This window comes from Prinia subflava, chromosome 17 (genome assembly GCF_021018805.1).
Source record: "Prinia subflava isolate CZ2003 ecotype Zambia chromosome 17, Cam_Psub_1.2, whole genome shotgun sequence".
NCBI lineage: Eukaryota > Metazoa > Chordata > Aves > Passeriformes > Cisticolidae > Prinia > Prinia subflava.
In genome coordinates, this window is record NC_086263.1 from 14861763 (window position 1) to 15131372 (window position 269610).

At 55.1% G+C, this 269610-nt stretch overlaps 20 protein-coding genes and 2 non-coding genes across 47 annotated transcripts in view; 11 read left to right on the forward strand and 11 right to left on the reverse strand.

Annotated features, from left to right (window-relative positions):
- LMF1 (lipase maturation factor 1) overlaps positions 1-8182 on the forward strand; it is a 147735-nt gene extending 139553 nt beyond the window's left edge. For all 3 annotated transcript variants that reach the window (XM_063414229.1, XM_063414232.1, XM_063414230.1), the window contains one exon: positions 7537-8182. In XM_063414229.1, the coding sequence (XP_063270299.1) occupies positions 7537-7711 (175 nt within the window). In that variant the 3' untranslated portion in view covers positions 7712-8182. The remainder of the gene's footprint in view (positions 1-7536) is intronic.
- A 40624-nt stretch (positions 8183-48806) lies between these two features.
- Positions 48807-61863, forward strand: LOC134559322 (uncharacterized). Of its 2 annotated transcripts, XM_063413969.1 has the most exons (20): positions 48807-48941; positions 48978-49101; positions 49507-49630; positions 49762-49855; positions 50746-50896; positions 51453-51615; positions 52236-52361; positions 53344-53412; positions 54248-54370; positions 54647-54802; positions 55384-55437; positions 56141-56358; positions 57319-57395; positions 57516-57626; positions 58327-58413; positions 59159-59266; positions 59464-59585; positions 59893-60015; positions 60743-60785; positions 60922-61863. In XM_063413969.1, the coding sequence occupies exons 1-20, from the start codon at positions 48807-48809 to the stop codon at positions 60997-60999; spliced, it is 2286 nt and encodes a 761-aa protein (XP_063270039.1). In that variant the 3' UTR covers positions 61000-61863. The 2 variants fall into 2 exon arrangements, with proteins under 2 accessions (XP_063270039.1, XP_063270038.1); XM_063413968.1 differs by having other exon boundaries at positions 48807-49101.
- A 3605-nt stretch (positions 61864-65468) lies between these two features.
- On the forward strand, positions 65469-67886 carry GNG13 (G protein subunit gamma 13). Of its 2 annotated transcripts, XM_063414324.1 has the most exons (3): positions 65469-65787; positions 66460-66582; positions 67412-67886. In XM_063414324.1, the coding sequence occupies exons 2-3, from the start codon at positions 66485-66487 to the stop codon at positions 67515-67517; spliced, it is 204 nt and encodes a 67-aa protein (XP_063270394.1). In that variant the 5' UTR covers positions 65469-65787; positions 66460-66484; the 3' UTR covers positions 67518-67886. The 2 variants fall into 2 exon arrangements, with proteins under 2 accessions (XP_063270394.1, XP_063270393.1); XM_063414323.1 differs by lacking the exon at positions 65469-65787 and having other exon boundaries at positions 65795-66582.
- Positions 67887-67906: 20 nt separating this feature from the next.
- On the reverse strand, positions 67907-79999 carry CHTF18 (chromosome transmission fidelity factor 18). 2 transcript variants are annotated; one of them, XM_063414326.1, is made up of 22 exons: positions 79775-79999; positions 79517-79669; positions 79274-79400; positions 79019-79193; positions 78322-78411; positions 78171-78223; positions 77824-77965; positions 77065-77277; positions 76855-76952; positions 75619-75742; positions 75368-75486; positions 74672-74765; positions 74059-74157; positions 73305-73435; positions 72572-72734; positions 72263-72487; positions 72031-72180; positions 71528-71658; positions 70385-70517; positions 69546-69647; positions 68825-68882; positions 67907-68178 (listed from the first exon to the last, which is right to left on the reverse strand). In XM_063414326.1, exons 1-22 carry the CDS (start codon positions 79926-79928, stop codon positions 68042-68044), a joined length of 2871 nt encoding a protein of 956 aa, XP_063270396.1. In that variant the 5' UTR covers positions 79929-79999; the 3' UTR covers positions 67907-68041. The 2 variants fall into 2 exon arrangements, with proteins under 2 accessions (XP_063270396.1, XP_063270395.1); XM_063414325.1 differs by having other exon boundaries at positions 67907-68181.
- A 148-nt stretch (positions 80000-80147) lies between these two features.
- RPUSD1 (RNA pseudouridine synthase domain containing 1) lies at positions 80148-84475 on the forward strand. The gene is made up of 6 exons (XM_063414228.1): positions 80148-80492; positions 80880-81071; positions 81163-81286; positions 81764-81866; positions 81949-82050; positions 82206-84475. The coding sequence occupies exons 2-6, from the start codon at positions 80890-80892 to the stop codon at positions 82616-82618; spliced, it is 924 nt and encodes a 307-aa protein (XP_063270298.1). The 5' UTR covers positions 80148-80492; positions 80880-80889; the 3' UTR covers positions 82619-84475.
- Positions 84476-88592: 4117 nt separating this feature from the next.
- On the forward strand, positions 88593-95697 carry LOC134559716 (uncharacterized). The gene is made up of 15 exons (XM_063414783.1): positions 88593-88638; positions 89029-89060; positions 89451-89497; positions 89765-89938; positions 90012-90186; positions 90527-90668; positions 91275-91543; positions 91767-91913; positions 92069-92184; positions 92445-92578; positions 92729-92826; positions 93036-93752; positions 93809-93897; positions 94670-94857; positions 95615-95697. Exons 1-15 carry the CDS (start codon positions 88593-88595, stop codon positions 95695-95697), a joined length of 2457 nt encoding a protein of 818 aa, XP_063270853.1.
- A 954-nt stretch (positions 95698-96651) lies between these two features.
- Positions 96652-119167, reverse strand: MSLN (mesothelin). Of its 2 annotated transcripts, none has more exons than XM_063414082.1 (29): positions 119103-119167; positions 118783-118863; positions 116948-116982; positions 116611-116632; positions 116470-116497; positions 115397-115481; positions 114519-114680; positions 114092-114294; positions 113866-113957; positions 112627-112757; positions 112016-112137; positions 111258-111387; positions 110147-110362; positions 108855-109025; positions 108312-108458; positions 108136-108185; positions 107484-107604; positions 107025-107110; positions 106212-106335; positions 105491-105681; positions 103758-103848; positions 102094-102205; positions 101627-101814; positions 101021-101167; positions 100136-100269; positions 99101-99228; positions 98470-98564; positions 97759-97948; positions 96652-97148 (listed from the first exon to the last, which is right to left on the reverse strand). In XM_063414082.1, the coding sequence occupies exons 2-29, from the start codon at positions 118823-118825 to the stop codon at positions 97054-97056; spliced, it is 3339 nt and encodes a 1112-aa protein (XP_063270152.1). In that variant the 5' UTR covers positions 118826-118863; positions 119103-119167; the 3' UTR covers positions 96652-97053. The 2 variants fall into 2 exon arrangements, with proteins under 2 accessions (XP_063270152.1, XP_063270153.1); XM_063414083.1 differs by having other exon boundaries at positions 101627-101811; positions 119103-119166.
- Positions 119168-125092: 5925 nt separating this feature from the next.
- Positions 125093-135859, forward strand: CIAO3 (cytosolic iron-sulfur assembly component 3). 2 transcript variants are annotated; one of them, XM_063414581.1, is made up of 11 exons: positions 125093-125247; positions 126476-126571; positions 127624-127767; positions 127961-128093; positions 128711-128845; positions 129128-129246; positions 130578-130707; positions 130932-131004; positions 132780-132911; positions 133902-134059; positions 134772-135859. In XM_063414581.1, the coding sequence occupies exons 1-11, from the start codon at positions 125182-125184 to the stop codon at positions 135008-135010; spliced, it is 1425 nt and encodes a 474-aa protein (XP_063270651.1). In that variant the 5' UTR covers positions 125093-125181; the 3' UTR covers positions 135011-135859. The 2 variants fall into 2 exon arrangements, with proteins under 2 accessions (XP_063270651.1, XP_063270650.1); XM_063414580.1 differs by lacking the exons at positions 125093-125247; positions 126476-126571; positions 127624-127767; ... (3 more) ...; positions 130578-130707; positions 130932-131004 and having other exon boundaries at positions 131282-132911.
- Positions 135821-141119, reverse strand: LOC134559635 (hydroxyacylglutathione hydrolase-like protein). Of its 3 annotated transcripts, none has more exons than XM_063414586.1 (8): positions 140797-141119; positions 139996-140060; positions 139607-139724; positions 139066-139174; positions 138850-138953; positions 138292-138339; positions 138137-138216; positions 135821-137718 (listed from the first exon to the last, which is right to left on the reverse strand). In XM_063414586.1, exons 1-8 carry the CDS (start codon positions 140899-140901, stop codon positions 137553-137555), a joined length of 795 nt encoding a protein of 264 aa, XP_063270656.1. In that variant the 5' UTR covers positions 140902-141119; the 3' UTR covers positions 135821-137552. The 3 variants fall into 3 exon arrangements, with proteins under 3 accessions (XP_063270656.1, XP_063270655.1, XP_063270654.1); XM_063414585.1 differs by having other exon boundaries at positions 138292-138390; XM_063414584.1 differs by having other exon boundaries at positions 138292-138393; positions 140797-141106.
- Positions 141120-142111: 992 nt separating this feature from the next.
- Positions 142112-151285, reverse strand: LOC134559633 (hydroxyacylglutathione hydrolase, mitochondrial). 7 transcript variants are annotated; one of them, XM_063414576.1, is made up of 10 exons: positions 151161-151264; positions 149506-149533; positions 148114-148295; positions 147208-147272; positions 146244-146361; positions 145557-145665; positions 144666-144769; positions 144191-144292; positions 143876-143955; positions 142112-143201 (listed from the first exon to the last, which is right to left on the reverse strand). In XM_063414576.1, exons 3-10 carry the CDS (start codon positions 148216-148218, stop codon positions 143102-143104), a joined length of 783 nt encoding a protein of 260 aa, XP_063270646.1. In that variant the 5' UTR covers positions 148219-148295; positions 149506-149533; positions 151161-151264; the 3' UTR covers positions 142112-143101. The 7 variants fall into 7 exon arrangements, with proteins under 7 accessions (XP_063270646.1, XP_063270643.1, XP_063270647.1 ...); XM_063414573.1 differs by having other exon boundaries at positions 151060-151176; XM_063414577.1 differs by lacking the exon at positions 151161-151264 and adding an exon at positions 149949-150796.
- Positions 151286-151353: 68 nt separating this feature from the next.
- On the forward strand, positions 151354-152025 carry FAHD1 (fumarylacetoacetate hydrolase domain containing 1). The gene has a single exon (XM_063414587.1). It carries the CDS (start codon positions 151354-151356, stop codon positions 152023-152025), a length of 672 nt encoding a protein of 223 aa, XP_063270657.1.
- A 1939-nt stretch (positions 152026-153964) lies between these two features.
- Positions 153965-177574, reverse strand: MEIOB (meiosis specific with OB-fold). Of its 8 annotated transcripts, none has more exons than XM_063414617.1 (17): positions 174898-175007; positions 174597-174686; positions 169508-169584; positions 166890-166943; positions 165662-165737; positions 162366-162423; positions 161057-161188; positions 160450-160522; positions 159872-160067; positions 158807-158907; positions 157230-157282; positions 157050-157145; positions 156443-156544; positions 155870-156023; positions 155358-155541; positions 154703-154789; positions 153965-154425 (listed from the first exon to the last, which is right to left on the reverse strand). In XM_063414617.1, the coding sequence occupies exons 5-17, from the start codon at positions 165728-165730 to the stop codon at positions 154312-154314; spliced, it is 1419 nt and encodes a 472-aa protein (XP_063270687.1). In that variant the 5' UTR covers positions 165731-165737; positions 166890-166943; positions 169508-169584; positions 174597-174686; positions 174898-175007; the 3' UTR covers positions 153965-154311. The 8 variants fall into 8 exon arrangements, with proteins under 8 accessions (XP_063270687.1, XP_063270684.1, XP_063270682.1 ...); XM_063414614.1 differs by having other exon boundaries at positions 165662-165753; XM_063414612.1 differs by having other exon boundaries at positions 165662-165757.
- A 4853-nt stretch (positions 177575-182427) lies between these two features.
- On the reverse strand, positions 182428-212296 carry HS3ST6 (heparan sulfate-glucosamine 3-sulfotransferase 6). The gene is made up of 2 exons (XM_063414533.1): positions 211856-212296; positions 182428-184171 (listed from the first exon to the last, which is right to left on the reverse strand). Exons 1-2 carry the CDS (start codon positions 212215-212217, stop codon positions 183553-183555), a joined length of 981 nt encoding a protein of 326 aa, XP_063270603.1. The 5' UTR covers positions 212218-212296; the 3' UTR covers positions 182428-183552.
- Positions 212297-229413: 17117 nt separating this feature from the next.
- MSRB1 (methionine sulfoxide reductase B1) lies at positions 229414-231300 on the reverse strand. The gene is made up of 4 exons (XM_063414458.1): positions 231152-231300; positions 230409-230551; positions 230188-230302; positions 229414-229704 (listed from the first exon to the last, which is right to left on the reverse strand). Exons 1-4 carry the CDS (start codon positions 231264-231266, stop codon positions 229673-229675), a joined length of 405 nt encoding a protein of 134 aa, XP_063270528.1. The 5' UTR covers positions 231267-231300; the 3' UTR covers positions 229414-229672.
- Positions 231301-231506: 206 nt separating this feature from the next.
- On the forward strand, positions 231507-241221 carry LOC134559525 (testis-expressed protein 2-like). 4 transcript variants are annotated; one of them, XM_063414353.1, is made up of 13 exons: positions 231507-231965; positions 234417-234589; positions 235944-236824; positions 236926-237126; positions 237206-237506; positions 237916-238136; positions 238239-238463; positions 238552-238651; positions 238808-238940; positions 239041-239178; positions 239394-239606; positions 239895-240015; positions 240682-241218. In XM_063414353.1, the coding sequence occupies exons 3-13, from the start codon at positions 235955-235957 to the stop codon at positions 240805-240807; spliced, it is 2649 nt and encodes an 882-aa protein (XP_063270423.1). In that variant the 5' UTR covers positions 231507-231965; positions 234417-234589; positions 235944-235954; the 3' UTR covers positions 240808-241218. The 4 variants fall into 4 exon arrangements, with proteins under 4 accessions (XP_063270423.1, XP_063270425.1, XP_063270424.1 ...); XM_063414355.1 differs by having other exon boundaries at positions 238332-238463; positions 240682-241215; XM_063414354.1 differs by having other exon boundaries at positions 238305-238463; positions 240682-241213.
- Positions 241222-241461: 240 nt separating this feature from the next.
- RPL3L (ribosomal protein L3 like) lies at positions 241462-249357 on the reverse strand. Its single transcript, XM_063414356.1, has 10 exons — positions 249310-249357; positions 248120-248312; positions 247633-247801; positions 246399-246534; positions 245492-245678; positions 244151-244311; positions 243798-243899; positions 243622-243717; positions 242952-243071; positions 241462-241785 (listed from the first exon to the last, which is right to left on the reverse strand). Exons 1-10 carry the CDS (start codon positions 249310-249312, stop codon positions 241729-241731), a joined length of 1224 nt encoding a protein of 407 aa, XP_063270426.1. The 5' UTR covers positions 249313-249357; the 3' UTR covers positions 241462-241728.
- An 859-nt stretch (positions 249358-250216) lies between these two features.
- Positions 250217-252040, forward strand: NDUFB10 (NADH:ubiquinone oxidoreductase subunit B10). Its single transcript, XM_063414123.1, has 4 exons — positions 250217-250418; positions 251155-251293; positions 251578-251717; positions 251847-252040. Exons 1-4 carry the CDS (start codon positions 250271-250273, stop codon positions 251948-251950), a joined length of 531 nt encoding a protein of 176 aa, XP_063270193.1. The 5' UTR covers positions 250217-250270; the 3' UTR covers positions 251951-252040.
- Positions 252041-252268: 228 nt separating this feature from the next.
- Positions 252269-255054, reverse strand: RPS2 (ribosomal protein S2). Its single transcript, XM_063414121.1, has 8 exons — positions 254931-255054; positions 254672-254830; positions 254471-254560; positions 253956-254063; positions 253251-253424; positions 253011-253170; positions 252573-252664; positions 252269-252390 (listed from the first exon to the last, which is right to left on the reverse strand). The coding sequence occupies exons 2-8, from the start codon at positions 254825-254827 to the stop codon at positions 252310-252312; spliced, it is 861 nt and encodes a 286-aa protein (XP_063270191.1). The 5' UTR covers positions 254828-254830; positions 254931-255054; the 3' UTR covers positions 252269-252309.
- On the reverse strand, positions 252743-252879 carry LOC134559776 (small nucleolar RNA SNORA64/SNORA10 family). The gene has a single exon (XR_010082580.1). It is a non-coding gene; the product is annotated as a small nucleolar RNA SNORA64/SNORA10 family (small nucleolar RNA).
- Positions 255055-255320: 266 nt separating the features above from the next.
- Positions 255321-255445, forward strand: LOC134559777 (small nucleolar RNA ACA64). Its single transcript, XR_010082581.1, has one exon. It is a non-coding gene; the product is annotated as a small nucleolar RNA ACA64 (small nucleolar RNA).
- Positions 255446-255983: 538 nt separating this feature from the next.
- Positions 255984-264351, forward strand: TBL3 (transducin beta like 3). Its single transcript, XM_063414119.1, has 22 exons — positions 255984-256079; positions 256218-256269; positions 256346-256441; positions 256674-256721; positions 257274-257415; positions 257548-257632; positions 257936-258103; positions 258514-258589; positions 258739-258835; positions 259208-259404; positions 259694-259835; positions 260178-260236; positions 260738-260841; positions 261205-261355; positions 261456-261686; positions 261853-261923; positions 262318-262474; positions 262630-262688; positions 262928-263031; positions 263195-263266; positions 263554-263712; positions 264117-264351. The coding sequence occupies exons 1-22, from the start codon at positions 256018-256020 to the stop codon at positions 264227-264229; spliced, it is 2445 nt and encodes an 814-aa protein (XP_063270189.1). The 5' UTR covers positions 255984-256017; the 3' UTR covers positions 264230-264351.
- Positions 264352-264605: 254 nt separating this feature from the next.
- Positions 264606-269610, reverse strand: part of NOXO1 (NADPH oxidase organizer 1) — a 5037-nt gene continuing 32 nt past the window's right edge. The window contains exons 1-8 of the mRNA XM_063414120.1: positions 269001-269610; positions 268496-268576; positions 268318-268381; positions 267660-267840; positions 267265-267446; positions 266934-267047; positions 266356-266473; positions 264606-266136 (exon numbers count right to left, since the gene is read on the reverse strand). The exon at positions 269001-269610 is cut by the window's right edge and continues 32 nt beyond it. Coding sequence (XP_063270190.1) covers positions 265530-266136; positions 266356-266473; positions 266934-267047; positions 267265-267446; positions 267660-267840; positions 268318-268381; positions 268496-268576; positions 269001-269066 — 1413 coding nt within the window. The 5' untranslated portion in view covers positions 269067-269610 and the 3' untranslated portion in view covers positions 264606-265529. The remainder of the gene's footprint in view (positions 266137-266355; positions 266474-266933; positions 267048-267264; positions 267447-267659; positions 267841-268317; positions 268382-268495; positions 268577-269000) is intronic.

The following is a 269610-nucleotide window of genomic DNA, read 5'->3' on the forward strand; positions in this document are numbered from 1 at the left end:
TCAGCAAGCTCACTCAACAACTTCGTCGTTATGTTAATCTGTTTCCCTGTCCAGCAGGCTAAATGTTTCAGTTGTGTGAGGGCTTGTGCTGAAGCAACTCCTGGGGCAAAAATGGATGCTGAGATCACGGCTGGAGGCTGCCATAGGGTAACGTGATCTTTGCAGTTGGGACCTAGCTGAGACATACTGCGCTTGACTCGTTGAGCCTTCCTTGGCAAGCCTAGAACCTGGTGAATGCTAGGTGCGAACAGAGTTAGTTTGCCAAAATAACACGGTCCTCCGACACTGTTTTGAGGTACTGTGGACCATGCTCTATCTCCGCAAACTAAAAAGATTCCTGGTGGCAATCTCTTAGCAGCTGTTGTCAATTGCGTGACAGATCTGACCCAACTATTACAATACTCAGAGTAATTGTAATACAAAAGTGAATGAGGGGACAGCCACGTAGCGTGGCCTTTCAATTGCTGCTCATCTATGATTAATAGACTAGAATTCACTGCAAAGCGCCCAAAGACAAGACAATAGTTTCCTGGCACAGAACCTAAGAGATCAAGCTCCTGAGGTTCTGGACCAGCCGCTCGAAGGTTTCGCGCTATGGCAGCAGCTTGTGGCCCTAAATCACCTTTTGGGTCAATCCTGACAGGGGTTAAAGACTTGAACTCTGCCATGGAGGTCAGTGGAACTCCAATCAAGCAGGTTCTAAAAGGATTGGATGGCGTCGCTAGAGATAGACAAAAGGAATCCTGTTTAGTTTGTTTGGCCCAAGTAACCCACATGTTCTCCCTTGTGTCAATGTCAAACATCCCTGCTCTTATTTTTACTACCACACTGATTAAAACCAACACCCTCATGCTTAACATTTCACCCATTGTGACAAGCACACAGTGTAGCACACAGGCTATCAACCTAAAACCCTAACCAATAACTTATCGTGCCTCTAAGTGTCACGCAGCAACAGTGCAATGATATAGTATTAAAACAGTCAATTTTCAGCACTCTCCGCGTCTTCTTGAGGTGCTTCAGGTAAGTCGTCGCTGTCTCTGTGAGTGTCACCGCCGGTTGGTATCTTTTCTTGTGGACACGCACGGGTAAAGCGACTCGGCACCCAGACAGGTCCTGCTTCTCCTGCAGAAACACACATATAACCGCGACCATTAAACAAGACTGGACTGGGTCCCTGCCATTCACCCGTTCGCATGTCCTTATGATATACGTAAAGTCCTGGAATTGCTTGTGGTCTCCCTTCTTTCACAGCCTGGTGGTGGATGACAACCGCAGGCTCTTCTCGCCCTTCTGCTAGGCATAAGTAATTTAAAGTGAACAGTACTTTAGATAAACGATTGGTCACATCTAGGTCATTGCCTTGCTTCTGCTTTGCGAGATACTCTTTCAGCGTCCGATGAGCCCGTTCCACAATGGCTTGGCCAGTAGGAGAGTGAGGAATCCCGGTAGTATGTTTGACTCCCCACTTTTGCAGAAACCTAGCAACTCGTTGTCCCGCATAAGCTGGACCATTGTCAGTTTTGATTTCTGCAGGCACTCCCATCACTGAAAAGCAAACAGTCAAATGTCTCTCAACGTGCAGAGCTCTTTCCCCAGTTTGTGCTGTGGCCCAAATGAATTTGGAGTAGGTGTCAATAGTGACATGAACATATTTCAACCTTCCAAACTCTGGGATGTGTGTTACATCCATTTGCCACAGTTCCAGGGCTTTCATTCCTCGAGGATTCGTGCCTAGGCCAAGACCTGGCCCGTGATGACTGCATTGAGGGCAGGCACGCACAATCCCCTGTGCATCGTTCATAGATATTTGAAATTGACGACGCAAAGCTCTAGCATTCTGATGGAAGTTCTCGTGGCTGTTGCGAGCTCTGACAAATTTGCTTTCAGGAGGGACATGGGCAACGCAACTGACTGCAGCATCTGCCCGTGCATTGCCTTCTCCCAAACCATTGTTGCACTGATGACTACGAATGTGCATCACGCAAAAGGCATGCTGACGCTGTTTGAGTATGCTCCTCAGTCGCAGAAATAGTTCTCCGAGGCGCTGATTCTGAGTGGTCTTAATGAGTGCATCTTCGATTCTTTGTACCACTCCAACCACATACAAAGAATCTGACACCACATTAAGAGGTTCCTTGTTCCAGGTTTGCAAAGCCCAACACACTGCTCCCAGTTCCATGGTCTGCAAGCTGTCTCCGGCTTCACTGTGGATTAAATGCTGCTTCCATTCTCCTTGCTGTTTCCACACACACACAGCTCTTTGTGTCTTTCGGCCGGCATCCGTATAAACTGTTCTGCCGTCCACAGGTGTCATGGAACACAAAGGCTTCTCCAGCCACTGATGGCGTGCAATCAGAGTCCACATCGGACCTTTTGGCTGTCGGTTGTGAACCACACCTGTAAAACCCAACAATGCTTCTTGCAGCTCCACAGAATGTCTCAGTTTCCAGTCCAGATCTTCATTTCTGATCGGAACACTGATATCTGCCGGCTCTTCCCCATCGATCTCTAAGATCCTATCTCTCCCTTTTCTGATGAGCATGGCAAGGGCTTCTGTTCTTGTCATAACACGACTCTTCGGCTGCACCGGCAAGAACACCCATTCAATCACCCCAGCCGTCGATTTTAACCCAGACTGGTGTTCCCCCTTTTTCTTTTGCCATTGAAAAATGATGGCAAACGGACAGGCATCTGCGTTGGAGAGGAACAGTGACAATGGCAGGTGTTCTATGCGGCGAATGCTCCAACCCCGTTGCAGCTTCTCTGATACCTTAACTAAGGCTTGTTGCTGTTCAGGGGTACATTGTCGAAGGCTACTGGCATCATTACCGTGTAGCCATGGTAGAAACGGTTGCAAGTCCTCATTGGTGATTCCTACAATGGGACGAACCCATTGCAGGTCTCCAAAAAGTCTCTGAGCATCATATAACGTTGAAATGTTGGTATGTAAAGTAATTTTCTGTGGTCGGACTTGTGCACTCGTGATCAGCCATCCTAAGTACTTCCACGGGGCTGATCGTTGTATTTTTTCCGGGGCCACAGTCAGACCACGATGTTTTAATTGCGTGATCAACCAGTCCAAGTCCTCTGTGGGCAGAGGCTCCTTAGTAGCAACAAGGATGTCATCGACGTAGTGATAAATCATTGCATTGGAAAAACGCTGACGAATCGGCTGCAAAGCCCAATTGACAAATATCTGGCACATGGTAGGCGAGGTACGACTTCCCTGAGGAAGAGTTACCCATTCATACCGTTGTGCTGGCGCTGCTCTGTTAATAGATGGCACAGTGAAGGCAAAGCGCTGAGTATCTTGAGGGTGGAGTGGGATCGTGAAAAAACAGTCCTTCAAATCGATGATGACAATGTCCCACCCTTGCGGAATCATGGTCGGTGCTGGCAAGCCTGGTTGCAAAGCACCCATCGCTTGCATCTGCTCATTAACCTTACGAAGGTCATGTAGCAGTCTCCATTTCCCTGATTTTTTAGGGATGACAAAAATCGGTGTGTTCCATGGACTCACTGAGGGACGAATGTGACCTGCTTCTAATTGTTCCTGCACCAATTGCTTGGTAATTCGCAGCCTCTTCTCTGTCATTGGCCACTGCTCAACCCACACAGGGGTATCCGTCAACCAGGTGATTTTTAAAATGGGTGGCTGCTCTGCAGTGGCCACTAAGGAAAATGCCGGTCAGTAGTCAAAACCATCCCTATTTGGGAAAGCACATCTCTACCTAGGAGCCCTAGAATCTCTTGATGCATTGGCACAACATATAGATGAGCCACAACCACTTGTCCATCTTCAAAGATGATCCGAATAGGATCTGCACTTATTGAGGGAACAGTCAGGCCTCCTACGCCCACAACGCGGGTATAGGGGGATGTCAAAGGCCAATGAGAAGGCCAATGCAATTTGTTAATTAAAGATATGTCTGCGCCGGTGTCTGGAAGTGGTTCGATGCCGATAATTTCATCGCCTCGTTGCAGTTTCACTGCAATCCGTGGCCGCTCGTGTAAATCCACTGTAAGGAAAACACTGTGTCCCATAGAGCCAAAGCTCTCAGCTCCGCCTTCGGCTTCCGCAGGCTGCTTTTGGGACTGACGACGTGGCAGGATGTTCTCAAAGGGGATGATCTGAGCAATCTTGCTCCCCTTTGGGATTGTCACAGGAGGCTGCAGGGCATAAACCATTACTTTTAACTGTCCAGTGTAATTAGCATTGATGACTCCTGGCACCACCATAATACCCTGTTTGCTCGTGGAGGCTCCTCCTAAGATCAAACCTCCAGCTGAGGAAACTGTATTATAGATGGGTTCAGAGACATCAGTCGGGATCAGAGTGACTTCCTTATCTTGCAAGGTGACTTCTTCTGCTGCTGTTATGTCCACACCAACACTTCTCCACGCAGCAGGTCTGGTCTGTCTCAATGAGTCTTTTTTGGGGTCTGGTGTGTTGAGGCATTGATTTGTGTCTTGGCGCGCTGCCTCGGCGCGCTGGCCGTGAAGTTTCCCTGTTTCCTGCAGACCTCTGTGGCATGAGTGTCCACATTGCAGTGTTGACACCAAACAGGCTTTTGGCAGGTCCGCCTGAAATGACCCATTTCACCACAGCGGATGCACTGGGACTTTGCCACTGATTTTTTGTTAGTAAAACGGTTGAAGGGCTTTCCCGTCAATGCAGCTGCGATAACATGTCCCTGTTGCTGCATTGCATTTTGCATTGCCGCTGTGAAAGCTGCTGTTTGGTTGGACTGTTCTGCTCTCGCTGCTCTCACCAACATTTCGTCCACGCCACAGCCTTGAGGGAGGGAGGCCAGGATGGTTTTCATGCGTGCGTTGGCGTTCTCAAATGCCAGAGAACGAAACAGGTGGTCTCGCACCTCGTCAGGCAGATCTGGGGCATCTCTCAATGCCGTAGAAAGACGATCTATAAATTGAGCAAATGATTCGGTGGCTCCCTGTTTGACGTTGGCATAGGATGGAGGCTTCTTTTTGTCTGGCACCAACAGCAAAGCTCTGTAGGCTAGTGACTGGGAGAGTTGATGGATTTCGATGGGAAAGGTCAGCTGTACATTCGTCGTGGCATAGGCTCCTTGGCCCGTCAGCATGTCCGGCTGAATCCCATAAAATGGATCTCCCACTATTTGATGCCTGTTGGCTTCCTCGGTTGCCAGGCGTCTCCACTCTCTTTCAAAAATGAGAAACTGAGATGGCGTGAGCAGAAGTGCTGCAATGTTAGAACTGTCAGCAGGGCACAAGAGGTCAGCAGTGAAGATGTATTGTATAATACTTTTGGAAGCTTCCGCACGAATTCCATACTGACTAACTGTCTGCTTTGCAGATTGCAGTACTTTCCATTCATGCGGTTGCCATCTGGCAACGTTCTGCTCAATCACCACAGGGCACGCTATAACATTGGCTGCGTCAAAGTCCTTATCGAGGATGGCATGTTTTTTAACTTCAGCCCAGCGGTTCAGCAGCGGATCAGTTTGGTTGGCAGGCAGCGCCATCTGCTGGGCATTGGATGGCAACGCCTGCTGGCTCTGTAATGATGACAGAGGTTGTATGGTACATGGTTTCTGCGGGAATGTTTTGGATAATTCAAATGTCCTTTGTTCCAGCTGACTTTGCCGGTTAGAGAGCTTAGCAAGCTCTGCTATAATTTGCTGCAGCTCCGTTGACCTCTGCGGCTTTTCCGGCGTTTGCGTCGCACAGCTGTTATCCGAGTCCAAAGCTTCCTCCTCCGAGTCAGATTCTGGCAGAGGACAGTGAGACGCTCGTGGATGGGTGGCGGGTCCCACTGATGCAGGCTGTGGGGGCGCAGGGATCTCAGGTTGAATCGAACTCGCGTTGTCCGATCCGGTCATGGGCGCCGCCATGTTCTCTGTTTTTGTTTTTGTCATGTGGGCAGCTGACGTCAGCTCCTGTTCCGGTGGGGAGGGGTTTGGCTCCGCTCCGCCGGTGGCACCGCCTCCGAGTCCGCCTCCTTGCTGCGTCACTTGTGCCCGCCCTGCGCCGCTGCCGGTCCCGCCTGCCTCCTCTTTCGCCACGCCCCTCGGGTCTGGCGGCTGGCTCGTCCCCTCCCCCACGCCATTCTCGCCGAACCGCGGCAAGGACACTTCCGGCCTCTCGCTCGGTCTCTCAACCGCATGGCTGGCTACGTCTACCACGTCACGGAGGGAGGAACAGAGGGGGGCCGCATTCCCTTTCACCGGATGCGTGGAATTAATTCCGAAAAATCTCGCAACCCTGGATACTTTTTTCCGCTCTTCCGCTTGGGAAGGAACGGTCTCCGGTTCAGGAGAGCAAGGGGCCGTTCTCTCCAATGCAGAAATCGCGGCTTGGGCTGCTCTGCGCTCCGCGGCAAAGGTTTGTAGCGTATTTATAATTTTCTTCCACGTGACGCCTAACTCCGAACAGAGTTTTGCGTCTTTTCCCTGTGAAACTACCGAGTCCCACAGTAAATCTCCGATCTCCTTCCATTCTGTCTCGCTAAACAAAAGCGAGGGCTGCTGTAACTTTCCCTTCTTTTTAGCCCATTGGGCCAGCTGACTTATATCAGAATCTCTGATCTTTTCGCCCCGTTTCGAGACAATGGACGCTAATAGCTGCGTGGCAGCTATATAATCGCGTTCCGTGAGTGAATCCATCCGCGCCGCCGCTCTTACCTTCTTTCCACTGACAGCAGGTGTCACTGTCGCCTTCTATTCAATCCAATCAGCCGACGCTCCCCAGCCTGCCTCGGAATTCCGGACAGTAGATCGCAAGCGACACACACACGTCCAAAATCAAGCGAGGGCTTCCAGCATTTAAGCTAATTAATTAACAGCATTGAAGCTAAATAATCCACAGCATTGAAGCTAATTAATACACAGCATCGAAGCTCTATATTTCATTAAAATCCAGGGCTCTGTCCCTGTTCGGGCGCCACTGTTGTTGAACCCTGGAAAGACTGGGGACTAGAGTAACGTGAGACCAAACCAGTATGGTTTCCAGCACGAACTCCCCTTTATTCCGCGAGATGGCCGGTTAAGTACAGAGCAGATAGTTTACAGTAGCAGGTGCATTGTGATAGGCAGTGAGCATACAGAAGTATGTAAGCAATCTAGGATTAAGGTGGCTACGGAGATCTAGTGCCATTACCTCCATGCTGCGAGTGGCCATACCTTAACACATACGTAGCAGGAGATAAGGTTATCTGCCACTACGTACTCGGAACGTTCCGCGGCCTACTAGGCCCAGGCCTGAGGCCTAGTCTGGCCTAGTCTGGAATAGCTCAAATGGTATCTGTGAGCATATCATGCCCACGATACCTGAGAAACTCGGCCACACATGGATGCATGGATGCATGCACGGATGCATGCATGGATGCATGGAAGGATGGCGTACTGGGATATGGAGCCACCCTGAGCACCCTCACGCTGATTTCCCCATCCAGAAAAGCTCCAGAACAGCCATCCCACGGGAACAGAACCACGGTCCAAGCCTCTCCCAGCAGTGATGCCCAGCCCTGAGCTGCAGTTTGTGTCTCCACAGGTGGATCCGGGGGGAACACTTCAAGTACAAGTTCAGCCAGCCCGGGGGGAAGCACGCTGCCGACGGGAAGTGGTGGATCCGGAGAAGGATCGGCCCCTACTTCCCCCCCGTCAACCTGCAGGGCCTGAGGAAGTTCTTTGAGGACAGGAATTGGCCTTACCCCGTGCAGGACTGAGGGAAAAGGGTGGCCTGGACATGAGGGACCAGCTGGGAGGAGCCAGAAGGGGCAGCTCCCTCCCATCACTCCTGCCTCTCTGGTTTTTATCATATCCTTGTTCACGCCTGTTTTCCAGGAGATTCCCAGCCCATTTGCCCACTTTGCTTTGTGAGCTGCTTTTTCTCACCTCAGTGATTGATCTCTTGTGCCAGGCTGCTCCATTCAGGAATTCCTCTGGAACTGGGAAAAAGCCAAGCAAATAACCGTGACTGGTTTTGGAGTTGCCAAAAGCAGCTGAATGTGGGTTTGAAACAAAAACAGGGAAAAACAAACCAGGAGGGATCTCTGGGGCTGTGTGGGCTGTGGATGCAGGCACAGGAATGCCCTTTTCCATGGTTTTTCCCACTTTTTTGACCACATGTACCAAACGGGCACCACTGGGATCATGTTCCTGGAAAGGGATTAAAGCAAACAATTCCTGAACAACCAGCAGGAGCTTCACTGGGTTTTTATTTTTCCTGGAAGTGCTAAAAAGGGAGAAAAAAGAAGGAGCCCCAGCGCCTGCCCTGGTGTGGCTCACCAGGGCCAAGGCAGCTCCCACGGGAATGGGGTGGCAGGGGAGGAATGAGGAGAGTCCTGGGATTTATTTGTGTTTTGGGGAGGATCCGGGGTCGTGTCCGAGGGCCTGATCCCCATCCCGGGATTTTCCCATGGGTTCCAGGGTGAATTTGCACGGGGCTCCCTCATGGTTTCAGTGGATTTTGTGGATCCAGCCCTGGTGGGTGCTGGTGACAGTGAGGGGTGACAGTGAGGGGTGACAGGTGAGGGGTGGCAGGTGACACCCCCGGGCACCCCCAAGGACCGGGCACCGGCAGCCAACAGCACCGGCCTCCCCCTCCCCAATTTAATGAATTTCTTTTGCTTTCCAACCTCTGGGTCAGGGATAATGGATCCCAGACCAGCATTCCCATTCCTGTTTGCTGCTCGTTAAGCTTTTTTTTTTCCCCTTTTTATTTCAATCCAAACTCCCCGCTCTGCTCCGGAGCAGTGCCTGGAAGATAAAACCCATCCAAAGGGGCAGGAGCAGATTCCGATGGAAACGTTTCCCTGGGACAAGAATTTAGAAAAGAAAAGGAACGATTATTCCGAGGTGGGAGGAAATCAGAACCACGTTGTGTTATCTGTTCACTGGGTTTTGTGCAGAGTTTTTGTCCCGGAGCTCAGCACTGGAAGGAAAAGGCTGCGGCATCCCCGAGTCAGCACCGCAATCCCTGGGGAGGAAAATTCCATGTGGGAGCTGCTCCTGCCAGCTCTGATGTCTCTGAGGTCCCACCACCTTCTCCAGGGGTTCTGAGCGCAGGGTTTGGGTCCCTCCACGGGCTGAGCCCTGGGGGTGACGCCCTTCTCTGGGCTGAGATCTCCCAGCTCATCCCAGTGCAGAGCCTGATCTCATCCCAGTGCAGAGCCTGATCTCATCCCACTCCCTCCTCCTGCTTCTCTGAGAGGTCCAAGGGAATTCCAGAGCTGAGGCAGGCAGGACATGGCCGGGGGTCACCCCATGTCCATCCTGGGCAGCTCCAGCTCCACCACGGCTGGAGACATTCCTGGATCAAAACTAACCCATTTTAGGTTTCGATTTTCTTTTCCTACATGGAAGTTATTGACTCTCGGGGTACCCCAAGGATTTACACATTTTATAACCGAGGTGGATGTGACTTTTCCCCTTTTTCCCAAGATTCCAGCCTGTTGGAAGCACCAGGTCCCCTCACAAGCCCAGCTGGGTTTGCCTCTCTGCCCATTGCCCCGGCTGTGGCAGGGTTTGATCCAGCTCTTCCCAGCTGCTATTCCCCCCCAAAAAAAGGAATTCTCCCAGGTTTTTATAATCCCACGTTTAAGTCTGTTCCTGGGGGGAGCAGAAAGTGAAGGTGAATGGACAGAGGGGTTTTAGCTCATCCCTTGGATGCAGGGAGGAGGAAATGATCCGTGCTTGTGTCGTTTGTGAAGAGCCGGCGGCGTTTGGGGCAGGCTGGGAGGGATGATCCCATGGCAGGGGGTGTGGGAGGCTGGAGTGGCATCCAGGCGTTCCCAGAGGGGCTGGAAAGGCCCTGAAATCTCATCCCATCCCACCCCAGGGGGGCAGGGACACTGAATCATGGAATCAGGGAATGGTTTGGGATGGAAGGGACCTCAGAGCCCACCCAGTGCCACCCCTGCCATGGCAGGGACACCTCCCACTGTCCCAGGCTGCTCCCAGCCCTGTCCAGCCTGGCCTGGGCACTTCCAGGGATCCAGGGGCAGCCCCAGCTGCTCTGGGAATCTGTGCCAGGGCCTCCCTGGATCCACCCAGGGTCCATTTTCAAACATTCCTCTCAGAACATGGATTTGCTTTGTGTTTTGGGAATGTGGCCCCTGTGGAGGGCTCAGGGGTGAGGAGCTGCTGGAGATGAGTTTGTGTCCATGCAGGAATCCCCAGGAATTATCCCCACCAACACCGAGAATTCCTTATTCCTGGATCTTGTATAAATCAGAGTCACCGATTTTAAAGCAGCCAAACTCCAGGCTGGGAATTCCCATAGGAAATACCTGCAGCCATATCCATTCCCTGCTCCCAGCTGCCTGCAAAAGCTGGCTTTGCTTTAACACATATGAAAGGAAAAAGATTTTTTCTTTTTCATTTTTTTTCCCTTCCTGGTAGATTAAGTTTGGCCAAACAATTCCGTGTGAACTGCTGGGCAGGAGGCACAAACCTGTAGGCGAAATTACCCAGCTGCTCCAAGTTTAGAGCAGCATGGGATGAATTTCAAGACCGTATATTAGTTTCCATTTAATCTGATTATTCCAGGCTGGAGTTCCTGGAGGGTCTTCAGGTTATTGTCAGTCAAAAGAATCTTTAAAAGCTTCCATTTGCACTCAACTTTTCCCATTCCAAGACTATTTTCATTATGGATCGATTTTGATTTTAATGAAAAAATGATTCTCCCAACTCCCTGCTTTTTTTTTCCTCCCTCAGCTGGGGTTAAAATTGAAGCCACAGCGGGGTCTTGCCACTCAAAATCCCATTTTCCAGCTTTCCTGAGGGTGTTGCGTGGTTGAAGGAGCTTGGGCAGACAACAAGGGGTGGGTAATTTGGCAAGGCACCTTCTCTGCTCTGCCTGGGGCTCACCCTCATCCCCAGCCCCTTCCTCACTGGGAAAACTCTTCCGTGCCTCGGATCCCAGGGGGAATTCCAGCTCTGGAGTCTGGGGGATTAACGCAGGATTCATTGGTGCTAAAAGCCCCTTGCTGCGCTGTCACACAGGGCTCATTTCTGTCACCCCCTCTCAGCTGGCAGCCCTGGGAGCAGCATCCCCCGGGACTGGGGAGACTGGGAATCCCCCGGGAATCCGTGCTGGGCTGGGGGGAGCCCCTCGCCAGGTCTGCCTGGTGCAGGAGTGGCAGCTTAGTGGCATTGGGGTGGCTTTGGGCTGGCACCTCCCTGGGGTGTCCCTGCCACCTCCCTGGGGTGTCCCTGCCACCTCTCCCCAGGGTTGTGGAGGGGAAAAATCCCAACAGAGAGGCAGCCAGAACTAACCCCCAAATCCTCCTTGTGCCTCTGCACAGGGTCTCTCAGGGATGTGCCTGTCTGAGCTTCCCAGGCACTGTGGAGGGACACGGGCGATGCCAGCCCGCTCCGTGGAATGTCCCTGTCCTGGGGCCTTGCCATGGTCACAGCTCCTCAGTTTGATCACATTTTCCAGGCAGGCAGGTGAGGAGGAAGCTGAGCTGTGGAACTGTCCCTGTGGGAGCTCTGGAACTGTCCCTGTGGGAGCTCTGGGGTTGTCCCTGTGGGAGCTCTGGGGTTGTCCCTGTGGGAGCTCTGGAACTGTCCCTGTGGGAGCTCTAAAACTGTCCCTGTGGGAGCTCTGGAGTTGTCCCTGTGGGAGCTCTGGAATTGTCCCTGTGGGAGCTCTGGAACTGTCCCTGTGGGAGCTCTGGAACTGTCCCTGTGGGAGCTCTGGAATTGTCCCTGTGGGAGCTCTGGAATTGTCCCTGTGGGAGCTCTGGAATTGCCCCTGTGGGAGCTCTGGAATTGCCCCTGTGGGAGCTCTGGAATTGTCCCTGTGGGAGCTCTGGGGTTGTCCCTGTGGGAGCTCTGGGGTTGTCCCTGTGGGAGCTCTGGGGTTGTCCCTGTGGGAGCTCTGGAACTGTCCCTGTGGGAGCTCTAAAACTGTCCCTGTGGGAGCTCTGGAGTTGTCCCTGTGGGAGCTCTGGAATTGTCCCTGTGGGAGCTCTGGAACTGTCCCTGTGGGAGCTCTGGAACTGTCCCTGTGGGAGCTCTGGAATTGTCCCTGTGGGAGCTCTGTCCCAGGGTGTCCCTCCCGGTGCCGTCGGGGTCCGCTGGGATTTGGGGACGGATTCTCCCCAGGGAGGGTGGGCAGGGCCTGGCACAGATTCCCAGAGCAGCTCTGACTGTCCCTGCATCCCTGGGAGTGTCCCAGGCCAGGCTGGAGCACCCCGGGACAGTGGGAGGTGGTGGGGTTGGAACTGGATGAGCTTTAAGGTCCCTTCCCACCCAAACCATTCCAGTAAGGTGCACTCGGGACAAACTCCTGGCCCGTTTTTCCACTGATTCTGCCCCATTTTCCCATGGATTTTGCCCTATTTTTCCACTGATTTTTGCCCCAGTTTCCCAGGGATTTTTCCCCATTTTCCCACAGATTTTGCCCCATTGTCCCACTGATTTTGCCCCATTGTCCCACTGATTTTGCCCCATTGTCCCACTGATTTTGCCCCATTGTCCCACTGATTTTGCCCTGGTTTTCCACAGATTTTGCCCCATTTTTCCACTGATTTTGCCCCAATTTCCCCGGGATTTTTCCCCAATTTCCCAGGGATTTTTCCCCATTTTCCCACGGATTTTGCCCCAGTTTTCCACTGATCTTGCCCCATTTTCCCACGGATTTTGCCCCGTTTTCCCAGGGATTTTGCCGTGCCCATCCCCACATTCCCCATCTCCCCCTGCAGCAGCAGCTCCGGGTGGGATCGCTCAGGGCTGAGCTTTTCCCGGCGTGTGCCGGGTGCTGGGACAACTCCACTGCAATCACAGCACCTGCAAGTGGTTACTTAGAATAATAAATAAGTGATAGATTATCAAATAAAGCCTTGGCTTCGGATGAGGTCATCCCTGCCCCGTGTCCTGCCTCTCCCAGGGTTTGGGAGCAGCTTTCCTGCTGCTCCTGGGCTAAATCCCTCTTGTATCAGGCAATAAAAAACTTGTCGGGATTAAAGAATCAATTAGGAATTAGCCAAAGGGGCAAAGCGTAACCCAAACACGCTGATAAAATCCAGTAGGTGATTATGGGGACGGGTTTGATTTCATTGGGCTTTGGAAAGGAATAATTGCTCGTTACAGAGCGTGGAGCAGCCCAGGCTGGGAATTTTTCCAGCTTTACGGAGGAGGAAATTGAGGTGTTCCCTGACAAATGTAGGGACACGCCACGGTTTGGGGCTGAAGGGGAAGTTTGGGGTGCTGAATTTGAGGAGCAGCATTCCCTGGTTGGAAAAATGATCTTGGAAGTCTTTTCAAGGCCCTTGGACGGGACTTGGAGCAGCCTGGGACGGTGCAAGGTGTCCCTGCGGCAGGGAGTGGAATGAGCCGGGTTCTAAGGTCCCTCCCAACCCAAACCATTCTGGGATTCTGGGATATTCCATGGCTGGGATGCAGCAGGATGGGCAGGATGTGCCACAGCTCCAGCACTGTCTCTGCTCTTCCACAGGAAAACAGACCACGGAACAAAAGTTGGGTTTAGCTGTAAGAACTGCTGGAAAAGCCGATTTTCCCAGCGGATGGTGGCAGGGAGGGGCCGGAGCACTCCCGGGATGGTGCAGGAGCGATGAGGAGTTGGATTTCAAGGGAAAAGAGCCCGATCCCGGCTCGGGGGGCTCCGTGCCACTAATCCCTGTTCATTCCCTGTCTGCCCAGCTGCCCACGCTCCCAAAGCTTTGCTCATCCCGGGGATCCAGGGCAGGATCCCCCGCGGCAGCGCGGCCGCGGCGCCGGCGCATCCCGGGAATGTCGGGTGGCCTCATCCCAACCTCCTCCAGCTCAGCTCCATCCTCCCACAGCTGCTCCAGATCCTTCCTGGGATCCTTTCAGCCACGGACCAGCCCTGCTGCTGAATAATAAAGGATTTTTGGGGAAGAAATCTTTTTAGGAAGCAGCATCACATCGGGGTTGGAGCTGGATCCGCAGGATGAGCTCCTGGAGAAAGGCAGGACCAAGATTTGCCATCCTGTGTGACCCCAGGTGCTGCCCCGGGGCTGGAGCAGTTAATTGGCTCATTAATCATCATCTCCTGCACAAATTCCAGAGCCAGCTGCTCCCCTGGAGTGGGGTCTGAAGCTGGGATCAGCAGCCCAGGTTGCACATCCAGGTTTGCTCCCAGTAAAGAGTGGGAAGAGGCAAACCCCTTGGAAATAAAACAACCAGGATCGTTAGTGAGCACTGATAATTGGTTATTAATAAGGAATAGATTGGAATCCTGAGATACTAAGGCAGATGTGGTTTGGAAACCAAAGCCCACTCCCAAAAGTTTGGGTGGAATTTTTTCATCTTTGCCTCTGGAGTAGAACACGGAGGAAAATCCAGCACAAGACAGGACAAAATTTGAGTCAGAAGAGAAATTCTGGGGCTTCTCCCCATCTCTGGGAATGACCACGTGGCCAAATCTTTGCCTTGATCCCACCCTGCCCATCGGAGCCGAGGCCGGGCTGTCACAGCTGAGCTGCCCTGCGTGTCCCTGGAGCCAGCCCGGCGTCCCTGCAGCTTTCCCTGCCATCCCCAGGGATCTCTGTCCCTTTGTGCCATCCCCGGGGGTCCCTGTCCCTTTGTGCCATCCCCGGGGATCCCTGTCCCTCCCTGCCATCCCCAGGGGTCCCTGTCCCTTTGTGCCATCCCCGGGGGTCCCTGTCCCTCCCTGCCATCCCCAGGCGTCCCTGTCCCTTTGTGCCACCCCCAGGGATCCCTGTCCCTTTGTGCCCATCCCTGGGGATCCCTGTCCCTCCCTGCCATCCCCAGGGGTCCCTGTCCCTTTGTGCCACCCCCAGGGATCCCTGTCCCTTTGTGCCATCCCTGGGGGTCCCTGTCCCTTTGTGCCATCCCCAGGGGTCCCTGTGCTTTGTGCCATCCCCAGGGGTCCCTGCCCCTTTGTGCCATCCCCGGGGGTCCCTGTCCCTTTGTGCCATCCCCGGGGGTCCCTGTCCCTTTGTCCCCATCCAGCTGTGGCGGGCGGGGCCGCAGCTGTGCCGGAGCTGCCATCTGCCCGCCGGGAGCAGCTGCGGGTTCCTGGTACCCGCGGGCTCATTCATCCCCCGCAGCCCCGGGCGCGGGGCTTGGCAGGGAGGAAGGAGCCGCAGGAGGCGAATCCTCCACAGCCCCGGGATGGGAAGCAATTCCTTAAAGGTGGAAGAGTCCCTTTGCCCTTAAACTCTGAGTTTCCCACCCTGTGCTATCACACATTTCTACCCAAACTCCACACCCACAATCCCAGCGCTGTCACTCAGTTTTGGGAGATGTTCCACAGCCTCAGGTCACTGCAGTGTTTGCTTGGGGTCAGTGCCTGGCAGCACGGAAATTCTGGAATTCTCAGTGCCCAAGGCTCCAGCAGGGATTCAGGCAAGAGGAACAGGAGGTGCCACCCCAACACCTGCAGCTCCCTGGGCAGAGGTGCCACCACCACGATGTCACACGGGCTGTGCTCACTCCCCGGTGAGGTGACAGACAGGGGACAGGGACACGGGTCACACTCCGCGTCTTTCCTGTTTACCGGCGATTCTGGGAAGGGAACAACGAAGAATCCCTCGCCCATCCCTGGCGCGGGGCCGGCCGAGTGTCAGGGCAGAAGGCCAGCAGGGAACGGCACAATCGCGACATGAACACCTTGCTCGACGGGAAGATGGCCCCGCTCGGGCTCCGCAGGGCACCGCTCCCGAAGGCCGAGCGGAGCGGGGTCTGCACCTGTGTCCTCGGATATTCCCATTCATCCTGGAGAGGGGCAGCGCTCGGCCTGCGCAGCTGCGGCAGCATTATTCCCCTCGCCCTATTTGCATATCAATGAGCCCCTGATTAATATTTAAAGAGCCAGCTGTCCGAGCCACCTAGGGAAGAAAAAAAGCTCTGTGCGGTTTTTATTGATATGGGGTTTTTTTCTTTTTTTTTAGGGATAACACTCACTGCCCTTTATGGAGTGCGCTTCGTTTCTTTTTACCCCCTCTATTCTTTTAGTTGAAATTAAGGAGAAAAAAAAATAAAAAGTCAGGGAAAAACTAAGAAGGAGTTATCAGTGAAGGAGCTGTGGCGCTCTCAATGCTCCTCAGTCCTTTTGTGCACGGGCGCAGCTGCGGGAGCAGGTCTGGAGGGGCGGGAGCCCATGGGAACGGCCTTGGGAGCACCAGGGAACTGGGATGGGGTGGGATGGGATGGGATGGGATGCGGTGGGATGTGGTGGGATGGGATGGGATCCATGGGGTGGGGTGGGGTGGGATGGGATGGGATGGAATGCGATGGGATGGGATGCAGTGGGATGCGATGGGATGCAATAGGATGCAGTGGGATGCGATGGGATGCGATGGGATGCAGTGGGATGCAGTGGGATGCGATGGGATGCAGTGGGATGCAGTGGGATGCGATGGGATGCAATGGGATGCGATGGGATGCAGTGGGATGCAGTGGGATGCAGTGGGATGCAATGGGATGGGATGCAGTAGGATGCAATGGGATGCAATGGGATGCAGTGGGATGCAATGGGATGCAATGGGATGGGATGGGATGGGATGCAATGGGATGCAATGGGATGCAATGGGATGCAATGGGATGGGATGCAATGGGATGCTGTGGGATGGGATGCAATGGGATGGGATGCAGTAGGATGCAATGGGATGCAGTGGGATGCAATGGGATGCAATGGGATGCATTTCCACCCTCGCAGCTCAGCTGCTGCTCCCCATAAGATGCTGCTGCTGGCCCGGGGGAAGCGCCACACCAAATCCTGGCTCGAGGGGGCTGATCAATGGGAATGCCATCAAAAAAACCCAGGAATTGGCGTTTTCCTCGCCTCGCCGGCGCTGTTCGTGGCCCGGAGGTTTTGTTTCCAGCCCTATAAGCTGTCATTTTAACAGGCCATTCTCCTGCCCCCCTTTTTCTCTTCCCTTTTCCCCTCGAGCATTTGTCAATAATCCCCGACAGCGGCAGCTTTGTTATCCCAACTAATTGGAGTCAAGTAGGGCTGCGAGAAAAGATCCTTCCCGCGCCAGCCCTGGGAAAAATGCGAGAGGATTTTAATTTTCAATAAAATATGCAGATAAGGAGAAATTACCGGTGGGGAAGGGGGCCGGGGGCTGCTCAGATAATGGCGCTGCTCAGACAGCGGCGGCTCCGGGGGCTTAACGAGTGATGCTCTGCGGGATGGGGGGCACGGAGCTGCCCCCACAGCTGCAGGTTTTAGGGTTTGAGGGGTGTTTTCGGGGGTGAGGGGGTTGTTTATCCGAGCTGCAGCTGGGGGCGGTTATTTCAGGTCACGCTTTGTTGGTTTTGTGCACAAATGGGGAAAATTCGGGCATCGCTCCGCGGGGGGAGCGGCACCGCCGGGGGACGCTGGGGAAGGGCTTGGAGCGTCTCAGGCTGTGCCGCTGTCCCAGCCCCGGCCTGGCGGTGGCATCGGGGTGACACCGGGGTGATACCACCATGAACCAAACCCGGGTTTGGATTTTGGGATGTGGGATGTGGATTTTGGCCGCGATGCTGCACATCCCCTGGTGGCAGGGGCTGGTGGCAGCTCCCTCCTGCAGGCGGGGGCAGAAATAAACCCCCCCTCCAGCTCCCCCGGGTGCTGCATGTGCCGGGTTTGGCCGGGTTTGCCCCAAAAGCCTCTCCCGGTGCTGCTGCCGGGTGCTTTGGAGGGCGCAGCACCCCAGGATGCTGTTCCCACACGGATTTTCCCAAGCGATGGGATCAGACTTTTCCCGAGGAGGGGCTGTTCAACCCCTCCTGGCCCGGAGCGAATTCCCGCAGGGATTTGCCCAAGGTCAGGGCTGGGGAGCGCTGCTCCCGGCGTGTCCCCGCTGTCCCCGGGTGCCAGCCCCGGGCAGGTGAACCGCACCTTTCCCGCCCTGTCGGGAGGGTTTTCCCAGCCGATCCCTCCCCTCCCTGCCGTGTCCATCCCGCCGGGAGCAGGGAGCGCCCCGGGCCGCGTCCCCAGGGCAGGACGGAGCCTCGGGGACCCGCAGGGCTGCCGGCCCCGAGGGGAGGGGACAGCTGAGCTGTCACCTGTTGGGGCTCAGACGCCGCAGCTGCGGCTTTGAAGGGCGGATTAGGGAGCGCAGAGATCCCTGCGCGCACTTGTGCTCCACCTGCCAGCGCCTTCCTCCTCCTCCTCCTCCCCCTCCCCTCCCCTCTCCCGCAGCCTCCCCGAGCCGCCTGCCCCTGGCACAGCGGATGGGGGCGGGAGGATGCCCAGGGGATGGCCCAGAGCGCCTCCAGCACCGGGCACACCGGGCTCAGGTCTGCTGAGCTCGAGCCTTTTATCCGAAACGGGTAAATAAATCCGTATGGAAATACACAGGTAAACACACGGGGAGGAACAAAAAAAAAAAAAAATCACAGGAAAAAACCCTCCAATGTTCTTTAATTTCTGCTCGTGGGCACAAAACTGTGGGTTTTTTCCCACTCCATCTTCTCCCATCCTATTCCCAGTGTGACCCTCCCAGCAGAGGAGCAGGTGGGTGGTGGCCCAGGTGTCCCCTCTGTGGGCTGGCCAGGGCAGGCTCCTCCTGTGGCACCTCCTGCAGCCGCTGCAACCCCATCTGGGGTGTGCTGGGACCCAGTTTGGGCAGGGTGGCCCCAGTTTGGGGACAATCTGCCCTGTGACAGAAGGTGGCTTGTGCTGCGTGCCTGGGACACGCAGGGGTGGCTGCGTTGCCACCCCAGCTCATGTTGGGATGCTGTTCCCCACTCCCACGATGGATGGGGACATTTCAGGGCCATTCCCTGCTCCGTGGGCAGCTGGATTTGCCCCAGGCTTGGCCTTTATGACCTTTTCCAACCATTTTCCAACGGGTTTTTTAACAATTCCATGGTCGGGCGGCCGCATCCTCCGAGCACCGTTCCCATCCCTCCTTCCACATCTCTGCTCTCCCCTCGTGTTCCCTCAGTCCCAAATCCCAGCCCCGTGGGCACAGGCAGGCTGATCCATGGTTTTCCAGCCAGTGTCCCCATCCCCTCCCCAAGGCCGTGCCCGCAGCAGCAGCAGGACCTGGCCCGGGCAGGGAAGGATTTGCCCTCTCCTTTCAGAAGAGGGAAAGCTCCGGCTCCGTGGGGTTGTTTGATGAAATCAAAGCTCTCTCCCTGTCCTTTCTCACTCAGCCACTTTCCCTCTCGGCTCTTTTGGGGCTGTTTAGGACGCAGGGTGGAGCATTAAGGTGATTTACAGCATCCCTGCCGTGGAAGGGCACAGACTCGGGGTATTTTTTTCGCTTTTCCTCAGGTGAAAGAAACCCTCAAACGTGAACTCCCAAGACATTACAGCGCCCGCCCTGTCAGGGTCTGATTTACAGGCTCAGATTTATGACTCCAGAATTATTATTCCACTCGCAGATTTGGTTTTTGGTTTGGTTTTTTTTTTCTTTTCCTCCTGGACCATTTTAGTGCTTGTGAAAGGTGAGGGCTTTGACAGCTCCTGGAAACAAAAGCCTTTAATATCCCCCCGAGTGGGGCTCTCCCAGGGAAGCACAGAGAGGCCAGGAGGGCTTTTCCTCCCTGCTGCAGATCGGCTCACTCCAGGCCGGGCTTAACCAAGCAGAGTGCAAAGTTAAGCCAGGACTAATTAGCGAAGTCCATTCCCGGTGCCTGGGGAGTCCGCTGGGATTATCCCTGGTGGCTGGAGCAGTGCTGAGGATGGAAGGGGAGGGTGAGCCGAACCCCCAGGAGGGTCTCAGACAGAGCCACGGGATCGGGAGAGAGCCACGGGATTGGGACAGAGCCACGGGATTGGGACACAGTTATAGGATCAGGACAGAGCCACGGGATCGGGAGAGAGCTGTGGGATCAGGAGAGGGCTACAGGATCAGGAGAGAGCCACGGGATCGGAAGAGAGCCACGGGATCAGGACAGAGCCACGGGATCGGGAGAGAGCTGTGGGATCAGGAGAGGGCCATGGGATCAGGAGAGCGTTATAGGATCAGGAGGGAGCTACGGGATCAGGACAGAGCTACAGGGACCAGGACAGACTTATAGGATCAGGAGAGAATTATGGGGATCAGGACACAGTTATGGGATCAGGACACAGTTATGGGATCAGGACACAGTTATGGGATCAGGACACAGTTATAGGATCAGGACAGAGCTATGGGATCAGGACAGAGCTATGGGATCAGGATACAGTTATAGGACCAGGACAGAGCTATGGGATCAGGACAGAGCTGTGGGATCAGGACACAGTTATAGGATCAGGACACAGTTATGGGATCAGGACACAGTTATAGGATCAGGACAGAGCTATGGGATCAGGACAGAGCTGTGGGATCAGGATACAGTTATAGGACCAGGACAGAGCTATGGGATCAGGACAGAGCTATGGGATCAGGATACAGTTATAGGACCAGGACAGAGCTATGGGATCAGGACAGAGCTACGGGATCAGGACACAGCTATGGGATCAGGACAGAGCTATGGGATCAGGACACAGTTATAGGATCAGGACACAGCTATGGGATCAGGACACAGTTATAGGATCAGGACAGAGCTATGGGTCCCACCATGAGGTGCTGCCCCTGAGCTCCAAGCAGAGCAGGAGAGCCCCCAGGGGAGCAGGGCAGGCAGCCCCAGGCGTTCCCACCACGTGTGTCACGCTTCCCTGGATAACCAAGGCGCTGGGACAAACAAAACAGAGCTCCAGCCCCGGCCAGGCCAGGCCCTTGGATGAGTGAATCACTCAACCAGCTGGAGATGGAGCAATTTGGGTCAAATCTGCCCCCTGGCCTGCTGCCACGGCCTCAGCTCGTCTTTCACTTGCTCTACCTCAGCTCAGGGCTTGCAGGGTGAAGTTTTTAGCGCAGGGTGAAGTTTTTTGGGGGGCTGGAGGTGGTACCTGCTCAGGAATCTGAGCAGTGCTGGTTATTATGAGGTCATTTTTTATTCCTGGCTAATTTTTCTTGCAGCCGAACAGAAAGGACAGAAAATGGAATTAGCAAAGAGCTCTGCTGAGCTATTAATGTCCCCCCGGGGGCAGGGGGAATTCAGGCACTCAGCAAGTGCATAAACGGGGCCATAAAGAGGTGCCCGGGGCACTGCAGAGGTGCAGCTCCCAGGGGCTCTGCTCTGCCCACCCTGGAGCGGGCTGGGAGCAGCCCCAGCCCCCGGACCCTGGGGATTTTCCTCCAGGATTACATCAGTAGCATGAGGATGCTGAGTGAACTGTCTGGGAATCTCGAAGGCGAGGGGATTTTTTTTTATTATTATTATTTTTTTTTCTTTTCTTCCTTGTGATTATGTAGAAGATAAAATATGTTCTCGGGCTGCCTGCAAGCGGGGATGTGCTGCAAAGAGGGACGGCCTGGTGTTCCAGGATCTGGGAAGAGGCAGCTCTGTGTGGGGGTTGTTCCCTGGCCCTGCCCTCGCCGTGCTGCTGTGGGCAGTGCTGCCAAATGGGGCCAAAAATGCCCTGTTTGGGTTCCCTGAGTCCCTGTGCTCCTCTCCAGGGATGTGCCGGGGGTCCTGTGCCCTCCCAGGCTCCTGAGCCCTCGGGGGTTGTCCCACGGGATGGGATTTTACAGGAGGGTGCTCTGAGGAGCACGAGTGGCTTTGTCCTTGTTGTTCCTTTCTGCTGGGCACTGCCCGGGGAGTTTGGCTGATCCTGAGGCAGCCGAGGGCTGCAGCTCTGAAGGACAAGAGATCCTGGTGATTCCAGGCATGGCTGGCACCCCAGAAGGGATGTGGGGTGACAGAGGGGACACAGCTGGAGACTCGCCAAGGCTGTGGGGACACGTGGGGCTCAAAGCAAGGCTGGATCCCCCAGGATGGAGCAGGGCTGAGGGCAGGATCTGCTCAGCTCCACTCTGGGTCTGCTGGGCACAGCAGGAACAGCAATGGGGGATCAGGACAGGGCCTCGCCCTCTGGGGGAGCTGGGGGAGGCAAAGGGGATCCAGTTGCTAAACTGGAGGTGAGCTGGGAAATGGAGCCCTGGCCCCAGGGATTGTCCATGAGGATCTGGGGCAGCACCAGTGCAGGGACAGGGACAGAGCTGAGCCCAGCCAAGGGCTCCACAAGCTCCCAAAGAGCCCCAGATCCTGCTGGGAGCCCCTGGAGCAGCCTCAGGAGTCCAGAGGGACCTCCCATCCCAGGAGAGAGCACAGTCCCCATGCCTGGAGTTTCATTTTTCCTGTATTTCAGCCCCTGCGCTGCCCAGGGTGCAGCTCTGAGCTCACACTCAGGCTCACTCAGCTCTGCACACAGCAGGGACACAAAACAAATCCTTCTCCTGCTGCACACCAAGGACAACTTTCAGCCCAAAAGCACAAACAAGGGTGGCTGGAGGGAGGAACAAGAAGGATGGGACCTCCCAGCCTGGAGCTGGAATTGGACAATTAAACCCCAAAATGCAAATGGACCAAAACTTAGAAAAGTTTGAGACCTCGTGACCAGTCAGCCATTCTGTGACCATTTTGTGCCCATTTTGGGTCCACCTTGGGTGTAGCCCTGGCCAGGCTCTTGTCCTGCCCGAGGTGTATCCTAAAGCCCTTTCAATAAATCTCTGCTTTATTCTCCAGCTCTGTCCAGTCTGTTCCAGCTCAGCCTTCCCAAGGCATCGCTCCCACCATTGGCTCTGGGTCTCTCCCACAGCTGCAGGAGCATCCAAAGGGTTGGAGAAGGGGATGGAGCTCAGCATCACCCCCAGCTTTGGCCACGACCCTTCATTCTGGAAATTCCTTGCCCCAATTCCCAAAGCAGCCCTGGTTCCTGTGGATTTTGCTGCTCAGGGGGACTGGATTTTCCAAGCAGCTGAGCCCAGGGTGTGCTGGGCAGTGCAGCTTCTTCAAACTTCCCCCCAATTTTTCTCTGATTCAATATTTTACCAAATTTATAAAATTTAATATAGGGAAAAGCAGAATTCTAATCAGTGGGGGTCTCCAGTAAATCTCTGTGCTCCCCCATCCTCCCCCAGCACAGAGGAGGCTGGAGGGGCTCCAAAACTCCAGTTTGAACCAAAAGAAGCTAAAAAAGAAACAAACAAAACCACAAAAGAAAAACCCCAAAACAGTTGGCCGGGGTTTCTGTCACCCCTTCCCCCTCCTTTCTGATCGTCTCTGTCTTGTACAAGGCTGGTGAAGGCAGATAAGCCAGGATCTCACCCAGCTTTTCAAAGTGGTGGGGAGGAAGAAAGCGGCCTTTGTGAGGGGCTCTCTGAAGGTCTCTGTTCTGGGAAGGTTGGAAATAGCACACAAACATCCTTTCTCCCTGGGCTGTGGCGCTCCCGGCCCCACCACCACCACCCAGATGTTTGGAGGCTGATGCTGAGCAGGAAAATCAGAGAAACGCAGGAGAGGGGGAAGCTGGGAGGAACCAGCCCAGGGAAACCTGCACGGGTTTGTGTCTTGAGTTTTGAAACAGGGAAAGAGTTGGAGAAGGAGAGTCAGAGATTGGGAATTAATATCTTAATTAAGTCAGTCTTGTTATCATCTCCTGAGCTGTAAGACAATATCCTGCACGTTCAGCTCAGAATGTATCGAGGATTTGGTGCTACCAATTTTTTTTCTGTTTTTTGACCTCATTTTCCTTTTTTCCCACTGCACTGCTCCCAGGTTTTCCCAACCTTTGGACAATCACTGGTGTGAGCCCATCGCTCTGCTTTTAAATTTGTCTTTCTGCAGGAGGAGGGGGGAGCTCCTTGGGAGGACGGATGGAGCTGCCCTGTTCCTACCTAATGGATTGGACAAGGGCAGTTAAGTGTGAAGCTCCTCCTCAGTGTCCGTATCCTCTCCCTGATTATCCTGTCTCAGCAAGAACATCCCCCAATGTGCAGGCCCGGCTCTCTCCCTAATTGTTCTGCCTCAGCACGAATTCCTGCGCGGGCCCGGGCTGCTCCCGCAGAGGGCTCCGGGCTCTGCATCCCAAATCCCCGCAGATGTGGGAAGGGGCTGACCCCGCTCCTCTCCAGCTGTTGGATGCGCGGCCAGCTGCGTTCCGTGCTGAGAGCAGCCAGATGTTGGTGGCAGGGGGAGGCACCGCTGTCCCCCGGGCCCGAGGGGTGGCACAGGGTGGCACAGGGGTGGCACAGGGGGTCCCAGGCACCCAACCCCGCTGCGGCTCGTCCCGGCCGAATCCCGGGGCTGCGGTGGGAGCCGGACCCAGCCCTGCCCCGGCTCGGCCGAGCTGCTCCGGCGCGGATTTTCCGGAGCTTCAGCCCTGATTTTTCGGGTGCCGCAGCCACCCGGGCGCGGGACGGAGGGGACGGAGGGAACAGAGGGGACAGAGGGGACAGAGGGGACACTGCCGTCCTGCCGGGCTGATCAGAGCAGGGAATGCGGAGCCCGGAGCCTGCAGGGTCGGGGCTGCAGCCGCGGGGCTGAGCCGCCCCGGGAGCGCCGCACGCCCCGGGGATGTCCCGTGCCAGCCCCGGGCACCGCGCGGTGACAACCCCGGGGCTGCGGGGATCTGTCTGTGCCCGCTGCCCCACAGCCCGAGGGGGCTCGGCTGGCCCTGAGGGGACGCGGCCACTCTGGGGACACGTTTGTGCCGCGGGTCCCTCACCATCACACTGTCCCCAAGCCCCCGCAGTGCCACCCGCCCTCGTGCGGGCTGGAGACCCCCGCAGCCTCCCCCCATCCCCATCCCCATCCCCATCCCCGTCCCCACTGCTGCCCTCCCTCCTCCCTGCTCTGCCTAATTCGATCTCTCCTCTCCCCGCGCGGCTCCCCAGAGCTTGACCATTAACAAATGGACTTGGCCGGAGGCCTGGGCGAGCATTTGGATGCCGAGGCCGCCGCTGCCAGCCGGGCCGGGCACGGCGAGGCGCCGGCGCTGCCAGCATCGCCCGCCCGGCATCCCGGAGCGCTGCCAAATCGCCGCGGTGCCGGTGCCAGCTCCGGGAGAAAGGGCCGAGGCAGCCGCACACAAAGAGGGGTTTATAGCCCGGCCGGGCACCTGACATGGGGAGGAGGGAGGGCTGAGACGTGCTTAGCCCCGATAATCCCCGGGTTGAGTTTAATATATTATTTTATTTTATTATTTTTTTTTTTAATCAAAAGCACAGCAACAGCTGGGGCTGAGGCTTTCCAGGAGATGAACTCATGAACAACTGTTCAAAATAACTTTATTCGTGCTGCTATTAGATCAGGCCACTGGGGAGCCACCAATTATTTGTGATTACTCCAGGCAGATAAGGCCAGGGCAGAGCTGAGCACCGCCAGGCATCGAGGGCACCTCGGGCTCTGGGCACCTTGGCTGGGCAGGTGCAGCACCCATGGGAGTCCCCAGCAGCCAGCCCAGCCCCTGGCACCCACGGGAGCCCCCAGCAGCCAGCCCAGCCCCTGGCACCCACGGGAGCCCCCAGCAGCCAGCCCAGCCCCTGGCACCCACGGGAGCCCCCAGCAGCCAGCCCAGCTCCCTGCACGGTGCCAGGGGGAAGCCCAGCAGGTTTGGGCACCGTGGATGTGCAGGAGGAACTCGTGTGCTCCAGGCTGGGATGTCTGCAGGGAGTTTCTGCCTCAACACCAATTACCAGCCATGCTGCAGCTAATTACCCTGTCCCCACTTGGGCTGTTCTTCTTGTTCATCAGCCCCAGAGCTGGCACAGCATCGGGGAAGGCCGAGAGGTTTGGATCAGGGTAGAGGGGGAGGTTTGGAGCAGGACAAGTCCTGTCCCAGCAATTCCCAGCTCATGGAGCAGCATCCCAGGTCCCCCACGGCCCAGGCAGGGCATTCCCAATCCTTTACCCCATCCCACAGATCAGCCTCAAACCCCTCAGCCAGCTGAGGCCAGCGCTGCACCTCTTCCCTTTCCAACATGACATCAACCAAAAGCTGAGTGTGAGCTCTGCTCTCCAGCAGGAAAATCTCCCGAGGGAGCCCAAGGTGGGAGCTGGGCCTGGGGAAGCTGCAGGCCCCGGCTGCCCTGGCCAGCAGACAGGCTCCATGAGCTGAGAGGTCTTTTCCACTCCTCGCTCCTGTGATTCAACAATTCGGATCCCTGGGGAATTTTTAAAAATAACCTGGATGAAACAGAAGACGGCGGCGCAGGGAGCAGCCTGCCTTGGCTGCGAGGTCGGGCTAACAGCACTTTTCCATGGTGCTGTTCCATGATTAATCGAGACAAGGAAAGAAAAGAGAGGAGGAAATTGATAAACACAATGGTAATTCCAGCCAGGATTTGCCTCAGTCAGGTTATTAGAATCCTGACATCATGTCTTGAAAAGAAGACTGGAAATAAATCTCTGGGAGATAAGATCTGGCTGGAGGAGTGGAAGTGCACCGGGATGACCCAGCCATGGTGGGGGTCCCCAAAAAGTTGTTTCTCCCGGTTTTCCTGGGTCTCAGAGCAGCAGCAGGAGCCCGTGGCTTCCATGGGAACCTCACCGTGAGCCTGTGCTCCTGAGCCCGCCCTGGGAACGCCACCCCACACCTGGGAAAGGCCGTTCCCAAGGCAGCTCCAGGTGGGGGGAGCTCCTTTGCTGCCAGGTGATTTCACCAAACAAACCCCGGGAGGTTTGGGCCGGGCTCCAGCAGGCCGGGCTCTCCCGATGGATGCACCCACACCTCAAACTCCCGAGGGATCCGACCCAGAGCAGCCGGAGCTGGAGCTGGAGCTGGAGCTGGAGCTCCTCCCGACGGCCCCGCGCTCCAGAGGGGCAGCTCAGGTGGGATGGGAACTGTGGGATCCACAGCAGGAATTCTCCTGCCTCTTTGGCCTTCCTGGGGCAGGTGTGGGAGCAGGAGTGAGGTCACCCAGGAATGTGAGGTCACCCAGGAATGTGAGGTCACCCAGCAATGTGAGCCCAGATCCCTCTCCAGCCTCACCAGCAGCACTGGGAATTTGGGAGTTGCTGTTTCAGAGGGGCAAAGGAAATATTGTCCCATTTTTTTCCCTTAAATGTCCCCTCTTGTGGTTGGTTTCAGTCTGGAATTAACTCCAGTCACCAGAGGTGCTGTACCTGGGATTTCATGGGGGTTCTCAAGGCCTTTAACCCTTCCCTGTCCAAGCAGAGACAATGGATCCCTAAATCCTGCCCAGTCCTGGGCTCCGGGCCGAACTCCAGGTGAGGAATTTCTGTTCTGTCTCCACATCCCCACAGCTTCACCCCTGGAAATCAGAGCTGCTCCCTGCCCTGGGAAGGATCTGCTGCAGGGGCAGAATTCCCTTTTTTCTTCATTTATTTTCTTTAACAAGTGATTTTTCACCTCTGAGCACTCGCAGGTGACTTTTCCCTGTGCCTTCTTCCCCTCCCACTGCTCCAATGCAAGATCCCAAAGAAATTCCCTCCTGGAGGGAGGAATCCAGAGGCAAACACACTGCCACAGGTCTGACCTCCAGCCCAGGAAATTCCTTGGCTACTTTTGGAGCTGGCCCAAGGCTGAGTGGGTTGGAAGATGTTAAAAATCCCATTTATTGCAATATTCAGGGAGAAAAACTTTGGCTACTGCACCCACACATCCCCCTCAGCATCTCCCAGCAGCCTGAGAAGGTTTTGTTTTTAAATATACTATACTGTGGTATTAATATACAAAATTAACAATTATAAAATATTAAAATACTGTGGTATTTTAAATATATGATACTGTGACATTAGGAGGTACATATTGAAATAATTATTTTACATATTTCAATATTATATATTATTATTGATATAATAATATATTATTATATATTATATACTGTATAATATTGGAATGTTAGATATTATTTTAATATTATATATGGAAATAATAATGTTTATTATCATCATCTTTTTTTAATTCTTTTTATTTTAAAAAATACTGGGTTTTTCGGCCTGGTCTCTCACCCCAAAGGTCGGGATGCAGAGCTGGGATATCGGGAGATCTTGCAGAGTCCTCCCTGTCACGATCTGCAGGCGACAGTGCCCTCTAGTGCCCCCTGCCCAGCCCCTGGCACAGGAACCTGCCGGATCCCAAATTTTTCTGTTTCTGGTTGGACTCACTGATGTTTTCCAGCCCTCTGGATGCTGCGATTCCATCCCCATCCATCACTGCAGGCCGTGCCTGGGACAGGCGGGGTTATCCCAGCAGGGAATTCCCACTCTCCTGCTGCTGATTTTCCCCACCTTGATTCTATTTTATTCCCCGAGGATGAGGAGGATGAGGAGGATGAGGAGGATGAGGAGGATGAGCAGGATGTGGATCCTGTGGAGTCACGGAGCAAACCCTGAGTGCCTCCTCCAGGCTCAGGGAGCATCAGGAGCTCCTCACCTGCCCTCAGCCCCTCCAAGCTCGGAATTCCTTGGACTCTGCCCTGGTGAGCATCCCTGGATGATGTTCCAACTTTAACAGCACTTAATTAATTAACTAACCCTAATTAATTACAGCTCCTACTGGCACTGCCTGCCTGCCTTCCCTTCTCAAAGTCTTGCCTGGGGGTGAGAATCCCAGAATCTTTCAGGGACTCCCAGGTCATTGAGTGCCCGATGCCCACCCTGTCCCCAGCCCAGAGCTCTGAGTGCCACATCCAGGAATTCCTGGGACACCTCCAGGGATGGGCACTCCAAACCTCCCTGGGCAGCCCCTGCCAAGCCCTGGCCACCCTTTCCATGGGGGAATTGCTCCTGAAGGGATGTGGAAGCCCCCACAGCCACCCCCTCCTGCTGTCCCTGCCCGCACAACACCCGCAGCCAAACTCCTGCTCAGGGAAAGGCTCTCCATGAAAACCCTCTGGAACCGGGGGCTGAACATTCCTGGCATGGCACAAACAGGAGAGAGCTGGGGAAGGGGCTCAGCCTGGAGAAAAGGGGGATCAGGGGAATTTCTGGCTCTGCACAGCTCCTGACAGGAGGGGACAGCTGGGGGGAGGTTGGGCTCTGCTCCAGGGAACAGGGACAGGAGGAGAGGGAACGGCCCCAGGCTGGGCCAGGAGAGGTCAGGGGGGATATTTGGAAGAATTTCCTCTTGGAAAGGGTGATCAGGCCTTGGAAGTGCCCAGTGAGTTTGGAGTGCCCATCCCTGGAGGTGTCCCAGGAATTCCTGGAGGCGGCACTCAGAGCTCTGGGCTGGAGGGATCAGGCACAGCCTGATGGTCTCGGAGTTCTTTTCCACCTCAGTGATTCTGGGATGACAAATTCCCTTTCCCAGGGCATCCCTGCCCTCCCCACCCGGGAATTTCAGGGGTGGGAGCTCCAGCAGGGCCGTGGGTGCAGCTGTTTGGGCCACCACGCCCTCGGTGCTCCCGGCGCTGTTTAACCACGCACACATTTGTTTTCCTTGGCTCTGCAGGGAAATCTGCTCCTCCAGGAGTTCTCATTAACCAAAAAATTTCTGAGCGAGGGTGAAAATGGAGTTTTGCTGTCTGAGGTCTGGGGCAGAGCAGTCGTTCAGCTGGGAAGGATGGGGGAAATTTCTCCAGTGAAACACAAAATTTCACTTTCCCGTTTGGAGAATCCGTCAGTGCGTGGAGCAATGCCTGGAGTAACAACCCAGATCCCTGTGGATGCAAAATAAAAGGGAAACACCTCAGGATTTGTGTCCAGTGAAAAACAACGTGTCCATGATGGAAAACCTTGTGGGATTTGATGCTAATTTTCGTGGTCACCTTGGCTGCGCTTGAGGAAGTGGCCGGCGCTGCCAAGAGCGAATTTCCCTGATGATGGATGAGGAACCGGAGCAGAAAATAAATAAATATCAGCAACACCTTTTCTTTTTCCTGCTTTTCTGGCAGATTGGTGTCATCCAAGGTCACACATTTGGGCGCTGGAAGTGCAGCCAGAGCTCGGTGCTTTCAAATCATGTTTGAGTCAGAGCAGCTTCTTTAAGGGTTGGGTTTAAAAAGAAAGATTGAAGTTGAGTCTCCCTCAAAAATTCCTGTTCATTAATTTTTAGCATTAATTATTTTTTCTCCTTGTGCTCAGGCTGGAAGAGGCTCCCAGGACAAGCTGGGATAGTGGAAGGTGCCCTGCCTATGGAAGGGGTGGAATGAGAGGATCTTTAAGCTCCCTTCCAACCCAAACCATTCCAGGATCCTGCAAGAATTCCTTGTTTTCCTCCTGAAGCCAGTCCTGCATCCCCCACGCCAGGTTCTGACCCCTCTACACCTGATTTTTTTTTATTCTGTCCATGGAAAAAAGGGGGAAGTGGTGCTCCAAGATGGAGAAAAAGGAGGATTTTTGGACAAAACGTCACAAATCTCAACAAGCAGGGAAGTTTTATTCCCTTCAGCAGTTTTGGGAGAGCTGGAAAGATTCCTGGGCAGCTCTGAGCTGGGCCAGGCTCGGCTGGGAGGGAGGGAGAAGCTCCCTGAGGATCCCAGAACAGCCCCGGGCAGGGGAGCACTGGGAGGATGGACTGGGGACTGCAAACCCTGGGAATGCAGGGATTCCCACGTTTTTCGGATTTCTTTGTATTATTCCGGGCAGCACTTTAGGAGGGATAATATTTTCAGGCACACAGGATGCAGAGCACGGGATGAGCTGTTTTCCATGTGCTCCCCCCCAAAAAAGGGGTGAAAATTAAAAAACTTTAGCAAATTAATCTGGAAAAGACCTGGGAGAAAGCAGAGGAGGCTCCTGGAGGGACCACTGATCCCACAGGCTCCGAGGGCAGCGAGTGTCACTCCTGCCTCTCCAAGCTGGTGCTAAAATCAGGAAATTCCGCTGTAAAACCCCACGAGTTTTATTCATGTGGAATTCCAGCCATTCTGCAGGCTTGGAGACAGTCTGGGAAGATTTTGGGATTAGGGGATTGTTCTATTTTTTATATTTTTCATTTCTATCTCTCTCTCCAAAAAGGAGGGAAGGAGATGTGTGAGGTGACAGCAATGACACAACCCCGGAGGGAGGACAGAGCTGGCACGAGGTGAGGGAGGGATGCAACAAGCAGAATTTATGGCAACCTTTGGAAAATGATAAATGGAAGCTGTAATTTTTATAGGGAAAGGGGACCAGAGCACGGGTGAGGGAACAGAATAATCAAAAAAACATAAATTAGAAATGGGGCTTGACAGAAGCACAGAGTTTGGCTCATGGATAATGGGAGTTCCAGGGAAATGCACGGGAATTACCCGCAGGAAGATTTTCTGGGAAGTCCCGTTAGGGTGAAATTCCCTGTCATGGCTCCGTGGGGCTTCCCAATGCTCCCAAATCCATCCTGCAGCCAGGCTGGACAGGCCTGGAGCAACCCAGGAGAGGGGAAGAGGCAGCAGTGAGAGGAGCTTTAAGGGCCCTTCCAGCCCAAACCATCCCAGCACTCCCTGATCCCTGAGGCTGAGCATTCCCAAGGATTTAATCCATGACTCCAGGGGTGCAGAGCAGGAATGGGAATGCTCTGAGCATCTCTCCAGGACATTTCTCCACCCCATTTCTCACACCCCCAGCCTGACCAAGCCTTGCCCCGACAGCCACGTTTTCCCCTAAACCTGCTGGGGTTTTCTTTTTAGGTTTGAATCCATCTGCAAATCCCTTTTGATGGCAGGAACGAGCCAGATTTCCCTGGGAATTGTCCTCTGGATTAGTTCAGCAAACTGCCTGAGCCCTGGGCTGGAGCTGCCTCGGGATCTCGGCGGGGCAAAGCTTGAGGAGCTGCGAGAGGCAGGGATGGAGCAGATGTTGACGTGCGGGGAAAATACGAGACACGGGAGCCTGGGAGGATAAATCTGAAAAATTAACACGTGGGAGGCCGCAAAAAGGAGCAAAATGTGTTTTGGTAATCACCAGGAACCGCCGAGCCCTCCTCCCGCAGCTCCCAAACCTGGGGCATGGAGCAGATGTCACTCAGCCCCTGATTAACACGTTACCGAATTTCTGCCGTCGTTTAATAGAAGTTTTAGGTAACATGCAGGTAATTGCTTCCAAATGGCAGGGGAACAATGTGGCCCTCTGTGCGTGGCATTGTTTCAGCATCAGGTGAAAACTCCTCTTGTTGCCTCCACATCAGGGAAAATCCCCGGCCGGGACCTGCAGCTGCTTTTGCAGTCACTCAGAGACAAAGAACGCCCTGGGAAGAGCAAACCTTCCCTCGGGAATATCCGCTCCCCTCAGGTGTCCACGTGGAGGGAGAGGCTCTTTCCATGAGCGTGGAGTGACAGGCCAAGGGGGAATGGATTTGAACTTCCAAAGGGCAGGGTTATGGGATATTGGGAAGGAATTCCTGGCTGGGAGGGTGGGGAGGCCCTGGCACAGACTCCCAGAGAAGCTGTGGCTGCCCCTGGATCCCTGGAAGCGTCCCAGACCAGGCTGGATGGGGATTGGAGCAGCCTGGGATGGTGGAAGGTGTCCCTGCCATGGCAGGGGTGGGACACAGAGGGGTCTTTAAGGTCTGGTCCATTGTGGGACTCCTGGAGAGTTCAGGGTGCTCCAATGGCTCTTTCCTGTCCAGCTCCAGTGCCCTCCATCCCACCAGGACAAATCCCTCTGGATCACAGCCCCCAGCCCAGAGCAGTGAGGACGCACGGGAAGGTCGGGACAGGAGCCAGGCTGGGGAGAATGGAGCAAAGTCTGGGAAAAGCTCTTGAAATGCTGATGCCTTGATTTTTTTTGGCCTTCTCCTCCTGCAAAAATCTGTTTGAGGTATGAGGGTGTCACCTGTCCAAGGAATGGGATTGGGATTGGGATGTGAGGAGCTGGGACAGGGGAACAGCCTGGCAGGAGGTGTGTGGGCATCACCTGTCCATGGATTGGGATTGGGATTGGAATCTGAGGAGCTGGGACAGGGGAACAGCCTGGCAGGAGGGCTTTGCCTCGCTCCACTGCTGTAAGCAGCACCTGCTGAGATGAAACCCTCTGGCTCCTTCCCCCTTCTCCAAGGCAAACACAGTTCTATCCCCACTCCCAAGAAATCCATCTTCCAGCATTTCCTTGGTTTTGTGTGTGCTTTGTTTTATCCAGTGCCACGGAGCTTGGACGCCTTTTCCACCTCACATTGAGCTTTGGATGCTGCCTCTTTTCCTCTTCTGCCTGCACAAAGAATAACAGTGGCCCTCGTTGTGTTTTCCCTGGATCGTGGGCTGCTGGAAAGCAAAGGGAACCTTGTGTCTGGAAGAGAAGAGGGCAGGAGGATCCTTTTCCTCAGCAGAGCTGCAGCTCTTTGGCCTCCTCAAGCCTTCATGGTGAGCAGCAAATTGTCCTATAAAAATTCTCCTCTTGAGTTTTATTTTTCTAAAGAGCAAGGTCCAGCTTGGGAATTTGGGATTTAAATGTCCTACTTTTTAACTGGACAGCAAATCCAAGAGAAAAGGGCTGAAATCCAATGGGTTCTTCAGATTCTGCCTCTCCCTGAAAACAGAAGGAAAATCAGGACCCCGTGTTCAGATCAAGAGAGAAGAAAGGCTGGTGAGACACCTGAGCATCCCCTTTTCGTTCTTTTTCTCTTCTTTCCTGTTCCAGCCTGGCTCTGTGGGCAGCATCCAGGGAAATGTCTGTTTGGGGTTCTCTAAGATGCCTCAAAAAATCTCCAGAGGTTGGAATGACACAGATCCTCCCATCTGAGTGATTTCCACCCTAATTATAAATAAGGTGCTAGGCAGAAATTTCTTTCAGAAAGGAATTTCTTCATCTTTGAACCTCTGGGCTCTGGTTCCCAATGCTCTGGCTTGGATTATCTCCTCAAAAGGAGCCTTCAAACCACATCCTCCTGTCCCTGTTGGATCCACTGCCGTGGTGGTTTCCAATGACCTTGGGAATGCTGAGTAACCTGGGATAGTGGGAAGTGTCCTGCCCATGGCAGGGAGTTGGAACAGGATGATTTTTAAGGTCCTTTCCAACCCAAACCATTCCAGGATTCCATGCTGGAATCACTGGGCAATATTTTGCCTTTGCACCTCGAGCTGGGCGTCATGGGGGTTTTAAGGGGTTTGAAATCCGTGCCTGAAATTTGTGATTGGTGTCACTCTCTGAGCTGAGAGCTTTGAGCTCGGAGTTCTCCAGAGCAGTTTTCCAGGGATGTGAGGCAGGTGGGAGCCAGTTCCCAACAGCGTCCTTCCAGCTGGTCCTGCCTGCCCAGGGAAACCCCAAACCCTCCCATTCCCTGGAACACCTCAGCCTCTCTCGGTTTTGGGCTGTGAATCTGCCCCACAGCGGGGCCAAAACTGCTCTGACTTTTGTTTTCTCAGTGGCAAAGTTGGAGCTGCAAATCCTGGGCAGAGGATTTGGGATGGGCAGGGTTGGGAACAGCATCCCCTTGGCCACGGGAGCGTCCTCAGCTGCACAGAGCATCAGAGACAAATGAACTGGAGGAAGCATTTCCTCCGCCGAGGGCTCTCACCCGCCAGCTCCCCGCTCCCAGCACAGGTCAAGAGTTGAAAAAGGAAGAAGAAAGGAAAAGGGATAGAAAGATCCATCTTCCCTCATGAAATCCCCAGAGCAGGGGGCATTTGGAAGTCATTTTTCACCGGGCTGAGAGCTGTTTCTGGCCCTTTGGCAGACATTATTCTCTTCTCAAACCTCATAGATTTGGATGTGTGAAGTGTTTTCTCCCCATCCTCACGGGTGTTGGAAGAGGAGCGTTACCCTGGGTGCAGGGCTGATCTTCCACACTTTGCTTTGTGTTTGGGCTAAGAGGGAGCCAAATCCCCACTGTTCCTCGAAATTCCAAGATTTTAAAGGCATTGGGGCTCAGATGCAAAGAGAAATGAGTGGCTGGGATTTGCTGGGGTTCATGAACAGGGATAAAACCCCTGTGAGGAGAGGAAGGAGAGTTTCAGCCTGGCTAAAGGAAATCTAAACAAAATTCCTTTCTGGAAAGAAGTCAAGAAAATTATTTTTCTTCTGTGTTTCTGTCTCTCTTCTTCTGGCTTATAAAAACACCTTGGCTGGGATATTCCACCAACTCTGCCTTTTATGAAAAAGCCCTGCTCAGGCTGTGCAGATTTCACGCTGTTCCATGAAAGTAAAATTTTATGACCAGAAGCTGAAATTAGGAAGGAGCTTTTTTGTTGTTGTCGTTGTCGTGGCTCAGATTTTGTTGGTGGTCACGAGAGTTTGTTCATTTCTGCTTTTTCCACAGCACAGCCGGGTCTGAGCTCTCCGGGCTGCTCCAGGAAGGTGCTGATGTTGGGAAGATGAGCAAGGGGTGGGTGATGCCTTGGAGCAGGAAGGCTTCTGTGGCTCTCTGAGAACAGATGTGTGGGAGAGCAAATGTCCCATTCCAGGGGACCTGGAACAGCCTCAGGGGTGACAAAGTGGGAGTTATTCCCTCCTCCCCTCTGGAAATCCAGAGCCTGTGGATCACAGCTTGCTCTGAGCCCACATCCAACACCAGCTGCTTCTTGGCTGGCGAGTGCCAGCAGGCTTTTTTTGCCATTTCTCACTTGAAATGGAGCATTTCTATTTTTCCATTTATTCGCCCTCTTCTGCTAAAAATAATCCTATGGAAAGGAGGGGAAAAAACCATTCTAAGAGGTCACTTGGTCCTTCTCTATTGGGTGAGTTCCAGTGACCCTGAGGGGTCTGTGACATCTGCAGGGGTTCAAGGAGAGTTGCTCAGGGTTAGATGAAAGTCAGAGCCATTCATCCCAGTGTTGGCTCCCCCTGTTTCCATCTCCAGCATCCACCCCTGCATCCCCTGGGGCAGATTCAGAGCCCCCTGGCTTGGTGGGAGCAGAGACCTGGCACCATCCCACCCACCCAGCTGGGATCCAGGCTGGGCTCCTCTCCCTGCCCAGCTCCTCTGGATCCCAAGGGATCCCAGGCCATGGATCTCCTCTCCCTGCTGCAGACACACCCCGGTTGGGATGAGGGATGCAGGTCAAGCCCCGACCCCTTCACTTCCTCCCAGCCCAAATGTCTGCGCAGCCCCGGCAGATTTACGGGGCAGCCGTGAGCATTTCACCAGCTCCTTATTAATAATGCAGCCAGAAAAAAGGGGCAGCCTTTCCTTCCAAGGCCTCTAATCCCAGGAGTGATTTGGCTGCCCCCAGCAGAGGGTTTAGGGGTGGGCAATGCTTTACAGCCCCTTTGTTGGAGCGGGGCTGTTCCCCAGCATCAAAGCGCAAATGGAGGCTCCGGGATGGGCTCTCCATAAATCTGTCCCTTCTAATCCTTCCCTTCCCACTGCTTGCAAACTGGGGGAAGCTGGAAGGGCAGACTGGACTGGGCAGGGCAAAGGTTTAACCCTTTGTGCTTTGGGGGATCTCCTTGGGAGCAGAAGAGGCCGTGGAGAAGGAGAAGCAGGTTCGGGTTGTGCTCAGCAATTCAACCCAGAGGCAGATCAAGGAGCTCTCTGGAAGTTTGCTAATTCCAGCACTGGATCTAAGGAGTAAATCTGGCTGCATTACAATCACTTCAGGCTATTTAAGCCCTAAATGCTGAACCCTGAGGGTGATTTTGGTCTTCAGGTATTTGCACCAAGTCCTTTGTCAAGGCTGGGTTTTGTTAGACTGGACTGCCCTGTCCTGTTGTGGCACCAGTTCCTTGGGATTTTTATGCTCCCAGTGCCACTGGAGGTGGGGAACAGGTCCCAGGGTGACTTTTCAGGTGATTAACAGGGTGATTTTCCCACAGTCCATCGGTGATCACCTGAGGGTCACAGTGGGGAGCAGACCTTGTGTGTCAGGGGGATTCCCACCCTCCCAGTTTAAATATAAATATTCCCAGTCTGGGATATCTCCCTGCCCAAGAGAGGGACAGCACCAAGCCCAGGGCGGGACTGGGGCAGTGAATTCGTCTCTTCCTTCCCCCATCTCCATCTTTTAGGCACCAAGGACTGAACTTTGTGTCCGTGTGGCCATAAAAGACGGCGGGTTTTTTCAAGGCAGCTTTCCAGCAGCGATGAAAGGTCCTGCAGCGGGCAGAGGCTGCTCTGGGAATGGAACAAATTGTGGGTTTATGGCTCCCGTGTGTGTGGGGGGCTGTAAATCTCCCAACTTTTAACGCATCTGTTCCTTTCCGAGCAGGCTACCAACGGCTCAAGGAGGAGAGGGAGAAATATCCGACATTTCCTGACATCGGCTGCCCTCGGGAGTTCCTCAGGAAGGTTTTTAAGGGAATATTTATGGATGATCCCGGTGAATCAGGCCCTAAAAGGTACCGAGAAAGGGCTGGTGTTCATTAACATTTGGGAACTGTGCATTGAGGATTTCCCTGTGGAGGGGCAAAAGAAATGGAGTGAAAGTGAAGGAGCTTTTGAGTTAATCCCGTTCTTTTTTCAGGTTATTGTAGTTGCTAAAAATCAGAACCTTATTTTTGATGAAGGAAAAAAAATACTAAAAGTCCATTTTGGAGACGATTTTCCTCAGAAGTTTCTCTCCAGAATTCAATACTGAGAAAAATAACAGATCTTTGGCAGAGACTTGGGAAATCCCTCAGAAGTTACTCAGTATTAATTACTCTGGGTTTAGGAATAGGAAAATTAGCACAGGAGGAGGAATGGGTTGGTTCTGATTTGTGCCCTTTTCCTAAGGCCAGCTTGAGTGGCTTAAAAACCTCTGTAAACTCAGGGATGAGAAAATCCCTCAGAGTTTGAGGATGAGGAACTCCTCCCAGATTTGTCTTTCTGGAAAGTGCCTATGGGGAACATAAGGTCCCACACAAGGTCCTCTGTCCTGTTCCTTTCAGTGTCCTGTCTCCAGGTTTATCTGAGTGTGCTAAAAGTTAACCAGAAAAAAAGAAAATTCCGGTGTTTTGGCTAAAAATGCACAGATCCCTCCATAAGTCTGAACTTCTTGGGATTTTTGCTGTGGCTCTGCTCCTCCTGCCCTCAGAAGGGACCACTTTTCTGGCTCTCACAGTGTTTTCCTGGGATCTTGCAGTCCTGGATGTTTGGGTGGGCACAAATGGGACACACAAGGGCTGCACTAACAGGATCAGCAGTGGGGACACTTCACTGATGTCACTGAAACTCAGCCACCATCCAGGCACGAGGGTCAGTGCACAGAGCCCCCAGACTGCTGCCTTTGGGTCTCCTTCCATCCCTGGGATGATTTCAGGGGCCAGAGCTCTGCAGGAGGCAGCTGCAGCTGCAGGGCTGGGCACGCAGAGCTGTGCACGCCCTCAAGGACTCCAGCAAGGATTTCCTGGGAGAAGCAGCTGGGCCACTCCTCTTTTTCAAGGGTGATGTGCAAAATTCCAGGAGCAACCAAGAAGTAAAAATAAATTTGTCCTTCTCCTCACAAGCTTTGGAGCTGTGGTAACCTGGTGTTCCTGGGGGCAGGAGGATTTTGTCGAACATTTTCATCCATGAAAAATGCTTGGATTAGGCTCTGCTCAGCTCTGGCTGCTCTGGGCACAAGGCAGGAGGTGAAAAGCTCAGCACAGGCAGAGCAAACGTGTCCCCAAGCCCTGAGATCAGGCAAGAACACGAGGATTTTCTGCCCTGAGCTCGGGGGTCCCAGCGAGGCACCGGGCAAGAACACGAGGATTTTCTGCCCGATGAGCTGAGCTGCAGCTGCTCTGCTCCATCCTCAGGGGAGGGGGACAAGGAGGGGGTGCAAAAGCAGGATGACTTCACCAGCGGGACGGGGCCAGGCTGGTTTCCAGCTGATCCTTGTGAAACTCCCTCTGGAGCGCGCTGGGAACCGTTCCCAGCCCCGAGCGTGTCCGGCCATCGCCGCGTCCCCGCTCAAGTCACTTCTAACCCAATACTGGCTCCTTAGCACAGGCATGGAAAAGGAGGCTTTTAGCTCCTCAGTGACCTCATGAATCCAGGACACTGCCAGTTCTCCATCCATCTTGGCATTTAAAGCATCAACACCTCCCTCCCAAATGGAAAGGGAGTTAAAGGTCCTGTGCTTCCCTGTGCCCTTTGCTCTCCCTCTGTCCTGGGATTGGCCTCCAGGGAAGCCCCCTCTGCTCCACTAAACTGGATTTGCAACTGTGGCCTTGTGATCCTGCCCCCAGAGCTGCAGTGGGATGGGAGCAGCTCTGAGGGAGGCCCTGGGGATCCTTGGGTTTGTCACTCCAGCTCAGGAGCTGCTCTGGGACAGCTGGGTTTGGTCGGTGGCTGTGCACTCCCCGTCCCTCAGAGTGGGAGCTCCAACTCTTCACCCATGACTCCACATGTTTCCAACAAAGCTCCATCTCTCCCCCCTGTTTCCTTTTTGCTGAGACTCTGCTTGGAACTTGCCCAAACCCTGCCCAGAAATAACCCTGGCACCTCTCCCAGCCGTGGGCGTCAGGACTCGGGCACGGGGGACAGCTGAGATCTCAGATTTTTGTGGCACATCTTGGTCACCTCTGGCACCTCTCTGGTACCAAATTTACAAGGTTCCCTCCCCTTTCAGCTTTTGCCTCCTTTCCTGGGCTCATCCCTGCCCCTCGTCTCTGGAAGCACCAAGGGTTTTCTTGGCGCCTGCAGAACGTGGCACAGACAAAGCCATTAAAGTGGCCAGTAAATCCAGGGAGTTTTCCTCCCTTTGCGGCGTCCTTTGGAGGACATGGAGATGCAGCAGAGAGGATCAGGCTGGGATCCTGCTCTGTTTGGTCTCTGGTGGGTGATTTTTCCACCAGTGCACGAGGAGCTCTGGGAATATTTTTTTACAAAGGAAAACAGAGAGATGATGGTCACGGGTGCTCGTGGGCTCTTCCTGGAGTCCTTGCTCTGGGAAGCAGCCCTTGGGTCAGGGGTGGATAATCAAAACTGGGGGGAAATCCAAGGGCCTGGTGCCCAGCTGGTGCAAACTGCCCAAATTCTTAAGATTTTGATGAGTTTGACCGCCCACAGTCACCTGTGGAACTGGCTCACATGCTCCTGGGGAGAGGCATTATAAGGAGAAGGGGGAGTTATTCCTCTTGGAAATCTTTCCACCGTCCCTGTGCAGAAGGGAAGCTGGGTCCTGGCTGATCCAGGCAGGCTGGGGGAACTTTGAGACGGGGATTTGGCTTGGCTCTGTGGTAGTGTGGAATATCTGCCTCTTTAATATCTAAATCACAGGAAAATGTCCCGGAATGGTGGGAATGAACCTTGAGAGCAGCCTGTGCCACAGGGAAGCAGCAGCAGGAGAGGTTCAGAAGGGCTGGAAAGTGCTCTGAGGAAAATTCCCTCCCCTGGGAATCTGCACAAGCCCAGGACCCACCGGCAGTGCCCAAGGGGCAACCAGAGCCTCCCGGGCTGGGGACAGCCCTGCCAAGGGACATCCTTTGGGGTAAGTGACCCGATTTGAGCCATGGGGAGCCCCATGGCCAGGGATGGTTTGTGTTAAAGAGCTGCAGTCCTGCTTTTCTCCCTCCCCTGGGGAAGGCTGTGACTCCCTGGGCCGGTGGTGGGGAGCAGGAACCCTTCCTTCCCTCTGGTTGGGAGCCTCCTCTCTTGGCTGAGGCTTTGTCTCGGGCCAGCCCCGGCCTTTCTCTGGATTAATTTAAGATGCTGTGAAGTGCGAGGTTTGGGGGTGGGAGATGCTGTCTAAAACTTGTTTGGAGGCCTGGCTGGATAAATCCCTGTGGAATTTAATTTAACCGAGCTGACACCAGTATGAATCACGGCAGCATTCCTGGTTCTTGGACACTTCCTACCAACTGCCTGCAGGGCTCTGGCTTTTTCAAGGGAAGACTAAAAGCATCTCCAAACTATTACAGTCCTAAAATAATAGTGGGTTGGGTTTTTTTTTTCTTTTTTAAATTTCACTGAGGGAAAAACAACATCTGCTATAAAAATCTGCTGGCCAGGGGCAGCGGGAGCGGATCCCACTTATCAGGGTTTGGAAGTGCCTCAGATCCCGGCATACCCCGAGGCCCTGCCTCATCTGTCTGCAGGATTAGATGGACACAGAGAGGCTGGAGAAGTCGGGATAAAAGAAAGGACAGAGGGGATTTGATGGAAAGAGGAAGGAAATCAAAGAAGGGCTTCCAGGAAAGGGAAGGAGACAACGGTGTATTTATAAATACTGGGTTTAAGTGAAGGCTCTGGGACACAGTCAGGCTGCTCCACAATGAAATCCATGAGGTAGCTGTCTGCTCCCGGGATTTAACTGAGGAGTGACATCTCTTCAGAGGCAGGAAAGTGGTCAGGAGTAAGCATGAAACATGTAAGATGGCAGAATTCAAAAGGATAAACATTATTTGATACCTTATTTATAGGGCACCACAGGGGAAAGGTAAAGGTTTCAGAAAAGAAAGAAGCACTTTAATTTTATCTGGAGATTTTCCAACAATAAAATCTAATCCATCATTCTCCGTGTGTGACTGCTCTTAATGAAAATTTAGAGGCTGTGAGTGAAATTTAGAATTCCCAGGGGATGCTATTAGGAAGATGTCTAGCAGCTATGCAAAACCTGTTAGATCAGAGCCCTGCCAGAGGCCGGCCAGGGCTGCAGTGTGAAAAGGACACCTCGGAATTCGGGGAGCCGAGGACCCGCCAGCCTCCCCCGGTGGGATTCCTGGGATGGACGCTCATCCCAGGGCTCTCCCCGGGGTCAGCTCACCAGGAACACCAAGATCCAGTCACGGCAGCTGTGTTGGTCCCAAAAGAGAGGGATTTGGGCCATTTGTGTTTGGTTTTTACCCAGAGCACCTCATGGTGCTCAGAGTTGTTGATTCCTCTCGTGCGCTCCGCAGGTTTTTTAACAGATCCCAACTGAGTTAAGAGCTCACAAAAGAAGCAGAAAAAAAAAAACCTGTTTAATCAGAGAATCCTGGGGTGGTTTGGGGTGGAAGGGAATTTTAAAGCTCATCCAGTTCCAATCCCAACACCCTCCACCATCCCAGGGTGCTCCAAGCACCATCCAGCCTGGCCTTGGACACTCCCAGGGATCCCATGGAGCTTCTCTGGGAATTCTATTCCAGAGCCTCCCCAGCCTCCCAGGGAGGAATTCCTTCCCAATATCCCATCTAAATCTACCCAAGGTTGCTCCAAGGCACATCCAACCTGGTTTTGGACTCCTCAGGCCATCTTGGAGCTGCACAGAGCCACAAAGTGTCTCAGCCCCACTCATTCCCAATCCTCTGCACTTTATTTTTAATTAAAGCAGATCACCAGACTGTTTCCAATAGCTTTTAATGGTCAAAAAGGGGCTTCAATTATAAAGACAATAATGTTCAATTACTGAAGGGCCTGCATGTACATCATGAATCAGTTTAATACCAAAGTCACTGCCAATTATTCAACTGATTCAAAATGAGACTCCATCAGAAAATGTTAAATCACAGGATAAATCTGTCCCGGGCAAGGCTTTGGTAATCAAAATTCTCTCAAAGCAGGAAAAGCTCTTCTAAAAGCAGGGGGGAAAAAAGGGTTACAGCTTAAGCCAGACATTAAATAGCAATGCCAGATGTTAAACAGTTGACTGAAATTATTGGCAGCTATCAAATGCAAGATACTACTGGGTGCAGAGCTCCGCCACCAAGTTTGTAATCTGGGCAATGGCTTTAAATATTCCTGTCATTTTCTGCCTATGGATAAGAGGCAATTTGGATTATAGAATAATAACCTCCTAATTCTCAGCAGATGAGCATCAGCCTCCTGCAACATCAAAAACCAAGCCCAAGTTTAATGTGGAACCTTCAATGAGAGATGGTTTTAAACTCTGTAATTCTGTTGGATCTGTGGAATTAAGCACAAGGCACTGCTGGGACCCCTGTGCCTGCAGACAGTAGAAGGCACCTTGAGAATTCCTAAAATGCAGAACAAAACACCCCAAAAAAGGGTTCACAGATTTTCATGTCAATCTTTTCTACCCCAAAATCTGCTTTATTTCAATTTTTCCATGAATTTCTGTGCAGGAGAACTCCAGCACCCCGGGATCACTTGGAGCAGACACTGCCTGCCCATGTGGGGTCTCAGTTCCTTGGGTGGCTCTGCCTTTCCCCCTCTCCTTCCCCTCCCTCCCATTCCACATCCCCCCCTGTGCCCTTTGTCCAGCAGGATCTGGGCCCTGCACTGGCACTGATTTATTGTGGGCTGTGGGATCCTTTGGAGCTCCAGCCGGGTGTCCTGCACCAACCCCCTCTGTGGCATCAGTGACTGCTGCCATCCCTGGGGGAAAAGGGGATCTGGCACCTCCTGCTCGGGACAGGGTGTGGGGAGTGCCCCATTCCCAGGTGGAATCATCAGGGAGCTTTTCCCAGCAGGGAAACTCCAGCAGGACACTGAGCACCTCCTGCCCTGCAGGATGAGATCTGCTCTGTCTCCATGCTCAGTTTAGGGTACATCAGAAATAACTTCTCTGGTGCCAGGACAAGGGGGAAACTGAAAAGAGGTGGTTTAGGTGGGATAGTTGAAATTAATTCCTCCCTGGGAGGGCGGGCAGGCCCTGGCACAGGGTGCCCAGGGAAGCTGTGGCTGCCCCTGGATCCCTGGAAGTGTCCAAGGCCAGGCTGGACAGGGCTTGGAGCAGCCTGGGACAGTGGAAGGTGTTGAGGGTGCAGTGGGATGGTTTTTAAGGTCCCTTCCAACCCAAACCCTTCAGTGATTCCGTATTTCTCTGAATGGAGCTCTCCACAGGCAAAGGACAGCCCCAGCCTTTGCCACTCACTGCACCCTGTAATAAATTGTCCCCCACGCCTGGGCTGAGGCTGAAGTAACAAAACTCAGCTGCTCAGACGAGACAAACCTCACATTTGCTTTGATTTTGAATATCTTTCTCCCTCTTTTTCTCCCTCCTTCCTCGCAGCAGAGCTGAGAGCGTGGACAGCACGGCTGGGTTTGTTCCTGTCTCAGCACTGGCGGGAACATCCCAGCTCCCAGGCTGGAGGATGGGGAGGAAAGGGTCAGGACACATCCCCCCGACTGCGAGCTGAAGAAAAATGTTGGCAGAGCAAAGCTTGCCACAGGAAGAAAAGGTTGTCCTGGCTGTTCATATTCCTCCACATGGGGTGAGTAAAACTGTCGGTCAGACTGAAGCGTCTGATGCACAGAGGGGAATAAAAACTCATTAAAGGGCCAAAAGGAAACCCTATTAAAATATCAAATATAAACCGGAGGAGACTTGATCACCCAAGTGCTGGAGGAGTGTCAGGGCTTGAATGAATCCGACTTTTTTTTCCCTGAAAGCAGAGGAAATGCATTTTGTGGAAAGCCAGGTGGGACGAGGGGCAGGTAGGGTGTCAAAGAGCACTGATAATATTTCAGGGCCTCGCTCAGAGCCGGCAATATGAAGGGGATTTATCCGGTTTTCGGCGGGGAGGAGAGTGCTGGCAGATTTTTGAAGGAATTCCAACGAGGTTCAGACTCATCTGGTTCTTAAATCGAGAGCTCTTGGCCGCCGCCGTGCCGGGGCAGGAGCATCTCCACTCCTCATTCCCGGGACACAGCCTGGCTCGGGGATCAGCGCCGGTGGCTCCGCGTGATCCTCCTGCCCTGGCCTGGCTGCTGTCCTGCTGAAAAGCCAAACAAAAAAGAGCATTTCATGTGTTCTGAACTACCCAGAGAACCATCCTGCTCATAGCATCTTGTTTCTGCTTTATGTGGTCTTGGGAGAGGAAAGAAATTACAGGGGGAAAGAGCTGAATGAAACGTTTTCTTCCAAGCACTAAAATCTGTGTTAGCCCTGTCAGTGCTGGAAGGGGCAGAGCCTGATTTTCAATGGATTTGTGCCTCAGGACTTTTAAACCAAACTAAACTGGGGCTCTCTCATAAAATCAGGGTTCAAGCATGAGCTTGTTTCTAATTTAGATGGAACAGACTCCTACTGCAGGCCCTGAGCTTCACCCATTTTCCCTGCTCTGCTCCCATTTCCCTCCCGCACAGTGAGGCACGTTCTTATCCCAAGCCCTTCTCCTGAATCCAGGATTTTTTTGGACACCTGGGCTGGTTTCCCCCCATCTCAGCCACACCAGGGTACAAACAGGGCCTGCCCTTCCCTCACAGACACATTAGAATCACCCAAATGCTGTTTCCTCCTGAAACCTGAGCTGGTCCCACACAGCAAAGCACTCAGGGGCTCTCCAAAGTGAAAAGGGGGGACGTGCCCTCACAACCCCATGCAGAAAGCTTGAAAACCCCACAACTCTTTCCTAAAAAGCTCAGTTCTATGAATTTCTCTTCCATTTCCAGCTCTGAACATCATTTGTGGGGCCAAGCACTCCCAAGAGGTGTGACAGCAGTCAGCTCGGGTGGGCTCAGCTGCTGGATTAGCACCTGCCCAGGTGGGATTGGAGGTTTCAGTCCTCAGAGCCCTTTCCAGTCCATTGATCTATCCCAAAGCTTTCACCAGGTACAAACTTTGCAGCAGAATGGAGCAGCAGCGAATGTAAATGGGACATGGAAAGGGTTTTGAACAGATGTTTTAATGGTCTGTTTGCTGTTGTGGTCAGAGAGAAATTCCCTTCGACTGCAGGAGCTGTGAGTAGAATCCCACTCCTCTGGCCCTCATTCCCAGGGAGCTGAGGTCTCCAGGTGATGTCCCAACACCTGCAGTCTCCTGCAAGCAGGGCATGGGAATCACCTGTCAAATAAATAAACCTCTTTGCATTTCCAGCCGTGTTTTGGGATGTTTGTGGCACTTCCCTGGGAGGGTGGGAAGGGGCTGGGATGGAATTCCCAGAGAAGCTGTGGCTGCCTCTGGATCCCCGGCTGGACAGGACTTAGAGCAGCCTGGGATAGCAGAAGGAATTGTTGGGATTGGAACTGGATGAGCTTTAAGGTCCCTTCCACTCCAAACCATTCCAAGATTCTCTGATTCCATGATGTCAGTCCCAGACCTCGAGCCTGGCTGGATCTGGGCACAAACCCCACCAGGGCAGAGCAGACCGAGCTCAGGCGATGCGAAATTCAATATTTTACACCCACACCACTAAAAATAAGCCCAGCCGCCAACTCTTCATCTGGAAAGAGGAACCACTGATGTCGCTGTGTCCTGGACAAGGCACAGCGCTCCAGTCCTGACCATATTTAGCCATAAGCTCATCTCCCAGGACTTCACAGAACCCTGGAATCACAGGATGGTTTGGGTTGGAAGGGACCTAAAAACTCACCCAGGTCCAACCCCCTGCCATGGGCAGAGAATCAGGAATTTCTGCATGAGAGCAGAGTTTTAGAGAAAAATACCTCTGGCCAAGCACCAGTTCTGCTGTTATTATTTCTCCCTGCTATCTCCATACTTCATTTCATCTCCCAAATTGCTATGTTGAGTTACTCAAGGTTGTTAAAATGCTGTTGTGCTAAGCAGGCAGCAACAGGGAGGAAATTCTGTCTCTAGAAAATGCCCCACACAGCTGAAATCAGGCCACCTATTTAGGTGTCAGGTTTAGATTTTGTCACTGTAAGCACAGAAACTTGAAACATTTTGCCCAAACGTGTTGAAAGCCACAAAGATATTAAAGATTATTCACGGAATAAATATTCATTTGCAGGAAATGGGATTTTTTTTTTTTAATGCATGAATATTTCAGGCTTGAAGGAAAAGGTGATCATATTCTGAGTGCTGTCTAAATAGTACCTAATCTGAAGGATATCAGGAATTAAAAGTATCAGGACACAGAATGGTTTGGGTTGGAAGGGACATTAAAGACCATCCAGTTTCAATGCCCTGCCATGGGCAACTTCTGCTTAAGTAAAAATCCTTCCTAGATTTCCTCTAACTGATTCTTATTAGTGAAAAAATTCCCTCAGAATCAGTCCTCAAACTTTCCCTCCCAGCTGCTTTAACATCATCACTTTGCTCAATGATTCCAACCACAGACACATTGCACTTGTTGCCCTGAACACCAGAAAATATCTTTATTTTATTCACAGGTCCCGTTGGTTTTTTTCCCTTCAAAAACTCGATTCCCTGTGCCAGCAGCACATTAAGACATCGCAGCTTCCCGTCTCCAGCCTTGCGTGGTCCAGAATTCCCATTTTTTGATGTCGAGTCCTGGCCGAGCCTATGTGGAACTCTGGTACCATCTAGTGTTGATGCCTTAAGTTTCATTTTTTCTCTATTTCAGGCTCTGCACTGCCCAGGGGTGCAGTTCTAATGTCACACTCAGGCTCACTCAGCTCTGCACACAGCAGGGACACAAAACAAATCCTTCTCCTGCTGCACACCAAGGACAACTTTCAGCCCCAAAGCACAAACAAGGATGAGCTGAAGGGAGGAAAACAAGAAGGATGGGACTGCATAAACTGAAGCTGGAATTGAACAATTAAACCCCAATATTCAAATGGCCCAAAACTTACAAAAGTGTGAGACCTCGTGACTGAGTGTCCATTTTGTGACCATTTTGGCTCCATCTCGGTGGCCACTGGCCTGTCCCAGGGGCATTTCCCACACAGCTCGGACGGGGGCACCCGCTGGGACCACCCTGACGGACACAGACACACAGGGACAGCACCCTCAGGGCGCTGCGCGGACACCGATTTGATGGAGAATCGGGAGTTTATTCACCGTTTTTTATTGAACCGGTTTAATTTCAGCCCTGGCACCCGCAGCCCCTGCCCTCACCAAACATGGCGGGCGCTGTGAGGGCGGAGGCGCCGCGCGGGCCCGGCCGGGGTCGCTGTCCCGGAAGCGCTCGGGCCTTCAAAGAGTGGCGGGCGGCGGGAGCGGGAAAACACCGGGAGCTGCGGGACAGCGAGCGCCGGGAATAGCGCCGGGAATTCAGGGGAAAACGCCGGGAATCGCGGGGGAAACGGCACGGCTGGAAGGGCTGAGTGCGCACGGGGAGCCCCTCAGCGGGAGGGTGGCGTGCGGGGCCGCTGGGAGGGGGCGGTTGGGGCGTGTGAGGCGGGCCGGGGGTGTCGGGGGAAGGAATGCGAAATTAAAGGAAGGGATATTAAAGGAAGGGATAGAAAGGGCCATCCAGTCTCAACCCCCTGTCATGGGCAACTATTGCGTAAGTTAAAATCCTTCCTAGATGTTCTTTAACTGGTTAGTATTAGTGAAAAATTCCCTCGGAATCGGTCCTCAGACTTTCCGTCCCATGTGCTGTAACAGCGTCACATGCTGCGGTTCTGGGGAGGGGTCAGGTGGGAAAGGTTTGAGTTTAGAGAAAAGAGTGAGATGGGAGAGGTTTGAGTTTAGAGAAAGGGGTCAGGTGGGGAATGTTTGATTTTAGAGAAAGGGGTGAGATGGGAGATGTTTGATTTTAGGGAAAGGGGTGAGATGGGGGATGTTTGATTTTAGAGAAAGGGGTGAGATGGGGAATGTTTGAGTTTAGGGAAAGGGGTGAGATGGGGGATGTTTGATTTTAGGGAAAGGGGTGAGGTGGGGGATGTTTGAGTCCGAGGAAGGGGATGAGGTGGGGGATGTTTGATTTTGGGAAGGGCGAGAGGAGTAGGGATATGGTGCTGGGTGTTCCTGGTGTGCCTGGGTTAAGGCACACCGTGAATTGTTGCTAATAGGAGATGTTATCGTGGAATTCTGGAATGGTTTGGGATGGGAGGATTTTTAAAGCTCGTCCTGTCAGCAAAATTCGGGAAGGAGGAAAAAAAAACCCTCCAGCACTACATCATGGTAGAGAGTCAGGCTTTACTTTATTCTGGCCATGGAAAATATTCCATATGCAGATACCTTTTACTAGACATCTTGCAGATTTATACACGCAAAACCTAAAGCAATTCCTGTTCATTGGTCCCAAATTTAAAGTTGCATCATTTCTAACAGTCCAGTCCCACCACTTGCCATGGGCAGGGACACTTTCAACTACATCAGGATGCTCCAGGGCACATCCAGGCTGGCCTTGGACACTTCCAGGGATCTGGGAACAGCCACAGCTTCTCTGGGAGCCCATGCCAGGATCTCCCCACCCTCCCGGGAAAGGATTTGTCCCCAAATCCCCTCCAACCCTGCCCTGTCAGTGGGAACTCATTCCCCTTGCCCTCATTCCACAGCCAGTCCAACCAAACCCACCAGAAGAACAGCTCATCTCATATTTTAAATTTTTTCCTTCTTTTTTCCTCTCCTTGTTTTCAGGGTTCTCTGAGCTCTACATGGAAGCTCCAGAGGGTTTTGAGCTGCTGAGTGCACTGAGGATGAAACATCTCTAACTTTAGTGTAATTTACCCAACAGAGAAGAAGAATTCAGGTCTCAGAGGAATCTTTTTCTTCCCTTGTTGAGGAAAACACCTAAAAAGTGCCAATGGAAAGTCAGTGTTACCCTGATGGCTGCCAGGTCATTCCACTTTGGAAGTTTGTGACCATGTGGTCACCGCGAAACGATGTGGAGGAGGAGGAGAACGTAATCCTGATCAGTGATGAGGAGGAGGAGGAGCAGGTGCAATGCCCAGAGGATGAGGAGGAGGAGGGGGAGGTGCAATGCCCAGAGGATGATGATGGTGATGAGGAGGAGGAGGTGCAGTGCCCAGAGGATGATGATGACGACGATGACGGGGAGAGCACCCAAGGGAGCTCTGTCGTGTTTGTAGAGCCACAAGGTGAGAGGCTGTAACAGCAAGCTGTTCCCTTGCTGCTGCTGCTGGAAGAAAAAAACCTGAATTAATTCCGTGTTATGCTTAAAATCTGGCCCTGTGCTGCACAAATGAATAAAGCAGGAGGAAATCCTCAGTTTGTAGGGATATCTTTGATGGCACCACTTTAAAGGATGCTGCTGTGAGTTTTAGAATGCTTCAAATTGAGCTCACACTGAGCCATTTCAATGTCAGCTGGGTCCTTTTTGGTTTCATATCCTCTGGTTTGATAGTTCATGGAAGTTTTGTGTGCCATTCTCTGAGATCCCAAAAAATACACTTTAAAGTGTTCAAAAAGTAAATGTCAGTGATCTCTAAGGAGGCTGTAGCTGCCTTTACACTGATTCACACCTCCTGCTCTCTTTCCTGCAGAGAAATCCCCCCTGGAAGAGAAGAGATCAGAGGAGGTGGTGGATGAGGATTTGGTGGTTACCTACTGTAAGCAAGCCAACGTGATGCCTCACGCCAGACACGACTGCACCACGCACCCCTTCGAGTATGTGCAGGGTGGGCAACCCCCTCTGGGCTCCCACTGGCCACATTTAGCCTTGCAGCAGCTGGAAGCAGCAGCACAGCTGGGTGAGGATGGGATTTTCCTGAATAACCTCCTGGTTTTCACCCTTGCAGGAGAACAGAGAGTGATATTTGCTTCCCCCTTGGGAAAAACGCAGATATTTGTGACCAGTGCTACTGCTACATCTGTGACAAGGTGGCTGCCGAGGTAAGGGCAGGGCACAGCCTGCAGGAGGCAAAATTGTGGATCAGGGGAGAGCTTCAGCCAAGCCCTGCCTCAGGCTCGGGTTTTTGGCAGCAGCTCTGTGCCTAAATCATTTTGGCTCACAAGATCTTAAGGACAGCAGGTCAGGTCTAGTATTTTTAAAATGAGTTATTGTTTATTGAATAGACAGGAGGGAATGGAGAAAGGGCTTTTAACAGTTATTTATTACACAGGGTGAAACAAAGAAGTACAGCAGGGTACATAAAGCAGTGCACAATAACAAGGTACCTGTATCAAAGCTGGCAAAGAAATGGGATAGATTAGGAATCAGTAATTCTATCCTCCCAGGAAAGAGTTAAGGGCTCTAAGAGAATAATACAGGAGATTTGATTAACATAACTGCTAAAAGTGTGGTTCTGGTGGGGTTTATTTCTAGAACGGGCAGTTGTTGGAGTAAACATTTATTTATATTGTATGTCCTGTTTGCTTTGGGCACACAGTGCATTTCATAAAATGAGATTACTAAATCAGACATTTTTAATGAATTAGAGAAATGTCAGCTTTTTAGACTGTCCTCACTGGAGTCAGGAGCGGAGGGAATTGCGTGGGGGTGGTTTATCTGCCTGGACCTTGGGTGAATTCCACAAGACTCTGAGCTGTCAGCAAAGCTGTGGTGAACATGCAAAGGCAGGGCTCTGTTCCTAGATTGCAGTGGGGAGGTGCCAGCCCTGAGGGTCTCTTTGAAGGGCTCAGGAGTGACAGGTAATCAATAAGGGGCATTTTTGTATTGGTTGCCATATCAAAAATGTAGGTGCAAGAAGGATGAAAGGAGTTGTAACCCCTCAAAAATCCAACAACCTCTCCCTTTTTTGTTTTTCTCTTTTCTGACACAGTGCCAGCTCTGGACAGTCCCTTCCCTGTGCCACTGCAATGCCCACAACAAAAGCAACTTCTGGAAGACACAGAGGAGCTTTGCCCTGGCTGGAGTCTTGGCCTCCTTCAACCTGGAGCTGCTGGAGCTGGACACGGAGCTGCGGCACGGGGGTGGGTGCTCTGCTCCAGGGACCTGCCCAGCCCTGCCCTGCCCTGAGGAACAGCTTTGCTGCTCCACACCAATCCTTGGGGAGTTCTTAAGGAGCAAATCGCTGTGCCTGCTTTTTTTTTTTCCATGCTTGGACCAGGGATGGGTTTGCAAATGCAGATTCCTGCTTTTCTCCATCTGGGCGAATCCCAGAGTGGTTTGGGGTGGAGTGGAGCTGGAAGATCATCTCATTCCAGCCCCTTCCCATGGGCAGGGACACCTCCCACTCTCCCAGGGTGCTCCAAGCCTGGCCTTGGACCCTTCCAGGGTAGCCACAGCTTCTCTGGGCACCCTGTGCCAGGGCACACCCTCCTAGGGAAATATTCCTTCCCAATATCCCATCTAAATTTCCCCTGTCAACCACAAAGCTTTTCTGATGGATGCAAACAATTTCCTAAATCATTTCATATGAGGAACTTTTTTCCCCCCTAAATAATTTCACATGGGAAACTTTCTCTTTTGATTTAGAAAAAAACCTCTTTGTGCTCTTTTTTTTGTTTGTTTTGTCTTGTCTCTTAGGCGATCTCTTAGAAAAATTCATCAAGGATCTTGCTGTGGCCTATAACAAATACCTGGGAGGAGAAAGGGTGTGTCCCCCCGGCCACGAATGCTGCTGTGAACAAAAGTTGCCCCCTGGGCAGTGCAATGCCTGCAGCTCACAGCACATGGAGGTGGTGTACAAGTAAGTGACAACAGAGTCGGGTTTGTCAGGGCAGCTTTGACTTGTTTAGTGAGTTATAATCAGAATTGTGGCACCTGAGACAGCAAAAATAAACTTGAGAGCACTTATTTGGTCAGCAAGATAAATTGCACTTGGGTGTAGTTTGAAACCCCTCTTCAGTGTGTCAGTAAATCTCCTGTGCTGTGCAGGACACCTGATGCTCTCTGGTTATTATAACCTGGGGAAGTGAACACTGGGCTTTGGGGAGGCTTTAGGTGGGATATTGGGGAAGGAATCCTCCCCTGGGAGGGTGGAGAGCCCTGGCCCAGATTCCCAGAGAAGCTGTGGCTGCCCCAGCATCCCTGGGAGTGTCCTAGGTCAGGTTGGACAGGGTTTGGAGCAGCCTGGGATGGTGGAAGGTGTTGGGGTTGGAATTTAAGATTCCCTCCAACCCAAACCATGCTGGGATTCTGTGGTTTTTACTATTTCTTTCTTGGAATGAATTTCACTGGTAAAACAAACCTTCAGAATACCCCAGGGCTCTCGATTGCTCTCAAGCTGTGGGATGGCCACAGTTAGCACTTGTTTAGGAGGTCCCCGATTGCAGACCCTTGTTCTTACAGGCCGCTTGATTTTCTCAGGTATTCTGATATTTTCGAGCTGGTAACAAGATTTTTAAATCAGGCAGAGCAGGAAAGCCCCAAAGCTGCTGCTGTCATGCTGCTGGGAGCAGCGAAACAGATTGCCCTGCACAAAGACCCGGCTCTGTAAGTACCTGTAAGAGAGGGGGGATCTTCCTCCTTTCCTCCAGGGGAGTTACTGAGGGAATCCTGGGGGTTTCTTTATTAGGGGTAAGGAAATTAAAGATCCCAGCCCAGCAGCACAGCAAGAGGGAGATGAGCACACTGAGGGAGGAGTGGGGTTTGGGGGAAAAGAAGAGCTTGGGCGTGAGAGGGGAAAGTTAAGCAGGAGTGAGGGTTTGAGATGACTTAAAAAATCCCTGCCAAGGGAAAGGCACGTTTAATATGAAACAACAAAGTTGGCTGGAAGATTTGCTCCAGTGCTTACAGGAGAGCTTAGACACAACAAAGGAGAACAAGCAACAACAAACCCGAATGAAATCCAGGCATTCAGGAAAGGAAACGAACCGAGAACCACCGAGGGGAGCGTGGGACAAAGGAACAGCAAAGATAAAAAAGAACTCGGCCTTAAAAGCTCAACAGCCCTCCCACTTAACAGTACTTTAAATTGTGCCTCAAGCTCAACAATTCAACAAGAAACAGCACTTAGATCTAACTTAAGCTTATCTTAAAACTTAATCTGAACATTTTAAGGGAAATAACGATTAACAACTTTTAACCTAACTTAGAACTTCTCAGTTACACTTAGCAACTCAGCAAAACACTTTTCAACAGCACAAAGAGCTTTGTTTTGTGAAACTGAGCATTTTGGGGTTTAAATTGGTAAAAGAGAAGGAAATGCTGTCTGGGCTGGTTTGGAACAGCAGCTCCCCTGCAGCTCCTGCAGAGGAGTGAGCCAGGTAAGGAGTGAGCAGGCTGCATTCCTTACCTGGGAACTCTGCACTGTGTTTTGCACTTCAACACTTGTTTCAGTCTTAGCAGGAATTTTTATCAGCTTGTCAGCTTCCAAGATTTTTCCTTAAAAAGTGTTTTCCTCAACAGCTGAGTGCAGAGAAGGGGAAAAGGCAGGAAAGGGAGCCAGGCATTAATTAGTGCTGGTTTTTTCCAGGCTTAGGAGCTGTCAGAACCTTGGCCACACTGCTTCCCTGAGGATTGCTGTCCCATTTCTGTTCCAAAGGTGAGATTGGTGTCCTTGCTGCCTTTAAAACGCCTCCCAGGTGACAAATCTCTGTTCAGAGGCACGTGGGAGGCCAGAGCAGGCTGTGGTTGTTGCAGCGAGGAGTAAACAGTGGCAGGAGAGGTCACAGCAGCAGCCTGGCAGGATTCCTCTGGGATGGGGCACAGAAAAGCTCCCCAGGGGCTGGGGAATGAGGACACCCAGCTCCCCTGGCTTCATTCATTCCCATTTTAGCTCCATCCTTCACCTTTCCCCCCAAATTCACCTGCCACAGAAGGCTGATGAGTGAAGAATTAAATTCTTTCCAACCCAGTTCTATATTTTCACCTGCTCTGGAACTAATGACAGGTACAACCTAAATCCTTCAGCAGTTTTCATTTTAAATTGCTATTCTTGATGTGTGGGTTTTGGGGTTTTTTTGTTTGCTACTTGGAGCAAAAAAGGGAAGAGTTTGTCTTTACCTCCCTGCCAAAACTTTAAAGAGTGAACTCTTCTTTTTTATCTCCACTTATCAATTAATACACAAATGGTTCCAGTGGCAGGAAGGTGCAGGAGCTCAGGTCCAGCTCAGTTTGAAGTGTTTGCTGTACACATTCCTTGGAGATCTTTGTTTTAAAGCTTAAACCTCACAGAACCTTGATTTTAAAAATAACAGCGTAGTAATAATTTCATCATTCACTACAAAACTTATAGCAGAAATTCAAATACAGATCCAAACAAAAAAAAAAAAAATCAAACTTGTGTAGTTTCCCATATGATTGAAAAAGACAACTTGTTAGGAACTCACCTCATTATAAAATCCCCTTTTTGAATTGTTTTTCTTTGCAAATCACAGGATCACAACCCGACTCCAGAGGATGCTGGTGTTGTGTGACTTCCCAAAATTTCTGTATGGGAAGTTTATTGAGTTTTTTCAGTCCATCCCCCTGCCCTGTCACTGCTATTCCTTCTCAAACAGGTGAGTTCATTTGGATCCAGCTGCCTGTGGAATGTTCTTCCCCTGATAATAAAAGTGGGAACATTTTAGGGGAATATTTCAGTATTTGCTGCTTTCCCTGTTTGTTGTTTGAAGCCATGACTGAACTGTTCTCCCTAAAGTTTTATTTCCTTTTCCCCAGAACTGAGCTCTAAACCCCAAAATGCTTCATTAATCAAACTTCACAATCTTTAAAGGAGATAATTAATGATACACAGCAGAACACAGTTAAAAATCTCTGTATTTTTATCTTTCCAGCTTGAATGTTTTGCCCTGGAGCCACGTGCTGCTGACCACGGTTTTAAAAGGCCAGAACATCACTGGGCAGAGGAGACAGAAAGGAAGGAAAATGCTCCTGTGGGAAGCATTCCCTGTTGTGGAGGCTCGAGTGGAGAAACTGCTGGAGAAAAAGAAGTGAGATTGGTTTGGCTTTTTCATTTGGGGGACTCAGTTCTTACATTTTGGCTGCTCCAAACCTCTGTGCTTTGGTATAATCAGGAAACACAAAACAAAGATTTTTTTTTTTTTAGATTTTTTTTCTTCTTAACCATGCCAGGAGCTTTTTGAAGTTTCTCAAAGCCCTTTGAATGCCTCAGGACCAAAAAAAGATTCCTGGAAAGGCTCATTTCTGTGTCTCCATAAACCCTACAGGTTTTGCGTGTTGATTTTTCAAGCAATTGCTCTTCTTCAAAGGCTGACAAGTGGAAGGCAGCCAGAAAAGTCTGTTCTGGGTCTTTTACTCCAGAAAATCCAATATACAAAGAATCCAGTCCACTTAAAGAGTTCAGCTGCAAGGCAACCTCTGCCTTTATTTTGCCAGAGTTGAGATAATCTGGGAATGACCTCTAGGAATTTATTTCCAGCTGTATTTCTGTCCTGCTGTGCAATGTCTCTTGTGTGGGAAGCTCTCCTGGTTTGCTTCTTCCAGTGTAGGGAAGATTTGTCCTGTTCTGCACTTCCTTCCCTTCCTTCTCACCCTCTGGTTTTCTCCCCAGGTATAAGGAAGTTGTTCGGTACCTGAGAGCTGTGAAATGCAATGAAAACCGAAGGTAATGGGCTTTTTCCTCCCTGCTTTCCCCTCTTTTTCCTCCCTTTTCCCCCCTTTTCTGCCCTTCTTTTTCCCCCTTTTCTGCCCTTCTTTTTCCCCCTTTTCTTCCCTTCTTTTTCCCCCTTTTCTTCCCTTCTTTTTCCCCCTTTTCTTCCCTTCTTTTTCCCCCTTTTCTTCCCTTCTTTTTCCCCCTTTTCTTCCCTTCTTTTTCCCCCTTTTCTTCCCTTCTTTTTCCCCCTTTTCTTCCCTTCTTTTTCCCCCTTTTCTTCCCTTCTTTTTCCCCCTTTTCTTCCCTTCTTTTTCCCCCTTTTCTTCCCTTCTTTTTCCCCCTTTTCTTCCCTTCTTTTTCCCCCTTTTCTTCCCTTCTTTTTTCCCTTCTTTTTTCCCCTTTTTTCACCCTCTCTTTCCTCCCCTTTTCCCCCTTCTCTTTTCCTCCCCTTTCCCCTCTCATTCCTCCCCTCTGAAGCAGCCCAGCACAACCACACCTGCCCACAGCCCCTCCAAATCCTCATCCTAACAAACCCCAAACCCCATTCCTCCCCACAGCCCCTCCAAATCCTCATCCTCACAAACCCCAATCCCCAATCCCCATTCCTCCCCACAGCCCCTCCAAATCCTCATCCTCACAAACCCCAATCCCCATTCCTCCCCACAGCCCCTCCAAATCCTCACCCTCACAATCCCCAATCCCATTCCCTCTGCAGGCTGCGGGACCTGCGGGACCTGATCCCGTTCTACCTGTGCAAGATCGGCCATTTCCTGGACGCGGCGCAGGCGCTGCTGCTGCCCGTGAACAGCCTGGCCTGCTGCTCCGCCTGCAGGGTCACGCCCTGCCAGTTCAACATCTACCTCAAGATCTTCAGGACAGGCTGCGTCCCCTCGGGGAATGACATGCTGGAGACAGGGCCCTGGGTTTCAGCTGGCAAGTGGCATTTCTTTCTTCCCTCCTTCCTTCCACTGAAAACTTCATCCCAGCTCTTCATTTGCATTCATGAGCGACATCCTGAGCCCAGCTGGGAGCTGGGTGAGGGTGGGGAGGCCCCTGGATCCCTGGAAGTGTCCCAGGCTGGGTTGGACAGGGCTTGGAGCAACCTGGGATAGTGGAAGGTGGTGTGTAGTTTCCCATATGATTAAAAAAGACAACTTGTTAGTAACTCACCTGATTATAAAATTGGGTTGGAACTGGATGGGCTTTGAGGTTCTTTCCACACCAAACCATGGAAAGAGCAGGGAGGAAGGATGACTTTGTGCTGGACCACGGATTTATTCATTTCACTTTGCTCAGAACACTCATTTTGTGAGCTCTGAGCTCTGAAAGCAGAGTAAGAGAAAGTATTCAAAGAAAATCCCAAGCCCTTCCTTCCCTCCCAGCATTGCCACTGCCAGTGGGGGACTTGGCTTTGTGTCTCAGCCATGACCTTGAGGAGAAAACCTCCTGATGGGAAATGTTTCATCATCAGAATCATTAGCTCAGCCTCTGGTAATTGTCATCATCTCTCCTGGGCTTTGCTGCTTCTCAGGGTGTCCCCTGCCATGAGATTTATTGGGGAGTTGCTCCCTGCTGGCAGAATTCTTGGCAGTGTGAGATCCCTCAGTGTGGTGTGATGTCCACACCAAACACTCCTTTGGGATCGCCTGCCTCAGTCTGGGTTGTGTGCAGCTCTTTGCAGCTCCCCAGAGCTGTGTTTTGTGCTGGTGTTTGTCCATTCCACCACCAAACCTGTGTGAGACAGCTGTAAACGCTTGTTGGCTCTGTGGAAGCAGGTCTGTGACTAAGTGGATATCCTGCTTGTGTTCCTGCTGTGCAGTTACCTGTGGGATTCTTTTCATTTCCATCCCTGTGTAGGTCTGGGTGTGATTCTTTTTATTTCCATCCCTGCAGGCTCTCCCCTGAGGAACAATGTGCTAATTAAGCAGGCACTCAAACTGCTCTACAGCAGCGAGGCACTCTACAGGAACGTGAGTGAGGCCAAAGTTCCCTCTTCTCTCCTGCTCCCAGTCCTTGAGATTCTTCTCTGAATAATTTACCCCTCTGAACAGATTTCACTTTGTAACACAAACGTTGTGTTGTTTTTTTAGGTCAAATGTTGGAGTTCCTTCATCATGGTCCTGGGGAGCAGCGATTTGCCGGAAAAGAGAGGAGAGCTGCTCCCCTTATCCCTGGAGGAGCCCCCCCTGGGCTTCCAAGAGGTACCAAACAGGGCTGGGAGGATCTCCTGGCCTGGGTTTGGACAAGGTTCCATTGGATGTGGGACTGGGCTCCCTCTCCCAAGTGCCAGGGTTAACTTGCAGTGCCTCGTGCTGTGCTCCTGTGCCAGGGGTGACCCTGCAGGCTGTGGGGATTCAGGAATGCTCAGGGCAGCTGGAAATGGGCTCATCCTGCTCCCAGCTCAGTGCTGGGACTGGATCTGGGTCTGTTTGTGGTGAGATGGATCAGATCAGAAAGGGCTGGACAAGGGAATGGCTTCCAGTGCCAGAGGGCAGGGCTGGATGGGAGATTGGGCAGGAATTCCTGGCTGGGAGGGTGGGCAGGCCCTGGCACAGGTACCCAGAGCAGCTGTGGCTGCCCCTGGACCCCTGGAAGTGTCCCAGGCCAGGCTGGACAGGGCTTGGAGCACCCTGGGACAGTGGGAGGTGTCCCTGCCCGTGGCAGGGCTTGGCATGAGGTGATTTTTCCATCTCAGCCCTACAAAAAATGAAGAGTTTGTGATAGAATTTGGTTGCTGCTGTAGAACCTCAACTGTCTGTGAGTGTGATGTGGAACAGGCACCATCCTCTGCAGAAGTGCTGACAAAATCACTGAAAAGCTCATTAAAATCCCACTTCTGGCAAGGTTTGGGGTTTGTCTGGGGAGGATCTGCCATCCTTGTCCCTCACTGTCCCCTTGCAGAATGTGCTGGCCACCAGTGGCAACTTTCTGGAGGATCTCAAGTCTGGAGTTAATGTCTCTTTACCATCTGCTGTTTTCACTGGTCAGGTGAGTGATGACAACAAAGGGATTTCTCCCCAGCAGTGAAAAATGTGGATTATTAAGAAAAGCTTTTAAGGGGGACCTGGAAGATTTTTTGGAGGTGATCAGTTTAAGATCAGCACAGTCTAACTCTGGAGCAGACATGAAAATAGAGAACTGAGGGTCTCTTCTGCTCTGCACCTCTTCAGTCCAAGAGAAATCTTTATCCCTGTCCAAATTTATGGATTTATAAAGGAGGAGGGCTGGGAGTAACTGTGTCTGAACTTCTCCAAGGGTTTGACTCAAACAGGACCCTGGGGCTTCTCACTGCCTGTCTCAAAACTCAGAATGGCCCAGAAGTTCTGAATTTCTTTTAAATTAAGGGTTTCAAGTATGTGGAACTTGTTTGAAGGTAGCAGGAAAAACATTCCACATTCAATGCAGTCATCTAAGGAGCTGCCTTATTCTTTTTTACTTTTTTGGAGGAAATTCTAGTTTTTTCTCCAAAAAAGTGGCTTCTGAGCTGGATTTTTCCCCTTTAATTCCCTATTTCTGCTGCTGTGTGAGATTCACGTTTCTGTGAGCACTTTGATAAATAAAATCCCTGCTCCATTCCCCTGGTTTTAACTCTTGATAAGGTTCTTGTGGGTTTGTTGTGTGACCTCCAGGCTCTGTGGCTGAACTGGAATAACTCAGTGCTGGTTTGAGTGGATGAATGAAGGGAAAGGGGCTGCTCAATCCATGTCTTTCCTTGTTGCTGTCTCTTGTGCAGCTGCACCACGAGGCTTCTCTCGTCCTGGCAGTGCAAGCAGTGCAGCAGATGCTTTGTTGTGACCTTCCCCACTTGAACTCCTTCTTAGAGATAGTCCTGGCTTTTGGGGTGAGTCCTACAAACTGATCCCTGTTCTAAGAGATGAAAACAAAGAATGTTTCAAATCCCTGTGGTGATGAAACCGCCATGCTCGAGGTTTTAGCCACGTTTAACTTGACTTTGATCTTTATTCTTTTTATTATTATTTTTATTTTAAGGAATGGTTGGCACTGAGGTTACATCACAGATCATATTTTGTCTCTTAGAAAAACTTCTGGGCTCTGAGGCTGTTGCTGGACCAGCTCTTGTGTGAGGAGCACATCCTGTGTGGCACTGCCAACCTGCTCCTGAGGGATCTGAGGCGGGACAAGGCCACGGTGCTGAGCGTGTGAGTGCCCTGCAGGGCAGCAGAGGGAGATCCTGAGCTCCTGGGGACAGCCTGGGCTGGCTCAGGGGGGCAGAGCTGGGGAATGCACGGCTGGGGCTGTGGGAGCTCCTTCATCGTGGTTTTGGGGAGCAGAGATTTGCTGGAAAGAGGGGGCAGCTGCTTCCCTTATCCCTGGAGAGCCCCCTGGGCTTCCAGCAGGGCTGGGAGGATCTCCTGGTGTGGGTTGGGACAAGATTCCATTTGGGAATGGGCTCCTTCTCCCCAGGGTTAGCTGGCAGTGCCTCATCCTTCTGCTCTTGCTGTCCAGGTGGCAGAACCTTGGCCCCCAGTACGTGGGGGAGTTCCTGTGCCTCTTCCTGACCTGCAGGCACAAGGGGATGCAGTCAGTGGGGCTCTTCAGCCTCAGCACGATCATCGAGAGCCTGCACGTGTGAGTGAGGGGACAGCCCTGCGACTGTCCCCTTGTGGGACTGGGGACAGCCCTGGGACTGTCCCCTTGGGATTGGGGACTGCCCTGGAACTGTCCCCCTGTGGGACTGGGAACTGCCCTGGGACTGTCCCCTTGTGGGACTGGGGACTGCCCTGGGACTGTCCCCTTGGGACTGGGGACAGCCCTGGGACTGGGGACTGCCCTGGGACTGTCCCCTTGGGACTGGGGACAGCCCTGGGACTGTCCCCTTGTGGGACTGGGGACAGCCCTGGGACTGTCCCCTTGTGGGACTGGGGACAGCCCTGGGACTGTCCCCTTGGGATTGGAGACAGCCCTGGGACTGTCCCCTTGTGAGTGATGGGGACAGCCCTGGGACTGTCCCCTTGTGGGACTGGGGACAGCCCTGGGACTGTCCCCTTGTGGGACTGGGGACTGCCCTGGGACTGTCCCCTTGTGGGACTGGGGACTGCCCTGGGACTGTCCCCCTGTGGGACTGGGGACTGCCCCAGGGCCCTCAAACCCTGGGATTGTCCCACTGGGAGCTTCCCCAGAGCCACCTTGCAAATCCCAGCATTCACCCCCAGTCCTTTTCCTGCAAATCAGAAATCACCGTGGCTAGGAGCTGGGAATTGTTGAATTTCTGTGGGTTTTGAATCATGCAAAGCCCAGAATGGCTGCAGCCGTGGCCAGCTGGGAGGGAGTGAGTGGGAATTTCTCTGTGTTTCAGATGTCCCTGGGCAAAGCAGCTCTGCTCCTTTTTCCAGGAGTCCGTGAGTATCCCAATATTTGTAGGATTTAACAGCAAAGCAGATCAATGATACCTCTTATCAATTAAATATTCAAATGTATCATTCCATATTAAAAAAAAATCTTGAAGGTAATCAATTGTGTTTTGTTTCTTCCCAGGGGTTGAGGCAGCTCCCCTTTGGCACCACAGTTTACCACGAAGTTTCCAAGTTTGTCAGTGCTTTTGAGAAGCTCTAATTTGGACCAAATCCTCGGGAATATTTTCCAGTTGGTTTTTCATCCGAGCAAGCTCTTCCTGAAGAGTTCCTTGGGTTTGCTTTGGTTGTTACCTCCAGGAACAGTCAGCCAAGGACTGACTTTCCTGGCTCTGAGGGGGAACAGAGCCACGTTTTGGGAGTTTCTTGCATTCCACATATTAAGGAGTTGTTGGAAGAGGCAGCAGCAGGTTGGAATTGTTTCCAGAAGCTGATAAAATCAGGGAAACATGGATGGAGCTGGAAGCAGCAAAGAATTTTCCTCCTGTTGGGTCACAAACCTTGCAAGAGGCGACTGCTGAGAGGGAAAAGCTCAAACCAGGAAAAAGGGGAGTTGAAAACTCCCTCTGCAGCAGTTGGTGTTCAAGTGCTGTTTGCACAGCTCTGATTTTAGGTTTCATTCTAAACCAAGAGAAAAATGAGCTTTATTTTCTTCAAACGACCCCAGTGTGGGGCAGTGAGGAGCTGAATTTATTTGGAAATAATCCAGATTTCAGGCTGGCCTTTTATTTTCTGTTGAAAATAACGTTTAGATTGCTGCTGGTGCTTCTGTGCATTTCCCAAATCTTAATTCTGGGGAGAATTTGGAGTTCACTCCAACCTGGGGAGGTGAAAACTCTTTGGAGCCTGGTCTGGGCTCTGCCCCACTGGGATCCTCTCTGCACTCCTGGGCAGGCAGGAAAATAAACCTTAATATGTGACCAACCTGACCAATGTGTGCACAGTTCCAGGGGCTGCGGGGTTCTGCAGCTCTGGTATCCTACAAAAAATATCCTATGAAATTGCCATCCTACCTGGATGGAAATGTGACACCTTGTTAATTAAAACTGTCCAAGTTTCATTATTACATTGACATTTTGAGTGGTTTTTTTGGTCGTTTACTTGGGGTGGGATTTTTGGGTTTTGGTTTGGTTTTGGTTTGGGGGTTTTGTATTTTTTTTAATTTTTTTTTTTTTTGGTGGGGAGGTTTTGGTCTCGTTTTTTGGAGGATTGGGGTTTTTTGGTTCTGTTTTTTTAGAGGGGTTTTTTGTTTGGCTTTCAGGGTTTTTTTGCCTGTGGGATTTTCTGCTTTGGGCTTATTTTGAGGGGATTGGGGTTTTTTGGGGGGAGTTGAGTTTTTCAGGAAGCTGAAGGATTTTGTGTGGTTGGGGTTTTTTAGGACGTTGAGAGGGTTTTGGGGGGGGGTAGGGTTTTTTAGGAACTTGAGAGATTTTTTTTTTGTGGGTTTGGGGTTTTTTTGGGTATTTTTGGTGGGTTTTTTTTTTGTTTGTGCTTTTTGGTTTTTGGGGTTTTTTTTTGGTTTTTGGGGGGTTTTTTGTTTTGTTTTTTGGTGGGGTTTTTTTGTTCATTTTTTTGTTGTTTTGTTTTTTGGTGGGTTTTTTTTGTTCATTTTTTTGTTGTTTTGTTTTTTGGGGTTTTTTTGGGGGGAGGGGTTTTGGGTGTTGTGGGTTTTTTTGTTTGTTTTTTTTGTTGTTGGTTTTTTGTTGGGTTTTTTTTGGGGGGGGGTGGTTTTATGGAGTTGAGATTTTTTTTTAGGTATCAGGTTTTTGATTTGGGTTTTTTTTTTGAGATACGAATTTTTATTTTGGTGTTGGACTGGGCCAGGCTGAGTCTCCTCCAGATCCCCCAATCCCAGGAGTGGGAACAGATTTAGGGCCGGTGCTTTGTCACCCCCTTCCAGCCTGGATTTCTTCCCCTTGGCACAGAAAATCTGGGAAGTGCTTTTTTCCTGTAAGCAAACACTTCTCCATTATTGATCCCTGCTGAATTTTAATGCCCGAGAGCAGCCCTATGGATCCCGTAGATAACGATTTAATCTTTTATGGATGAGGAAAACCTTTTCTGGAGCTCTGCGCTTCCCTTTGGGCCTGGAGCCGTCCTGAAGGAGGGCTGAGCTCTGCTCCAGGTAGAATGGAGAGGAACAGAGCTCATTAAAAATGGAAAAGTGTCCTCTGGAGCAGGAAATGGAGCCCTGGAGCTGCCTCATCCCAATGCTGGAGCAGACACAGCTCTGCTGCTTCAGCAGCCAGGCTGCCAGGCAGGGAGGAGCAGAAGCAAGGAAGTGACAGCACCAAAAGTGAGTTTTCCCCCTGACCCTGGAGAGTTTTCTCTCCTGACCCTGGAGAGTTTTCCCCCTGAACCTGGAGAGTTTTTCCCCCCTGACCATGGTGAATTTTCCCCCTGAACCTTGAGATTTTTTCCCCCCTGACCCTGTAGAGTTTCCCCCCTGAACCTGGAGAGTTTTTCCCCCTGACCCTGGAGAGTTTTTCCCCCTGACTATGGTGAGTTTTCTCTCCTGACCCTGGAGAGTTTTTCCCCCTGACCATGGTGAGTTTTCTCTCCTGAACCTGGAGTTTTTCCCCCCTGACCATGGAGAGTTTTTCCCCCTGACCCTGGAGAGTTTTTCCCCCTGACCATGGAGAGTTTCCCCCCTGACCCTGGAGAATTTTCTCTCCTGACCATGGAGAGTTTTCCCCCCTGAACCTGGAGAGTTTTCCCCCCTGAACCTGGAGAGTTTTCCCCCCTGAACCTGGAGAGTTTTCCCCCCTGACCCTGGAGAGTTTTTCCCCCTGATCATGGAGAGTTTTCTCTCCTGAACATGGAATTTTCTCTCCTGAACATGGAGAGTGAGTTTCCCCTTGAACATCACGAATTTAAAGGATTTTCCTAAACTCTGGAGTGGGAATGTCCCCAGCTCCAGGGGAGGGCTGTCCCTGCCTTACCTGGGGACAGCAGTGTCACCTCTGCCAGCTCTGGGCACACCTTGCAGCACCAAGGGGGTCCCAAGGACCCTCCTCATCCACTAATTGCTCACATTTCTAATTAATTGCTCGCATTTCTATTTTTCTATTTTTACATTTGTATAGAATTTATACTTTTTAATATATTTATTTTATATATATTATATGTGTATATATTTATATTTTAAATATACACATAAATGTAAATATGCACATATGTGTGTGCATACATACATATTTCTATACACTTTATATTATCCATAATTTATAAAAGATAATAAATCTCCTCTGGAAATTGTATCCTATCTACATAAACATGTATGGGTAATATGATTTTATTTTCCACTTCAATCTGACTAAAATATAGATTTAATTTTTTATATAATTGGGTATGTATATACATATATATATATATATATATACACACACACTCTCTTCTCTTTGTATATTTATATTAGATATTATTTTTATTATATATAATATCGTGGTCCTGGATGGTGTTTAAGGTTCCTACCAACCCAAACCATTCCATGATTCTCTTTTACATATATATATATATAAATATATATATAAATGTATATATTCTATTATACCATGTTATATGGTATATAACATGGTATATACATGTATATACATATACATTATATATATATATAATATATATATATTATTTGTTCTTTATTTTTTCATTTATTTATAATATTTATTCTATCATATTTATAGATATAGGATCTTATCTGTAATCTTAATTATATGTTACAATTCGATTTTTATTATTATTCTTTTATATTTCTATTTCACCTTCATCTCCTGCCTCCCGTGGGGAATTCTCTCCCTCTGGAATGTGGGGATGGTTTCAGCCCCGGTTGTTTGGGTGGGACCAGCCCAGCCCAGGAGTGACACAAACTCCAGTATCAAATCCAGATTTATGATTTATATTTATGGAAATATTTGATATTTATTGCCGCGGGGGAAGGAGGAGTCTGGGCTGGGATTTGGGTGGGGTTTGCTTTATGCAAACCTTGCTTGGGGTTTTCTTTAAGCACCAACTTTTACCCCAAATTTATTTTTAATGATTTAACGAAGGCGGGGGGGTCACACCTCTGTTTTTCCATTTATTATTTTGCCTTTAATCAGCTCCCAACCCTTCGGGGGCTTTTGTCCTTCCCTCCAAATCCCAAATCCCAAATCCCCGATTCCCTGGCGCTGCCCTTTCCCCTGGCAGATGTTCCCTTCTGCCTTTATCCTTCCCCCATTTCCCGATTTAATTCCCAACCCCTCCAACCCCTCCGGCACCCGGGGAAGGGGGAGAGCCACAGGATCCAGGGGGGGCAGAGAGGGGGAAAAACAGGGCAGGGGTGAGGGCAGGGAGAGGGGAAGGGATGCGGGAAAGGGATCCAGGAAAGGGATCCAGGAAAGGGATGCAGGAAAGTGATTCGGGGAAGGGATTTGGGCAGGGATGCAGGCAGGGATGCGGGCAGGGATGCGGGCAGGGATGCGGGCAGGGATGCAGGCAGGGATGCAGGCAGGGATGCAGGCAGGGATGCAGGGATGCGGGCAGGGATGCAGGGATGCAGGGATGCGGGCAGGGATGCAGGGATGCGGGCAGGGATGCAGGGATGTGGGCAGGGATGCAGGGATGCAGGCAGGGATGCAGGGATGCGGGCAGGGATGCAGGGATGCGGGCAGGGATGCAGGGATGCAGGCAGGGATTCAGGGATGCGGGCAGGGATTCAGAGCCTCCCTGGGGCTGTCCCTCCCCTCCTCCCCGGACCCCCAAACTGGGATTGCCGGATAATCCCAATTCCAGGACGTGCCTCCATCCCGGGCGCTCCAGAGGAGCCAAATCCCCCGGGAGCGGCGGGGGGAGGACGCTCCCGTGATCCAGCTGCCCCAGCCGTGCATTAATAGATTATCCCGAGCTTTTGGGATCTCCAGAAGCCAGGGAAGCGCTCACGGGAGGAGCACGGACCAGCTCAGGGCTGCAGGCGCGGCCCCGTTTCTCTCTGCTGTCGGAATTCCCAATCCAGGTGGGAGCAGGAGCGCCGGGAACGCCGCGGGATGGACGGGACGGGGCGGGGAAGGGCTGAGCCCGCTCGGCTGCAGCTCCGGGGGTGCCAGAGCTGGCACGGAGCCGTGCCCGGGGGAGGATTTCACCCTCCCGGCACCTCCAGCCCGTCCCTGCCCGCTCTCCCGGAGCTGGGGCACGGCCAGGGCGGTGTCACCTTGTGCCACCCGGGTTCGGGGTGGCACAGGAGCCCAGGGGCTGCCTGAGCCCCCTCAGCTGCTGTGCCTCAGTTTCCCCAGCCCTGCTGGGGGACAGTGGGGTGGGGGGTACAGAGGGGTTTGCTTTGCCCCCCAAATCCCTCCTGGTGCCTTCGGAGCTGTGGCCAGGCAGGAGAAGGACAAAGAGCCCCTTCCCAAGGAGCCTCCGGCTGCCCTGTGCTGCTCCGCACCCAAATTTAGTCAAATCCGCCTCAGTTCTGTGTTTTGCATGAGAGGGGCACGGGGCAGCCTCTGCCTCACCCAAAACAACTCCAAAACCTCCCGGAGCCCTTTGGCTGCTCCGCCAGGCTTGGAAACCTCCCCCGGAGCCTGGGACACGCTGTGCCCGTCCTGGGGGAGCCTGAGGGGTGCAGCTGAGGGGTCAGGGCAGGACAAGGCACCAAAATCACCAAAATCCCCCAAATCCCCGTTCCCAGCCCAACGGAGCCCTCGGAGAGCGCCATGGATGAGTGGGATCTCCCACAATGGAAAAAAGAGGTGGAAAGCCTCAAGTACCAGCTGGCCTACAAGAGGGAGATGTCCTCCAAGACCATACCTGAGTGAGTGGGGGCTCCTTTCCCCCTTTCCCCATTTTTCCCCCCCTTTCTCCTACTTTTTTTCCCTTTCTCCTTTTTTCCCCCTTTCTCCTTTTTTTCCCTTCTGTTTTTCCCTTTCTCTTTTGTCTTTCTCCTTTTTTTCCCCTTTCCTCCTTTTTTCCCCACCCTTTTCCCTTCTTTCACCTTTCCTCTTCTTTCCCCCCTTTTTTCCCCTTCCCCCCCTTTTTTCCCCTTCCCCCCCTTTTTTCCCCTTTCCCCCCCTTTTTTCCCCTTTTTTCCCCTTTTTTCCCCTTCCCCCCCTTTTTTCCCCTTTCCCCCCTTTTTTCCCTTTTCCCCCCCTTTTCCCCCCTTTCCCTTTTTCCCCCCTCTTTCTTCCCCTTTCTCCCCTTTTTTCTCCTTTCCCTTTTTTTCCCCCCTTTCCCCTCTCCCTCCCTGTGCCCCAAGAGCAGAACCCATCCCCCCCTATCCCCCCTCAGCTCCCGGGGGCTCCCAGATGAGATTTTCCCTTTCTCCGAACCCCAAAACCCCTCCAGGTGTCCCTGGGCCCTTCCCAAGCTCTGGTGGTTCTGGGATGTGGTGGCACCATGGGACCCCTGACCCCGGGGTGTCCCCTGGGAGCCCCCCAGGATGCAGATCCCCTTTTCCAGAGCTTTCTAGAACTTAAAATACTTTAAATTGTGGATGGCTCCGTTCCCTCCCTGCTTTGTCACAGAGCTGGGGACACCCCCAGCCCCCCCCAGTGGGTCAGGGGCCATCCCAGGACCCCCACCCGGGCAGGATTGACCCCAATCCCCCCCCGGGGCTGTGCCCACCCTCCCTCCCCTCCCTGCAGGTTCGTGAAGTGGATCGAGGACGGAATTCCCGAGGATCCCTTCCTGAACCCGGAGCTGATGAAGAACAACCCCTGGGTGGAGAAAGGCAAATGCATCCTGCTCTGAGGGCCCCCTGCACCATGGGGCTCTCCTGAGCTCAGCTCCAACACCAGAACCTCAACAAAACCCTGCCCTCACCTCGTTCCTTCTCTGGTAGTTGTAGAAGGGGTTTTAGAAAGGGGGGGGACACGGGGAACTCCCCCAGGATGGGCAGCCTGGGGGCAGGAGCAGCAAAAGCTTCTCCAGGGGTTTGCTGCGGCTCCATCTCACACTTCTGCCACCCAAAAAAGGGCAGATTTGGCAACTTGTAAAGAAGCATTTTATAAAAAACCCCGTTTTCCGTGATTTTAGATACTTTTGTACACCCTAGGATAGCATTTCCCACCAAACCAGGCACAACGTGGCACCTCGAGGTTTATCACTGAAATAAACAGAGCAATACTTCCCTCCTGCCTTTTTTTAGACACATTTTATTTCTTTTTTTTATAAACAAAATAAGAGGCTAATAAAAAACGCTGCACCAACACCACGGCAGGGGTCAGGAAGCCAAAACCAAACCCCAGCTGCTGCTGCAGCTCCAGCACTCCCTGCTAGAGCAGGTCCCTGATGTAGAGGTTCCTCCTGACAGCGTTGGAGAAGCCCTCGTTGAAGCGGAACCAGACGTGGCTCCTGCCCACGGCCCTGCCCAGCTGCAGCTCCAGCGACTCCTCCTTGGACACCTGAGGGGCTGCTGGGGAAAATCCACGCTCAAAACAGGCAGGAAACCTTCAAATGAACCTTTGGGGCTGGACAGGGGGTTTGGGGAGGGTGGGAAGGGCACAGAGGATGCTCCCACATCGCCTCCAACACCCAAAATTCCCTCTGGGTGGGGGCAGGATCCCTGGATTTGCCCACAAGAACTCCCTGTGGGCTGGGGCAGGGGCTGGCTGTCCCTGCTGCTGTCCCTGGGGACGGGGCTGAGGGACAGGAGCCCCTCTGGTGCTGCCATTGGGAATGGGGAGGGCACCCAGGGCCACCCTGTCCTTGTGCCACCCACCTGGGGCTGGAGCCACCCTGTCCCTGTGCCACCCACCCAGTTCTGAGGCCACCCCGTGTCCCTGTGCCACCCACCCAGCTCTGAGGCCACCCCTGTCCCTGTGTCACCCACCCAGTTCTGAGGCCACCCCGTGTCCCTGTGCCACCCACCCAGTTCTGAGGCCACCCCTGTCCCTGTGTCACCCACCCAGTTCTGAGGCCACCCCCTGTCCCTGTGTCACCCACCCAGTTCTGAGGCCACCCCGTGTCCCTGTGCCACCCACCCAGTTCTGAGGCCACCCCTGTCCCTGTGTCACCCACCCAGCTCTGAGGCCACCCCCTGTCCCTGTGTCACCCACCCGGGGCCGTGGGCGCCTCTTTGCGCTGCAGTGGCCTCCCGAAAAAATCCACCTCGGGCTGTGGGGAGCAAAAAGCAGGAGTGGAGCAGGCTCTGGAGCAGCTGCAGCTCCAGCTGCTGCTCAGAGAGGGACAGAAGCAGAGCAGGAGCGTCCCTGGGCAGGGCTCAACCTCCCCCAGGCAGAGCAGGAGCCAAATGCAAATCCTGCAGGAAGGGCCAAATGCAAATCCTGCAGGAAGGGCCAAATGCAAATCCTGCAGCAAGGGCCGGCCTGGGAATGCAAACAGCATCCAAATTTGGGGAAAAGATAAGATTTGGTGGGGTTTTACAGCCAGGAAAGGGCTGGGAGCTGGGCCCTGGAGAGGGGCAGTGCCAGGGAATGATCCCAGCTCCTCTTGGAGCCCAGGGTGGGATCTTTCCAAGCAGCTTTTCCAAGCTGCTTTCCCACTGAGCCCAAATTCAGCTGTTTCAGCCCAAATTCCCACAGCTCTTCCCTCCCCCAGGGCTGAAAACTTCCTGGGACACATCCAGAAAGTCACCCAGATCCATTCACCCCAACCCCAGCGATGCCTTTGCAGCACACAGAGCTGAGCTGGGCTATTAAAGGAAACTAAAAAATCTAATTCCCGTGGAGCCAGGGCGTGCCTGGCAGCCCAGGAAGGAGCTGGTGGGAGCTGGGGCGGGAATTGGGGTGGGAATTGGGACAGGAATGGAGCCCTGACCTTGTCCTGCACCGCTGCTCTCCTCACGAGGTGCTCCAGGTGCTGCTGGTGGTTGGGGGTCTCTGTGTCCCCTCGCTGGTCCCCAGGGCCACTCCCGGGATCCTGTGGGGAGGACAGACCCGATCCAGGCTCCCCCTGAGCTCCAGGGCTGGGTTCTGAGCCCCTGTCACCCCCTGTGCCCCATCCCAGCCAGCCCTGCCACCCAGCTGGGATTGGGATATCCCAGGGGTTTTCCATCATTTTCCACCTGGTGGGGCCAGCCCCAGCCGGAGCCGCTTTTGCTGGGATTTCACATCCACACCAGGTAAACAAGGAGCCTCCAGAGGTGCTCTTGCAGCTTCTCTTTACCCCACACATCCCCCAGGAGCCCTGCTCCTGCTCCAGGGGCTCCCAGGGATTCATTATCCCGCTGCCACCAGGGCAGGGCAGGCACTGGCTACACCTGGGATGTTCCTCCACCTTTTCCACCCTTTCCCATCTTTTCCTGCCTCCAGGAGAGTGGGCAGAGCCGCTCTGCTCCTCCTGGGGGCTTTGGGACCTCTGGAAGTGCAGCAGGCAGGGAAGGGGAGGCAGGAAGGGTTCACCTCCCTCAGACAGGCACAAACAGCAGCCAGAAACCCCCACCTAAAATTCCCACTCCTCCCTGGAGCGTGGAAGGGTTCAAAGCCTGAACTCCCCCCAGGATTCCTGCAAAAAGCCGGAATTCTGAGCCTGCAGCCCAGCCCAGCTGTGCAGGAACAGCTGCGGGGTTAATCCTGGATTTCACTGGCGCGGCTGCTTTGGGAAAAGCCCATCCCTGTGGATTTCCTGCACAGCCCCAGCCCCTGGGGAAGCCCCACCTGGCGCAGGTGCCGTGCCTCCGCCCTCCTCATCTTCTCCAGCTCGATCTCCCTGGCAATGAGCTGCTTGGCCTGGTAGCTGAGCTGCCTGCGGGCCGGCAGCGCCGGGAAGCGGCACACGGCCTCCACGTTCCTGCAGGGAAAAAACAGGGAATCAACCCCAATCAATCCCAAAAATCACCCAGCCCCAGCCTCCCATCATTCCAGCCATGCTGCTTCAGTTTCCCCCCGTGGGGACCTGTGGGAAGGGGAATGCAGGAGGGATTAGAGGGGTTTAATCCTGGCTTGAAAGCAAAAAGAGGAGATTGCAGCGGGTCAGTGCTGAACAGATTGCCCTGAAAAGCCACAGGCAGGGCAGCAGCACGGCCTCCAGAGCCACCCTGGAGCCCCCCAGGACAGGTTTAATGGAAGCCAGCCAGGAACAGGGATTTGGGATCAGCACAGCAGCTGGATCTTCACAGGGCTGGAGCACCAGGCCTGGAGTTGGGCCTGTTTCAGTATCCCCAGCACCGAGGAGCCACCAGTCCCTCTGCCAGCGCTGAATATTTCATATTTATCCACCATTTATCCACTATTTAATCACTACTTATCCACTATTTATTCCCTGTTATAGACCCTAAAACAAAAGGAGCAAAGCCCCGAGTCAGGCGGCTCTGCAGTCATTCAGAAATCAGCTGTCTTTACAAAGATTTAAAGAAATAAACCCCGGGTTCTGCTGTTGGCCAGAGATGCTGGGACACAGCTGCCAGGTGCCACAGGGACGTGCCCAGGTGGGTCAGCCCTGTCCTGCCACCAGCCCCTGCTGCTGGCAGCCCACGGGAGCTGCTCCCTCCCCTTCCATCCCATCAAAGCCCACCCTGCTCAGCCTCAGCCCCAGGGAGTGAGGGGCAGCTGGATCACACTGGGGATGGAGCAAAGGCAAAAGTCCCAACTCCTTCCTGAGAATCATCACAGAATCCTGGGTTGGGAGGGATCTTAAAATCATCCACCTCCCACTGGCTCTAATTCCCATCCAACCTGGCCTTGGCCACTTCCAGGGATCCAGGGGCAGCCACAGCTTCTCTGGGAATTCTATCCCAGACCCTCCCCACGCTCCCAGGGAGGGTTTTGACCCCCACTCCCCTCCCCAGCCCCGGCACTCACGGATCCAGCTTGAAGACGTACTGGCCCTCGGGCAGGCGCTCCTGCAGGTAGGTGAGGTTGTAGGTGAGCATGGTGCTGATGAGCTCAGCCAGCTGCTGCTTCTCCTTCAGGCTGTACAGCTGCGTGTTCACCTGGCAGGACAGCACAGCCCTTGGTTTGTTTCTGGGTTTCTGGGTTTGTTTCTGGGTGAGGCAGGACCCAGACCGAGTTTAGCTCCCTCTCAGGGACACACGTCCCTCCCAGAGCAGGGACAGAGCCTCTCCTGGGTGGGGGTTACCCTGAGAGCTCCCCAAAGCCCAGCTCAGCCAAGCCCAGCCCAGGTGGGGCCCAGGAGCCCTGCAAAGAGTTGGGCACCTCAACTCCCTGCCCCCAGCTTCCCTCCAGCTGTGACACCAAACCCGTGCCGGATTTGGGACAGAAACCCAGGACAGCTCCTCAGGGCAGGGTTTGCAGAGGGGAGGCAGCAGCCAGGCAGGGCTGCAGCAGGCCCAGGGGACACTCACGGGCCGCAGTTTGGGGGCGATGATGTCCAGCAGCAGGCACAGCACCTCCAGCACCAGCGCCTGCTGTCCCGCGCGGCCGCGCGCGCCCGGCGCCATCCCCGACACCACCGACAGCACCACGTTCTGCATCTGGCTCAGCTTGGCCGCGGCCTGGGGACACAGCAGGGACACTGAGGCAGGCGTCCCTGCGGGGCAGGGCCGTGCCAGGCTGGGGCAGCCCCGCTGCTCTTGCCTCGGGCTGGCTGCTGGGGTAGGCCAGGCGCGGGATGGAGGTGGCGGCGAAGAGCAGGTGGAAGGCCACGGGCAGGAAGGGCAGGTAGCGCAGCAGCTGGAAGCTCTGCCCGTGCAGCACGGCCCGGCCCAGCAGGTCGGAGAAGCTCAGCCACTCCAGGGCCAGGCACACGGAGCCCAGGCTGGAATCCCGCACCTTCATCCGCAGGAAGTTCTCAAAGAGGCCCTGGAAGAGTGGGAGCACACGGATCACACCTCGCTGCCATCACAGCCTCCCGCCCAGCCCGGCTCCAGCCCCGCCTGCTCTCACCTGGGCCAGCTTCTCCTGCTCCCCCGAGGAGATGGAGAGGTGCAGGATGTGGTGGAAGCGGTGGGAGGAGGAATTGAAGCCCCCTGAGCCCCCAGGCTGGGCCAGGTCCTCGTCCCCCAGCAGGAGCTGGGCTGGCAGTGAGGGGTCCATTCCTATCCTGTGCCTGGGGGAGCCCAGAGGGGAGAGCTGAGGGTTTCCCCTGCTGGAGGGGCCAGCAGGGAATATCTGGATCCCTGGAAACTGGACTGGAGGCAATGAATGCCAAGGCTGAATTATAGGGAGCAAAGTGGAGGGGTAACAAAGCATCTGGAATGGCTTTAAACTGAGAGAGGAAAGGTTTAGAAGGAATATTGGGAAGGAATATCCCCTGGGAAGGGGGGCTGGGCCTGGCACAGGTCTCAGAGCAGCTGTGGCTGCCCCTGGATCCCTGGAAGTGTCCCAGGCCAGGCTGGACAGGGCTTGGAGCAGCCTGGCACAGTGGGAGGTGTCCCTGCCATGGCAGGGGTGGCACTGGGTGGGCTTTGAGGTCCCTTCCAACCCATCCCAGGATTCTGTGATGGCCACAAATCCCCTCAGGAAGCTGCCTCCAGGACCTTGCAGGAATCACAGAACGTTGCTCCAAATCCCCTCCAGCCCCCTGGAACACTTCCAGGGACAGGGCAGCCTCAGCCTCTCTGGGAAATGGGAATTCCCCCCCTCCAAGCACCCAACAGATCTCAGAGCCTCCTCCCACCTCTGGGGCCTGGGCAGCTGGAAGATCTCCTGCCAGACGGAGAAGAGCCCCTTGTTCTGGTCCTTCAGGCCGATCCTCATGGTCTGCACCATCTGCACACTCAGGTCCCTCTGCCCCCGGCCGTGCAGGAACTGCAGCAGGAGCGAGGCCATGGAGGGGACAGGGACCCCGAAACCCCCGGGGAAAGCTGCACAGGGCCACCCCCCCTTCCTGCACATGTAGGGGCCATGCTTCAGGGACCTGCCTGGAAGGGACTTCTGTCCCCTCTGTCTCCGTGGGAGACAGCAGCTGCAGTGGGAGCGTGTCCCCAGAGCCATGCCCATGTCCTGACAGCCTTCCCTGCGTCCCCAGGGCCATCTCCATGTCCCCAGACCAATCCCAATGTCCCCAGGGCCCTCTCAGTGTCCCCAGAGCCATGCCCATGTCCTGACAGCCTTCCCTATGTACCCAGGGCTATCCCCAGGTCCCTGGGGCCATTCTAGTGTCCCCAGGGCCATCCCCATGTCTCCAGAGCTATTCCAGAGTCCCCAGGGTCCTCTCAGTGTCCCCAGACCCATCCCTACATCCCCAGGCCCCTCTCAGTGTCTCCAGAGCTATCCCTGTGTCCCCAGGACCCTCCCAGTGTCCCCAGGGCCATCCCAGTGTCCCCAGAGCCACTCCAGTGTCCCCAGAGCCCTCCCAGTGTCCCCAGGGCCATCCCAGTGTCCCCAGAGCCACTCCAGTGTCCCCAGGGCCACCCCGGTGTCCCCAGCACCTGCAGGGTGTTGATGCAGGAGCGGATGTCGTTGTCGGTTTTCTCGCAGAGCGCCAGCAGCGCGCCCGTGTCCGCGCGCATCCCCTGGCGGAGCGCGATCTGCGGGGACAGCCAGGGGACAGCCAGGCTCAGGGGACAGCCAGGCCCAGGGGACAGCCAGGCTCAGGGGAGGGGACAGCCAGGCTCAGGGGACAGCCAGGCTCAGGGGACAGCCAGGCTGAGGGGACAGCCAGGTTCAGGGGACAGCCAGACCCCGGGGAGGGGACAGCCAGGCTCAGGGGAGGGGACAGCCAGACCCCAGGGGACAGCCAGACCCCAGGGGACAGCCAGACCCCAGGGGACAGCCAGACCCCGGGGACAGCCAGGGGACAGCCAGGCTCAGGGGACAGCCAGGCCCAGGGGACTGCCAGCACCCCCCAGGGGACAGCCAGGCTCAGGGGACAGCCAGGCTCAGGGGACAGCCAGCCCCCAGGGACAGCCAGGCCCAGGGGACAGCCAGGCCCAGGGGAAGGGACAGCCAGCCCCGGGGAGGGGACAGTCAGCCCCTGAGGAGGGGACAGCCAGCCCCGGGGAGGGGACAGCCAGCCCCGGGGAGGGGACAGCCAGCCCGTACCTCGCTGAGGCGCTGTGCCAGGCGCGAGGGCGCGGTGCGGGGGAAGCTGAGCAGGAAGGATTGCTGCCGCAGCGGGCGCAGCGCGGGCACAAACCTGGGAGGGGAACACAAAACACTGAGAGAGCCCAGCAGGGAATCCCTGCTCCTCCTGCGATTATTTAGGTTGGAAAGAACTCCCAGAGCATTGAGTGCCCCCAGCACTGCCATGAAATGATGTCCCCAAGTGCCACATCCACTTAAACCCCCTCAGGGATGGGATGGGGACTCCACTGCCCTGAGCAGCCTGGAGCAATCAATGCTTGACTGTCCTTTCCCTTTCCAGGAAGGAATTTTCCCAAATATCCCATCTAAACCTCCCCTGGCCCAGCCTGGGGCTGTTCCCTCTCCTCCTGTCCCTGTTCCCTGGAGCAGAGCCCGACACCCCCGGCTGTCCCCTCCTGTCAGGAGCTGTGCAGAGCCAGAAATTCCCCCTGCTCCCCCTTTTCTCCAGGCTGAGCCCCTTCCCCAGCTCCCTCAGGAATTCTCCAGCCCCTTCCCATCTCCACTCCCTTCCCTGGCCACACTCCAGCCCCTCCACGTGTCCTGAGGGGCACAAACCCACCCCAGGACTGGAGCAGCTGCACTCAGCCCCCGCAGCAGCCATCTCCTCTCAGGGGCAGGCTCTGTGTCCCTGTCCCCCGGGCAGGTGACACTCACTGGTCGTTGCAGATGCAGATGATGGGCCGGAGCAGGAGCCCGCCCTGGCGCCGCCGCCCGCCCGCCCCGGCCTCGCCCTCCTTCCTCTGGATGATGGCCAGCAGGACATTGATGGAGGCCTGGGGGAAACGAGGGCGGCAGGGATGGATCCGTGCCCGTGGGACAGCTCAGGGGTCACCTTTGAGGGGCTGGCACCCAGGGGTGGGGGGCTGGCACCCAGGGGTGGGGGGCTGGCACCCGGGGGTGCTCACCGCGGGCGCGCCGTCGATCTCGTCGATGATGAGGCAGTTGGGGCTCTCGTGGGAGCCCAGCACTGACCTCATCTGCGTGGCGGCCTCGATGCGGGCCCGGAACACCTCGGGGCTGCGGTCATCGCTGCAGGGGACACGGGGACAGGGGGTGACCTCAGGCATGGGACATCAGCCCGGGACAGCGTCACCTCCAGAACAGCGTCACCTCCACAGCACCACTGCCTCCAGCATCACCCTTAGGACACTGTCACCTCCAGCGTCACCTCCAGAACAACATCATCACCTCCAGAACAGCATCATCACCTCCAGAACATCATCATCACCTCCAGAACAACATCATCACCTCCAGAACATCATCATCACCTCCAGCATCACCTCCAGAACAGCATCATCACCTCCAGCATCACCTCCAGCATCACCTCCAGAACAACATCATCACCTCCAGAACAGCATCATCACATCCAGAACAACATCATCACCTCCAGAACAGCATCATCACCTCCAGAACAACATCATCACCTCCAGAACATCATCATCACCTCCAGCATCACCTCCAGAACAGCATCATCACCTCCAGCATCACCTCCAGCATCACCTCCAGAACAACATCATCACCTCCAGAACAGCATCATCACATCCAGAACAACATCATCACCTCCAGAACAGCATCATCACCTCCAGAACAACATCATCACCTCCAGAACAGCATCATCACCTCCAGAACAGCATCATCACCTCCAGCATCACCTCCAGCATCACCTCCAGAACAACATCATCACCTCCAGCATCACCTCCAGAACAACATCATCACCTCCAGCATCACCCCCAGGACATCTCCACCTCTGGGTCACCCTCATTCCCAGGACACCATCACCTCCAGAACTGCATCACTTCCAGCACCACCCCCAGGCCACCATCATCTCCAGCATCACCTCTCCCACAGAAACACCTGCCCCTGTTTGTGGGTAGGGCACGGGCTCACCTGGCACCCGGGGGCTCACCTGGCACCCAGGGCTCACCTGGCACCCAGGGCTCACCTGGCACCCAAGGCTCACCTGGCACCCAGGGCTCACCTGGCACCCAAGGCTCACCTGGCACCCGGGGCTCACCTGGCACCCAGGGGCTCACCTGGCACCCAAGGCTCACCTGGCACCCGGGGCTCACCTGGCACCCAGGGCTCACCTGGCACCCAAGGCTCACCTGGCACCCGGGGCTCACCTGGCACTAGGGGCTCACCTGGCGTTCATCTCCACGGCGTTGTACCCCGCGTGCCTGGCGATGACGTGGGCCAGCGTGGTCTTGCCCAGGCCAGGGGGGCCACAGAGCAGGGCCACCTGTGGCACAGAGGGGACATCACCCCTGGAGGCCTTGCTCCACGGAGGGGACAACGCTGCCCCTGGGCTGGTGGCAGCACAGGGAGCCTGGGCCACGTCCCCTCGTGCTCACCTTGTACTTGGGTCTCTTGTGCTGGTCCAGCTCGGCGTCCAGGATCTCCTCAGTGAGCTGCACTTTGCTCTTCCACTTGCTGGGCTGTTCCTTGGCGTGGCTGAGCGGGGGCTGAGCCGCGGGGCCGGGCCTGGCCCTCCTGGCAGCCCTGTCCTTGCCGAACACCACCGTGTCCCACAGCTTGAGCCACTTGAGCAGGCAGCGGTTGGTGTACTGAGGGGACAGGGAACGCCCATGGCACCCGGGGGAGCCCAGCTGAGGGCACAGGAACGCTCTCCTTCGTGGAGGAGGCTGCCCAGGGCTCCAGCTGGCAGCTCCCTGGGACAAGGTGGGAGCGTTGCCCTCCCCAGCTCAGCCCCCGTCCCTCAGGGAAGCCCTGCCTCAGCCACATCGGGCCCATCCCTGCTGGCCCTGCCCTGTCTCAGCTCAGCTCAGCACTTCTCAGCCCCCCCAGCATGTCTAACTCCCTACTGAACTCCTAACACTCCCCAAAAAATCCAAAATACCAACAACTCCTGGCTAAAACCCTCCCTAACTTTTTTTGTCTTGTTTTGGTCACATTCCATAGTTTCTTTTGCCAGAACATCCCCAGCCTCCCATGAGAACCTGCCATGCCAAGCTCCCTCTGGACTGCTCCCAGGCAGGGCCAGCACGGACACAGCCCCCAGCCGGTGCTTCCCAAGGCAATTCCCGATCCCCTGGCACTCAGGAATGCTGAACCCCCCCTCCCCAAGCTCCCCCCTCGTCCCAGCACCTCACATCATCACTGAGCAGCTCCATGTAGCGCCGGGGAGTGAACTTGTCCACCCAGAGGCAGTGGGATGAGGATTCCTCCTCGGCTGCTGGAGCCGTGTCCGTGCTGGGCTCCGGGCTCTCAGCGCTGGCCTCGCTCCCCAGGCAGCTGCAGGACGGAAAAAATTTATCCCAACCCATCCCAGGAGCCAGGGCAAGGCTGGGAATTCCCCCCAGACTCCCCAAGCTGGGGGTGACGAGGGCAAAAAGGCTCCTCTGTTTGGCTCCCCAAAATCTGATCCTGAAAGAGCAACTGGGAGGCAAATCCGGCAGCGTGGCAGGGAGTGGGGAGGGATTTCACCCCAAAATCTCACCTGTTTATGATCTCTGTCAGCTGCTGGGAGGCCTCCAGAACCTGCCTGCGACGCTGGGGCACAGAGAGCACAGAGAGAGGTCAGAGACTCCCCCGTCCATGGCTGGGGACAGGAATTCGGGGTGGCAGGGAAGGTGTGGGGGATGTGTTACCTCCTCATACACCTGCTCCTTCAGGTAGGAGAAGGGCACCCCCAGCAGGTGCAGCGGCCTGCGAGCGTTCCAGCCCAGGGGATCCGGGAGCTGTGGGGACAGGGACACTGAGGCACCTGCAGGGCACAGGGCAGCACAGGCCACCTGCAGCCCCCGCTCCCCTGCAGCCCTGCTCACCTGCAGCCCCCGCTCCCCTGCAGCCCTGCTCACCTGCAGCCCCTGCTCACCTGCAGCCCTGCTCACCTGCAGCCCCTGCTCACCTGCAGCCCCTGCTCACCTGCAGCCCCCGCTCACCTGCAGCCCCCGCTCACCTGCAGCCCCTGCTCACCTGCAGCCCCTGCTCACCTGCAGCCCCTGCTCACCTGCAGCCCTGCTCACCTGCAGCCCCTGCAGCCCTGCTCACCTGCAGCCCCTGCTCCCCTGCAGCCCCTGCTCCCCTGCAGCCTCGCTCACCTGCAGCCTCGCTCACCTGCAGCCCCTGCTCACCTGCAGCCCCTGCTCCTCTCTGCAGCCCCTGCTCCTCTGCAGCCCCTGCTCCCCTGCAGCCCCTGCTCCCCTGCAGCCCCTGCTCCCCTGCAGCCCTGCTCACCTGCAGCCTCGCTCACCTGCAGCCTCGCTCACCTGCAGCCCCTGCTCCCCTGCAGCCCCTGCAGCCCCTGCTCCCCTGCAGCCCTGCTCCCCTGCAGCCCCTGCTCACCTGCAGCCCCGCCCCGCAGGGATCCTCCCGCAGCACCAGGAAGACCCTGGTGCCCTGGGTGGATGTCACATTGATGTAATCCTCCAGGACGGGCGCTCTCCTCAGCACCCTCCTCTTTTCCAGGGGTGGTGTGGTCTGCAGGGGGATCATCCCACTCATCTCCAGGTGGTTCGAGCTGCAAAACCCCAAATCCCTTCAGCAGGGGAAGGGCCCTTTCCCTCTCTGCTGTTACAAAAGGGGTTCAGGGTGGCCGACCTGGTGTTGTGGGGAGCCAGGGGCGCCTCTGGGCCACCATCCCAGGGGACATCGGTGGCCGGCTCATGCTCCGCACCGAAATCGAGCTTCTTCACCGCCTCCAGGCGCTGCCGCTTCGCCCTCGGGGCTGCAGCGGGGCAGAGCATCGCTGACGGGCGGGTACCGGGGGAGGCTGCAGCCCCCGGCACCGCCCGGCCCGCGGGACAGGGCTCAGCAGCACGCGGGGAACCGGGGCAAACCTACTGCGGGACTCCGGTGCCGGCGGGGACACGGCGGGGACACAGTCCCGGTCCCTCTCCTCGGCGCTGGTGGCCCCGGGGGGCTCGGGCTCCTCCGGCCGCTGCCTCTTGGCCCGGAACTGGGAGGTTTTCGGGCCGGCGGGTGGGGATGGATCATCTGCAAGAGCGGTCAGGCCGCGGTGCCGGTCACCGGAGGGGACCCGCGGCGGGCGCGCACAGCACGGTCCCGCCCGCTCCCCGACTCCCGTTAGTCACGGCGCACCTCCCAGCTCGGCCAGCACCTCCAGCTCGGCGGCGAAGCGCTCGTAGAAGCCGTCCTCGGCCACATCCTCGGCCACATCCTCGGCCACATCCTCGGGCACATCCTCGGGCACATCCTCCGCCCAATCCTCCGGCACATCCTCGGCTCCCGCCATGGGCGCGCCCGCCCCGCCGCCGCCGCCCCGCGCCCGCCGCGCTTCCGCCCGCGCGCCCGAGGAGCCGCCGCTGATTGGGCGCGGCGCGCGGGGGCGTGGCCGGGGCCGGGGGCAGGGCCGGCCGTGAGTGGGCGTGGAGCGCGCGGGCGGGGGCGGGGCCGGCGCTGATTGGACGCGATGCGAGCGCTGGCGGGAGGCGCTGCGGGAGTGGGCGGGGCGGGGGCGGGGCCGGGGCCGGGGGCGCTGCGCGGGTCCGCTCGGCCCGGCCCGGGTCCTGTCCGGGGTCCTCCCCGCCGTGCGTGTCCCCGCCCCGCGTCCCTGTCCCCTCCCCTCCGTCCCGTGCCCTCCGATCGCGGCCGGGCCGCACGGGGCGCGGCGCTGGGCCATGGCCGCCGGCGGGATGGGCAGAGCCGGCGCGGCGCGGCTGCGGGGCCCACAGGCGTGACAGCGGGGCGGGCATGGCCAGCGGTCCCGGCGGGTGTGTGACAGCGGCGTGGCGGCGGCTGGAGCGCTGCGGCAGCACCCGCACCGCCGTGGGAGCTGCGTCCGCACGGGGAGGCAGCGGTGAGGCCGGGGCACGGGCGGGTGGCAGCGGTGTGACCGGGGCACGGGCGGGTGGCAGCGGTGTGACCGGGGCACGGGCGGGTGGCAGCGGTGTGACCGGGGCACGGGCGGGTGGCAGCGGTGAGGCCGGGGCACGGGCGGGTGGCAGCGGTGCTGCGGGTGGCACTGGTGCCTCGGCAGCGCCGGTGCATCTCCGCTCCGATCCCTGCGGTACCGCACCTCCAGGCCCTGCGCCCTGCCCGGCCCGGCTGTCCGGGCTGCTGTGCCCATCCCGGGGTGCCCATCCCGGGGTGCCCATCCCGGGGTGCCCATCCCGGGGTGCCCATCCCGCAGCTGGCCGTTCCTCCCGCCCCTCTCATCTCCGTTCCACCTCTCTCCCCCCCGCAGGGCGCTGGCCATGGAGCCGGGCACCATCGACAACCTGTCCATCCTGTACCAGAGCTCCGACTTCATCGTGGTCAACAAGCACTGGGACCTGCGCATCGACAGCAAGATGTGGTACGAGACGCTGACGCTGCAGAGCCAGCTCAAGCACCGCTTCCCCGAGCTGGCCGACCCCGACACCTACTACGGCTTCAGGTGAGCGCCTGGGTGTGAGCCTGGCTCTGTCCCCGGCTGGGGACGCTCCTGAGACCCCCAGCATCCTCCTTTACCCCCGTGCCCTCCCCAGGTTCTGCCACCAGCTGGATTTCTCCACCAGCGGGGCCCTGTGTGTGGCACTCAACAAAGCGGCGGCGGGGAGTGCCTACAAGTGCTTCAAGGAGCGCCTGGTGACCAAAGCCTACCTGGCCCTGGTGAGCCCTCCCTGCCGCCTCCTGCCCCGGCCTTCTGGTGCTCCTGAGCACCTCTGCCCTGAGGGAAGGCTGAGGGAGATGGGGATGTTCAGCTGGAGAAGAGAAAGACTCAGAGTTGGAGCTAAGAGAACGGGAGAGGGATTTGGACAAGGATACGGAGGGACAGGACACAGGGAATGGCTTCCCGCTGCCAGAGGGTGGGGTTAGGTGGGATATTAGAAAGGAATTCTGGCACAGGGTGCCCAGAGAAGCTGTGGCTGCCCCTGGATCCCTGGAAGTGTCCAAGGCCAGCTTGGATGGGGCTGGGAACAACCTGGGATAGTGGAAGGTGTCCCTGCCCTCGACAAGGAGCTGGGCTGGGGGAAATGGGTGGGCTTTAAGGTCCTTCCAGCCCCACCCTCGCTGTGGTCCATGACTCCTGCCATGGGGGTGGGCAGGAGCAGGTGGCAGGGCTGAGTTGCCGCGTTGTGCCCGCAGGTGAGGGGCCACGTGAGGCAGGGCCGGATGACGATCAGCTACGCCATCGGCAAGAACACCACGGAGGGCATGACCCACATGATGTGCATCGAGGGGACAGAGGGTGAGCAGCCCCAGCCCCTGCTCTGCCCACAGCCCCAGGGGCGCGCTGGGGCGTCACAAACCCCCTCTGGATCTCCTTGCAGGCTGTGAGAATCCCAAGCCGTGCCAGACGGAGCTGGTGGTGCTGGAACACGGATCCTACAGCGGAGACCCCGTCACCAAAGTGCTGCTGCAGCCGCTGACAGGTGGGGACAGGGGCAGCTCTGAGGTGGAGCAGAGCCTGGAGGGGAATCTGAGAACTACCACGCTCAGGGGGACAAACGCCATTAGGCCTATTGTCACTGTGCCCTGAAGGAGGGGCACAGCAATTCCCCATCCCCAATTCCCGCTCTCCCCCCAGGGAGGACTCACCAGCTCCGGGTCCACTGCAGCGCCATCGGCCACCCCATCGTGGGGGACTTCACCTACAGCCAGCGGCAGGACAGCAGCCCCTACAGGATGATGCTGCACGCCCACTACCTGCGCATCCCCACCGGCAAGGAGCTGATCGAGGTGTGCGCGCCCGACCCCTTCGTCACCGCCATGGACAGCAAGTGGGTGCCCCAGCACGTCACCCTGCGCCTGGAGGACGTCATCCAGGAGCTCAAGGACAAGGGCGCGCACAAGGAGGAGGAGGAGGAGGAGGAGGAGGAGGAGGAGGAGAGGCAGGAAGCTGCCGGAGAGGAGGAAGCGGGGAGTGAGGGCAGGAGGGAGGAGACGGAGGAGCAGCGGGCGCGGTGCGAGCAGTGGTTGGCCGAGTGGGCTCTGGAGTGAGCCTGAGCACGTCCCTGCATTTCCTGCTCCACCCTTGTCCCAGCGGGTCCCCACGGAGCCCAGCGCTGCCTCCACGCCTGCACTCCCCGTACGGCTTCCCTCGCTCCTGGGGCTGGCACCAGGTGGATTTTAGGAGCGGTTGAGGTGGGGTTCTTTTGGAATGTGCATCATCCACCTGGCCACGGGATGTCCCTTTCCCAGTCCTGGGCCTCAGCAGCAGAGTCAGTGTCACATTCCAGCTTAGAGTGACCCCAATGCTTTTCCATCCCTGTCCTGGGGCTCGGGCACAGCTGGACACTGCCTTGGCCACGGACATTCCCACAAGCTCTCCGTGCTTGGATGCAGAATTGCAGCTCCAGTGTCCGTGTCCCCTGTTCCCTCACTGCAGCTGCTGTGTCCTGGGGGAGACTGGGGGCTGGAGCACATTCTGGGGACACTGAGAGTCCCCCAGTCCCGGGGGAAACTGGACTGGGCGTGGAAAGGTCCCTGCTCCTCACCCCCTTCCTCCCTTAGGAGGTTTTTAAAGGTTTGGTGAAGGTGAAGGAGTTGATACCAATGGATTTTAAACTTTTTTCAATTTTCTAGGGAGAGAATCTAGTCTTTTAGGGTTTGTAAAATACGGGTGGTCTCAGGAATGAGGTATTTTTAATACTTCTGTGGTCGGACAGCCAGCAGCCCAAAGCTTTTCTAATGGATTTTATTATTCTTCTACTAGCACTGCCTTTCCTGCTTGTATCCCTGCTGAGACAGGTCAGAGGCTTCGAGTCCCTTTGTGCTCACCCACGTGAGGAGGGATCAGTGAGGGTCCCATGGGGTGGCTCCTGCCTGGCAGCTTTCCAGAGGGACCTGCAGGCAGGTCCTGCAGCTTGGAAAGCTCTGGAGCAGCAGGAAAAGGATAAAGCTGAGAGAAAGGCTGAGAAGTGCTGGGAGGAGCAGGCAGGAGCTCAGCTTTGACAGATGCCAAGAAATTTCCTTGGAAGTGCCCTTGCTTTGCTGGTCATCCTGCTTTGCTTTCCCCTTCCCTGCTCATCCTCTGCAGCCCCTGGAGGACGTTTGGACATGAGGAGAACAGGACAGCTGGGGGGGACAGAGGGGCTGGAGCCCCATCCCAGGGCTTTCGAGGGCCACATCAGCACGTGCCCAGAGTTGTCACCAGCCCCATCCCGTGTAAAATGCACCTGATGGGTTCACACAGCTGATACTCCCACCCTGAGGGGGAATAATAACAAATCACAGCCCTCTCCTTGTGGATAAACACGGGAAAAGAATCCTGGAAATCCCCAAAATCCCCGAGGGATGGGCTGGGTGGAATTGGCTCACCTGTCCCGTGTGTCCCTTCCTCTTGTGGCTCGGTGCCACCACCACAGGGTGGGAGTGGCCTGAGGTGCCACGGTGGGCTCTGGGCTGGTGCCAGGGGGCTCGGGGGATGCTGGAGGAGCAGGAGCCCCTTGTCCTTCCTGTCCTGCCCATCCCACCTGCCGGGAGCAGAACGAGCACAGCAAACGTGTTTGCCAAAGATGCAAGCGTGACGCGCACAGGAGGTGACAGCAGAGACCCGCCCGCCCCAGGGACACTCACCCTGCCCGCGGTGGGGACACGGGGACACGCGGGGGGACACACGAGGAGCCCCCACACCCCAGCCCAGCCTCTGCTGCCTCTCCCCAGCGCCACAGACGGAAAGGAATTCTCCTTACCCTGCACAGGGAGATCTCCAGGGCCGTGTCCCCGTCCTGTCCCCTCCTGCCCGCGGCACCGGGGCTCCTCTCGTGTCCCGGGCTTGTGGCGTGGCTGTGATGTCGTGTGCACTCCGCAGTTGCAGTTTTGGTGTATTTGCTGTATTAAACGTGTCTGCCCTTCGCTCTCGGCTCTCTGCATCCATCCCGCGCTCCCGGGGACTTCCAGGAATGAGGCAGGACCGGCCCCGGGGCTCCCACCCGGCCAGGCTGCTGTGTGAGAGACAGGATTGTGTGAGAGACTGGATTGTTGTGTGAGGGACAGGATTGTTGTGTGAGCTGCAGGAATTCAGTGTGAGCTGCAGGATTTCAGTGTGAGGGACAGGATTGTGTGAGAGACAGGATTGTTGAGTGAGCTGCAGGAATTCAGTGTGTGCTGCAGGATTTCAGTGTGTGCTGCAGGATTTCAGTGTCAGCTGCAGGATTTCAGCGTGAGCTGCAGGATTGTTCAGTGTGAGCTGCAGGATTTCAGTGTGAGCTGCAGGATTTCAGCGTGAGCTGCAGGATTTCAGTGTGAGCTGCAGGATTTCAGTGTCAGCTGCAGGATTTCAGCGTGAGCTGCAGGATTTCAGTGTGAGCTGCAGGATTTCAGTGTCAGCTGCAGGATTTCAGTGTGAGCTGCAGGATTTCAGTGTGAGCTGCAGGATTGTTCAGTGTGAGCTGCAGGATTTCAGTGTGAGCTGCAGGATTTCAGCGTGAGCTGCAGGATTTCAGTGTGAGCTGCAGGATTTCAGTGTGAGCTGCAGGATTTCAGTGTGAGCTGCAGGATTTCAGTGTCAGCTGCAGGATTGTTATGTGAGCTGCAGGATTTCAGTGTCAGCTGCAGGATTTCAGTGTCAGCTGCAGGATTTCAGTGTCAGCTGCAGGATTGTTCTGTGTGAGCTGCAGGATTTCAGTGTGAGCTGCAGGATTTCAGTGTCAGCTGCAGGATTGTTATGTGAGCTGCAGAATTTCAGTGTCAGCTGCAGGATTTCAGCGTGAGCTGCAGGATTGTTCAGTGTGAGCTGCAGGATTTCAGTGTGAGCTGCAGGATTTCAGTGTCAGCTGCAGGATTTCAGTGTCAGCTGCAGGATTTCAGCGTGAGCTGCAGGATTTCAGTGTGAGCTGCAGGATTTCAGTGTCAGCTGCAGGATTTCAGTGTGAGCTGCAGGATTTCAGTGTGAGCTGCAGGATTGTTCAGTGTGAGCTGCAGGATTTCAGTGTGAGCTGCAGGATTTCAGCGTGAGCTGCAGGATTTCAGTGTGAGCTGCAGGATTTCAGTGTGAGCTGCAGGATTTCAGTGTGAGCTGCAGGATTTCAGTGTCAGCTGCAGGATTGTTATGTGAGCTGCAGGATTTCAGTGTCAGCTGCAGGATTTCAGTGTCAGCTGCAGGATTTCAGTGTCAGCTGCAGGATTGTTCTGTGTGAGCTGCAGGATTTCAGTGTGAGCTGCAGGATTTCAGTGTCAGCTGCAGGATTGTTATGTGAGCTGCAGGATTTCAGTGTCAGCTGCAGGATTTCAGTGTGAGCTGCAGGATTGTTCAGTGTGAGCTGCAGGATTTCAGTGTGAGCTGCAGGATTTCAGCGTGAGCTGCAGGATTTCAGTGTGAGCTGCAGGATTTCAGTGTCAGCTGCAGGATTTCAGCGTGAGCTGCAGGATTTCAGTGTGAGCTGCAGGATTTCAGCGTGAGCTGCAGGATTTCAGCGTGAGCTGCAGGATTTCAGTGTCAGCTGCAGGATTCCTGCCTGCCCTGCTGGGGCTGCCTCAGCCAGGACGAGTGGCCCCAGAGCCCTCCTGGGTTTGCTAACAGGGATGGCCGGGGTGGTGATGGGGACCTGGTGTCACTGCCCTGTCCTGTCCCCGTCCTCTGGGAATGTCCCAGCCCAAAGCAGGGCAGGAGGAAAGGGCCGGGTTTGGGAATACCAAGGAGGTGGCGAGCAGCCCCAGGGCTGAGGGGGTTTAGGGGGAGCACAGGGAAAGCTGCCACCAGGAACCATCCAAGGGATGCTCCAAGGCTCTGGAGCCGGGCTGGGAGAGCTGGGGTTGTCCAGCTGGAAAAGGGAAGGCTCCCAGGAGACCTCAGAGCCCCTTCCAGGGCCTAAAGGGGCTCCAGGAGAGCTGGAGAGGGACACTTTGGATGAGGGATGGAGGGACAGGACACAGGGGATGGCTTCAAACTGACAGGGATGGATGGGATATTGGGCAGGAATTCCTGGCTGGGAGGGTGGGCAGGCCCTGGCACAGGGTGCCCAGAGCAGCTGTGGCTGCCCCTGGCAGTGTCCCAGGCCAGGCTGGACAAGGCTTGGAGCAGCCTGGGACAGTGGGAGGTGTCCCTGCCATACCAGGGGTGGCACTGGGTGGGCTCTGAGGTCCCTCCCAACCCAACCCATTCCACTTCTCTGTGATTTCTGTGGAACTCCTGAACACAGAACTCCTCCCTCAGGTTGGAGCTGATTGAAAACCCAAGGAATGATCACAGTCTTTAAGACTGGGAGGTTTTTTTGAGATTAAGGACCAGACATGGGCAGTTAAGGTTAAGGCAGAGGAGCATTCCCAGCCCTCCCGGCTCACAGCTGAGCTGGGAATGTCCCCAGGAGCAGCCTGGAGCTCCTCCACATGTTCAAGTTCAGGCTGGATCCTCCTGTGGCAGCTCCTGAGGGGGTTTCAGGGCCAGCTTTGATCCCCACAGGGACGCAGTGACCCCCAGAGTGGCCCTGAGGTGTCCCTGCCCTCCTGCTGCAGCCACCTCTGTCCAGCCAGCCCGGGGCAGGGGCTGTGTCCCTCCAGCAGCCTCATAGCAAACAAGTTTCTGTAATTTTACTGCCCCAACAGGAGCTATTTTTACAGTAAATCCTTCCAAAATAGAAACCAGCAACACCCTCGGGCGTGGGCCCAGCCCTGGGGCTGCAGGACCGGTTGGGGGACGGGGCTGGTGACAGGACACGGCTGGGGGTGACAAACCCCTCTTGGCACTGTGCCAGCAGCTCCAGGGGCCCTCGGTGAGGGCTGGGACCCCCAAACCCAGCCGAGAGGGGGGTGCAGCCCCGCTCCAGCCCAGCCACCCTCCCCTTTTCCCGGGATACACACTCAGGTAACGTTGGTGCTCACAGCTCCTCCAGGTTGTCGTCTCAGAGCCCCAGGAGGGATTTGGGGTCTCGTTCTTTGTGGCACATGCCCAGCAGCATTTTGGAGCATGATCAGGGGGAAAGCTGAAGGAAAGGGATTGGGATTGGCTGTGATCCAGGAGAGGCACGGGGGAAGCACTCCCCAGAGGATGCTGAGCCCATCACGGAGCTCTGCACCCCTATTAAATAACCCCTGAGCAGCTCTGAAGGTTTTCCCCTCACCAGGAGCACAGAAACTCCCAAACCAGGGCCTTTAACTCCTTCTGGGTTCACTTTGGGTTCAGCTGAACCCAGAGCTCGAAGTGACCCCTTACCGAGAAGTAGGAAACAACCCCAAAGCAAAACTGGGGAGAAGGAAAGGAGCCTGGCAAAACAGAGTTGAGAAACAGCCCCGTCACACCCCGTGCACAGAGCGACATCCCCACCCCGCACAGATAAAGTGCCGAGCACTGCCCAGCCCCTGCCCCAGCCCCGGGAGCTCCTTCCCAGCCCAATCCTCCCGTCCCGGAGCCAAATCCCCCTGGAGGAGGACAAGAAGAACTCGGCACAGCCACGGTAGGATTTGGGGGGGAAAAATGAGATGTGGGGGGAAAAATTCCTTGTGTTGGGGTCAAACGGCGATAAGGGATTGCTGTGAGCAGCCCCGAGGGAATTTCAGGAGCAGGGATTGGTTTTCTGTCAGGAGATCCCCCTGAGGGGTGGGGAACTCCTGCTGGGCTCCCCCGTGCCTTGCACTGGATTTGTCCCAGTCTGTGCTGGTGAGGGGCTGGGGGTGGAGGGGGACCCTGTCCCTGCAGGACAACTGTGGAGTTTATTTTAATAATGGGTGGGAAAACGCCTCTTTTCTGTTATGTGGGATTTAAAATCTCTCCCGCGGTCACGGGGGGTCTGTGTGGCATCACAGAGACTGGGTGGGCACAGCGAGACCCCTGACCCCACAGCCCCAGTGCTGGGTGACAGAATCAGCCCAGGACCTCCAGGGCTGTCCCCACACACTGACCCCGAGTGTGGAACAGCCCCAGCCCAAGGTTGGGTGACAGAATCAGCCCCAGCACCTGCAGCACCTCCCAGCAATTCCAAGTGTGGCCCGCGGCTCTCCAGACCTGCTCCGAGGACCAACCCCTGGCAGCAGCATCATGGTGTGGGCAGCGCCAGCGCTGGCAGCCACCACCCTCTGCCTCCGTGAGTCACATCCCGTCCCCAAAACCTGCCCCGGGACCCCCAGACTGCCCCTGGCAGCAGGGATGCTCCATGTGCTGCTCCTCATCCCAGCCCCGCTCCCAGGGCTCTGCCTCTGCTCCCCTCAGCACCCACAGGCTCTTCCCAGGAACAGATTCCCCACATTCCCAGGGATGGATTTATCCCTTTTTGTCTTGCACGCCCTCCTGGAGGGGCCGGGGGTGCTCGGGCTGGGGGCTGCTCTCTTCCCAGCGACCCACAGCATTCCCTAAAATGCTAAATTAGCCAAGGAAAGGCTCTTCCCGGGCTTTAAACCTGGGGCTGCTTGGGAGGACCCTGGCGGGCTGTCCATAATCCGTGGCTGCTCCTTAACCCGCTGCCGCTTCCTCGCAGGTGTCTGCACAGACCCGGTGAAAGCCACAGCGGTGAGTGCCCGCCGCTCTGCCGGCTCCTGCCGTGCCACGGCTTTCCCAAAATTCCTAAAATTCCCAAAATTCCACCGCTCCCCCAGCGCTCAGTCCAGGGTGGCACAGCCACCGCCCCGCTGCTGTCCCCTGTCCCTGTCCCATCCCTCAGCTCCACGCTCAGCTCCAGGCGAGCGGGGACAGAGCCAACCGAGTGTCCCCGCTCCCGAGAGTGGCTGTGATGGCTTTTGTCTCCACAGGGGCTGCTGCAGCTCCTGGCTGCTCCCTGGGGTCCCTGCTCCCACGGGCAGCAGTCTGGGTGCTCCAGCCGGGTCAGATTCCCTTCCCTGCACCTCAAATCCCTTCTCCCCTTTCCTTACCGGGGCTGAGCATCCCCCGTCCTCTCCCCAGGCTGCTCTGATCCTTGGAGCCGTCCTGGCCGGCGCTGAGCATCCCCGGTAAGTCCCAGCCCTGGCGGGGGCTCTGAGGAGCAGGGGAGGGTCCGGGGGGGTGAATTTGCGTTTATCCCACCTCTGCCGCTGTGCCGGGTCACTGGGGAGGATTTACAGCCCTGTGCAGCCGGTTCCGTGCTGGGATTGCAGCGGGCTGGGCTCCTGCAGGAGCACAAACACACCGAGAATTCCCCGTGCTCCAGCGGCACCCAAATCCCGGGACAGGGGAGCACCCACGGGCCGCGGGCTGGCAGCACCCTGGCACTGATTTAGGGGAGTTTTCCTGCCTCCCCTCGCGTCCAGCCCGGTGTGTGCCCTGGAGCCGGGCTCCATCCCCGCCGCGGATCCCGGGATCACCCTGGGCAAGCTGAAGCTGTGCCCGGCGCTGGCGGGGGCACAGCGGGGACCCCTCAATGCCCTGCTCCTGTCTGGGGGCACAGGGCACGGGTGAGGAGCCCTCTGCTCCCGGAGCGTCGGGCGCCCACCGGGATGCTGAGCCGGTCCTTCCCCTGCCTCCCAGGCATCCCTCCAGCTGGGACTCGCACACCCTGCGGGATTTGGGGCCGCTCCTGCTGGCCTTGAACCAGAGCACGCTGGGTTTGGTGGCCGAGGTAAGGTCCCGCCTCGGGGGGGGGGACATGAGCAGCAGGCAGGTCAGCTCCGAGCCTGGGGGACCCAGGATCCTGTCCCCCTCTGTCCCTCCAGACCCAGCACCCTCCATCCCTGTTCCCCCCAGTCCCAGCCCCCTCTGTCCCTGTCCCCCGCGGTGCCAGCCCCCTCTGTCCCCGTCCCCTCCCCGGCCCCAGCCCCTCTGTCCCTGTCCCCCGGTGCCAGCCCCCTCTGTCCCTGTCCCCCCGGTGCCAGCCCTCTCTGTCCCTGTCCCCCCAGTCCCAGCCCCCTCTGTCCCTGTCCCCTCCCCAGTCCCAGCCCCCTCTGTCCCTGTTCTCCCCAGTCCCAGCCCCCGCTGTCCCTGTCCCTCCAGACCCAGTCCCCTCTGTCCCTGTCCCCCCGGTGCCAGCCCCCTCTGTCCCGCAGGCAGCTCGGGAGGATTTCAGGAGGAGCATCGCTGCCGCCTACATCAGCCAGGGCCATTCCCAGCGGGAGAATTCCCTGCTCTTGCTCCGGGCGCTCGCAGCCTCTGCCTCCCCCCGTGCCAGGCTGAGGCGCAGCTCAGCCCGTGAGTGTTCCCATTCCCTTCCCTTCCCCTTCCCTTCCTTTCCCTTTCCCGGCCACTCCAGAGCTCTGGGAGGGCGAAATGCCCCGGGGCTGGCTGGCACCTGGGAGCTCCCAGGTGGTCCAGGCAGAACCAGGGATTCCCATGAGCTGGGGCAGCGGGGAAATGTCCTTGAAGCAGGGGAGGTTTAAAAGGTCTTACCTGGGAGCAGGGGTGTGGTGACAGCACCCGGGAAGGAGCTGGGACCGTGGGACAGTCCCCAGGCAGGGCCAGGGCCAGAGCAGAGGATGCTCGTGTGAGATGGAGCACTTGGAGTTATCTTTAACAGGACAAAGCACAAGGGGGCTGCAAAACACCACCAGGTTCCTCAGGAATAACTTCAGGGGACGACAGCAAATGAGGCACCTCCGTGGATCAGGGACCAGGACCTGGGAACAGGATCCACGGTGGCTTCAGCCACGTTTTTGTGATTCCCTGTCCTTCCCCAGGGCTCTTCCAAGGGGCTCCGAGCCCTGTGGCAGGACCAGGGCCAGGCGGGAAGGGGACATAAGGGACACAAGGGACACAAGGGACACACACCCTCTGCCTGACACCATTCCTTGCCCTCAGGCTGCCAGTCCAAGCCCATCACCGCCAGCAACATCGCCGACACTGTCCCCTTCCTGTCCCCCGAGGAGCTCGACCTGTGCCTGAGCAGGGATGTGTTAATAAAGAACCTGGAGGCTGTGCTGGAGCTGCCCCTCACCTCCGAGGCTATGTGGGTCCTGAAAAAGAAGGTGGATGAGGTGAGGGGTGACACTGGGCAGGAGCGGGGTCAGGACACACTGTGGGAGCAGGGATCGGTGGACAAGGGGATGAGGGTGCCCGAGGGGTCCTTTGCACTCATTCCTGCCCTGTTTTCCCATCCCTCTCCCCCTGTCCTGCCCTGTTTTCCCTTCCCTCTCCTCTGTCCTGCCCTGTTTTCCCTTCCCTCTCCCCTGTCCTGCCCTGTTTTCCCTTCCCTCTCCCCTGTCCTGCCCTGTTTTCCCTTCCCTCTCCCCTGTCCTGCCCTGTTTTCCCTTCCCTCTCCCCTGTCCTGCCCTGTTTTCCCTTGTCCCGCAGTTTTCCCTGTCGGAGGAGCAGCTGAGGCGCCTGGGGCCGCTGTCCTGCCTGTACACGGAGCAGGAGATCAGCCAGTGGCGGGTGACAACCAGTGACACCCTCCTAGCCCTGCTCAGCCCCTCGGGAGGACAGTGTGGTGATGCCTGGGTAAATCCACAGCAGCAGAATCCAGTGGGTGATGAGGAACCCAAACTGGGACTGTCCCCAGCCCAGCTCATGGTGGAGGCTTTGGGGGGTTTTGGGGGGGTTGGCAGCACTGCCATCCTTACCAGGAGCATCTCCCTTCCCCCCTGTGCCCTCAGGAGCAGCAGCTGCTCAGCAGCTCCTTGACGGGGCCCCTGCTCCAGGAAATGGGGGGCGAGCAGCTGTGCAAGCTGCAGGAGGAGCAGATCCAGCAGATCCCCGCTGCAGCCATCGGGTGAGCGGCTTCTTGGGGACACTGCTCAGCCCTGAGGGGCCCCGGGGCTGTGGGGAGCTGGGTGGGGAGGGTGGAAGAGCCCCAGCTCCGGGGTGGATTTCCCATTCCCCATCATCAGCACAGTGGGATCGCCCTGTCCCAGTCCCAGATCCCACCTGAGCCCCAGGGCTGCCAGCAGGGATATCCCACTCATCCCCCCCAGCCACCAGAACGATTCATCTGCAGTTTTGGGTGCTGCTGAGCTGTGCCTCCCCTTGCAGGACTGCGGGGCTGTTAAACATCTCCTCGTGCTCCCAAACCAAGAAGGAGCAGCTCTACGGGAAGGCCCGGGAGGCCTTTGCCAGCCTGGCCAGCAGCCCTGGCTGCTATTACTGCGCCCTCCGGCCCTACCTGGGTAGGTGCTTCCCCTCCACCCTCCCTCCCACCACCGGCTTCAGGGTCTCTTCTCAGCCAGGTCTGGAAGTGTCCAGAACCTCCCCAAATCCTCCCCAGCAGTGCTGGAAGGGTTTGCACAGCTCTAGGTGTCCCCTGTGCTCTCTTTAAGGTGGAGCTCCAGCAGAGGATCTGAAGGACTTGGCTGATGCTGGGGACATAAACATGGATCTGGACACCTTCCTCACCCTCAATCCCCAGGAATTCCAGGTACAGCCCTGGGATGCTGCTGTCCCTCTCCCCAGGGACGGGCAGGGCTCAGCAGAGGGGTCTGAGGTCAGAGCCCAACCCAGTCACCAATTCTCCTCTTCCTCACCTTTAGATTTCTTCTTTAGGAACTTCTAACTGCTGTGCAGCCCCCTTAGCAAAGCCTTTGGGGCTGCAGGGTGAAGGGAGGGGCTGGTGTGTGTGTGTTGCAGAAACTCAGCGTCACTGACGTGAAGAACCTGCTGGGGAAGAACCTCGCTGAGCTGAAGAGAGCTGAGAACGAGCCCTGGGTGCAGAGCTGGGTGCAGAGGCAGCCGCAGTGGGAGCTGGACTGTGTGCTGGGCATCGACCTGCAGGGAGGGCTGCCCGCGCCCACGGGGACAGCCAGCCCTGCTGGGGCCACCACCCTGGCCAGTGTCACCTCCAGGGTCACTGTCACCACCCCTGTGCCCACCATCCCGGTCGGTGTCACCTCCCCTGTGCCCACCACCCTGGCCAGTGTCACCTCCCCTGTGCCCACCACCCTGGCCACTGTCACCTCCAGGGTCACTGTCACCTCCCCTGTGTCCACCACCCCGGCCAGTGTCACCTCCAGGGTCACTGCCACCACCCCTGTGCCCACAACCCCAGCCACTGTCACTGTCACCACCCCTGTGCCCACCACCCCGGCCAGTGCCACCTCCACCGGCACTGTCCCCACCTCCCCGCACCCTGCCACCTCAGCCAATGTCACCCCTGTGTCCACCACCTCAGTCAATGTCACCTCCATGGCCACCAACCCTGTCCCCACCACCCTCCCCACTGTCCCCACCACCCCATCCAGTGTCACCTCCACGGGCACTGTCCCCACCTCTCCTCACCCCTCGCCCAGTGTCACTGTCACCACCTCCACTGCCAGCAGCAGCCACTCGACCCCTCAGCCGAGCACGGTCCCCTCCAAGACCCCTGCACACACTGGGGGTCCCCCTGTCCCCCCTGTCCCCAGTGCCACCCCCAGTGCCCGTCCCACTGTGACCACCGCAGCCCCCTGCTCCACCCACCAGGCTGCCACCACACACAGAGCCACCTCCCCCGGTGCCACCTCCCCCGGTGCCACCTCCCCCGGTGCCACCCTCCTGGCCACCAGCAGCCCCAGTGCCACCCCAGTCCCTGCTGTCACCTCCGGGGCCACCACCAGCGCTGGTGTTGGCACGAACCTGGCTGGTACCACCCACAGCACTGCCACCACTGTCCCCAACCCCTCCCCTGCTGCCACTGCCACCCACAGCACTGCCACCACTGTCCCCAATCCCACCTCTTCTCCCATTGCCACCTCTCTCCCTCATTCATCTGCTGCCACTGCCACCCCTGTCCCTCACTCCTCTTCTCCCAGTGTCACTACTGTCCCCAATCCTACCCCTGTCCCCAACTCCTCCTCTGCTCCCACTGTCACCCCCATCCCCAATCTCACTTCTTCTCCCACTGCCACCCCTGTCCCAAATTCCACCCCTGCTCCCACTGCCACCACTGTCCCCAATTCCACCCCTGCTCCCACTGCCACCACTGTCCCCAATTCCACCCCTGCTCCCACTGCCACCACTGTCCCCAATTCCACCCCTGCTCCCACTGCCACCTCTGTCCCTCATTCCTCTTCTCCCACTGTCACCACTGTCCCCAATCCCTCCTCTTCTCCTACTGCCACCCCTGTCCCCAACCCTTCCTCTGCTGCCACTGTCACTCCTGTCCCCAATCCCACCTCTTCTCCCAGTGCCACCCCTGTCCCCAACCCCTCCTCTGCTCCCACTGTCCCCGCTGTCCCTCACTCCCCCTCCGCCCCCCGGACCAGCCCGGTTCCGTGCCATCCCAGCTCCGCTCCGGGCCCCGCCGGCACCGAACCGAGCCCCGGGGGCACCGAACCGAGCCCCGGGGGCACCGAACCGAGCCCCGGGGGCGGCCCGGAGCCACCGGCATCCAACGGGAACATCAACCTGCGGCCCCCCGAGCACGGTGAGCGGCGGCTGCGGGACCGGGAGAGCCTCGGGAGGGACGGGGAGGGTGAAGGTGGATGAACCCCCTCGTTCCTGGTGGGATTCACCTCTGCTCCCACTGTCACCCCTGTCCCCTGTCCCCTCCTCTGCTCCACTGCCACCCCTGTCCCCTGTCCCCTCCTCTGCTCTACTGCCACCCACAGCACTGTCACCCCTGTCCCCAGGTGGGGATGTGGCTGACTCACCCTTATCCATCTCCCTGCCACAGCCCAGGTCAGCAGCAGCTCTAAACAACTAAACCAGCCAGAGGGTTAGCTAAGTTAACGATTCAATACCACCTCTCTCGCATTAAGTAATAGGTTAGCAAATATTAGAAATAGTAAACGTGATAAATAATTTTCCCTTATTAGCACACAGGCATAAACGTAAAAATTTTAAAGAAATGTGTGATATAAATTTATCTGGAGCTGCCTGCTGGTTCTCTTAGGGTGTCTCAGGGCCCACAGCCCTGCCCAGCTGCTCCACAGGGAGATGGAGAATAATCCAAATTATTTTTTTAACACATGCTCTAAACTTTTACTGAGAGAGCCCAGCCTGGGTACTGCCTGTGAAAGGGAACCCAGTGTCACTGGAAATTTTCTTACCTGGTAAGAAATTACCTGGCTTTAAACACCCAGTGCAGCTGCCATGAAAATGTGACACACGCACCAGAAAAGCTCATTTTTTATACCCAGTCACTTTGAAAGGAGGGGGTTGAAGCAAAAGGTTTTGTTACACAAAATGAAGAGCGCTTTCCTGGAGGGTGCCCTGTGTTCTCCCTGCAGGATCAGGATCCAGGCTCTCCTCCTGCCTCCTGCCCGTGCTGGCAGCCGCCCTGGGGACCCTCCTGCTGCAGGGGCTGCCCTGAGCCCCCTCCCCAGCACCTCCCACCCCGCAGCCCCCCCTCCATCCCGGGAAACAGCGCTGGGAGCCCAGGAAGGGAAGAGAATTCACCCACACTCGGTGCCAGCACAGGATCTGGTTGTTTTTGCCCGGAGGAGGCCGGATTTTGGCAGCCCAGAGAAGCCCCACAGGTCCTTACTAGAGGTTTACTCCCTGTAGTACAAGCAGCAGTGATGCTGACTGCTCTGCCAAGGCAAGGACACGAGGCCCAGCTCTTCCAGGGATTTCCTGTGCATCCCATCCCACTGGGATCTCCCAAACTGTGGGAAAACTCAGGGATTTCAGTCACTGCTGGCACAGCACTGCAGCTGAGAGGGCCTCAAAAATCATATTTAACTTTTTTTCATCAACTTTTTTGATCAGGGTTTGTTCAAAGCACACACAGACTCTCATGGAATGGTTAGCTGGAGATAACTTATCTTGATTCCTGTTCAGTGCTGTACAATAAAACATCAATCAGCTGTTCTTTCCTAATCCAGTGTTGTTCTTTGAGGTGTTTAGTGCTTTGTGGGGAAGCTTTTCCAGCATAAATCCAAAATCTGCAGTGTAGGACAGACCTGCTTGCTCTCTATAAAGCCCAGACAGTGAAGATTTATAAGATATAAAAGACATAAATCCCTTTTTCCCTCCCAGATTCCCCTCCTGGAGGAAAGGGGGATGTCAGGAGCTGGACACAGGTTTCACTGAGGGGTTTTTTGGACAGATATTTCCAATGAATGGGGAAAAAAATGGAAAATCTTGTACAAAGTTCCTTTCCCTCCACATGAGGAAGCTGAGAACAGTCTCAGCTCCTAAATGTTGAACAGCCAACCCCAAGGACAAGGAACAGGCAGATCCTGGGATTGTGAGCACTTAATTTGGGGGATTCCTGCAGGCAGGAGGGCGAGGGCGGCCTCAAGGAAGAGCAGACACTCAGCAGTTTGCTTCTGGCATTTTTACTCAGTTCCAGGATTTCTTTACAAGCAGCTGGAAAACTTCGCTCCCACCCTGAGGTCTTGGCAGTGTCACGAGGTCAGGCTCTGAGAAATGTCATTTTTAACCTGCAGAACTCACCCTTAAACCCAGCACCAAGATTGGGTTTAGCAGTGGTTTGGGGCTGAGCTGGGCTTGGGCTGTCCCAAAGGCAAAGATCCTGCGTCAGTGAGTCTGGAATCTTCTCTTCAGACAAAACTGGGGTTTGTTTCCAATTGATTTGAAAGCCAAAAGTACCTAAAAGTGAGTCCTGGGCTGGTGCCAGCTGCCTGGAGCTCTGGGCACTCCTCGTGCCAGGTCTCAGAGCAGGTCCCAGGCTGGTCCCCTGGGTCCTGGTGGGACGAGGAGGTCAGGACAGGACAAACCCCACGAGGAGACTGAGGAGCAGGGCAGGCAGGAGGGGGAACGCCGTGGCCACGGCCCCCAGAGGGGCTGAGGACAGTGCTGGAGGACAAAGAGGGGATTAGAGCAAAGAAATCAGTGACTGAAGCACCCCTCCATGGATAACACGTCCCTCTGTGCCCCTCCAGGGATTCTCTTCGCCTGCCCGACCACAGCAAGCACCAAGCTGAGTCTGGGGCTTGGATCTTCACAATTCCTTCCACCCACAGCACCCTGATCCTGCCTCTGAGCCCAAACCCAGGAGCCCCGGGGAGGAAGGCCTGGAGGAGCTCACTCCACTGGGATTTCTGCAGGGATGCTCCTGCTCAGGGTTCAACCCTCAAACACCCAAATCGTTCCCGTTGCACAAAACCTCACTGCAGCCGAGCAGGAGAAGCTGCCAGGGCATGAATCAGGGCAGCTGGGTGGGAAAATGGCCTTGAACAAACACATTCCTTTCTGAAGGTCCTTCCAGGAGCCCAAAGCACTTCTGCTGCTCGCTGTGACCCAGCTCAGTGCCAGGATCTCGGGGCAGCCGACACAGGAAGGAAAATCCAGCGGGATTCCAGGAGCCCTCCTCACCCTGGGATTTGCCCTGCAGGGCTCCAGCAGAGCTGCCCCAGTTCCAATCCTTGCTGAAACCCCCAAACAAACCGTGCAAGCCCAGGGGTACCTGGGAACCTGGGGGTGACGATGTTGATGTAGCCCTCCTGCGTGCCCCCCGTGAGCCCGATGTGCAGCTGGTCCAGCTCCGACTGCTTCTGCACCAGGATCCAGTCCCGGACAGGAGCCCTGCTCTGCCACTGGGCCAGCTGGGGCAGGTTCACCCCCAGCAGGCCCTGGACCTCGCGGGGTGTCAGGTACTGGGGAAAAAAACAAACCACAGGGCAGGGATTGGGGTGGGGAGGGATGGGGTTCCATGGGGACAGCAAAGACAAATCCCCGTGGGTGGCTGCACTGGGACAAGCTTCCCTCGGGATCTGGTGGTTGCCCAGAGGGTCTTTTCTGCTCTCCTCTGATGCCAAATCTCCTGCACTCAAGCTGGGGGTCCCATCCCTGCTGGAGTCACTGGGATTTCTGCCCAGGTTGGTGGCATTGTCTTGTCTGGATGTCTGTGGTCTCGTGGGTCTGTCCCCTGCCACTGTGAGAGCCTGCCCGAAGAAACTCCACCAGCTTTGCATCCACCCAGGACTCCAAACTATATTTTTAAGGAATTTCAGGCCCTTTCTCCACTTTCTACTGCTCTAACAGAAGGAATTTGGATTCAATGGAATTTGGATTTGATGGAACCACTCCCAGTTTCCATCAGTGGACAACGCAACCGAACCCAAGCCCTCAACACAACAAAACACAAGGAATGAAGGAATTCCAAGCTCCAGCTCACCATCAGAGACTCTCTCCTCAAAGTCACAAAGGTGGAGATGTTCATGTTCACGTCGTCCTTGCTGAGAGCCTTGAGGTCTGCAGCAGGAGCCCCCCCTGGCACCAAAGCAAGGAGAATATCAAAGATGGGAGATCCCAAAGGAGCTGGGCTGGGTCTCTGCACAAAATGAGGATTTCTCCAAAATCCATTAGGCTGGGGCTGGTAACACAGTGAGGTCCAACTGCAAACAATGTGGATGCTCCTCCTTTTGTTTTACTGGGAGTTGGTTTTGTTGGGCATTAAAAATCTGTGGTGATGCCAGACAGTGCAAAGAAGGGTGAGAGGAATTTGGGAAAACTCTTGGCATAACAAGAGAACAAAAAAACCCAAAAAAAATCAATTTTTGTGACATGGAAAAGGGCTGTGAGATAAATCACGAGCTTGATTTTCTCTGTGATGGTCTGGAAAAAGATTTGGGCAACTTAAAGCAGGCACAGAATCCTCCAACAATATTTTATGCCACGTACAAGTCAGAAAGACAAACTTTTAACAACTTGGCTTGGAAAATTCCCAAATCTTAGATGGATTTTGATACCCATTTAGTTTGTGGCTAGGAGTTCTCTTTCCCCACAACATCCTGGATTTTACATACCCAGGTAAGGCAGGATCAGCTCGTAGTAAGCAGGTAAACGGTGCTGGTCAGAGAAAGCCTCTTTGGCTTTCTGGTACAAGAGGTTCTTCGTCTCCTGTGAACAGGCTGAAGGATCCAGAGACACCAGCCTGCAGAAAAATAAAGATTTGGGGTGAAAAAAGCTTTTATTATCTTCAACCTGATCAATTTTCCCGTTTTCTGAGTGTTTTTCTGGGATTCTCTGCACAGCACAAGTGATCCCTAATTCTGCAGAGAGAAGCTGAGAGGAAAAATAATGGATTGGTTTCCTGCTGAGGATTTGTCCTTCAAGAGATGATGGCTCTGATGGAGCCCAATAAATTTGTGTGTTTGCCAAGCAGTAATTAATTAATTTCATTTACCAGTCTTTCAGATGAATTCCAAGTGGAAATTCTTAAAAACCACAGGGATGTGGCACTTGAGGCCGTGGGTCAGTGGTGACCACAGTGCTGGGCGATGACCTGAGAGGTCTTTTCCAACCTTAACAGCTCAGTAATTCTATGAAATTTAATTTCATGAACTCTTTTTTCAGATGGAAGCAGGCACAGAGTCAGATCTGCAGCCTGCTGGGCTGAAATAAAGAGAGTTTGATTGGAAATCTGAGCCCTGCCTGGCAGGACGGGCACCAGCAGGTTTTAAACCTGACACAGAGCGGGTTCTAAAGTGCTCCCTAAAATCCATTTCCCTGAGAGCAGAAAAAAAAAAGGAAAATGATGCGTGGGAAATGGATTTGTGGAGTATTTTAACAGATAACTGACTTAGAAGCATTAACAACATTGTGTAGCAAAAACTAATGGGCCAAGAAACATTTATAATGTATGATAATTCAGAAATAGTTTGGCTTCCAGTTTTGATGGCGCGAATTGTAACATCTCACCCTTCTCACGAGACTGAAAATGGAACAAAATCTTTTAAAACGCCCCTCAGGAGCCCCTCCTCAGGGTCAGAAAAAGGGATTTTCCGACAGGGATGGGAAAAAGGGATTTTGGGAGAGGCAGGGACCCCCGTGTGGCTCACCTGAGGCTGGCGGGGGGGATGGCGCCCAGCTCGGTGGCGTTCAGCAGGCACACGTATCTCGTGCCAATGGCATCCAGGGCCGTGGCATTCAGGGCATTGCCCAGCTCCACGTAGCGTTTGATGGCTGCTGAGGCCTGGAAACACGGTTAATGAGAGGAATTTAGTCAAATCCCAACTGGGGGGGGTTTAAATCTCTTTCTGTTACAGTCAGGATTAAATGCTTGGTCGCAGTTTCGTGTCCGGACTCAGATGTTTATTAATTCTTATTTATGGCACAGTCTCACAAGCTGGGAGTTCCAGCTGACAAAGTGAAAATGGCTCTGTCTCACTCTTTCCAAGGTCTTTTAAGCACAAACTGTCCAATTATGAAATGACACCTGAATTATTTTTACTTTTAACCCAATAACCAAACACCCGTGGCCTGCAATGCGGATTTTTCTACCCAATTACAAAAAAACACCTAAATCCATGAAGAAGAAGGTGAAAAAGAAGGACTCTGCCCTAAAACCTCCATGTCGCTTTTTATATATTTCTATATTCTAAAGCCTTAAACTCTGAGTTTTCCACCCTGTGCTATCACACATTTCTATCCAAACTCCACACCCACAATCCCAGCGCTGTCACTCAATTTTGGGAGCTGTTCCACAGCCTCAAATGCAGAGTTTGCTTGGGGGTCTGTGCCTGCCAGCACAGAAAATCTGGAATTCTCAGTGCCCAGGGCTCCAACACCGAATGTGTGGTTTCATCCCCAAAAGAAATAAATAAAAATAAAATGGAATTGTTTCAAATCTGCCCATTGGGTGCCCAAAACTGCGGCACCAAGGGGGCTTCAAACCCCCTCGGGACCCGCTCAGTTCATCCCAAAGCAGGGAAGCAGAGCCTCACCAGGGCATCCGAGGGCTCACTTTTCAGGAAGGCAGCCAGCACGTCAGCTGAGCTCATCTTCCAGGTGGAAATCTCCTCCGGGGTGATGAGGGGAAGGAGAGGGTCCAGGCTGGAGAGCAGATTTTCGGGAAAACCATTGGGATACCTCTGTGGAGACACCGCTGTTATGGTACAGACAGGGGAGAGGTGAAATGATGATTTCAAGTCTTTAGAAGGGGTCGGAGGGAGGATGGAGCCACGCTCCTCTCAGAGGTGCCCAGTGAAAGGCTGGGGGCCAACGGGCCAGGAAAACTCTGATTAGACACAGAAATGAGAGACAAGAAATAAAAATATTCCCAGTAAAGGTGGTCAAACCCTGGGAGAGGAGCTGAGAGACAGCGGAGTCACATCCTTGGAGATCCTAAATTCACTGGGACAAATCCTTGAGCAACCCCACCAGTGGAAATTTGAGTCACATCCTTGGAGATCCTAAATTCACTGGGACAATGTCCTGAGCAACCCCACCAGTGGAAATCTGAGTCACATCCTTGGAGATCCTAAATTCACTGGGACAAGGCCCTGAGCAACCCCACCAGTGGAAATTGGCCGTTTTGGGGCTGCTGTTACCTCGTACAGGTATTCCTTCAGCACAGCCAGCTGCGGGATGCTGAAGGGGTAGGTGAGGATCTGGGAGAGGCGATTTTCCAGGGACACGTTGCGGAGGCAGGCGCGCAGCTCCTCGGGGGTGTAGTAGGCAGGCATCAGCTCATCGTCCAGAACTGCCTCTGTTATCTCCAGGTCACGTGGGCAACCTGCTGAAGCCATGCCAAACTCAAATTCAATTAAATCCCAGGGTTAAATTAAATCCTTTCTCTCCAAGCTTTGAACCCCAGGATTGTTTTGGTCGGAAAATCTCCACGGCTGCTCCGTGCCCGATCCCCGCTGTGTCACCAGCACTGAGGGCCACGTCCAGGAGCTCCTTGGACACCTCCAGGGACCCCAAACCTCCCTGGGAGCCCCTCCAAAGGCCTGAGAAGCCCCGGGGTGAGCCCAGATCCCGGTGGGAATGCCCCTGGATCAGGGGGCTCACGCACCATCCGCTCGCTTGTGCCGGCGGGGCAGGAGCTCGGCGACGACGGCGGCCAGCTCCTCCCTGGACAGGGGGGAATCCCAGGCAAAGTTCCTCAGCCAGGTGCCCAAAGCCTTCTGCAAGGAAAAGGGATCATCAGGGGGATTTGGGAATCCCGGGTGTGCCTCCAGCACAACCCCTGCTCCGCACGCACCGGGCTCTGAGCCTGGAGATCCCGAAGCAAAAGCAATTCCTTAAAAGTGGAAGAGTCCCTTTGCCCTTAAACTCTAAATTTTGCACCCTGTGCTATCACACACTTCTATCCAAACTCCACACCACAATCCCAGCGCTGTCACTCAATGCTGGTAGCTGTTCCACAGCCTCAGGTCACTGCAGTGTTTGCTTGGGGGTCAGTGCCTGCTGGAACAGAAATTCTGGAATTCCCAGTGCCCAGGGCTCCAGCACGGCCCAGCAGTGACTGCAGCTCCTCACAAAGCCCTGGCACAGTTATTCCTGCTCTCCCCACTCTGCAGCCACCTGGATTTGGAGTTCCAGCCTGTCAGCTCCACCACCACCATCCCCACACCCCAGAGGATGTTTCCAAACAAGGAAAAGGATTTCACTCCCACCACGAGACTTTTAAGGAAGAAAAGCTGGAATCTTCCCTGCCCTTCTCACTGTGGCCAGCTCAGTGCCAAGGGCAGCTGTGGGTCCCCGCAGCTGTTCCTCAGAGGGGCAGAAGCCAAAATCCCTCCTCACACATCCAGTGCTTAGCAGGGAGCACAGAGGTGCTCGGGGCTTTTGGGGGTGTCACAGCCACGTGTGAGGGGCTCTCCTGCACCCGGCTTCTTTTGGGTTTGGTATCATTTGTTATTTTCTCTGTTATTAAAACCTTTGCTTTACAAAACACACCTGAGGAGCCACAAACATCCTTAAATCATTTCTGAGGAGTCACAGGCCAGCCCTGAGAGCCTGGCACGCCCTCCTGGGGCTCCAGACACTGCGGCCACCACGGGCTCCTCGGGAAGCAGGAGGTGCTGGCTGGGGTGACTCTGTGCTGCTGGCAGCCCCAGCTGCCTGCTGGGCTGGGCTGTGCTGGATTTTGTGTCCTGTGCCTCTCTGGTTCTGAGAGCGAGGGGGGAAGGAGGAGAGCAGGGTTTGTTTGCTCTCCATCCTCACATTCTGCTCCTGCACTGCAGCACGGACAGACAGAGGGACAGAGCTCCTCTGCTTTAGCTGGTTCAGCTGGCTGGGCACAGAAACCCCCTCGACTGTGGTTTGGTTTTATTTTCCTTTTTTCTAGGGACTGTTTAAACCTGTCCTGGGCTAAAAAACCCAGAGAGACACGCGGAGCTCACCCTTGGGCCCAGGATGGCATTTCCATCCCAGAGGATCTGATAAGAGACTGAGCGAGCCCAGACACACCCAGGCAAGGACTTTATCACTTTTACCACCTCACTTCAGAACGAGAGGTTTTGTTATTCCATGCTGCTCATTCTTTATGTTTTCGGGCACTTTTTTGTTAAATAAATAGGTTTTTTCCACTTCTCTCTATGGAGATTTTTTTGGCCATTTGGGTTTGTTTTTCTAGAGAGACCCCATTGGGAGGTTTCCTCCCCAGATTTGCCCTAAACCAGCACAAACCCCCCACAGATTTCCGAGCCCCCCAGCCCCGTGTGAGGAGCCCACCTTGGGGATCTGCTGCAGGATGCTGTGATCCAGCACGGGGATCAGCCCGCCCAGCTGGCTCAGGGTCAGGGCTGACCACGCTGCAGGAGGCCTGCAGACAGAAATGTGTGGCACAGGAGTGAAAACCTCATAAAAGAAATTAAAAAACATCATTTAATAGGCTGTATAAAATATATTTTATATATAATGTTTTATATTTATTTTTATATAAATATATAAAAATAAATATAAAATATTTTATATTTATTTTTATTTTATATTTATATAAAATATAAAATATTTATATAAAATATATATATTTATATAAATATATAAAAATAAATATAAAATATTTTTATATTTATATTTATTTTATATTTATTTTTATTTTTATATTTATTTTTATATTTATTTTTTATTTATAGTTAGTTTTATATCTATAATTATTTTATATTTTATATTTTATATTTACATTTATATTTATATTTATATTTTTAGATTTTTATGTTTATAAGGACCTCATAAAACATAATTTGAACCTCACTATTTCTAACTAAGCTAACCAATCAAATTCCCATAAGAAAAGAACATTATAAAAATAAAGATCAGTTTATATATATTAATATGTAAGAATAACAGAGTTATTCTTACATATTACAGAGATATATATAATAACAAAGAATAACAATTTATTCTTGGAAGGAAACAGTTTGCACCTGGAAAAATAGGAAGTCTATCCCCTAAAAACCCATAAAGGAAATTATCTAGAAAGAAAAAAGTGTAATAAGCATATATACACACTAACCATTACCAAGCAATCAACTGAGTTTCAATAACTTAATTAACTTAATAACTTAAGTTTCAATTAACTTAATAACTTAAGTTTCAATAACTTAATAACTATTAAAATCAAACGCAGTGCCTTCCAATAGCATAGAAAAATGAGCTATATACAATAAAAATTCAGCTGTTCTACATGAAAAAACGAGTGCCTCATCTGTCTCATCTCTGTCTCTAACACAAAGCTATGACAAAAACGAGGAAAAATGAGCAGGAATCAGCTCTCAAGGAAGAGCAAAACTGAAAAAAACACATTTAAAACCCCCAGGATTAGATCCTTGTATCATGTGACATTAAGAAAACACAGAGTTAAACCCTCAAACACCCCAATCTCTTCCTGTTGCACAAAACCTCATTGCAGGAGAGCAGGAGAAGCTGTCAGGGCATGAATCAGGGAGCTGGGTGGGAAAACAGCCTTGAACAAACACATTCCTTTCTTTAAGGTCCTTCCAGAACCCAAAGAGTTTCTGTTGCTCATTTTGGCCCAGCTCAGTGCCAGGATCTCGGGGCAGCTGATATGGGAAGGAAAATATTTTGCTTTCCCCCGTGTTAGAGCTGGGGATTTATCCCTCACTGGACAGGCAGGTGCAGAATGGTTCCTGGAAATCTGGGCCTGACAAACACCTTGAACTCACCTGTGACCACCAGGCCAGTCAGAGAAGTTTGATAAATGAAAAACAGACCAGAGGAAAAGCTTTTATAACAAGCAAGAGAGACACAGAAGTCACCACTTATTTTTCAGGAGAATTTCACCCAGGCCTCTCAGCTGAAATAATTTCAACTAAACAACGTGAAAGACCCAATGCAAAGCTGAAAAGCAACAAAGTTTTTTGGGGTTTTGATCCAGCTGCTTGGCTGGAGCTCACTCAGGCTTTAATAGGACCAAGGGGACGGTCCAGGAGGAAAACCCATACCCAAAGGTGGTGTTGCCACTGCTGAGGACGTCCCTGATGGCCTCTTCTTGCTCGGGCAGGAAAGATCCACACTGGCTCAGCTCCTCCAGCAGCCTCCCCCCGGAGCTCCTGATGTGGTCCCCACTGAGGTCACACAGCAGCCGGCCCAGAACCGCAGCCTGCTCCTCATTGATTTGTGTGCCAGGAATTCCCTGGAGCAAGGGCAGAGGCGTTAACTGAGGTGGAGCATCCCTGGATCCCCATCCCTGCAGGATCCCCAGTCCCCATCCCAGTCCCCATTCCTGCAGGATTCCCAGTCCCCATCCCCATTCCTGCAGGATTCCCAGTCCCCATCCCCATCCCTGCAGGATCCCCAGTTCCCACATCCCTGCAGGATTCCCAGTCCTCAGATCCCTGCAGGATTCCCAGTCCCCATCCCTGCAGGATTCCCAGTCCCACATCCCTGCAGGATCCCCAGTTCCCACATCTCTGCCCCATATCCCAGTCCCCCATTCCCAGTCCCCCATTCCCAGTCCCCCATTCCCAGTCCCCCATTCCCAGTGCCCCATATCCCAGTCCCCCATTCCCAGTCCCCCATTCCCAGTCCCCATTCCCAGTCCCCCATTCCCAGTGCCCCATTCCCAGTGCCCCGTTCCCAGTCCCCATATCCCAGTGGCCCATTCCCAGTCCCCCATTCCCAGTCCCCATTCCCAGCCCCCATTCCCAGTCCCTCTCCTCGTACCAGACACTCCAGCGCCTCCAGGAGCAGCTGCTGCCTCTGAGGGGCCTCTCTGGGCAGGACATCCACGTTTGCCTTCCCAGCTCTGAGGAAGAACTGCCTGCAGCTCCCTGCGTAGTCCGAGGGGCTGCAAGGACAAATTCCATGGATTTTAGGGAATGGGACCGAGCTCAGCACACCCCGTGTGTGATAAAACATCTCCCACACCTCACACTTGTAAGGAAAGTCATGAACCCCGTGGGCTGCTCTTCCCCAGTTTTCTTCTATGCCATTAAAACTCTTTAAAAATCCCATAAATTTAAAACGGTTCTTTAAAAATCAGTTTTCACCTTAAGGACTCCATTGTGTGAGACACAGCTCAGAGCTGTTCCAGGTTTGGGTACAGAACCACAGTGGGAGGTGCTGGGACAAGGGAATCCACTTTATTCCCTGTTTTCCTTGGTGTTGTAAGGGAAAAGCACTGGGAATGTTAAAGCTTGGCCTTGGACACTGGCTGGGATGGGGCAGCCTCAGCTCCTCTGGGAAACCTGGGCCTCCCCACCCTTACAAGGAAGGATTTATTCCAATAAAATATCAAATAATAAATAATTAAATAAATAATAACTAAAATAATAACTACTAATAAAAATAAAATAATGAATAATTTTATTCCAATAAAATCTCCTTCAGCTTTCTGCAATCCCATTTTTTTATTCCCCAGAAAGAGGCCTAAACAACTCTGAATTACAAATTAAATTAGTCAGCCTGGTTATAAACTAATCCTTATTTTTCCCATGAAGCCCTAAGGCAGCACCAGGAAAACCAGAGCACAGTTACCTTAAAAACAGCAGCAGCTCTTTGGGATAAGTGTCCAAATCCTCGGGGATCCCGTGCAGGGTCACCATCTTCAGCAGGCAGCTCAGCTGGGAGGACACCGAGGTCACAGCAGAGAGAAACCACCACGGAACACGAGGAAAAGATAAAATAATGTCAAGATTTCACAAAGCAAAGAGGGGAAAAATGATGGAAATCGGAGGGCTTGGACTTCTCCTCTCTCCAGGGGAATTCAGAGCGGTGGGAGGGACACCCAGGACATTTGTTCACAGGGAGGGACCCACCCTGACACCCCAAAACCACCCCCCATCCCTGGGTCACCCTCTGGGGGAAGAACCTTTCCCTCAAACCCATCCTGACACATCCCTGCTCCAGCCCCTGAGCTCCAGGGGTTCTTCTGGCTCAGCAATCCCCTCTGGGACCCTCGGGACAGCACCAAACCCCTGGGAAGGTGGGAATTACCTGGTCCTGTCCCAGCCTGACCTCCTTCCTCCGCATGGCTTTGGCCAGCTCCTGGAACCTTCCTGCTCCCACGGCGCTGGCAGCGGCGCAGGTGAAGCCCTGGAGCACAGACTGGGAGAGCCTGGGAATTTCCAGCAGGAAAACCAGAAGGGAAAGGTCCTCAGGAAGGTGCATCCAGAGCAGGGCACTGCTGACCCCGCTGGATTTTTTTATATCTGTTTTTCTTCCAGATATAAATCATCGCTTTCGTAATTTTCATCTCAAATATGTCAAAGGATGCATCAGCCCCTCTGGATTAACCCCTGGAATTGCCCTTTGGAAGGCTTGGAAATGAATTCCCTGCTTGGAAATGAATTCCAGAGGGAACCTGGAGCAAGATTCCAGCTCAGCCCGAGCCAGCAGCAGCATTTTAGGAAGGAATTGTGGCCTCTGGGTGTGGGTTACAGCCAAGCCCTGGTAAATCTCAGTGTTCCACGGCTGGGGTTGGGCTTTTTGTATTTTATTTTGTATTTTATTTTGTATTTTTTGTATTTTATTTTGTATTTTACATTGTATTTTTCCCATGTGTTTCCAAGGATTCCATGGGGTGGATGTGCCTGGGAATTGCCAGGAAAACTAACAGAAAAGGGAAGGAGGGGAGGAAAATCTTCACCTGTTGAAGTCAGGCTCTGCCTTCACCACATCAGCGAAGAACATGGCAGCCTGGGAAGCAAAAATCCGAGGTTTTCCAGGGAAAACAGCCCCATTTCCAGGGGGATTTATGGGATTTGTGGCTCCCCAGAGGGCAGGGCTGGCAGGGAGGGGAAGGAGGAGCCCACCCCCCATTACCTGGTCTCTGGTCCATGGTTTATCGTTGAGATCCTGCACATTTGGCTTCTCCTCCCCAAAAACAAGCAGGGATTTTGGGATGTAGCTGGCCAGAGCGTTGGGAATGAGTTTAACCAGCTCAGCGGGGTGGTCAACTCTGGAGGAAACCTTGAAAAAAACCCAAGAGAACAAACCAAGGCAATCTCACCCAGTTTTAGTCCCAATCATGGCAATATCAGAATTGCTTAGGCTGGAAAAGACTCCAGGATCAGCTCCAGGTTCGAATGGATCCTGCTCCATTTCTGTTCTTTCCCTGGGAACACCGACTGGGCAGGAGTTTCTGGGAGCACTCCACAACTCAAATCCCTGCTGCCCTTGTCCCCAGGAGGCTGAGCAGGCCAAGGACACAGAGACAGGGACAGGGACAGGAGTGGCCTGTCCTGCTGCCACCCTGCCTGGCCGTGGCACTGCCCGCAGGGCGTGCAGCCGTGGCACACCTGGCCCCAGGTGAGCCCTGCCCCAGCCCCGCTGCTCTGGGGGGCTGAGGAGATCAGCCAAGGTCACCTTTTCCACCAGGGCCCTTTTCAGAGCCGAGGGCAGCAGGTCCACGTGCTGGGCGAAGCCTGGCAGCTGGATGGCCTCCAGGACAACTTCTGGGGACAAACTGCGGAGCGTGCTGCTGTTGAGGCCACCCACCAATGTCCCCAGCTCTGCCAGGCTCCGGCCATCCAGGATCTGCAAGGGAATCCCAGGAAAAAAATAAAAATCAGCTTGGAAAAGACCTTTGGGATCCTCGAGTCCAACCTGTGCCCCAGCCCCACCTTGTCCCCAGCTCTGAGTGCCACCTCCAGGGATGGGCACTCCAAACCTCCCTGGGCACTTCCAATGCCTCAAATTCTCCTTGTTCCTTTTTACCTTCTTTTCTGTCATAGCCAGGATTAAATGCACCAGACTGTATTTTGTGTTTGGACTCAGATGTTTATTAATTCCTATCTCTGGTACAGTCTCACAAGCTGTGAGCTCTACTCTAGCTAACAAGGTAAAGAATGGCTCTGTCTCTTTCTCTAAAAGTTCTTTTAAGCACAAACTGTCCAATTATGAAATGACACCTGAATTATTTTTACTTTTAACTCAATAATCAACTACCCGTGGTCTGCAATGTGGATTTTTCTACCCAGTCACAAGAAACCACCCAGACCCATGAAGAAGAAGGTGAAAAAGAAGGACTCAGCCTATGCCGTAAAACCTCCATCTTGTTTTATATCTATTACTATGGTCTAAACCCTTAAACTCTGAGTTTCCCACCCTGTGCTATCACACACTTCTATCCAAACTCCACACCCACAATCCCAGTGCTGTCACTCAGTTTTGGGAGCCTGTTCCACAGCCTCAGGTCAATGCAGTGTTTGCTTGGGGTCAGTGCCTGGCAGCACAGAGAGCCTGGAATTCTCAGTGCCCAGGGCTCCCAGACCAGCCCAGGGCTCCCAGTCGTGCCCAGGGCTTCCAGACATGCCCAGGAGCACACCCCGGGGTTTTGGGGCTCTGTACCTGGTAGCCAGACCTGCCCAGGAGCACACCCGGGGTTTGGGGCTCTGTACCTGGCTCCCAGACCAGCCCAGGAGCACACCCCGGGGTTTGGGGCTCTGTACCTGGCTCCCAGGTGTGCCCAGGAGCACACCCCGGGGTTTGGGGCTCTGTACCTGGCTCCCAGACCAGCCCAGGAGCACACCCCGGGGTTTTTGGGGCTCTGTACCTGGCTCCCAGACCAGCCCAGGAGCACAGCCCGGGGTTTTGGGGCTCTGTACCTGGCTCCCAGGTGTGCCCAGGAGCACACCCCGGGGTTTGGGGCTCTGTACCTGGTAGCCAGAGCGCAGCAGTCTCTCCGCGATGGCCGCAGCCTGCTCGGCGCTCCAGCCGCGGACGCGCCCCAGGGCGGGCAGCGCTGCCTCCAGGCGCCCCTCGGGGAGGCTGCGCTGGATGCTGGACACCGAGAGCCCCAGGGCAGCCTGGCCCAAGGCCCGCAGCTCTGCCGGGGAGAAATCCCCCAGCTCCCTCAGCAGGGAGGACGCGACCTGCAGAGGGACAGGAGCAGTCAGGGAGCAGCGAGCGCAGCACAGAGATGCTCCCTGCAGAAGGGAAAAGGTCTCAGCTCCACCCCAGCGCCTCTCGAGGGAAGAACTCAAGAAGTTTCTGTGCCCTCCTGATCACAATTGCCTCGGTGCCAAGACAAAAATCACTGCTAGGTGATCCTCTTTAGCCGTTCCTCAGAAATGCAGCCCAAAACCCCACCCAAATCCTTCAATATCTGAGGGAAAGCACTGAGGCTCCTCAGTGAATTTTGGGGTGTTACAGGAGGTGTGTGGGACCTGTCCCTGCACTGGGAGCAGCTTTGTTCTTCTGTTTTGCATTATTTTCTTCTTTTGTTAAAACCTTTTTGCTTTTTCAAGGCAGACTCCATCATGACATCTCGCTAATTATTGTAAGCCTTTTTCTGTGAGGAGACAGACACCCTCAGAGGCATTGAACCCTCACAGGGCTGAATACATCTGGCTCTTCTCAAGGCATTTCTGCCTCCCCCCAAGACATTTCTGCCTCTCCCCAAGGCATTTCTGCCTCTCCCCAAGGCCTCTCCTCAAGGCATTTCTGCCTCTCCTCAAGGCATTTCTGCCTCTCCCCAAGACATTTTCGCCTCTCCCCAAGGCATTTCTGCCTCCCCCCAAGACATTTCTGCCTCCCCCCAAGACATTTCTGCCTCTTCTCACTGGATCCCACAATTTTGGATGCCTTGAACCCCTGGATTTCTGCCTGGGTTTTTCCTGCTGAAGGCTGTGGATGGAGCATTCCCACCACTGAGGACTGCGAGGTGATGGAGACCTGGCCAGCCCAGACACGAGGTGACCCAGAGGAGGGTGACAGGAGGGGACACAGGAGCTGTGTCCTGTGCAGGTGGGGGCTCCGGGGGCTCACCTGCCGTCCAGGTGTGCCCCTGCTCCAGGGGCAGCTCCTGCCGAGCCTCTGCGCCAGCGCCAGCGCCTCCTCCCTGCTCAGGCTCCTCACGGCCCCGGGGCTCAGGTAACAAATCAACCTGTCCGGGAGGCTGCAGGGATAAAAGGAGACCCTGCTGCTCAGAGAGGGGCTCCGGCAGAGTTTTCCCTCTTTTCCAGGCGCGTTTCCCGGGAATTTTAGCGCTGCTGATGCCGAAGCTGCAGCTCAGAGGGCTGGAAAACCCCGGAGGCACTGCTGGGAAATCATCTCCCAGGAAAACGATCTGGGGGTCTGGCCCTCCTCAAAACCAAGGGCAGTGGGATTATTGAAAATAGAACCTTGAAAGGGAAAGGGAAAATGAAGGGAACCCTTGAAAGGGAAAGGGAAAATGAAGGGAACCCCTAAAAGAGAAAGGGAAAATGAAGGGAACCCTTAAAAGAGAAAGGGAAAATGAAGGGAACGCCTAAAAGGGAAAGGGAAAATGAAGGGAACCCTTAAAAGAGAAAGGGAAAATGAAGGGAACGCCTAAAAGGGAAAGGGAAAATGAAGGGAACCCTTAAAGGGAAAAGGGAAAATGAAGGGAATCCTTGAAAGAGAAAGAAAAAAATTAAGGGAACCCTTAAAAGGGAAAACTAAGGGAACCCTTCAGGAGGCTGAAATGAAATCCCCACTCAAACTCGTGCTGTGTCACAGTCCCTCTCTGAGCCACCCCAGGAATGGAGATGCCGTCAGATCCGTACCTGGCGAGTGGAAGAGCAGGAGCAGAGGTCAGCAGCAGGGTGTAGTACAGAGCAGTCTCCCTCAGCAAGGTGAGGTTCCCAACCATCTCCATGTTCACCGGATCCCTGGCAAATTTCTGAAGCTGAGGGCGCAGAAAAAAAATTAAAAGGGAAAATAATTCAATCCTGACAGTTTGAACCAACCTCAGGGGTTTTCAGCTGTGCTGAGGTTAATTTTTTTGTTTGTTTCCAAGTAAACACTTGGGACCTTGATCAGGTTTGGGGTTGCTCCTCTCACTGACTCCAGTTTGCTGCCTGCAGAATTCCCTTTGTGAAACCAACTTCTGTGCAAGTGCCTCTTACCAGGTGAAGGGGGGAAATAATTGCAGTGACTGCTTGTACCTCAAATGAACAAGAGGAATATTCCTGCTGGCAGGAATTCCAGGAATTTCAAATTAACAAGAGGAATATTCCTGCCTGCAGGAATTCCAGGAATTTCAGGGCCAGGTGGGACAGGGATTGGAGCACCCTGGGACAGTGGGAGTGTGGAATGGCAGGGGCTGGAATGGGGTGGATGAGCCTAAATCCTCCCAACCCAACCATTCTGGGCTTCTGATCCTGCTCCCACTCACTGTTGGCTCATCCCCAAAAAGCTGCAGGTCCTCCACGGTGGTGTGCTCCAGGAAGGACCCCAGGTAATTCCGGAACCAGGAGGTGGAATTCAGAGCAGGATCAGCCTCACTGTAGCATTTCTGGCTGGATCCTGCAGTGATACAGGCAGGAGAGCACAGGAGAGCACACAGCATGGAGCTGAGCCTGGCACCGGGGCAGGGAATGTGGGGGATTGGGGACTCCTGGGGTGGGAGAGGCTTCAACCCACCAGCAGCTCCCTGCTCACACCTCACACCCAAACCCCAGATTCGCATAAAAAGAGTCCCAGCCCTCCAAATATTCCATCCCCAGCCTCTTTCCTCCTCCCTCCAGAGGCACCAGAAGCTTTTTGCAGGGCATGCAGTGCATGCAGGCCCCTGCCTGGATCCTTTCCCTCTCAGATCCAAACCCTGCACCAGCAGCAAATGCAGGAACTGAAATCAGCACAGCCCTGGCTGGGCTGGTTCACAAAAACCCTGGGCTGCAATGATTCCCAAATCCACCCGTGACTGACATTCCCAGGGCAATGATCCCCAAATCCACCCGTGACTGACATTCCCAGGGCAAGGATTCCCAAATCCACCCATGACTGACATTCCCAGGGCAATGATCCCCAAATCCACCCGTGACTGACATTCCCAGGGCAAGGATTCCCAAATCCACCCGTGACTGACATTCCCAGGGCAAGGATCCCTAAATCCACCCGTGGCTGACATTCCCAGGGCAAGGATTCCCAAATCCACCCGTGGCTGACATTCCCAGGGCAAGGATTCCCAAATCCACCCGTGGCTGACATTCCCAGGGCAATGATTCCCAAATCCACCCGTGACTGACATTCCCAGGGCAAGGATTCCCAAATCCACCCGTGACTGACATTCCCAGGGCAAGGATTCCCAAATCCACCCGTGACTGACATTCCCAGGGCAAGGATTCCCAAATCCACCTGTGACTGACATTCCCAGGGCAAGGATTCCCAAATCCACCCGTGACTGACATTCCCAGGGCAAGGATCCCCAAATCCACCCATGGCTGACATTCCCAGGGCAAGGATCCCCAAATCCACCCATGGCTGACATTCCCAGGGCAAGGATCCCCAAATCCACCCATGGCTGACATTCCCAGGGCAATGATTCCTAAATCCACCCGTGACTGACATTCCCAGCCTGTTTCCATTGGAGATCCACAGAAACCCTGTGACAGCTCCCAGGAGGATCCTTTACCATCCTGGGTGAGGAAATGCTTGATCCCAGAGTAAAGATTCCTCTGCTCCTCCACAGGGAGCTGGGAATAGATTCCATCCAGAGCAGCCACCCTGGGAAAGGAAGGGAAAACACCTCAAACATTGCTGGGCTCTCACAATAAAAACATGGATATTCTCCATCCCACCCTTTTCCAAAGGGATTTTCCCTCCCCCAGGGTGGCACTGAGGGGACATCCCACACTTACAGCAGCTGGAATTCCTCACAGGACACATCCTTGGCACGGAGGCAGCCGAAGATCCGGGGCTGCTCCAGGAGTGCCCGGAGCCCCCGGTGGAGCCACTGGAGCAGCACTGGGGGGGTCTCAATCCCCGGCACCCCCAGCAGCCTCTCCCACAGACCGTTCATCAAAACCAGGCTCCACTCCAGGGAAAGGGGCACGCGGGAAAACTGGGAGAGGAGAGGAGGAGAGAGCCGTGAATTCCAGGGAATCCTCACCAGACATCAAAATCCAAGCAAACCTCAATGCAAGGGGTGGAATCTGTTGGTTGGAATGGGGCTCTCCCCAAAATTGGGTAAAAAATCAGGGATTTTGAAATAAAGGGTTTTGTTGGAGAGCAAACAGAGCAAAAATTCCCTGGATTTGAGGGGATTCCTTCTGAGGGAATATTCACCTGCTGGCTGAAGAGGGTCAGGGAGGCCAAAAGCTTCCCGGCATCGTATTTGGAAAAGAACAGGGTGGAATATTCTGGATCCACAGCTGTGGGAGGCTTAGAGGCCAGGCAGGAATACAAGGATATGAGGAAATCATCCTGAAGGTCCTGGAGCCAAGTTCCCTGGAAAAGAGAAGGGAAATGCAAATAAAGATAATGGAGGGGTTGAATTTCGAGAGGAAATCACACTCAGGGGGCTCATCCACACCCGGGCATTTGGGAAGGGATTTCTCCCTTGAAGAGGGGTTGAAACACTGGCACAGGTTTTTAAAATTTCATCCAAAAAAAAACCCCAAAATTGCCAAATTTTCTGAAAAATTTGACCTAACTAGGAACTGCCATGGGGAACTCTTTAATTCCCCAACATTTTTTTTAGAGGAAAGAGCTTACAAACAGAAGACAAAAACAAAATCAAGAAAAATACACCAAAAAAAAAAAATCCCAAAAGCCCTACTGACAAATATTTCTAGAAATGCCATCTTTTTGTTAGAAATATTTACCAAAAAAACACTAATTGCTGTCCATTCGATTGCAGTTACTGGCAGCAACTTGAAAGATAATGACAAAAACAGGGAAGAAAGTAAACCTGCAATAGTGCAGGTGGCATTTTCCACACTGCAACCACTTCCAGTTCTGCTTATTTTTTTTACCCCTTCCAATTCTGCTTTTTTTTACCTCTTCCAGTTCTGCCTTTTTTCCCCCACCCCTTCCAATTCTGCTTGTTTTTTTTTTTTTTCCCACAGCACCCACAGCACCACCGGGGCTGATTTAAGGCAGGAGGGGGAGGGACAGAATTCCCAAGGAAAACAAATCCCAAGGGATGCAAGGATTGTCCTCACCTGGGCACAGGCGAGCTGGCCAAAGGTGAGGCTGCACGGGGACCTCTGGCCTCGGGCCACCTGCAGGAGCTGCTCCTGGCTGGCACTGGGGAAACAGGGACAGGGCTGGGAGTGGGGAAACTGGGAAGGGATGGGCTGGGAATGGGGAAACTGGGAGAGGGATGGGCTGGGATTGGGGGAAACTGGAAGAGGATGGGGTGGGAATGAGGGAAATTGGGAGGGGATGGGCTGGGAACTGAGGGGAAACTGGGAGGGAATGGGCTGGGAGCAGGGAGGAAACTGGAGGGGAACTGGGACCGAACTGGGTGGGGAGGTGAGAGCAGGTCTGGCTGGGGACAGATCTGGAGGCGAGCTGGGACAGATCTGCCTGGGGACAGATCCAGATGTGAACTGGCACCCCCTCAGCAGCCCAGCTGCAAAGCCAGCCCAGAGCACATCTGGACAAAGAGCCCCGAGGCACCTGAGTGCCCCTGGGCAGCGTTTGGACCCTGATTGTTCCCCCAGGCAGGATCCAGGGAGGATCCAACCCTCCCAAAGCAGAGCAGAGCAGAGCTCAGCCTAGCAGGGCTCAGCCCAGCAGAGCTCAGCCCAGCAGAGCTCAGCTCAGGACGGGCAGCGCTGGCAGCAGCAGGAGCAGAGCAGAGCTCAGCCCAGCAGAGCTCAGCCCAGCAGAGCTCAGCCCAGCAGAGCCCAGGGCACAGCTCAGTGCTGGCAGCAGTGGCAGAGCTGCAGCATTGTTGACCCTCGGGTATAATCCAGGCCGGGTGAAGGTCTGGAGTGGAGCTGTTTGAGCCCCACTGGGAGCCAAGATAAGCTCAGCACCCGTGCCAAGGTTCTTGGCTGCCTCCCCAGGCCTGGCCCTGCCTTTCTTTGTCCTGCACAGACACAAATCCCCAGCCAGGCACCTTCCCTTCGCTGTTTGAACAAGTGCAACCAGAGCCCTCCCTGCCCGCAGGCAACCCCGGGGCTTTTGGGGGGAAAAAGTCACCAAATGTGGGCTCAGAGAGATCCTGTCACCCCCAGGATCCCTGTCAGGGAAATGCTGCCACAGCCGCTGGGGACAGCACACCTACCTCTGCACCGAGGCACACACGGCAGATTCTGATCCCCAAACCAAAAAATAAAGGAGAGAAAGAGAAGGAATTGTGAGAGGAGTTGGCACACAGAAGGCTCTGGGAGTTTTCCTGGTGGAGGATGTTTGGGAAGGGACTCACCATCAACGGGGGAGCTGGAGCACTGCACCAGGAGAGAGAGGAGAGACAGGGTTAAAACGCAATTCCAGCATTATTTGTGATCACTGCAGGTGGGGGCTGCAGCCCTGTGGGTTGGGATGTGACCTGGACACCCCCAAATCCCAAATTCAGGGCTCCAGGACGTGCCAGTGGCTCTGTGTGTCAGGCAGCTGGGAAGTGCCAGCTTGTCCCACCCCTCAGGCACAGGAGGGAACGCTCCCCTCGTGATCTGAGTGTGGCTCCAGGGGTGGAAATGGTTTTTAAGGTCCCTCCAAGCCAAACCACCCCGGAGTGTTTTAAACACACGAATTTGCCTTACCAGCTCCGTCCCAGCAGCAGCAGCTCCCTGCCACCCTGCAAGACAAAGCGCCCTGGTTTTAGAGCCAAGCCAGCTCAAAGCTCCTTCCCACAGGGTTTTGGGGCTTTGTTTGGAGCCAGGGTTTCACAAATTCCCTCCTGCTGTGCTCCCTGAGGGGTGACAGCCCCAGAGTCCCCTCTGTCCCCCCAGCTCGGCCTGGCTGTGTCAGGTCTGTGCTGGTTTTGTATTCATTGATGTTTGGTGGGGAGAGAAGCCACCTACAGAGTGATTTTTTTTTTTTTTAAATAAAAATCATTAACAACTTTTTCTGTGCTTAACAAAATTAATAGTGACGAGTTTTGAATATTGAATATTAAAATACTAAGAAGCTGAACACACTTCTGTGAATATACATGTTAAAAATCAGCAAAGCAGAACCACGACCAGGTGGCACGAGGGGTGTCCTGCAGCTGTCCCCAGAGGGCAGAACTGACGCCCAGGGTGCTGAAATTTCAGGATTTCCCTGCTGCACAGGAGGGGTCAGCCCAGCAGTCACCACCCTTCTCCTTCCATCTGCCTTTAGCTTTGCAGCTTCTCATTCCTCACAGCATCCCCACCTGGGAACTGCAGCCTGGGCTGGGATTAATTTCACTTATTTCTCTTGCTAAAGCCTCAAATGGATGGAAACCCCTGTGCTGTGGTGGGAATTTGTCCCTCAGTTAGTGCTGCCCCTCTCTGGCAGGGATTTATGGGGAAATTCAAACTGCTCCCTCCTGGCAGCTCCTCCATCCCTCATTTCCCCAGTTCCAGAGGGATCCTGCTGGAAACCTCGCTGCCAGCTCCAGGGGCTGGGAAGGAGGGAAAGGCCAGGGTGGGAGTCCAGGGATGAACCCGGCAGCAGGGACAGACCCCGAGCTCAGCACCCCCCGTGCCCAGGGAAAAGGGAAAGGTGGAGACTCCAGAGGTTCCAGGAGGGACAGAACCAGTGGGGTGGGGACAGGGAGGGGACACAGTGAGGGCTCTGCGGCTGCACAGCCACGCTGGGATGGCACAGGCTGATGGAGGAGGCGCTCCTGGAGTGGGCGAGTCCATAACCCCAAAAAAATCTGCTTTAGGAAAGGGGTCCTGCATGAGGACTTAATTAGCACAACACCTTCCTTAATTAGCTGCTGATTTTCGGTAATTTAATTAATGAAGAGCTGTCACTAATGACCAGACAAAGGAACCTGCCCCTAATGGGGTGCAGGACGGGGACTGGGGACAAGGGCTGGAGGGACACAGGGACACAGGGACACAGGGACACAGGGACACAGGGAATGGCTTCCACTGCCAGAGGGCAGGGCTGGATGGGATCTGGGGAAGGAATTATTCCCTGGGAGCAGGGGGAGGCCTGGAATGGATTTCCCAGGGAATGCCCCATCCCTGGAAGTGTCCCAGGCCAGGCTGGATGGGGCTTGGATAAACCTGGGACAGTGGGAGCTGTCCCTGCCCGTGGGAGTGGACGAGATTTAAGGTCCCTCCCCACCCAGACCATTCTGGGATTTATTATTCAATGAACATAGTAATAATAATCAGATTTAGTTATGATTATTGTTTAAGTGCATTCTTAGAGGCACTCTGGATACTCCAGCAGGAGGAACTGGGAGCAGACAGGAGGAGACTCAGCCCCGGTGGGACCCTCCCACCCTGTTCTGCACCAAAATTAAAACATTTCACTCACAGACCCAACAACCAACAGGACAAGGAAAGGCTGGGGGCTCAGAGCTACCCCCAAAGTCACGTTCAGCGGTCTGGCAGTGCAGTTTCCCCTTTGGAGGATAATCCCTGGCATGGAAACCCTGCAGAGGCAGACTCACCCAGCAGCAGGAGGAACCCCAGCCCCGGCAGCGCAGGAGGCATTTCTGGACAGCTCCTGGGCACAGCCACCTCAGCTCAGCCTGGAAAAGCCGAAGAGAAACCAATTAATGCCAACCCCAAACCCAGAGGACGGAAGGTGAAGGTTACATGGAAACCCAGACACACCAAAACCCTCCACAAACCCAAAATCAGCCCCAAAGCGCGGGAAATCGGGGGTGTGGGAGGGCAGGATTTGGAGTTAATGAAGGCAGCTCGGTGCTGCTGGTGGCAGAGGGGCGAGGGTGGCCCGGCCCGCCCGAGGGGACCCTGTGACACTCACGGTGCTGCCGGTGCTGCCGGGCGGGCTCCGCGCATCGCGGGCGCCTTTTCACCGCGCCCGCCGGGGCGGGGCGGCCGCGCCCGCCGCATCCCGGGGGGACGGACCGGGCACGGCCCCGGGGGGACGGACCGGGCACAGCCCGGGGGGACGGACCGGGCACGGCCCCGGGGGGGACGGACCGGGCACGGCCCCGGGGGAACGGACCGGGCACGGCCCCGGGGGGAACGGACCGGGCACGGCCCCGCGGGGACGGACCGGGCACGGCCCCGGGGGGACGGACCGGGCACATCCCGGGGGGGACGGACCGGGCACGGCCCCGGGGGGACGGACCGGGCACAGCCCGGGGGGACGGACCGGGCACCCCCCGGGCACCCCCCGGGAGCGCGAACGGGCTGCGGGACAAACAACCGCGCTCTTGGGCAATGCCTGGGCACGGCAGCAGGCTGGGCTGGCGCCCTCCTGCACGGGATAAAAATCAGAGTGTGCTCCGGGATGGAGCTGCTCCCTCCCTCCTGCACGGGATGAAAATCAGAGTTTGCTCCGGGATGGAGCTGCTCCCTCCCTCCTGCACGGATAAAAACCAGTCTGTGCTCCCGGGATGGAGCTGCTCCGTCCCTGCAAGGGACAAAAATCAGAGTGTGCTCCCAGGATGGATTCTCTCTCTCCTGCATTGGATAAAAATCAGAGTGTGCTCCGGGATGGATTCCTTTCCTCCTGCATTGGATAAAAACCAGTCTGTGCTCCCAGGATGGATTCCCTCCCTCCTGCACGGATAAAAATCAATCTGTGCTCCCAGGATGGATTCCTTCCCTCCTGCACGGGATAAAAATCAGTTTATGCTCCCAGGACAGATTCCCTCCCTCCTGCACGGGATAAAAACCAATCTGTGCTCCCGGGATGGAGCTGCTCCCTCCAGGAATGTTTGGCAGCAGGGAATTTTACTCAGGAGCTTGGCATGGTTGGAATTCCTTGAAAGTCTCTGCGTATCCCGGTCACCTCCACCTGGGAAATCCCGAAGAGAAACCCCTGGAAGTCCTGCCAGGCGGGCCGTGGGATGGGATGGAGCTGTGCCAGGGGAGGGTGAGTGGGGAAGGCTCTTACCCGAGAAGGTTCTGGCAGATCCCCAGGGATGGGCACGGCCCCAAGGAGCTCCAGGAGTTCAGACAACACCCCAGGGATCCCAGGGTGGGATTTGCTGGGATATGTGACCCCTGAGATCCCTTCCCACTCAGGACATTCCACTGTATTCCATGATATTCCACGATTCCACATCATACAGGTGTCACACTGGCAGCTCCTTTTCTGTTGGACTCATCTCAGGGTAATTTTACATCCTCAGATTTGGAAAAAATAAAATAAACCCGGTTGTTTGGTCTCTTTACTGGTGCTTCTCCAGACGAGTTTTTGCAAAGCCCAGCTCTGGGCCAGGCCTAGGCTTGCCCGTGTTGGTGTCACTGTCACCTGCACCACGCCCCCCCTTTCCCTTCACACCTCAGCTCCTCTGTGACTCACAGGTCCCTGCCACCAGCCCTGCAGGGCTGTGAGGATGGAATTTGGGAGCTCCCCTGGAATAAACACCTTTAGCTCAGCCCCAGCACACCCCAACACTTTGTGCTGCCTCTGCCTCCCTTTGTTGGAGCCCTGGGAATTGAGAATTCCAGAATTTCTGGGCTGGCAGGCACTGACCCCCAAACAAACTCTGCATTTGAGGCTGTGGAACAGCTCCCAGAATTGAGTGACAGCGCTGGGATTGTGGGTGTGGAGTTTGGGTAGAAGTGTGTGATAGCACAGGGTGAGAAACTTAGAGTTAATGGTTTAGAATATAGGAATAGATATAAAATAAATGGAGATTTTAGGGTGTTGGTTAAGTCCTTTTTCACCTTCTTCTTCATGGGTCTGGGTGGTTTTTTGTAATCGAGTAAAAAAATCCACATTGCAGGCCATGGGTGTTTGGTTATTGGGTTAAAAGTAAAAATAATTCAGGTGTTATTTCATAATTGGACAGTTTGTGCTTAAAAGATCTTGGAAAGAGTGAGATAGAGCCATTTTCACTTTGTTAGCTGGAACTCCCAGCTTGTGAGACTGCACCATAAATAAGAATTAATAAACATCTGAGTCTGAACAAAAACTGCATCTCCCAAGCATTTAATCCTGGCTGTAACAAAAAAAAAAAAAAAAAAAAAAAAAAAAAAAAAAAAAAAAAAAAAAAAAAAAAAAAACCAAACAAAAAAAAAAAAAAAAAAAAAAAAAAGAAGATAAAAGCCCCACATCCCTTCCCTCTGCAAGATTCTTCCTCCCAAAAAATCCAATTCCAATTCTGCATCAGGGCGGGAGGGGAGACCCTTGGGAAGGGCGGGACAGCCCCAAAATGAGCCAGACCAGGCTGGGAGGGCGCGGGTGGCACCAGAGGCGGCTCCTGCGCCCGGCCAGGCGTGGCAGGGGACAATAAATCCTCCCGCAGCCGGGACAAAGGGGCTTTGTGCGGGCTCGCCTAAGCCGGGTCTAGCCCAGCCTCAGCTGCCCTGGGCGAGGAGCGAGGCGCTCGCCCTTTCAACTTTTCAAAAGTTTAATGTTACATTAAAATAAATTTTAATTAAATAAAAATATATTAATAAATATATAATATATATTCATATTTAAATATGAAATGTAAAAATATATATTATAGTTACTATATAATAGAAAAAATAATTAAACATTATTCTAAATATATGTTAAAATATTTTAAAATATTTAAAATATATAATATTTAATTTATGTAATATATTATATAATCGAATATATAATCGATTATATAATATATTATAAAATAAAATTTATTATATTACATATTATATCTTTTATATATTATGCATTTTATATATTTTATATCTATTATGTAATATGTATTGTATATAATTTAATAAGGGAAACTGCCAAAAGCACACCAGTTAGCTGTACCAACTTTCCTTACCTTTTCATTGCACTGTTGAATTGAATATTCATGAACACGATATACATTCGAATATTTCTTTAAGTTTGGGGTTTGTTTTGGGTTTTTTTAATATGTTCTGGGAATTCTTTAGCTTTGTTTGGTCTCTGGCTCGTCGTGCAACAGCGCAGGTTTGATTTTTGGGGTGGTGTGTGTCATTTCTCCACAATGTGTGTGTCATTCCCTCACAACGTGAAGAAACCATGATCTCATTTTAAAAAAATCTCTTTTTTCTCAGGGACTGTCGGGAATTTCGGATGCCTGTGGGTCAGGGCTGGGTGGCTGCAGGCCCTGGCACGGGGCTGTGCGAGGATGTGCGAGGTGACACCGGCGAGGTGACACCGGCCCCGTGACCCGGGGGTGACGCAGCCGCTCCTCAAGTGTCACCTCCTGAGAGGTTTTCACAAACAGGACAATATTTGCTTCACCAAGGAGTTTGTGTCACTGTGTTTGCTCAAGCCTCCAGTTCCGAGCAGGGAATCTGGGAAAAGAAGAGATTTTGGCTCCGAGGTGCTGCTGAGCCCACGCCCAAAATGCCAGAGGGGTCAGCAGAGCCTGGCACGGAGGGTTTGTGGTTTGCAGCCCTGTGTCCCCAGGAAGGAGGGACAGGGCAGCAGGAAATGGCCTCAGGTTGCACCAGGGGAAGTTTAATTTGGAGATTAATAAGTTTTTCCTCATCCAGAGGGGTGCCCGGCCCTGGCACCACTGCCAGGTGGAGTCACAGCCCTGGAGGGATTCCAAAGCTGGGCTTGGGGACAGCGCTGACCTTGGCAGTGCTGGGGGAATGGTTGGGTTTGTAAAGGTCTTTTTAAACCTCAGTGGTTCTGTGATCCCCTCAGCAGCCCCTCACCTGAGGGGGGTTTGAAGCAGCAAGGAAGGAGAGAGGGAAGGTAAAGGTGTCAGAGAGCTTTTCCTACCACCAAGCACTCCAAACACTCTAAACCAAATTCTGATTTATCCCCTCTTCTGGGAGCTGGAGAACAAAACCCCAAACACTCCAACCCCTCTAAATCCCAATTCTGATTCATCCCCTGCTCTGGGAGCTGAAGATCAAACCCTGCCCTGGCCACGCACCCCTCCCACAGCTCCTCCCATGCCACAGGGACAATGGAGACACAATAAAAAGGCCAAATATTGTCAAATATCTGTTTGGAGCTGGGATTAAACCCCAACCATCCCACTGTACCTTCCTGCAGGTTTACACAAGAGATTTTCCTTGGCTGCTCCCTGCCTCCCTCTCCCCTGTGTAATATTTGCATTGCACAAGTCAGAAACCACCCACGGGTAACGCTCCAAGCCCTGCAATCCAAACAAGCTAAAAAGGGAAAGGTGAAAAAGGAAAAGTGGTGGCTCTGACGTGTGCTGTCCCTCCGTGCCCAGGCTGGGTGGCCCAGCAGCCCCTCTGGAGAGCACAAACGTGTCCAGCAGTGTCCCAGCCCCACCTGCTCAGGCCTTGGGGACACTCTGGGGACACTCCTGACACACCAGGGCCAGCAGGGAGGGGTGTGACAGGTTTTAGGGTCAGCAGGAGAGGGATTGGCAGCAGGAGGAGGCTCAGGGCTGGCAAAGGCTGCTCGGGAAGAACCAGCTCATCCCATCCCACCAATCCTATGGATCCCATCCTATCCCATGGTTCCTATCCCGTCCCATGGATCTCATCCCATCCCATCCCATCCCATCCCATCCCATCCCATCCCATCCCATCCCATCCCATCCCATCCCACTGATCTCACCCCATGGATTCCATCCCATCCCATGGGTTCCATCCCATCCCATAGGTTCCATCCCATCCCATGGGTTCCATCCCATGGATCCCATCCCATCCCATGGATCCCATCCCATCCCATGGATCACATCCCATCCCATGGATCCCATCCCAGGCTCCCCAGAGCTGCCAGGATCCAAACCCCCGGAGTTGTGCCGTGTTCCCCAGGGCCAGGTGAGGCAGGCCCAGGTGCTGCCCCAGCCCCTGCTGGGGATCCCCAGCCCCCCCAGGCTGCACAAACTCCCGGGATTGCCAGCACCCCTCATTCCAGGAAAAGCAGCTCCCGAGGAGTCGGCTCCAGGAAAGGGGCTCTGGGTGTCCCCAGGTGCTTCTGACAGCAAGGCTGGCACTGGGGACAGCACAGAGCAGCTGGACCTGCTGCGGGTACAAACAGAGATACAGACATGAGAATAAATGTAAATTTAAATAAACATGTCAGCATAAATGTAAATGTAAATGCAAATGTAAATGTAAAATGTGTGCAGAGTCACCTGCAGTGGGTGCCAGGTCCTGAAAAATCAGAGAAAACTCAACAAATCCCTGTCTCTGCCTAAACCCCAAATGTTCCCAGCCTTAAATGCTGCCCTTAAATACCCCCTTAGCACCTGGCTGTGCTGAGCACCTGCAGGGATTTACCTCAGCACACAGGAGGAACTCCACCTAATTTTGTACCCCATTCTCATAAACCTTTAAATATATTTACATTTACATTTACATTTACATTTACATTTACATTTACATTTACATTTACATTTACATTTATATTTATATTTATATTTATATTTATATTTATATTTATATTTATATTTATTAATTTTAGTATTTATGTTTATACGTTTGTTTGGGGTCTTTTTTCAGAACCTGAAACATCTGCTGGGATTTAATCCTGGGATTCCCCTTGAGGCAGGAGATTCACAACAGCCCCCAGCGTGCAAAAGGAGTCACACCAAATTTTTCTAGTGCTGACACCTTTATATTTGCTTAGAACACCAAGAGACCTTATCTAGTATTAATTTATCCTAAAAAGTTGATAATTACAGGGCAAAATTTAAAAATGTGATATTATAATTGGGGGTGCTTTTACGACGGTGCTGCAGGTCGCTTTGCGGCGGTGTGGCAGCCCCGTTGTACGGCAGTGTGGCGCCTCACTTTGCGGCGGTGTGGCAGTCCCGTTGTACGGCAGTGTGGCGCCTCACTTTGCGGCAGTGTGGCAGTCCCGTTGTGCGGCAGTGTGGCGCCTCACTTTGCGGCAATGTGGCAGCCCCGTTGTGCGGCAGTGTGGCGCCTCACTTTGCGGCAGTGTGGCAGCCCCGTTGTACGACGGGCGGCGCTTTGCGGCGGCCATGGCGGCCCGGTTCAGCGGGGTGCTGCAGCTGACGGATCTCGACGATTTCATCGCCCCCTCGCAGGTGGGGCCACCCCGGCGGTGACAGGGCTGGGGACTCCCGGGGCCAGCGGCTCCAGAGGCTGCCGGGCCCTGCCTCTGCCCCGGCAGCCGCGGGGCGGGCGCTGGGGAGGGGCGCGGGGGTGCCGCCCTCAGCCTTGGCCCCTGTCGCTGTCACCGCGCGGGGACCGTGCCCGGCGCCCTCAGAGCTCCTCCCGCTGCTCTTGGTATGGGAGAAGGGGTAAAAGCGGAGATTCGGTGCTGTCCCTTCCACCTTGAGCGGGGCAAGGCTCGGGGTCGCTGCGGGGTCGCTGTCGAGTCCCAGCCCCGAATCTCGGCTCAGCCCCAGCCCGCTCGGGGGGCGATGTGGGATTCTCACCTGGAGCTCCCCAGGAAAACCTGGAGCCTGGAAAGGTTCCCGTGGCTGGGAGGGAGCCCGCAGCCATCGAGAGGGAGCTGCTCCTGCGGGAGGCTTCAGGCGCTGCAGAAATGCCAAATGTCAGTCCTGGGTGTGTTTGAAACACGGCAGGAAAGGCAGCCGAGATGAGATGAGATCGGTGGAGAGGGAAAGAGCAAACCCTGCTCATTCTCCGTGTGGATTTGGGTTTGCCAGGGAGTTCTTCACGTAAATCGGGAGCTCTGCTTTGGTGTTTGGAGGCAAGGATCGAAATGAGTCCTTCCTGCACTTCAGCCTTCCTGCAGGCTCTGAATCCTGCAAAGATGGATTAATTTAGGGGGGAAACCTCAAAGGAGAAGTAGGACAAGGAGTCACGGGATGCTTGAACAATAAAAACCGGATAAAATTCAGGAAAACCCCTTGGGACCTGTGCCGGGACAGCAGAGCAGTGGCAGCTCCTCAGAGCCCCTGCTGGCACCAAATCCCTCCCCGGGTGGGGTCTGCAGGGAGGCTCGGGATTTGCTCCCGGATTTTGGGCAGGAGGAGCAGGAGGAGGAGGAGGAGGAGGAGGAGGAGGAAGGGGCTGGCCAGGCTCTGCTGCTGTCAGAGCTCCACAAGCACAGCTGGGCTGTTCAGAAAGAGCAGAACGCTCCCGTGGGGCTGGGATGATGCTGGAAAAGTGTTCCTGCTGTCCCAGAGCGGTGAGCAGCCTCTGCTTTGGCATTTCCTGGCAGTGCTGGAAGCATCTGGGGGAAATTCCCGCCTGGATTGTTGTTTCCCAGCAGCCAGAGGAGCTGTGTGATCCCCTCATTCCTGCTCAGCCCCTCTGCCTCGCTGAGCTCTGCTGCTCTTTCAGGAGTGCATCAAGCCCGTGCAGCTGGACAAGAAGCCTGGAAAAGCAGCAGCCAAGATCAGGATCGAGGCTGATGGAAGCTATTTCCAGGTCAATCAGGTGCGTGGGCTCTTCTGTTCAGTGTGAAATCCCAGGAAAATTAGTGTATTTTAAGCGTTTTAATTATCTACATCCATTTAATGCCTCAAAGAGATGCTGTCAGCATTCTTGGTTTTTTTTCTTTTTAATTTATAATCAGTAATTCCAAATTTGTGCCACTTTAATGCTCTGAAACACTGACATTAATTACTGATTAATATAAGAGCAGATAAGCTGAAATTGTACTAAATTGTACTAAACTTTAATTTATCAGCATTTTAATTTATAAATTCATTTCTAAGCAATCATTTTATAATCAGTAATTCCAAATTAATCCATTTTTTTCTGCTCTGAAACACTGCCATTAATTAGTGCTGATTTTCATAAGAGTGCAGATAAGATGAAAAGTTTATTTATTTTATGAATGTTTAAGGATTGGCAATTCCAGGTTGGTTGTGACAATGTCCTTGTGCTCACTCAGAGATATAATCAAGATATTTTTAATAAATCTTGCTGGATTTTTTTTTAATAAATAACATTTCGAATTATTCTTTAAAAGCTTGAAGAATTCAGAAGCTTCCAAAATTCAGGCTGAGTTTTTCCTGATTTCACCAAAAAAAGCTGGCACTGCTCAGTTAAGCAAGTTAATTCCTCTAGGAATGGAACTTTAGGCAGATTTTGATTTAAGAAAAGGAGGATACAGCACTTCAAAGGAGTCTGGTTCCTTATTTTAAAGCTGTAATTGTGCCTCGTTTCCTGGTCCATTCCTGGCTTTGCTGATTAGAGGAGAATCTCTTGGGAAAATCAAATTATTGAGGGCAGATAGAAGAGAAAATCTTCCCTTCCAGTGTCAGGGATGAAACCCCTCAGCAAATTCCCCTTCCTGTGCCAAATAATCCCATTAAAAACAGCCAAGGTGGCTTTGTCCTCATCTTATTAAAAATAAAGATTTATTTTTAATAATAAACCAAGAGAATCAAAACAGCAACATCATTAATATTTGTAATAAAGTGAGGAAACTGCTCCTTGGATGCTGGGATCAGAGCTGAGCCTGCTCTGGGTGGTTTTTGCAGGATGGGGAAGCACAGAAGCTGGAGAAGGCCAAAATCACCCTGAACGATTGCCTGGCGTGCAGCGGCTGCATCACCTCTGCTGAGAGTGTCCTGGTCAGCCAGCAGAGCCACGGGGAGCTCTGCAAGGTGCTGGCTCTCAACAAGGTGGGACCCTCATCCCTGCAGGAAAAAAGGGAAAATCCACGGGAAAAGGGAGTTCCAGAGCCCTGACTAATCCCAGGCTGTTCTTGCTGCACTGTGGTGGTTTGTTCTCATTTTTAAAGGGTTTGGGGTGAATTCAGAGTGAACGTGAGGAGCTCTGGGTGCCACAGTTTGGGGTTGTTTGGGTTTTTTCCAGGCTGCTGCTGCCCACGAGCAGAAAGTGGTGGTGGTGTCTGTGTCACCCCAGTCCAGAGCCTCCCTGGCTGCACGGTGCAAGCTGGGGCTGCTGGAGACAGCACAGAAGCTGACCACGTTCCTCAGGAGCCTGGGCAAGTGTGGGGCTGAGCTCTGTCCCCTCTGTCCCCTCTGTCCCCTGGGCTGGGGCTGGTGGGATTTCAGCCCCCCGTGGACTCCAAAGTGTCCAAAACTTCTGTCACCCAATGAATTTGGAGGGAGGGAAGGAGAGCTTGGGAAAAGGAGGGTGGGGGACTTTGTGTGAGGGTAACAGGACAAGGGGAGGGATTTAAACTGCCACAGGGCAGGGTCAGGTGGGATATTGGGAAGGAATTCCTGCCTGGGAGGGTGGGGAGGCCCCGGCACAGATCCCAGAGCAGCTGTGGCTGCTCCATCCCTGGAAGAGTCCAAGGCCAGGCTGGATCACCCTGGGACAGTGGGAGATGTCCCTGCCTGTGGAACTGGCTGAGCTTTAAGGTCCTTCCCAACCCAAACCATTCCTTCAGTCTATAAAACCTGTACAGAACCACTGAAAAGATCTTCACATTTTAGATTTCCCCTCCTGCTGTCCCTTTCACTCCTCTTACCCTGCTCAAAATGTTCCCTGTCCACTGCAGGGCTCAGTACCTGTGCCTGAGCTTGTTGGAGTGGAAGTTTTTTGTTGTATTTTGCTGTTTCCTGAGGGTTTTAACCCAGCTGCTGCCCTGCCCAGGCGTGCACCACGTGTTTGACACGACCTTCTCCAGGAACTTCAGCCTCCTGGAGAGCCAGCGGGAGTTCGTGAGCCGCTTCCAGAGACAGGCAGAGGACAAAAAGGCTCTGCCCATGCTGGCCTCAGCCTGCCCAGGTATGGCTCCAGCCCCAGCTGCACCTGAACATCCAGCACTGCTCGGAGAGGTGCAAATGGAGGGTTCTACCTGCAGGATTGCTCTCCTGACAGCTCTTGGGGTTAAAGCAGGGCTGAGACATCTCAAAATCAGTCTGGTCTTACTCTTGCTTTGCTGTCTGTGCTGCACTGAGGCTGTAAATGGTTATTAATGGGCACTAAACCTGGGGTTTGGGGAGATTGGGCAGAGTAAAGGTCTGCTGCTTGTTTTTTAATTTAATTTGTTAATTGTGTTCCTTCCAGGTTGGATCTGCTACGCAGAGAAAACCCACGGCAGCTTCATCATTCCCCACATCAGCACCACCAAATCCCCCCAGCAGGTCATGGGCTCCTTGGTCAAGGGCTACTTTGCAGAGCAGAAGGTAAAGCTCTAGAAATGCTCTTCTACTGCAAAATGTTTTAAAAATGCTCTTCTACTGCAAAACTCCTCAAATTCTGCACTTCAGGCTGAGGCTCTGAAACGTTGCTGTGTTACTCACATTTAAGGGTCAATATTGCCTTGCAGAAGGCAGCAAATCCTCACTTCTGTCTTAGCTAATGAGTAGTAATTAGGGTAGAACACTAAGCGTGGGCCAATTAAAGCCTCTGAATTATTTGGGCAAGCTGAGGAACCTAATTGTCAGTGTCTTTGTGCTCCTGTTGTTTAAAGTTAGGGAATAATTCCAGATAAGTGACCCCAGCCAAGGCTGCAGTGGGTGCTTACGTGCAGATCCCGGCTCCTCTGAGGATGATCCCTCATTCCCAGCTCGATGTTCTGCTGCTGTCCTTAGCCTGTGACCTCTGGAATCTCTCCAGCTGGGGCTGGGTGTCCCCGGGCTGCAGTTCAGACAAGGAGGGGCTGCAGCACCACTGGGGTTGAGGGTGGGGTCTGGCGAGCAGTGCTTCCACACTTGCACGAGGCAGCTGCAGATTTGGGCCAAAATTTGGCAACTTCTGGGAATATTTGGCATGAGAGACTGAAAGGGTGGCCTGGGGTCAGTGAGCTGTTTGCTCAGCCTGGGTTTATTGCTTGGATGATCCCGAGGTTTCTGTGGGATCATGGCCTGGAGGGCTGAGCTTTGGGAGCAGGGAGGAAGTTTATTCCCTAATGGCTTAATTAGGGATTGGCTTCTCTGCCTGGCCTTGGATCATTGCACCGGAGTGAGGGAAACTTCCAGGAGCTGAAGGGAGCCTCAGGAAAGATGGAGAGAGGTTGTTCCCAAAGGCCTGGAGTGCCAGGACACAGGGAATGGCTGCCCACTGCCAGAGGGCAGGGATGGGTGGGCTATGGGGAAGGAATTCCTCCCTGGGAGGGTGGGCAGGCCCTGGCACAGATTCCCAGAGCAGCCCTGGCTGCCCCAGCATCCCTGGGAGTGTCCAAGGCCAGGCTGGACAGGGCTTGGAGCAGCCTGGGATGGTGGAAGGTGTTGGGGTTGGAACTGGATGAGCTTCCAGGTCCCTCCCAACCCAAACCTTTCCAGGATCCCGTGAAACCTGTGCAGGACCATCACTGCTGACCCTGACTGCAGCTGAAATCGGCTTCTAGGGGAGAAATCATTTCAACTGTGCCTAAATACATAAATACACAAATACTCAGCGATAGTGGGGATCATTCCAGGGCACAGTGGCATCATTCCCCCCTCTCCTCTTTTCCTGGGATGCAGTCCCTGAGGACAGGGGGACTTTGGCAGCCCCAGGCTCGTCTCTCTTGCAGAACCTGCCCCCTGACAGGATCTACCACGTCACAGTCATGCCCTGCTACGACAAGAAGCTGGAGGCCTCCAGGCCAGACTTCTTCAACCAGGAGTACCAGACCAGGGATGTGGATTGTGTCATCACCACAGGTAAGCAGAGCAATTCCCAACTCCAGCTGATTCTGGGAGCCTTGCAGGGTTCCCTGGCTTTAATAAGCCTTTGTCTCTGACAGAGGTTGGATATTGATCTATATTTACATTTAGTAGTGCAAATCATACCCTGTTAAAATGCAGGTGCACTTCAGGGGCTGCTCTGTGGGGTTTGTTTTCCTGTATCCCAAAAATAAGAACTCTTTGTGCCTGTTCTGCTCTAGGAGAAGTGCTAAAGCTGCTGGAGCAAGAAGGAGTGTCCCTGGCAGACGTAGATCCTACTCCTCTGGACACCACGTAAGAACTGAATCCCATTTCAGTCATGCTCCCTTTCCTCCAGGATTTAGGGAATTCAGAATTTCCCTGTTCCCTTTCCTCCAGGATTTAGGGAGTTCAGAATTTCCTTTCCCTTTCCTCCAGGATTTAGGGAGTTCAGAATTCCCCTTTCCCCTTCCTCCAGGATTCAGAGTTCAGAATTCCCCTTTCCCTTTCCTCCAGGATTCAGAGTTCAGAATTCCCCTTTTCCTGCTGTTTTTTACACAATTGTGTTTGTCCTTGCTTTGGTTTCTAGTTTCTTGAACCAGAGCAATTAGGAGTCAAAATACCTAATGTACAGAACATGATGAAATCCCACTGGACAATCCCTGCAGCTCCTTTCATCCCACAAAAAGCTGCTGCAGGCTTTGGGAAGGACAAGAACCTGTCCCAGTGATAAAAATTTCCTGAAGCAGAAGCTGCTGCTCCTCGTTACCAGAGCCACTGCAGAGATCCCAGAATTAAAGCAGAAATGACAAATATTTAGGTCACCCAGTTAATCTGCAGAAGATTGTTTGTGAGAAATGACATTTAAGATGTGTCAGCTGGGACTGGGCTTGTTGATCCCAGGAGGAACCTCTGCCCCAGGGCCACACCGGGGTGTGCTGGGCTCACGTTTTGGGCTCTGAGGTGGCAGCAGGGCTGGTTCTGGGCACTCTGAGCTGCCTTTGCAAGGGGAACATCCCCGGAGCTCCTGGCACCTGAACACAGCCAGGCTCAGCAGCAGCAGCAGCTCCCTGAGTTACACAGGGATCATTGGAGAATCCTGCAATGGGCCGGGTGGGATTCAAAACCATCCAACCCCAAACCCCTCACCCTGCCAGGCTGCTCCGAGCCCCTTCCAGCCGGGCCTGGAACACTTCAGAGAGCCGGGGACATCCCCAGGCTCTCCGGGCACCCCGGAGCTCTCAGTGCTCCCCGGGAGAGGGCAGAAGCTGCTGCGGTTCCCCGCAGCCGCCGGGGCCGTGCCCGGTCCCCGCTGTCCCCGCCGGGGCCGTGCCCGGTCCCCGCTGTCCCCGCCGGGGCCGTGCCCGGTCCCCGCTGTCCCCGCCGGGGCCGTGCCCGGTCCCCGCTGTCCCCGGGGCCGTGCCCGATCCCCGCTGTCCCCGGGGCCGTGCCCGATCCCCGCTGTCCCCGGGGCCGTGTCCGGTCCCCGCTGTCCCCGCCGGGGCCGTGCCCGGTCCCCGCTGTCCCCGCCGGGGCCGTGCCCGGTCCCCGCTGTCCCCGCCGGGGCCGTGCCCGATCCCCGCTGTCCCCGCCGGGGCCGTGTCCGGTCCCCGCTGTCCCCGCCGGGGCCGTGCCCGATCCCCGCTGTCCCCGCCGGGGCCGTGCCCGATCCCCGCTGTCCCCGGGGCCGTGCCCGGTCCCCGCTGTCCCCGCCGGGGCCGTGCCCGGTCCCCGCTGTCCCCGCCGGGGCCGTGCCCGGTCCCCGCTGTCCCCGCCGGGGCCGTGCCCGGTCCCCGCTGTCCCCGGGGCCGTGCCCGATCCCCGCTGTCCCCGGGGCCGTGTCCGGGGCAGTGTCCGGGGCCGTGCCCGATCCCCGCTGTCCCCGGGGCCGTGCCCGATCCCCGCTGTCCCCGGGGCCGTGCCCGGTCCCCGCTGTCCCCGCCGGGGCCGTGCCCGATCCCCGCTGTCCCCGGGGCCGTGCCCGATCCCCGCTGTCCCCGCCGGGGCCGTGCCCGATCCCCGCTGTCCCCGGGGCCGTGCCCGATCCCCGCTGTCCCCGGGGCCGTGCCCGGTCCCCGCTGTCCCCGCAGGCTGGGCGGGCCGGCGGAGCTCAGCGCGCACCGCGGCGGCGGCTCGGGCGGGTTCCTGGAGCACATCTTCAGACACGCGGCCCGGGAGCTCTTCGGCATCCACGTGGGCTCCATCCGCTACAAACCGCTCAAGTAAGGCGCTGAGAGCCCGCAGAAAACTCTTTTCTTTCAGGAATTCTCGCTGAGGGGCTGAATTGGTTTCTTTTTGCAATGTTAAACTTCATTCCCAGGCTGAGGATTGGCTGCTCCCTGCCGCGGCTGCTGAGCAATAAATCAGGCGATTCCATGCAGCCAGGGAGAATTTCCCAGGGAGAATTCCAGCCCCTTCCCCACCCACACCCCCTGGAGTCTGGCCTGGTGGATTTTCCCACTGATAATTTTTAGAGTAATTATAAAATTTTAGGGTAATTGAGAAGGCAGAGCTCTCGTGGAGCTGGGATTCCTCACCTTGGATCAGGCCAATTAAAGAGATTTGTCGCTGATTATTGATCCCAGAAAACCTCGTGGGAGGGTTTTGGGGCTCTGTTTAAGTGTAGTGAAACAGAAAATAGATCAGCTGAGTTTGGGCACTGAGGCTCACCCACCTGAGATTCCTTCTGACTTCCCAGTTATAATTTAATGTATCATTTGGAATTAATTATATCCCTAATTAGCAGTTTTTATGTTTAGGATTCCCTGCTTTAAGACGCAGAAAAAACAGTCTCAAGAACTTGATAAAAATCAAATAACCCTTTTTTTGTCAGGACTAGGTATTCCCACTAACCTTAGAAACCTGGAATCCTCCATCAGGGTTTGTTCCTATGTTTTATGCTCCAGCAGAAGTTAAAAATCCCCTCAGGGGCTCCCCCAGTGTTGGCTGAAGGAGCTCAGGGCTGTCAGGCTGCCTGTGCTGAGCTTTTCAGGCTTCATCCAGCACAGGTGTCCTCCAGCCAACTCTGCTCAGGTGACCCCAGCGATCCTGGAAGGCTCTGGAAGGAATTCCTGCCTGTTTTCCTTGGCTGGCACAGAACTAGGACAGCTCTGAAATGAGATTCACAAAGAATTTGGGTTTTGCACGGGGCCCTTGGAAGCTGGAAATAGAAACTGGTTTGGAGGAGGCATTTTCTGTGCTCTGCTCCTCAGGAACAAGGACTTCCAGGAGGTGACCCTGGAGAGGGATGGGGAGGTGCTGCTGCAGTTCGCCCTGGCCTACGGCTTCAGGAACATCCAGAACCTGGTGCAGAGGCTGAAGAGAGGGAAGTGCCCCTATCACTACGTGGAGGTCATGGCCTGTCCCTCAGGTGAGGCTGCTCCCAAACCCGCCCTGGGAGGAGCTCCAGGGGATGCAGGGCAGGAAAAGGGGAGGATTCTCACAGCCCCAGAGCTGTGTGGGCATTTTCCTGCCTCTGAGCCAGTAATGCCTCAGGGTTTAAGGAATTGCAGCTAAATTCCATCACACAAAATCTGCATATTTAATGAATTAATTGCTTTTAAGGAGGGTTTCCTGAGCTCTTTGTTACCTGAGAGGATTTTCCCCTTGAGTTGCCCCAACCTGACCATCACACTTCCGGAAAAGGCTGCTGTGGCTGGTGGAGAAAAAATGACAATATTTTATTCCCTGTTCCCTTTCCTGCCTGCTGGCTCCCCTGGGAGCAGGGGCCACTCCTGGCTCGTGGAGCTGCTCCTTGCCAAGGACTCCCCCAGCTCTGGGAGCCTCCCAGAGCCCATCCCAGCCCCTTTTCCCTTTCCTCCAGCTGAGCTCCGAGGCTGGGCTCACCTGGATGGGGCTGTGGCCCCGTGCTGGGGGCAGGAGATAAGAGCTGGCAGGAGATAAGAGCTGGCAGATTCCCAGCTGGGACCAGCCCTGCCCTGTGGCCCTGCTGCTGGGAGATAACTGGGAGTGCACCTCCACTCCTGAGCTGTTTTCATCCCTGCAGCCCTTTGCAGGAGCAGAAGTTAACTAGGATATTTTCCTTTTCCCAGCTGAAGTTCTTCATCCTTTTCTTCCCCCAGGCTGTTTGAATGGAGGAGGGCAGATCAGGCTGGAGGGGGAAGGCAGCAAGGAGCAGCTGCAGGAGGTGGAGAGGCTGTATGAGTCCCCGAGGGCCGAGATTCCCGAGGAGAACCAGGCTGTGAGGGAGCTGTACCAGCGCTGGCTGGGGGGCTGGGGCTCGGACAGGGCGCGGGAGGTGCTGCACACCCGGTACCACCCCGTGGAGAGAGCAAACTCTGCCCTCAGCATCAAGTGGTGAGGGCTGCCCGGCCCAGGAGCTCCTCAGTGCCTTCTGAACGCCGAGCTGGGATTCTCCCAGGCCTCTGGGCAATTCCTGCCTCGGGGAATGTGCCTGGCACTGCTCGTTCCCTCAGCTGGAGGATGAGGGAGGGGAACAAACCCCGAAGTCTGACAGGAGACGCTTCAGGAGAGGCAGAAATGCATCCCAGGCTGCTGGGACAGAGCCTGCACTGCTCCAACAGCCCCATTCCTGCCAGAAGGGAGGAATCCAAGGATTCAGAGCCCAGCTCCAGGCTGAGCTTTGTGCCACAGCCTGGCATTCCTCCCCCAGGCCTTGCTGGATTGTCACAGCTCTCAGGTCTGTGGCTGCCTCTGCTGGAACAGCCTCATTTCATCAGAACTGCTCTCCTGAAGCCTGGAGGGGTCACATCTCCCTGCCCTGCAGGAAATGTGACCTCTGTGCCCTCAGAGAGGGGGATCCAAGCCTGGGATCGTCCCTGGGGCTGCCTCAGTGCCTGCTGGAAAAGGGCTGGAGTGAATGCTGGACAGAAACCTTGTGATTCCTTTTCCTTAAATTATAATGATTTATACCAAGGGCAATTACATCTCTGTCTTTTCTTCCTAAACACAGCAGGGAGTCAGGGAATTGCCACACTGACCCACCCTCAGCAGCCACTCACTGAGGGATGAGATCCCTAAATCCAGACAGAACAGGCACTTCCTGCTGGATAACATCCTGAAATTAGGAGAAAATAATTCCTCACCTTGGGGCTGGCAGGAACCAAAGCCTCCTCTGCACTTTATCCCAATGAATCCACACAGCAAAGGGTGATTTTCATGTTTTTAATGAAAAGCTTTCCATTTTTCAGCTGTTGCTGATCATTAATGACCTCACAGTGTTCTAAGGCACCCAGCTCCCCCTGCTGCCCCTCCCCTCCTTCCCGAGGAGCAGATTGGTGCTTCCAGTGAATTCCCTTTTCCATGTAGGGCCTTGGCTGAACCAGGGAATGTGGGCAGGCTCCACGTGCACCTCAGCCCAGAAATGCACAATCAGAGAAGCTAAATTAGCTGGAAACGAACTAAAATAAGAAATGAAACAAGCAGGGCTCTGCACTTTGCCACTTCCCCAGTTCCCAGGCCACCAACACAGAGGTCTCACACCCAGGATCAGGTTTGGATCCCAGATCTGCATTTCTCCCAGCTTTGAGGTGTGGAGCAGACTCCCTGCTCCCAGCACAAATAAAATTCCAAAGGAACACGCAGGGGACATCCACAACTCCAGCATTTCATGGAAACTCAGGAATTCAGGCCATGGTACCAAGGGAAGTTTTGCAGCTGGATAAATCCATTTCCATGCAGGGAAATAAATCCAAACTATAACTTAATAAAAGGAAAAAAACCAAGAAAACCTTGGTCCAGTTTGTAGCACAGGAAAAAGCCCCAAACCAGACCCCAGTGGCAACAAAGAAGTTCACAGTCCACACATGCAAATCCCTGAAATCAACTCTGTCCCAGTGCTGGGAGCTGCCATCAAACCTCATTTTCTGCACAAGAAAAAAAAAAGGGGGAATGACTTCACGGGTGGAAAGTGCCTCCCCACAGCTGCAAATAAAATTCTGCTCCTTTCTCAGACCTAAAAAGGGATAAAACACAGCCCTGGTTTTGCACAAAGTGAAGGCTGGGAGCCCCAGCTGCTCCCCAGCTCTCGAGGACAAGGCAATGTCCATGGGGTTGGCACCAAGTGTTTTCCAGTTTTTATCTTGGGAAAAAGCACAAAGCAAGGGATGCCTGGCAGCACTGTGTTCTTGGCTGCCTAAAATCTGTCCCACCTTGGGAAATCCCTCCTGGGGCACAGCCCGGATACCCCCCAAGGGCTTCTGAGGGCTCCCCAAGGCCGGGCTGGGAGCCCCAGTGGGACCTACAGGAAAAATGGGAAAAAAGAGAGGAAACCCCCACGCAAGCCCTGCTGTGATTTGTTAGGGGTTTGTTCCACAGGGCTGGAGCTGGGTGGGCACTGGTGCCACCAGTGCCACCAGTGCCTTCCCAGTTTCCCGTGGGGATCCAAGCGTCCATCCCCGGCCCGGGAGGGGCCCAGGGTGGCTGGAGCAGGGCGGGCAGGGCCAGGAGGGCTCCAGGAGCTCCAAGGCCACCAGGACACAGCCCTTGGGCAGGACACAGCCCTTGGGCAGGACACAGCCCTGGGGCAGGACACAGCCCTGGGGCTCTGTGGGCATCCCTGAGCATTCCCGCTGTTCCCTGCCCTTCCTCGGCTCCCTTCCATGGGAGGGACAGCTGGCAGCTCCTGCACTGACCCCAAAACAGGAGCGTCCCCTGCTCCAGGCCGTGTCCTGACCCTCTGCCAGCGTCCCAGCACCAAGGGAGGGTCCCACAGCCTGGACACTCCAAAGGGGTCCGGGTGCTGCTCCCCAGGGAGTGCCAGGAGCCAGGGGGAGCGGAGCAGAGCAGCCTCACACAAGCAGGTTAAAGACAAGCTCCAGTCCCAGCTGGGAGCGAATCCGAGCTGGGCACAGCCAGGAGGGAGCCCTGGCACCACAGGGATGTCACTTCTTCTCCAGGAGGGGCCCGAAGAGCCCCCAGTCGAAGGCCAGCATGGCCTGGGGGTTGGGCCTCTCCTTGGGCTTCTTGAAGTTGTCCCTCTCGGAGCGCAGCACCCTCAGCACCTCCACGGGCTCCGTCCTGCCCGTGAACCTCTGCACGGGCTCCTCCCTGCAAGGGGACAGCCCGCTGTGCCCGTGGGGACAGGGGGGACCCCCACGCCGCCGGGATGGCCAGCGGGGCAGTGCCACCCTGTGCTGGGCACTGCCGGGGGTGCCCCATGGCCAGGCACCCTCCCCTGGCTCCGGGCTGGGATTTCCCATCCGGCCATTGGGAAAAGGGACAGTGCTGGAGGGGAAAAGGAGTGGATTTGGGAAAAGGGATGGTGCTGAAGGGGAAAAGGAGCAGATTTGGGAAAAGGGATGGTGCTGAAGGGGAAAAGGAGTGGGTTTGGGAAAAGGGATGGTGCTGAAGGGGAAAAGGAGTGGGTTTGGGAAAAGGGATGGTGCTGAAGGGGAAAAGGAGCAGATTTGGGAACAGGGACAGTGCTGGAGGGGAAATTTGGGGGCAGGGGCCCAGCACTGCTTACGTGAGCCGCAGGAAGGGGTTGTACAGGAACTCCTCGTGCAGCGTGGAGGGCACCGTGGGCAGGTCCTCGTCATCCCGCTGCTGCAGGGAGCACAGGGAGTCCAGACCCTACTGCCACCCCACGCCCCTGCCCTGGCACAGGGCACAGCCACTCACCCTGGCCCACGCCAGCTTCTCCTTCACCGCTTCATTCTCCGGCTCCACCTTCAAGGCGAATTTGAGGTTTCTGACGGTGCATTCGTGGCCACAGAAAATCTTCTGCAGGAGGCACCCGGCATCAAACCCACTCCCAGTGCCAGAGCCGAGCCCAGGATCCTTGCCCTGAACCCGGGATCCCTGCCCTGAACCCGGGATCCCTGCCCTGAGCCCTGGATCCCTGCCCTGAACCTGGGATCCCTGCCCCGAGCCCTGGATCCCTGCCCCGAGCCCTGGATCCTTGCCCTGAGCCCAGGATCCCTGCCCTGAACCTGGGATCCCTGCCCCGAGCCCTGGATCCCTGCCCCGAGCCCAGGATCCCTGCCCCGAGCCCAGGATCCCTGCCCTGAGCCCTGGATCCCTTCCCCGAGCCCGGGATCCTTTCCCCGAGCCCAGGATCCTTGCCCTGAGCCCGGGATCCCTGCCCCCAGCCCGGGATCCCTGCCCCCAGCCCGGGATCCCTGCCCTGAGCCCCCTCCTGGCTCCAGGAGCCCTCCCCAGGCAGGGGGGGACACTCACCGTGTCCTTGGGCAGCGTGCCCAGGATCTGGGTGAGGTTGGTGTGCATCTGCTCTGCCGTCCCCTCGAAGAACTGCCCGCAGCCCCCCACGAACAGGGTGTCACCTGTGGGACAGGGGTGGGCACCGAGGGACCCGAGTGCCGGGGATGGGGGTGCCAGGGGGGGCTGGGCTCAGCCCAGGAGCGCTGAGTGTGGGGGACAGGGAGGGCGTCATACCTGAGAAAAGCGCCGGAGCATCCGGGGAATCGTCCTCCCACATGAAGTAGCACATGTGGCCCGAGGTGTGGCACGGGGTGAAGAGGCACCTCACCCTGATGGCCCCAAACTGGGGGGACAGAGGGTCAGGGTCGCACTGAGGGGGACAAACAGACCCCCCAGACCTCCCCTCGCCCTGCCTGGGGCCCAGCAGGTCACAGATCCCACGGGGCTTTGGGTGGGTGCAGCCGTGTCTGCTCTGATGGCCCCAGCAGAGGCTGGGACCCTCCAGCACCCCCCATCCAGGCTGGCACTGGGATGAGGCTTCTCCTCCAGCCCAGCCTTGAATCCTTGGGGCCACATCTGCAACCGCCCCAGGGCACCAAGAGCCGAGCATGGCCTGGTGGCACCAACCCCACCAGGGACCACTGGGGACCACTGGGGACAGTGTGGCCACCCCACTCCGCTCCCCATGGTGCCACCCCACTGGGGCCCACGGTGCCACCCCCCAGGCACGAGGGCTCCCTGCCCCGGGTGTCCCCGCGCCGCTGCAGCCACGCACCGAGAGCTCCTGGCCGTGGGTGACCCTGTGCGTGAGGGCCCCGATGCGCTCGTCAGCCCCGAACACCCACAGGCCTGGGAAGAGCTGGGCCAGCTCCTCATTGCCCCTGGCGTGGTCCCTGCGGGCACAGGAGGGAATGGGATGGGCACTGGGAATGGGCACCGGGACTAGGAATGGGAGCCAGGACTGGGAATGGGCACTGGGATTGGGAATGGGTACCAGGACTGGGAATGGGCACTGGGACTGGGCATCAGGATTGGGAATGGGCATCAGGGTTGGGAATGGGCACTGGGATTGGGAATGGGCACCGGGACTGGGAATGGGCACCGGGACTGGGAATGGGCACCGTCCCTCTGGGGACATGGGCACCCCGACCCAGCCACACCTACCAGTGGTGGTGGGTGGTGAGGATGGCCCTGAGCACCACGTCCTCCTTCCTGATGATCTCCAGCAGCTGGAAGGGACCCAGAGCAGCGGTGAGAGGGCAGAGGAGGTGACACACACACCCACACCCCTGTGACTGTCCCCTGTGGCACCGCTGAGGGTGGGACAGAGGTGTGCCCTGAGGGGAGCGGGTGGTGGCACTCGATGATTCCACGGGGATGGTGCCGATTCTGGCCATTCTTAGGGAAGGCAGCGAGGAGAGCACGGGGACACTGCCACAGCAGGGACCCGCTGGCAGTGCCACCCAGCCTGGGCACAGCGAGGGCCACACGGCGCTGCCAACCCCGGCACGGCTGCCAGGAGGCTCCGGATGCCGAGAGAACATCCAGGGCCAGGAACAAACCCCGCGCTCCTCCCAGGGGAAGGAAATGCCCGAGTCAGCACCAGGCGCTGATGGGTTGGCACAAGGGACACCAGGGACATCAGGGACACGGCGATCCCGGCCGCTGCCTTCCCGGCTCCTGGAAAACGGGATTGGGCAGGGGATAGCCGCTCCAGAGGGCTCCAGGGGGTCACTCCCGCCCCAGAGCGGTGTTTGGGGTTATTCCCCCTGGCTGTGGGGTCTGCGGGGTGGGCAGGGAGCGGCTCGGGCACCCCGCGACCCCCGCACCGACCCCACATCCCGCGGCTGCTGCAGGGCTCTGTCCCTCCCGGGGGATGCTCCAGCAGCGCCGGACCGGATCCGCCACCGCCACCGCCACCGCCACCGCCACCGCCACCGCCACCCTCCCGGGGGACGCGCTCACCCTTTTGGGGACCGTGGCGTCCACGGCCACGGCGTGGCGGGTGCTCTCCTCGATCACCAGGTACATGTAGTTGTCCTCCAGCACGGAGATCACCTTCACCTTCATGGCCCGGGGCTGCGGGACCCCGGCGCGTCCCCGGCGCCGCCGCGGGGCGGTGCCCGCCGTGTGCGGGCGGGACGCGCAGCGCGGGGCGGGGAGACCCGCACGGCCCCGCCCGGGCCAGCCGGGGCTGCCAGACCCGCACGGCCCCGCCCGGGCCAGCCGGGGCTGCCAGACCCGCACGGCTCCGCCCGGGCCAGCCGGGGCTGCCAGACCCGCACGGCCCCGCCCGGGCCAGCCGGGCCCGCCCTGGCACCGCGGGAGGGAGGGGTTCCCCCGGGCCAGCCCCCCCAAATCAGCCCCCAGTGCCAGCGGGGGCGAGGGGAGGGATGGGGGGCGCTGAGACCGGTGGCACTGGTAGCACTGGTGGCTCCGGATGGAAACAGCAGCGGCGGGAGAAGGTGCAGGGTGGTGCCGGACACTGAATTCCTGCTGGGGGTCCGGGGGGGTCTCTGCTGCAGGGACAGGGTCCCAGCCCCAGGGTCAGGAACAAAGGCGCAGGGGGGGCAGGAGCTGAGCTGAGCTTTCCCAGCCACACACCAGTGCTGGGGCAGGGCTGACTGTGGCCCCCAGCTGGAATTGTTGAGGTTGGAGAAGTCCTGAGGTAGAGCCCAACCATTCCCCCAAAAGCCAAAGCCACCACTGACTCCTGTCCCCAAGTGCCACATCCACGGGGATGGGGACTCCAGCCCTACCCTGGGCAGCTGTGCCAGGGCTGGGCAGCATTTCCAGGAGGAAATTCTTCCAAATATCCACCCTGACCTCCCCTGGCCCAGCCTGGGGCCATTCCCTCTCCTCCTGTCCCTGTTCCCTGGAGCAGAGCCCGACCCCCTCCGGCTGTCCCCTCCTGTCAGGAGCTGTGCAGAGCCAGAAATGCCCCCTGATCCCCATTTTCTCCAGGCTGAGCCACTTCCCAGCTCCCTCAGGAATTCTCCAGCCCCTTCCCAGCCCCTTCTTCCCTGGACACACTCCAGCCCCTTCGTGTCCTTCTTGTCCTGGTGGGCACAAATGCCACTGGTGAGGAGGGAATGGCACTCACAGGCAGCAGAGCCAGCGCTGAACCCTCTCTGTTCATTCACAAAAACACTTTAGCTGCCACTAAAGCCCTGGGTTCCCCAAAATGTCACCCACTCACCCCAGGATTGGGCAGAAAGACACGTCCAGGTGGTTGACTTCAATCTTCAATCCAAACCAAATAAATCAATGAATCTGTGAGTTTAAGAACCTTTTTCCAGCTGTTATTTATTTCCCCTCTGCCCAGCCCTCAGTACAGTCACACTCTGGTGTGGCAGCACAGCGCTCCAGGAGACACCACAGCTTTAGGCACCACTCCTCTTTCTGAACTACAGAAAATTCAGCATTTTAAAGCAAATCCACACCTGGTGCCACCCCACAGCCCTGCTCACCTGGGGCCAGGTAACAACTGCTCAGCTGCTGTCACCCACAGGCCCCAGGGCTGCCACCACGGCCCAGGGGACAGTCACTGCCCAGGAGTGGCTGTCCCTGCATTCTGAGCCACCAGACACATCCCTGCGGGTCTGGGGCTGGCACAGGGCACACACAGGGCATAGGGAACAGCAGGCTCATGCAAACAGGCTCGGGACTCCAAGGGTGCAAGCAGAGCAATGCCAGGGACAAGAGAGAAGCTGGGTGGCCCCACGAGCCCCCCCAGGGGCAGAGCAGCCCACAGGGATGCCCTGGAGCAGCTCTGGAGCAGCTCTGGCAGGGCTGCTCTGCCCCTGGAAGGGGTTTAGTGCAGCCAGAAGCGACACCCAGAATGTTGAAGCAGCAGCGTGGAAGGAAAGTTGAAATCTTCAGCTCCTGCATTTGGTCTCTGCATCAAACAAAGACATCTCAGTCCCACCCTCTGCATCCACATCGGGCTCCCACAAAAGTACCAGGAGCTTCTTCCTAAACCTGCAGGCTGATCCTGCCCAGCTCCAGTCTCACACCAACACAAAGATCTGCAGGTGGCACGTGGCAGCTTGAGAGACAGCAAGAGGAGGATAAACATTCTTCATCACAATATAAATATGCTCTAGAACATCTCAACGAGGGCAAAGTGCTTTTTTTTTTCCTTAATTAAAACGAAACAAAAAAACCCCTAAATAAAACTCATCTCAACCACAACAGAAGATTTGACTCCTACAACATGTGAATGGTCTGAGTGACACCTGCAGTGACATTAGAGGGACGCAGGCAGTGCTCAGTCCTTGGGCACTCGGAAGTTGTCCTTCTCTTTCCTGATGGCCCCCATGGCCCGGACAGGGTCGCTCTCCCCGGCGTGGTCCTGCACTGATTTCTCCCTGCCAGGAGGGAAGAGCAGGGATGGAATTCAGGATGGATCCCAGCTCTGGAGGCAGCAGGATCAGCTTTCCAGGCTGCACTTCAGCATCAGAGACTGGGCTTTGGCACAGCTCAGCAGGCCTGGTCCGAAGGCTCAGGGGCAGGAGGAAAATGCACTTTTGTGCCCCAGCAGAAGGAACAGGACTCAACAAAGCCTGTTGTGTCTCCTGAGGCAGGGAATGATGCTCAGCACAAGCCCCAAATGCAGGAACTTTCTGCCAGGACAGCCAGTGAGAGCCTTGGGGGCATCCAAGCAGGGATGTGGGAGGCAGAAGAGCAATTCCCACTGGGACACCTCCTCCTTCCCACAGCCTCCCAGCAGCAGGGCTGGGCTGAGCTTTCCCAGCCACACACCAGCGCTGGGGCAGGGCTGACTGTGGCCCCTACGTGGAATTGTTGAGGTTGGAGAAGTCCTCTGAGGTAGAGCCCAACCATTCCCCCAAAAGCCAAAGCCACCACTGACTCCTGTCCCCAAGTGCCACATCCATGGGGATGGGGACTCCAGCCCTGCCCAGGGCTGGGCAGCATTTCCAGGAGGAAATTCTTCCAAATATCCCCCCTGCCCTCCCCTGGCCCAGCCTGGGGCCGTTCCCTCCCCTCCTGTCCCTGTTCCTGGAGCAGAGCCCGTCCCTACCTGACTCTCATGAAGGGGTTGTAGGTGAACTCCTCGGCGATGGTGGAGGGGATGGTGGGCTCCCCACTGTCGTACTGGGCCTGCAATGAGGGGACAGGGCTGCTCCACCAGCACTCCTGGGGAACAGGGAGTGTCCTGGACAGAACACGGAGCTTCCAGGCAGGGAATGCCTCCCCCAGCCAGCAAACTGTGGCTGTGGGCACAGCCAAACCCTGCTCCCCTGGAACACAACTCCCCCTGCCTCCCCCCAGCATCTTCTCCTCTCCTCCACCTCCCCAGCCAGGCTGTGTGTCCAGGGAAGGAGGAGCAGCTCACCTTGGCCCAGGCCAGCTTCTCCTGGATGCTGGGGTTGCTGGGTTCCACGTGCCGAGCAAACTTGAGGTTGTTGATGGTGTACTCGTGGCCACAGTAAACTCTCTGCAAGAGGGAGGGACAGTGACACCGGGGACTCCACAGGCACCAAGGGGGACTGCCAGGTGCCACCAGCACAGCAGAACAACACACTCAACCCAACAGCCCCACTGGAGACAGGCAAGAGTGCTGGCACTGAGCAGCAGGACAAGCTGCCACTTTGACAGATGGAAGTGCCCCATGCCCCTGCTCTTTCCCCACAAAGCACAAACACATTTGGGGCAGGCAAATCCCTGCAGCTCTCCAGCACCACAGAATTGCTGTCAGCATTCATTCCTTGCAAACGTGGGAGTCTCCCTCTGAGCAGCGCTCTGAGGGGGTTTCCCTGATCTGTGGGTGCTCTGGGCCGGCTCCCCCACCCCAAAGGAGAGGTTTGTACCGTTCTGGGGTCCAGGCTGCCCAAAATCTCGATCAGGGCCTTGTACATCTCCTCGGGGGTGCCCTCGAAGAACTTCCCGCAGCCAGCCACGAACAGGGTGTCACCTGTGGGGGGACACGGTGTCAGCCCCACAGCAGCTCCCCACGGCCAGCCCAGGGCTCAGCCCTGTCCCCAGCACAGCAGCAGCATGGGGACAGCCAGGCTGTGCCACACAAACACTGCTGGTAGCTCCTGAGCCTTGCCAGGCACACCCTGCCAGCACCTCCTGCCTGTGGGCAGCCCCTGTCCCCTCCTGCCCCTCCTGGAGGGGACAAGGAACTCTTGCTCTTTGCTGTGAAACTCAACAAGGATGAGTCGCCTCTGTTTTCTCTGCAGTGCTCCCTAAAATCTTGTTGAAGCCTCTTTCTCTTCCGTGCAGGAGCTCTGGAGAGCACAGGGATGAGGCACAGCCCCAGGGAAGGGGAATCCTTCTCCCCAGACCAGAATCCAGGCCCAGTGGAGCACCAGCCCTCTCTGACTCCCCTATTCTCTCCTCTCTCTGCTGCCAGACGTGAGCACAGATAGATGGAAAAGCATCAGGGTTTGGGATCAGCCCGTTTGGCCCGAGACAGGAAACCAACAGCTCTTTTTTCCAAGAAAAAAAGAAAAAAGCTGGATGTAGGACTCATCCAGGGCTCGCTCTCGATGTTGCCTGCAGGGTGTGCAGCCCCTGCTTACAAATCCAGAGGGGTTTCCCCTGCTCCACCTACAATTCCTGCTTGGAAAGAGGCGCAGGACGTGGATGTTGAGCAGCTGCCCTGGCAGGAAGGGACGGAGGCACATCCAGAGCCAGAGGCACCCAGGCAGAGGGGGAGTTTCTATTCTGGGCAAGGGAACCTCCCAACTCCTCACCTGTAAAAACTGCAGGTGGCTCGGAGCTATTTGGCTTAGTCACATAATAACAGATGTGTCCCGAGGTGTGACACGGCGTACTGAGGCATTTCACACTCAGAGATCCCACCTGGGAAGAAGGCAGAACACTACAGCTGAGGCTGCTGTTTGCTGGCAATTGCACAGTTAGAAAAGATCTGCTACTCTCAGTGCCCTGGGGGTGCCAAACCTGCCCCAGCCTGGCCAGGCAGCAGCAGCTCTGCTCCTGGGAGAGCCCAGGGAGGGAGGTCTGAGGCAGGGAGCTGCTTCCTCCAGGCAGGTGTCCTGACAAAGGGAACTGCCAGATCCTTTCACTTCCATGCACAGGGACTCAAAGCCTGCCTGGCAGCAAGAGCCAACAGATCCAGAGCCAACAGAGAATCCTGAACAAAGCCAGTGGAGCGTGAAAAAAGCTCCAAACAAAAACAGAGCTGAAGGGGAGAAGCGGATGGTTGGGACCTTAGAGGACACTGAGGAGAAGGGCAGGGTTAGCCACAGCCTCATCTGCCACCCTGCCAAAGGCTGCCAAAGGGAGAAGGCTGCACTGAAACCACCCCGCACATGCCAGGGGCACTCCAAGGTGCCAGGGCTGCCCCGCTCAGGTGGGAACACACCTGTGCAGCTGTGACAGCGAGAGGGGACCCCCAGAGCCCCCAGGCCCCCCTTTACCTTCAGGGCTGTCAGGTGGGACACTCTCTGCGTCAGGGCCCCCACCCTGCCGTCCCCCCCGAACACGCGCAGCCCCGGCTCCATCTTCACCAGCTTCTCGTTGCCTCCAGCATGGTCCCTGCGAGGGGGAAAAACGGGATTTGGGGAGGAATGAACACAGATTTATGGTCCCTGTGCAGTGCTGAGCTCCAGGTGATCATTTCTGATCCACACCTGTCCCAGGATCTGTCACTCCTCATATCCAGGGACAACACGAGTGGAGCTCATTCCTCCAGTAATTAGGGCAGTGAGGGGGGAATCAATCCCTGACATCCCCAGCTGGGAAACAGCAGCCTCAGGGGCTCCCAGTAACTCTGCACTAACTGGGGCAGGGAGAGGATGGGCTGAGGGGAAGATGTGCAATCCAGCATGCCCAAAACACAGGGAGCAGGCACACAGACACCCCATGGCTCAGCACCTGCTGTGCTGCTGGTTTGTCCAGCTCAGGGCTGATTGCTTCACTCTCCAGCCACAGAGGTGGCTCCACTCTGACCCAAGGACAGGTTCCTACAGCAAAACATTCATTTTACACTCCTGGCAGTGCTGATTTGCACCTGGATCCACCCACAATGCTGACTGCAGGACGCCTCACGGGCCTGCCCTGGCACCTCAGCACAAATGTGCTTCCTCCCACACCCCGCAGCTGCCTCCACGCCCAGACACTGCACTGGCTCCCTGGAAAAACCAGGATTTTAAAGGTGAGAGGCACTGACACACAGCTTGTGGTGGAAAATCAGGATTTTAAAGGTGAGAGGCACTGACACACAGCTCGTGGTGTGCACAAGGCATCTGGTCAGAGCAAGGCCGAAGGAACCAGGTCTGCTCCTCCTCCTCAAGCCCCAGCTGCTGCTCAGAGGTGGCCCTGACCCAGGAGAGCAGCAGCCCCTGGCTGTGCTGGCTGAGGGACCCGGGACAGGGCGGTTACCAGTGGTGGTGGGTGGTCAGGACTGTGGTCAGCTTCACGCCGTGCTTCTTGACAGCATCCAGGACCTGCAGGATGGCACAGAAGGAGGGAGAGTCACACCTGCCATGGAAGGAGCTGGCAGCACCCCTGGTGTCACCTGGGCATGAGGACAGAGAGCCACACCAGGGAGCTCATCCCCACCCAGGCTGGAGGTACAGGGCAGCACACGGGGTCTCTGACCAAGCCCCAAGCCCCGCTTCCTCTTTTGTGCCCTACATCAGATTAAGGCCAAAATCCCAAACCAGGTTAATAATCCCTGGAGTGAGTGAGGGACACAGCAACCCCTGGAATGAGGGACACAGCAGTCCCTGGAGTGAGGGACACAGCAGTCCCTGGAGTGAGTGAAGGACCCAGCAACCCCTGGGGTGAGTGAAGGACACAGCAATCCCTGGGGTGAGTGAGGGACACAGCAATTCCTGGGGTGAGTGAGGGACACAGCAACCCCTGGAATGAGGGACACAGCAGTCCCTGGAGTGAGGGACACAGCAATTCCTGGGGTGAGTGAAGGACCCAGCAACCCCTGGGGTGAGTGAAGGACACAGCAATTCCTGGGGTGAGTGAGGGACACAGCAATTCCTGGGGTGAGTGAGGGACACAGCAATTCCTGGGGTGAGTGAGGGACACAGCAACCCCTGGAATGAGGGACACAGCAGTCCCTGTGGGGAATGAGGGACACAGCAGTCCCTGGGGTGAATGAGGGACACAGCAACCCCTGGAATGAGGGACACAGCAGTCCCTGGGGTGAGCCCTGCCTGTCCCTGTGCACAGCCAGCCTTTCCTGCCTCTCCCCCACACCCGAGGCAGCGTGTGCCTCGTTCCCCCCTGGATGCAGCATGGAAGGACATCCCAGAGCCAAGGCAGCATTACCTTCTGGGGCTGCACAGGGTCCACTATGGCAGCCTCCCTGGTGTCCTGGTCGATGAGCAGGTACATGTAGTTGTCAGTGAGGGCGGGCAGGATTTCCACCTTCATGTCGGCCTGGCTCACTGTCTTGGGCTCCCTCAGCTCGTGCTCCGTGTGCAGGAATTTAGCTCGCAGCTGTGCTGGACCTGGGCACCCAAAAAGAGCCCAAGCTCAGCCCTGGGAGGGGGACAGGAGGGACAGGGCATGGCAGCTCACAGGACAGCCCAGCCTGCCTCCCTCGGACACGAGGAGTGAGGCCACCACGGGACAGAACCTTGTGCCCCTCAAGGTGCTCCACAGCTGCCCCGAGAAGGACAGGACACTTTACTTTCCATGCAGGGAAAACTCTGTACTTGCATCAAAGAGGAGATTCCGAGGGGCAGGAAAGCAGAATGGAGCTGGTCAAGGGTCAGCCTGGGACAGTGACTTTGCAAAAAAGGCACAAAGGGCACGCTGGAGCCAAAAAACATAAAAGGAAGGAGCGCAAAAAAAAAAGGAGAAATACAGGAATACACAGACTGCTCTGACAGAAATTTCTGGTTTGTTACTGGGGGAAAGGGAAATGTCATCCTGCAGAGCACAGGGAGGGAAGCCAGGCTCTCCAAGGCTCCCCACCTGGCCAGGTAAGAGGCACACACAGAGCTCTTGCTCATGCCTGCCCTGATGCAACACCAGTGCTTCCATGTTTGCTTTTGGTTCAATGTTTAATCAGATCCAAGAAGCAAACTCCAGATGCAAATAACCTGGGCTCGGTGCACGGGCACACGGCTCTTTAAGAAATAACCAACCCTAGGAGGTTTGAGCACCCAAATAAAGGGAGGGGAGCAAAGGGAACGAGGTCTGGCAGTGCTGGGGCCCTGCAGCTCAGACCAGAGCTCAGACACTCGCAGGGAATGAGGTCCCTGCAGGTCAGGAATTGCTGTCTGAGCACCCGAAAGGCGTTTGCACACCCCCAGAGGTGCCTGTGCTGCCTCAGACCCATTTTATTCTGCACCACTGACTCTCCCAAAAGCTCCTGACTTTCCTGCTTGGCCAGCTCCCTCTGTGGCACAGGGAGATGGTGATCACCCTGTCCCACTGTCCCCAGGCACCCCAGCCTGCCCGGCCCTGATAGGAGCAGCTCTGCAGGAGCCCCACAGTCCTGCACATCTGCCAGCCCAGCCCACAGCTGTCAGGGCCCTCTGGCACAACCATCCTGCCCACAGCTTCTTCTCCTTCTACCTCCACCATCCCTGCTCATAAGGGAAGGGAAACCAGTGAAATTAAACACAGTGCTCAAAAAAACCCCAAAAAACTCAAGGCACAACAGAACAGGCATGCACTGGGTATTTACAGAAGTGGGAGAAGCGTCCCTACCTGCAGAGTGTTCCTCTGGAGAAGACTCCTTTCAAAAAAAGAACACAAGAAAAGCCCTTACTATTCTTTGATGGGGAAAATAAAAAGCCCCAAAACAAACAACTGCTTGCCAACAGGGAGAACTTTGGGATGCTGTCAGCCACAAGAGTTATCAATACTGGGTGCTTGTTTGCAGGCCAGACACCATCTAGGAAACAAAAACACAACCAAACAGAAGAAAACAAGCCAACCTTAACTTCAACTCAAAGGAATTATTCACATGCTCCAAATGCTTCTTTCCTATGAACCATCTCTAACCTTGGCCCGCATCCCACAGCCTCTCTGAGTGTGTAATTGGCAATTCTTCCCAAACAAACAAACAAGCTGCACCACATAAGGAACTGTTTTCAAACATGTAATTTCAACAAAGGAATGAGAAAACATCCACCAAGAACGACACTCACGTGCTGGCAGTTGCCATCTGCAGCTCAGCTGCACCTCGGGAGCAGAGCTGGGAGCTTCTCCCGCACTGCTCGGACCTGCCCAGCCCGAGGAGCTCCCCGGCTCCTGCCCAGCACTAACTCAGATCGCTGTCACACACACAATTAACCCCACAATTAACGCCTTCATTCTCCTCCTGACCGCACGCCTGGAGCAGAGGAGCGGGACAGCGGCTCTGAATCCCCCGCTGGGGCTCTGGAAGGGCTCCGAGCACAGCTGGAGCGGCCAAGGGGAAAGGCTTTGCAGCTGGAAGTGTTAATGTCAGCACAGAAACGCCTCCGTGCCGGGACTGACAGCGGGCAGGTTCCCTCAGAGCCAGGCTGCTGCTGCACTTCCTCCAGAACGTTTGGGGTTACTCTCTTTATTACATAAAAGAGTGGAAAATTCCCGTTTCAGGCAGGGCTGTCACTCAGACATGCCTGCACGCCCAGCCGCTGTGCTGCCTCGCAAGAACCACGCTCACGCTTTACACTCCGCACGCAGGGATTTTTTTGGGTACCCAGCGAGTTTGTGGCTCCAAGAAATGGGTCGGAGCCCAGGGCAGCTCCCGCTCCCGGCGGCGTGGAAGTCGCAGATCCCGGGGACTGCCCTGGCCCGGTCTGACATTCCCGCACCGCAGCTGCGGCCGCGTCCGGCAGAGAATCCGAGCCATTCTCGCTCACTACGGCCACCTCTTAAAACCCGAGTGATGCAAAACCACCGGCGCAGACTTCCCAGAGAGCCCAGCACCGGCGTGCAGGATTTAGGCCCGAAACGCGAACGCACAGCTGGGGCAGAGCGGGCTGGTTCCATCACCGGTACAGGCTGTCACCCACCGAGCCCAGCCCCGGCCCCTCCATCCTCCTCCCCGAGCACTGACCGGCGCTCCGCAGCCCCGCGGGGCCTCCCCGCTGGGCTCGGCACGGCCCGGCCCCGGCTGCAGCCGAGCAGGTGGTGCCGTGCCCGGGCTGTGCCGGGCTGTGCGCTGACTCACGGCCCGGGCACGGCACAGCCCGGCACGCCCGGAGCCGCAGCCCCAGCGCGGCCCCGCTCCGCCCGCCCGCGGCCCCGCCGGGCCGCACCCGCCGCACGTACCGGCCCGGAGAGCGGCCCCGAGGACGGCCCCGGCTGCCAGGGCGGTGCCGAGCGCCCGCCAGCCCCCGCGGAGCATCGTGCGCCCCGCCCGGCCCGGTTACCTTGGCTGTCCGCCCCGGGAGGCGGCGGCAGCGCCGGCACGGCCCGGCCCGGCCCGGCGTGCGCGGGGGCGGCGCTGCGTGCCCGGCGCTCGGCCCCGGCCCGGCCCCCGGCCCGCCCGCTCAGCCCGCGGAGGAGGAGCACGAGAAGCGGCAGCGCCGTGCGGGGCCCGGCAAGGACGCGGCAAGGGCGGCCATGGGCAGCTCCAGGCCGCTGTCCCGCTTCTGGGAGTGGGGCAGGAACATCGTGTGCGTGGGGCGCAACTACGCGGAGCACGCCAAGGAGATGGGCAGCGCCCTGCCCGCAGAGCCGCTCTTCTTCCTCAAGCCCTCCTCGGCCTACGTGCGGGAGGGATCGCCCATCGTGCGGCCCTACTACTGCCGGAACCTGCACCACGAGGTGGAGCTGGGGGTGGTGATCGGCCGGAGCGCCCGGGCCGTGCCCGAGGCCGAGGCCATGGCACACGTGGCGGGCTATGCCCTGTGCCTGGACATGACGGCCCGCGACACCCAGGAGCAGTGCAAAAAGAAGGGGCTGCCCTGGACCTTGGCCAAAGGGTTCGGCTCGTCCTGCCCCGTCAGTGACTTCGTGCCCAAGGAGAAGATCCCAGACCCGCACAAGCTGCAGATCTGGCTGAAGGTGAACGGGAAGCTGAGGCAGGAGGGGGACACCTCCTCCATGATCTTCTCCATCCCTTACCTGATCAGCTACATCAGCCACGTATTCACCCTGGAGGAAGGGGACTTGATTCTCACGGGCTCTCCCAAAGGAGTGGGGTCCGTGGAGGCCGACGATGAGATCGAGGCGGGGATCAGGGACGTGGTGTCCATGAGGTTCAAGGTGGCGCAGCAGACACGGGGACTCTGATCCCGCCGGAGCCTGCTGGCACCAGCACACCGGGACACGAACACTTCCAAGGGACTGCCACACATCCCGGGCACGGAACCCCGGGCCCAAAAGGTGTTTGACTGATACAACCCCATCACCATGGAGGCTTAAACCTGGAGTCCAGCCCAGCCTGCAGCAGAAGCTCCAAATTCCAAAATTTAATTCCAAAACCGTACCTGGGAACTGGCGGTGGGGGGGGGGGAATGGAGCTGCCTGTCCTTCTGTGTGTGCTTCTCTTCTGCTGATGCTTCGAGTTTTGCCAATGTATTGCCTTAAAATAAAAATTACTGATCAAAACAATTCAAATGATGATTTGGAGCTGAGGCTCAGCCATGCTGTGGCAAATCAAAGGTCTATGTGTAGACGTAAAATCAAGAATTGCAGCTTCACAAAGAGTTTCCTCTACAAGAGAAAGATGTTTGAGTTCTTGGATTAGTTTTGTGATTCTTCCGTGCTTTTTTCAAATATACAAATTAAAGGAGGATGTCTTTTCCTCCCACTCCAAGGGGCGAAGGCAGCAGGAAATGTGCCAGATGTTTGGCTGATTGGTTTTTTCCTAAACTGAGGTTTAAATTTTTTTCTGAAAGTGAAATAATGCAAAAAAGATCAAGAATAAAGAAGCGTATGGTTAAAGATCACCACCAAAGTTGTCTTTTGACTGATTCCAGTGTATTTTTAGTCAAACTGTAACTGCAGCAGTTGGAGTTTTAAGTATTTCCAGCTGCTAAAAGCCACGCTGGGTAACTTTCCCCAGTTCCCAACTCCAGCTGATCCAGCACTCCCCACCAGTTTGCATGACAGCGAGTTCTCTTTCAATCCAACAGAGCAACAGAGCAAGTTGTGAAATATAATTTAAAAAATCCTCCCCATGCAAACATCAAAACCTAAATTTTCAAAGGTTGCACAGAACTGGCTCAATTCTAATAAAAACAGATGGATTTTTTTTTTTTTACATAAATGCAAAGCAGCAAAGTTAAACACTTCCATTTATCAGAGCCAGATCTTAATAACTGCTAGGAAAAGCTTTGGTTTTAAGAGTGGGGAGTTTTACAGAGAAAAATTCTGTCTCCCAAAGAGAGGCAGCTCTGTGAGGGCAGCTCGGTCCAGGGTGCTGCACACCACACTGGGAGAAGAAACAAAAGAATTCCTTTAGAATTTCTTCAGAATTAAAATAGACATTGGGGTGAAGAGCTCTGGAAGAGGAGGGATGGGATTGAAGTGTCTGTACTGCTTGCATTTCCTCCTGCCTGTCATTCCTGTCTCAGGGCATCATTTGCAGTTTGGTCTCCAGCCCCGGGTATTGACAGAGTTAGGATTAAGTTATTGGAACCATTCCCCTCAGAATGGGAATTGTTATGGCTGGAAAATGTTGAATGGTTTATTGCTACAAGAGGGATGCCGTGACCCAGCGCTGGCAGCATTTTTGGGGTCTGTTATTCCCACCCATGGGTCAGGGATGCAGGCTGGGGTTTCTTGTCAGGATTTCCTGTTCCTGTGGGGTTTTCTCTGTGCCACCCGGGGGGATCCGAGTTCCCCGGGGTGTCCTGGCCTGACAAACCCTCTGCCAGGGCAGGGCTGGGGGATCTCCCTCTGTTTGAAACAGGCTGAGCCCCAGCGTGCTCAGGAGAATGTGACAAATACAGCAGCAGAGGGGGACTATGGACAGGAATAGGTTAAAAATAGGGAAAGAATACATGGAGAAAAGCACAATATACATACCTGGGTTCTTTAAATCCAGCTTTGGTGAACAGAGTCCTGCTTACAGCCTCAGCTTGGTTTTTACTTGTCAGAGGTCACTGCTAATTGATTACTCTGCTCTAATTAGACTTAGTCTGCCCAAAGAGAATCAGCCCTGCTGTTGCCCACAGCCCCACGTTTGGCCTCTCAAGGGTGCACCACAAACCCAGGCAGTGTTTCAAGGGGGGTCTTTATTTCTTTAACACAAAAGCAGCAAAGCAGTTAAAACCACGGAAATTCAACAGATCTCTTCTGACCTGTTTGTTATTTCTGATCTTTTCAAAGATCTCAGGTGAGTGAGCAAACCTTCCAGCCCCCTTGGAAGGGGTTGAATTTGGTAGAATTAACTTTTAAGCTGAGGCCAAGTGCACTTTTTAAAGTACAATCACCCCAAAAATATGAACTCAGAAGCTCACTTAGAGGTACTGTAATGTGCACTCCTTTACCATCAGAACACACTTGGCAAAATCCAACAACAGCAGAATTCCATCTCTAACAGCAGAGTGAAGGAATCTTTCCTAGCATTTTTTAATCATTCCAGTCTCTTCCCAAAAAGCTCTGACTCGCCTCTACAGGATCTGCCAGTTTGCAGGAAAGAAGATTCACTTTTAATCCAGTGCTCCAATTGGGTGACGAAGTAACCTGGAAAAATAATTAAGGATCTTTGTTATCACAGCACCTTGACAGAGATGATTTTCAGATGGCACACAGCACGTCTGACAGATTTATTTGCATTATTTCCTGTGTGAGTACACATGTATGCCATATGCCTATCACTGCTGAAGTCAAACACTTACATTTGTCCTGGAAATAGGGACAGAGAAAGGGGAGATGGGAGATTGAGGAAGAGTTTTGTCCAAAAGGACAAGTTTGAAAGTGAAAAACAGCCACTGTTTAGAATTAAACATTAAATACTAACCTTGAAGTAAATCTTGCTTCGTTCCAAAAGGAGTTGCCATTTCAGTGCAGTCTTCTGGTCGTCTCCCAGCATGAGGAATTCTTGGACCTGTTAACAGAACACCACAGAACACTTCAGCAGGTAGTTAAAACATCTCCACAACAGAATGATGATGAAAAGAACATCTAACATATTTTTATACATTTCTAGGCTGTAATTTTCTATTTTAACATAGTGCTTGGTGTGTACCGAGACTGTCACATTAACCAGACAAATTGCAGGGTGTTTGAAAATCAGAGTTAGGGATTTCCAACCATGTCCTCAGGAAAGCAGTGCTCTGAGTTGGGTTCACAATTCCACTGGACACAATTCCTGTTGGCATCTGCTGACTCCCAGCTTTTGCCTTGTCAAACAGCTCTGAGTGTCCGTCCATCCATATGTCCCTCCATCCCTCCATCCATCCATCCATCCATCCATCCATCCATCCATCCATCCATCCATCCATCCATCCATCCATCCATCCATCCATCCATCCATCCATCCATCCATCCATCCATCCATCCATCCCTGCCATTTCTGTAACTCTTGCCCACACACACAGGGAACATTCACAGGTATTTGTGGCTCTCCCCAGGCTCCAGGCTGAGCTCAGGAAGAGCTGCCCAGTCCCCCTTACCGAGCAGTGCAGGGTTTCCTCAGCCACACAGTCGGACAGGTAGCAGGAGCGCAGGGTGCCCGTGTGATCTGTCACATCCACCAGGATGTCAAAGCTGGCAAAGGTGGACTTGGCCTCTGGAGGGACATCGCTGCAGAAGGTGCAGGTGTTTGACACTTCGTTCACGATGAACCTGCACACTGAGCTGGAACAGGGAGAGAATTCATGCAGATATGCAATTTATTCTTCCTGAAACAATTTTCTAGACTGAGATTTCCCAAGAGACTTTGTCTTTTAAAAAAATTTTCATTTCCTAAACTCCTGAGTCTGTCTGAGACAAAGCGATCTCTTTCTTTTTCACACTAGGACCACAAAGAGCCTTCACAGAGCCCACAACAGAAACGCACATGGCATCCTCCAGAGGAGTTTTATTTCTTCTCTGGGACGGGACTGAAGTATTGCTCCGTCTCACGGGGGTCTGGGGAAGGGGGACAGGCAGCTCTCAGCACACATTCCAGGCAGGCATTGCTCACCATCTGTTGCGCAGGACTCTGGACATGTTCTCATCGATGTCCAGGGTGGAAATGTAGCCATAAATAATTCCATGGACAGGCTCCAGCTTCCCATCACTCTGAAGAGCTTTTTCTTTCAGCTGCTCCACTGTGTAGACATCCACTACAGCCTCCACTACAAGTTTAAAAGATAAGTGAAGTGTGTCTGAGCCAGAAATGATTCAAAGGGCAATGGCAAAAATGGATGTTAAGGCAATAAAAAGGAGATTTAAAGCAGCAGAAAAAAGTAAAACAAAAAGGAACTCAGATCAGGAATATATCTATTGTTTAATCTTTGAATCCTCCAAAAGGAGTCTGTGACAAAAGCTTTCCTGCTCACTTTTCCACACTGGTTCCAGACAGAAAGAACACACCAGCCAGGCTGCAGCTGAAGATACAGAAAGATAAAATAAGGGACAGCCCCATAAACCATCCCAACTTTACATCTTCAGCCAGGCTGGGCCTGAGTTTTGCTTCTCTGAGCACACAGAGCAGGAATTCTTTCAGCTGCACTGTGAAATGTCCCTGTGCAGGTAAATAAAATCAAATGCTTACAGTTGATGGGTTCATTTGGCAGCTCCTTTGCTGGGCTGGGCAGGGCTCCTGCCTGGGCACTCTCTTTGATGAAGCTGAAGAGAACATTTGCTTCTGCTGTTTCTGAAGATGCATTTTTAAAAGTTATCAGTGTGTGCTGTATGTGAAAATCACAGCAATTTTATATTTTACAAGTTTTTATTCTGGCAGCACAAACATGTTGGAATTAGCCAAGATTTGCGTTTCTCTTTTTTAATTTCAACTGTTAGTCCTGAATGGAATAAACATGTGAAGGCTGCTAAAATCAACAGAAACAGGAACAGAAACTTAAAGAAAAACATAAATAAAAATATAACCGTAAACAAAACCAAAACTTAAACTATCCCATAATGTAAACAATACCATAACCTCAGCAATTATCTAACTTAAAGAATAACCAAAATAAAATAAAATAAAATCTAAACTAAACTAAAAGTGGAAGCCAAAGGTACTGGTCATCATATAGCAGACCAAAATCAGGGAGCTTTGTGAGAAGCAGGCAGAAGAAATCACATTTCCAATGGATTAATTGATGTATTCTGGCCTAGAATAATTACTAAAAGCAGAGAAATACTTGAGCATCTCTTACCTGGGTTAGTTGTAATGATGGTTTTGGATATCACAGTTGCAGTCATGCAGTTCCTAAATTTGTCAAAATTGATTCTCACATCTGATGCAAATATAACTGTGCACAAAAACACCCCCATGTTAGTGGAGAATAAATGTCACATAAAGTACTACAGTAAAACCATAAACCAGACTGTTTTACCTGTTTCTTGGGGGATCCAAGTCTGTGCCAGCTGGATGGATTCATTATCCCAGCTAAATTAAACAAAAGTGAATGGATCAAAACCTTTTGGAAACAGCACTCAAACTGTTCAGTACTAAACTGCTAAATAATGTAGTTGTAATCAAATTGGCCAAAGGGGACACGACTCCTTTGTGACACACGTGGCACTGAAATTCCCTGTGCCTGTTTTATCCCAAACAGCATAAAATAAAGATGGGATTAAATGCAGATTGTACCTGGGGAAAATGCTGTATTTCAGCTTTTATCAGGGTCGTTTGTAACTAGAGCAAATCCCAGTTAAAGGAGCTGCCTGTGCTGGGCTGTGCTGGGCCAGGCTGATGGCTCAGATCCCCAGGGCAGATGTTCAGCCATTCCAACACTGGGATCTTTGTGGCTGGGGATGAGGAGACCGGAGTGAGGTCAGAAGTATCCCTCAATAATGGTAATTTCATGGTCTCTTGATAAAATCTCCTTCAGCTCCTCCTAAATTTGGCTGGCAAAAGCACAGCCAAAGCACAGATTTGTTCTGGTGGGTTTTCTCCTTAATCTTTGGAAGAAGATTTAAGATATTTCCTTTTCATCTGATAGTGCTCAGATGCTCCCCCTCTTCACTGCTGGGCTCTGAAATACCCTGCCAGTGCCCAAGTCCCAGCACTGAGAGAGAAGTGATGGAGGAGCTGCTCCAAATCCACCCTGTGCTGGAAGGGCTCACCCCGAGGTGCCTCTTTTGGCTTGGAGGGTATGGATTGTGTTAAACATCCCCTGATAAACATCCCTGCTGATAACACAGCTCTAGCTCACAGTGCAGGGCTGCCTGCTTGCTTCCCTGAGGGAACAAAGGTCACTGGAGTCACTTTTTAACCACTAAACAGCGATCCCAGGGCAGGGGAATACCCACACCCCACATGGCCCTGCACGTGGAAAAGCCACAAGTTTATTGAACAAACTGGGGGCAAAATGCAAAGGTTCCTCTGTGAACAAGGCACTGCTTACAGCAGGGATGGGATGTGTGGAGTTGTGTTTGTAAACAGGACAGAGATTGAAAATACAGCCGAAGCTGTATCAAAATGTTTCTGCATTATTTTAAATGTTTAAAAATTAATTTAAAAGTATTTCAACCTATTTCCACTCCACTTGCAATTCTGCTTGGCTCTAAAAATGGATCATGCTCTTCATTTTCCTGCCCTCCTGTTTGTGGAAGAGACACAACAGCCTTTGCAGCTGGTTTTAAATGCTATTTCCTGAATTAGCTCAAATGTCCACATTTAAAAAAAGGAAATATTGGAACTGAGCTTCATTTTGCCATCCATGAGCCAGCAGGCTGTCAGCAAGCCATAAAACTACACAAGATATATAAGGCCACTCTAATGAATCTCTTTTTTATGTCTCTTTTCAGCCTACATTGCTGCCTCATCTCAGTTACCTCCTAAATAGCAATATATTTAAATTAAAGGACTATAAGACAGGCTTCTAATTAATTAGTGTGTGTTATAGCTAATTGTTCTACCAGTGTTTGCATTCATTTGTATTTTTTAGTAAATTAAAGAACATTTTACCATATTATTGGGAAAGACCTCTCTGTTTCATCATAGAGCTTTACTTCACACCTCTGGCCTTTCCTTTTGTCTGAAGTCATAAAATATTTTGGCTCCCCAACCTTTAAGAAGAAAGAGAAGAAGTCACTTGTCCTCTATTCAGTGTTTAGGAGAATAAAACTCATAACATAGAAAATAAAAGGGTTAGAAAAGGGAAGAAATACTACAGACTACTAAAAATGGGGTCACTTAATTTTTCCCTTCATTTTGTTGATAAAAATCTCATCAGAAGGTGTGTGGTGGTTATTGTCACTCAGCTGCCAAGCTGAACAAACGGAGTCCTGGCCACTGTGAGGCCCAAAATCCACATTTGCACAGATTTCCAATGAATTTATGATGGCAGAGCACAGAAATGCTCCTCACTCACTGCCATCACAGCCCAAAATCCACATTTGCACAGATTTCCAAGGAAGTTACTGAAGGCAGAGCACAGAAATGCTCCTCACTCACTGCCAGCACAGCCCAAATCCACATTTGCACAGATTTCCAATGAATTTATGATGGCAGAGCACAGAAATGCTCCTCACTCACTGCCATCACAGCCCAAAATCCACATTTGCACAGATTTCCAAGGAAGTTACTGAAGGCAGAGCACAGAAATGCTCCTCACTCACTGCCAGCACAGCCCAAAATCCACATTTGCACAGATTTCCAAGGAAGTTACTGAAGGCAGAGCACAGAAATGCTCCTCACTCACTGCCAGCACAGCCCAAATCCACATTTGCACAGATTTCCAATGAATTTACTGAAGGCAGAGCACAGAAATGCTCCTCACTCACTGCCAGCACAGCCCAAAATCCACATTTGCACAGATTTCCAATGAATTTACTGAAGGCAGAGCACAGAAATGCTCCTCACTCACTGCCAGCACAGCCCAAATCCACATTTGCACAGATTTCCAAGGAAGTTACTGAAGGCAGAGCACAGAAATGCTCCTCACTCACTGCCAGCACAGCCCAAATCCACATTTGCACAGATTTCCAAGGAAGTTACTGAAGGCAGAGCACAGAAATGCTCCTCACTCACTGCCATCACAGCTGCCAGCACGTTGAGGACTCTCCCATGGAGGCTTTGCCCATTTGCCACGATGTCCCCCAGGGAATAATAATCCTGAGGGTCCTTGACAGGCAGGTGCAGCAGAGACAGCAGCCTGGTGTCCGTGTCGTAGCAGGAGGAGGTTTGAACCACAGAGTGATTTTCGCTCAGCAATAATTTGTAGGCACTAGAACAGAATAAATCCTGTGGATCAGGGCTGCACTCACTGAGGTATCAATAGTGTCAAATGTTCATTCAGGTCATATGGAAAAGCAACTTCATTCCATTATAGCTTTTCCTAAAAGGTACAAAAAATTCTTGTAGATTTTACTCAAACAATGAAATTTCCTCTGTTTAGTAAGAAAGAACATTATTGCTTTATGACCTTCTATTTATGAAATGTATTGTCCTTTGAGATTTAACCAGACATTTTTGAGCACAGGAGGAAGGTACAGCTACACAGGAAGAAAACACCAAATATTTCTACCAATTCCATGTTGTTGGAAATTAAAGCAAGTCTTAACCTTAATCTTTCTAGAAAGAACTACCACTCCATGCTTTAAACTTACCTAGGAGTTACAGGGTTGAATTTTTCTTCTCTTTCTGCTTCCTTCGACTGAATTAAAGGATTTTCAATTGTAACTAAAATAAAGCATTGATAAGCAATGTTAGAAATTGATTATATGTACAATTATAGATATTTTTGTGTGTACAGTCTGCAAGCTCACAAATTTTACCCAAACAACCACGGGCAGCAAAATCTTTCTATGAACTTGAAAAGGTAAAAGCACATCCTGTAAATAAATACAGGATTTTTGTTGTGGTTTTCTCAGCAATCATAGCCATATCTATAACTGAAAGAAGACAAACACCAAACTGCTTTACGGCTTATTTTTCATAATTTTTAAGGCCTCAATAAAATGTAAAATTTGACAGTGATTAACTGCAGGCCAGTTCTGAGCTGCTGCACTCAGTGGGTTTCTTTTGTTCACATATTTACTGGGCTTGAGTTGAAATCCTTGGGATCTTGTTCCTCTTTATACTGAACAGAACTGAACAATTTGTTTCCAATTAGGCTGTGAGTCCTCAGAGCAAAACACAGCAAAGCCATCAGCACAACCCTGATTTCCATGCAAACAGAAACGTGGTGAGAGTAAGTAAAATAAATAAACTCACCACAGTCACCAACCCTGAAGCTTTCTGAGAGGGATCTGATGTACTCTTCTCTGCCCCAGGACTGCACATTAATGAAATAAGCTGGGGAATCACGAATGGTAAAACTGAAGGTGTATCTTTCAGTGCCAATGTCTGCAAAAAAATAAACAGGGCTGTAGCAATTCCTTAGCACAGCTTGATTTCTAACTCGAATATGTGTATAAAAACTCCTATTTTGATGTTTTCCTGGATTTTGGCAGGAATTTTCTCCCACTGGAGGCCAGCAGGTGGTGCAGGAACACGCTGGTGTTTGGGAATGAGCTGCAGTTCCTGCTGTGGTTGTACCTGTGCATCCCACACTTCACTCCGGGATAAACCCACAGGGAGAACGCGGGAGCTGTGCGAGGTGACAGGGCAAACACACGAACGGGAACAATCTGTACACACAGCCCTGATTCCGTAGGAGCTGTGCTGGCCCCAGGGGTGACACCACCCCGCTGATGTCCCAGGCTGTGGCCTCACTGCCCAGGGGGGTTCATTGGATAAAGCAAAGTGTTCCCAGCCATGGAAAATTCAGGATATTGCTGTCTGTAGCCCGGCCTGTGTCATACAGCTTACAGGGATCACAGCACGATGCAATGGGTTGGTAGTAAACCCTCAAGGAAAACTGGAGTGACCCCCAGAGCCCCCTGAGAGCAGGTCCATGGAGCACACACCAGGCTCTGCACTTGGTGCACCAACGGTGACTTTCTCCTCACATCTCCCCCCTCCAGCAGCTCAGCAGGAGCCAGTGGAGGCAGAGGAACTGAGCCCTTCCCCTGGAGCTGGAAAGGCTGCAGGTGCTTCCTGACAGTGTCTGCACCAACCCTGACTGCAAATTTGTTATTTCAATTTCCAGTTAACGCTGTGTTAACAAGATGCAATTCCCAGTTTGTCCCAGATGAAGCTGTTGCTACTCAGGCCAGAAATTACTTGTGTCACCCCACAGGACATGTCCTCAGCATTTCTGTTTTAAGAGAGAACAAATATGAAGGCACCAGCTCCATTCCAGCAGTACTTATGGAAGAAGTGGGTTCATATTGGTTCCATCTTCAGAGCATGAAGCTCTTCCATAGCAGAGTTTTTCCAATTTCTAATTGATATGATTTAGCCAAACCAATGCTGCTCTTTCTTCTTGGTTCTCAAACAGACTCAAATTTTTTTGGTGCATTTTTATTCTATCCATTTTACACTGAGAAATCTGTTCATCATTTAAATATTGATTTGAGTCATGTCTGCCAAATTACACCGTTGAAGAAAATGAAGGAAAAGGAGTTTAAAGGGACTGTACTTTTTCGGTCTGGAAAGCTTCTGACATCTGTTTTCCCAATAACCATCCCGATTACATTCTGAAAAATAAAAAGATTATAGAGTACAAGATTAAACCCAGATGTAGATGATGAATTAGATTTCATGGAATTATACTCTGCTGATGATAATAAACATATTTCTGACTGGTAATCATTTTAATCTATTTATTCCACAGGACCGTATGAGCTTAAGAGTAAAACATAAACACACAAGTTTACTTTAGGAAAAAATTGTGACTAATAAAAATATTAAAATAAATACATCTGTTTCTGTTTGTGAAGAAAATGGGAGGACAAAAGTTCACCCCAAACGTTCACAGTTTTGGCTGTCCTACAGCAATCTCTCCTCAGGTAGGCAGCAATGTTGTTGTTTCATGCTCTCTGCACAGATCTCAGATCTCCTCAAATGCTCCATGGAAAGTCTGGACAGGATTTATTTGACAGTGAAGTCCAAGGTTTTCCTGGCTGTCAGCACACATGTGCGCACCCACAGGAGCTTGTCCTGGCCTCAGCCAAGCAACCTAAATTTCTACAGGTGCCTCTCTCTCGCTGTCTTTCAACTGGCCCCAAGGGAGCTGAGGCAGGGAGCTTTTCTGTCCATTCAGACCAAAACCAATTTCATTCTGCTTTGCCAAACCTGTGTTTGTTATGTAAGAACATTGTGTTTTCAATTGTCAACCACAACTACTGCGGGCAAACACACACATGTAGATATAGATGTATTGTCTATCTAGCTATAATATAACAGCTGTGTGGTGGGTGGTTGTTGTTTTTTAGGTGGTCCTTGGTGTCAGAGAAGAGTTCTGCAGTGCTCATTTGGGATTTCAGAAGTCAGCAAGGAAATCAGAGTGGGACAAGGGCTGGAAGAACAGACTGACAGTGCAACACTGCCAGGATCCTTCAAAACATGAAATATCCCACATCAATCCCACTTCACAGAATCCTGGCATGGTTTGGGTTGGAAGGGTCTTAAAGCCCATCCAGTGCCACCCCCTGACACCGGCAGGGACACCTTCCACTGTGCCAGGCTGCTCCCAGCCCTGTCCAGCCTGGCCTTGGGCACTGCCAGTGGTCCAGGGGCAGCCACAGCTCCTTCACACGAGCCCTTCTCTCGGTCCTGACTGTCCCGTTCCAGCAGAATTCCAAAGCCGGGTGGGCAGGGCAGGGTTACAGTTCGATAACCCGCCCAGGATTTGTTTTGTACCCATTCACAAAGCAGCGCGACCTGCCTGACCTCACTGCACCGATATCGACAAGTGCTCCAAAATGAGCTCTCCGATTTCCTTGGGATCGCTAGAGGGAGCACGGAACTGCCTTACCCTGAGGGACGGACACACTCAGGAGGAGCCACTTGTGTACAGCGGTGTGATATCCCCCTTCCACACCAACTGGATGCTTTGTGTCCACTGCATGTAGTCTCTTATTAGGATTTTGGTTTTCTATTTTGGGTTTTGTTTCTTAATTAAAAACAAAAACTCTATTAAATCAGAGTGCAACATTCCCTGTATCTCACCACCAAATGTCAAAAGAACTGACATCTAGGATGAGTGCCTGCAGAAATTGGGCTGATTGTGCCTAACTGCTGATGTAAATATCCAATTTCTCAAAGAAATCTGCTGTAAATGTGTTCACCTCTGTGTCTCCAACACCAAGCCTGCACGGGGAGCTGGCAGAAGGAAGTGATCTGGCTGGAAACTATTTTGGACTGAGGAAGGGAGAAAAACTTCCAGAGATCATTTCCTTGATCAGCTCATTGTGCAACTGCCCAAGAACTCCTTTCCCCAAAGGAGGAGGGGAGCACTCCCCCATGGTGCCTGTTTTGGCAGAGCACTGCTCGAGCCTGCTCAACCCACTCATGAACACGCTGCAAGTGTTTACACTTGAATCTCTTTCACTTTTTAAAATAAACAGCAAACTCACAAACCGTGCCATTTTGATACTTCAAACTGTGTGTTCAGCTGTTTCAACATCCTAACACAACACACACTGATCATTCTATCATAAATTATTATTTTATAAAAATGCTTTCATTGCCGTGTGTTGCTAACTGCAATAGTCAAGATTAGTTCTGTTTGTAAAAAATAAAAGCTTTTAACTGGGTTAGTGGATCATTATTTGGGAGGGACTGTGAGTGACAGGTTAAATTAGCATTGCTGAAGATCAGTTTGGATCAATATGGCTCTAAGGGGATAGAAAACTTTTCTTAGATCATCCCTTTTTTGTGATTCCTATTTCATTTGTTTAAAGTAAATGAGAGAAAAAAATGGTGTCATCCCAAATAAAAAGCGGTGGGAATGGGAAAACTCAATGTTTTCACTCTTTTCAGGAGCATCAAGCCCTCCCTGGGGCAGGGGATTCTGCCTCTCTGCTCAGGTGAGACCCAGCAGAGCTGCTCCAGCCCTGGGCTCCAGCACAGGGAGGACGTGGAGCTGCTGGGGTGAGTCCAAAAGAGGCTCCAGGATGATTGGGAAGGCTGAAGGAATTAGAATTGCTCATCCTGGAAAAGAGAAGCTTTAGGGTGGCCTAACTGTGGCCTTGCAGTTGGCTGAAGGAGCTGACAAGAAACATGGAGAGAGACTCTACAAGGGATGGAATGACAGGACAAGGGGCAATGGCTTCAAACTGAAAGAGTGGGTTTAGGATACTGGGGAGAAATCCTTCTCTGTGAGGGTGGCACGGGGTGCCCAGAGAAGCTGTGGCTGTCCCTGGGTCGCTAAAAGTGTCCCAGGCCAGGCTGGACAGGGCTTGGAGCAGCCTGGCACAGTGGAAGATGTCCCTGCCCATGGTAGCACTGGATGGGCTTTAAGCTCCCTCCCAACCCAGACCAGTCTGGGGTTCTATGCAAACCCATTTTTTATCCCAAAGAAACAGAACCAGCCCTTCCATGGAGCTGTGAGATTTTTACCCTCCTTCCTAGTGTGCCGTGAGACACTGCTGAGCTCACAGATTATTGTGGCTGCATAATGCTGACTCTGTAATGCCTTTAATAATGTCCTCACTAATTCAGCATCCATTTAAAGAGCTACAAAGGAGCCTCTGATACGTTGAATTGTCCAGTCAATATCTGTGCCTGTGGTACCCACAGGCTGTGGACAACAACAGCATCCATTTTCATTTTGCTGCTTTGCACACAAAGAAGGGAAGGTCCTTTCTACCCAACAATTGCACTAATGCTATCAGTACCTAAAGACACACCAATTACATAATTTTGCAGTAATATAAGACAGTCAGGTACAATTTCATCTGGGAACAAAAAGACCATGGCTGTGAGACTTACAGGACGAGCAAGGTTTGGATGCAGATCTGAAAGGGCAACAAAGTCCCGTGCTGGACGAGAATGAGCCATTCTTTATCTGAAACTCGAGGAAACTGGCTTAGAGTTTGTAAAAATCCAAACAAATCACTTAAGACCATTCACAGTGAGAATAACAAGTTATTTTTTAACATAAATGTTTTGACCTAATAGCATCTGTTTTCAATAAGAGGCATTTCAAGCCATCTGAAGTAGACAATTCTTTATTGTTTGGATCTGGCGATGGAAGTTATGAATTTTACTGTGACAGCTCTACCTAAGCTTCTCAAATAAAGGCCTGTAATTTTTATTTATTATTCATCATTAAATGACTCCATTAGCACCAGGCTCTGAAAAATATTTACCCTCCTTCTCTCTGGGAAGCCCAACTGAATTTAATGAGGCAGCTCATATATAAAAGGCAATTTATATGTGAGGAAAGAGAAGTGTTGGGTTGCAAAGCACCTTTAATTGAGGTTTTGGACTAAATATTAAACCACTTTAAGATGTGAGTCTATTCCTTCCTCAACATAGAAAAGTTCTGAACTTATTAAAATAAAATTTGTGAAAAGCAGTTCTTTTCTGGCTGCCAACTTGGCATTTACTGCCCAGCCCTGAGAGCACCCAGGTTCTCTCTAGAGATGCCTAAGTGGGGCCATGGGTGCTTTGTTAGACCCTCTGAATGCCTCTTATTATTTCATGGGTTCCTCAGAGACATTTAGATATTTAACAAATAGTTGTCAGATTCTACTTTTTGTTGTAAAAGGAACCATCGCATTGTCCAAATCTTAATAACCTTTAATAGGAGAGAACTGCTGACATTTTTCAGAGGATGCCTGTTCAATCTTTAGAACAAAATCCTGAATGGCTTCCACAGTCTTTATACCTGGAACCTCATGTGAGAATTGGTAACCATTTCATCAGGCATTAGGATAAAGGTCTGTTGAATTAGAGAACAAATGAGCCTACATTTTAAAGAAAAATAAGCAGCTATCTGAGAACCAAGTGATTTTTCTAAAAGAGCCTTTCAAACCACACTGTTACCGAGATAGTTCAAATTTGCCTTGCAGAAACCATTAAACAATAGCGTCCTCAAACTTGTCCCCATCCCATTAGATGGAAGAATTTATGTTTCCTTCTGTAGGAAAGTCACCTCAGCATCCCTCCAAGGCAGGCTAATATTCTCACCTCAGAAGAAGTTAAATATTGTTACCTGCTGTACCTCCCGCCAAGCTGGGTCGTGTCAAAGGAACCGGCGCTGGAACACCTGTATCAGAGGAAGATTAAAATTATCATTTAGGATTGTAAGTGCTCTGGATTCTGATAGCTGGAGCAGAGCGACCCCACTCAGGAACACTTCAGGAACCTCCTCAGGTGCTCCTCAACCAGCCCTCAGCCCATCGTGGAGCCCTCAGCCCATCATGGGAGCCCTCAGCCCGTCATGGGAGCCCTCAGCCCGTCATGGGAGCCCTCAGCCCGTCATGGAGCCCTCAGCCCATCCTGGGAGCCCTCAGCCCATCCTGGGAGCCCTCAGCCCATCCTGGGAGCCCTCAGCCCATCATGGGAGCCCTCAGCCCATCATGGGAGCCCTCAGCCCGTCATGGGAGCCCTCAGCCCATCATGGGAGCCCTCAGCCCATCATGGGAGCCCTCAGCCCGTCATGGGAGCCCTCAGCCCATCATGGGAGCCCTCAGCCCGTCATGGGAGCCCTCAGCCCATCGTGGGAGCCCTCAGCCCATCATGGGAGCCCTCAGCCCATCATGGGAGCCCTCAGCCCATCGTGGAGCCCTCAGCCCATCATGGGAGCCCTCAGCCCGTCATGGAGCCCTCAGCGCTCCTCATGCACCCGCCATTCCCCTCAGGTGCCCCCTCATCTTCCCTTCAACCTTGTCCTGGGCTCTTCAACCTCTCAAGTGCCCCCTCACCTTTCCTTCAATCTCCTCCTGGGCTCTCCAGCCCCTCAGGCGCCCCTCAAGCCCCTCAAGTGCCCCTCGGTTGGTGAAGGAGACAAAATGGCGCCGGCGCAGTGGCGGGAAAAGGACGCGGCTCCCTCAGGGCTGAGGGGAGATGTTCTCCCACCCTCAGAGGGATCTCCAGCACGCCCGGAGTCCCTGAAGGCTCCCTCAGGGCTGAGGGGAGACGTTCTCCCACCTTCAGAGGGATCTCCAGCACGCCTGGAGTCCCTGAAGGCTCCCTCAGAGCTGAGGGGAGACGTTCTCCCACCCTCAGAGGGATCTCCAGCACGCCCGGAGTCCCCGGGTGTGACAAGGTAACAACAGGGTTAGACGGGATTTGGGGGTGGAATGGTTCAATGGTTCCCTGTGAGGCCAGCTTGGAGCATCCTGGGATGGTGGAAGGTGCCCCTGCCCACAGAACTGGATGGTTTTTAAAGTCCAACCCAAACCAGTCCGTCATTCCGTGACTTACCAGGTCAGGAATTTAAAATCATGTTCTACAAGTATAAACACACAAGGAGCCAGCAAGACAAAGCAAATTGCAGAAATCTCTAGAGAAACCATTCCTTACTTTTTTTTTTTTCCTTTTTTTTTCCTTTTTTTTTTTTTTATGGGAAAAAAAGTTGCAGCCTGTATTTTTTAAATTAATCAAAATTTCTGGTTTAAAGATATTATTTGTATTGATTCGCACCCAATAGTCCTATATTTTCAGGCTCTGCAGAAGGCTGGTTTGAGCCGTTTTCTCCATTTATATTGAATATAAAATTATATTTTATAAAATCAATACCCATCACTTCTGCGTCATAAAAAACTTTACTCCTGATGAGTTATTTTATAACCCCAAGGTCGCAGCTATTGGAAGTTTTTAGCATAGCCTGACAAATTCTCTGTGTTGACTCTGTATTACAGGATCTTTCATTTCTTCAATTAAACAGCTGAAAATGGATCCCACCTGTACTCTCGTATTTACTGTGTCACAAAAATCCACAATAATTATCCTGTGCTGATGACAAACGGGATACCAGGGAACTGACAGCCTGGGTGTTTCTTTTTCTTTTTAGGTCACTTTTTATACAGTATGATCCATGGGTCTAACTCTGTTTTGTAGGTTTGATATCTAAACAGAACATGGCATTTTTTTTCTGTTGGTTCTGTTTTTATTATGTCAAGTTAATGAACAAGCAGAAGATAATGAGCCTGGTGACAGGATCCTGATCAAATGGGAAGGAGAACCTGGGCACTGGCTGGGAAATGCTGGCAAAGGTACAAGTCTCATTCTCACAGCCACGACTGCAATGCAAAACGGGGGAAAACATCCCTGAAATGAGACCTGTGGATTATCTACTACTGCAGAGGGTGACAAAGCAGGACCACAGCCCAGGGGCTTGCAGGAGCTGCTCCAGCACCTCAGCAAGGATTTGGTGGGATCTGCTGCAGTGGAGCCGTGCAGATCCCGCCGGGATCCTGTGCGTGGGTTGGGACAAGGCTTTGCCCAGGTGGAGCCGCTTTTCTCCCACGGCACAAAGGGCAGGTGAAACCCGACTCTGCCCTGTCCCCTCCAGGCCTTTGTTCCGTTTCAAAGCCACCAGAACAAGGGTGCTGTTGTGTCTCTCCTCGGCTCCCCGTAATCACCGGGAGGGTTTGCTTTGTGGTCTGCTTCCACTCCTATTTTCAGTGTACATTTCGAGGGGGAAAAAAGCTGCTTTTTGCTTTCCCAGGATAGCTGCTGCTGGGAAGACGTTATCAGGGCCATCGTGACAGGATGCACAAAGGCAGGGGACAAAAAGGGACCGCGGTTCTTCCCCTCTGAGATGTCTGATTAGATGCTGAATTTCTGACTTGCAGATACCGAGCCAAGGACGTTTGATGGGCATACCTGTCTCAGGTGACACTGAATTCTGCCATTCATACAGCACATGGCACCTCCGGGACAGCCAGGGACTTCTGTGGTTACTGCAAACAAATAACACCTTTTTTAGTGCTTATAACCTACAAATGTCTAACCTGCCTTTATCCCACTGATTTACCATGCCAGCTGATTCTCCCAGTCAGGAATTTTTTACACAAACACTGGAGAGCATCTGCAAAAACAAATGTTACTCAACTTGTATCCCGCTTTACGCTTTCTTCCTCAGCTGCCCTCAAAGTGGTCTCAAAAAGCAATCAGCATCGTTATCTCCCTTTGACAACTGGGAAAACAGAGGTGAGAGAAAGGCCAGGAGAGGTTTCCTGAAATCCGTGTGCCACACAGAACCAGTCCCTGCGGGAGAGCAACAGTGTTAATTCAGTGTTTTTCTGATCTAGTGCTTGATCCCTGAAAGCTCCAAGTGATTTTATCTCTCCAGCACTTCAGCGGTACTTAGCACTCTGTAGGTTCAGCCTGGGATTGGCAGAGCCTCCCCATACCCCGCTGCAAATTGCCCAGTCCTTGCTAATTAGGCTTTTTGAATAGATTTATTGAAATTACACTCATTGGCGTGGTCAAGGAGTGCAAATGCGGTTTCGTAATTCACTTTAGCAATTTGTTACGTTACCATCAGTACATTTTGCTTTCAGAAGAAGAAAATCCAGCACTAGCAGGGACAGTTCAGAAATCATTTTCAAAACCAGAGCAATATAAAAATATTTGCATTTTCCACTGCCCACAGCGTTTACTGAGAGGGCTCATTGAATATTTATACATCCTTAGGACCCAAAGAACTGGTAAAACGGAGAGGGCAGACGTGTAATTTTATGTAATTGGCCTGACTGAATACGTTAAAAGCAGTAAATTATTGCAGGTTTTCAGTGGTTTTGGCTGACACCTGAACTGGCAGAGCCTCGGGAGCGCTGATGGAGTAACGATGGGCATCTTCAGCAGCAGGTACTGATGCAGACAACAGGTGCTCCGTGTGTGTTTAGGGATATTTAATCTAAATTTCTCCCACTCTTTGTTCAGCTCTCACCCCAGCCTGGTTCTCCTCCATCCTGATCCCCAGCACTAGAACCATCTCAGTGCTGTTTCAGTGGGATTTCCTCGCTCTGAGCAGCACCACCACCACCTGCAGCATGGAAAAACACAACAACCCAGAGCTTTGTTGTAAAATTAACATGACCCATGGCTGGTTCCCACCTCATCTGAGCGAATTCTGCCTTCTCGGGGCCAGGGGAGATGCCAAGACCTGAGGCTGGTGCACGTGGCAGCAGCACGAGCCTGCAGGGAGCTCAGACCCCAGTTTGGGTGTGAGCAGACAGAACCCCGTGCCAAGGGAATGCACACAGCTCTCTCTGTGCAAGAAAAGCTCCATTTCTGGCAAAGACTAAAAAAAAAAAAAGCTTTTTTTTAAGGCATAAATCTCTGTGGGCCGTGTAGCTGCTCTTCCCATGGGCAGGGAGGGAATGGCATTGCCAGGGCTGGAGCCTGGCACGGCCTCACTCCTCTCCCTCCCTGTGTCTGGGTCCTGCTCATCAGCCAGCTCAGTTCCTCATGATTCCATCGCTAATTAATCCCTCCTGCAGCAGTGGGGGAGCAGGAATGTCACGGAAAGGATGTGGCACAATCTGGGGAGGAACAGGAGCCGTCAGCACCAGCCCCTGCACCAAAACCAGCTCCCCTCAGGTGCCAGGGCAGAGTGACAGTCCAATAGAAACACCACGGCTGAAACCTGAGACCTTCTGGATCATCACTGAGCAGTTTATTTTCAATGAGTAATTAGCAAATAAACTTATCCCAGAGCTAACCTCTGTTGTTTTCCTACCAAAAAGGCAGAATAAGGAACTCAGTGCTTGAAAGCACTGACACAAGGCTTTTCTCTCCAAATTTTCTCACTTTTTTGAAGCTCAGGCTTTGATTGCCCAAGATTTAAAGCCCTCAGTCTGCTGTTTAACTTGACTGAAACTACAGAAATTTAAAATTCTTTTTAGAGCCTTCAGGCTATAGAGAATAACTTTTCCTGCCCATAATTCCAAAATAATGTGAGCTCAGTGAAAAGACTTGGATTTTCATCACTTTCCCCAAGACCAGAATTTCCTCCTCCCTCTCTGAGCAAACAAGTGATGAATATTTTCCAACAAAACATCATGAATTAAACACACAACAATTAAAAATAGTTTTAGTGACAGCTCCCTGACACAGAGGAAAAATGCATTGAGGGGGGAAGAAAAGAAGATATTTAGCATTGTTGGCTGCTATTCAGACACTTCCAGCCATTCAAATCCATGAAACCAAACCCAAATTATATCTGGATTTCAGCTGGAGACACATGAGACTGAGCAGCACCAATTAGGACACACGGGATGGGCATCTCCCAGTGACAATACTGGGAAAAACTCTTCCAACCTCCAGTTGCTCCAGTTTCCAACCAAGCCCAAAACTCCATCCCTGCATGAGCAGTTCACAAGGAGGAAAACTTAGGATATAATTCCCAAAGACATATGGGGGTGGCTGTAAAAGAAAACTGGCATCTTAGAGTAAATCAAATTTTTCCCTCACTGCAGAATTCAGTGAAGGGAGCACCAGAGAAATCCAAAGGGCCCATCCAAGCTAAACTTTCCAGCACAAATCCACCTTTGATCTCCTGGCTGAGCATTTGGCCCTGGCCTGGTGGTGGCAGGGCTCCCACTGCCTCCGAGAGCCAGGACTGCATCCAGCCCTTCCGAGGGAATCATGTGTCAACATTCCCGCAGCCCTGCTGGCTGCCTGTCAGGCAGCTCGTTAGAAAACTCCTGCAGACCCACACTGACATTTGGAGGCTTTATCCATTAGAAAAACAAAACCTCCCCTCAAAGCCTGTTCAAAGTGCAAAGGTACGAGACTTGATCAAAACAGGACTGGATCACGAAATTCTCCCTTAAGAAAATGAACACTAGAGGTCAATCTAACAACTTGTCCCGGAAATATATATCCCTGGAATAAAATATTACAGACTGCTGCACGCTGTACAGCTCTAACTACCTCCAGACCCACTGGCTCAGCCCTCATCTGACAAGGGTTTCCTCTGTTCTTTTGGATTTGCTCTTGTCTCGCTCTCCATTAGCGTTTCCTCTCTGGAGCTCTCCCGTACGGTCGCTGTCCCGAGTCACGGGGCTCCCTGATGCACTGAATTCCCTGTTTATGGAAGGGAAGGGGGAACTGGCCTTGTGTGAGGAGGCTGGAGGCCACATGTGTCCCTGATGGAGCTCCACGGCAGCTCCAGTTCGATTAAGGATCGGGGCAGGAGCAGAGGAGCAGCCGGTGCCATGCAGGTGAAAACTCCTCCGGCTCAGGATCCCATCTCATGGATAAATCCTGGAATGGTTTGGGTTGGAAGGGATCTTAAAGCTCACACAGTTCCACCCTCCTGCCATGGGCAGAGACACCTTCCACTATCCCAGGGTGCTCCAAGCCCTGTCCAGCCTGGCCTTGGGCACTTTTAGGGATGGGCAGCCACAAACCCATGGTTTGAAAGAGGCAGCAGGGAACAGGGCTGGGATGCAAGGGATGGGTTTGGGATTTCCAGATTTCAAGTCTGATTCCCTTCCAGTGCATCTCCCATCTAACACAGCAGAGTGACTGCATTCCTGCACCTCATGCCTTCCTCATCTCATCTCCCATGCTCAGATTCTGGAGGACCTTGCGACTACAAACTCCCACAGACTACTTATGCTTAAAATCAGTTTTGGTTGGGCTTTTTTTACTTTACCATTCTGAAAGGCCCAATATTCCAATTCCAGTGAGTTTCTTCCTCCCCCTTCCCTGCTCTTATCACCAGAAATAAGACACAGCCCTGCCAGCCTCTTTCAGCCTCCCCATTGCCACCTTCCTCTGCAAATCCCAAACTCCCCTCCACAAACCTCCTGCCTCAGACAGACTCTGGATGGAGCACAGGAAGCTGCCTCCACTGGGAAAGCTAAGGGTGATCCAAGGCACAAAAGCCAAGCCAGATGAGAGCTCAGACCCAGCAGAGAGCGAGTTTCAGCACAAGATTTCTGCTGGGGATTCAGTCGTGTGCTGCTCCCCGAGCTCATGTGCGAGCTCCCTGCTGAAGCGGGGCCAAACCGCGGCTCTTTCTGCCCACAGCCGGATCCTGCAACCCCAAGTGACGCCGAGGAGTAACATCAATTCCCACCCAGGGGCTCTGTGCAGCGGGGCTGCCAAGCCCTGGCCCTGGCTGAGCTCTTCGTGAGCGAGCAGCTCCATATGGCAGCGCCGGCTCCTCACTCAGCAGCTCGCCTGCTGCCAGCTCCTCTCGGTGCAAACGGCCCAGCGCAGCAGAAATGTTCCAGCTCCACCTTCGCGTTGCAATTACCTTTCCAAACCTGCCAGATGAACGCCTTAAAATTCTCCCAGGGAGTTTCTTGCTGCCTGGATGAGCGCAGCGGTTCCGGCTGCAGCCAGCGATGCTCCCTGGGGCAGCAGCCAAGTCATTCCCAGTGGGAAGAGTCTGCCAGGCCAAATCCAGAGGGTGCCCAGCCTTAGTGCCCAGCTCCTCAGAGCCCAGGCACACCCAGAGGCTCCACAGAGGTGATGGAAATGCCTCGTTCTAAAGCAACCTGGTCCTAACACAGAGCTGAAGCCTCTGCAGGGACACATCTCTGAGCCCTTCCCAGATAATGCAGGCACAGGAGAGATTTGGGAGGGGTATGAGCATGGCTGGGACAGCAGTGGATGCCTTGTGTCACTGGTGTGCATTAACACCATCTCTTCAAGGCATAAAAACTGGGCAGAACTGAACAAGAAACCTCCATTTTTGGGGCACTCGATGCCTCACCTTAACAGTTTTTCATCTGTTAAAACACACAAGATGCAATCCCTTGGCCACAGGAGCTGCCCTTCCCAGTACCCCCATTCATCCCCATCCCCTGGGAGGTGGTTCCCCCAAAAGCTGAGTGCCAGAGGCCCTTCCCAAGGACCAGGAGCAGCACAGCCTTCAGTGCCACCACCCCATGGCTCTGTGCAAATGGCAAAGCCAGCAGTGACACCAGAGGGGTGAAAGCCACACAAGTACCTCAGATGACGTGGCCTTAGCCGGGGTCACACTCAATCCCAGGTTAGCAGGGAACCCTCTTCCAGTTCATGGATCCATTCAGCCTCCGCCCTGCCATGGCACGTGCAAAAAAAAGTTGCTGCCAAATCAATATCTGTGTCTTCCTGGTGAATAATTGTGTCAGTGGGACGTTAATGGGGCACAGTGCTTGTGGTGTCAAGGCTCTTTTTCTTTTTTTGTCAACGAAGCAAACTCATTCGTTTTCCTCCCCCTTCCCCCCCTGCCAGCCTTCCCAAATGCACAAAATGGGCTCCAGACCCACCTCCTACAAGGAAATGAGAACCAGCCCCAGAGGATCACCCAGCAAGAAGCCTCTGTTCGGAGATCTGACGCCTCTTCAAAGCCAGGGGAGCAAATGTGCTCCTACCTCCGCTGATTTATGAGGAACGGCTGCGTCACTGATGCGGGGGAAACGCTTAAACGCTACCAGAGGGAAGGAACCAGCCCTGCCTGCCTGCTCTGAATAACCCCACTCTTCAGGAGAGTTTGTTTTCATCTAATTAGAGCTCCATTGCATTTTGAAGGAAAACAAACAACCTGGAGACTGCAGCACATGCTGCTGGGTGTCTCCCTCGCTAGGAAAATAAACGCCAGGGTGGCACCGCCGATGGCAGGCGGGATGTGCCAAGGGGGGCTCTCGAATGGCACCAGCCAGCCCAGGACCACGTCCCCACACACGAGGGGATGTGGGCAAAGCAGGTGGCTTCCAGAAACTGCCACTGTCCCCTCAGCTGGAGGCAGGAGCAAAGCCAGGGGCACCTGTACCCCAGGAAGGGCAGGAGCAAGGTTTGAGTGAGGGGCACAGCCCAGGGGTGGTTTTTTCCTTCCTTTCTGTGTTAAAAAATTCCGGGTGTAAATCGTTCTGTGTTTGGTTTTAATTTCTGCTGCTGCCCCACTGTTATTTATGCTCTTGAAATATAACAGCAGGCACATGGAGAGTGTGGTGATCATGAAATACAGCCCAGTGCCCAGAGTGTTTATCGACCAATGCAGTAAATAATTCCAACAAGCACAACTCATCCAAGAGAGCGGGGCCAGGGATGAAGGCTGCCCATCTGCCAGGGCCCTTCCAAGGCTGCCAGCACTGCCAGATCTGCTCCAGAAATGCTCTTTTGCATCTAAAATGAAGCCAAGAAAGCCAAGTGCAGCTCCCCAGTGGGTCCTGGAGGCAGCTGTGCCCTGGGCTGGCAGGATGGCCGGTGCTGCAGGGACACCCTGGGGACACCTGTGCCCACCACGGGGTGCTCCCAGTTCATGCCAGGAGGACTCTAACAGAAAGCAACTGCTTAATGCATTCAGGCTGGAGCAGAGGCACCCAAGGGACACAGCCACACCAGAGCTGGACCTCCACAGCACCCTCAGCACTCCAGGACAGCCAGGAGGTCACTGCTGGAAATCAAAGCTCTCTGCAAGGACCCGGTTTGGTTTGATGATTGAGGAGAAGGCAGCAGTAACAGCCCTGTGTAAGCAGTCATTCTATCAGCATAGGTAATGTCTGTGGAATTTATTCAGCATCTGAATTCTTGCTTTTTTTTTCCAGAGGAAAGGCCAGAGGGGACTCTCCATGATGCTTTCACACAGAGCTGGGTCTCTCAGTCATCCCAAGGATTTCCTTGGATGCTTTCCCTGTCCTGCAGCACAGAGAGCCCTGGAAAGCCCAGCACAAGGCTGAAGAGATTTAGTGCTGCTACACTGGGACTCATTTATCTTCCCTCTGAGGTGAACCCACACCGTCCTCAAGGACGGGAGCTTAACAAGCAGAGAGGAGGATCTGAACCAGATCTTGACCTGATCTCAATCACGCAGCTGCACCGACCCAAACGGGGCTGATTTACGCCAATGTCCTGTTCCAGCTCCTCCCCAGCTCCCTCTGCCCCCAGCAGTGCTGGAGCTGCCTGCCCACCCCACACAGAGCTCACCCCACAGCACCAGTACAGAGCCATGAAGGGACATCCACACTCAGATTCCATCCTGGGACACTCACACCAGGCACTGCACCACTGACATCAGCAGCATGAAGACCCTCAGGGTAAAATAAAGCCCCTCAGGCAGGGCTGAGCTGCAGCTAACCCTGCCCTGGGTGTCCCAGGGCTGCCCATCCTTGCAGGGCACCAGGTTTAGGGGAGACCTCAGCACCACACGGTATCTGTGGGACTGACTGGAACTCACAGCCAGCTCCTCTGGGCTCTGCTGCCAAAACATCACTGCCCAGAGGGGATAACCTTGCATCAAATTCATGTGTCAGCCACGAAGCCAGGCTGGGAGAAGGCCCCTGAGCAGGGATCCCCACAGATGCTGCAGTGACACCCCCAGTGCTGCTGCGAGCTCTGGCCCTGCTGGTGCCAGTGCATCTCAGGGCAGCATTTCCGAGCAGGGTGGTGCCCAGCACAGCACAAAGGACACTTTCAGCACTTTTGCCCGTGGGCAGTCATAATATCCCAAGGGCCTCTCAGCAGGGAACAGCTCCTCCAGTTCAGCTGGAGCCTGAGACACCCTGGAAACTGCGAATCCCCAAGCTGGGATCCCCAAATCCAGGCAGCATCAGGTGCCAAGGCTCTGCCTCCAGAGCCCCTCACTCTGCAGCACTGCCTGCACACACCAAGGCCTTTTTACCTTCCCAAGTTCCTCTTGCTCCGCAGGGAGACCGCAGCAGACACCCACTGACCCCATTCCCACTCAGCACCACCACCCAGGAGGCTCCCCCAGCCCCAAGGAGCCCAAACACCTTCCACTCCCTGGGAAAGGTCCCAGCTCACCCCCGGGGCTGGGAGCACAGCCCCCCGCACAGCTGGCACTGGCAGGATGGAGGGGCCAGCCCTGCAGCACCCCCCAGCACCCCACACCCCGCAGAGCCCGAGCACAGCCACTCCACCTTGGCTCCCTCCCCACGCAGAGCCGCTTGCCAAGTCCAGACTTGGATCTAGCAGCAGACTCTTGTGCTTTGGCTCATGGATCCTGCAAACAAGAGCTTTAATCACTGCTTGCTTTTATGCGCCGAGAGCCAAAATTGTCTTGTTAAGTACAGTAAGTGATCAGTACTCGCAGCACAGAACGTTTCAATGGCTGCTTGTGTGGGTAATTATTCCAGGCTTGCCTCTCTTCCCCTCTTGAGAAAAATTACGGAATGTGGAAATTATTGCGAAGCCTCTCCGGACTTGGAATGTTTTCCACCGGTTATTTCAGCCTGTGCCTGGATTTTGCTGCCTGGTTGTGCCCCTCCTGAGGGATGCCCATCCCAGGGCAGGCTGCTCCGAGATCTCAATGATCACACCTTCCACAGGCAGGTTCACAGCTGGCCTTGCCTCAGATAGAATAACCCCAATACCTGTCCTAAAGGTAACAGGAGGCTCAGCCTTGGCTCGCCCTCCCTGAGCACAGCACACATCAGCCAAGCCTAGCAAACATTGATTTAATTTGGTTTTCCCCCATTTTCCCTGTGCATCCCTAAATGGAATCGTGGATCCGTGCTTGGGACCCCAGCTGTGCCATGGCCCCAGGCAGGAGCCTTTCCCTCCCAGCCCTCTCTAATATTACACTATTAAAGTTTCCTTTTGGCTTTTATTAGGACTTTTTTTTCCAGAGATAAAAGCAGGCTGTGGGAGCAGAGAGAGCCCCAGCAATATCCATGTCCTTGGAGCTGACAGAGTGGGGAACCTCAGGCTGGGAATGCTGTGGTGAGGCTGGGACATGCAGAGGAGGAAGAGGAGGAGGAGGATGGTGCTCAGCTGTGCATCCCTCAGCCCCAAATTGGATGAAGGGAGCAGGAGAGCAAACTGCAGGGATGCTTTTGTGGAAAAGGGGGAGCAAAACCCTCTCAGCACACTTGGAGCTGGCTTTGCATCCCCTTCTCCTCTGCAAATGCAGCTCGAGGCTGAAACCTCAGCAGGAGTTCCAGGCCCCAATAAATGTCCTGGTGAAACAGGGACAGGACCCCACAGTCCCCATCCCACCCTCACAGCCGTGGGCAGCTCTGCTCTTGCCTCCAAGATTTTGTACAGGGCAATTCCGGCATGGGATGGAGGAAGGAAAGGCTCTGGGAGGATCGGGGTGAGCAGATAAAGCAGAAAGAGATGGGGTTTCAGCAGGAACACCTCAGCACAGGTTTATGTGCACAGCAAAGCCTGTCCCAGCTGGCAGGAGGGAAATGCCGTCCCTCCAAAGCTCATTCCAGCAGGTTCATTCCAGCAGGAGAGGCAGGACAGAGGCACCAGCTCCAGGGGAGGTCTGGGTGCCCCATGGCACCCCCAGCACCCCGTCCCAGGATCCCACAGGAGCTCCTCAGAGCCCCCCACAGCCCAGGGCCGGTTCCTGTCACCAATACCCACCCCAGGGCTGGATCAGGCATTCCCAATCCAGCCTTTGGGTGCTGGGTGACACCCACTGTGCCCTCCAGCCCCTGCCACACATCCCCTCCAGCTGCTCCAGAGACCAGAGAGCTGCACTAAAGACCTCTGGGTGTAGCAAACAGAAAAAAGAGCTTCTCCTCTGGGAGAGTGCAGGGCTCTCCTTGTCCTCCCCACAAGGCACGGACCCATTTTTCCCTGCCCCATTTTTCCAAAGGGGTGAGGGACCAGCACCCATCACACACGCACAGGGCTGACAGGAAGGGAGTCACTCCCTCTAAACCACTCCAATATGGCAAGGCAATGTTAACCAGCTGGGAAAGCTCTTTAAAGACCCTTAATTAAAGGCTGGCTGTTGCACAGGCCCCTTTCCCATCCCCACCAGGAGTGTTTCCCAGTTTCCCGGCCTCTCTCCCGCTGCCCTCCATCCCTCACACTTTCCTTCCCTCTGGCATCTGCCAGCAGCATGCTGCGGCTGCCAGGGGGGGTCTTCAGCAATCAGCCATCAGATGGAAGTTTAAACTCTGAGTAAAAGGAAAAAAAAAAAGGGAAAATTCCCTCACTGATGATTTCCAGGCGTGGCTGCCAGTGTGGATGGCAGTGCTGGGGCACAGCTCAGCCTCATCCTTCCCAGCAGTGGGAGCATTGGCTGAGTGATCTGCACCAGCACTCCCAGCCACGTAAACTGGGGAAATGGGGCTGGAGCAGCCCGTACAGCTGCATTCTCTCCTCCAGTGCCAGCTGTGGCATCACCATGAGCCAGCCCCAAAGGCTCTGGCCATCCCTGTGTGCCCTGGGGAGGGAGCAGTGGTGGCAGTGCCCCATCCCATGTGCCCCCTGTACCCCACACCCATAAGGGGTTCACAATTAGGGCCTGGGACTCACCTCCTGCCAGGGGAATCCTGCTAGAAAGGCACCAATTTATTATTTCTTGTGATATACATTAATTAAAAGAGGTAACACCTTGCTGTTTCAAATTAGTGCATAAATTTGGCATTTTCACATGATGGCTGCACACAACCACACTGCTGCAGCCCCAAACTCCACCCTGGCCTTGCAGCCCCCCAAAACCAGCAGGAAGAACACCCCTGGCAGCAGCCCCCACTTACCAGCCAGTGCCAGCTCCTGCTCCCTGATCCTGGACAGAGCTGGGGGAAATCCTGCAGGGAGGCTCCAGTGCCCCCTCCCAGCTTTTATAACCCACAGGTGCCTGGCAGCACCAGCTCACCTGGGGAATGTGGTGTGGGGCAGGTGTGGGCACACACGGCAGCAGGGAATGGGGATGGGCATGGATGGGCATTTCCAGGGAAGAGCATGACTTTCCCTGTAACAGGTTATAAACATCCAAGACGAAATTTGGGACTGAAAATCAGCCCTGCTGCTCTCCTCATCTCCAGACCCACGCAAAAGCAGAGTTTTAACTTCTTGCTTTTGGGGCTCTTTTTTTTCTTTCTTTCTTCCCTATTTTTGTTCTTTCCCTTCTGTCCTCCTAAATCTGGTATAACAGAAAAAGGAGTAAATAAAAAATTTTGGAAAGCTCTTCCAGCCCTGCTCTTCCTGGCTGATGGAGCAGAATGGAGAGGGAGGCCCAGAACACAGGAACCACAAAACTTTGGATAGCTGGATTTTCAAAACAAAACTGGGTCTAGAAATGGAAACTTTGGTTAACTGACATGGGGATGAAAACTTCATTTCATACTTGGCTGCAAAGCTGGATCTTCATCATCCTCTTGCTCTGGCACTTCCCCAATTAACCTGGTGCTCCAGAGACATTTTTCCAGCTCCACTAGCACAGGGTGTTTTGCCATCATCCCCTGAACAAGCAGCTGCCCAAACTCCCTCTGTCCCAGAGAACACCAGCACAGCTCAGCATCCTCTCATTATGACTTTATTCCCAGAGGGTTTGAGCAGGAGGATCCAGCAGTGACACCTGTCCCTGAGCCTCTGGGGGGGTTCAGAGAAGCTGTGATCCTGGGAAGTGTCCCAGGCCAGGCTGGACAGGGCTTGGAGCAGCCTGGGACAGTGGGAGGTGTCCCTGCCATGGCAGGGCTGGCACTGGATGGGCTTTAAGGTCACCTTTCCAGGATTCCATGACCCTGGAGAATGAAATATCCCAGTGGAGAAGTGCTCAGTGAGCACTCGGAATTCCAAGGAATCTCTGCTCAAGCTGAACCCTCCACGACAGCACAAGTGGGGACAGGGCTGTCACCATCCTGCACTCAAACACTTTCTTTGGAAGCACATCGCTCCACTGGAGCTCTTGAAAGCACCACCAACTCCTCCGAGGTGGACTTAAGCCTGTGCTTGGCTCAGAGCAGGAGCCGGGAGATTTCATCCCCTTCCTACCAAAGCTGCTTTTATTGTCTTGATCTAATGAAGTGCAGACTTCACCTGGACAGAGCCATAAGTGGCTCCTCTCGGAGGCAATGAATACAAATACTTGACCTCGTGAGCTGCGGGGCAGCAATTAGTTTAAGCAGGGGGTTTGTGTAACACTTCAAAAGTCTTAATCCGTGCGGTCAGCCCTGGCACGGTATTTGCCAGAACCCATTGAGTGGCCTTAATGAGTCTGCAAAGCGAGCTTTCAATACATTTTGGGTCGCTTCAGATGCTTTAAATGGCATAGTCTATATGGTATTGTGCGGTTTTAGAAAGGGCCGGGCTTTAAAAAAGTATGGTTCCCTTTCACAGGGCAGACAGAAACCATCTTTAGAGCCGGGACCCTTAACGTTTTGCATATCAATACGGCTGGGGCTGAATGCAGTCACTCAGCTGAGAAATAGGATCACTATCAGCGTTTCCAGCCTTTCACAGGCACTTGGGAAACTTTAAAGCCCTTCGCGGAGAATAATTTGGTCGAATGTCGTCGCTGGAAACAAAACCTAAACAAGCAGAGCGCAGTCCATCACCGGAGCTGCCAGCGAGGCTGACAGGGGCTCCAGCCGCTGCGACATCCCCTCCCCGGAGGGGCGGTGGCCGGGGGGACCTGGGGGGACACGGCCGGGGGACCCCGCGCTGGGCACGGGGTGCTGAGTCCATCCCCACAAAAGCTGCACACTCCCAGGATTTCTGCCGAATTTCGTCTCCTCTCGCTCTTCCTTGGCAGTTTCCTGCTTTATGCCGGTCACAGAGCCCCCGGGGATGTCACCTCCGTGGTCCCTCTCCAGCACCACCTTAAGCGTGTCCCTGCAAGTGTCACCTGTCCCGGGAATGAACAGGAACGTGTCCAACCTCACCCGCAGCCCGCAGCGAGGGCCAGGAACAAACCTCACCTGCAGGGACATAAGGGAGGTGCCAGGACACGGGAACAGGGGTAAAACACCGGGTGTGGGTGTGAAGCCACCCCGGAGCCGGGAGGAGAAGGGACGAAGCCCATTGTACACCCCAAAAGTGACACCTGCTTCCCTCCTGGTGCCCGGGCAGCAGCAGCAGCCAGGGGAGAAGAAACCTCAGCAGCTCTGGGATGCAGGATTGGGATGGTGCACGATGGAAGAAACCACAGCCAAAGCACATTTGCGAATAATGCAGGGCCTGAGGGCCCTCCAAAACTCATAATTAGCTCATTAAAGAGACAAATACAAGTCACTAATAAGATCTTAGAGGTTAATTAAATGTTTTCTCTGTCTTTAATTAAGGGAAAAGTAGTTAGTAGAGATTAAAGTTATTTCTGCAGCCTCCCGTGCTGACCCTCGATGGCTGCAGATTTGAAAAACTATTGAGATTATTGAACGGAAAGGGCAGAGCTTGGGTAAATTGTGGAGAAGCTGGAATTTTCCTCCTGAGGGTTAGGAAGGCCCTGCCCTATCAGCTGGGCCACTCAAGGAACATGGGAAGGCGATCCACTACTCCCTAGGCAGGAGCTGGCATTTATTCAGAACTGCTGCTGTTGGTTGTTCTGCTCAGCTGGGAAATTCCTGCGGACCCTTTTCCATGGAAAAAACATCTCCAGGATTGGGGTTTGCTGCCCAGCCTTCCCCTGGCCAGCAGGGACTGTGTCACCCCCAGAGCTTGGCTCAGCAAAACCCCACCTGCCCCAGAGGTTCCCAAGGGTTTTATTTATTTTATTTTATTATTTATCCACCATCCCCATGCTCCCACCTGCCACCCTGAAGGCTCCCAGTTAATGGAGATCAGCAAGGTTTATATGGAAGAATATTTAATCTGCTCAGGGAGGGGACAGGGCTCAGCTGTGGTTTTATTTCTTAAATATTTCTCTCTACTCCAGAAAAGTCCATTTCTTGCCAGAAAAGGTCCGATATAAATTAGAACGAAGGGAGGAGGGTGCTGGTGGTGTGGCCATGAGGATCCCTGGACTGCAGTGACCACGGGCATCCCTGGGCCACAATGACCACGGGCATCCTTGGATCATGATGACCACGGGCATCCTTGGATCATGATGACCACGGGCATCCCTGGACTGTGATAACCACGGGCATCCCTGGATCACGATGACCACGGGCATCCTAGGATCATGATGACCACGGGCATCCCTGGACCACGATGACCACGGGCATCCCTGGAGCGCAGTCCTGGCAGCCCAGGTGCCAGCCCGGCAGCGTGCCCTGGGGATGGGCTCAGTCCCACCCAAAATCCTGCCCTGTCATCTGATAGAACTTCATGTTGAAGGGTCTGTAGAACTCCCGCAGGCGCTGCACCACCTGCCCGTCGATTCTGGGATGCGGCCGCCCCTTGGATTTCCCCAGGCAGCGCGGTTTGCTCCCCCCCTCCGGCTTCTTCAGGCAGGGAAAGCCCTTGGTCTCATTAAAATAGAAATGTTTGTCCGTCACCACCCTCTGGAGCCCCAGGAAGTCCTGGACACGGCCCATCTCCCCGGCAGGGTCGCTGACCAGCCTCTCCCCACTGACAAAGAGGAATTTGGAGAGCGGGAAGTACTGCAGCCAATTATCCAGGTGCTTGGCGTAGATCCCGATCCGCACCGCGCTCCAGCTCGTGTCGATCAGCCCCGTGCTGAGGTTTTTGAAGGCCAGGGCCTGGAAGCTGGGGATGGAGGGGTTTTTGGAGAGGGTCTGCGTGTAGTCCGAGATGGCGCGGGTGACGGGGTCGCGCACCACCACGATCAGCTTCGTGTCCCGGGACATGTTGAAGATGCGCCGCGGGGCCTCCTTGGTGACAAAGTAGCTGGGGGTCTTCTCCATGGTGATCTGTCCCTCCAGGGTCCGTGGCATCAGGCTCCTGAGGAGAGAGGGACACGGTCAGGGCTCAGCTGCTCCCACCTGAACACGCCCCCAAACCCGGCCAGAAATGCTCAGGGGCTTCCCAAGCACAGCCACATCTCCCCTTTCCCTCCTGCCCTGCCTTGTCACACCCCCGTGGTCACCTCCTCATCTTCAAAACCCTTCCTAGCAGCCCCCGAGCTCCAGCCTCTCTGCCCATCTCAGCATTCCACGGGAAGGAGCTCCCTGTCACTGCCCCACCAGCAGCACCCCCAGGGAACCTCCGGGCTGCTGTTCCCCCTTGGAATTCCCACACAGCCCCTTCCCAGCCCTGGAAATCCCTCCTGCCCTTCTCCTCCCCCCAGTTTCAGTGGGTGCTGGGCATCTCAACACAAACATTTTGGGACTGGTTGTCATTCCTGCCTCGTGTCCCGGGGGTTTGAGCTCTCCCCGTGGGCTTGCAGAGGAAAATCGCATCACGGGGGTGATGCCCAAGCACCAGCTGGGAACGGAGATGCCCACCAAGGCTCCCTCCCTCTCTGCCTCCAGAGCGGGAGCAGTTAAAGCCAGAAAAAGACTGTTTCCTTTTCAAAAGAAAGGCAGAAAAACCCTGAGGGCCCAGCCATTGTGCTGGGGAAAATTCACTGCTCTGATTGTTCCCTCGTGCACTTTAATGAGGCATTAATTGCCGCAGAAATTACCCAGCCGCGTCACCCCGTGTGACAGAGCGGGTCCTCCCTGCCACCAGCACAGGCACCTGCCCCGCTGCCCTGCGCATCCTCCTCTCTCTCCGAGAAGAGTCACCGAATCCCGGGATGTTTGGGAAGGGCCAGTGTCACCCCCTGCCACGGGCAGGGACATCTTCCACCGCCCCAGGGTGCTCCAAACCCTGTCCAACATGGCCTGGGACATTTCCAGCAGCGGATTCTCTGGTAATTCCATCCCACTGCCAGGAGCTGTGCCTGGCAGGGAGCAGGGTCCCCACGACGGCTGGGGACAGGGACAGCGACAGGGACAGGGACAGGGACAGGGCTGTGCTGGGGGAGCCACGGCTCTGCCCAGCAGCAGCTGCTCCTTATGTAATGGGAAAAGCTTGAGGTTTGTGGGATTTTTCCCCTGGACTCAGGAAAGAACACTTTATTAAAAGCATTTGTGAGCGGCGCTGGGCCCCCACAGCTCCCTCCCCCAAACAAGAGGCAGAAGCCATTTGTGGCTTCCCCCCACCCCAGTTTTATTTTAATTTTTGCACAGTGCCGGCGTTTTTAGAGCCACCTCTTGCCCCTGGTGCCCTCAGCTGGCAGCACAGCCCCTCTGTTGGGCACCACTGGGATGCCCTTCAAGGATTCATGGATCTCAGAGCAGCCACGGGTGCTTTTCCCACCCTTTCCAGCACTTCCCTCCCTCAAATAACTGCATTTACCAGAGGCTGACAGAGCTGCTGCGAAGCACCTTCCCAAACAGGGATCAGACCCATCCCTGTCCCCTCCCTGTGCTGCTCCAGAGCCAGGAAAACCCAAGGGATGGGGATTCACTGGGAGCACAGCACAGCTCCACCCTCCCGCTGGGGCTTCCCGGCCAGCCGAGCATCCCGGACTTTAATTCCACTCAGGAAATGCCACAGGGTTTTCCAGGCTGCTTCGCCAGCTCCTCCTGGCAGCTTCCTGAGGCATCCCTGCGGTGTTTCCCTGGATGCCTCCGGGATTTCTGAACAGCTCCTTCTTCATCCTCATCCTCACCCGACCTCAACCCTCTCAGCAATCCCGGGATGGGGCCCTGAACCAGCCCCGCTCCTCAGTGGGCGAGAAATTGTGTTAGAACAGCAAACGCTGGGGATGGGAGAGCCCGGAGAGCCCACGTTAAACCCGGAACACTTGCAGGGATGGGGCAGGCACAGCCCCTCTGGAAAACCTCTCTTATCCCTCCCTTCCCTCCGCAGAGGGACACGGGGGCCAGGCTGAGCCCCCCGGAGCCACCACGCCATCCACAGCTTAATTACAAAGTCATTAACAGCAGCTCTAATCAAAGCCCAGGCTGGGCAGGGCCTCCCGTGGCTGGGATGGGGCGCAGGGACCTTCAGTCCCTGGGGTGCCCCGTCCCAGGAAAATCCCAGGAACATCCCAGGAAAATCCCGGGATCCGCTGGGAACAGCTCCCAGGCATTAACTGTGCAACACCTCCTCTTCCTCAGCAGCCCAAGCATTCCCAGCTCCTCACGATAATTAAGCATTTCACGTTTTCATTAACGCCCTAACACTTCCCCTAAATTACCCCGGTTAATTATTGATAACACCCAGCTCCCTCCAGATCTGGCTTCGACTGGCAAAGAGCAGAGCCGGCTTTGTTAAGCTCCCCTTTAGCCCAAACATTAGTAACTTTAATTAAATTTACAGTTAATTCTTATTGACCTTAAGAGAGCACCGTGGGAATGCCAAGCAGTGCCTGCAGGTACAGAACATGTCAGGGGGGAGCCTTGGAAGGAATTGGGATTTCCAGAGGAGACTGTGCCCAGGAGGAGGGATAAAACCCTTTTACCTCTCTATTAAACTGATAAATTTTTGGTTTTAATTAATAAAACAACTGGCACTCGAGAGGCATCAGAGCAGGGGCTTCCTACGCGGAGACATTCAACACATGACAATGCTTCCTCGGTTAAGGCAACAGGCAATAAATCACAGCAGATAAAATGATGATAAAAATGCAGAAAACTGCATTAAATAGTGATTAACAGCCACGGCAGGCAGGGAATCAAAGCAGACTTCAAAAACTGGGCCAACATAACTTTCCAGAGTTAATTGGTTCATGATTCCTGATGATTTTTGGAGCAGAACTCCTCCCAGCACCGAGCTGAGAGATCGGGGGATGCACTCTCTGGAGATAAATAAGTCTCCAGCCCTAAGCATCCCTGAGTTATCACCCCCGGCAGCTCCAGGAAGAAAATTAACTCTATCCCAGCCCAAAGCAGGAGAGCAGCACAGGCTGGGCCTGCAGCTCATCCCCCCCGGAATGCCAGGCAGGAATTCCACAGGGCACAGCTCCAGTCTGTGCTGGGAGAGAGATGGGGGAGCCCAAAACCCCGATCAGCCACAGGGGGAAGAGATGGGTGCTGTGGGGTCAGGGTGATGGGTGCTATGGGGTCGGGGCTTGCAGGTTCTATGTCATAACCAAAATGAGGAAAAAGAGAGGGAAAACCCCTCTCCATCACTATTTTTTTAAACAAATGAGCCCTGACAAAAGGAGTGAAAGGCAGGGATTTCTGCCAGAGGAGGGACACGGCTGGGAGCTTTCTGCAGGGCAAAGGAAGTGACTCTTTCAAGGGACCGAGATGGGCCTGGGGACACTGGGGACAAAGCCAGTGCAGCTCAGTCCCAGGCCGGGCAGGGGACATCCCGGGGCTCCAGGGGACACCCCAGGGCTCCAGGGGACACCCGGGGCTCCAGGGGACACCCCCACACGGGCAGGGTGACAGGCAGCCAGGACGGGGGCTCAGGGAGGGGGACAGAGCCGTTTTTGTGTAAATGTAAAATAGTTCGGGACCGGGAGAGGGGGCCAGGCTCGGGCCAGATTTATCCCCCTGTGCAGACACCCGGGCCCACCCGGATCTGCATATGAATCGTGCCCGGGCTTATCGCAGCCGGGACAAGGCTGCCTTTGTGGCCCCACGGCAGCCCGGAGCTGTCAAACTGGAAACAGCTCTGGAAAGTGGGAGACAGCGAGAAAGGGGGAGATTTTCCTTCCAGGCAGCTCAAATGGCAGCACCTCCGCTGGGGAGAAAGCGGGGAGACAGCAGGGAGGGGGAGGGTGTGGGGAGGGCACAGCCAACCCCGTGTCCCCCTGTCCCACAGCGTGGCACAGCCCTAGTCCCCAAAAAAGGGGCGGGCAGCCGTGCCTACCCCCACCCCAGGCCTCTCCGTGACCTCTTGTTCCCTCAGGAAGCATCACCACCATCATCACCATCATCACCATCATCATCATCATCATCATCATCACCATCATCATCACCATCACCATCATCATCATCATCATCATCATCACCATCATCATCACCATCATGACCATCATCAGCAGCATCTGTTGAATCAGCCCAGGGCACTGGGAGGGATGAACTGGGAGAAATGAACTGGGAAAGGATGATCTGGGTGGGATGAATGGAAAGGATGAACTGGGAAAGATGAACTGGGAGAAATGAACTGGGAAAGGATGAACTGGGAGAGATTAACTGGGAGATAGGGATGAACTGGGAAAGGCTGAACTGGGAAAGAATGAACTGCGAAAGAATGAACTGGGAAGGATGAATGGAAAGGATGAACTGGGAAAGATGAACTGGGAGACATTAACTGGGAGACATTAACTAGGAGGGTTGAACTGGTAATGCTGAGCTGGGGGAGATGAACTGGGAGGGATGCATGGAAAGGATGAAGCGGGAGGGATGAACTCCCCAAGCCGCCCGGCACCAAATTAGCCCCGTTCCTTTTTTCCCTAATTACCGCGCTGCTCCCCCTCGCCCTCCCCAGCGGGTCCTGCGGGTGCCCCCGGCCGGCAGAGCCCCCCCAGCGCTCCCCGAGCTGCCTCCATTATTTTTGATTCTTTCACCAATTCAAAAATGTGCAAATGAGGCCGCGGCTTCCCAATCAGGCCTGGCCGGGAGCTAATTGGCTTTAAGCAGGGAGACCTGAATATGCTAATGAGGGCAGTAACGAGGCTGCGACGCGCCTGGAAGGGGAGCCAAGCCCTGGGCTCCACCACGGGCTGACTGAGACACGTCAATTAACAAGCAGGCAGATAATTTATTAATGCTCCTTTGCTCCCCTCTGCCCTTTGCTCCTAATTACCGTTTGATACATGAAACAGCCACGGGGGCTGGCGGGTCGTGCTCCCAGCTGGAGCATCCCCAGGGGCTCCTCCTGCCCCCCAGAAGCTCCAAATTCCCCCCTCGCCCCGGAGAGGACCAGGCTGGGGGGTCTCCAGCCCACACAAAGCACCCCGGAGCTCTCCCACAGCCACACACAGGGGACGGGGTCCCTGGGCTGGGGTTCAGGTGGATAAAGGCCTCAGAGGAGGAGAAAGATGCACTGGATTGTGCCAGGGCTGGTCCCTGGAGGCTCTGAGCCCCCAGACCCTCTGGTGGATGTTGGAGAGCAGGAATCAGCCCCAGTCGGGGCACAGCTCCTTCCCTGCACAGAAGAGGCTCCTTGGTCACATAATGGGGTTTGGGGTGGCCCCTCCTCACCCTTCTCCACTCTGGAGCAGCTGCAATATTTGGGGTCACCCCAAAAATGTCACCTGAACTCTGCCAGGAACCCCTCACAGCCAGCACCGCTGGGGCTGTCCCTGATGGGCTCCAAAAAGAGCACCCAGGGACTGCTCCTCGAGCACCCAGGGACTCCTTCTCCCTGACAGAGTTTGAATAACTGAGTGAAAATGCATCTGAAGCCACTGCTTGGGTGCAAACCGGTAAGAAACAGAGCAGCTCCATGAATCCCCAAAAACCCCTCAGAAAATGGGGACTGGCATATGCCCAACCATGGATGAGGCACAGAACCCCCCCAAAAAACATCAGAAAATGGGCGCTGGAGGATGCCCAGCTTGGTGGGGCACAGGACCCCAAAAAAAGCTCAGAAAATGGGGGCTGGCACATTCCCAACCGTGATGGGGCACAGAACCCCAAAAACCCCTCAGAACCCGGGGGCTGGGGGCTGGCACGTGCCCAGCCGGGTGTGACCCGGGGCTGTGCCCGGTGAGGACAGGGCTGCCAGGGGCACTCACAGCTCTCCACCCCTCTGGAATAGAGCCCCTCGTTGTGGCAGCAATTAGGAGCCCCCTGTCCCCGGTGTCCCTTTGATTCCCGGGAGGGGACAGCCTGTGGCAGGTGTCCTGCCTGTGACCCGGGTCAATCGAGGGCTCTGATCTCCAAATGACCCTTCCCAGCAGAGCCCGTGTGTCCCGCTCAAACAGCTTGCAGATGAAGGAGCAGCAGACTGGAGATGATTTATTCAGGAATTAAAGGTTCAGTACCCCTTTTAAAGGCTGTGCCTCGGCACTGTCAGCCTTCATTGCACACAATTAAAGGCCTTGGCTGCCCCAGCCCCCGCTGCTGCCTTCCAGGGGAAGGAAATCAAACAAAACCAACTCCTCCCAGTGCCCCCGCCGAGCCCCGGGCCCGGGGGGCTCTGCTGAAGGATTCAGGAACTCGGAGCAGGAGCAGCCCGGAGCTCCAGCCTGGGAAGCTGCTCCAGCTCCATTCTGTGCTGGGGATGGGGGATGGAGCACTCGGGCTTGGTGGGGACTCAGGAGGGGATGTCCGGGCTTGGAGCCCTCGTGGCTGCCAGTGCAAAGGCTGTTCCTGCAGCTGGAGCTGCACCGGAGAGGATTTATCCCTCCTCCTGGTTATCCCTCCTGGTTATCCCTTCTCCTGGTTATCCCCCATCCTGGTTATCCCTTCTCCTGGTTATCCCTTCTCCTGGTTATCCCTTCTCATCTTTACCTCTCCTCCCTTCTCCTCTTTACCTCTCCTCTTTATCCCTGCTTCTCTTTATCCCTTCTCCTGGTTATCCCCCATCCTGGTTATTCCTCCTCTTTATCCCTTCTCCTGGTTATCCCCCATCCTGGTTATTCCTCCTCTTCATTATCCCTCCTCTTTATTCCTCCTCCTGGTTATCCTTCCTCCTCTTTATCCCTTCTCCTGGTTATCTCTTCTTTCTTCCTCCTCCTGGCTATCCCTTCTCCTGGTTATCTCTTCTTTCTTCCTCCTCCTGGTTATCCCTTCTCCTCTTTACCTCTCCTCCCTTCTCCTCCTTACCTCTCCTCCCTTCTCCTCTTTACCTCTCCTCTTTATCCCTGCTTCTCTTTATCCCTTCTCCTGGTTATCCCCCATCCTGGTTATTCCTCCTCATCTTTATCCCTCCTGGTTATCCCTTCTCCTCTTTATTCCTTCTCGTAGTTATTCCTCCTCCTCTTTATCTCTCCTCCTGTTTTATCCCTCTGGACCAAACTCGACCCCTCCAGCAGCTTCTGTGCAGTGCAGGCGCTGCAAACTCCGCCTGCAAACTCCAGCGGAATCCCAGGCCGGGCTCCAGCGTCCCTGTCCCACCCGAGCGGGGAGTTCGGGATAAACCCGGCACGGTCGGGGTGAATCCTTCCCTCCAAGCCGTGAGAGCCTGCGGGGAGCAGCTCCCGGCAGGAATTCAATGAAAAACTTCCTTCCTCTTGGGAAAGAAAGGGAAGGAATCCGCCGGCAGCAGCGCCGGGATAATCCCTTTCCAAGGCAGTAAATTTTCCCGCAGCTCCCCCGGAAAGCAATCCGCTGGATTATTGCACCTTTCAGCACGGGCAGCCTTTAAAGAGCCTCTCCCCTCCCGAGGATCGGGTGCTTTATGACCTGACCCGCTGTGTGAGCACGGGCAAACACAAATTACCCTCCTCTGAAGCTGCAGCACAGACACCGGTGACAGATTTTATCCCCCCCGGTAACTGGGATCCTTGGGAGCGCCAATAAATGAGGAAAAATTGCTCTTGGAGCTGCTGGGGAGGGAAGGGGACCTCACTAACCCTGACTGTCCCAAGGTTTCTTCAAAAAAAAAATCAGAAAAACAAAAAAGCCCCGAGATCACTCTGTCTAAAGCCCTTGTTTTCAATTAAAAAAATTAAATTAAAAAATTATTCTCATTAATTCTCTCTAAATTATCCCCTCACAGCAACAGGCTGGTCCTGCCTGGTTCCCCACCTTGATGGAGGACAGCACAGGAAAGGCATAAAAAGGTTACAAAAATCCTCAGGGTTTTCAGGTTTACAGTTACCCAGACAGCAGAAAGAGGAATTCTTCCACTCCGTGAGGCTGGGCTGAGCAGAAGGAGAAGGAAGGGACCCTTTCCACGATCCGAAATTCCTCCAGGCTGCCCTTGGATGCACTTGCAGGGATGCAGGGGCAGCCACAGCTCCTCTGGGCACCCTGTGCCTGCCCACCCTGCCGATATTGGGATTTATTCCCGATATCCCAGCCCTCCCTGCCTGTCCCTTGTCCTGTCACCCCCATTCCAAGCGCATCCATCGCCTGGCTGGAGGCACTCCCAGCCCACGGGCAGTGCTCCCTGAGCTGCCAGCTCGCAGCTAATTAGCGCAGCCTAATTAAGCAGGGCACAGGCCCCGCACCCCCCTGCGAGGCAGTGCCTCCTCGGGATCCCTCCTTGTCCCAAACCCGGGTGATTTATTCTGGAGGTTTAATTCTGGAATAAATCGGGGGTTTTATCCCGATTCTGGAGCGGCACCCGCAGAATTCCAGCCCAGGTGCGGGGGCAGCGGGAGCCCGGCAGGGAGGGAGGAAGGAGAAGAGGAAGAGGAGGAGGAGGAACCCGCACACGTCTGCCAGGGCAGGCGCTGCCGGTGGGCAGCTGCTCTGGTTGGACCAGCAGCTGCTGACGGGGCATCAGACAAGTCCCCAGAGCCATGAATAATTTCAGGGTGTTTGTGTGAATAATTTCCGGGTATTTGTGTTTATTTGATCTCAGTATGGGGCAGCCCCGGACCCTGGCGGAGCCACGGGCTCTCCAGATGGTGGCTCCAAGGCCACCGTGGGCAGGGCTGGCTGTCCCCTGGCTGTCCCCTCCAGGGAGCTCCTCGTCCTGCTCCTCACCCTCCTCTGGCACAGCCAGGGGGAGCAGGAAGAGGCTCCCCAAAAACTTACGGGGAATACAAAACATCCTCCCAGCCTCACCATCCCCAACATGACCCATTCTAACATTTTCAAGTCGTTTATCCAGCTTCTCCTCTTTCAAAAGGACAAGAAGGAGCACTTGGTGCTTGCTGGGCTCGGTTGCCACCTGCCAGGTCCTGCCAGGGCCACCAGGTCCTGCTGGCATCACCAGGGTTCAGAGGTTGGGAAGGAATTCATGAGAGTTGGATCTGATGCTGAGAAATCAAAGATGTGAGGGGTGAGCCCATCCCCTGCCCTCAGAGCAAAGGAGGTTTTTACTGCAAAAACCATTTCCAGGTCTGGCTCTGCCCTGCTGAACAGGCACCAAGTCCGAGCTCATCTGTCCCCCCCCCTCCAAAAGCCCAGAACTGTTTTTTTTGTGTTTGTCTCGGGTCCGAGGCTGTCACGCTGCTCTGGTTGGGATGGAAAAGAAAACGCTTCCAGTTTTCCACAGAAACAACAAAGATTCCCCATCTGTGTCAAATTTGTAATCCAGCCTGAGGGAAGATGGGAAACAAATTTAGCTTTTTTTTTTTTCCTTTACTATCAGAAAAAGCCTCATTTCCTGGCGAGGAGCTTCGCCCACGGCATGGCAGGGATGGGAGCCACCATCCCCAAATTCTCTGTGCTGTCCCATCCAGTGGCAGGAGCCAGGGGAGGGGAATTGGGAGAGGAGCCCCAGCACAGAGCAAGTGGTTCTGGTCTCCAGCAACCTGCCCAGCCACCCCCACGTGTGTGCAGGGCCAGCTGGTCCCCAGGCGAAGGAAATCCCGCACTGAGGAGGGAGCCAGGGGGGATTACGCACTTTGCTGCAGAAAAAAAGGGGAAAGCTGTTCCTCCAGCCATGGAAAAAGGGGCTGTGGAGATGTTGGGAAGGTTCAGGAATGCCCCAGGAGCGGCTGGACGGGGCTTGGAGCAACCTGGGATGGCAGAAGGTGTCCCTGCCCACGGCAGGGGGTGGCACTGGGTGGGCTTTGAGGTCCCTCGGACCCAAACCCCTCAGGAATTCCAGGATATTCCAGTTTCTGCAGCTCCCCAGGCAGGGCAGCTCCTGGAGCTGTGGATGAGCCCCAGGTGATGGAGGAGGGGGTTCCACCCATCCTGTCAGTGCTCCCTCCCTCCCTCCAGCAGGAACAACTGGGAATTCTACAACAAAACACTTTTTTTTTTCCATCGGAAAAGCTTCAGTTTGTGGCAACTGGAGCTGTTTGCGGGAAGAACTGGATTTTGCTTATTTTTAGCCTGGTTTCCTAAGGAAGAGTGGCTTGAGCAATCACACGCTCTGTCTGTCTGTCTGTCCAGCTGTCTGCCCGTCTTCCCCAGCCCTGTCAGATCCCACCGGTCCATTCCAGCTGGATTTGATGGAGGACCAGGATCAAAAATAGGAATTTTTGCACATTTCTGTGTAAAGCTGCAGCTGAGTGGTGGCCAGGACCCCGAGCACTGCCACAGTTCAGGGGAGGCAACCCCAGCCCAGAGCCACAGTCCCACCCACACCAGTCCCACCAGTTGCTCTTCAGGCTCCCCAGTTCCCCCCCAGTACCAGGTGTCCGTGCAGGAACTTGTGGAGGGAAGAGAAATGCACCCCCTGCACCGAAATCTGCTCTGGAGGAGTTGGACAGAGCTCAGTGCCCTTCCCAAAAAGCCCTTTGGGGTGTCCCTGCCCCCCACCCTGGGCACAGGCTGTTCCCAAGCAGGAGAATCCTCCCTGGAGCCAGGGACTGGGCTCTGCCAGGATCAAAAATCCATCCCAAATCCTGAGCTGCATCCCAGGGAAGCAGCACTCTCCGGGGGCTCTGCTGGTTTGTCCCCACTCTGCCTTTTCCATGGGGAAAACCATGAGGGAGTGTCCCAGCACATCCCAGCCTCATGGTGTGAGCTCTTCCCAGTGAGGAAAACACCCTGGGATCAGGAAATCCATGTTCCCAATGAGACAAACATCCTTGGATCAGGGAAATCCATGTTCCCAGTAAGACAAATATCCTTGGATCAGGCAAATCCATGTTCCCAATGAGAACAAACATCATTGGATCAGGAAATCCATGTTCCCAATGAAGAAAATACCCTGGGATCAGGAAATCCACATTCCCAATGAGACAAACATCCTTGGATCAGGCAAATCCATGTTCCCAATGAGACAAACACCCTGAAATCCGTGTTCCCAAGGGCTCCTCACTCCCCTGAGCCCAGCACAGGCACTCACTTCCCTGCTTCTGCAGCACTGGCAGTGGTTTGGTGAAGCAAATCCCAGCAATTCCAGCAGCAGAGGCCGAATCCATCCCCCTCTCCCACAGCACCTCCACCCTTAAATGGACACTTCAGGCTCTGGATGGATGGGCAGAGGGACAAGGGACAGACACAGGGACAGTTTGTGCTCCAGGATGGAGGGAAGGAGTGGAGCCCCACCCCTGGGGACATGGGGACATCCCTCTGTCCTCCAGGATGGAATTGTCCCCTCGGGTGCATGGATGGACAGAAGGACAGGCAGCAGGACAGCCCAGGGCGTGCTGCTGGCCTCTGTTTGAGGGAGAAGAGGCCACAGGGATGGTCTGTCCTGGGATTTGGGGGGTTTTCCCAGCAGCCAGGGATCCTGGGGACAGTGACACCGCTGGGACACACACACAGTGCCCGTGGGCACCAGGATAATCCTCACTGGATCCCCTATGGAACACCAAGGATGCCACACAGGCAGCCAGCAGGAATTCTGCTCCAGGATTAAACTGAAATATCGGGGAATAAAAGGAGTTCTGAAAGGTGACCTTGCAGCAAATTGGTTTTTCCCTGCACAGCAGCAGCTTTGGAGTAAAACAACGCAGCCCCAGCCCTTCTTTAGGCATCCCCAAATAGTTTCATTTCCCCCAGTTATTGTGAAAATTTAGATCAGAAAACGTGTTGGGTAAAAATATTCAATTCCCCACAGCCTGCAGAGCCTCATCAAAAATCCATTTGAAGTATTACTCTCAAATCCCTCATGGCAATGGGATATTTTAAGGTCAGTTAAACTTATTATTCACTCAAGATTTGCTTTCAGGTCCCTGCATATTTCAAACAGATTTTCCCTCATCTTTAACCCAACTGTGTTACAAAAAGCCCTTTCCTCCTCCCCCCTCCTTTTTTTTTTTCCTGAAAAGAAAAAAAAAGTTGTCAAAAGAAAAGATCCTAATCAGAAACAGCTTCTGAAGCCTAAAAAGCTGCTACAGTTTGTACTTGTTACCCAAAAACACTGACGCTATCTCCAGATCCCTAAATCCCCTGACTCCCAAAACACTGAATGGAGCCGTGCTTGGAAACGAGGAATTAACTCCAATTGGTTTTTCTTATTTGCAATTCATTTCCTTGCAGCAGGGTTTCTACACAGGTTTAATTTCTTTCCCCCTCTCCTCATACAAGGAAAGAAAGCAGCCTCCAAACTTGCAGCCTGGGCTGGTTTTGGATTATTTGGGATTTCCAGCTTGATGGAACTGCAGTTTCTGCTTCTACCTTGCCTTTCCCCTCACAGGTACTTTTGGTTGGGTTTTTTTTTACATAAAGATCACCTAAAAAAATACAATTTTTAAATTTCTCCTAAACCACAAATCTCCTTTTTCAGCCTGGAGAAGGAAAAGCTCCAGGGAAAGCTCAGAGCCCTTCCAGGGACTAAAGGGGCTCCAGGGGAGCTGGAGAGGGACTGGGATAAGGGATAGGACAGGACACAGGGAATGGCATCCAAGTGGGAAAGGGAGATTTGAGTGGGAGATTGGGAAGGAATTTGTGGCTGGGAGGGTGGGGAGGGACAGGGATGGGATTCCCAGAGAAGCTGCGGCTGCCCCATCCCTGGGAGTGTCCAAGACCAGGGCTTGGAGCCCCCCTGGGATGGTAGGAGGTGTTGGGGTTGGATGATTTTTAAGGCCCCTTCCAGCCAGACCCGTCTGGAATTCCCTGATTCCAGCCTCCCCCAGGACCCATCCGAGTTCCTGCTCAGAGCCTGTAACACACTCGGGGTGGGGCCTGTCCCAAGCCCCCCTTCCCTGGGACAGAGGGGATTTGGGGATCACCCTGACCAACCATCCCCTGCTCCCTGCGTGCTGCTCGGGGTTTACACCCCGGAGAACAATCCCCAAATCCCTGCAGGTCACGGGCGGCATTAAGGGCTCTGCCCAAAGCCACCACGGGAGGCAAATTGAGCGCAGAGGAGGAGATTGCCAGGGCCCTAATCTTGCTCCGGAGAGCAAAGACTTGGGGAATTACTCCCCTCTCTCAGTCCTGCAGCCATCTGGCCTTCATTTCTGCACTTACTCAATCAGACATGTGCTGCTTTTATCCCCTCCTGCCAGCTCTGCCCTGCTCCCTGCTCATTCCCAGCCCGGCTCCGAGCTCACGCTGCCACCGCAGCTCCCAGCAAGCCAACCTGGCCCTCAGAGCTGCTCCCACCCGCAGATCTCCCCCTAAAAATCCCTGTTTGCCCAAAACAGGGCGGGCGAGATGGAATTCCAGGTGGGAGCTGCTGCAGAGCTCCACCGAAGGCAGGAGGATCCTGAGGGTCCTGCCAGGACGGGCTGGCACGGGGGAGCTCCTGCAGTGGGAGTCCTGCAGGAGCAGAGCCCCAAAAAAGAGATTTTCCCTCAGATCCTGCTCTGCCCTCCAGCCTGGCACCACACAGGCACTGCTGGGCACCGGCACACGGGATAAACAGGGGGTAACATGGGATAAAACATAGGATAACATGGGATAACACAGGGGATAACATGGGATAAAACACGGGATAACAGGGGGTAACACAGGGGATAACATGGGATATAACATGGGATAACATGGGATAAAACATGGGACAATAGGGGGAAAACATGGGATAACACGGGATAAAACGGGATATAACATGAGATAACATGGGATAACACAGGGGATAACATGGGATAAAACACGGGATAACAGGGGGTAACACAGGGGATAACATGGGATATAACATGGGATAACATGGGATAAAACATGGGACAATAGGGGGAAAACATGGGATAACACGGGATAAAACTGGATATAACATGAGATAACATGGGATAACACAGGGGATAACATGCGATAAAACACAGGATAACGGAATAAAACATAGGATAACAGATGGGATAACTTGAGACAACACATGGGATAAAACTTGGGTAACACAGGGGATAACGAGATAATACATGGGATAAAATGGGGATAACACAGGGGATAACATGGGATAACACACAGGATAATGCATGGGATAACACACGAGATAACACATGGGATAGCAAGGGATAACACAGGATAAAACATGGGATAACACATGGGATAACATTGGATAATACATGGGATAAGACACAGAATAACACATGGGATTACATGGGATAACACAGGGGATTACATGGGATAACACATGGAATAACACACGGGATGAGACACAAAATAACACATGGGATAACACATGGAATAGCACATGGGATAAGACATCCAGGCTACCCCAGTCAAGGTGTGGAGCCTCAAACCACCTTCTCCCCCTCCCAGCCAGGATTTCTCTTCCAGCCAGGATTTCTTCCCTCTAACAGGCAGAACATCCACAGGGGGAGCAGCAGCCAGAGCTGCAAACACCGGGATGGAGCAGGAGAAGCGGGAATGTTGCTCTGCTCCAATAGCAAAGGCTCCCATCCCCGGGATCTCTGCAGACTTCCAGGGGCAGGAGAGGAGCCCCAGCAGTGTGCCCAGAGCTGGCACTGTCCTGCTGGGCACGGGAACAGCCGTGAGGCTCCTTCAGAGCTGCCCTTTGGGATCTGGCAGGAAAATTCCAGCCCTGGGATCCCACTGGAGGTGCTTTCCTCTCCCTCAGCAAGACCCTGCTCCCCACAGCCCCAGCAGAGCCCAGCTCCACCTTCACCTCCTCTTTGGCTGCACCTTCCTCCTCCCGAGGCTCCCGCAGGAGGAAGGAATTACATCTCACACACACGGTCCGGGGGCTTCAGCGTCAGGCCCAGCACTGCCAGATGTGCAGGGCTCTCCCCCAGAGCCGTCCCCAGGCCCCCAGGCCTCCCTGGATATTTAATCTCCCGGTGCCTGGGGTGTGAGGGTCAGGGACAGGGTTTCCATGCAGATGCTACAAATCTTCCCCACTTTTACCAGCACCTTTTAACGACGCCATAAATCACCAGGCACTGCTCAGGTGACCCCGTGGTTGCCCATTCGTGTCTCTGAGCAGAGCTCAGCCGTGTTCTTCGTCCTCTCTGCAGCTCAGGAGACCTGCTGGGAGCAAACCCTGGTGCCCCTTCCCTCCTCCAGCAAAGCCACGTCCCGGCAGCTGCGCCTCAGCTGCAGCGTGGCAGCACCAGGAGAGGGCCAGGAGCTGATAGAGGAACATTCAGAAGAGCCTGGGATGGGTCTGTTCCTAATGTGAGCCTCACGCTCACAGCCTTTGATTGCAGCACAAATAAAAGATGGAAATTCACTGGAGGCAAAGGAATTCATTAACGGGAGAAGAAAGGAGCATCGGCCTGTTGGAGGCCTGGCATCAATTCCAAGCCCAGTTTTGAAGTGGCAACAGTTCTCCTTGTTCTTTAAAAGCTGCTCTCCTCCGTCCTGCACGGTGACTGGGGGAGCTGACAGCACGTGTGGGGCCTCCTGCTGATGGTCCTGAGTGAGGTGACAAACCTGCCTGGCATGGGGACACCCCTGGGGGCACTGCCCCAGCACCTCCCACCTCCTGCTGCCCCCCAGTGCTTTCATCTGATCCACTGAGATCCTCAAACCACTGGGAGCCACTGTTCTTCACTGGGCTGGAGAATGGTTTGGGGGTTTTTATGGCCTGGGAGATGGTTTGGGTTTTTTTATGGCCCGGGAGATGGTTTGGGGGGTTTTATGGCTTGGGAGATGATTTGGGAGATGGTTTGGGGGGTTTTATGGCCCCAGATAGGAGGTGGTTTGGGAGATGTTTACATCTCCAAATGGTTTTGTAACCTCTGGTGCCGAGGTTTTGCTGCAGGTGAGAAGGGCATGAGCCACCTCCAGCCCGCTTCCATTCAAACTGGGATTGTGTCCAAGCACAGCTGTGTACATGCACATGGGCCAGGGTTCTCCTGGTTCCTGGGACAGCTTTCTTGTCCTCAGGACCTGCTGGCTTCAAGCAAGAGCTGGAGCTCTCCCTGTGCCAAGGCTGCACGATTCAAAAATCATCAAATCTCCGGGGATTCCTAATAAAATCAGAGGAGTCCCCACCCCATCCCCCACCCAGATCATGCTTTAATTTATGTTCAGCTGCAGGCAAAGAGTGAGATCTGTCCCAGCTGAGCTCAGGGGGTGTCACAGCCCCTTTTCTTTCCAAAGGCACTGCTCACCCCTGCTCTGTGTCCATCAGCTGGCTCCAGCCTCACCCAGCAGCAGTGGGGCTTTGGGGTCACACACACAGAGCTGAGCGTGGAAATCATCAGTGCCATGAAAGCAGGGACCCCCCAACAGGCAGGGGGGTGCTGACACTGCCAGCAACTTGTTTGGTTGTGAGGCTCACACAGCTGGACACAGCTGGAGTTAGGTGCTCACTAAACCTGCAAGCCTTTCTTTAAAGGCATCTCGCCCAGGGAAAAATGTTTAGGAGAGGTCTTGTGCCACCAGAGTGATTGATGCTGAAAGGAATCTCCCCTTCACAGCCCCTGCTCGGTAATTCAAGTTTTATGAGCCTTTAACGTGACTGAGGTGTGATCCCTGCTCAGCCCCGTGGATGCAGGACACCCTCACAGGCTCCCTGATCCTCCTCAAAGCAGCCAAATATGAATTTTTAATATTCACGCCAAGATCAGAGCTGAGCAAGGCTGTCCCTCGTTATCTGCCTTGTAACGAGGCGGGGATCAAACGATGCCTGAGTGACACCGGCCCCACACATCCCCTCTGATGGCACAGGGGGTAATTAACCAGCATGTCACACTCAGGCTAACGAGGGTGACCCTCTGGGGGTGCCAGCCCCATCCCCTGCCAGGCCTGGGGGCTCTGAGGCCACCTCTGCTCCCCTCTGGGCCCGACTCCCTACCAGGGGTGAGCTGGACCGATGGGCCCGTGCCAGTCTGGGATATTCTGGGATATTCTGGGATATTCTGGGATATTCTGGGATATTCTGGGATATTCTGGGACTCTGTGAGCTCTGAGCTCAGCACAGGCAATGTCCCCACTGCCATCACACCCCAGGGGCTGGGGGTGCTGGGGGTGACGGCCCTGGGGGCTCCTAACCCAGCCCAGGGGTTTGGGGGGCTGGGGACACCTTCATCACCTGGGAGGAAGTGAAGGATGTGATACAAACAGAGAGACACAGCCACGGCCCTGGGAGTGACCTGGAGCCATCTGCAGGGTGACACCAGCACGGAACTGCCACAGAGCCAGAGCCCACCGTGCTTCCATCCAGCCCACAGCACCCAAAACCAGCCCTGAGCTCCCCATCCTCCCTGCAAACCCCTGCTTCACACCAGCTCCAAACAAACACCAAAGCCAGAGGCAGCCAAGATCCCAAAAAAACCTGGGAGACCAGGGCAGGATGGTGCCAGAGACAGCAAAGATCCCAAAAAAACCTGAGAGACCAGAGCAGGATGGTGCCAGAGGCAGCCAAGATCCCAAAAAAACCTGAGAGACCAGGGCAGGATGGTGTCAGAGGCAGCCAAGATCCCAAAAAAACCTGAGAGACCAGGGCAGGACAGTGTCAGAGGCAGACAGGATCCCACAAAACCCAACAGACCAGGGCAGGACAGTGCCAGAGGCAGCCAGGATCCCAAAAAACCTGAGAGACTGGGACAAGACGGTGCCAGAGGCAGCCAGGATTGCCAAAAAAACCTGGGAGACCACGGCAGGACGGTGCCAGGGGCAGCCAGGATCCCCAAATCCCCGGGCAGGACGGTGCCTGAGCACAGCAGGGTAAATCCCAGCCCTGCAGAGCCCTTCCATGGATGGGGCTGCCCCCAGCCCCAGGAGCAGGGCCGGCCCTTGGGGACGCCCGTGTCCCCTGCCCCGCTGGCAGCAGCCCAGCCCCGCCCGGCCGCTCCTTTGTGCGGGAGCGGCTCCGGCGGATGCGGGTTTGTCACGCTCGGGGCTGTGACACGGCGGGGGGGACGTTCCGCCCGGCCCTGCCCCCCAAATCCCGCTTTTCATGCACACAAACGCTGCTTCCCCTCAACAAAACCCAAATTCTCGGCCGAGAGTACTTGGCAGCGGCCCCTCGAAATTTTTTCTCAGGCTTGTGTGGCTTCGGAGGATGACTTTGGGAAGCAGAGAGCGCCGGAGGAAGCGGCCGGTGGCTCTGGGGGGAGAATAAAACCCCCCCGTCCCTCTGGCTGCGCCTCCCGCAGGGACGGAGCTGCTGGGCAGCTCCCAGGGGCTGGGAAAAGCAGCGCTGGAGAGGCTCCGGCACGCCGGGGACCGCGGGGACATCAGTGTCTGTCGGGGTTTTATCTCCTTTTCTTTGTGTTAGAGTTGGGATTAATACGCGGGAGTCGAAGTTTTGTGTTCAGGATCACAAAATCACAAAATTACAGAGTCACAGAATCACAGTCACAGAATCACAATCGCAGAATTGCAGAATCACAGAATGACAGAGTAGTCACAGAATCACAGAATCTCAGAATCACAGAATTACAGGTCACAGAATCTCAGAATCACCAGGTTGGAGGAGACCTCCAGGACCATCAAGTCCATCCCAACCCTGATCTCACCTAAACCATGGCACCAAGGCCACATGCAGGCTTTCCTTAAACCCATCCAGGGATGGTGACTCCACCACCTCCCCGGCCAGGCCATTCCAATTCTTTATTACTCTTTCTGTAAAGAACTTTTTTCCTAATATCCAGCCTGTATTTCCCTTGGTACAGCTTGAGACTGCGTCCTCTCATTCTGTCAGTGCTGCCTGGAAAAAGTGTTTATTAATTCTTATCTATGTTACAGCCTCACGAGCAGTGAGCTCTGACCAACACGGTAGAAACTGGAGGTGCCTCTAAGTCTTTCCAAGGACTTTTAAGTGTTAATTACTAAATAACGAGATGACACTTATATTATTTATACTTTTGCCTTAGTATCTCGCTCCCCAAAGCCCGCAATGTGGACCTGTTTCACCCAATTAGAAAAAAATACATAAAACTTTGAAGAAGAAGGTGAAGAAGAAGGACTTAGACAACGCCTGAAATCCTCCACATTGCCCCATAGGTATTCCTATATACTAAAGCCTTAAATTCTAAGTTTTCACCCTGTGAGATCACACAACCCTATCCAAACCCCACACCCACAACCCCAGTGCTGCCACTCAGTTTTGGAAGTTCCACAGCCTCGGGTCAAATGCGGTGCTTGCCGGAGGGTCAGAGCCTTTCAGCACAGAAATTCTGGAATTCTCAGCCCCCAGGGCTGCAGGTATCGCCGGTGGCAGCAGGAGCCATCAATGAGCGATCGCTGACAAGTCCTGATCGATGGCCCCGATCGCGCCCCTCAGCGCTGCCCGTAATTGGAGGATTTCTTTGGCTTCCACTTAATCGACATTTCCTCCCCGGCAGGGTGGCCGTGGAGGAGGGGATTTGTCACTTGGAATTCGCGGGGAGCTCGGGGATGGGGACTGAGGGGAGAGGCAGGTGAAGACAAGGAAAGGTTCAGGCACAAGCAGCGCCTGCAGAAGCCTCCAGAGAGGGGAAAATAAAATCAGATTAAATCATCTGATGTAGGACTGCAGAGAGGCCAGAGGCATTTTGGGATCCTGCCCTGATGGGGGCTTGATTTCACCCACAGAAGGAATTATGGAATTGTGGAATCATGGCTGGAAAAGCCCTCGAAGATCACCCAGTCCAACAATCCACGTCCCCAAGTGCCACATCCAGCAGGCTCTGAAATCCCTCAGGGATGGGGACTCCAGCCCTGTCCAGGGCAGCTGTGCCAGGGCTGGGCAGCATTTCCAAGAGGAAATTCTTCCAAATATCCACCCTGACCTCCCCTGGCCCAGCCTGGGGCCGTTCCCTCTCCTCCTGTCCCTGTTCCTGGGAGCAGAGCCCAAATCCCCCCGGCTGTCCCCTCCTGTCAGGAGCTGTGCAGAGCCAGAAATTCCCCCTGCTCCCCCTTTTCTCCAGGCTGAGCCCCTTCCCCAGCTCCCTCAGGAATTCTCCAGCCCCTTCCCTTCCCTGCACTCACTCCATCCTCTCCGTGTCCTTCCTGCCGTGCAGAGCCCAAAACTGCCCAGCCCTGAGCCCAGTCCTCCTGCAGGTCCTGCCCTGGCCCTGCCCTGGCCCTGCCCTGGCCCGGGGGCTCAGGAGCGGCTCCAGCCCCGGGTTTGAGATGCGGCAGCTCCGGAGCAGCTGGGAAGTTGCACAGGGCAGGAGGCGCCGGCAGCCCCCGCCGAGCAGCGCCAGCGCAGCCTCCGGGGACAGGACCTGTCACTTCCCTCGGCCCTGGCCATCAATCAGCGCCGCGGCCTTTGATTTATTTATTTTTTATTTGCATAACACGGCGGCGAATTCCCGGCTGAATCAGCCTGAAGGGTGCGGACAAGGCAGGGGAGGGGGTGCCAGTTCTTCGTTCCAGTTCTTCATTCCAGTTCTTCATTCCAGCTGCAGGGAGCCCTCCAGGTGTGCCCGGGGCCAGGTGTGCCCACGGGCACGGCCACACACAGCCCAGCTCGGGGGCAGAGCCTTAAATCGATAGCAAAGTGGTCAATCAGCCTTTCCCTGCCCAAGGACGTTAACAAGGTCACATCCTCGTTCTCCCCACACTAATGAGTGGAGATCCCTAATAAGACCTCAGTGACAAGTGACTGTATTAATGTAATTCCCTCCTGCTCCTGATCAATTTTGTGTGTTAAGATGCAGAGCGGCCCTGGGGCTCGGGAGGCTCCTGCCAGCCCCGCACTGCCTGGGAGAGAGGAGTTCATCCCCTCGTGTCCCTGCCTGCCTCGGGATTTCCTCCTGGAGCACACCAAAGTCACCCCCAGGAGGAGCCCGGCAGCTCACCCCACTCCCAAGGTGCTGCTGTTATCCCAAGCTGCCTAAAACATTCCATGCAGGTGTTTTAACACCTCAAATAGTGAATTTTTCTGACTTTCAGTCATTTTCTCCCCACATTTCAGTCTGGACCAGCACTCCAGGCTCTCCAGGTCAGGGCAGTCCCTGCCACCAGCAGCACACGTGGTGGAACAGGGATGCTCCTTTTGGTCCTTGGCTCTGGACCCTCTCACCCATGCAAACCCTGGCTTGTCCCTGCTCTCTGCCAGCCCTGGAACCCCACAGAGCCGGACACTGACCCCCAGCCCTGGGTGACCCTCAGGACCCCACTCAGGGGGCACAGCTCGGTCCCAGTGCCCTGCCTGCCACATCCACATTTGCATCTCAAACGAGTCTTCAGCCCCACAGTGACTCATTTAAGGGATGCATGAATGATTTTGAAGATTCCTGTGATCTCTGAGCTGTCTCTGAGCAGAGGGAGAAGGAGGGGAATCCAAGGGGCTGCTGTGAATTTTCCACCCTGGACCATCACCACAAAAGGTGAGTGTGGAAAACGTGAGCTGAGACCTCAGCCCTGGCACAGGTGCCCAGAGCAGCTGGGGCTGCCCCTGGCAGTGTCCAAGGCCAGCTTGGACAGGGCTTGGAGCAGCCTGGGACAGGGGAAGGTGTCCCTGCCATGGCAGGGGTGGGATGAGTTGATCTTTGAGGTCCCTTCCAACACAAACCATTCCATGATTCCATGAATTCCCACAGCAAAGGAAAGACTCACCTTAAACCACTGCCTTGACAAGCCCAGCATGGACCAGCCCTGGCTGCCTCCACCCCTCAGACCAGGCTTCCAACCAGGTCCCACAGAAACCTCTCAGGACACCCCCGTGCTCCTCACTTCAATATTTTGGGCAAACCAAGAGGAAGGATGTGAGGAGGGAGCTGCCAGGCTCAGGCCCCACCCTGTTCCCAGAGCTCTGTCCTGCAGACATGGAGCATCCATCCATCCATCCATCCATCCATCCATCCATCCATCCATCCATCCATCCATCCATCCATCCGTGAATGCATGGATCCATCCATCCATCCATCCATCCATGCATCCATCCATCCCTCCACCCATCCACCCCTCCATCGATCCGTGGATGCATGGATCCATCCATCCCTCCATCCATCCATGGATCCATGGATCCATCCATCCCTCCATCATCCAGGCATCCCTCAGCCATCCATCTCTTCCTCATCCACCCATTCCTCCATCCATCCATCCTGTCCGTCCATCCTCTCCATCCATCCCCCATCCATCCATCCCTCATCCATCTCTCTCTCATCCCTCCATCCCTCCATCCATCTCTCCATCCATCCATGGATCCATGGATCCATCCATCCATCCCTCCATCATCCAGGCATCCCTCAACCATCCATCTCTCCCTCATCCACCCACCCATCCATCCATCCATCATCCCTCCCTCATCCCTCCCTCCGACACCGCGGGCTCCCTAAGCGGGAGGATTTCCACAGCCCTTTGAAAAGCCATTTAGAGCTAAGTCTCGGTATTAAACCTGGCCTTTCCTTGGGCAGCTTTTCAATCTCTGCCCGAGCCTGTTGCAGCAGAAAGTTTTTGAAAAGGTCAGGAGGAAGCTTTTAAGCATCTTTGCCAATTAAGTGCAGTAACCCCCTCCCCGCCGCCAGAGCTGCCGTCGCCGTCCCAGGGGAAGGTAATTACTGTTTTATAAATAAGCTTTGAACTCTCTTAAGTAATTGTCTCTCCTTGCATGAAAGCACCCTGTAAATCCACCGGCCTTTTCCACCTTCTGTCACTATCTAAAAATAATCGAGGGGGAAAAAAAATCCACATTATACCTTTAAGGAGAAACTCCCAAACTTTCCTTTACACTGCAGTGATTATTTCTCCAAGCTTTCAATAATTCCACTAACAGAAGCCTTGTGGCTTTCCTGAGGAATTTTTTGGCAATATTTGACATTATTCAAAATTTTGCTGGAGTTACATGGATTAAAAAAAAAAAAAAAAAAAGGGGCCATGTTTCAATATTTCAATTTCTACCCCCTGAGGTTATAACAGAGGGCACAAGAGAAAGGACAGAAATGAAGAAGCCTTTTCCAAAGGCATTCATTCCCATAATATTATTTTTTTTTTAACCAGCCCCGTGATTTCTGTGTGTATTTAAGCAGTCTGGGATAGCAACGCTGGCAGATCAGAAATCCTTTAGGAGCTCGGGTTCGTCCTGCCCAGCCCGGGTGTAATCCCCCATTTATTTAACAGAGCCAGAGCCAGGGAAAGCATTCCTGAGCCGGGAAGAGCCCGGCTCGTTCCACCCTGAAAGTCCCGGTTTTATCCCCAATCCCAGCACCATTAACGCTCAGTCCCGTCCCGGGGCCTGACACCATCGCACAGGGAACTGCCCGGCTTCGTTTGCCTGGAGGCTGAGCCAGGCTCGAGTTCAGCTCCCAAACCTGCTTGGATCAGCACGAACCACTCGATGGGATGGGGAAAAAACCCGGGCGTGTGGAAATAAGGGAATAAGAGAGTGAAAACGGGGGGCGGGAGGGCAGAGCCGTGCTCCTCACCCCATCACCGACCCCCCAAAACAGGACAGGCCCAGCTCCTCTCTCTCCCCAGCCGCAGCAACCCCTGACTGGGAGCCTTTAAATGGTTTCAAATGTTAATTCCTCATCGTGGCAGTAAAAGCTATTTTTAATCCCACGTGAAAGCAGTTTGCAGAAACCCAAACTTTGCACGTATTAGGGGTTGCTTCCCAAGCCCGGGCAGTGCTGGGTGTGCCAGGGAGCAGAAAACAGGGGAAAATCATCAGGGAGACCCATCCGGCTGCCACGGGGGCACCCAGGGCTTAGGCCTGGTCCTAAGAGTAGGGCTGGGGTTAAAACAGCGCAGAAAAGCCAATCCAAACCACTGCGCCTTAAGTAAAAGCTTCAATGTATCTTATTCTTAGTTAAAATCAGCTTTTTCTCAGGTTTCCCGCAGGTTTTCTTTGTGCCCGAGGTTTCATTTCGCAAGCGCGGGGGTGAGGATCCGGGAAGCCGAGACAGAAAGGTCTCACTTGTGAATGGAGGTGAAAAAAGGGAGAGATTGCAAAGTCCTGAAGGCGAGGAGCTGCAGGGCCGAGTGTCTGCGAATGCCCCGGGAAAACAAGGGCGGCTCTGAGCGCCAGCGCTGAAATCGAGCCCACACGAGCAGAGATTAGCGGTGCCGATGAATAAAGATCGTGTCCCGGGCCAGGTCCGTGCATCGCCCCCGGCTCCGGCCCGGCTCCTTTGTCCCTCCCCACCGTCCCGATCGCGCCCTGCGAGGGGACACAAGCGCCGTGCCAAAAACGCAGCCTGGTGACTCCGGAGGAGCCGATTTCATTCAGCAGCTCGGGCTATAGAGTGTCTTGATCTGTCTGTACAATCACAACACACACAAAAACCCCCTCAAGGCACCTACTTAGCTTCACTTTTCAGCTGCCAATAACACTCCCGGCAAAAGTCAAAAGAGCAGCGCGGCAGCCGCGTCCTTCCCCTGTCGCTCAAAGGCGTCGGGGTTGCGAGGTTCCGAGATAACAAAGTCTGGCTCAAGAAATCCTGGATGCCTTTCAAGAGCCTTATTAGCTCCTGTGAATGGGCTTGGGAAGGGGAGGTGGCAAACCCCACACGCCAGGGAGCGGCTCTCGGCTCCCCCTCCACCTTCCCGGAGGTGCTCCCGGGGCTGGGACACGCCAGCAGGGTCACAGAGGGATGAGGAGCCCCACGGAGAGTCCCTCCCTGGCTCACGCCAGCTTTCACTTTGGATAGGACGGGAGAACGAGGATGAAAAGTCAAATTTGGCCTCCGAGAGTCTCGGAGCTCTGCAGGGCCAGAGGAGGCTGGGTGGGGATTCCAGCAGCTCCCCGTGTACCTCCTGCTCCAGCCTGGTCATCCCTAGACATCCCATGGTAATTTTTAATACTTCTGGTCCAAATTGTACGAAAATGGGGAATTCTTTACAATTCCCTTAAATCCGGTGTGGATCCAGGGCTGCATCCCCAGGGAGGCGCGGGGTGCAGGGAGCCTGGCCCGGCACCACTCCTGCCTCAATCCTCCTCTGGATCTTGGAAAAAGCAGAAGAGGGGATGGAAAAGGGGGACAGGGATCCCAGATCACGCAAGGAAACACAAGGCAGAGGAAAAGCCGATTCACACCGAGCCAATGCTGCAGCAAAGTTTTGGCAGACGGGGACGAGGAGACTCCTTTGGATGAGCTGTGTCAGGCTCGGAGCTTTCCACGCGAATTCCCTCAAAGCTGAATTCCCTGGAACTCCCTCCCATGCAGCCCAGGCCTCTCTCCCAGCACTGCCATGCAAAGGTCCTGCTGTACCCCTGGAATGTCCCCAGTGGGGCAGAGCAGTGACACTGGAGCGCCCCAGCCCCCCCATCCGAGGTGTGAACAAGTCCCAAATGTCACTGGGGAGCCCAAACCTGCCCCCCTCACACCGGGGGGATCCAGCCCTTACCCCCTGCACCCCACAAATATTCCTTCACCAAATCCCCACAGGCAAGGGCAGGAATTGGCCTCACACCTTCACAGATGCTCCAAGTTTTGCGATGGGTTTGTGAATATCACCCCAAAGGGCTCGGATCCAGTTCAGTTTGTAACATTTGTGCTCACCTACATTCCCCCCAAACAGGCACAGACAGCCCCAGGCTCCCAGAGGGGATCCCCACACCCCAAACTGGCAGCAGTCACGCCAGCATCGCCTCTTTATTTTGATTTAGGTTTCCTTCAAGCAGCAATGAGTGCCAAAAAAATTAAAATCGTGTTTTGCTTGAGGAGAAAACATCCCATCGTGCTTGGATTAGCCATTAAATCATTTGTGCTGCAGCCTAGAAAAGGTGTTTAATCTTCTTAGAATTGGCTAAAGCTGCAGTAACTCAAGGAATTCTGTAGGAGATGCTTTTGCAGAACATTCTCTTTTCACTACTACTCAAAAAAGAAAAAAAAAAGGGGGGGGGGAAGCTTTGAGCCATTTCAAATTTAAATTAAATAAAACAATCCATTAAGAATAAATTATTCCAGTCTACTCATCACCCACGAGGAGATGCTCCTGCCAGAGCAGGGAAATCACTACGGAGCTACCAAGAAAGAACAAAATAATTCTGGAGTGATATTTCCAAGGGAATTTTTTCCACATTTACTCAAGACAAGCAACAACCTACAGGTGCCTTCGGGCCAAATATCTTGGCGTGAGAAGCGGTTGGTGTAATTTCGGTTTCCTAGCAAGTTCAAATATTTTAAAAATGTTTACACCACTTTTGAGATATCCAAGAAAAAACCCGATTTTCTGTCCAACTCCTCTTTCCCTCCACTCCGGCACATCCCAGCTTTAAACATTTACGTCCGTCTGGCTTTCCCGGGGATAAAAATCCCTCGGTGCTGCGGGGTCTGGAGAGAAGACAAAACAAGAGGCAGAGAGGAGAGGAAGCGCGGGGAAATGTGATTAAAACCACACTTTACGCAGAGTTAAAGCGAAAACATCTCCCGGGTTTTGCCTCGCCCCGGAGGATGCGGATCCTCCCCAGCCCAAAAACCTTCCCCGAATTTACCAAACCACAGGCGGGATCGTCTCGAAAGCGGTGCCAGGCTGGGCTCCCTGCGAGCCCTCCCAGCACTGAAAACTCGCAGCAGAGCCATCCGAACTGAGATTTATTTCTCCTTCTCCCTGCGGTCCGCCCTGCCAGCGCTATGAAAGCGTTCGATCTTCCCCGCTTTAATGATGTGCTCGCGGTCATTAAACTCCCATTCTGCCGAGCCGGAGCCATCTCTGGGAGTCCTCACCCCAAAAAAAGATTAGTGATCATCATTATCGCTCCTCGAGCAGCGCGGACCCGAGCGGGGCAGAGGAATGAGCTCATAAATCACGGGGATATTAATGCAGCCATAAAAATAAGCGCCGCTACTTACTGGGTTTTGAAGGTGTGTTAAGTCGTAACTTTACAGCCCAGATGTGGGCTCGGAGAGCTGAAACTCTGCGGGTAAAATTACCGCTAAAATTACTTTTTCCATTAAACACGCTGATTTTTCACAGGTTGTTGCTTCGGCGAGGATTGGGAAGGCGCAGCCTCCCCCAAAACACTGAGAGCGAGTAAGAAATGCGGCATTCCCGCGGGAGAAGGGGATGGAGGCGCAGGAAGGACAGGGAGAGCTACTCCTGTGATTGTTTTCAGATGTTTCCCCGAGAACACCGCGGCGCTTTCATACATCTCACACGTCCGGATCGCCTGGAGAGTAGCGGGGCAGATTCCAGCCCCGGCTTCCAGGGCTGATCGCTCCCTCTGCGCTTGGCCCGGCCGCTCCGGAGCTGGCCGGGAGACGCGAGTTTAATACGCTCCACATGCACAGTAGCGGCTCTTCCGAGTGCTTTATCGCCTCAAGAGTTCAATCCCATCGAGAGCCTCAGAAAATAAACTCCCTGGGATCGCTCCAGCCCTGCCCTTTGCCACAAACCCGCCGAGGATCCCGCGGATTCACCCCTCGCCCGCTCCCTGGTCCAAGCACAGCCAGAACCAAGCCCGAGGTCCTCGCTCCTTCCTGGTTTGTTTTTTTCTAAATCACACGAAAAAACCAATTCCTTAAGAAGCCCGGCGGAGAAACGGGGGCACGGCTGGGGATAAAGCGCTGGAGGTTAAAATCGCAAAGCCTGGGCAGTTAAACGAGCACAGTTTTGCTGCCGGCTTCGTCCCTGGCCGGGTGGGATGCGGGATGGGAGGTGCGGGGACAGGGAGGAGGACGGCGACAGGAGGACGAGGGGACACGGAGACGAGGGGACACGGGGACGAGGGGACACGGGGACGAGGGGACACGGGGACCGCTTTTCACACCCGCAGCGCTCCCGACTTCAGCAGCAGCCCCGCAGGAGCAGCCGCCAGCGCCTTCCCCAGCCCGGGCGAGGGTCGGAGCTGCCGCCCCCCGCTCCCCTTCCCTCGGACCCCCCTTCTCTCCCGGGACCCGCCTGTTGCGGAGCCGCAGCATCCCGGCCCCGGGGCGACAATTAACGCAGCTCTGCGCTAATTACCGCCCCCCCGCCCGCCGTGCCCGCGCCTTACCTGTACCAGCGCAGCCCCTTCTCGTAGCACCTGTCGAAGAAGTGGGGTTCGGCGCCCACCGCCCGCACCCCGGGGTGCGCCCGCAGGAACTCGAGCAGCGCCCGCGTCCCGCCCTTCTTCACGCCCACGATGATGGCCTGGGGGAAGCGGCGGCTGCCGCCCCCCGCGCCCCCCGCGCCCCCCGCCGCCTCCCCCGGCCCCGCGGGCAGCGCGGCGGGCGGCGGCAGCAGCAGCGCGGGCGGCAGCGGCTCGCAGGGCCCGGGCAGGCAGGAGAAGAAGTAGGTGAAGAAGAGGATCATGGTGAGGAGCAGCGAGGCGCGGCGGCCCCCGGCGGGTCCCAGCAGCCGCCCGCTACATCCCATCGGGGGCCGCGCATCCCGCACCGCCGCCGCGCCCCCCGCGCCCCCCTCCGCGCTGCCGGCCCGGCCCCGGGGCCCCCCGAGCTCCCCCCGGCCCCGCCGCGCCGCCCCCACGCCCACCCGCGGGGCGGGGGAGGGCGAGGACACGCGCGTGGGGCGGTGACGCCCCGGGGAGGGGAAGGGGAGGGAGGGGAGGGAGGGGATTGGGAGCGGGGAGGGGGCGCGGCACACGCGGGAGGCGCCGCCGCGGTGTCACCCCCACGCGTGGCTGTCACCCCCACGGGGCAGCCCCTGCCCAGGGCGCCGCGGGGCACACGTTTGCCCACATTGCCCTGTGCTCTCACGTTTTCCCTGTATTTTCCTATTTTTCCCTCTCATTTCCGCTTGTATTTCCATGTTGCCTCACATTTCCCCGTGTTCTCACACGTCTTCCCTGAATTTTCCTTTTTCCCCCCACATTTCCGCTTGTTCTTCCATGATACCTCACATTTCCCTATGCTCTCACACGTTTTCCCCATATTTTCCTTTTTTCCTCCACATTTTCTCTTGTTTTTCCACATTACCCCACATTTCCCTGTGTTACTCCACGTTTTCACTTTTCCCCACATTTCCCCCACATTTCCCCCCCATTTTCCCATGTCTCCACACATTTTCCCAGATTTTTCCATATTTTTACCACACTTCCCCGTGTCCTCACACGCTTCCCACATTTCCCTGGGTTTTTCCACGTTTTCCCACGTTTTACCCCCTTTCTCCATACTTCACCAATTTCCCCATCAGTTTTTCTCCTTCCATATTTCCCTCCTCTCCCGACCCTTCCTGGGGCTCCAGGGGGTGTTTTTGGGAAGGGTCTCCCTGGGAAGGCTCCAGCAGCAGAGCAGGGTCCCAGGCAGGCTGCTGTCTTAATTAACTCATTAATGCAATTAAGCCTTTTTTAGGATTAGAAGCCTCAAGCTTTCCAAGAGCTGGAGGGTGGTGGGGATGAGGGTCCACGGCCTGGGATGGGGAGGGGGCAGCAGAGCTGGGCTGGGGTCGGTGATGATCCTGTAGGGCCACAGTGGCACCACGGGGGTTTGTAGGATGGCAGCGCTGCAGAGAGACACGGGGACAGGGCTGTGGGGTGACATGGGGACAGGGCTGTGGGGTGACAAACCTGCGGGGTGACACAGGGACACCACTGTGGGGTTAGAGGGTGATACAGCTGCAGGGTGACAGGGCTGCAGGGTGACGGGGTGACACAGTGACAGGGCTGCGGGGTGACACGGTGACAGGGTGACACGGTGACAGGGTGACACAGTGACAGGGCTGCCTGGCTGCAGCGCCAGCGCTTTGTGCCCTCTCGTGGCTGGCGCCCGGGGCTGCTCGGGGCCCGCCTGTCCCGCCCCGGAGCCTTCCAGAGGGACGGAGCCCCGCGCTCCCTCCCGGCTCCCGAGGACAGCCGGGCAGCGGCGGTGGCACCCCCGGTGGCACCGGGAGAGCGCAGCGGTCTCGGAGCTCTCCGAGCAAACGCATCCAGAGGTGCCGCTGCCAGCTCCGCTGGGTTTCCGTGAGCCATCGGAGCAGGAGCTGTTCCACGCCGGGCGGGAGCGCCTCCAGCTCCCTGTTTGGGTTGGGAGGGGGAATGTTGCTGTTGGAAAACGCCAATTTGTCAAAATGGAAACGTTCTGGCAAGAGCAGATCCATCCTGACAAACTCCTGTCCAAACGGAGCCGGGGAGGCTGAGGGAAGGCGGGAGGGGGCTGGCAGGGCCCTCGCCCTCCTCATCCTCGGTGTGGGGGGCTGGCAGGGCTGGTGCCACGAGGACTCCTGGCACGGCCAGCTCCCCGCAGTGCAGTCACAGGCTTCCTTTCTCACCTTCAAAATTTGGGAAAAAGGCTGAGAACACGAGTTTGCGGCCGGGGCCAGGCGCCGAGGGCTTGGGACGTGCCCAAGGTCACCCCAGCCCTGTGTCTGGAAGAGCTGGGGGGGCCCTGCAGGAGGGTCCCTGGATTCAGCCCAGACAGGCAGTTCAGGCAATAGAGGATGAGCAGCTCACCTGCGTGATTTTAGCAAAATCAGGGCATTTTGGTTGAAATAAATGAGTTATACAATGTTCTCCCCGTGTTTGGTGTCCTTGGCTGGCAGTGGCACCCTCACACCTCCGTGGCCACGCAGGGGTGGCTGTGCCAGGGCCTCACCACCGTCGGGATTGTCCCCACAGGAGCACAGCAAGGGTTGTTTTTCCCTTCCTGGGTCCTGGCAGGACTGCGCAGTCCTTGGGAAGCCCCAGGGCCGGGCTGGTGGCTCCAGCAGGGCAACTGTGGCCACGGGCAGGGAGATGCTCCAGGGAGGAGCTGGAGTGTGGCCAAACCCTGGCCAGAGCAGTGGGATCAGCTCTTCCCATAAATCCTGGTCCTGCCTGATCCAGGACAAGTGACAAGTGCCACCAGGGGCCAAACCCAGCCACAGCAGCACAGCACCACACTCTCCTCCACCCCAAAACCAGCAGGGTGGGACCCCTGCCACCCCTCTGTCCCCCAGCACTGGGACCCTCCTGCAGGATCCCCTCCCCTCTGCAGGCGGGAGCCGCAGCCCGGCTGCTCTGGGATTCCTGGGATTTCCCCGAGTTTGTTATTACAACAAAAGAAAAGAAAAGGGCTCGGGGGATCAGCGGGGATGAAAAATGCTTTGGAAACACGGGGGATCATTTAGCAGGTCACCTCCACAGCGCGGCTTGCCAGGCTGATAAAGGCGAGCACGCTTATTAAAGGCGCGCACAGCTTGATTGGAAACGGCTGCTCCCAAACAGCCAATTACCGCGGGCATCCCAATCCAATTAGGGAGCCTGTTCCCCTGATTGCAGCCAGTGTTGGACAAATACTGCACAACTGCTCGGGTTCAAAGAGCAGCCCAGAAAAGGCAGCTCGGGGAGAGGCAGGCAGGGAGGGAAGCCCAGCCCGGGGGATGCCCCAGGCACGGTGAGCCTTGCTGGAGTGTCCCCAAGGCAGCACAGCCCTGCCAGGGCACAGGGAAAATCTCCACTGTCCCCACTACGAGCTGTCCATGGGGTCATCTAGGCAAGGATGTCACCAGGAGCTCTGGCAGTGCCACCACCCCTCTGTGGTCCCATCCAGGCTCTCAGCAGAGGCCTCTCCCCAAGCTTTGAGGTTTATCCGCAGGGTTTTGGGGAAAATCCCATCATCAGTGTCCCAGTGCAGGGGGATTTCTCCCCATCCTGCAGTGGGGAAAGGCAGGATGTAGAGGGAGAAACCCAGGTGGGACCATCTGGGCTGTGCCAGGGCTCCCCAGGGCATATCACAGAACCAGGGTACGAGCAAGGAGGAGGCCTGGATCACATCTCCCATCTCGGCTCACGAGCGCAGCACACGGAGCTGATCCCTCCACACCCCGTTCCCCATCACCTGAGGGGGCAAATCAGACACCAAAAACTCATCACCAAAGATTGAAAACCAACCCACAAACCCCCAGCCTCGCTCCAGAGGCTAAGCTGGGCTGGGGGTGCTGAGCCACAGCCCCAGCAGCACCACAGCCATGGCAGGGCTCACCACAACCGCTCCGACGGGTTCGCTCCAGAGCCCTGGCACGCGGCCACCGCTGGGGTGGAGCCCAGCCCCTGTTATTAAAATGTGTGACAGCAGCTCAAGATGGAAAGTGAAGTTGTACATTCTCCATCTGAAACTCCGGGAGGAATTTCAAGCAGGGGAATGCAATTTCCAGCCTGGAGGAGAGCCAGCAGCGCCGGGGCGAGATTTTTCTTAATATGGTTTTGCAAAACTCGAACATAGAAAATTGCCCGTGGCTACAGCGAATCCGGGGAGCTGCAGACAGCCCCGTGCCGGGAGGGGGAGAGGGCTTTGAGCAACAAAAACACCCCCCAGCTGGAGCGAGCTGCTGTCCCTGTCACCTCCAGGAGCTTTGGTCACCTCAGCTCCCTTCTCCAGCCCCGTCTCCGCCAGGGTTTGGGGGCTGAGCCATGCGGAGCTGCGTGGACAGGACAAACCCATTTTCCAGGCTCGGGAAGGCAGCAGCATCCCTGGAGGGAGGAGTTTGCCTGGGGGATCCTCCACCGGCCCAAAGAGGATGTGGGTGCACCAGCAGCGCGTTGTTGTCCTGATGGAATTTTGGGACAGTGACCTGAGGGACCCCCGGGCACCCTCCGGCTCCAGCACCAGGGCTGGCTCCCATCCAGTCACAAAAGGAGCCTCCCCCCATTCCTGCTTTTGATTTAAATAAGCCCAAAAAGGGGGTAAAGCAGCCAAAACCCACTGGTTTGGGGTTTTTTTTAAAGCTTCTATTTGAAAAATAACATACATGAAATGTGCAATTTTTATTGGGGCAGGCAGAGCCACAGAGCTCAGAGCAAACCCCATCCCCGGGAGTCTGAACTGTCCCAGCCCTGCCCTGAGCCCAGTCCCCTCCTCATTTCCCACCTTAGACAAACTGGGAGCAGTTCTTCCCTTAGTGGTGCCCTCCTGGGCTGGTGGGGACACAGGAGTGACACAGATTTCGCATCCCCCTGGGAGTGAAAAAATTACAGGGATGGGAGGAGGCACAAAAGTGACTTTTTTTGTGTTTAATTTGCTGTAACCCAGTGCCTGGGCATGCAGGTCTGTGGCATCAGAGGGATTTCTTTATCCTGGCTGGATGTGTGGAGCAGCAAGGGCATTTCCAGAGGAGAAGGCGTTTCCATCCCCTTTGGGAGGATCCGGGGGATGCCACACAGGGGAATCAGTGTTTGCAGTGGGTGACAGATGCAGCCCAAGGTGACAGCCTGGAGCCTGTCCAGCTGCAGGCCACAGCTGGACTGGGAATTCCAGAGTGGTTCTGATGCCCTGGGGGATGTCACAGCCCCAAAAGCCCAGGGGTGAGGTGGTTCAGTCCCTGAGGAGTTCCTGGAGCCACCTCTGTCTTTCCAGGGGCTCCAGCAGCCTCTGCAGCCCCTCTCACACCCCTCAGTTATTGCTGCACCTCTGCCCATCCCTCTGCAGCAGGGCCCCCGAACAGCCAGGGGGTCCTGACAGCTCCTCACCTGCTCCTCACGGGCTCAGCGACTCCTGGAACCACGATGACATTTGTGTTCATTGCCGAGCTCATTTAGAGTTAATTACACCGCAGACATCTCTCTAATGAGGCTGGAAGCATCCCAACAGGGGCTGGAGCAGCCCATCGATAGGGATGGGAGCGCAGGAATTCCTCCTGCTGTTCCAACACCCCCTGCTCACTCCAAATCAATAACGTCATTTGGGGTGGGGGAGTGAGGCACCAGCTCAGCTCCGAGGGAGGAGGGGAACGTCAGGGAACCTCTCCTGGCCACAGCAGGTGAGAGCCAAGGCCAGGATGGGCAGGGCTTGGAGCAGCCTGGGACAGAGGGAGGTGTCCCTGCCCATGGCAGGGGGTGACACTGGGTGGCCTTTGAGGTCCCCTCCCACCCAAACCACTCTGGGACTTCCTGATTCTCTAATTTCTTGTTTAAAATACATCTACAGCAGGCTGCCTGCAGGGCCACCATATGATTTAATCCGACTTTTTTAGCCTAAAACCCCCTGGGGCGTTTTTCCCTGGTGCAGGGCTGGAGATCCTGTCCTAAACCATCCCCAGGGCAGCTGGGAATCACACAGAGCAGTTCCCAATCCAGCAGCTGGGACTCATCCTCCCTCCCCTGAGTCACAGCCACGAGCTCCCTGTGGCCGTGCCCAATCTCTGTGGGAAATGGCTTTTTCCAAGCAAATCATTTACAAATTTCCTTTTTTTTTCTTTCCAGATGAAAAAAACCTAAACTCAACCCATTTAGGAGCAGGGGGTGTTTTCCTTGTTTGCCATTAAAAAATCCTGTTGCCAGGTGCAGATGGCCACATTTAGGAGTCCGTGGAGGTCTGGCATGCCCGCTGCTAATTCTGTGCACAGGTGGGGGGTAGCTTTCGTCTGGCTCAGGTTCAGGCAAATATCCAGTGGCCAAAGGGAGAGAAAGGTGCGGGACTGAGGATTGGAACATCTGGAGTGGAGCCAAGCAGCAGTGAAACACAAAGTGAGGTTTGAAGGAAAATGTCTCAGATGGATGGAGGGGGAAAAGAGGATTCCAGAGACTCCCTGGAAGCAGCAAGGAGGCTCCCAGTGTCCCTCCTTCAGGTGTCCATGGGGTTGGGAAACAGGAAAAAACGTGGTGTCAAAGAGGGACACAAAAGCCAGCACTGGATCAAACCCTGGCCAGCCAAACCTCCTCTGTGGGCAATGCAGATTCCAGAGCTGAATGTGTTAAAACCTGAATTTCAGAAGTAGCAGCAGAATCAGGCTCCCACTTCAGGCCGGAATCCTGAATTTTCAGCCCCACCAGACAGGGATGGTCCCGATCCCTGGGCCAGCCTGGAGCTCTCATCCCTGGCAGTGCCCAAGGCCAGGCTGGACAGGGCTTGGAGCAGCCTGGGACAGTGGGAGGTGACACTGATGGCAGGGGTGACACTGGGTGGGCTTTAGAGTCCCTTCCAACCCAACCCACCCCAGGGTCCTGCACCACTCATTCCCCAAGCGGTGGATGCAGCATGAGCTGCCAAACCAAGGCTTGGGGGGCAGCGCCCGCACATCCCGGGTGAAAATCAGCCACTTTTCGGCAAAACCTCAGTGTGCCCTGGCAGAGGAGCAGAGCAGGAGCACGGCAGAGCCGCAGAGCCCCGCCCGGCCCATCCCGCTCGTCTCTCATCATCTGGGACGCACATGCCGGAGCAGCCAGCGGGGAAGGGCTGGGGAGGCTCCGCAGGGGGAGAGGGCGCGGGGCACGCTCGGCTCCCAGCCCAGGGCTGCGATTCCTGTGCTCGACAGGCCGGGATTGCCCCCGCACCTCCGGCAGCACGGGGGAGCTGCCCGCGGGCAGCCCTCACACAGCTCGGGGGGAAAAAAACATTTCCATTTAGGGACCAAAGCCTCGCGGTGGTGGGGACCCCCTCTCCGGAGCTGCTGGCATCTGTATCCCGTAGGAGCAGCACGGGCTGCGCGACTCCGAGGGCTCTGTCCCCTCCCCAGGCAGGCAGGTCCTGTCCCCTCCCCAGGCAGGCTCTGTCCCCTCCCCAGGCAGGCAGGTCAGCACTCGCCAGGGCTGCGGGGAGCAGCCAGGGAGTGTCTGGAGCGGGGCTGACGACAGAAGCTTTCAGGAACATCGGCAGCGGAGCTGAGACTCCTCAGGGAGCCCCAGGGCAGCGTCCCGCGGTCTCCTGGTGCCCACCAGCATCCCAGCAGCCAAATATTCGGGTGACACAATCTCTCCTGGCACTGCCCTCCGGAGGCAGCTGGAGCAGCAGGTCCCTGTCCCTGCCCCTCTTCCCAAACACACCCCAGCAACTCCAGCCCCTCTCCCCGTGGAATCTGCATGGACAAAGCCCTGGAGCCCCGGGATCAGGGCAGAGCCACCAGCCCTCTCTGGAGGGAGCACAGGACCACGGAGATTGTTGTCCCCACCTTGGTCTCAGCCACCGCCAGGCCCAGCTCCTGAGCACAGATAAAACCAGGAGAGCCAGAAATCCAAAATGCTGGGGACAGGCTTGAGGATCACCCCTTGGGGGTGCAGCCCTGGCAGACCCTGTCTGTGCCAAATTCCCTCCAGCAGCAGAGTCCCCTGGCAGCGCTGAGGGGACAGGGACAGCTGGCACAGGGGACCAGGACGTTCTCCAGGCACTTCTGGGGATCTCGTGTGGCCACAGGCAGGATTTGCATCCCGGTGCTGGGAGGCTTTGGAGACAACAGCCCAAGGGCAGTCAGGGGCTTAAACGCAGGCCCCAGTGCCTGTCACCCCTGCAGCTGGGACAAGCCCCTGGAATCTGCCCAGATGTGCCTCTCAGAGCATCCCTGTCCCTCGTGTCACCCCCACCTTCGGCTCTCATGGCTGTCAGAGCTCCTCGGAGCACCCGGGGCTGCCCGGGGGGGTCCCGGGGGTCTCTGCAGTGCCGGGAGTGCCCCACCCCACCCAGCACAGAGCCAGCCCCCCCAGCAGGCCCGGCCCCCAGGCCCCACGTGGACGCCCCGTGGTCATTTCTAACCTCAGATCTTCGCCGTGATTAACAACACACGTGCGGGCCTGGCCTCCCCTGGGGACAACATCTGGGGGACAACATCTGGGGGACATTCATCAGGGCCACGGCGGGCTGCAGCCGCCGCCCCCGGCCGGGGATGGGTCACATCTGAGCGCTTGATGTGGAGTCATTACCATCACAGGCTTCCAGCCCAATTACTCGACAGATGAAATCGAGATCCGTCCCTTATTGTTCACATCTGGAGCGCCGCAAACGCTCGGCCTCCCGCCCCGCCGGGATGGCGTTTCCCTCAGCCTGGCACACGGGGAAGCACCAAACACGCCCCGAGGACCAGCCCCGGCCTCAGCTCTACCCACAGCGCCTTCAGAGAGGAGGAGATGCCCATTCCCCACCCCAGCACCTCCACGGGAGCTTTCCTCTCCCGGCCATCCCAAGCCCAGGTGGGTCCCACCCCAAACCTGTTTGCAGCTCCAGTTTTGCAACCAAACTGCTGCGATTTTCCCCGACCGATTTCACACAAAGGAGCAATTATGCTTCGTCTCTACCCATTAACACATCGCGTTTGCTTTAGGAGGGGAATAAAAGGAATTGCATCAGAAATATTTGAGGTGCTGAAGTCAGCACGCAGGTGTTGGGTGACTCTGCCAGCGCCAGCCCGAGCAGAAAGCTCCTAATCCCGGTGATTACAGCACATAAACACGGGGGTGGGGATGGGGCTCACGCCCCGGGCTCGGCCCGGCCCCGGAGCCTCACCGGGAGCTGTTGGTTGAAGGGGGAGATTTATTTTCCTCCACTTGAGGAGCAGCTCCACTGCAGGGATCTCCAGAGGAGCCCCAGGAGTCCTCCAGGGCCATCAGGGTCAGCCTTGGGCAGAGCAGGGATGGCCCTGAGTGCTGCAGGAGCATCACCCCCTGGGCATGTCTGGTGTCCTCATGGTGTTTGCGTGGCCTGAAAGGTGCCCATCCATCCCTCATCCATCCATGCATTCCTCACCTATCCATCCATCCATCCATCCATCCATCCATCCATCCATCCATCCCTCATCCCTCATCCCCTCAGCCCAGCCACAGCAGGGACGAGGCAGTGCCCTGGAGGCAGGCACCGAGCAGCAGAAGGAATTTGGGTTTATTTTTCCCCTCGAACCCATCTGTCCTTAATTTCTTTGGGGGTTTCACTCCAAATTCTTCAGATTCTGCAGCAAATGCTTTGCAGTCCTCGGCCCCTCCGCGGCTGCCCAGCTCGGGGCTGCCTGCAGCCAGAGCAGAGGGAAGGGAAAACCCCAGCGCTGCACATTCTCCAACAAAAACCCGCGTCCAGGGGTTATTTGTTGATCCATGCGATTTTTTTGTTGTTGTTTTTGGGTTTTGCTTGGCTGGTTCTTTGCTGCTCCATCCCCTCCCTGTTCGGGGGGCTGTGCCAGCCCGGCCCTCCGTGCCGCAGCCGGGGACAATCGATCTGGTGGCAGGGGACACCGGAGAGGGCAGGGGACACCGGAGAGGGCAGGGGACACCGGAGAGGGCAGGGGACACCGGAGCCTGTTCCAGCCCAGGTCTCTCCTTGGCTGCATCGCTGCCGGATCCAACCCTGGCAGGCGGCACCGCCACGGCCGCTCTCCCTTCCCTCCTGGGGATGCCGCCCTGCCAGAGCTCTGCTGGGAGGCGTTTCCATTTCCTCTCGCCGTTTGCACCAACAAATCCCCTGTTTTGCCCGAATTTCACCATCACGAGGTGGTGGCTCTGAGCTGCGCGCAGTGTCCGGGGCTGGGGTGCCCCGCCGGCGCTGCTAATTAGCCGCTAATTTTACGGGCTGCTTTATGGTTCGCAGGGGCTGGAGCCTCCTCACGGGCAGAGCCCTCCCGGGAAGAGCCGCAGGTCCCGGGGAGAGCCGGGCGGGGCAGCGGGACCCCGGTGCCAGCGGAGTTATTTCCCCGGGATGCTGGAACAGCCTGGGAAGCATCGGGAGGCGCTCAGAGCCCGGCCCAGGCCGAGCTCAGGTGGTCACAGCTCGCCTTGGATGCTCCCGCTTCCCCGGGATCCAAAATATCCCCTCACACACCCCCCCGTCCTGCTGCCACGAAAAGCACAAACCCTGCAGAGCCCCGGGTGAAAATAACCCTGCCCCGACAGTGACCCACACAGACCCACACACAGGTTCAGTCTGAGCCAAATTCTGAGGGTTTGAATTACGCCTTAGATTAACAGAGAACACAATTCCTCCCCGGAGCTCCGGTCCAAGCCCCAGGTTGGATAAGCATCAGGACACGGGCGCTGGCCTCAAACGGAGGAATGAAACAAATACCTCGCATATTTGGGCGACTCACACACGTGAGCAGCTGCAGTTGAAGACAGGACTCGTCTCGCCCCGATCCCTCCCGCCCCTCGGCGGGTGTTGGCAAATCCCGGCCTCTCCTTGTTCGCCTTAATCCCCGCCTGGCACCGCCCAGCCTCGCCTTGAAGGCTCTGCCCGGTTCCTGCAGCCCCCGAGCCCTCCCCGGCCTCACCCCGCGCTCTGCACCCTCAAACTCTGCCCCTTTCCAGCCCGAACTCCCGGGAAAGGAGAGCAGCCCCCGGTTCTGTCCCACACCCGGGCGAGCTCATCCAGGCACCGCAGGGAGCTGCGAGCATCCCACAGACGGACGGACAGACGGACAGACACGGGGCGTGCAGCACCTCCTGCCTGGGTCACACCCCTGCCAGAGCCTTGCTGCCTCACCCATCGGAGCCAGTAGCTCCAATTAATCTGAGATTAACTAATTTGGAGCCTGGCTTTGCCTCGGATGCCTGCGAGATTGGGTTTAAAGCTGGGGAGTTGATTTCCAGCAGAGCTGTGGCGCTGCTGGCAGGAACAGCCCCGGCCATAAAACCCTGAGACGTCAGAGGGGAACAAAGATAGACTGTGATGCAGAAAAGATGCTCAAATTTAAAGTAATCCAGGAGGAACGAGCACAGCCCTGCAGACACATGGCCCCAGCATCGCTCCCGAGCTCAGCTCTTCCTCTTTAAATAAACTGCACCGCTTATCCCCTCCCAGTGCCTTTCAAGAATTTATTTTCCACCTAATAATGATGCAGTTTAAAATCCTTGTACGCTCCCAGGTGCTCTGGAAGCTCCCACCTCATCCCAAACAGAACTCGGAGGTGACCCCTGAGCCCCCAGAGCCAGAGCAAACGTGGGCTCCGCAGAAATTCTTGGCAGTCTTCCCACAGCTCCCCCACTCCTGAAATGAAAGAATCGAGCCACGACAACCCCTGCGTCTGAATTCAAACGAGCTCTATTTGCTGGTCATGCTAATTGAATTAGATGAACTCCAGGCTGGAGGATAAGCAGAGCCTGCCCTCGCAGTTCCTGGGTTTGCTCTCATTTACTGTTCTACAAACGCTCACCAGTGCGGCTTCAAAGTGGAGGAATTTGGTCCTGGGCAGTTTTCATGCTGCCCTGACAAGTCTGGTGTGGTTTTTGGGGGCTGTGGTGTGGAAGTGGAGGTGGATCCAGTGCCAAGGCTGTGTTTCCTCCTCTGGAGTCAGGATGCAGAGCCCCATGGCAGTGCCAGGCTGTGGTGGCAGTGCCTGGGGTGACACCAGTGTCACAGAGAGGTGGGAGCAGCTTCTCACTCCATTCTCTGTAGGGCAGGAGCCAGCCTGGCCCTCTGGCTGCTGCAGGATCCCGTCCTGGTGGGGGCACAGCCAGGGAGGGAGGGAGGGCACAGCACCCACCCAAAATCTGGGGCAGCCAAGGGCTGCATGAAGGGACAGGACAGAGGTGTGGGGGGATGGAGAGCACACCACCCTCCCTGACATCACCAAGACAAACTTAGTTTGAAAAATTCGGGCAGGAGGCTTCAATAAGCCCAGAGGACCCTGCCAAGAGTCACAGTCCCCATATCCAAGTGCACAAAAGCTGGACATGTAAGACACGAAGAAAGCACTGTCAGGGCAGGCCAGTGCCAGCCAGCAAATCTGTAACAGTGGGAACATGAAATATTAATCACTGGTGCATAAAACAATAGGAAAAAGCTGCCTTTTGGGGCAGCCATCCATCCTCACTCAGCAGGGAACATCAAGAGACACTAATGCCATACAGGTTCTGCTTAAATATTTGCCTGCCCTAATGGTCACGCAAGAAGCATTCGCTTTGAAGTTGAAAATAGACTGTAAATGTCTTTTGTGTGAGATGAAACATGATAAGACATGAAACCAGGAGGCTAAACTGTAGTTAATCACGGCGGCTTTACAAGCAACAAATCATTACCGCAGACAGTGAGAGGATCGTTTGAACGAGCAGCCACGTGGGGAGAGAGCCTCGCCCTCCACCACGGGGGTTTTGGGGTGGTGGCACGCTGGGGTGGCCACGGGAGCAGCCCCAGGGCTGGGGTGATGCTGGTGAAGGGCTGGAGCAGTGCTGGGAGGGCTGGGATGCTGCTGGGAGCGCTGGACTGATGCTCACAGGGCTGGGGTGATGCTGGTGTGGGGCTGGAGCAGTGCTGGGGGCTGGACTGGTGCTGGCAGGGCTGGACTGGTGCTGGCACAGGTCTGACCTGGTGCTCGCAGGGCCAGACTGATCCTGGCAGGGCTGGACTGATCCTGGCAGGGCTGGACTGATCCTGGCAGGGCTGGATTGATGCTTTCAGGGCTGGACTGGTGCTGGCACAGCCTGGAACCTCTTCCCTGGTGCAGCCTTGCCCAGGGCCTGGGGGTGATGTGGTTTGGGGTCACCCAGCTCCACGCTGGAGCAGGGCAGGGCAGCAGAGCTGTGACATTCCCACGCTGGCTCTGTCCCCTGGCACGGAGGATCAGTCCCACCCCAGCCACACCCTGGGAGCCCACAAGGAAGGCACCCTCAAGAACTTGGGATGCTCTTGGGATGGGGAGGGAGCCTGTGGCAGACAGGGCTCTCCAGGCAGGGCTTCAGGGCTCAAAAAGACCTTTGGGCTCATCAAGCCCAACCAGCAGCACCACCACGGTCCCCACTAAACCACATCCACACGTTCTCAGACTCCCCCAGGGCTGGTGACCCCACCAGCAGTTCCAGGGCTTTGCAGCCTCTCCCAGGAGGGAAAGGTTCCTCTGCTCCCATCCAAGCCTCCCGTGTGCTGCCCTGGTGCAGGGACACGCCTGGGACAGGCATTTCCCACATCAAAAATGAAGCTCCTGATTACAGGCGATGCTCACTTGGGAGCAGCAGATAAGACCCCAAAGCAAGTGTCTAAGTATGACTGAATAACAACTAAACCCTCGCTAATTACCTTAAAAAGTCAGATCTCAACAGCGAGGGAAGAGGGGGGGTGGGGGAAAGGATTAAAATTTTCCTTGGGCTAAACATTTTTCCGGCGTGCTCAGACTGGCTCTGGATGCCTCCAGTCATTATCTCTTCAATTAGCACACACCACAAACCGAAAACAAATTTCCCCACCTTGTGGCTCCGGGAGGTTCCGTCGGATTAACCAAATTTAGGGAATGGGATCAGCCGTGCCAGCGAGAGGTGGGGTCTGGGACAGGGAGAGGAAGCTGTCCTGGGTGAGTGAACTAGAATAAGCCTTGGATTTCCTCCAAGCTGGAGGTGCTGGGGGACAGGTGAGGTCTGGCATGGAGCAGGGGAGGTGATGGGAGGCTCCTCTCCTCCTGCCAACCCCAGGAAATCATGATGGGGTAGGATTTTTTAAAATTTCCATCCCTTTATTTCCTGTAATTAGCACAAAACCTGCATTTTCACAGCCCCAAAAAGAACCCAAATAATCCCTTTGAAGCAAACTGATGCCAAAGGCCACCAAAGGGATGAAGCTTGGGGTGAAGGCAACGTTTGGTGGGGTTTGGGGTGCCAGAGCATCCCAAACCAAGCTCTGACCCTGTCCCGAGGGATGTGTAACCCCCAAAATGCTGCTCTGGGGCCTTGGGCTTTCAGAGTGGGAAAAACTGTGGATCAAAGGATAAAATTAAATAAAATTACACCAATATAAGAGGAGCCATCCCTGTGATGCTGGGCAGCCACTGGAAACACGACTGAGAATTCCAGGGGTGCAGGAGGAGCAGGAGCAGCCGGGCACTGGCTCCAAGGAACAGCGGTAATTAGAGCTTCCGAGTGCCTCCGGGTCATTTTCCTTTTCCTTGGATAACATAATTTCTATAGGGCTTGTTGTCTTATTAGAGAATTAATCTAAATCTTGGAGGGCTCTGGATGCTTTGCCGGCGGCTGGAGCCATCCCGGGGAGGGTCAGGGGCAGGTCCCGTGCGTGGCATGCGGGGAAAAAAATGACAAAACTCAAAAGGGAGGTCAGCTGGAGGCTACGGGGGAGGAAATGAATGATTTCTTAAACAATCAGGGAAGTTTGTGTCAGCCTGGAGACGTAATTTAATTTGCATCGTTAAAGCCGGGCTGGGGCCGCTGCTCCCGACGAAGCAAAATCCTCTCGTTAAGGCAGAATTGTCATTAGTGGGATAATTAAATGAGGAGGAATGGCAGAGGGGAATGCCCGGCCACGGAGGGAGGGAGGGAAGAGCAGAATTCCGAGAGCCCCGGGGTCCGGGGAGGGACCGTGTGGTGCCCAGGGCTGAGGGAGCTCGGGGAGACGGGGTGGGGTGGGATGGGATCCATCCTGCGGGATTGCATCCTGAATCCTCAGCACCAGGCGCTGCCTGGACCTCTCCACCCTCAGGTCTTTAATATTCCTGCTAAAATCCCATCTCCAGCCAGATTTCCATGAAAACGTCCCACCCTTATTTAATCCATCCCCGGGGGTTGGCGCCCGGGATGTTTCCTTGTCGCTGCAGGGGTGGATTCAGGGGATCCCACAGGAGCATCCTCTTCCTTCTCTTCCCTCCTGGAAGGGTTAGGAAAGGCACTTGCACCCTCCCGTGCCCGCATCCACAAACTGCAAGGCAGCGTGGAATCCCGGCTGGGTCCGCTGGAACGGAGGAATCCCGGCTGGATCCCCCTGGCACGGGCTGCTGGAAACCTGGCTGGATCCCCCTGGCACACACTGCCCACCACAGGGAGGAGGAAGCTCTGCCATCCCCTTGCCCCTGGCACTCCCAAGGTTTCCTCCCACTGCAGCATCTCAGGGGAAACCACCCCAAAAATCCCTTCCTTCCTTCCACACCTCCAGGGCTCACGTGGATGTCACCTGGCCTGGGAGAATCCTGGAGTGGTTTGGGTGGGGAGGGACCTCAAAGCCCACCCAGTGCCATCCCTGCCATGGGCAGGGACACCTTCCCCTGTCCCAGGCTGCTCCAGGCCCTGTCCAGCCTGGCCTTGGGCCCTGCCAGGGATCCAGGGGCAGCCACAGCTGCTCTGGGAATCTGTGCCAGGGCCTGCCCACCCTCCCAGGGAGGAATTTCCCCTGAATATCCCAAACCCAAGGATTAATCAGTCAAAAGGCAGATTGGACCTTCAGACTGGAACCTGGTGAATAATTAGAGCTGGAGGTTGACCTGAGCTGAGGGCAGTGGGGGGAGGGCTGGCACTGGCTCCTGAGTTCCAGAGAGGACTTCACCCCCTTGGAGCAGGGAACTGGAGTCTGGCAAAGCCCAGCTCGAGCCTCCAGGCTCCAGGGATTTGGGATCCAGCTCCAGTGGGGTGAAGATCCCGTGTGAGGCTGAGGGTTGAGGCTTCCAGTCCTGCAGGCAGCTTTGTGTGGGGAAGTTCTGGTGAGAAACGCAGCAGCCTGTGCCCAGAAAATCCTGACAGCCCAGGAAGTACCAAGAACACACTTGGAACAGGCTAAAACCGACCTCATTTGGGAAAAAGTGCTAAGTGGTGTGAAAAGGAAACCTTCCCAGTGGAGCTTTGGCTCTGGGAATGCCCAGAGGCCTCCAATGCATCAGCAACCCCTTTTCCCATGGCAAAACCTGGGGAAACGGGAAGAGATTCCAGGTAAAACCCCACACATCCCACCCCCCAGCAGAGGAGAGCAGAGGAGGAACCCACGGCAGTGGGATGCCATTCCCAGCGTGTCTAACACTCCAACACAGTGAATCAGTGCTTTATTTTCAGCATGGAGAGGTACAGGACCAGCAGTGAGCTCCAGGCAGTGAGCTGGCGTGGCAAACTTCCCCTAGTGCCCTCGGATCCATGAGACTGAGGCAAAACACGTGGAGAGAAAAGCCCCCAACACATCCCCGAGTGCTGCACCTCCAAACAGCCCTCCCCCTCTTTAAAGGTCCTCGTGTACCCATTCCAGAGGAGGATTTGGCTGCTGGGGCAGGGAGGGAAGGCCACGAGCCAGGTGCTGAATTAAGGAGGATCAGTGTGGCACCCCTGGGATTTATTGCACAGTGCTGAGTCAGGGTAAGGCCAGGCAGAGCCCGGGATGCCGATGTGGAACCGCCTCTGCCGTGTGCAGGGGGGCAGAGGGGGAAAACACCTGGATGCTGCCCAGTGGGACCATAAAACATCCTTGCCCCAGCACCCTGGAGGGGTTTATATAGGGCAGTTCATACCATGATCCCAGCCCGGAATAGCTCCAGGATTAACCCGGGCCTTGAGCTCGGCTAATCCTGCCTTACTCCCTGCCAGGGAGCCACCCTGGATTGCATCAGGGCCTGCCTGGGGTCTGGACACTGTCAGCAGCAAGCTGAGAGCTCCCCAGAGCTCAGCGCAGGCACAGGAGCTCCTTGGATGGAGCTGGAACAGCCCCAAGGAGGAACTGGACCGGGGAAACCAGGAGAGAACCGGGAAACCAGGGGGGAACTGTGACAGAGAAACTGAGGGGAACTGGAACAGGGAAAACAGGGGGAACCCTGACTGGGAAATCAGGAAATGAAACCCTGACAGGGAAATCAGGGAATAAAACTGTGACAGGGAAATCAGGGAATGAAACTGTGACAGGGAAATCAGGGAATGAAACCGTGACAGGGAAATCAAGGGAATAAAACCCTGACAGGGAAATCAGGGAATGAAACCGTGACAGGGAAATCAAGGGAATAAAACCCTGACAGGGAAATCAGGGAATGAAACCGTGACAGGGAAATCAAGGGAATAAAACCCTGACAGGGAAATCAGGGAATGAAACCGTGACAGGGAAATCAAGGGAATAAAACCCTGACAGGGAAATCAGGGAATGAAACCGTGACAGGGAAATCAAGGGAATAAAACCCTAACAGGGAAATCAGGGAATAAAACCCTGACAGGGAAATCAAGGGATGAAACCCTGACAGGGAAATCAAGGGAATGAAACCGTGACAGGGAAATCAGGGAATGAAACCCTGACAGGGAATCAGGGAATGAAACTGTGACAGGGAAATCAGGGGGAAACCATGACGGGGAAATCAGGGAATGAAACCCTGACAGGGAAATCAGGGAATGAAACTGTGACCAGGAAATCAGGGGAAAACTCGAACCAGGAGCTTCCTTGGGTTTCCTCCTGCTGTGGAGCCCCTTGGCAGGACAGTGCATCCCAAGGAGTGAAGGCAGGATCAGCCCAGGGCAGTGCCAGGTACAGCAGCTCGCTTACTTCTCCTTCAGGTCGCTGTCAGCTTTACCTAAAAACGGGGAAGGAACAATCAGGGTTTGTGTTTTGTCCTCCAGAACAACCAGCCCTTTTTATTTGCGAGTTTTGCTACACAACATCCCCACTAGCAGAGCCTGACAAGCAGGACAGCAGCTCCTGGCCGTGGTGCTGCCTGGAATTTGGCTCCTGAGGCCTTTCCTCCACAGCCTTTTCTTTGACAACATCCCCAGGGAGTGACCAGCAAACCCCTCAGAGGCTCCCTGCCCTCGCTTCACACCCCCAGAGAAACTCCCCAAAACTCAGGCACCCCCCAAACCCCCAGAGACCCGTGGAGCTCCAGCAGGAGGCTGGGGAGCCTCGAGCAGAGCAGCCTGAGCCTGATTTATCCATGAGCAGCTCCACGAGCCGGCGTTATCAGCACGGCCAGGGCCGCCCTGCCGAAAGCAGTGCAGCGCACACAGCGTGCCCCAAAACCCCTCCCGGGGCTGGGACAGCTGCCAAGCACAGCCCGTACCTTTCGGGACGAACTTCAGCGAGCTGCTGAATATTCAGAAGCGGGACTGGCCCTTCTTGGGGCCGTCGTTGAGGAACTCGTGGCCCAGCCCGTTGCCACACTTGCCACAGGTCACCTGGAGGAGCAAGGGGGGGGTTGGCAGCGATGTGGCTTTTCAGGGGCCCGTGGAACACAAGCCCGGGGGTGGATTTTGGGAACACCCCGAGGGTTCAGGACCGCACCTTCAATGCCCCCGGGCGCTCCTCACGTTTGGCCACGCTGTCCCCGCGCAGGGTCTCGGTGAAGGCCGGCCACGGCGACGAATGCTCGTACTTGGCCCGGCTGGAGAACAGCTCATGGCCACACTTGGCACACACGTAAATCCCTGGGGAGGGCGGCCCCAGAGGGGTCAGCGCGGGGGACAGCGGGGGACAGGACAGGGGACAGCAGGGGACAGGGCAGGGGACAGCAGGGGACAGCGGAGGACAGCGCGGGGGACAGCAGGGGACAGGGCAGGGGTCAGGGCAGGGGACAGCAGGGGACAGGGCAGGGGACAGGGCAGGGGACAGTGCGGTGACACGGGACACACCCGCGGGACTTTGCCCACGTGGGTCGCTGCCAGCCGCGGCTGCCGGAGCCCGCGGCACCCCCCGGGCCAGGCAGGACCCCCGTTCCCCATGGGGGTTCCCGCAGGGCAGGATCGCCCCCCAGGGCTCCGATAGGGACCGAAACCCCGAGTCCTTATCGGGACCCCCCTCCGCATCGGGAGGGATTCCCCCACCCCGTTGGGAGGACCCCAACAAGGACCGCAGAGGGGGGACCCCCACTCGGCCCCACGGCTGGAGGACGCTCCGCAGAAGGACAACCCCCCCGACCCCCCCTGAACCGCTCACCCGGGGGGTTCCGCCTTGCCGGGTGACACCCCCCGCCCGCCCCGCTGGGGATCCCCCCGGCCGCACCCTCGGAGCCCTCGGGGAGCCCTCACCCGGCTGGAAGTGGTCCTTGAACACCTCTCCCCCCAGGAAGGAGCAGAAGGACATGGCTGCGCCCGCCGCCCCGGCCCGTTCCGCTGGCCCGGCCGAGCCTCCCGCCACGCCCATCCACCGGGCCACCCCCGTGTCCCCTCCCTCCGCCGGGCCATCCCCATGTCCCCTCCCTCCGCCGGGCCACCCCCGTGTCCCTCCCTCGGTCACTCCTCCGGTCCCGCCCCGCGGCCCCGCCCCCGCCCGCAGAGGGCGCTGCGGGCCCGGCGGTACCGGGGGGGTCCCGGTACCGGGGGGGCTCCGCTCCGAACCCCCCTCCATCCCCGGGAACCCCCGGCCCAGCCCCCGCGCGGCCTCCCGGGGCGGTGGCGGAGCGAGGGGCAGCCCCGGCGGGGGTGCGGGGGGGCGCGGGGCGGGGCGCGGAGCCGGCTCGGGGCTGCGGATGCTCCGGCACCGCCGGTGCGAGCGGGGCGGGAGCCGGCCCGGCTCTGGGCATCTGCAACCGGCAGCGGCACCGCCACGGAGCCTCCGGTACCGGCTCTTCACCGCCGGAACCGGCACCGCTCCGGCCCTGCTATCCCGGCACCGGCATCAGTCCTTGGATCCCGGCAGCAGGACCGACCGGCCTCCACCGGCACCGACACCGGCACCGGCTGCTCTTCCCCGGCACAAGGTCCGGTCCCCTCGGCACCGGGACTGACCCCCACGTTGTCCTCCCCCGGCACCGGGACCGCTCCGATTCCCGGCACCGCTCGTCCTTCTCCATCACCGGCACCGACCGAGCCCTCCCGGCTCCCGGGCCCCCGCCTGCCGCAGGTACCGGCGCTGCGGGGCCCCGGGGCGGGCGGCGGGGCCGGGCAGCCCCGGTTTCCCCAGCAGGGTTGGGGGGCTGGGGGTCCCTCAGGCGCTGCCAGGGCTCTGAGGGTGGGGCGGGCGCGGGCACAGCAGGGACCAGCCTGCCCCGGCCGGGGTCACCCGTGGGGACCCTCCCACGGAGGGTGCGGGTCTGAGCGGGCCCGTCGTGGGCGCGGGGGGTCCCGGAGAGGAGGAGCCAGCCCGGCGTGTGGAAGGTGAGGGCTCTGAAGGTGAACCTGGCCAGGCTCCAAAGGGGCCGAGCTGCTGCGGCTTCCTTCTCCTCCCGAAAATCAGCACCACAAATCCCTTCTTGTGGAGTTTATCCAAAACCTCTCGGATGAGTCCCCGGGCTTAGGCTCTGCTGGAAATGGTGCAAGACGAAAAAAATCTGGTGCCCTTTGGACACAAGCTGGGGTCTGGCTCTGCTGCCCTGGCCCCTCAGCGATGGATCCCCGCTCCCAAACGCCAAGGGACGCGTCCGGCGGGCCGGAGCTCGCCCGGGGCTGCGGGGTCCTGGCGCGGGGCCGCTGCCCTCTGGATGCTGCCGCTTTGAATTAGGTCAGGCTTCATCCCGGGCGGGCTGAGCTCCCGCGGCAGCCCCGGGGATTGACGGCTCGGGGCAGGAGCGCGGGCAGGGGGAGGAAGGGGCTCGGCACGGCGGGGCGCGGGGAGCCGGGGACGGCCGCGAGGGAGGGAGGGGGAAGCGCTGCTTGGAAAGCGCCTCCCGTAAGATCCACCGAGATCAGAGGAGCGGAATGTCAGGGAGAGCTCCAAATAGACTCCAGGGCCCCGCACACCTTAGGGCTGTGGATTTCCAGGCGGTGGAAGGAGCTGCAGCAGCCAGAAGGTCTCAGCAGCATCATCCATTGGATAACTGCTGCTCCCTGCGATTCCTGTGCTGGTGTGAACGGGATGGATGTTGGAAGTGGCTGGGTTGGGAATGGCTGAGACACGGGAGTGAAGCAGAGTCCACAGAGAGGCAGGGCTGGGCTCCAGCCCAGGGATGCACAGGCTGCTGTAGAGGCTTTGGGAGTGGGGCCTGGGGCTGGCCAGGTCTCAGCATCCTGCTGCAGGCATTCCAAAGCCCACCTGGCTCCTTGCTCCCCCAGCAGCACGAAACCCACTCCAGTATCCACCAGCAAAACCCCCGAGGAGCAGCGATGTGATGTGGGAGTGGGAGCAGAGGATGGAGCTGGGATCCCACACTGCCCAGCCCGTTGGCCAGAGTTACATTCTGAGCTTGCAGAATTCCCTCAAAGCCACCCTGGTGCTCTCTGACCTCGGGATAATGCAGAGCGCTCCAGGGACGGCATCACAGCCGGGTTCTGTCACGGTGCTTTGTGCAGATAATTAGAGAGGGATTTCCAGCTCCTTTGGCTGGGTGAGGAAAGCGCTGCTGTGGTGCCACGTCCCTGCCAGCAGCGCCACTGCCACCCTAATTAACCACGGAGGACTGAGGGAAGTTAATGAAGTTGATATTTCAATTAACTCCCTGATTCTACAACCAAAGCAAACACCAGGCGGGCTGTGCCCACCCGGGAGCTCTGTGCCAGGCTGTGCCGTGCCACCTCTGCTGCCGTGGCCGTGTGAAGGGAGTGCTTTAGGGGGAGACACTCCAGGACACCAGCCCAAGCTGGGTCACAGCTTGTCTCTGTCAGATCATGTCAAGACCTGAATTTGAACCGAAGCCGGGAGCAAGGAGCGGAATTTTGGAGCTGGAATCCAGAGGAGAGGCTCACGGATGGTCATGGCTTTGGTGTGTCCACACACAGCGAGGGGGGACACCGTCCTTAGGGGTCTTGTGTCCCTGCCCTGCAGAGATGTGACTGTCCTGCTCCTCAGCAGACGTCCCACTCAGCCCAAATCCTTGTCAGGGATGTCCTGGAAGAGGTGGATCACCCCTGAGAGCTGTTTGCTGGCACCTCCAAAGCCCTCACCATCCCCACTGCCCCATGGCCCCACCGAACCCACCCAGCTGCCCCCATGGAAACAACTGTAAGAACCTTCATGTCCAATTCATCCTGTCAAGAGCAAAAATATCTCCCCTGATCCTGCAGAGCCACAGGCTGGGAACGAGCCGCAGGCTGGGAGGGGGGTCACCACACTCAGTGTTGACCCTCTGAAGCTTGAGCCAGCAGCACAGCCTGCCCCAGGGCTGCACCTCCCTTTTGGGGTGCTGCTGGTCCAGCCAGGGCACCCAGTGGGGTCTGTCCTGCTGCCCCCCACCCTTCCCAGGGGTGGCTGCAGCAGCAGCAGCGTAGCCCCCGCTGTACTCGCCGTCCCTGCCAGAGGAGAACTCCCATACAAACCCAGGCTATTATTATCTCTGTCTTCCACCGTGCTAATGGTCTCTCAGGAAACAGACTTCTTTTTTATGCCTTCTTTTTTTCCTTTTTTTTTTTTTTTTTTTAGCTTTTAAAACCCACGAGTACGGGAGCGGTGGGAGCGGAGAGCTGGGCACGGTGGAGTGGAGCACAGGGAGCACCGAGCCCAGCCTGGGGTGACAGCAGTGTCCCCCTGACCTGGCAGGGACACGCAGCAGGGACAGGGCAGGACCCTCCCCGGACCAGCCCAGGGGCGTTCTGGTAGGAACCAGGGGTGATGGGCAGTACTGGGGATACTGGGAGGGCTGTGATGTGGGGCATGGTGAGGGCAGGGGGTGTCCGGGCTGCAGTGCTGGGGTGGGAGGTGGGCAGGGCCCTGCGGCATCAGGGCGGGGATCTCTTGGAATCACAGAATCATGGAATGCTTTGGGCTGGAAGGGACCTTAAAGACCACCCCTGCCGTGGACAGGGACACCTTCCCCTAGGGCAGGTCCCCTCTCGGGCTCAGCTCCACTGCTCATTTCGCTCTGCTCACTCCTCGTTTGGCTGTTTGTGCCAAACAGGTGCTGGTGGTGCCAGCAGTGCCACAGCCGTGCCCATGGGCTGGACAGCACCAGCCAGGCTGTGCCGGGAGCTGGGACCACCGGGACATTCACCCGCGGATGGTTTGGGGTTAACAAGTGGCTCCTGTAAAGGAGAAGCAAAGCAAGAGCTGAGATTATATAAAGGGGGCTGGAGGCAGCTGCGGCACAGCCTGTAATTAGTTCCTGGCACTGAGGAGCTTTGAAGATCCAGGGCGGCACGGTGCGAGCGTGAGGCAGCCCCAGGGTCCCTGGGATGCATTCCTGCCGCTGCTGCAGGGCTGCTGCGAGGGGAAGAGGCCAGGGAGGGGCTGAGCACTCCCCGGACCTGCTGGAGCTGACTCAGCACCGCGGTGGCCCTGCAGAGCCCGTCCTGCAGATCCCTTCTCCCTCCCAAAATCACGCAGGGGCACGGCCCAGAGCAGGTCAGCCCGTGGCTGTGGCAGGAGGGCAGCAATGAGCGGTGCTGGTGGCTGCTGGGGACAGGACAGCACTTCACTCCCAGGGACCCCCTCAGGACAATGGAAACTTCGTGTTAGAAAAACTTTCGTCCCCCCACCCCCAGTAAAGCCGGAGATTGCTGACTGTGCTTACAGAGCGTCCCCAAGCTGCTCTGGGGCTGCAGCTCGGGCTGGCTCCATTTTGGATCCATGCAGTGCTTGAAACAGAGGCCAAACCATGAAGTTTTAGAGGAGTCAGGGAGTCCTGCCCGCTGGCCTGGCATCCCTGCTCGCAGCCCCAGCGCTCGCACTGGGAGCAGTGGGATAGGCTGGTGTGGAAACCCCCCTCTGGCTGGCTGCAGCCCTGGCTGCCGGCTCCGGGCTCTCATCGCTAATTGCCTGGCTGAGGTTTATCCTCATCAGACAGGCGGTTTGCCACACGCAGCCTTTGAGCTCACGGCTGGAAGGCGCCCAGCCCGGTGAGGGTCCCCGGAGATGCCCGCGGGCATGCAGGAGCAGAGCAGGGATGTTCCGTGCCCCGAGGTGACACGGGGCTCTTCCAGTTCTGACAGCGGCTCCCCTGTCCCCCGGCAGCGCCGTCGGCGATGCGAGCCATGGCAGACCAGGCTGCGCTGGCAGCAGACGCCTCTCCAGCCCTGGCACCATCCCCGGGCTCACCTCGGCGTGGGGACATCGAGGCACCGACGCCGCACACCCGGGAGGACGGCGGCGGCCGGGACGGCTGCGGGCTCCTTCCCACGGCGGACGGGGACACGAGGCGTCCCCCCTCGCCCCAGCCCGGGGGGATGCTCCTGGCCGACCTCCCGCGGGCCCCGCAGCCCCGCCTGAGCCCGGCCAAGTCGCGCACGGCTCCGCCGTCGCCCAGCGTGTCCCCGTCGGAGAGCCGAGCCGCGCTGCTCCGGCTGCGCGACGCCAGGCTGGAGGACACGAGGAGGCGGCTGTCGGAGGCCGTGCAGGAGCCGCTGAGCCGCCTGAGCCGCCTGATGGCCGAGGAGAGCAGCCCCACGGGCCGCGCCAGGGAGCCGGGGGGCAGCCCCGGGGGCAGCCGCGGCGCCGGCGGCCGCCGGGTGCGGGACTGGACGCCCTGGGAGCCCACCCTGAACTGCCGCTACGAGATCTGCTCCTACGGGGACGTGATCCAGGTGGTGGAGGTGGCACAGAGGGACACGGAACCCACGCTCCCGCCGCCCGAGGAGCCGCCGCCGCCGCGGCCCGGGGGCTCCGTGCCGGGCAGGGCGCTCGCCGCAGTGGCCCTGCTCGCCTACGGCTACCTGGTGCTGCCGCTGCCGCCCTACGCCGCCGGGCTCTGCGTGGGGCTGCTCTGCGGGCTGCTGCTGGGCTTCCTCGCCGTCCTCCTGCTGGTGTCCAAGGCTCCGCCGGCCGCTCGGGGCCCGTGGGGCCGCCTGCGCCCCAAGCTGCTCCCGGGGGAGCCGCGGGACAGCCCCCATCTCCAGGTAGGAGAGGGGTGCGCCGGGATGAGGCGCTGAGGGGGTCCCGGGGCTGGAGGTGCCCGTGGTGGGCGGCAGGCAGGCGGCTCCCTCTCCCCCCTTTCCAGGGCTGGATGAACCAGCTGCACGCGTACGACCCCGAGCTGTTCCACCCGTCGCTCACGCACTCGGTGCTGGCCGTGCTGGACGGGGCCACCCTCAAGCTGTCCTACCCCAAGAGCAACATCCCGCGCCGAGCCACCTTTGAGGAGGAGATCCTGGATGCCGTGTTCGTGAGCCATCGCTGCTACGACCTGACCGACGCCAAGGTGAGCCTGGGGTGCCCAGGAGCCTCCCACGGGGACCCCCCGCGCCCGGCCCGGCCTCACCCCGCTCTCGGTGCTGCAGGTGTTCCTGTGCCCCCCCAGCCTGGCCCGAAAGCGGACGTGGAACAAGAAATATCCCATCTGTGTGCTCCTCCCCGAGGCGGCGGAGGGAGAGGGCCGGAGCAGGGAGGAGCCCGACGCGGAGCTGCAGGGGGATGAGGGGCCCAGGAAGGTGCCGCTGTCCGGGCAGGACGTCCCAGGGGACTGCAGGGACAGGTGCCTGTACCTGTTCGGGCGGACGGGGCGGGAGAAGGAGGAGTGGTACCAGCACCTCGTGCAAGCCTCCCGTGGGACACCCAGCAGCCACGGTGACACCAGGGCAGGTGAGGGGCGGCCTCTGCTCTGAGGCAGGGCTGATCCAGAAACACAATTCCTTGGTGGGCAGCAATGAGCATGGAGGGACATGGGGGAGCCCAAAGTGTAGCCAAGAGGGTTCATCTTGTCAGCACAGGGTGGGTGGCATGTCACTGGCATCATTGTCACCCCCGATGCCATCCTGACCAAACAGGCTGGATATTAGGAACAATTCCTTCACAGAAAGGGCTGTCCAGGCCTGGCACAGCTGCCCAGGGCAGGGGTGCAGTGCCCACCCCTGGAGGGAGTTAAAGCCGTGTGGATGTGGCACTTGGGGACACGGGTTAGTGCTGGCCTGGGCGGTGCTGGGGAAGGGTTGGATTGATGACATCAGAGGGGCTTTCCAAGCTAAAGGATTCTGTGATTCCACATCCCCAGGCTTGGGATCGTCTCCGCAGAGCAGCGGCAGCAGCAGCAGCAGCGGGGGCAGTGCTGAGGACATCCCGTCCACGGATCCAGCCAAGGATGTGTCGGGAAGCTCTGAGGAGATTTACCTGGATTACAGCACCTACATGGCCCGATTCGTGCCAGCACAGGGGGCACCCAGCCCGGAGCAGAGCCCCTCTCACGGGGCTCTGGGCAGCCCCACGCCCACAAAGGTGAGTGGCACAAACCCAGCACGGGGAGAGGGACTCGAGCACCAAGCAGAGGCTGATGGAGCCCGCGGGGAGCCGCTTCCAGCCTGTGCTTTGTTTGAGCAGCCAAGCCCTGGGGCAGGGGAGCACAGGACAGCAGGTCCCACTGCTGACGGGGCCACCTGGCTGCAGGGGCTGGCGGCTGCTGTCCCCCCACAGCTCAGCGAGGACACGGCCAGCATGGCCTGGATGAACGCGCTGGTGGGGCGCATCTTCTGGGACTTCCTGCGGGAGCAGTACTGGGCAGAGCAGGTGTCCAACAAGATCCAGAAGAAGCTGAGCAAGATCAAGGTGAGAGGCGGGAGCATCAGGTCGCTCAGGGGGGCTCTGTTCCCAAGGTGAGTGGTGACTGTCCCCCATGGGGGTTTCCCTCCATCAGCTCCCGTATTTCATGAACGAGCTGGCGCTGACAGAGCTGGACATGGGCACATCCATCCCCTCGGTGCTCAGTGCCTCCAACCCCACCATCAATGAGCGAGGTAAGAGCCCCACGGAGGGACAGGGACCCCAGTGCTGGCTCCAGGACAGCTTTAGGAGCTGCCAGCCCAGTCCCCACAGCTGGGAGGGTTTGGCAGGGCACAGCAGCTCTGGGCTCTGGTGCTGACCTGATCTCGCCCTGTCCCTCTCCCTGGCAGGGCTCTGGGTGGACATGGAGGTCACCTACAGCGGCTCCTTGCAGATGACGCTGGAGACGAAGATGAACCTCAGCAAGCTGGGGAAGGAGAGCTCTGCGGAGGAGAGCGGCCCTGCAGAGGCAGGCAGAGAGGGGTAAGGGCTCTGTCCATGGACGGGCTCCTCCTGCTCCTCCCGCCCCAGTGAGGCGAGGCCGCTGTCCCCAGAGCCTGCCGTGATCTCGTGGGGCTCGCAGGGCCCGGCCACGGCTGATCCTGCTGGCAGACAGCGACGCGGAGTCGTCCAGCGCCGGCTCCTCCGACGAGGAAGATGTCACCCCTGCAGAGCCCCTGGGAGCCCCGGGGGAGCGGCTCCCCCCGCCTGGCACCGAGGGGTAAGGGGGTGCTGGGGGTCTGTGCCATGGGGGGCACGGGGAGGGGCTGGGGACACACAGTGTCACATCAGCACAGGGGCACGGGGACCTGTCCCCAGCAGGACACACACAGCACATGGTGGCAGCTTTCAGAGGGGACTCTGTCCCTGTAGGGTGCAGAGGGCTGGGGGACCCCAAACCCCAGCAGGGCTGAGCTGGGGCCCCTCTTGCCTTAGCCATGTCAGCGGCAACAGCACAAGCCGGAAGATCCTGCGCTTCGTGGATAAGATTGCCAAGTCCAAGTACTTCCAGAAGGCCACGGAGAATGAGTTTATCAAGAAGAAGATGGAGGAGGTTTCCAACACGCCGCTGCTGCTGACGGTGGAGGTGCAGGAGCTGGCAGGAACCCTGGCCGTGAACATCCCCCCGCCACCGACCGACCGTGTCTGGTACCAGCTCTCCTTCCCCCCATGGGCACATCCTGCTCCAGCTGCCCTTGCTGACTGCAGGGAGCCACTCCAGGGCTTTGGGCTCATCTTGGGCACCAGCAAACCCAGGCCAGTCCCCAAAGGGGCTCCCAGACCTCAGGCTCATTTCTCTGAGTCTGCACCCAGGCCAACACAGATCTGGGAACCCTGAGCTGTCACCTCCTCCCTCAAAGCCAGCAGTGGGGCTGCCTGGGTTGTGCCACATCTTCGCCAGGTGATGCTTTCTGCCCCTTTTCCCTCCCCACACAGGTACAGCTTCCGAGTGCCCCCACGGCTGGAGCTGAAGGTGCGCCCCAAGCTGGGCGAGCGGGAGGTGACATTCCTGCACGTCACCGAGTGGATCGAGAGGAAGCTGAAGCACGAATTCCAGGTGCCTGGGATGTTGTTCAGGGGCTCAGCAAACCCTGCTGAGGCTTGGGCATTGCTGCCATCGGATAGAGTCAGCCTCAGCTCGGGCCTGTTGCTTCTGCAAAAAGCCATCACCTGGTCTGGTCTGGCCAGCTTGGAACAGTAAAGACACAGAACCCAAGTAATGAGCTCAAGGGCTGAAGAAAAGTGATTTCCTCCCATTATTTGCAGCCCTGGCCCAAGCAGGGGTGGTTTGGGGTGCCAGGCAGTCCCAGGCAGACACCCTCGAGGAGGGCTGAATCCACCTGTCCATTCTGGTCTGGGGATGTTTGGGAGATTTGCCTTTCCAAGGGTTTGTGTCCAGCCTCTCACCTCTGCTCAAAGAACAGAAATGTCCCCACAGATATTTAGGGCCTCTCAAAAACCACCCCTTTGGATGGCTTCAAAATGCTGGTCCCTCCCCTCTGCTGTGACCACTCCTGCAGCCACAGAGGTTCCTGCTTGTCCCCACCCTGATAACCCAGAGCTGGGACCCTCCTGGGGCTGCTGCTGCAGGGGTGGGGGCCCAGGACCCCCAGTTCCCAGCCCCGGTCTCTGACCTGGGCATGGCTCCTGCTGAGCCACCTCCAGGCAGTGCCCTCGTGGTGCTCAGACCCACTGATTTGCCATTCTGGATCCCTCTTTGCAGAAAATTCTGGTGATGCCGAACATGGACGATCTCATCATCCCCATCATGCGCTCTGGCCTGGATCCTTGGCCACCCAGCACGGGACTGCCCCGGGACCCGCCAGCCAAGGGGGACAGGAGGCTCTGAAGCACAACCCCAGGGGCAGGGACACTGCCCAGAGCTCAGGGACCTCGCTGGGACACGGGGACAGCCGGGGCCTGGCCACTGACTGCACCCAGGGCTGTGCCTGGGTTCATCCTCATCCTCTGCTTCTGCAGATGAGCCTCCTCAAATCCTGCAAGCACACGTTCAGGGCACAACCAGGCTGCTGGAGACCCGGGAACTCCATGGCCACGTTGCCAGGACTCCTGGTCAAGCAGGCAGCTCTGGACAGTGGAGGGCTGGGCTTCCCACTGGCTGGTTCCCAAAGAGGGTGCAGGACACCTGGATCACAGCACCGGAGGAGTTGGGATCATCGCTGATCCAAAGTTCCCAGCTCTGGGGTATCCCCCCCTCCCCGCAGGCAGCTGGGCTGCAAGGAAAGCACGGGTGGGAAAGGATCCCAAGAGAATAAATCCATTGCTGCCCAGCCCTGCCTAGCAGCCCTCTTGTTGCACAAAAATCCCACCTCTGCTGAGGATTCCAGCCAGGATCAGGGGCTTTGAGCAGGGAGCAGCCCCCAGGCTGCACCCTCAGCTTGGCAAAGGCAGTGCTGGAGGTGTGTGGGAGGCACTGAGGGGACAGTCAGGGAGCCTGGGCAGAGGCAGCTCATGGGAGGCCTTGTATTCCCCATGGAAATGATGCTGGTATGTGCTCTGCTCTTCGTGGTGATTTGGGTGAGTGGAAAAAATTCACTGGGCAAAGGAAAGGGAGGATCCAGAGGGCAGAGCAGGCCCTTGGCTGTCCCAGCTAGTCCCTGTCCATGTGGGCCAGTCCCAAATGCCACTTTTGCCATCCCCACCTGCTGAGGAGCCCAAAAACAGGCAAGACACCCCTCTAGAAGGAGAGAGGGAGCAGGCGTGGCTTGGAGCCCCTTTATTGCAGCCAGGCAGCCTTGGATCTCCATCCTTAGAGCTCTTCCTTCACGCCTGACTTCTCCTTCACCAGATGTTTCTTCTGGGGGCCCTGGAAAAGAGCAGAGATGAGAGTTTGGATTTAGGAACACAGAACTGGCCTTCGTGGCTGTGTCTGAGCTGTGCTGACCAGAAATGCAGCTCTGCCAGCAGCTGAAAAATGGGGTTATCCCACAGCAAATCAATCCTGTGGGAGCAGGTGGCAGGAATTACTTATGTCCCTCAACTTTCAGACAAATGTGGTGATTTACCACAGAATCCATGGGGCAAAATGGCAAAGAAAAGAGCTGCACCCGTGTCAGACCTCCTCCTGTCACCGAGCTCCTCGTCACAGCAGCTCAGGGCTGGCAGTGACACGACAGGCTCCTGACACTGAGCTGAAGGAAATCAGCTTAACCTCTAAAGAGCTCTGCAAAGGCAGTGCCTGACCAATCCCCCTGCCAGCACTAAGGAGGCTTAGCCAGCTTCACATGGCATTTCTGGCTGGCAGGCCAGATCCAGACCCAGTTTACATCTGTGTGGGACTCAGGCAGTTGTTTCTTTCCCTTCTCCTTCTCCCTCTCCTGGTTTACTCAGTGCTTCCTCCACTTCAGACTCAGACTAGCACCAGCCTGGTGAAGGCTGCAAAACTATTCAGGAAACTGCTGTGTTTGGATTATATAATTTTTGGTTTTTGCCCTGGATTTAAGAAAAATACACTGCTTGGCCTTCTTGAAAGCTTCTGACAAAAGCACGACAAATTTGCATCTCAATTTGACCCAAACTTTTTCCTCTAAGAACATTAAAGCTATAAATCATTCCAAACAAATCAAAGCAGTGCACAATTCCAAGTGAAAGGGACCATATGGCCAAGACAGTGCCTGCCAAGTTAACTGCTTGTTTAAAACTTCCCGTGGTGAATGGGAACTGGTTGCTCATATGGTCTTTTATTTGTGGGTTGAGTCGTCTTGGATCACTCACACAATCATCCTGTTCCTCCTTAGCATCATTTCTGCTGTGTGAACTGAATTCATGGCTGCCTTTAGGCAAGACAGTCTCAAACATTCTGCCAGATCACAGGATCATGGAATCATGGAATCCTGGAATGGTTTGGGTTGGAAGGGACACAAAACCCATCCAGTCCTGCCTCCCTGCCCATGGACACCTGGAAGATGCTTGGCTGGAGTCAGTGAGTTGCTGTGGCCCCACGATGAGCTGGGGGCAGCCTGAGGAACTCACCATGAAAGCTCTCTTTTCCTGAGCTGTCTGGAAGCGGCCGTGGCCGAATTTGGAAGTGGTGTCGATGAATTTGAGCTCGATGGCTTCATGGGCCCGGCGGCTCGTGTGCACCAGGAGGGACTGGGAAAGAACAGTCACAGCATCAGGAGAATCCTCACAGAAAGTCAGGAGAGCTGGTCGCAGGGCTGGAATATCCTCTAAACAAATATCTCCTCCAAAATCTGCGTTCTCAGAGCAACACCCTGGTGCTCAGGTGGTGGAGAGCTTGCAGAGCTGCTCTTTGCTCAGCATTGCACAGAATCACAGAATCAGCTAGGCTGGAAAAGACCTCTGAGATCACCAAGTCCACCCTGTGACATGACACCCCCTTGTCACCCAGACCATGGCACTGAGTGCCACATCCACCCTGTCCCTTAAACACCACTGGCTCCACCACCACATCCCTGGGCAGCCCATTCCAATGCCCAACCCCCTTTCTGTGACAACCCAAGGATTAATTTCTGAAACGAACCACAGCCCACAGAGCTCTGAAGCTCTCCAGCTCCATCCACCTGCCCAAGGCCTCAGCACTCATGTGTGACACAGCCCCAAGGACCTGCCCAGCGTTTGGAGGGTTCTCCATGTGGGGAATGTGTTCCTGGGGAGCTGCAGCCCAGCCTGGAGCCCTCACCTTGCGCAGGGTGAGCACGCGCTTCCTGGTGCCCACCACGCAGCCCTTCAGCATGAGGAAGTCGTTGTTGACCTCCCCGTAGTGAGGGAAACCTCCCTGTGGGGAGAGCAGAGGGGTTGGCGGGCAGGAGGGCTGGCTGGGGGCGTCAGGAGGGTCCCAGCCCTGCCAGCCCTCACCAGAGGCGTGATGGTTTTCTCGGTGATATCGTAGTGTGTCGAGGCGTTGTTCCTCACCACTTTGCCGTCCTCCACATGGATCCCGTGGCCAATGCGGTAAATCTGGGAACAGACAGGCAGGGGAGAGGGAGACTCTCCTGCCCCTTGCTGAGGAGCTTTCAGGGTGACACAATCCCCCACAGAATCACGCGGTTTTCACCAAGGTGTGCCCTCTTGGGACCACACGGGAAAGCAGCAGAAAAGCACCAGGAAAACATGGAGATGTCCAGGGAAACATGCGGGAGGATGCAGGGAGCTGTGGGGAGGAGGATGGTGACAGGATGGGAGGCCTGAGGGAGGCCCCTGGGCCATACCTTCTTGTTGATCTCGGTGCGATGGTGGTAGCCCTTCTGGCCAGCCCTGGCGATGGAGTAGCCCACGCGGGCCGGGTGCCAGGCCCCGATGCAGGCCACCTTCCGCAGGCCCTTGTGCGTCTTCCTGGGCAGCTTCTTGGTGTGCCAGCGGCTGGTCACCCCTGGGAGGGTGGGAACAGCGGGCAGGGTCAGCAGGGAGGGGCTGGGGCTGGGGAAGGACAGTCCCACTGCTCTCCTAAGGGTCAGTCCCATTGCTCTCCTGAGGGACAGTCCCATGGGTCTCCTAAGGGTCAGTCCCATGGGTCTCCCAAGGGACAGTCCCAGTGCTCTCCTGAGGGACAGTCCCATTGCTCTCCTGAGGAACAATTCCATGGCTTTCCTGAGGGACAGTCCCACTGCTCTCCTGAGGGACAATTCCATTGCTCTCCTGAGGGACAGTCCCACTGCTCTCCTGAGGGACAATTCCATTGCTCTCCTGAGGGACAGTCCCATGGCTCTCCTGAGGGACAGTCCCATGGCTCTCCTGAGGGACAATTCCATGGCTTTCCTGAGGGACAGTCCCACTGCTCTCCTGAGGGACAGTCCCATTGCTCTCCTGAGGGACAGTCCCATTGCTCTCCTGAGGGACAGTCCCATGGCTCTCCTGAGGGACAGTCCCATGGCTCTCCTGAGGGACAGTCCCACTGCTCTCCTGAGGGACAATTCCATTGCTCTCCTGAGGGACAGTCCCACTGCGCTCCTGAGGGACAATTCCATTGCTCTCCTGAGGGACAGTCCCATCATTCTCCTGCAGTTCTCAGAGGCCGTGCTGGGAGGAGATCAGGAGCTGTTCTCTCTTCCCATGCCCCTGATCAGACTGGGAGGTGTCCCATGCCCACACGCCTGCACGTGTGGGTTTTGTGAGACATTCCCACCATCACAGAATGGTTTGGATTGGAAGGGACCATAAAGACCATCCAGTTCCAACCCCTGCCACGAGCAGGGACACCTCCCATTAGACCTGGTTGCTTTATGTACTGATGGTGCCTCTGAGCCTCCTGGGAGGCCTCTGGGCACAACAGTCAACACAGCTTTCACTGGCCTTTCCACCAAATTTACTTTGTCAGCTCTTTTGTATCTACATAAAAAATGACCCCACTGAATTTTTCCCTTGCTGGAATCCCTGAGATTAAGGAAACTGAGCCCTGCTCAGCAGAACTGGATGTCATGCTTAAGATCCTGGGGCTCTTTGCTACTCCCTCTACACAAAGTTGGGGGTTCTCAGGATGGTTAACACTCTTCTACCCCAAAACCACATGATGGGCAGAGCCATGTGAGAGGGACAGCCCCAAAGCCCTGCACCTTTCATCCCGTGCCCCTTGGTCACGCCGATGACATCGATCATCTCGTTCTGGCTGAACACACTGTGCACAGAGATCTGCTTCTCCAGCCTCTCCCGCACCCAGTCGACCTTCTCAGCCACCGTGCCCCCGTTCAGCTGGATCTCCATGATGTGGGCCTTCTTCTGCCTCAGTGGGAGCAGCCTCATCTGCAGCACACAGTGCTTTAGGGTGACACGTGGGCCCTCACCCCACAGACAGGAGGGTGCAGAGGGCTGGGTCACCCACAATTAGTGATGGAGACACTGCTTCACCTCTCTGCTAAAGTCATCCCCTTCCACAGCAACCCTGGGTCAGCAGCTCCTTATATTTGCGATTTTATAGAACCAGATCCTTGTCCTCGAGCCCAGAGACCTTGTCTGGCCTTGAGCCAACTTAGCTCTCCCTCAGACTCCAAAGCAGCCCTTAACTCCAGGGATCAGCATTAAAATGGGCCCCTGTGTATCCAGCAATCAGCATCTGGCAAAATTGTGCCTGCCCGTGGGGTTATTTTTGCCCAAAACATTTGACACCAGTTGCTAATTTGAGGTGATCATGAGGCCCAAGGTCCCTTGTTGACACAGGACTCAGGACCTGCCCAGGCTCTGCTCTCCTCCACGGGGTGTGTGGGCTCCCATCGGGATGTGGGGGCTCCCCAGGGTTCCCAACCACAGCCCCCAGGGCAACCCTGGAGCAGGAAGCTCTGGGAGGGCACTGGGAGATCAGGAGGCAGCTGGAAAGGTCAGCCAGCACCTCCCACCATTCATCTCACACCCTCTGCTCTCTCAGCCTCTGTGACCCCACCAAAACACCCCCTGATCCCATTTCCAGGCCCTTCAGAGCTGAGGAAAACCCTGAGCCCCCTGTCCATGCCGGGGGGAGGCTCTGACCTGTGTGTGCATAATGACACGGATGACCTTGCAGTACTTCTTCATGGCTGTAAAATCCTTCTCCAACTGCCTTTTCCCAGCCTCATCCTGCCATTTCTTGCAGTACTTGGTGAACGCCTTCTTCTTGCTCTTGTGCCTAAGGACAGGAGTGTTTTAACATCCATCAGAGCTGATAAAGGGCTTCTGACAGTGCAGAGAGGGGACGGGTCACCTTGCCAGCCACCTCCTCGGAGCCACAAGGAACCTGTGGATACCTGAGCCTCACCTGGCTGTCAGGACCTTGAGGTGGGAAGAGGGAAGTGGATAATGAGCCGTGAAAAGGGCTTCTTCAAGGGTAATTCAAACCTCTCTGCATGAGGAATGCAGTTGTCTCTCACTGCCTGACTCAGCACCATCAAAACACAGGCGCAAAATCAGAGGCAGGAGGAAGCAGGGATCAGAGGCTTGTGGTGGGTGGCTCTCCATGGCACTGTTACAGGAGATTCCTGCAGCCAGGAAATCACAGAGGCACCTCCCCGGTACCTGTGGATACCTGAGCCTCAGCTGACTGTCAAGGGCTTTGGGTGGGAAGAGAATGAGCCGTGAAAGGGCTGACAGGAGAACACAGGGATCAGAGATGTGGTGGGTGGCTCTCCATGGCACTGTTACAGGAGACACAATTCCTACAGCTGGGAAATTCGTGTTTCCACTTCCCTCTCTGCTGAGGGTTGTTGATATTTATGAGGGCCGGGGGCCACATTCTGCATCAATTTCCCCCCTGGCAAATCTGGTTTCGCTCCAGCTCGAGCATTCCAGTTAACTGGGGAGCTGACGAGCCCGAGCTACCCGAGGGAAAAGGAACCTGCCACACGATATTGCGGAGAGAGCTAACTTGGTTCGCCTATTAGAATAAATTTACATATGCAAACGCAGCTCCCCCAGCATCGTGCTGTTTGCAGTGTCCCTGTGCATGACTAAACAGGCAGCAGTTTCACTCCACAGAAGCTGAGCTGTTTGGGCATCCCGGAGAGCCTGTGGAATTCCTGCCAGAGATCCCTCCCAGGCAGCCCCCCAGGACGAGGTTGGAAAAGCCCTCCAAGATCATCGAGTCCAACCTGTGACCGATCCACACCTTGTCACCCAGCCCAGAGCACTGAATGCCACAGCCAGTTGTCCCTTGGACCCCTGCAGGGTGGTGCCTCCAAACTTCCCAGGGCAGTTCCAGTGTTTGATGAGCCTTTCCAGGAGCACGTACCAGTTCTTGTAGAAGCGCCGCCGGCACTCATCGCTGATATGCTCGGCAAAAACCGTCTTGAAATTCCTCAAGCCCTTGGGTGTCTCGATGTAGCCCACGACCCCCACCACCACCATTGGGGGGGTCTCGATGATGGTCACGGCCTCCACTTCCTCCCGCTTGGAGATCTCTGCAAGGCAGCAAAGGGAAGCGGTGCCCGGCATCCTCTGGGATCAGGCATTCCCTGGAGGATTCCCGCTGTCACAGAGTGCTGAGGGAAAGGTCACACTCCAGCCCCAGCCTTCCCACCTCCCAAACCACCACTCACCATCCCCATGGTGAGTGGAACCCTCACACTCAGCCCCGTGCTGAGGTGGCCTTTGACCATCCAAGATCAGGATTTAACCTGGAGCTGCGGGCTCCACCACCCCTTTCCATAAAGAGCCTTTCCCAAGGAGCCCATTCCCTCCTTTCCCTGGCGGACGTGGCCCCCGCAGCCAAGCCTTACTGAGGCCGGGCCGGTGCACCTCGCGCACGGTGTGGGTCATGCCCGCCTTGTAGCCCAGGAAAGCTGTCAGGTGCACTGGTTTGCTGGGGTCATCCTTGGGCCAGGCCTTCACCTTCCCGCGGTGCCGGCGGCTCCGCTTGTGGGGCAGGAAGCCCAGGTGGCCGTGCCTGGGAGCGGAGAACTTGCGGTGGGACTGCGGAGAGCAACGAGCAAGGGGGGCTTCACTCGCAGCCCCCCGGAAAATGGGCTCAAGGGAAACACAACAAAAACACAACAAAAATCCCGCCCGTTTCAGATGGGAATGTCACAGGGATTCTGGGCTCTTCACTGAGTCGTAACAGTGCAGGATTTTGTTCAAGCTTCTGTCATGTACATGGAAAAATGGCATGGAATACTGGGATGGTTTGGGTGGGAGGGACCTTAAAGCCCATCCAGTGCCACCCCTGCCATGGCAGGGACACCTTCCACTGTCCCAGGTGGCTCCAAGCCCCATCCAAGCTGGCCTTGGACACTTCCAGGGATGGAGCAGCCACAGCTTCTCTGGGCACCCTGTGCCAGGGCCTGCCCACCCTCACAGGGAAACGATTTCTTCCTAATACCCACTCTAAATCTATTCTCTGTCAGTGTGAATTTACTAAATTTCTGGAAAAATTATGCCACTTAAATAAAAAACTTAACATGATCTCCCTCCTTTAGTTTCTTCTGAAGAACTTTGAAGGAGAAATACATTCTTTATTAGGTCCGTCCTTCTGTGCTCTTAATTATAACAATTTATTTTGTATCTTGTAGCACTACAAAGGCCTGCTTGGAATTCCTGGGTTTTGTGTCATCAAGGCAAGTGGCACAAAACAAGCACAGCCAAGGATCAGGAAAACAGGGGAAAGGATGCCCAAAGGAATGGGTAACAGGAACATGCACAGGTTCTAAAGGCACCTTGAAAGCCAGATGAGAAGAGATAAATACATAAACCTCAAGCACAAGCAGCGAAGCGTTAGTCCTGCACCCACTGCAGCTCCTTCCTCGCCAGCTCAGTCCCAGCACAGCCCGGCTGTGCTTTCCACCAAGCTCATTTCCCAGCCTGAGTGGAACTCTGAGGATTCTGCCCCCGTTCCAGCGGCACCAGCAGGAGAAAAACCCAGCCCTGCTCGCTGAGCCTCGCACCAAAGCAACTCCAGCAGAGCTGTACCAACCATGGGACGTCTTCAGCCCCGGGCAGCAGCAGAGAGAGGCTGTCGGGAAGTGCCTCCCCAGATTAATACTTAAGATGGGTATGGGTCTGAAGACACAAATTTAGCCGCTCGCTTCACCCGCTGCGATATTCATTTCATTCCTGGCAGGTTGGACACAACAGTTGTGGTGTGATAAAGGTCAATTGCTGCTGGCTCAGCTTACGCTTCTCCCTCCTGAACAAGTCTAATGCCAATGGCAGGAATTAGGGCAGTTTCTGAATTAGGGCAGTTTCCAAAAGGGGTACCACACACCCAGGGCTGTGAACACCTGCACCAGGTACCCCAGCACAGACTGAAAACCTCTTTGTCAGCCCAGGCTTTGTGATTCTGACTGGAAAAGGGATCGAGACAATGCATATGGGAATCACAGAACAGTTTGGATTGGAAGGGACAATTAAATATCATCCATTCGCAACTCCTGCCATGATGGGCAGGGGCACCTTCCACAGCCGAGAGGGACCCTCAGCCCTGCGTGTCCCTGTGTGCAGGGAGGGCTCCGAGCAGGGACCAGGCTCTGCTTTGGGGACCCAGCAATGGCACCAGAGCAGCGGGCAGGAACTGATCCCAGGAGGCTCCACCTGGACATGAGGCAGGACTTTATCCCTGTGCAGCAGCCGAGCAGAGAACCCACAGAGGGTGTGGAGCGTCCCCCACCGCGGCTGTCCCAAAGCCCTCTGCTCACGGTCCTGTGCCGTGCTGATGGCCCCGCTGAGCAGGGAGGTGGCACGGACGGGACACACCGGGGCTCTCCCAGCCCGGCTCGTCCCGGGTCCCCTCACGGAGGAGCCACACGAGGACTACAACTCCCGGCGTGCCCCGGGGCGCCGCCATATTCCCGCGCCCGGCCCCTCGGGGCCGCCGCCATATTCCCGCCGTCCCGCCCCCGCCGGGGTCGCCGCCATCTTTCGCCGCCGCCGCAGCGATGCCGGAGGATCACGAGTGGGAGGCGTACAAGGTCCCGCCGACCCGCACCCCCGTCTCCGAGAGGACCACGTCGGTGCCCAACCCCGTCAACTACTTCCAGAGCGCCTTCAGCTATGTCTTCGACACGCCCGTCACCTTCGTCCGAGGTACCGGCGGGACGAGACCCTTCCCCCGTATCCCCGTCCCCTCCCTGGGGGAGCTGAGCAGCGACGCGGGGACACCGGGATGGGCACAGCGGGGCACGGGGCAAAGGCGTGAGGACACGGGCACCTGGACAGGCAAAGGGCACACGCAAGGACACAGGGACACGGGCAGAGGGACAGGACACTGGGACACGGGGACGTGGGACATTGACAAGAACACAGCATGGACACAGGGACATGGGGCACAGATACACGGCGTGGACAGAGGGACAGACACAGGGACATGAGACACAACACAGACACGGGCAGGCATGGACAGGGGACACAGTGGAACACAGCATGGACACAAGGACATGGAATAGACAAGAACACAGCGTGGATAGTAGGACAGACACAGGGACATGGGACACTGCACAGACATGGGAACATGGGACACAGATATGAACACACTATTGACAGTGGGACAGGGACATGAGACACTGGGACAGATACAGGGACATCAGGACACGGGACAGCTCAGACACTGGGAGAGCTGCAGAGGATACAGGGACACAGAAACACAGTGTGGACAGGACATGGGACACAGCACAGGAGGGACAGACACTCAGCAGGGCATGAGCTGGGCACAGTAATGGACCCACTGCTGCTGCCAGGAAGGGGGCACCAGGCAGTGCCAGCGCTGGGGCTGTGCTGCCCCTCGGAGCTGGGCGCGGGGTGTGTGACCGGGCTGTCCCTGCAGAGCTGATCGAGCGGCTGCAGAGCAAGAACAAGTTCTACTACTACCACCAGAAGTTCCGCCGTGTGCCTGACCTGAGCGAGTGCCTGGAGGGTGACTACCTGTGCTACTATGAGGCCGAGGCTCAGTGGAGGAGGGACAGGTATGGCTGCCCCTGGACTGTCCCCAGGCCAGGTCACAGCAGAGCACACAGCTCTGGGACCTGCAGCGTTTTGGTGGATGCTGGGGTGCTGAGGCAGCACCTCCAGCCCACCCCATCAGACATCAGCGTTCTGCTGTCCCTGCAGCAAATCTGGGCATGGTGGCACTGGGGACCAGGATGCTGAAAATTCCAGAGCTGACATTCCACAGGGTACCCTCACCCCTGAGTTCAGCTTTTCTGTGATCTCATGGCTGCTGTTTTATTCCTCACCCTCTTTCCCGCAGGATGGTTGATCAGGAAATTGTGGAGATAGTCCGGGAAAGGATGGCTGCGTGCAAGCAGAGGGAGGGGCCCAACCAGTTCCAGAACTGTGCCAAGGAGATGGAGCTGCTGGCACAGGTCACCAAGGCCTACCAGGACAGATGTGAGTGTGGCAGCAGCACACAGGGAAAGGGTTCTGAACCCAGGGGAGGGGCTCTGAAACCACATCCCACACTCCTCATGAACACAGGCTTGGGGGAGGCACTGCTCAGGCATCTCCTTTCCTTTTCAGACGGTGATCTGGGTTTCCATGGGAATGCACGGACATGCCTGATGAAGCAGAAGCACAGGATGATGGAGGAGAGGAAAGCAGCACAAGAGAAGCAGGAGAGCTAGAACAGTTCCTCCCTCCATGGTGCTGGTATCCAAGTGCATGTTGGTCACTGGTGCCCGTGGCCTCCACAATAAACACATCTGTATACCTGGGATCTGCATTCGTTCTTTGAGGAGCTCTGCAAGCCCTCAGCTCCAGGCACTTGGGGCTGCCAGTACTGGGGTTTCCCTCTGGACCTATTCCTCTCCTCCGTGAGCCAGCAGAACACCGTGTGCTGCTCTGCCCTGGCTCACAATTCCCTCACTCTGCGTGAAGATCCAACCCAGCCTGTTCCATGGTCCACGTGCCCGAGCACCAGCCCCCATCACACCAAGCATCGATTCCTGGTTCTCTGATCACTTTATTCTCACACAAAACCCGCTCAGGTGGTGGCCACGGCGGCTGCCTGGGTCCTCTGCACCGACACTCTCGTGTGGGTCTTGGCCAGGTGATCGGTGAACTCCTGCAAAAAGCATCCACAGTGGTTACTCCCTCAAACCCCTCTCACGGGTTCCTCAGCACCACTTCCCACCCCTGCTGTGCATTGGGGCTGGCGTTGCTCAGCTTTATAGCTACCACATCTGGGTACAGAAATCTGAATTTTAGGGGCAAGATTTGAGCTGCAAGCTACCAAAATGCTCTTACCTGGTAAGGAGACTTGGTGAAGACGGTCTCTTTCCAGAGGTCAGGAGTCAGGTAGCTGTAGGTTTTGGAGATGGCATCGAAGGTGGCTTTAGCTGCAGAGAGATGTCACACACTGCCCGTCAGCTGCTGCAGAACCAGCCCGCTGATCAACCCAAACAGCCCCGTTATACAAATGTGGAATTTTGAAAGGACCAGGGAGGCCATGGGAGGGCCTCTCTGGTGAACCCTCAAAACTCAGCTTTCTCTCTCTCTCCAGTTACGACAATTACACTACAGCACCAAGTGCAATCGCGCAGATTGGGAGATTCACGGGTGCAAAAGGCATTTCTGTGATTAACTGTGCACAGCCTGCACTGTCAGCACACGTGGCCCCTGCCACACACCGCTGTGACACGGAGCTGCTGTCCCCAGCAGGGACAAGGGTGGCCGTACGCTCACCGAAGTTGCCGAGGGTGGCCGTGCAGCCCCGCGCTGACGTGTAGCAGTCGTCGATGCCCGCCATCATCAGCAGCTTCTTGGGGACAGGCGCCGACACGATCCCGGTGCCGCGGGGAGCCGGGATCAGGCGCACCAGCACGGAGCCACAGCGCCCGGTGACCTGCGGGGACACAGACAGCGGGTCACAGCCCCAGGACACGGCCCCGAGCAGCCCCAGGGCCGCCCAGCAGGGACACTCACCTTGCAGGGCACCGTGTGCGGCTTCCCGATCTTGTTGCCCCAGTAGCCGCGGCGCACGGGCACGATGGACAGCTTGGCCAGGATGATGGCACCACGGATGGCCGTGGCCACCTCCTTGGAGCACTTCACGCCCAGCCCCACGTGGCCGTTGTAGTCCCCGATGGCGACAAATGCCTGCAGGTAGAAGAGGAGCTCTCAGTGCTCCCTGCAGGGATGCTCTGCAGAACTCCCAGCTCACTCCCAAACCTTACACACAGATGTTGAAACCCATTCTCCCCGTCAGACTTCATCCTTCAGTCAGAATCAGCCAAGGTTAAAGCACTGGGATTCAATTCCCTGCTACAGCCTCACACTGGTTAGAACTTCCCATGATTTCCCAACAGCATTCCCTCTTTATGGCCAGAATTTCTCCCTAAAAACCCAACACTGCTGTGCTAGAACAATTGATTTTTGCACTGCCAGAAAAGTTTGTGTAAAAGGAAGTTTAAAAGTCTTGCAGTTCAACTTTTAGGCCAGTGCTGCTTCAAGGAACATCCACACATATCACTGACATTTTAAAGATAATACATGTAGCAAACTAATAATGCTCACAGCAAAATATTTATATACTAGATGTGATGGTAAAAGGGATTTCGAGTGATTAAAATGACACCAAAAATGGAGGAGGAAAGCTGTGAACAGGAGGATCCAGAAAAACAGGATTACCTTGAACCTGGTGCGCTGCCCAGCTCGGGTCTGTTTCTGCACAGGCATAATCTTCAGCACCTCATCCTTCAGCGAGGAGCCCAGGAAGAAATCGATGATCTCCGACTCCTGCAAGAGCCAGGCACTGAGCACACAGAAATCATGGAATCCTGCAATGGTTTGGGGTGACAGGGACCTCAAAGATCAGGTAATGCAACCCCTCCTAAGGGCAGGGACACCTTCCACTGGCCCAGGTTGCTCCAAGCTCTGTCCAAGCTGGCCTTGGACACTGCCAGGGATCCAGGGGCAGCCACAGCTTCTCTGAGCACTGTGCCGGAGCCTGACCACTTTCACGGAGAACAATTCCTTCCCAATATCCCATCTGACCCTGTCCCAGCGCTCCTGGAGCCCCTTTAGGCTCTGAGCTCTCCTCGGAGCCTTCCCTTCCCCAGGTGAACAAACCCTGCTCTCCCAGCCTGGCTCCACCCCTGGGAGCATCTCCCTGACCCATCACTTCCCTGTCCACAAAAACGCACCTTGATGGGAAGCGAGAAGAGATAAATCTCTTCCAGAGACTTGATCTTCATATCCTTGACCAGGCGACCGAGTTTGGTGACAGGAATCCACTGGCAGAGAAATCCACGGGCAAGAGTCACCAGATGCCAGCACAGCCGGGACCCGGCTCTGCTGCCCCATGCTGGGGGCTGGCAGCCCCCCGTCCCCGGGTCCCCACTCACCTCCTTATCCTCGGCTTTCCCTCCGCGGGCCCCGCGGCCTCTCCCGCGGCCCCTTCCGCGGCCGCGCCCGCGGCCCCGCAGCCCGGTCCCGAATCCACCGCGGAAGCCCCCGCGGGCCGCTCCCGCTCCTCCCGCAGCACCGGCGTCGTCCGCCATTTGCTGGAACAAAGCGGGGCATCAGGCGCGCCGCGGCGGGCGCGGATGGCGCTGGATGGCGCCGGGCGGGCCGCGCCGCCGCCATGGTTCCCGCCATACTTACGTGATCCCTCAGCGTAGAAGGCCGCGCTGTTCCGCCGCCCGCTATTTATAGGGCGCGGGCATCTCGCGAGAGCAGCGCCAGCCCCGCCAGCTGAATGAGGAATACACGTCGTTCTGATATGAACGATTTATGATAAATTATACAGAGTGCGGGGCGGGCGCGGCTCGCGGCATAAAGCGGCGCGCAGGGCCGGAGCCCTCAGAGCGCGGCGGGGCGGCGGCAGGTGAGGAGCTGTGGGTACCCGTGAGCGGGACGGCACTGCCGCATCTCCCTCCTTCCGGGCGCCTTCAGCCTTTATCAAGCTCGGCTGGGAAGCGGTTATAGCGCTGGCCGGGTGGGCTGCAGGGAGAGCTCCGGGAATGCGTCCCGGAGGCTGCGGTAGCGCCTGGCGCAGTCTGAAAATCACTCGGGGTCTGCTGTGGCCCCGGGTGAGATAACGGCGCCCATAGCATCGGGAACATTAAGCTTATTGCCCACGGCTGTGTGTGGGGAATGAAACCCATGTTCCAATAAGCCCCGTGCCGGCGGTAGCGGGAGTGAGGGGCTGTGGGGTTGTTTCTCAGAGCTTTGTTCTCCTGCGCCAGGTGCTGCTCCCGGCCGCTGAGGGCCGCGGCCCCGCTCGGGCTGAGCTGACGCTTCCATGGCGATCCCTTCCCCGGAGGAGCTGTGAAGAGCACGGGAATGCTGTGATGGACGGCGACGCGGGAGTCACAGCTGAAAACAATTCCGTTTTGTATTTTAATGTGCAATAAAAGATGAAATGCTTAAAAAATGGAGCGTCTCTCGTCTATCTACTTGTGAAAAGTCCTGCTTTACGCTGTGGTCGGACCCGGGAAGTCGCTTCCTTGCGGCGGGGAGGGGCGGTTTTGCTGGAGATCGCTCTGGATCGCGGAGAAGATGCCGCCAGGAGCTGCTCCGGGCCGGGCGGCCCCGCTGTCCCGGAGGAACGGGGAATTCTCATCCCGTTCGCCGGAGCCGCTCCGAGCCCCGCGTGGCGCTGGCGGCGCGCTCTCGCTACGTCACTGGAGGGGCCGGAAGTGTTCCCTCACTTCCCGGAAGCGCGGCCGGAAGCACGTGTGCCGCGGCCATGGCGGATGCGGACCCGGCCGCCGCCGCCGCCGCCGCTACCCCCGTGCGGTTCAAGAGCAAGTGAGGGACCGGCGGGACCGGGCCGGGGCTGCGAGGGCGAGCGAGGGGCCGTGCCGGGCCGCGCCGCGCGAGCGGAGGCCCCGGGCCGCCGCCGCTCTGCCGTAACGGGGCCTCTCCGCGCGTCTCTTTCCCTTCCAGCTACGCCGCGACGCGCAAGATCGAACCGTTCTACAAAGGAGGGCGAATCCAGGTAATCCCGGCTCTGGACGGACACCTGGACATGCCGCGCCTCCCGGCTCTAACTGTCCCCGATCCCTTCTCTCCAGATAAGCCGGGATGGGAAGTTCATGTTCTGTCCCTGTGGGAGCAAAGTCAACGTCATCGATGTGGAAACCGGAGCTCTCCTGCACAGCCTGCAGCAGGTGACGGGCATCGGCCTCTCCCGCGCGTTCTCCGAGGCTCCCGCAGGGTTGTCTCACTGCGGATTTGAAGCTCCCAGGAGTGAGGAGTGCAGAGAGGGCGGGAACCGACCTGAACACAGGTTCTGGGTGATCCCCGAGCTGTTCTCGGTATCAGCAGAGCCGCGTAGAGAAGGGAGCTCCGAGATCTCTCCAGGGGTGGTTTGACTGTGGGATTTCCCTCCTGTTTTCCCAGGATGAGGAAGAGGACGTCACAGCATTCGTGCTCAGCCCTGATGATGAGGTGGGTTTGTGCTGGGGGCCGTGATCAGGGATATTCCATGGGGATATTCCATGGTGCCTTTCCACGGTTCCCTTCCACTCCCTGGGTGCTTCTCGAGATCCCCCTGGAGCCTCCTCAGGCCCTTCCCTGTGGGTCACACTCAGAGCTGCCCAGGGCCCGAGCTCCACCAGCAGCTCCCTGTGCTGAGTGGGGCTGACAGAAACCCAGCCCGTGTCAGTGACTATCGAGGATTGAGAGAGGGATGGGAAGACTGATCAGAATTCATTTTTACTGAGATTTCCATTGCTTATGTACTGTTCTAGGAAGGCTGGTAATTTTTTACTACAGTGATCAGGTTAAACATCACACAGACAAAACTCATACATGTCTTGCTTGCAGAAGTGGATTCAATCTTCTTTTCCCATCACCAGACTTAATCCAATCCTCCTGTACTCCTCAAAGCTCTGTTTGCTCTTGCCAAGGCACCTTGGGTTGTGCCAGTTGAGTCTGCAGTGCTGTGTCCTGTGCACCCCAGTAAGGCCGTCCCTGCTCTTGCCCTGCCGCTGTCCCCAGGTGCTGGTGACAGGGAGCCGGGCGCTGCTGCTGCGCCGCTGGCGCTGGAGGGAGCCCAGCTGTGAGCGCACCTGGCGAGCCGTGCACACCGCGCCCGTGGCCACCATGGCCTTCGACCCCACGGCCACCCTGCTGGCCACAGGTAGGAGCCACCTTGGGGTGACCCGTGGGATTTCTGCTCCTGGGGGACTCCCGAGGGCAGGGGTGGGAGAGGGGCGGGAGGAGAGAGCTCTCTCTCCTCCAGAGTTCATCCCAGGTGTCCTTCTCTTCCCAGGTGGCTGCGACAGCACCATTAAGGTGTGGGATATGATCAAACACTACTGCACACACAACCTGAAAGGATCCTCAGGAGTGGTACAGTAAGGGCGAGTCCTGTTTGTCATCTGTGCTGGGATACTGGGACTGATGGGGAATTCCTGAGTTAACGGAACATGAAGGTCCATTCCAAGCAGTTTCTGGGCTCTTCTTGGCTTTTGAGAGCAGAGTTATGGCTGATTCTGCCCAGAGAGTCAAAGTTTTCATGGAATCACAGAACTGTTGGGCAGGGACACCTCCCACTAGCCCGGGATGCTCCGAGCCCATCCAACCCATCCTGCTGTGGGATGTGCATTATTTAAAGGTTGGGTGGTTTATTCCTGTCCTGTCCCTCTCCTTCTGCCCAGCCTGGTCGAGTTCCACCCCGACAGCTCCCGCCTGCAGCTCTTCTCCTCCTCCATTGATTACAAGATCCGCATCTGGGACCTGAGGTCCAGCAAGTGTGTGGCAGTGCTGGACGGGCACTTCAGTGCTGTCACCTCGCTGGCGTTTGCAGATGGGAACACCCTCCTCAGGTACCTCCTGGCAGGGCTTTGACCTCCCTCCATTCACCTCCTGCAGGACTGGGGGATCCTGGAGGCTCTGGGCAGGTTCTGCTCTGAGGAGAAGGGGTGGTGCAAGTGCTCAGTGGGTGTCAGCACCTGTACATTGGAATCATGGAGTGGTTTGGTGTGCAAAGGACCTCAAAGCCCCTCCAGTGCCACCCCTGCCATGGGCAGGGACACCTCTCACTGTGCCAGGGTGCTCCAAGCCCTGTCCAACCTGCCTGTGTTTCTGGGAATATCCTGTGCTGGCACAGGGAATGCTGCTGCTCTCTCTCCCATGGTCTCTCCAGAGAGGTGTTGAGCTCCCACAGTGCCAAATTTGCACCCAGACCCAAGTAGAACAGGTTTAGCTAAACTAAAACTGAGCTTTTCATTTGCAGCTCTGGCCGTGACAAGATCTGCATGGTCTGGGACCTGGAGACCAGGCAGAGCAAACGAACTGTCCCTGTCTACGAGGTGAAATTGCTTTTTGTTCCTTCCTTTGAGGTCCTCTGTAGTTTCTAGGCCATGGTCTTCCTCTTTAGGGTCTGTACGTCGTGAAATCAGGTTTCTCTCCCTTGCCAGGGGTTTTCAGCTCTGGTTCTGTGCCTCTCTGACTCTTGCAGACCGTGGAAGCTGCTGTGTTGTTGCCTGAAGAGGGAGATTTCTCTCAGCTGGGTGTGAAGAAACAAGGGCTGCACTTTGTCACAGCTGGCAGCAAAGGTGAGTGTCACTTTTGAAGCCTGAAGGGTGGCACTTCAGTCACTGCTGCTATTCCTGGGCTGTGTGTTCTCCGTGTGGCAGGAGCCTTGGGTGGAGAGCAGAGCCTGCTCCTGAGTTCCTTGGGCAGGAGTGGGTGAGCAGGATGGAGCAGGCACAGTCTGATCCATTTAATATTCAAACACATTTATCTCTGTTTTCAAACTCAATGAGTTTGATTTGCACTGAAGAAACAAAACTGAGGCTTTTCCAGCCGCTGGATCCTGCCCAGTCTTGCCTTGGAGCTGTGGCTTTTCCCAGCGAGGTTTGGATGATGTTCCTTGGATATCCACTGTGCAAAGCAGTGGCTCTGCCATGATTTCCCTGCTTTTCCAGGCATCCTGAGGGTGTGGGAGGTGGCCACAGCTGCCTGTGTGCACACCCAGCCCGCGCCCTTCGCGCTGCGGGAGGAGCCGAGCGAGCGCAGCCTCTCCCAGTGCCAGTTTGTGCCCGCCAGGAATGAGATCCTCACCGTGTCCGTGGAGCACAACATCGTCTTCTACGACGCTCCAACCCTGCAGCTCAGGAAGCAGGTGACAACCCTCGGCCTCCCTTTCCCTGTATCCCTGCTCCAGGATCAGCTCCTGGGAGAGCTTTGCCCAGGGGCGCCCTTGGCTCCAGCCTGTTCTGGAATTGTTCCAGAGAATTCCACTGGTTTGTGCCCAGTCTCTGGTTGCCCAGAGATTGGGAACGAGAAAGCAGAACAGACTTAGCCAGAAGTGCCTCCTGTGTGTAGAAATTACACCCAGGATGAAATGAGAACCAGTCATTCCCACCTTCTCCTTCAGCTGCCCTTTCCCTCTTGGATTGTTTCCATTGCAGCTCGCAGGATACAACGAGGAGGTTCTGGATGTGAAGTTCCTGGGCCCTGGTGACTCTCACATTGTGGTGGCCACCAACAGCCCCCAGCTGAAAGTGTTTGAGCTGGCAACGTCCCACTGCCAGATCCTGTATGGCCACACAGGTGTGTGACAGCGCCAGCCTGGGGAGAGGGGAGCTCTTCCTTTATCCAGCTTCTCCTGGAGCTCTGGTGGGGAGGAGTCCTTGAGTTCTCGGTGCAGCAGCATCACGGCAGGTTTGGGAGTTGTGTGGAGAGAGGCTGTGTCCCATTGTCCCTGTCCCTGGCAGTGACATCAGTTTCAATGGCATTGAAGGTGCAGGTGTGTGACAGGCTCAGTCGTGTCCCAGACCTGTCCCCTGTCTCATTAACTGGGCTCATTAAGCACAGGGCTCATTAACTCACCCCTTTCTGTTGTCCCGTCTCAGCATTGCTCTGCACCCACCAGCTTTTATTGCTTCTGTTTAGAAACAATCCTGGCTTTGGATGTCTTCAGGAAGGGCCTGATGTTTGTCACCAGTGCCAAGGTGTGTCACTGTTCTCCATTTAATGAAACTCTTCATTCCTAGGGATCCTTGTGGGCAAAATGATATTATTTTTGGAACTCCAAAAAGGGCTTTTTGTTCATACAATCCCTGTCTGCTGCATGCCCAAATACAGGGTTCTCCCTCTATCCCTTTTCAACATTGTCCCTGGGAAAACTGCTTGTATTTTATTGGCCTGAAGGAAATGTTTCCTTCTCCAAACATCCTGGTCTGGTGTTAGAGTTCAGAAAAGTTGTTAGTATGAGACTGATGGGGGGAAAGGGGCCAAGAGCCCTGGTAGACACAAAAATAAATCTCTGATACAACCAGAAATGAACCTCCATGCTGGAACCCCAGAGTGGGGGCTGATCCTGTCACCTGCTGTGACAAAGATGAAAGTTCAGGCTGGAACATCGAGCACCAGTCGGGCTCAGGGGTGTGATGAAAGCACAGGGAACTGCTGACTTCCCAGCAAACCCAGGCATCTCTGTCCTCTCCCCCCAGGACAGAAGCATCCGTGTGTGGCGGATGGGCAGGGCTGGCAGGGTGACCTGCGTGGCCCAGGGCCTGGGCCATGCCCACGGCGTGGGCGCTGTCGCCTGCTCCAGGTAACACACGGGAGGGAGTGAGGGCAATGTCCTGCTGGGTGCTGTCCCCCTGCCAGCTGTGCTGCTTCTCATCCCTGCTCCCAGCTTCTCGTGGTGCTCCAGTGTGAAGGGATTGTGGAATGGGTTGGGTTGGAGGGGCCTTCAATCTCATCCAGTGCCACCCCCTGCCATGGGCAGGGACACCTCCCACTGTCCATCCTGGCTTTGGATACTCCCAGGGATCAGGGGTCGCTCTGAAATGGAAGAGCTTGGAAAGCCATGAAACCACTTTTCCACATCCCAGCAGTGGCTGAGTGTGGAGATCCCAGTCAGGGAGGAGAAACCCCTGAACTGTTTCCCTGCACTTGATTTCATTCCTGTCAGGCTGAAGGAAAGCTTTGTGGTGACCAGCAGCCAGGACTGCACCATCAAGATCTGGAACATCCCGGAATCCCTCACTTCCAAAGCAAAAGCAGCCTTGATCTCCAGTCCAGAGCTCCTCCATGCCAGGGTGACTGAGAGGGGCCATGACAAGGTACAGCTCCACCTGATCTTTTGGTGCTGCAGCCTCCGTTTGTTCCATGTCCTGGAGCCAAGGCCTGACCCTCTTTCTCCTCCTCTTGTGGCTTCCCCAGGACATCAACAGCGTGGCAGTGTCCCCCAATGACAAACTGCTGGCCACGGGCTCGCAGGACCGGCTGGCCAAGCTGTGGTCCTGCTCCGACTGCTCCCTGCTGGGGGTTTTCTCTGGGCACAAACGTGGCATCTGGTGTGTGCAGTTCTCCCCTGTGGATCAGGTCCTGGCCACCTCCTCGGCTGATGGCACCCTGAAGCTTTGGGGACTAAGGGACTTCAGCTGTCTGAAGGTGATGAGAACTTTGCCTCTTGCCCTGGGCAAAACCTTGGGGTTTGTTAAGGATTCTTCCAAAACTTGGAGCTTATTTCTTTGGGCGTTATGAGTAAATCTTTTTGGGTCTCTGCAGAGGCCTGGCAGAGGCCCTGGCACTGCTGAGCTTCCCTTCTGTTTTGCAGACCTTTGAAGGCCACGATGCCTCGGTGCTGAAGATCATCTTTGTGAGCCGAGGGGCTCAGCTGCTCAGCAGGTTTGTGCCTGCCCAGGGATCTGGGCAGATTCCAGAATTAAGGGAATATCTGAGCTCATCATCAGCACCAAGAGGGAACAGTCTTGTGTCCAAAGAATCTTTGGAAAGATTTATAGGAGGAGGCCATATTTAGGCCAGGCTTTCTGTAGAGGTTATTTTAATCTTCCTCTTCTGCAGTTGTTCCATGGATTCCTTGTGGCTGCTGTGGCATTGCTGGGTTGGGACAAACACAGGAGACAAACCTAAGGGTGCATCTTGCCCTCTACATTTTTGGTTAACTCCCCTGCTCTTTGGAAGGAATTGGGATGGGACAAGTTCATCTGATATTTGAGGTGGAACAGAGCAAGAATGGATCTGTCCAGTGATTCTTTCTGTTGTGTTTCTCTTCCAAAAGTGGCTCTGATGGTCTCTTAAAACTCTGGACAATTAAAACAAACGAGTGTGTCAAAACATTGGATGGTCATGAAGACAAAATCTGGGGCCTTCACTCCAACAAGAAAGATGACATGGTTGTGACAGCCTCCAGTGACTCCTGCATCACCCTGTGGCAGGTACAGCACGGGGGTTAGTTCCTCCCTGGTCAGTAATGGAGAGCTCAGGGTCTCACTGGCTTGTTTTTCATGTGTTCTCCTTTTCTGCCATTTGAAATTGGTTCAACAAGGCTGATCTTGGCGTTTGGGGTTTTATCCTGTTTATTTTTTTATAGGATGTGACTGAAATTGAGGAGAAAGAAGCACAGGCTAAACAGGAGGAGCAGATTATGAAGTGAGTTGATCTTGTGCCATAAAGAGCTGTGAAAGGCAAACTGTAGAGTGGAACTGTCCACACCTGGAGCCATCCAGCTCCACCTGATCCCAGTATTGGAATGAGGGAATTGAGGCTTTTATTGATGAGCACCATGTACTTCTTAACTGTTATTGCCAAATCTGCTGCTTTTTGTGTAGTTTTGGTTTTTTGCACCACCCAAAGATGGGTCTCACCCTTGCCCCTGATTTGTTTTCCAGAGAGCAAGAGCTTTCTAACCTTCTCCATGAGAAAAGATACCTCAAAGCTCTGGGCCTGGCCATTTCCCTGGACCGGCCGCACACAGTGTTGACAGTGGTCAAGGGTGAGTCCAGAGCGTGCTCTGAAGGCATTTCCTGCCCTCTCTCCTTTCCTGGACACCTTCTCCAGCTACTTCAGGGCCACAAAATCCAGTAATTAGTCTGAAAGCCTCAGTTTTCCCTAAGTGGCATCACCCACGGTGTCCCTGCTCTCATTTCTCTCTCCAGCCATCCTCAAGGAGCCTGAGGGGAGGAGGCACCTGGAAGAGAACATTGTTCGGCTCCGCAAGGATCAGAAAGGTTGGTTGCAGGGTTAAAGTACTGAAAGCTTTCAGGTCACAGGCTCATTTTATCACTGAAATTAGAACCCTACAATCCTGGAATGGTTTGGGTTGGGAGATTATCCAGTTCCACCCTCTGCCACGGGCAGGGACCCCTTCCATTAGGCCAGGACCTGGCCTTGGACACTCGCAGGGATGGGGAGCCCCAGTCCCTGTGTGGGAGCTGAACCTGTGTGAGAAGCCAGGGATGTTTTCCAGAGTGGGCTGTGCTGTGTGCCAGCCTGGCCAGGCTCCCTTTCCCCACAGAGGCAGTGCTGGCCTTCCTGGTGACATGGAACACCAACTCCCGAAACTGCCACGAGGCCCAGGCTGTCATGGAAACGCTCCTGAAGCACGAGGCACCCGACACCCTCCTGCAGTTCTCGGGAATTAAATCCGCTGTGGAGTCCCTGCTGCCCTACACGGGTGAGGCCCTTGGGGACAGGCGTGGCCTGGAGGTGCTGGCTTGGATCAGGGATCATGGAATGGTTTGGGGTGGGAGGGACAAGTCAGTGAATCCACCCCTGCCATGGGCAGGGACACCTTCCACCATCCAGCCTGGCCTTGGACACTTCCAGGGATCCAGGGATCCTCCCAGGGAACAATTCCTTCCCAATATCCCATCCATCCCTGTCCTCTGGCAGTGGGAAGCCATTCTCTGTGTGCTGTCCCTCCATCCCTTTTCCTGTACCCCTCTCCTCCTGCTGGAGCCCCTTTAGACACTGGAAGTCTCCCTGGAGTGTTCCCTTCTCCAGGCTGGACGTTCACTCCACCATCCAAGGCCGGGTTCTGCTGCCTCCCCGGTGACTCTGACCCTTCCCTCCCTGCAGAGCGTCACTTCCAGAGGCTGAGCCGGCTGCTCCAGGCTTCCACCTTCATCGAGTTCATGTGGCACAACATGAGGCTGGCAGATGTGGCCCAGCAGGACCAGGGCACTCTGTGACCCCCCTCCCACCAATTTCCAAAGAGCTCTTTCCCACCAGGATGGCAGCTGGATTTTTAGTTCCTGTATTTTATAATAAATGTTTTAATTTCTAAACCAAGTCCAGCATCCAGTCTCCTCAGGGATAAGTGAAAGGAAAAGGTAATTTCTTTTTGGCCAAGCTGAGGTTTGTGTTTTCAGACCCTGAATTTTCAGACTGACAAACAGCAGTTAATTTGGGATAAAACAGCAGAATCCCAACAAGCAGTTGGGATTTAAAGGATTCATGGAGCTGGGATCCCGCTTGGGCAAAGCAGTCTGGACCAAGGCAGGGGTCTCACCTGTGCCCACCCAAAGTTTAGCACCTGGGAGGGAGAGAAGCACAATTTAAATTTAAATTCCCCAAACAGCAAACCTTTAAAGCATAAAACACAAGCAGGTTTCAGAGATATTTACATGTATTTTATTTCATAGACACAATGTATAAAATTCAAACAATGCACACACCTCATAAATTCTTACAAAAATATTAACAGATACCTGGGAAAATAAGTACAATTAAAGCCATCAGTGTAAAGAAAAGTCTTACTTTTCCTGTAACTCTTTTTCTAACTCATTTCTAGCAAATGAGTTTAGGATTAGAATTGTGAGTCTCAGTAACTACCCAGTCCTCTGGAAAGAGGAATGTTTTATCAATAAACGTGACCTCTGTTCCCATCCCAGGTGGGACACAAGCTATGATTCTCCAGGCTGTGTTCCTGTGCCTGCACAGACATGGCTGGAAGGAATGGGTGAAGTTCCTCCCCAACAGGATTTTTTTATTCTCACAAGCATTCAGCAGATCCAGCCCATCCCTATATTCATGGCCTCTCCACTAACCTATTTAAAAATCCCCAAACCAAAGTCAAAAAGTTTTTAAAAAAATCTATAAAAAAGGGGGTTTGGTAACTGCCATCACACAGGAGCATCATCCCCAGTCCTGTAACTAGCTCAGGGTGCCAGGGGTCACCGAGGCACTCTGGTGCCACTCCTGTGCCCTCCACGGTGGCCGTGGCTGTGCCAGCTGATCCTGGTGTGGGGAATAACCCAGCCACGGCTGTGAAACGCTCAGGTACTGCAGGGCTGGGCAAGAACTGCCTCGGGGAGAACTCACTGAGCTCCGAGCCACCTCCAGCTCTGGATCCTCAAGTGACCCCACTCAGTCCTCTCCCAGCAGCTCCCGGTGGAAGCAGGGGGGTGATGGCTGTGTGTGCTCCTTGGAAGGGACAGTCCCACGGCTGCCGGGGTGTCGTGGCTGTCCCGTGTCCCCTCGGCGGGGACACTAATGCCGGCCGGGGATGGGCAGGGCCGGCCGCAGAGCCGACTGCTGCACGGCGCGCTTGGTGACGGTGCTGCAGCGCTGCAGGATCTCGTGGGCTGAGGGACGGGCCGGCACCTTGGGGACACCCGCGGCCAGCTCAGGGTCAGCCAGGGACGAACCGAGCTCGGCTGCGGAGGACTCCACAAAGCCGGAGTCATTCCTGCTCCTGAGGGCTGGGGATTTGCTGCTGAGCGTGGCCCGGCCGTGGCTCAGGGCAGGAGAGCCCCCGGCCTGCTCCACCTCGGGCAGGGATCGCGACAGGTCGGGCTTCCAGGCCAGCCGGGCGTCCCCGTCACCGCTGCTCGCCGAGCTCAGCGAGGAGGTGTCCAAATCCAGCTGCGGGGTGGAGCTGGCCCTGGGCAGGGAGCGGGATCTGCTCCTGGCAGGGCTCCCGTGGTGCGGCCGGGCCGGGCCGGGCTGGGGCACAGCCTCCCCCCGGGGCTGCGGGCAGCTCAGGTTCGGGCTGGACGCGTTGAGGCCGCAGCTCAGGATGGTCTGGAGCTTGTGGTGAGGGTTCTGGTAGGGCCGGAGGCACAGCGAGGGGATGTAGCCAGTGCAGCCATTGTACCTGAGGGCAGGGATGGAAAGAACAATGAGAAAACCCTTCCAGCACCTCGGGCCAAGGGGAGGGATTGAAGCAGGTTCGTGCTGTACATGGGGTGTGAGGGCAGGGAAACCGTCCCCAGCCAAGGACATCCAGCTCAGGGGGCTCTGTGCGGGATGCACAGAGGGGAGGAACAGCAAGCAGCTCCCTCAGGGAGCCGGGACTTTGGGAAAGCTTCCTCACCGGATCAGCCACCAGCCGTTGTGGGATCTCCTGAGCACCTCCACCACCACCCCCTGGTTCAGCGAGAGCTCGTCCGCCTTCTGAGCCTCGTAGGCCTGCGCCACAAAGTACAGGCTGCCTGCAGAGAGACGGAGAGGTTGAATTTCCCTTCTGGAGAAGATGCTCTGATCCCTGTGAGAGACCAGCCCAGCTGCAAGGTGACTGTCCCTGAGGGTGACTGGTTTGCACAGGGACCCCAAGCTGATCTATTTGACTTGGATATAAAGAAGATGTTTTTTACAAAAAGGGTGTGGATGCCCTGGAAGAGGTTGCCCAGAGAAGCTGTGGCTGCCCCTGGATCCCTGGAAGTGTCCAGGGCCATGTCCAAGGCTTTGGAGCAACCTGGGACAGTGGAAGGTATCAGGGCTGGAACTGAATGGGCTTTAAGCTCTCTCCCAACCCAAACACTCCATGATTCCACGACCCACAGGTGGTGGCAGAGCCAGCCTGGAGAGTCAGAGGTTTAGGCAGGGACTCCAGGCAGTGGGTAAAGTGGTGGGGTTTTGCAGAAGTCATGTTTTGAAGAGGAACAGGCTTACCCTCCTCGTCTGAGCTGAAGGCATTCTGGATGTCCTCACAGGCATCAAGCTCTTCCAGGTACGAGGCTGGGAACCAGGCTATCTGCTTGTCTGCATTTTCCACCAGCCACCAGCCTACAAAGAGGAAAAATACCCAGATTTTAACAGCCTGCAAGTCAAAACATGCCAATAATCCCTGGGTAGGGGACACAAGAGACAGGAGGGACATTCACTGTCCACCCAGGTCAGCACACAAGTGCAAACACCTGAACCCCTGACACTACCTCAGCATTTGCCTAGCTATGAACCCATCTGCCCATCCACCCCTGGCACTGAATCCTCCCAAACCTACCAGTCATGTCCTTGATTAGCACTTCCACAATCTCCTTCTGAGCCACTGAGAAGGGTTTGTTCTTTGTGTCTTTGGTTTCAAAGGCCTCGATGCAGCGGTGGCTCTGTGACGCCTGAGGGAGGGTGATGGAGAGGGGCTGGGGGTTCTTCTCCCTTCTGAATGCTGATGGCATGATCACAACACTGAAAAGTAAAGGTGCATGTCAAAAACTCGTGTGAAAGGTTGAGTTTAGTATTGATTTTGGTAAAATTTCTGCAGAGGGCTGAGAAATATTAACTTGGATTGAAGCACCCAGCTGAACTGCCCTGGAGTGTAACTGGTGTTTCCCTTCTATCCATATCCCATAACATTTCTGTTTCACAAACAAACAAAAAAATACAACTCATACTTCATACCTGTTTTCGGGGAAGGAGGGATCGAGGTCTTGAGTCTGTGCCTTGAAAAACTGGTTCACCTCTTCACCCCGGGAGATTCTCACATCTGTTTTCAGCAGCTCCTGGGAATACGTTTCCAGCAGTTTCAGGATCTCCAGGCACCGGTTCAGCTTCCCACCCATCCTCTGGTGCATAGTTATACCTTCAAAATAACAGGGGCACAGTTGGGATAGGACAGCAATGGATGCCTGGGGGCAGCATCTTCTCCCTGAACACTGGGGTGCCCTCACCCACCACCCTTCCTGTCCAAGCCCAAACCTTACGAAGTCACTGTCCCTGCCTCCCTGTCATTTTTAGCAGCTCCTGATACAATATTTTAACATCTAAAATTTCTGGTGTTTTCAGATGTACAGTTTCAAGAAGCTCTATGTCAATGTTTGAAGTGTACCATTAATTTGCCAAGTACAGCTTCTATTAAAAAAAAAGCCTTTCTGGGTCATTTTAAGTCTGTACTAGACCCAAACATGCTGAAGTGACCCAGCAGTGCCATGGCAGGGCAGGAGTGAGCCCTGATCTGCTCCAGAGGAAGGGCAGACTCAGAGGCTTCAGTCCCTGTCATGGGTTACGACTGTCCCCAGCCACTCTCATGTTTGTTGGTCCATCAGAGATTTGTCCTTACCTTTAAACCTGGGTAAACTCCTCAGTGACCCACTCTCAGTGGGGAATTTTCTCTTCAGCTCTTTCTAAAAGCAAGGAGAAGGAGAGAACAGTGATTCCTCAAAGCTGACACATGGCTAGGCTCCATCCCCTCCCCAGGACAGGAATCTTGGAATTTGAGGAATTGAAAATTCACTTACATGGAATTTCTTAAAGTCTTCAAATGTCCTGTAGATGAGAATGTTGTTCTGATCTGACCAAGACACAAACATCATGTAGTTCTGTGAAAAGGGAAAAGAAAAGCACTTTAATCATGATGTTCAATTTTGAATGCTTCCAGGCAATCAGCATTTGCTGTGGTTTAGTTGAGGCTTTTAATGTCACATTAAAAAATTAAATGAAACATTAAACCTACAAAAATATTTCCTTAATTTCATAACTCCAAATGGATAATCGTTGCTGAAACCAGGAGAATTTTACGGTGCTGTGACAGAAAGAAAGCAAAACACAAGATATTAAGCCCATTAAAAACCAAGTCCTCTTGTCCTAGACTCCTAGGCTCCAGTCCCAATACTGTGGGGAATAAGCAAGCATAACCCTGGAAGAGTAACTCAAAATCCTCTAGTCTCCCAATTTGTAAATTATATTTAAGGAGAATAACAGAGCCAAAAAACAAACAAACAAAAAGAATAAAAATTCACGTACCTTCTGTTTTCTGCACTGCATGAAGCCCACAGCCTTCACATCCACGGGGTACCTGTTGCAGCTCATCTTCCCCACGGCTGCTGCTCCTCCTTCGCAGGGAGCCAGAGGGATGTGTGAGGGCAGGATGAGAGCTGGAAGGATGGGAGCTGGAAGGATGAGCGCTGGAGGAAGCAGAGATGCTGCTCCAGCCCCGACTGCCGGGCTTAAATACCCTGGAGCAGGAGGCAGGGCAGAGGTGTTGCCGAGCTTCCTCCTCCGCCCAGCCACCGGGCAGAAATTCCGTGATTTGGCAAGCTACCGCGTACCTTTTACCTTTCCCCCCGCTTTTCACATGCAAATGCTGCCGGGTGCAGGCGGGCCGCAGTTCAGGGAGCCGCGGAGCAGAAACACATTCTTTTATCACATCCGAACCAGTGCCGGGAAGGGAGGGAAGGGAGCTGGGGCTGTTTGCCAGCGCTGGCGTAGAGTAGGTCACAGGGCCAGCAGCACCTGCCCCGAGATATTTCCGGGACACTTGTGAGGTTTTTATGGCTGTATTGCACGGACAGTCACCTGCAGTTCAGGCTGAGCTCACCAAATCGGCCCCCAAAACTGATTTAGAACATGGGTT

Excerpts from the sequence above, each read along its gene's own strand:
- LOC134559322 (XM_063413968.1), top strand. The coding sequence starts at position 48,807 with ATGGAAAGTCAGTGTTACCCTGATGGCTGCCAGGTCATTCCACTTTGG. Across the intron at positions 49,631-49,761 it reads TGCACCACGCACCCCTTCGA|GAGAACAGAGAGTGATATTT; the intron begins GTATGTGCAGGG and ends TCACCCTTGCAG. Across the intron at positions 57,627-58,326 it reads CCCCCCTGGGCTTCCAAGAG|AATGTGCTGGCCACCAGTGG; the intron begins GTACCAAACAGG and ends GTCCCCTTGCAG.
- GNG13 (XM_063414324.1), top strand. The coding sequence starts at position 66,485 with ATGGATGAGTGGGATCTCCCACAATGGAAAAAAGAGGTGGAAAGCCTC. Across the intron at positions 66,583-67,411 it reads TCCTCCAAGACCATACCTGA|GTTCGTGAAGTGGATCGAGG; the intron begins GTGAGTGGGGGC and ends CCCTCCCTGCAG.
- CHTF18 (XM_063414325.1), bottom strand. The coding sequence starts at position 79,928 with ATGGCGGGAGCCGAGGATGTGCCGGAGGATTGGGCGGAGGATGTGCCC. Across the intron at positions 78,412-79,018 it reads CCTGCGGGGCGGGGCTGCAG|CTCCCGGATCCCCTGGGCTG; the intron begins GTGAGCAGGGGC and ends CTGTCCCCACAG. Across the intron at positions 72,735-73,304 it reads CAGCTGCCCAGGCCCCAGAG|GCACAGGATAGGAATGGACC; the intron begins GTGGGAGGAGGC and ends GGGCTCCCCCAG.
- RPUSD1 (XM_063414228.1), top strand. The coding sequence starts at position 80,890 with ATGGAGCCGGGCACCATCGACAACCTGTCCATCCTGTACCAGAGCTCC. Across the intron at positions 81,072-81,162 it reads GACACCTACTACGGCTTCAG|GTTCTGCCACCAGCTGGATT; the intron begins GTGAGCGCCTGG and ends TGCCCTCCCCAG. Across the intron at positions 82,051-82,205 it reads GCTGCTGCAGCCGCTGACAG|GGAGGACTCACCAGCTCCGG; the intron begins GTGGGGACAGGG and ends CTCTCCCCCCAG.
- LOC134559716 (XM_063414783.1), top strand. The coding sequence starts at position 88,593 with ATGGTGTGGGCAGCGCCAGCGCTGGCAGCCACCACCCTCTGCCTCC. Across the intron at positions 90,187-90,526 it reads CCAGGATCCTGTCCCCCTCT|GCAGCTCGGGAGGATTTCAG; the intron begins GTCCCTCCAGAC and ends TCTGTCCCGCAG. Across the intron at positions 92,185-92,444 it reads ATCCCCGCTGCAGCCATCGG|GACTGCGGGGCTGTTAAACA; the intron begins GTGAGCGGCTTC and ends CTCCCCTTGCAG.
- MSLN (XM_063414082.1), bottom strand. The coding sequence starts at position 118,825 with ATGCCTCCTGCGCTGCCGGGGCTGGGGTTCCTCCTGCTGCTGG. Across the intron at positions 112,758-113,865 it reads GCATTTCCTCACCCAGGATG|GATCCAGCCAGAAATGCTAC; the intron begins GTAAAGGATCCT and ends GTATCACTGCAG. Across the intron at positions 100,270-101,020 it reads GTGAGCCCTCGGATGCCCTG|GCCTCAGCAGCCATCAAACG; the intron begins GTGAGGCTCTGC and ends CCGTGTTTCCAG.
- CIAO3 (XM_063414580.1), top strand. The coding sequence starts at position 131,794 with ATGGGCCGGGTGGGATTCAAAACCATCCAACCCCAAACCCCTCACCCT. Across the intron at positions 132,912-133,901 it reads ATCCGCTACAAACCGCTCAA|GAACAAGGACTTCCAGGAGG; the intron begins GTAAGGCGCTGA and ends TCTGCTCCTCAG. Across the intron at positions 134,060-134,771 it reads GGTCATGGCCTGTCCCTCAG|GCTGTTTGAATGGAGGAGGG; the intron begins GTGAGGCTGCTC and ends TTCTTCCCCCAG.
- LOC134559635 (XM_063414584.1), bottom strand. The coding sequence starts at position 140,901 with ATGAAGGTGAAGGTGATCTCCGTGCTGGAGGACAACTACATGTACCTG. Across the intron at positions 138,394-138,849 it reads GCACGCTGCCCAAGGACACG|AAGATTTTCTGTGGCCACGA; the intron begins GTGAGTGTCCCC and ends TGCCTCCTGCAG. Across the intron at positions 137,719-138,136 it reads AACCCCTTCCTGCGGCTCAC|GGAGGAGCCCGTGCAGAGGT; the intron begins GTAAGCAGTGCT and ends GTCCCCTTGCAG.
- LOC134559633 (XM_063414575.1), bottom strand. The coding sequence starts at position 151,135 with ATGCTCCGCGGGGGCTGGCGGGCGCTCGGCACCGCCCTGGCAGCCGGG. Across the intron at positions 148,296-151,059 it reads CGGGGCCGCTCTCCGGGCCG|GTCCAGCACAGCTGCGAGCT; the intron begins GTACGTGCGGCG and ends TTGGGTGCCCAG. Across the intron at positions 146,362-147,207 it reads CTGACCACCCACCACCACTG|GGACCATGCTGGAGGCAACG; the intron begins GTAACCGCCCTG and ends TCCCCCTCGCAG.
- FAHD1 (XM_063414587.1), top strand. The coding sequence starts at position 151,354 with ATGGGCAGCTCCAGGCCGCTGTCCCGCTTCTGGGAGTGGGGCAGGAAC.
- MEIOB (XM_063414616.1), bottom strand. The coding sequence starts at position 165,730 with ATGGCTCATTCTCGTCCAGCACGGGACTTTGTTGCCCTTTCAGATCTG. Across the intron at positions 162,424-165,661 it reads ATCCAAACCTTGCTCGTCCT|AATGTAATCGGGATGGTTAT; the intron begins GTAAGTCTCACA and ends TTTATTTTTCAG. Across the intron at positions 158,908-159,871 it reads TGCTGGCAGCTGTGATGGCA|GTTGGGGAGCCAAAATATTT; the intron begins GTGAGTGAGGAG and ends TTCTTCTTAAAG.
- HS3ST6 (XM_063414533.1), bottom strand. The coding sequence starts at position 212,217 with ATGGGATGTAGCGGGCGGCTGCTGGGACCCGCCGGGGGCCGCCGCGCC. Across the intron at positions 184,172-211,855 it reads AAGGGGCTGCGCTGGTACAG|GAGCCTGATGCCACGGACCC; the intron begins GTAAGGCGCGGG and ends CTCTCTCCTCAG.
- LOC134559525 (XM_063414351.1), top strand. The coding sequence starts at position 235,955 with ATGCGAGCCATGGCAGACCAGGCTGCGCTGGCAGCAGACGCCTCTCCA. Across the intron at positions 236,825-236,925 it reads GGGACAGCCCCCATCTCCAG|GGCTGGATGAACCAGCTGCA; the intron begins GTAGGAGAGGGG and ends CCCCCTTTCCAG. Across the intron at positions 238,941-239,040 it reads GCAGAGGCAGGCAGAGAGGG|GGCCCGGCCACGGCTGATCC; the intron begins GTAAGGGCTCTG and ends TGGGGCTCGCAG.
- RPL3L (XM_063414356.1), bottom strand. Across the intron at positions 243,072-243,621 it reads GCGTGCTCACCCTGCGCAAG|TCCCTCCTGGTGCACACGAG; the intron begins GTGAGGGCTCCA and ends GTTCTTTCCCAG. Across the intron at positions 241,786-242,951 it reads AGGAAAAGAGAGCTTTCATG|GGCCCCCAGAAGAAACATCT; the intron begins GTGAGTTCCTCA and ends GCTCTTTTCCAG.
- NDUFB10 (XM_063414123.1), top strand. The coding sequence starts at position 250,271 with ATGCCGGAGGATCACGAGTGGGAGGCGTACAAGGTCCCGCCGACCCGC. Across the intron at positions 250,419-251,154 it reads GCCCGTCACCTTCGTCCGAG|AGCTGATCGAGCGGCTGCAG; the intron begins GTACCGGCGGGA and ends CTGTCCCTGCAG. Across the intron at positions 251,294-251,577 it reads GCTCAGTGGAGGAGGGACAG|GATGGTTGATCAGGAAATTG; the intron begins GTATGGCTGCCC and ends TCTTTCCCGCAG.
- RPS2 (XM_063414121.1), bottom strand. The coding sequence starts at position 254,827 with ATGGCGGACGACGCCGGTGCTGCGGGAGGAGCGGGAGCGGCCCGCGGG. Across the intron at positions 253,425-253,955 it reads GGCAGCGCACCAGGTTCAAG|GCATTTGTCGCCATCGGGGA; the intron begins GTAATCCTGTTT and ends TTCTACCTGCAG. Across the intron at positions 253,171-253,250 it reads CGCACACGGTGCCCTGCAAG|GTCACCGGGCGCTGTGGCTC; the intron begins GTGAGTGTCCCT and ends GTGTCCCCGCAG.
- TBL3 (XM_063414119.1), top strand. The coding sequence starts at position 256,018 with ATGGCGGATGCGGACCCGGCCGCCGCCGCCGCCGCCGCTACCCCCGTG. Across the intron at positions 261,687-261,852 it reads GGGACTTCAGCTGTCTGAAG|ACCTTTGAAGGCCACGATGC; the intron begins GTGATGAGAACT and ends TCTGTTTTGCAG. Across the intron at positions 263,713-264,116 it reads GTCCCTGCTGCCCTACACGG|AGCGTCACTTCCAGAGGCTG; the intron begins GTGAGGCCCTTG and ends CCCTCCCTGCAG.